This window comes from Dasypus novemcinctus, chromosome 8 (assembly GCF_030445035.2).
Source record: "Dasypus novemcinctus isolate mDasNov1 chromosome 8, mDasNov1.1.hap2, whole genome shotgun sequence".
NCBI lineage: Eukaryota > Metazoa > Chordata > Mammalia > Cingulata > Dasypodidae > Dasypus > Dasypus novemcinctus.
In genome coordinates, this window is record NC_080680.1 from 19,123,887 (window position 1) to 19,412,244 (window position 288,358).

At 39.2% G+C, this 288,358-nt stretch overlaps 1 protein-coding gene, 1 long non-coding RNA gene and 3 pseudogenes across 5 annotated transcripts; 1 reads left to right on the forward strand and 4 right to left on the reverse strand.

Annotated features, from left to right (window-relative positions):
* Window positions 1–17,322: 17,322 nt before the first annotated feature.
* ERCC6L2 (ERCC excision repair 6 like 2) lies at window positions 17,323–144,041 on the reverse strand. Of its 4 annotated transcripts, XM_012530015.4 has the most exons (19): window positions 143,571–144,041; window positions 135,907–136,331; window positions 125,308–125,430; window positions 107,379–107,572; window positions 99,797–99,958; window positions 99,062–99,269; window positions 96,116–96,256; window positions 93,742–93,855; window positions 92,553–92,672; window positions 88,522–88,593; window positions 87,774–87,919; window positions 74,702–74,797; window positions 68,811–68,910; window positions 62,737–62,889; window positions 59,320–59,400; window positions 55,939–57,112; window positions 53,962–54,116; window positions 25,254–25,435; window positions 17,323–19,139 (listed from the first exon to the last, which is right to left on the reverse strand). In XM_012530015.4, exons 1-19 carry the CDS (start codon window positions 143,614–143,616, stop codon window positions 18,122–18,124), a joined length of 4,710 nt encoding a protein of 1,569 aa, XP_012385469.2. In that variant the 5' UTR covers window positions 143,617–144,041; the 3' UTR covers window positions 17,323–18,121. The 4 variants fall into 4 exon arrangements, with proteins under 4 accessions (XP_012385469.2, XP_058157534.1, XP_071072741.1 ...); XM_058301551.2 differs by lacking the exon at window positions 125,308–125,430 and having other exon boundaries at window positions 143,571–143,994; XM_071216640.1 differs by lacking the exon at window positions 135,907–136,331 and having other exon boundaries at window positions 143,571–143,975.
* On the forward strand, window positions 143,396–152,789 carry LOC131279417 (uncharacterized). Its single transcript, XR_009186751.2, has 3 exons — window positions 143,396–143,535; window positions 145,901–145,938; window positions 152,653–152,789. It is a non-coding gene; the product is annotated as an uncharacterized lncRNA (long non-coding RNA).
* A 43,342-nt stretch (window positions 152,790–196,131) lies between these two features.
* On the reverse strand, window positions 196,132–196,832 carry LOC101423107 (splicing factor U2AF 35 kDa subunit-like; annotated as a pseudogene).
* Window positions 196,833–198,364: 1,532 nt separating this feature from the next.
* On the reverse strand, window positions 198,365–198,477 carry LOC111767211 (U6 spliceosomal RNA; annotated as a pseudogene).
* Window positions 198,478–230,159: 31,682 nt separating this feature from the next.
* LOC101435555 (histone-lysine N-methyltransferase SUV39H2-like) lies at window positions 230,160–233,412 on the reverse strand (annotated as a pseudogene).
* Between the last annotated feature and the right edge of the window lie 54,946 nt (window positions 233,413–288,358).

Genomic DNA, 288,358 nt, shown 5'->3' on the forward strand with positions numbered 1-288,358 from the left:
GAACCGCGGACCTCCCATGTGGCAGACGGACGCCCTAACCACTGGGCCAAGTCCGTTTCCCAAGGAAGGTAATCTTGATTTCATTGGGAATCTGTATTGCTGAAGTAAAATACCTGTTGGGAAGCAGATCTGATTCAACTGATAGAGCATCTGCCTACCACATGGGAGGTCCACGGTTCAAACCCAGGGCCTCCTGACCTGTGTGGTGAGCTGGCCCACGAGTAGTGCTGATGTGCGCAAGGAATGCCATGCCATGCAGGGGTGTCCCCCGCATAGGGGAGCCTCACATGCAAGGAGTGTGCCCCAAAAGGAGAGCTGCCCCACACAAAAAAAGTGCAGCCTTCCCAGGAGTGGCCCCGCACACATGGAGAGCTGACATAGCAAGATGATGCAACAAAAAGACACAGATTCCCAGGGCCGCTGAAAAGAATACAAGAGGACAAGGAAGAACACACAGTGAATGGACACAGTGAGGGGGGGGCAGTGGAAAGGGGAGGAAGGGAGAGAAATAAATAAAAAATAAAACTTTAAAAAATAAAATAACATAAAGTACTTGTTACTTGATATCATCGTGGTGAAGGGGTAGAAGTAAAAAGCTCCATGGTGCTGAAGAATGCTATGCCCCAGGCCAGTGGAACACTGGAGCTACCTTCCTAGCTTCTCTCTAGGGCCAATGGTGCTGCAGCATGCTGGCTGTGTGAAGGACATGCTAGGTGGAGCAGCGATTACCAGAGTGTTGTGAGTAGAATTTAAACATAATTGACATTATGGCCTACTCCCATGTAGAGACAACTTGTATGATGCTGCACACATGGACCTTAGATCTATTAATTGAAACTTATGAATTCATTAGTGCATTGATTGGTATTAAGTATTGTACCTGTATCTCTCCTATTCTAGATATATGGTGATATCTTTTGTAGATCATAGGCATGTCAAAAGATCCTGGTAAACTTCATTTTCTAAGTAGTTAATGAACATGCTTAATCCAAATCTCCCTCCTAGCCCTTATTCTAAAACCTGTCCCACTGATATCCTGGGGATGACTGGCAAACCCACATGCCATCCTGCCAGGGCTAAGCATTCTCTTGCCAGGAAGGAAACAGTAAATGAGGTGGCTGGGATCCACTTCAGCTTAACCCCTTCAAGATAGTCTATGGTAACCTTTCCTTACCTAGGACTTGGAAACCAGTTTCTGCTGAAAACCTGCAAAATAAAGCCTATTAACTTTGAGAAGATGCATCCTTCAGGTGCCTGGCCTTTTCAATTTCTGTGACCCAGTATCCTTTCAGTGAAATCCTATGTCCTCAAAATTCTAATTAAGTTTATTTCTTCCATTTTGTTAGGCATATAGGGATTTCAGCCCGTTTCACCCAGGCTGCCATAGTTGTCTTCCTCCAACCATAATAGAATAGAAGGAGGGTTTTACACCTTGTCGGATAAGGCCTACTGCCCCTAACCAGTGAAGCAGTTACAAAAGAAGTTACAAAAGAGTGATCATCATCCTTCAGCACCCCTTTAAGAATGAAGGTGTGAGCTCTCAGGGGGAGATAGAGACTTTAGAGGAGCTCCAATGGACTCTGGTGCAGACCCCTGTTCTAACACTCCCGTCCTTGAGAAACCTTTCCACCTGTTTGTTACAGTACATAAAGGGACAACCTTGGGGGTTCTGACCCAAGACTGGGGAGGTCAAAGGAGACCTGTAGGCCTCCTTTCCAAAATCCTGGGTCCTGTCTCCAGGGATGGCCCGGATGCGTTCAAGCTGTGGCAGCAACCACTCTACTGGTGGAACAGAGCAGGAAGCTGACTTTTGGAGGAGCCTTAGTCGTTAGCACCCCTTGTCAGGTCAGAAGTATTCTGTCTCAGAAAGCGAGAAGGTGGTTGACTGATTCCCGAATCCTGAAGTATGAGATTATCCTAATGGAAAAAAGTGACTTGGTATTGACAACAGACCGTAGCCTAACCCGGCCTCCTTCCTTTGGAAGGGATCTGACCAAATGGAGGCTCCTGTATTCATAGATGGGCCCTCCAGGGTCCTAGAAGGAAGGGACACAATGGCTGCAATTGTGGATGGATTAACTTGTGAGGTGAAAAAAGCTGCCTGAATGCTCAATGACTGATCAGCTTAAACTTGTGAATTGTATGTATTAAATCAAGCCCTCAAATTATTAGAGGAAAAGGATGGTACAGTTTACACCAACTCTAAGTATGCCTTTGGGATACTCCACACCTTTGGAAAAATTTGGGAAGAGAGGGAATTGATTAACAGCAAAAGAAAAGGGCTAGTCCATGGGGAATTAATAAAACAAGTATTGGCCAATCTACTTTTACCCAGGGAAATATCAGTGGTGCATGTAAATGGACACCAGAAAGGTCATGCATTTGAAGCAAAGGGCAATAAGTTAGCAGATGAAGAGGCTGGGGAAGCCTCCCTTAGTTCCCCTTTGAAGCTGATGATCCTGATACCCTCCATTCCCCAAGAGTTCAGGGTTCCCACATTCTCTGAAAAGGAGCTAAAAGAGCTGGAGCAGTTAGGAGTGACCCTGGATGATGGAGGGAGGTGGCTACTCCTGGATGGCAGGCAAATGTTGCATAAACAAGTGAGGAGAGAGGTATTAGCAATCTTACACTAAGGGAGTCACAGGATACAGGCCATGTGTGATCTGGTTCTTAAGTATTTTGGATGCATGGGCCTTTATGCTGTAGCTAAACAAATAAGTAAATGAGGTATAATTTGCCAAAAGGTCAATAGGAAAGTCTTAAGGAAGCAAGAACAAGGGGGAAGGGAGCTGGGGCTCAGGCCATTCCACAGCATTCTGGTTGCTTACACTGAAATGCCCCCAGCGGGTCCGCTAAAGTATGTTTTGGTTATTGTAGATCATTTGACAGGATGGGTGGAGGCATATACTCTGGCCTCAGCTACAGCATCAGGAACTACTAAAATTATCCTCGAACAGATCATTCCTCATTATGGGTTAGTGGAAAATACAGACTCAGAAAATGGTAGCCACTTTACCTCCCATGTACTCCAGAAGATTATGCGAAGCCTGGGTATTACATGAAACTTCCATACATTTTGGCACCTGTCGTCTTCAGGGAGAGTGGAGAGAATGAATCAAACTTTAAAGAAGCATCTTTCTAAATTGGTCTTAGAGGGGAGCAGACTTGGTTCAATGGATAGGGCATCCGTCTACCACATGGGAGGTCCACAGTTCAAACCCTCCGCCTCCTTGGCCCATGTGGAGCTGGCCCATGAGCAGTGCTGATGTGTGCAAGGAGTGCTGTGCCATGCAGGGGTGTCTCCCACATGGGGGAGCCCCATGAGCAAGGAGTGCACCCTGTAAGGAGAGCCGCCCAGCGTGAAAGAAAGTGCAGCCTGCCCAGGAATGGTGCCGCACACACGGAGAGCTGACACAACAAGATGATGCAACGAAAAGAAACAGATTCCTGGTGCCACCGATAAGGATAGAAGTGGTCACAGAAGAACACGCAGCGAATGGACACAGAGAGCAGACAACTGGGGGGGGGGGGGCGGGAAGGGGAGAGAAATAAATAAAAAATAAATCTTAAAACTAACTAACTGACTAAATAAATAGGTCTTAGAAACAAAGTTGCCCTGGATTAAGTGCTTACCCATGGTCCTACTGAGGATTAGAACCGCCCCTAGGAAAGAGCTGGGAATCTCCCCTTACGAAATGCTTTTTGGCTTGCCTTTTCCTAGGAGAACTGGAGACCTCCGTTCCTTAGAGTCGAAGGATCTCTTCCTTAAGAATTATATACTGGCTTTGTCCTACTTTGTCATCCCTCAGGCATCATGGTTTGCTGACCCAGACCCCGTCTCTTGAATTCACTGTCCATCAACACCAACCCGGCTGTTGGGTCCTAATCAAGCCATGACAATTGAAACTACAGTCTGGACAGACAGCAGAAAAAGGCTGAACCTACGACTCTCAAGGAAAAGGACCAGTACCTGAACCAGACAATAAGAACCCAACAACACCATCCGAGTCCTGGGAAATAACTCTAACGCCAGATGCCTTAAGGATCACTCTGAGAAGGCAATAGTTGGGAAAGCATATCAGAAAGGGGGAGGGACTGGTCAGACTCTATATCAGCGAACTTTGCAGGAAGATATCCCTCCACTTAGAGAGAAGACTATTATCTCTGTCCACCTTGTCTAGTGCCTTAAGAGACTAGCAGATGAAGGATGTAAAGTTTCTGAAATTGACAATAATTATACTATGATGTTTCAGATTCAGGCCATGACAAGCCCCGTTAAATTGATAGTAAATATAACCGAAAGCCTAGAGTCTCAGACTGTGCAGTTTGATGCCTGCCAAGCGATAAAATATGGGGATATAAGACATCAGTGGTGGCTGAGTGGGCCAAGTAAATATCTATGCCCGGAGTCACCGAGAGGTTATCTCAACCTCCCCCATCTCAGTTGGAGACTTGTGTGGTGGACTACCAACTAAAAGGGGTGGATCACCAGGAACGGAGGAGGCCATACTCACTGGAAATTTTGGAGGACAAATAACCTTTTATAAAGATAATACCCCACCAGACTGCAAAAACCTCCAGTGTAACCTGGTAGTAATAATCATTAGAAAGGCAGACAAATTCAGCAAATAACTACCATTGTTCGTCCCCTGACGGAGTCTATGGGATGGCAGTGGATGTTACAGGTAAAGATCCTCTGGGAGGTTCTGTATTCGAGTCCTTCCTCCCCCTGTGGATGTCAACAACGCCCCCTCCAGCTAACCCATCAGAGATACCAAGGGAAAACCCACCAAAGGCCAGTTCCCTGGTGCAGAATGATCCCAAAGCAGTCAGGATACTTAAGGCAGAAGATTTAAAGCAGAGCATAGAAATAGAGACAGGATATGGGGACACAAATGCCTGGGTAGAATGGATCAAATATACAGTCCAGAGTCTGAACAAAAGCAACAGGCAGGCCCACTGCTCATATTGTACCCTTTCATTTAGGTGTGGAAAAGCATGAAAGGGAGTTTAAGTGCATGGTGCTCCTCTTCCTGGTGAAAATTGTAGTACATTGTCCTCTCTTGCCCTCCTTTTCAAAAAGGGAAACATCAAAGCCGTACTGGCTTCCCACCTTGGTCCAGGAACTCACTCTGCCTGTCTCTCTAGATGGGGAAAAGGGCCCAGGACCTTGGGACCATGGCCTTGGGTACACGAGTATGGAACGTGAGTGAGGATAGCACTGGCACTTCTCCAGTTGGGCCACACCCCGAGCAGACCTTTGGTGGTAACTGTGGAAAGGGCGTCCTCCAACTGGTGTTACCTGAGAAGTGGGCAGGAGCCTGTGCTCTGGTTCAGCTGGCCATCCCATTGACCCTGGCATTTCAACAAGAGGAAGAAACACAAAACTAGGAAAGAGAAAGAAAAGTTTACCTGGTTCCTTTGATGGCCAAATTTATCTAGATAGTAGAGGAGTTTCCTGGGAGTCCCAAATGAATTTAAAGCTAGAAATCAAGTTGCTGCAGGATTTAAGTCATTCCTGTTCTGGTGGGTCACCATTAACAAAAATGTGGATTGGATTAACTATATATAAAATAATCAACAAAGATTTATCAATTACACTAGGGATGCAGTTTAGGGACTAGTGTAACAGTGGGATGCTACTAGTTGAATGGCATGGGAAAATAGGATAGCCCGAGACATGATGCTAGCAGAAAAAGGAGGCGTCTGTATTATGATTGGAGGTAGTTGCTGTACCTTCATCCCCAATAATAAGGCCCCAGACAGGACTATCACCAAGGCCTTGCAAGGCTGAACAGCATTATCCTAAGAGTTAGCAGAAAATTCTGGCCTTGACAACCCACTCATGGGGCGGTTAGAGAGCTGGTTTGGAAAATGGAAAGGGGTGGCACTATCTGTCCTGATGTCCCTTATCATCATGGCTGGGGTACTCACAGCAGTTGGATGTTACATCATCCCATGTGCCTGAGGGTTAGCTCAAAAGCTCACTGAAACGGCCCTAACCGAACAGATGCTCATATAGTACAAGCAAAACCACTTGTACCCCCTTAAAGAGGAAGATCTCTATGATGAAGAATGTGAGGCAGCTCTTAGCAGATTTGAGAAACTAAGTTGTGAAAACTAAAAGAGTCTAAAAGAAAGGGGGAATTTGTGAGGAAAGAGTTAAATTTAAGTTTCACACATAAAGGGGAGGCCAGAGCTGGCTCTGCAGTTGGAGGAGGGAGGGAAAGGGGTTCTAGCAGCTTTGGCACCAAGAATTTGAAAAGTGGCGCCAAAGCAAGGGTGGGGCCAAAGCAAGAGTGGCCAATGGTGAGAAGCGAGGGCGGGGTCAATAGTAAAAGTGGCACCAAATTTGAAAAGTGGTGCCAGGAGAGAAGGCGGCTCCCAGCCCACCCACCCCTCCAGAATGTAGGGAATGGGGAAGGGGCGACTCAGAGCAGGGACCACATAACTTAGACAGCTCAGGTAGGCTGTAACCCCGAAGTACCTCAATGCATGTTAGGTTTGGGGTATAAATGTGTTTCTTGCTGTTTGGCATGCCAGCCATTTTAACCAGGTCCTGAGCCTGTTCTTGCAAGATTGTTAATAAAATTCTTTTCTCCCCCACAATCAGGTGAGCTTTTGTTCTCTTACAGGTGCAACTTTCTTTCGAATACTTCTCTTTTCTCCTCTGGGTTCTGTTTACTTCTGGGTTCTTACTCTTCCTGAGGCTTCTCCCCTATGTCTGAATTGCATTCAGTAATCTAGAGTGAAGCCCAATCCAATTCAGTGGGCCATACCTTAAAAAAAATTACATCTTCAAGAGGTACTATTTACATTGGGTTCACAACCACAGGAATGGATTACGAGTATGTTTTTTCCTGGGGTACATAACTTGAAGCTACCCCTGGGGTATATTTGAAAAGATAATAGTTGAAAATTTCCCTGAGCTGATGAAAGACCTAATCCTCAGAACCAGGAAGGCCAAGAAATTCCAAGAAGGAAAAATAAAAAGGAAAGCCATTCCTAGAAAGGTTATAGATTATGTTGATATAATATCTTCCACATGCTGGGAGAAAGTAATTGTCAATTTAGAAATGAATATTCTGAAAAAACATATTTCAAAATTGACAGCGAGACATTTTCAGAAAAGGAACAACTGAGTGTTATCACCAACAGACCCTAACCAAAGGAAATTCTGGGTTGTATTTCAGATAGTAGGAAAACAGTCCCTGACAGACAATGAGAAAAGCAATAAGGATTGATGAGCAAAGAAAGCAAAAAACATGCATAAACAGAAATAGAATGAGCTGCATAAAATAACAACGTCTTGTGGGTGGTTTTATTTTAAAGACATAAATAAATTCAGGGGACAAGCTCAGAGTTAAAGTTCCATGGTCTTTGTATTGACTGGGAGGAGGGTAAAAATACTGCTGAACCCTAGACTTGATATGTTTAGTATGTGTGGTACATTGAATTATGTTTTCTGGAATGAGTCACCTGGATGGTCAGGAACAAATTCTGTGTGTTCTTAACTGCGTGCCTGTGGGTGTGGGTCCACTGTAAATAGGACTTTATGAAGATGGCTAGTTAAGGTGTGCCCACATGAATCAGGGTGGGCCTTAATCCAGGTTGCTGGAGTCCTCATAAAGAGAAGTTGATGGAAACCAGGAGAGCGGATGAAAGGAAAGGACACCCCACGTGAAGGGTGGCAGGAACACAAGCCAGGGAATCCCAGGACTGCTGACTGCCAGCGTCAGAACACTGCAGACTCAGGGGCAAGCAAGCCTGGCTCAGATCTTGATTTTGGACTTCTTCTAGCCTCAAAACTGTGAGCCAAAAAATTCCTGTTGTTAAGCCAGAACCAGTTTGTGGTATTTGTGATAGCGGTTCTGGTCAACTAAGATAGTAAACTTATTAAATGTTCACGGAAACAAAACAAGGGAAATCAAGGGGAGAAGAAAGAAAGAAATGATAATACTCCACTGATTCAGAAGAAGGTAAGAAAAGCAGTGTAGAACAGGCAAGACAAATCAAGAACATTAAAAAAGATAGCCCCCCAAAATCTAAATATGTTAGGAATTAAAATGTATGTGAACTAACGCATCTGCTTTACTGCCCCAGCTCCATTTCATTGATGGGACAACCAAGGAAGATGTAAGAGAGGCCAGTGGACATGCTCCAGGCTCTGTGGATTCCATTCTGAAATAGTGCTGATTTTCCCCAAAGCATCCATTAGCATGCTTTTTAGGTATGAATATAGAAACCATTAGAAACACAGTTTTTTAAAAATGTAACATTTCTGAGTGGGTAGACTATTTCTGAAAAGACCCACAAAAAGTGAACGATTGCTCCCAGGAGAACTGGGAGGGAAGGAGGGAAAGTCTGTACTTTTGCACCCTTTGAATTTCATATTATGGATCTATACAGATAAAAAGTAATAAAAAATTACACAAAGGGAAGCAGATGTGTCTCAAGCAATTGGGCTCCTGTCTACCATATAGGAGGTCCAGGGTTTGATGCCCAGGGCCTCCTGGTGAGGGCAAGCTGGCCCACACAGAGTGCCATCCTGCATGGTAATGCCACCCAGTGTGGGAAAGCTACCCTGTGCAGGAGTGCTGGCCAACGTGGAGAGCTGGTGTAGCAAGATGACACAACAAGAGACACAGAGGAGAGAAAATAAGAAGAATAGCAGAACAGGGAGCTGAGGTGGTGCAAGAGAGTAATCGCCTCTCTCCCACTGCGGGAGGTCCCGGGATTGGTTCCCGGAGCCACCTAATGAGAATACAAGCAGGCAGAGAAGAATACACAGCAAATGGACTCAGAGAGCAGACAACTGGGGGAGAGAAATAAATAAAATACATCTTAAAAAAAAAATTACACAAAAATGTAATAAAGTCACTGGCAGTATATGTAATTGAGGAAGAAGAAGAAGAAAAGTGTTTTCCATGATAGATAAGTTCACAGACAATAACAAGCAGGTATTCAACTAAAGCAAACGCCAATCAGGTGTTCCCTGTCTCTGCCCATCTGTTCCAGCCAGGGAAGGGCTGGGTGGGATGCCCCTAATTCCTGGGCAGGGAATGGGGGTTAGGGACCCTTGTGGAGTCATTTCTTGGTCCTGGCAAGGGGACCACCGATGACTTCTAATTTCCTAGCCAGTAACTAATCATGGAAATCCTACCCAGCCCCTCCCAGGACAAAGGCAGCCCAGACTAAGACTTAGCTCCTTCACATGCAAAGGAAGTGGCCAGAGGCTGATGCTTGGCAAAGACTGGGGATGGGAGGGTGAGGGAGTGGGGTGTGTGGAGGGCTCTATGGAGCCAGTGTTTGTAGGGGTGGGGGAAGGAGGAAGAAGTGGGGGAGAATGCCACTAGCCTACCTTGGGGGAGGACAGCTGCAGAGTCTCCAGGGTGCTGCCAAGCCAGAGAAGCAGCACTAGGAGATTGGAGGAGGCTGATGGGGGGAGCACCAGGGTTGAGGAGTCCAATGAGGAGACCAATATGGAATGTCCACCCCCAGAAGCTCAGATCACTAATCCTTTAAAGGCAGGAGGAAGAGCCAAGGGGCCTCTGAGGCGTGCCAGATCAAACTGAACCTGACACCCACCTGCCTGATCCACTTAGCACTGTCCTTAACAGCCATTTGGTCCCCAGCTTGTGCTGTGGAGCATTCCAACCCTGACAGGGAGGTCACGGCTTCCAGGAGAACACACAGGAATCTGACTGCTTGATTGGGAAGTGCCTCTGCCGCTCACTAGCTGTGTGACCCTCTGTGCCTCAGTTGTTTCTCTATAAAGACAATAAACTCACCTGGAAGGGTTGATGGTAAGATTAAAGGAGAACATTCATTTGAAGCGACACATGGTAAGCGCTCAATAAATGCAGCCCCATGCCCTCAGAGTTTTTATACCCCAGCCCAAACCACCTTAGACTGCTAGTGTGAGGTTTAGACCAGCCACGCCTGATCCCGGTGTGTTTGCACATGCTTTTCGGGGAAGCAGATGAGGAGAACGGATTAGGGATGGGGGCTAACGGCCAGGGACCCAAGGAGATGTCTTTGCAGCTCAGGGCACTCGCCGACACCTCCCTTGGAACGCGCCAGAAGCTTCCTCTCGCCCGGCCTCCTTCCTTCCGCGGTCCCCCGTCAGATTTCCCATTCCCCCGCCCGCGCCGGGCCCCCGCCTTCCAGCGAGCGCAGCGCAGCCGAGCGGGCCCCGCTTCCCATGACCTCAGCGCTCCTCGCTCGGGATCCAGGCCGGGTGGTTTTCTGCGGGCCGCGGGCCAGACCGCAGACACCGCCGCCGTTCGGACCCGGCGGCCGCGGCCAGGCCCGGGAACGGCGCCGGCGGGCAGGGGACACTCTCGCCGGGAGTCCCCGCTCGCCCTTGCCCCCCCGCACGCCCCGCCGGCCCGGGCACTGCCCCAGGAGGGTCTGCCTGCTCGGCGGCCCGGCCTCGGGGCCACTGAGGCCTCAGGGTGGCTGCACCTTGATCTTTCTGGGCCTGAACGCGCTCTGCGCGCGGCCGGTGCGCGCGACTCCCGGGGAGGGGAACGTGCACTAGGGATCCCGCCCATCGCGAGCCGGGGATCCCCCCCGCCCCGACCCCCACCCCACCCTACCCATCCCATTTCCACGCTCAGGAAGCCGCAGTCAGGCGCAGGAGCCCCTGGCGAGGCCCCGGGATCACCACGTGCTTCTTGCGCCCGAGGCCCAGGACTCCGCAAGGGGCGCCCCTCCGCCCTTCTCTCTACCCGTTTCGCGGCTCCCCGGATGGCAGAGAACGACCGCCCGACGCCCCACCGCTTCCCGCACAACCAAGGACCTCGGGACTTTCCTGAGGTTTGAGGCCAGTGGCAGATAACGCGCCCCGAGGCGCAAGCCCCTGGGGTGGGCGTGCGTGTTTTCCACCCCTGTAGCCGAGCGTAATTTCTGTAGCTTTCTCTCTTTCCCCTGATGTCTTTCAGATTCGGAGGAACAGAGTTTCTCCCCTGCGCTCGGGTACCACAGCGGGGCTTTCCAACGACGGTCCCCAGAGCCGACGGGTGGCTTCTGGAAATCCGCAGAGGAAAGTTCAGATGAGTTCTGTTGCATTTGAAACAATTTCTACACCCACAAAATCTCTAATATTTGCTTGCCGGGCGGGAGGGGAAGCGGGGCCGGGCTGGCGCGGCGGCTCCGGGGGAAGGGCGGAGCAGCGGCGGGAGCCCCGCGTTCCCTGCCGCGGGAGAGGGCAGGGGCGCTCCGCCCCGCGCCTTTGTTGACGTTCCAGCGGGCAGCGGGAGCCGCGGCGCGGGCTCCTGGGTGGCCAGCACCGTTCCAGAAACAGGCCAGGGAGGAAAAGCCAAACGGCCTCCGCTGGCCGAGACTCGGCCGCTGCTCCGGGGCCCAGCTTCCCGGCGGAAATCTCCGGAGTTCTGGGCAATAACCCCACGGGGCCAATCCAACAAATAAACTACTAAAATGCGCACTCCTTTGGGGTTTTAAAGGCCCTGGGAGATAGGGGGAAGAGATGTTCCCGCCAACTCCCCACCCTCAGAATTTGGGGGTGGCCGTTTCTGATTCTTCCCGTTCAAAGCATGCTCTTTCTCCCCCTTTGGAGTTCCAGGAGCCTTCCTTGTTTCCACCAGGATGCTGCACGGCATCGTTTGTGGCTGCCTTCCTTGGTGGGTCTTGTCCCCTCACACACACACACCCTCCTAGGGCACCCTGGAAGCTTCCTGGGTCTCCCCAACCTTCCCCAGCACACCGCTGTGTCCTGAGGTGTCCTTTAGGACCTGGTGAGCTGTGGCGCCTTTCGAAGAAACGTGGCCTGTCCAGGAAGTAGCTGCCTCTCTGCACGGGCTCTGCAGGGCTCTGCAGGACTCGCTGTTTTGCCTTTTCCAGGCCTGTAGGAGAACCGCTGCCCCTGGGGCCACATGCCTGGCGATCTGGCTTTGTTGTCCCAGGTGTGTCTTTCAGCGCTCCTCCCACCTTGCAGGCCTGCTGAACTCTGCTGAGGGTATATTCTTCCCATGGGTATAGAGAGAGGTCATCTACAGCAGGCGAATTCGGGGAGTTAAGAGGTCCCAGGAGGGTAAACAGCTGATGGAGTATTTGGGGAGAATGGGGGAAAACGGACTGAGATGGGAAGCCTCTGAGGCTTGCCAGGCAGGGCACGGAGACTGATGCAGGTGGGGGGTGGTGTGGGTGGGGCAGGCAGGGAGGAAGGCTCAGTGGTCAGGGAAGGATAGGGTATTGGCAATTATGAGACAAGGAAGTGGATCCAGGAGGGGACTGATGGATGGCGAGAAAGACAAAGCTGAATAGGAGGGCCTGGCACAGTGAGGGCCTGGCACAGTGGGACCAGAGATAGCTGACTCTGCTCATATGAGGACATGCAGGACAGCTTGGCCTTTATGCTTCGGGAAATTAATCTTTTTGTGTTCCTAGCAATGCTTTTATAATAGCTTTAGGAAAGAAGAAAATATATATGAATTAGATATTAAAAGTCTTCTTTTGACATCCATCTTTCATTTCAGAGGCCTGTTTCACTTTACAGAAAAATAAAGAAAATTCAAAGTTAAAAGATTCATTTGGAAAAATAATTCATTTTTAACCTTAGAAGATGACTCACTATAGGTTCCTTAGAAATATATAAGAAATTCATGGATATACATTTCTTTTCCTTACCAGGAAGTTAGTTTCACTTTTTTCTTTCAAAGAAGTTGAAAGAGCTCATTTGGCTAACCAAAAAGACCTCTGTAGAAAGAGGCATTCTTGATTTTAACTACAAGAGAGCAGTAAAAAATCAAGAGCGTGAATAGGGCGTTATCTGTGACAGTGACCGAAAGGCATCATGCTCATATATAATTAAGACTGGTATCCAAGTTTGATAACCTGTGGCAAAGCAGATACATTAACAGTACATATTGACAAAATATATTAAGAAAAACAAGGCTATGTGTGGATATTTTTATAGGAACATAGAAACAGTGTTCTCCAGCTTGCGCTGAGCTGCATGTCGGCTGGCTTCCTGTGGCGACAGGAGGAGGGGGCGTGGGGGTGGGGAGTGGTTCACTGAGGTGCTTCAGTGGAAGCAGGTGTCCCAGGGGAAGAGATTAGGCAGGTGAGTCCTGCCCAGCAACAAAGCCTCAGACAAACCAGAAGCACCTCAGAATGCTTGTGAAACTTTAAAACGGATGCTTGTGCCAAGCCCTAAACCCTTCTGGACCAGAATCTCCTGAAGAGGGCCCTGGGCCTCTGAGTGTTTAAAAGCCTCCAAAGGTGAGTGACTGAGATGGGAAATTTTATTCTGCATACATGTTACTACAATTGAAAAGAAAAAGAGAGACTAAAGAGACAGTGGCAATGAAATGTAATACATGATCCTGGACTATATGGAGCTAATAATGAGGAGACAAGGCCCCAAAGGACATTTTTTGGGACAAATGAAAAAAAAAAAATTGGAATATAGATTGTATGTATGTATTAATGTTAAATTTCTTAAACTTGGTAACTGTTCCTAATGTGGTTACATAAGTGAATATCTTCATTTAAGAAATATACCTGGGAGTATTAAATGGTAAAGGAGCATGAGGCGTGCATGCTCTCAAACTCTAAATGTTTAGAAAATAGAGATGGATGGATATATAGTTAGAAGGATATAACAAATGCGGCAAAATGTCAAAAGTTGGTAAATCCGAGTAGGTAGTGGGGGGTCTATTGGATTCCTCTGTATTATTTTTGCACCTTTTCTGTAAGTTTGAAATTACTTCAAAATAAAAAGTTAAAAAAAAGAAAAGCCTCCACAGGTGGTTCTGATGTGCCATTATGGGGGCTGGGAATTACATAGCTTTGGACTTCAGAAGGGAGGGTGAATCTGAATCCTTCCCCTAGGGCAGGGGTTCTTGACCCTGGGGGTGGGGGTGGGGTTCCTGGAAAGATTTCAGGGGCTTGAATTGAAAAAAATCAACTGTCACTGATCTCCGATGTTGAGTGTCATGAAACTATCTGCAGCTATGTTCAGAGAAGGGGTCCATGAAACAAAGGTTAAGAACCCTCTAGGGGCTGAGAGTAAACACCAAAAGAGGCCTCTTCATCTTTAAAGCTCTGGAAGACCCTGTGAGGTAAGACAAGTCCTTCGGGGGTTTCCCTTTAACAAAGGAAAAAAGTGAGTAGTTCTTCCCACCTAGCCACAGACACCTGTGGGGTCAGCCCTGGGGACCCCAGTGCAGAGAGCCTGTACCCCAATGAAGGTGCAAGAAAGCCAGGGCCAAGACTTGTTCTTGAGTTTAGAAGCTTCCTGTATTAGCCAAAGGGGTGCTGATGCAAAATACCAAAAATTGGTTGGTTTTTATAAAGGGTATTTATTTGGAGTAGGAGCTTACAGTTACAAGGCCGTAAGGCATAAGTTACTTCCCTCACCAAAGTCTATTTTCACGTGCTGGAGCAAGATGGCTGCCGACATCTTCGAGGGTTCAGGCTTCCTGGGTTCCTCTCTTCCAGGGTCTTGCTTCTCTCTGGGTTCACATTTCCTTCCTTCTCAGGGCTTGCTTTTTCCTGGTCTCAGGGTTCCTCTATTTCTGGGGCTTGCTTCTCTTTCCTCTGTGAGCTTACTTCCCAGGTCTCCAGCTTAAGACTGATTCAAACTCCAACATTAAAAGCCCTCAACTCTGTCCTTTGCCATGCCTTTTATCCGTGAGTCCCCACCCACCAAGGGACAGGGACGCAACACCCTACTGACATAAGAGGTTTACTTTTTTTTTCCTTTTATTTTTTTACTTTTTAAATGTTAAATTAAAAAAATATGAGGCCCCCATATACCCCCCACTTAATCAAGTACATCTGAATCCAATGTACTGTCACCAGTTTACAAACGTAATCCAGTATTTCTTTTTGGAATTCAACAATAATATCAAAATGCTACACTTCCCTTTACGACGACCTCCCAGAAGCACTGGGTAGAAGATACTTTGTAAAAGGCAGGTGGGAGAAGGAACTGGAAACAAGGTCACATCAGTGATGATTAAAGGATGAGCTACGGAGGCTAAAAAGGGATCTGCACTCTTGGATCTTTGAAGGTGTATGCAACTTTCAAGATCTTACAGGTTCAATGGCATCCTTGGTGGGTCCTAGATCCATCATTAACTGGATTTGTAACATAGTAACCTATGGAAGTCTCTTTCCTTGTATGTAGAAGACAACTTTAAGGCAGTGATGCCCCTTTTTTGGATTTTACTAGACCAGTAAATGTCAAATAAACTTGAAAACTGAAACATGGTTACCTTTTATATCAAGTAAGGGCAATGAAAAAGAATAACTCTGAACTACTACCATCATTTCATAAAAAGAGGGCTTTGTTAACATCATAAAGGAAGAAGGATAATTTGAGAATTTAAAAATTACATATATTGGATATATATATATTTTAAAGAACCCTATACTACCCGTGGCTTTCCCATTTGCTGTGAAATTTATCACCAACTAATCTCTGCAAACCAAGGCACCTTTGACTTCACCACTCAGGGGCAGCTGCACCAATTGCAGATATTGTTAATTTACTTGAAGAAGTAGTTTTAGGGTTTCAAGTGATCTTGAGGAATTCAAATGCAAAAGCTTCTGGCTTTCTTGCCTCAGTTTCCAGTATTAATAGCTAGCAAACTTTTGTTGCTTTCAGAAGATGTAAAAAAGATTATGGCAAGTAGAGTCGTGGAAACTTGAAGTTGGAAGGTTTCTTAGCAATGATCTCATCCCTGTGGTTTTCAAACTAGTGCTCTTGAGCCACAGGGGTGCTACTTGGACCAAAAGACCTCCAGTTTCATTGTTTCAAATAACTAAGGTTCTGATTAAAATAGGGTTCAATAGCTTTAAAAAAAAACCCTGAACACCACTGATCCTGTCCATTGCTAATTTAAAGAAGGGGAAGCAGAGGCTGAATTAGAAGCTAAGGGATTTGCCCAGAGCCACAGATTTAGTTGGCAGAGTTTGGTGGCACAACACCGATGGGGTAAGGGTGGGAAGGATTCCTGTTGTCAAACATTCACGGGGTCTGTTCCCAGATTCATCAATGGTCAAAAACATCTTTCCACTGCTCCACTGTAGGGATGGTTGACCATGACGGTTTTTCTTCCAAAAACACTCTGTTGACAGACTGTCTTTTTCATACTGGACTCTGTACTTGGCTTGGCACTTTATTCCTGCTTGATAATAATGACAAGTGTTTCACTGACAATTGTTGGAAACTAATTTTTAAACTCCAGGCCTGCATTTTTTGCTCCCATTTTGACTACCAGTGATAAAAGTCTCTTTAATAGTATTTCTTTATATTTGAGAAGTATAGAACGGATATTTATATGACTACCATTCTATGAGTCTAAGGTCATGTCTATGTAAAAAGCTTACATAGACATAAAATGGTATTTTATTTTACAAAAGATGTACTTTCATTAAAGTATCTGAAATATATTGACTGGTCTATAAAGAGAGATTGAAAAGGTATCTTTTTAACAGAGCTCCTCATAAAGCTGATCACAATAGAAGGCTAACAACATTTACATGTCACGTCTTCCACAGACTACATAACCCATGAATCTTATAAGAAGCCCCTCACTGGTGAAGTGCAGCATCTGATAACTTCGGACACGACTTAACTACAAGTGGCAAATGCAATGACTAACACTGTATAACCCAAAGAAGTATTTTTTTAAACTGTGGTTCCCAAACATTAGTGGGTCATGAAATCAGCTTAGTGGGTTATGAGAACATTAAAAACACAAAACAAAAACAAGAGCCTAAAATGGAATAGAAGAGAAAAATATCCAAGTGTTGCACTTTTTAAAGGTAAATATTATTTCAGTCATAAATATGTATGCATACAAGTGTACAGGGTCAAGATATAAAATACATTTCTTACGGATAGTCACATTTCTCTAAGGGGAAAATTGCCCTAGATGAACAACTTATTTGGCCATTCATTACCTTTTTTTTTTTCTTTCCATTTCTGAGCAGTAGTTCCACATCCTGGATACTCCAAAAGCCCTCAGCTCAACCACTGCCTGGCTCACTGCCATTTTCAGGATGGACACTTCCTCCTATCATAGCCCTGCTTGCTCAGCAGATGTAAAGGTGCAACAGCCCTCTGAAGGAAGAGCTGGCCGAAGCCTTAGGTCCCTGCCTACAACATGCCAGGCATGACGCCGGGGGCTTTGCAGACATGACTGCCTTTCCTTCACATGTGGCAATGCTGCACCAGTACACCTCGAGCTCCTGGCACAGCACACTGAGGCTGAATGTTTCTGAACAAAGGGATTCAACAATGAGCATATTCCAGTTGGGTTATAATCAAATTCAACAATGTAACAGTTCCAAATAAAATCAAGCCTTTACTCATTTCTTCATATTTAAGAAATACAAAAGTACAAACAAAGCTTTATATTGATTAAATCATAATTGTTACATACGAAATGGAGGCATTGGCATTCTGTGACTAATGATCATATTAATTTAGTGTCGAATTTCACACAGTAAAGTTACAAACAAGCCCTTTGACTTAAAGTTGTTAAAAAATTACTATAATATCATATAGTCAGTAACAGTTAGGATGTCTGTCTATAATAATTTAATAGCAGACCACCATACTGACAGCTAAGAAAATAAAAACCTAATTTAATGATTTTCCAAATGCTAGTGAGAAAGACACAAAAGAAACCTAGCAATGTAGACCTGCTTTGGGGGTGGGGGAGGGTGGACATGATTTGGTTTATTGCTTAATGGAATCTCAGAGAGTGCATCAAAACTTTTCTAACTGAAAGAATATTCACTAGATGATCTAAACCCCTTATCTTTCATATTAGGAAATGGAGACACACCAAGGGAAAGTAACTTATTTAGGATCACATAATTACACAATAAGAGATGCCCCAGGTCTTCTGATTGCAAACCTAGAATCTTACCCATTTCATTAACAGTCTTATATCATGATACAATCACAATCTTGAAAAGATTACATTAGATGTCAAGGAAAACAAACATGATAGCCATTTTTTAGACTTAAAAACAAAAACAAAAGCAAATAAACCCTAGAGCTAGAGTTTAATAGAAATATATGTTACAACTGAGTTCACAGTAATATAATTAGTGTGGAATCCAATGCTGTAAACATTTATGGCAGATGTTCACTGGTGTGGTAATTCATTTGTATGTTTACGTTATTACTTGATGTACTGGTTGTGTTTTCATCTCTATCACCTGAGCTAAACTTTTTCCACAGAAATTTCTCATTTGATTTCCAAAGAGAAGTTTCTAGCTCTTCTTTCCTTTTGGAAGATCTAGCAAGGGGTGCTTTTTCACATAAAGTTTCTATCACTGCCAAATCGGTGAGTTTACTAAGACTGTCGTCATTCTGCTCATTTAATATGTCCCAGAAATCTTTTGGTCTTTGTTTTGCCTTTTCCAAGGGCCTTGAGAGAATTTTCTCTGGCAGTTGTGTGGGACAGTTCCCTTGACTCTTAAAGAGGTCATCAAGAATAGAGGTATCTCCAAGTAAGTCTACCACAGAAGTGTTTTCTAACATTGGATTTTCTACCTTTTTGTTTGCTGATTGGAGAATGGGTGCATTTCCTGAAATACCCATTCTTTTCAAGTCCTGTTGGTATGTCAGAGTATTTTCCAGCTTTCTCTCACATGCTTCGGACTTACCGTTTAGGGAATTGGATGCTACCGCCCCTTTGAATGATTGGCTGTTTTTCCCAGTGTCAATCTCTTGGGTAGAGCTATTAGGCAATTTCTTAGTTTCTGCATCATTAGAAAACACCTCTTCTCCACAGAAATTGTGATCTTGAAAGTTAATGGTTTTTACTTTATATATTTTTGGGCTGCAAATTTGAGAAATTTTGTTGGTAGAATCTTTAAATGACAAAGTTTCAGAATCTGACAGTCTTTCTTTTATAAGAGATTCTCTTTTTTCAGATTTATTCCTGACTCTCTTTCCTTTCTCACAGGCAGTTTTGATGAATTCTGAAGCAGAATCCACAAAAAATTCTTTTACCTCTGGATACTGAGAGGAATAAAAGTCTCTTAGCATTTTCTGTCGTTCTTCTGACGTGGCATTAGTTATATGTTCAGCAAATTCCTTTTCAGAAGACAAGTTAAAGTAAGAAGCCATCTCTTCAAATTGTTTTCTAAAGATTTAATGAATAAAACCAGTGATTATTTTTATTCCATTTTATTTTTAAAGCACTCATCATCAGTGATATGAAATAGAGACAAAACAATGTAATCTTAGTCATTTAGTGTATGTCAACTTCATTCCACAATGAAAATGTATGCTATACCAGCAGAATGTGATCTCAATTTATTCTGCTGAAAAAAAAAATATTTTAGTTTATGAAATCACCAACTTTTTAGTTATTCTGATTTATACTACTAGGTATTCCCTGAGAAATAAAGGATCCCGGCATGTTATTCCTCTAGTCAGCCAATTTATGATGGATATGAGAATCATAACATATATTCATATCTTAAAAATATATACTTCATTCAAGTTCCAGAAAATAGAACTGTCAAAGTGTTCTAACGGGCAGAAAAGGGAACTTGGAAAATTAAGAAAGAAATTTGCTTTTATCTTCTCTTTTTTCCCCCATCTTCCAAAAATACAAAATAGAAACTTCATACAACTTTTCGATGTTCCTAAAGGGCAGTTCGAAACTGATAAATGTAAATTCTTTTTCCCCCAATTGGTCTGACTTCAGTGTAGGCAGCTAAACTAAGAAGTGAGATGCTATTTGAAGGAGGGAGTTGCATTTATAGTGTATAATATAATAGAAGCTGTTATATGCATTTTGAGGGAATGGGCCTTTGAAACTCCAGTAAGGAGGCAGAAAGATTGTTCAGGTATTCTGGGCACTGGATGCTGCTCCTTTCCCCAGTAAGGGAATTGCTTTATTGATGTTAAGTTGGAGTCCTGAGCCAGGACTCCCCAATGTTTGTAAACATTCTGTTAAACAAAAGCAATTTAGATAGCATTGCGGCACATGATTAAAAGTTCCAAAGTTTTATAACTATATCTGTATTTTGTGTATTTCTTCAAAACATTCCTTTATTCATTCAACAAAAATTTAAAGAGCCCTATTATGTGTCAGGCACTACAGCAGGAACTATACAACAGTGAACAAGACCCAGTTCCCAATCTTCAAGGCGTTTACAGTCTAGGTGGTGGAGACAAGCATGTGATAATCAAGAGTGATAAATCCTGACAGAAGTACATATGGGACCCCAATGGAGCCCATCAAAGGGGTGACTATGCCACAGGCTGGTGATGGGCAAGGTGGGGGAGGAAGATTTCTTGGAGGAAGTGCCCTTTCTGCAGTAACCTCAGGGTCAATCAGTCAGGTAAAGATAAGTGAGGGAGCCTTCCAAGGAGAGAGGGCACATGCACAGAGATGCAGGGAAACTGCCAAGGAAGGATGTCGAAAATCAAGAGGGATCCCGAATGCCAAGTTCAGAAGTTGGAATTTTATCCTGCATCCAACAGAGAATTCTTAGAGTAGAAGAATAATTTTAATATTCATAAGTAGAAGCGTTAATGCCACGATTATTTTTGCCACCTGGACCAGGTTTTATGAAGTGACTCTCTTGTGGCATATAGTCCCCGTGGTATTTAAAGCAGCCTATGCCAGTGCCAGGAAGTGTTTCAAAGACTAGACCCTAGATATGCCTGGTCAACAACCACTCTCATCACTAACAGAATATTTAATAACACAAATACAAGCTTCCAAATTTCTGTCCTGGGAACTGCCAGTGTACTTGATGGAAAGCAACATGTATGTTCTTAAAAGTTTCCAGTTTTCATTTCACATGAAGTAATGAGATATTATTTTATTAATTACCTCCAAATCCATTTCCATGGCCTTTCTAATAAATATTTGTGCTTGTGAATATTAAGTGATTGGCAAAGCTACATGCTGATGTCTTTTATTTACCCAAGACTTGCTAGGGTTTCAGCAGCTGCCAAAGTTACTTCATCTTTGCTATGCTGAAACCATGGCTTCACCTGTGACCCCACAGTTCTGTCACCTCTAAGAGGAGAACTGCTTCCAGCCCCATTTGACATGAGCAGCACACAAGTAAATTATGCCATGATGCTGCCCTTTACAGAATGAGTTACAATTATAACTCATTTTATTTTTGCCTTTTAACTTACTTTCCTAATTCTTGGTCTTCAAAAGAATTTTCTCTAAGGAACTACAAGGTACAAACTGGGTATAAGCGAGACACTTTGTAAACCAGAGTAGACTCCCACAAGTCACGTAGAGAAAGGAAAGAAAAATGGAAACAAAAGATATGCATCTTCAGCACATAAATCACAAGGACTTAGGTATTACGGATAAAATTCAAATTTCTCTCCCCTCTTTTCTTGAGGAACTGGCATAGAAGGGGTGGAACCAGCTAAAATCATCTTCTCTCTACCTGAGCTTTCAGTAGCAAAAGGAGGACTGAAAATACCATTCAAATGATAAATGTGGCGTCAGCAGGGTGCAAATTCCTGATTCTGATAAATGAGTATGGTGAGCAGGAAAGAGGTGGTGTCCGCAGTTTGGACATTATTCCCTAGTTCAGAAATTGATCGCTGTTAAAACTTATTTTTCCATATAGTGCTAAAGAAAATGAAGACACACGTATTCCTCAAAGTAAGGTAAAATGTGTATGGTGGGCCTTCTAGCAAAGTAATTGCCCCAAGGAAAAGGCACCACCCTCCCTTCCCCCCCAGATCACTGCTGCCAATCTGTTTGTGAGGAAATGTGTTGCCATAGAACTTTTCTGGAGCTGTTCACTTTTCTATACTACCACTGCCAGCTAAGAGCCACACTCTGCTCTGTCCCACATGTAGGTGAGGGATCAGTCCGTTCCCTATGTAGCCATTTCCCCACGGACCAGTTGCCTGGGAGTTGCCAAGCCACCGAGGAAAGCATTTTGAACCCTCAGGGCCTGTACCACTTTTCCGCTGTCCTCAGAGACTACCAGGACTAATCTGACCACGCCTCCCCTCTAGCTACCTCAGTCATTACCTCACTCGTCCACTGCCACTGGCCTCTCTTCCCCTCCTAATCTGTCCATGCCCCATCTAATCCAACCCCTGACCCTTCCATACTGTCCTTCAGTGCCCTGGACCAGGTCATGATCGTCCAACTCTCCCCCAGTCTTCCGTTTCCAGGCCGAATGGTCCTCCTGTCTCCTAGTCTTAACTCCCACTGGGCTGTGTTCCTTCATGAAACTGCCTCTTCCCTCAACACCCTCTCAAGTTAAGGCTTTTATATCTCACACCTTTTAAACCTTGGGTTCATGCTTCATGTTGCTGCTTGCAGACCATTATTTTCTTAGCAAACTCATTCCCCTCTCTTTAAGGTTTATGCTATCCAGTTAAACCTCTCTCTTCCCCCATTTTTGTTAACTGACCCCTTAGTTGCTTCTTGCTGTTTACTGAATACTCGAGATCCATGATTAATCTTGCTTTTGATCCCATCTCCTACTATTATTCTAGACCATGTCAATATCCAATATCCAATATCCAATATCCAATATCAATATCCAAGTGGCTATCCACCTCCAAAGACTCACCTCAGTTCCATGTCAGAACCCTACTACCAAGGTTATATGAGGCCCTTATCATCACCATCAACTGCACGACCTCCAAAACCCTGAATTCAATCATTTCGCATTCAGCTCAACTGTTTGATTACTCCCAGGACAACAATGCTGTAATATGATTTTGATCTCAAGTCCTCCAAATGACTCTTCTACCTTCTCACTCTCCATCAGCCTCACCTTGTGCAGCTCAGATTCAGCTTTATAATCATTCCTTTGCAAATATCCCCTAGTTTCCCTGTATCTCTCTCCCTTTGCTCTAACCCCTGGTAAAAGCTAGCCATCTCCCTATTCTTTGTCTATAACTGAGCAACTGAAGGTAGCTGAATAAAATCTGTACAACTGGATGGAATGATTTTATTGAAGTAAATCTCAAGCAGGGACTTAACATTACCCAGAGTTTCTAGTCCTACTAAGTTGTTTTTTTTTAAAGATTTTATTTATTTCTCTCCCCTTTCCCCCCCATTGTCTGTTTTCTGTGTCCATTCACTGTGTGTTCTTCTGTGTCCACTTGTATTATTAGGCGGCACTGGAAAACTGTATCTCTTTTTTGTTGTGTCATCTTGTTGCGTCAGCTCTCTGTGCGGCACCACTCCTGGGTGGGCTGAGCTTTTTTTCATGCTGGGCGGCTCTCCTTGTGGGGCACACTCCTACATGGGGCGCCCCTGTATGAACGGCACTCCTTGCACGCAGCAGCACTATGCGTGGGCCAGCTCCACATGGGTCAAGGAGGTCCTGGGGATCGAATCCTGGACCCTCCATATGGTAGGTGGACACTCTTATCAGTTGAGCCACAGCTGCTTCCCATAGTCCTACTAAGTTTACTTCCTACTTTACAAATGCCTTATTTCATAAATTCTCTCTCCCTAAATCTGTTTCCCTCTGAACAAATGTCCTCATTTCTGAATTCTCTGAGAAACAGAAGCCATCATCTTCTGGCCACATCTATGCCTGGCTTCATGCCTCCTCTTTCAATGCCTCTCCAAGGCTAGACCCTCACAGGTGGTCTGGACCCCATCCTCTCTTGCCTCCAGGACTTCCTTTTTTGTTATGACCTCGACTTCACGATCTCTTTTCTTCCTATTAGTCACATCCCTCAACATATGAACAGGCTGCATTATCTTCCCAACTTCAAAAACCTACCCTTAACCCCACAATACCCTCCAGCTACTGCTACTTTTCACATTCAAACTTAGAGAGTCTTCCCATTCACTGTCAACTCACCTCATCCTCTGCTTCTGCCCAATGACTGCTCTACTGCCAACTTCATGGACATTTTCTGACTTCATCTTATTCTGGTTCTCAGCAGCAACTGAAGTTACGTGCTCTTTCCTTTAGGAAACTTTCACTTTTGGGTGTCAGGACCTTATGCTGCACCTCCCACTCCACAGGCCATTCGCAGAACACCTTCCTTCTCTAGGTGTCTCCACCTTGGCCCTGGACTTCGAGTCTCCTGTGTGCTCTGCCCCTAGATGTCAGGTGACCCGATGGCTTTAAAAGTCATTTATAGTCTCTATGCTGATGCCTTCCAAATATAAATCTTCAGCCCTAAATCCCAGAGTAGCACATCCACTGTCTATTGGACATTTCCATAGGATTGCAGAGCAAGAGAAAAGGATTTTTTTTTTCTCTCTAAACTTGTTTCTCCCCTAGTCTTCCCCATTCAGTAAATCCACTCACAGTTGCTTAAACTAGACAGTTGGGAGTCATCCTTGTTTATTTCTCTCTCCCTCATTCCATTCTATCACCAAATTTCGATACTCCACCTTAAAATATTTATTGAATTCATCAATTGTGCTCTATCTCAGTGGCAACTACTCTACTCCAAACCACTATGACCAAGTTACTGATGGTCTCCCTGTGTCCACTCTGTTCTCTTCCACATTGAAGCTGAGAACATTTTAGAAACATCAGTCAGATCATGTTATGCTTCAACAGCTTTCCAGTGCACTCAGTACAAAATCTAAATTCTTTTCAGTGGTCTGCCAGGCTCTGCATGCTCTAGCCCTGTCTGTGCCTCTGTCTTCATCTTGGGCTACTCTGTGCTTGGCTGATCATACACTGAGAATTCAAGTCTTCTCTCAGTTTCCTGAACAAACCAATCTTCTTCCTTCCTTAAGGATGCTCTTACTCAGGGTCTTCTGTGATTATCCTTCAGGTCCCAACTTAAATGTCACCTTTGCAGAGAGGTCTTCCCTGACTACCAATAGAAAGGAGGCTGCACCCACTACTCACCCCATTATTCTATATCAAGGCAGTCTGTCCATTTCTGGACTTAAAAATTATTTACTTATAAGTTTTTATTATTTTTTAATTTTGTGGTTTGGTGCCAACTCCCTTCCCTCTGCCTTTTTTCTACTGTGCATTCAGCACTCAGCAGAATGCCTGGCTGCATATCAGGTGTTCATAAATATTCAATGAATAAATGAATAAAATGCACTGAAGTATTTCATTTCTCTATGATAAAATGATTTTTCTTTTTTAAAAAATCAAACCAGGGATTAGTCTTCTAAAAATCTCTAAAATGTAAAAATTCAGATTTTTCTGAAATATTCAGATGCCAGGTATGGTCAAATAAGTTTTACATTTTACTAAGGAGCTATATTTTTGAGAATTATCCTTCAAATCTAGTACTGTCATAGAGGAAATACCTGCGGATTCCTTTAGGCGTTTCTCCAATTATGAAGGTGGTCTGGTCTGTACGGTAGACTTTTTTCTTATTCTGGCTTACAGGATATGAAATGAAAAGGGGAAATGAAATGTCTCCTTCACCTGGTTGTTGGGTTTTCTTTGCATGTGTTGCTGTATCTGTCCTGAGCTTTTCTTTATATATCTGAAAAAAAGGGAAGGAAACAAAAACTAAGTCACAATCAGGTTCAGTGCTGAGGAAGACAGTTTGGCAGTTCCTCAGGCAGCTAGGTACAGAACTACTATATGACCTGGCAATCCCACAACTAGGTTTATACCCAAAATAATTGAACGCAGGGACTCAGATCTTTGTACACCGATGTTCATAGTGGCATTATTCATAATTGCCAAAAGATAGAAGCAACCCAAGTGCCCATTAACTGATAAGCAGATAAAGGAAATATGGCATAGACATACAATGGAATATTACTCAGCCATAAAAAGGAATGAAGGATCAACATGTACAACATGGACGAATCCTGAAGACACAAAAGGAGAAATATTGTACGAGCTGAGTGATTTGAAACAATTAGAATAAGCAAACTCATAGAGTCAGAATATAGAATAAAGGTTACCATGGGAAGGGATGGGGATAGGGAATGGGAAGTTAAAGCTTAAAATGTACAGGGTTTCTATTTAGACTAATGGAAATGTTTTGGTAATGGATGATGTGATGGTAGCAACAACATGGTGAACTCAATTAGCAGCACTGAAATATATATCTGAAAGTGATTAAAAAATAAAATGTTAGATTATATATATGGTAATGGGGTAAAAATTTAATTAAAAAAAAAAACCATGGAACTACACTGCACAGTGAACCCTTAGTTAAACCATGGACTATAGTTAATAGTACAATTATAAAACTGTGCTATCATCAATTGTAACAAATGTTCCACAACAATGCAGTGTTGGTGGTGGGGTGGTGGATGGGAATCCTGTATTTTATGCATGGTTTTTCTGTAAACTCACTTCTTCTCTAATAAGGAAAAAAATATGAGTTGTTTTTGGTCAAATAAACTGTTTTACTTTTCCCCAATACTCTTTATCAACAAGCACACAATATTCTCCAACTGAAATCATTATGTCAGAAAATATTAACCTGGATCTTTAAAAAGAAGTTATAAGGCTAAATTAGTTAAAATTCTTAAAGATATGAGTAACTGCAATAATATGTTTTTGTTCTCAAGACTGTAGGCATTGTGATACACAGTGACATCCATTATCCTAAATAAGGATTCAAATTAATGATGGCAAAAATATGGGATATTTAAATTTTAAATTCAGTAATTTCTCTCAAAATTCTCATGCAGCCTTTCAGCTATTTAATTTTACATAAGTAGATAAATTTTTGAAATAATCTTTATGTGATTATTAATAAATAGGAAGCCATTTTCATCTTTGTTTTTAATCTCCACTGGGTTGTGAGCATATTTAGTGATGTTAAGATGTTAATTACAGCTGTTTGAAATTACAGAATCATATTTATTGTTCAGACCATGGGTTGCTTGCTTAATATAAAATGTTAAAAAGGGTGGGTCAAGAAATTGGTAATTTTAAACTCTATGGTTCCAATTTCCCTGTCAAAATGGCATTGTGAATATGTGGAAATCCCCTTTCCATTCCCAAAAGAGAAATAATGGATACAATTTGACAACAACAAAATTATACCCGAGTTCAAATGCAAGAAGGAAAAATCTCTAACTCCAACTAACAAAAGTATAATTCAAAGACAGTAGTGAGTGGAAGCTGAAGGTCAGCAGCCCCCAGGGGTAGCAGAGACTTAAGCTATAGTTTGTAGGCCCTGTGTATTGAGGGGAGATGGAACTGATTTAACTCACTGCATTAATAATAAAATAAACAAACAAAACCACAATTGGGATTTAAAAGGTTACCTAATTTGTAAATTTGAACTAGAAAAACCAGAGTGGGGACACAGGATAGAAGCAGGCTACCTTCTTACTTTAGGCAGAAAGCATCATTGGTTAAAGAATGGAATCTTAGCCTGTAGCATTTGTGGAATCTGATTTTGCATCACTTTGTGGCATGGAAAAAACTAAGCTAAAAACCAACATAAAAAACTGGCCCAGAACCAGTAAAAACCATAGATCTCAATGAAGTGTGAATACAAAAACATACCACAGGAAGACTTCCATAATCTAGAGAATACTTGTGTTTCCGATGGGGATGGGGATGGGGCTGGGGGTAGAGGTGGGGGTAGGTGAGAGACCTGTCTCACTGAAGAGTTCAGACAAAAACTATACAAAGCATGTGAAAAACTGTACCATGAGAGGGGCAGATAAAACAATGTGAAGATCCACATCCAAGGAATTATGGATAATAAAGCAATGTGAAAGAGACTTTATTATTTTTTGAGGAGGTACTGGGATTGAACCCAGGACCTCATAAATGGGAAGTAGACGCTCAACCACTAAGCTACACCTGCTCCCTTGAAAGAGACTTTAAATCATCAGCATGTTCAAAATGATAAAGGAATATACTCCACCAGCAAGAAATGAGCATTATATAGACAGAATTGAGAAACAATCAAATACTGACTCTAAAAATAAAATATAGCTTTGAAATAAAAACTAGACAAGAAACATTTTACAAAAGCCTGAAGGCTCTTGAGCAGATTCTCTATAATATACTACTTGCAATGGGCAGATGGAAAAAAAGCCTTAACATCTCAATTGATAAACTGGAAGAATAAAATTACTTAGAATGTTGGGAAGTGGATGTGGCTCAAGCAGTTGGGCACTTGTTTACTACATGGAGGTCCTGGGTTCGGTTTCTGGTGTCTTTTAAAGAAGATGAACAAGAGAGTGAGCTGATGTGATGGGTGCAGCGAGCTGATGCAACAAGATGATGCAATGAGGAGACACAATGGGAAACACAACAAGCAGGGAGCAGAGGTGGCTCGAACGACTGGGCGCCTCCCTCCCACATGGGAAGTCCTGGGTTCAGTTCCTGGGGCCACCTAAAAAAAAAAAGATGAGCAGACACAGAGCACACAACAAACAGACACAGAGAGCAGACAGTAAGCGCAAAAAACAAGGGGTGGGGAGAAATATAGAAGTAAAATAAATCTTTTAAAAAAAGAGCAAAATTGTTACTAGAGACAAGTAAGGACATCATATATTTAAAAAATTACTTAGAATGCAGCACAGAGAGATAAAAAGAAAAATGAAAAGAAAATACAAAAGATAGATTAGGGGCAGAAGACATAAAATTTCTATAATGTTAGAAGAAAGAAACAGAGATAAGCAGAGTGATAATGGCAAAGAACTGAATACAGCATGAATCCTCAAAGTGAAAGAGCAGAGAGAATTCCTAGTGGGAAAAGTGAAAATAAATCTGTACCTTGTTAAATCACAGATTATTTTAAAAGCTACCTGAGAGAAAAGACAAAATATCCTACAAAGAAGTGACAATTAGACTAAAAGAGAATTCTCGTTAACAATACCAGTAACAGAAGGTAACGGGATAACATCCTAAAAGTACAGAGAAAAAATTACTATTAACCTAGAATTCTATACCCAGTTAAACTATCATTTAAGACATTTTCAGATACATGAAGACACCTTGTATTTACTAGACATACATTCTTGTCAAAACATTGGCTACTGAAGAATATACTTCAATAATAATAAGAATTAACTTAGTAGAAAATATTGATACAAGAAGAGATGGTGAACAAATTAGAATCATGGTTCCCTATTTTCAGAGAAATTAGAAGTCAGTTGAGAGAAACAAATTATGTAAAAGTTTGTTTTATTAGATAGAATACATTATGTTGAAACAAAATGAAAATTTCTCTAAGTAGGAAAATAAGTTATTTTGCTTGAAATGACACATTTTCTTTTGATAGGAGTTCAATGTGATTCCCTATCAAAGGGTTAGGCTATTGTGTCAACTTGGCCAGGTAATTGTGCCCAGTTGTTTGGTCAAGCAAGCACTGGGTTAACTGTAATACAAGGGCATTTATGGACTTTAGTCACCAATGACTTTACTGCAGTGGTAAATCATAGATAGCTGGTTATAATTACATCAGTCAGGGAGATTGCTATCAGCAATGAGTGATGCTTAACCCAATCAGTTGAATCCCTTAAAAGGGGAAGTGATTCCAGCATTGAGAGAGAATTTCCCAGCTTGTTTTTGACAGTCAACATGTCCCAGAACTCATCATGAATCTTCATTGGACTTACATCAGAGCTCCTGATTGCAGCCTGCCTGCGGAACCTGGACTTGTGCATCCCCATGGCTGCATGAGAGACTCTGATAAATCTATTATCGATAGATATCCCTTGTTGATTCAAAAGCCCAATTACTTTTAAAAAATGTGGCACATTTATCTTTTATCTTTTTCTTATAAGGCATTTATTTCTTTAACTTTTATTCAGGTTCATTTTATTGAAGTAACAAAGAGAACCACATATTCTATAGTAGCAAACAAATTTTAATTAAAGTAAATTGACTTCTTCAAAAGCTACTGAGGCTCAAATGGACCAAGAAAAAATGCCAAGTGGTCATGCTGAACCACAGCTTTACATCAGTCAGTAACACAGAAAGTACTTTCCTTAAAGACGTCTTTAGTGTAGCTTAAAACATGATTAAGAGAGTTTGTAAGTTTGAAAGAGATTTGATGTATTTATTTTCCATTACAAGATAACAAGATGAACATTAAAAGTTCCCATTAAAAGGCTCATGGAATTTCATGATCTTAGATGATTCACAAGAAATTATTATTCATTATTGTAAGGAGAAATGGGAATGAGGATAAAGAGACCAAGCAGAAAAAGCAAAGGAATGGGACAGCCCCAAACACTTCCTTCTCATGTACTGCTATGGAGAAACCATGCTAGGCAATGGCAATTTTCAATTATTTACATGGTTACTCTGCGTCTTTCTGACCCAGGCAGTAGTACAAAGCTCATATTTTATACAGAAAATTTTTTCTTAAATGAGTTTTATAAGTTAGTCTGGAAAATTCAGCTTTTCCAAGCACAGCTATCAGACATTTGGATCTTTCATTTTTACTAAGTATTTCATATTCTAAAACACAATTTTTAAAATCATATACTTGTCTCATACAGCCTCAATATACTATCTTTTGTTTTTAAAAAACTCTATCTAATTTCAGATTTCCATTTCAACAGAACTGTAATGCTTTACTTCAACAGGGCTGGGAAGCAAAAATTTGTCTTTAGCCTGGTTATATTAACAAGAGTTTTGGCAATCAGTGTCTGTGTCTAGACTTATTCTGAATTAAAGCCCTAAAAGTTGTGGAAGGTATTGTAATCTATAGCTGCTATAAAAAATTACCCCAAATTCAGTGGCTTAAAATAATGCTAATTTATTGTCTTATAGTTCTGGAGGTTAAGAGTCAAACATGGGTCTCACTGGGCTAAAATTCAAGTGTTAGCAGGGCTGTATTCCTTTCTGGAGGCTCTAGAGGAAAATAAATTCCTTGCTTTTTCAGTTTCTAGAGGCTGCACATATTCCTTGGCTCATGGTCCCCTTGAAAAGCCAGAAATGTGGCATCTCTCTGACTCTTCTTCACAGTCACATCATTCTCTGACCATAGCCAGGAAAGGGTCTCCACTTTTCAGGCCTTATGAGTTTAGATTGGGCCCATCCAGATAATCAAAGATAAGCTTCCCATCTTCAGGTCAGTTGATCAGCAATCTTAAATGCATCTACAATCTTAATTCCCTCTTACTAGGTAAGGTATCTTTACAGGTTTGGGAGATTAGGACACAAACAACTGTGGGGGAGGACATTATTCTGCCTACAACTGGGGGGCACCAAGGGGGGTGAAGGGCAAAGGTCTTAATCTTAGATGTGTTCCGTACACAGGGTTCAGGCACTTGGGGAAGAGGTACCCATGGAACCCAGGAAATTATATTTGCAGGGGTGTTCACAAGTGAGCATGCATAGTCATGCATTTGAGTCTAATGGTTTAATGCAAAATAAATATTCAATAAAAATTCAGAGTTGCAAATTTACTATATCCATTAAAAATAAAGAAATTATATGAAATACAGATTCTAGCATAGATACTTGAAAATCAAACCAATGGATTGAACCTGTATGTTTCATTTGCTTACAAACTTGCAAACATACTCTGCAAAAAAGACAATTGCAGTCAAGAAAACTGTCCTTCTGCAAATAAGCCTAAAAGCATCCCTCTAAGGAGACCAAAATAAACATGCATATATATGTATAAAGTATTACTGTTCAACACAAATGCTATTTAAAAAAAAGAAAAATTAACTGCACAGGTTTAAAAAAAAGTGCAACACCATAAGCCATTAAAGCACCAAAAAAAAAAGGGACAAATAAACCCACCAAAATCAGTTTATGACAACTAACAAACACAAGAAATACTGATCGAAACACAGGAAGTAAATACCTGGACTAATACACTGCCCATTGTTGAGAGAGATTTTCCTTCAATTTAAATGTCTCTTCTCACAGCCAAAAATTTTTAAAAAGTGCTAACTATAAAGCAGGCAATGTCTTCAAGTAATTTGCTAGTACACATGCCAATTTTTATAGAGCTAAAAAAAGAACAAAGAATAAAGTGAAACAGGAAAATAGAAATGGTGGAAAAACTGACAATTTGTAGCTGGACAAACCAATACACTGTTACTATACCATTGTTGACTTTCTTATTTCAATTAAATGTATAAATTTACAGAATTTGGTTTCTGTTGGTTTAGTACACTAACTCTCTTTGATTTGCTAATTTCTATAGCAGTCAAATAGTATACAAAAAGTTATAAGGAAAACAGTGCCACTGAAAAACCAGCATGACATTAATTAAAGCAATCTTAAAAAAAAAAGGCTACTAATGTAAAGGAATATAAAATGCAATTGGTCTTATAAAGAACTGTAGCCTTGTCTAAAGCTTAATTACTCCTGCCCTTTAGCTGCTTTTTTAAGGAATATATATTAACCAAATGGCGACTGAAGTGTTTGCTGTAATCTTTTTCCTTTCTAAAAGAACAATCACAAAAAATACAAACAAAATCTCCCTCAGCTGCTTTGACTGCCAAGGCTTCTTTTCCATTTCTCTCACTTGTTTCTTTCGGAACTGGCCAAGCATCATTCAATCCAGAATCATCACTACTCTCTGACAGGTTGTCACTTAGGTCACTTCCATTGTGACTGGGTACCTTCATCTTCATGAATTTTCTGAGACTCATTCACTGCTGTGGTAACAGAAGGCGATGCCCAAACAATTTTGGCCATTGCTTCTCCTTTTCTATGGGTGGGAGAAGCAGCAGTGGGCAAACTGTTTCTTTAACTGCTGAGTCTTTACCAGCAAGATTCTCTGTTGTGTTCTATTCAGTGTCAGTCTGATTTAAAATTTCACGCGGACATAATTCTTTAGGTTTTGTACAGAGCATGAAATATTGATACATTCCTCAGTGCTAAGACCAGCAATACTCTTATCTGCCTCTTATACTTTCTCAAGAGGGGTTTCTTTAATTCCTTCCCCTTCAGACCATAATTTTTGGTCTTTTGGTTCTTCTTCATAAGTACTTGCTCCTTCCATGGCATTTCATTCTGCCTGACAGACTTTTCCATTTCATTATCTTTGAACGAGGAGAACTTCTGGTGATCAACTCCATCTGAGGAGGAGGCTCCACAGGAGGAAGAGACTCCATGGGAGGACAGTCCATCTAAGACGACGCCATGGAAGGAGGCTCCATCTGAGCAGACCCCACAGGAGGAGGAGCCATCTCCACTGGAGCAAGCCCCTACTAAGCAGACCCCACGGGAGGCAGCTCTATCCAAACAGGCCCTTCTGAGTAGGAGCTATCTGAGGAGGCTTGCTGCTTTTTAAATTTGACTTACATTTCAGAGTCTTCTTTGTACTTTTTTTCCATACAGGTACTTTGCTTTTTATACTCCTCCACACTGTTGTCACCCTTTGGTACTTCCTGAGAGTTTTTGGATCTACTTTCTACCATCCTTTTCTTTTTCATCACAGGTTCTTCATCATGCATAGGATCATGAAAGGAATGGATTTCAGCTTCCATCTTTCTTTTGCTTTTCTTGGTTTTACAATATTTATTTCCTGTACGCACATCTACGTCTTTAGGCTCAGCTAAAAGTTTGTGTTTACTAGTATTTGAACACTGAGGCATTACTACAAGGCATTTCCTCTTTTGAAACTTTTATTTTTTAATTTTGCTTTCTTTCTTCTGAAACATTATTTTTCTCTACTTTTTCAGGCTTCTCATTTTTCTTTCCAGTCACATCCCCCTTTACTTTTGTCTGCTGTGTTTGTGCTTTATCATTGATAATATTGTTATCAGGCAAATCAGCTTCTTGCTTTTTTTTTTTGTTTCACTAATGAAACATCCATTGTTTTATCAGGGCATGTAGGAGCATGCATATACTTTTCAGAGAAAAAGACTATGGCTTTCATTATATTCTCAAAGGTATATGTGGCAAGAAAAGGATAGGAATCATTATTTTAGGACAGCACCATTTGCATAGTTTTAAGAGTTATTTACCACCTCCCTCCCCACCCCATTGTCTGCTCTCTGTGTCATTCGCTGTGTTCTTCTGTATCTGCTTGTCTTCTCTTTAGGAGGCACTGGGAACTGATCCTGTGACCTTCCAGAGTAGGAGAGAGGGGCTCAATCTCTTCACCTCAGTTCCCTGGTCTGATGAGTCTCTTATTGCCTCTCTTCTGTCTTTTTGTTGCATCATCTTGCTGCACTGGTTCTCTGATTGGGCCAGCTTGCTGTGTGGGCCAGCACTCCACGTGGGCCAGCTCTCAGCAAGGACCACCTCACCTTCACCCAGGAGGCCGTGGAAATTGAACCCTGTACTTCCCATATGGTAGACAGGAGCCCAATCGCTTGAGCCACATCTGCTTGCCTGCATAGTTTTCAAATAGGGTCTTCTTTGAAAAATAATACTGATTGTAATGAATAATTTTTGTGTCCTTGTTAAAAAAATTAATTGGTTCCACTATTTTATAGTAAAATAGTTGATCGAGAGGGGTCTTAGGTCCCACATGGTTGACGGATGCGATTCTCCTGCCAGTCGTAGGCACTCTTGGTTCCCTGGTGTGGCTGCTGGCCATCTTCACCTCCCTGTTAGCTGACCTGCATAAGCCCAATGAACAGGAGAGTAGGAGTTACAACTCTGCTGAGGCTCAGGGCCCAGCTGGCACATGGACAGTCCAGAGATTCAAGTCTCCTGAGTATACACCAATCCCAGCGTCAACCACAGGTTCAGTAAAAGTGATATGAGGCATGTATAGAAAGTTCACATCTGAGTCCAATTCTATCACACTCAGGAACAAAAATTACAAAATAGGGCCCACTGACAAGGCATCATGATCCCAGGGTCCAGAGGATGAATAAAATATGGATTAGAGTGAACTTACTAATATTATACTATAGAACTACTGTGACTCTAGTAATAGAAGAAATTGTATTACTGATGTGGAGACACTGGCTACGGCAGTTGCTGAGGGCAGGGAGATGGAAGAATTGTGATGTGGGGGCATGTTCGGGACTTGGAGTTGTCCTAAATGATATAGCAGGGACAGATGCTGGACATTATATATCCTGCCATAACCCACTGAAAGGACTGGGGGAAGAGTGTAAACTACAATGTAAACTATAATCGATGCAGTTCAGCAGTGCTCCAAAATATATTCACCAAATGCAATGAATGTGCCACAATGATGAAAGAGGTTGTTGATGTGGGAGGAGTGGGATGGGGTGGGTGTGTGGTATATGGGAACCTCTTACATTTTTCTTTTTTAAAAAGATTTATTTATTAATTTATTTCTCTCCCCTCCCCCCCCCCACCCTGGTTGTCTGTTCTCTGTGTGTATTTGCTGCGTCTTCTTTGTCCACTTCTGTTGTTATCAGCGGCACGGGAATCTATGTTTCTTTTTGTTGTGTCATCTTGTTGTGTCAGCTCTCCGTGTGGGTGGCACCATTCCTGGACAGGCTGCACTTTCTTTTGCACTGGGCGGCTCTCCTTACAGGGTGCACTCCTTGCATGTGGGGTTCCCCTATGCAGGGTGTGGCACGGCACTCCTTGTACGCATCAGGACTGCACATGGGCCAGCTCCACACAGGTCAAGGAGGCCCGGGGTTTGAACCACGGACCTCCCATGTGGTAGACAGACGCTCTAACCACTGGGCCAAGTCCGCCACCTTATATTTTTTAATGTAACATTTTCTGTGCTCTATCTATCTTAAAAAAGAAAAAAGGCAATTAAATAAGAAAAAAATTTTAAAAACCAGTATAGTCATTACTTGTATCAACTATATTAATAGCTGATACAAGGAAAATAATGCTATAGGGGCAGTTGCAATTGCAACCATAGTTATAATTTCTTATAATTCAAAGAAGGAGGCCTGTGGCCAAGAAGAAAAGATTGTGGATTCTGTGAATTGGACTCAAACTCACTCATTACCACTTCTGTCAAAGCTGTGAAGTCTTATGACATGGTGAGGAAACACTGTGAAGTAATAGTGTTGAAGGCTCAGGCACTGAAAAATGCAGTACAATGAGCAGGATTAGGAATTTAAAAGATAATTCTGTCCTCTTTTAACATTTAGGCTAGAAGGTGAAATTGCTGGTGTTGCTCAAGAAAGCAAAATAAACCCTCCCTGCCAGAGAGTAGATGGCCAACAAGTAGATCACTAATGTCTGCATTTGATAGCAATTTTGTGATCAAAGCACAAAGGAAGAAAGCATAAATTCCAGTTTCTGCAAAAGCTCCCAAATGTCTATAACTTTCTCTAAAAGAGTTTCTTCAAAAATATCTATCCAGATTTACCTTGAGGAAATATTTCTAAATTCTATAATTCAGATGAAGCTTTGCTTCACTTATGGTTGTAACAAAAGGAAGGAATTAATGAAGATAAGAACTTTGTGTAGCATTTATGTAGGTATTTTAGAAAACCTTATGCTGTTAAAAGTATAATTCATAATTTATTAATTGCAATGTTTATGATTATTTAAATAAATTATTGGGTATTCTTGGGTATTTCTATATTATCTATATGAAAAAAATCAAATAAAATTTACAAAATCTTCATTAAAGTAAGAGCTATTCTTTAAGCATAAGGAATGCAGTAATCATTCCTAAGAAATATAAAAAATACAGCTAAAACAATCCATTTGATGATTAGATTAACTAAATGAAAACGGGGTTATTTTAATAGCTGAATTTATCAGAGGAAATTGAAGTAATAATTCAAATTTATGAGTAGTAATTCCTCTTCCTCCTTTATATGTATATGTTCAATATTGAACAGTCATTTGGGAAATGGAAAAAAGAAAAAAAAAAGACAAAACCCTTCCCCTTCAGGCCACAGCTAAAGGGCAAAGACTATGTAAGCCCTGATCTGACTCACACAATTAGAAGTTTAAACGCATATTATGTAATCTTTATAAAAATAATGACTTGTTATTACAAAATATAATTCAGAATATAAAAACTTTCTAATTCAAATAAAACATTAAGTATGTATTATTTCTAAGAAGTTAATGTACTAACATACTTTCCTCATCTATCCATGAGAAAACATTTTACATTGTAAAATGGATCATTTCACCTTGTAAAATGGATCATTTCACAAAGAACTCATGACTGTCTCCTTTGATTTAACTTTAATAAAGTTTTATCATTATTGAGTTTTTTGATGTAACTGTAAACTGTATTTGGAAATATACTATAAATGAAAATTACCATTTAAAAATATATAATGTATATACTCTGTAAAACAAAAAGCTACCATTATTTTAAATTGTGAAAAATATATTTTAGGGTTTTAATAAACAAGAAGCAATATTATAAAGGAAAAAAAGTCCTTTTTCCAGAGTAGCCCAAATGAATCCACACTAGACCTAATCAACTATACAGACAGATTCTCAGCATTACTGTCAAGTTTTAGGTTTACATGGTTTTTACAGGAAAGTTCTTTATCTTTAGACCAAAAGTATGAAACATTTAAATATTTAAATGTTAAATAATACTCTTTTTCCTTTCAACCAAAAATGCGCTCTCTTTCAATGCGTTAGATCTAAGCCAAACCACATTATTTTGACTTAACCAAGAAAGTTATCTACTAAAAGGCTCAACTGAAAAAAGAAAATCAGGCACAGATTTTTAATGCAAAAGGGTAAGGAAAAATGAAACCGACTCTTCAAAATGTTGCAAATAGCAATTTTCAATGGCAGTGTATTAAAAAAAAGGGAAGAGTCCATACGATTACATCCATACGATTACATTAACATTTTTTTATTCATTCTGCTACATTTGAAATCTTTACATACTAGGAAATTGCATTGTGCCAGTGCAGAAAATGTTTAAGAAACACCTTTTTCTATTAATAGTTTTTGAAGTAAAAAATTATTTTCAAGGTAAATTATTAGAGAAATCGAGAGGGAATGAAACTTTCCCATATCCACCCACCTGTAACAAATGGGGCAAGAAACATTACAATCCAAGTAAGTGTCAAAAGCAATCTTGGAACAGCCTCTACTTCCCATTTTGGCAGGAGATATACTACTGGTAATCTCTGCCATCTTTTGAGAACTCCTTGGGGCTAATTCCTGGAGACACCAGGCAAATAAAGCTGATTCCTTCTCTCACTCACCCACACCCCCCAAGTTGCAGAGGAAGTTTGGCGCGGGGTGGTGTATAATAAAGCAGATGGGCAGGCTGTCCACAGTAGACTACTAGGAAAAAGTGAAATATTTTATTAAGTAAGTTTGGAACGTATCCATCTGCTGAGCTGGTTTCTATCGAAAACGTCTTACAGATCCTACATCGGTCCACAGAGCAGCATATATTTATATATAATAGCCACATTAACTGTTCTTTCCATAACAAGATTAGACCTGACTAGTCCATGAGAAAAATGGAAATGGAAATTTTCAAAGGAATTAGAAAGTCCTGATGGCTCTGACAAATTGAGAAGCATGAGTGGAAAGCTTAAAAATTCTGATTCTAAGATGGCTGGAGGATCTGCCCTTCACATGAAAGCACTTTGCTTCACACCTAGTACCTGAGGATAGAACTGAGCTTCAGAAGCTACTGCAAGGCCACCACCATATGTGGGCATACCATTGGCCACAGCCCTCATATTAGCCTGATCATTATGTCAACTTTGCTGTAAAGTCTAAAAATTCAAGTGGTCTTTCATTTTCTTTCTTCATTAAACAGTGAAGTCTGAGAGGCAGCAATGCTTTTGTTTATACATCTGTTCAAACAAAAGTTTGGTTGTTGTTTTTTTTAAAGAAATCTCTCTTTGGGTAACGGCCAAGTACTGTATACACATAAAAATGCATAAATTTGCCTGTCTTTGCAAAAACAGGGAATCAGAAGTACTATAAAAACATATAGCACACTGTAAATAAATTCATTCAAACGGCATCTGAGAGTCTAAAATGACAAAAACTTTAAAGGATCTTTGCAAAAGTCCTTATCCTCAAAGTAATTATTCAAAGTTTCTGCCTAGAGATAGACAATGTAACTATTAGTGCAATTTTCTAACACTCAACAATACCAAGACAACTAGGGGCTACTTCTGAATCATCTCATCTCATCCTCTGGAGACAAGCCACTTAGTTAGCAGACCCACTACAAATACAAATTAAAGTCAGATTTTTTGCACATGTTTTTTAAAAAATGACATTCGAACATGAAAACACCAAACACTTAGGTTCAGCTCTAAAACCTTTTCTTGGGTGGTGGGTGGGGAAGGGATCCTAAAGGTTCTTTTATCCTCCTAGGAGTAATAGTTACCATCCAGTTGTACCTTTTTAAAAATTATTTTATTTCTTATGGCACATTCCTTTCTGAGTGAGCCACAAAAGGCCAAATTTATATTAGGTGCCGTGAGCCTGGGTTCCTTCTTTATCCACAATAATGAAGTATTTCTTCAAATAAACACACAAATTAAATTGGATAGAAGCAGCTTGTGGAAATTCAGAATCACTTAAATGGGCAACTTAGAATCCAAGAATCCATCTATCTAAAAGGTAGAGCAAAGGATCATTCTTGAGAGAGCAGGTGAATACTGAGGGACCACACATTACAAATATAAACATATAAATACCATCTCCTTGGGATTTGCAAACCATTCACAGCCAGAGGAGTCAGCTTTTGGCAAAGTGTCAGGTGAGACTGGCACTTACCTTCACCAACGCCTGCAGACATATGGCGGGGAGTTTTGCCAATACTCTCAGTCTACCATGGGAGGGTGGTCAAGGAATGAATTCCTTTTCATTTTTTAAGGGGTTAGCACAGAATCCAAGGCCCTAGGCCCTTTCAGCTGATTCGGCTCCAAGGCCACCAAGAGCTCTCCCAAGAACATTCCAAGCACCATGCCACAAATGACATTGGGACTTTCCAACCAGATGTGAGGCATGATGTGGATTATTTGTTATTAATATTAAAAGTACTGAAATCTGTGAACCATACAACTTTTTAGGAAATTAAGAGTGGGTTCCCTATACCATCATTTTTCCTTTCTTATATGCTGATATGCTTTCTTGAGTCACATGAGAGGGGGTGAAGTACAGCTTTCACATAAAGGAAGGCCAACTGGGAACACATCACACTAGGACTGAATGCAACGGTCAAATGACTCTTCATATGGTCTAAGACAGCAAATCTGAAGCTCTTTGGTCTTAGAACCCCTTTATTCTTCAAAAATTATTAAGGACCTCAAAGAGCTTTTGTTTATGTGGGTTATATATCTACTGAAAATGTAAAATATTTATTAATTCATTAAAAATAAGGCCATTACATGCTAATATTTTTTAAAAGCTTAAAAAAATACAAAAAGTAACTACAGTTTCTAAAATAAAAATCATGAGAAGAGTGGCAGTTATACATTTTTACATATCTCCTTCAATACATAATTTTTTTATATTGTTAAAATTAAAATTCATTGGCTGATCTTGCAGTTTGTGTAAATCTTCTCCCTGCACATAGTTTTATAGTATCTCACACTGGTCATCTGGAAAATATTAACTGAGTTATACAGAGTTTCAAAATATTGACACATTTAATTACACATTACCAGGAAATCACATTTATTAATACCACCACCTATTGCACCAAAATTTTTTTTTTAATTGGGAAGGTCCGGGTTATGGCAGCAGATACTAGTTTTTTTTTTTTTTTTTTTTTTAATTTTTTTATTTTTTATTGACTTTGTAATAATATTACATTAAAAATATATATGTGAGGTCCCATTCAACCCCACCCCCCCACCCCCCCTCTCCCCCCCCCCCCCAACAACACTCGTTCCCATCATCATGACACATCCATTGGATTTGGTAAGTACATCTTTGGGCACCTCTGCACCTCATACACATTGGTTCACATCATGGCCCATACTCTCCTCTATTCCATCATGTAGGCCCTGTGAGGATTTACAATGTCCGGTGATTACCTCTGAAGCACCATCCAGGGCAGCTCCATGTCCCGAAGACGCCTCCACCTCTCATCTCTTCCTGCCTTTCCCCATACCCTTTGTCCATTATGTCCACTTTTCCCAATCCAATGCCACCTCTTCTATGTGGACACTGGATTGGTTGTGTCCATTGCACCTTTATGTCAAGAGGAGGCTCAGATTCCACCTGGATGCTGGATGCAATCCTCCCATTTTCAGTTGTAATCACTCTAGGCTCCATGGTGTGGTGGTTGTCCTTCTTCACCTCCATCTTAGCTGAGTGTGGTAAGTCCAATAAATCAGAATGTAGGTGCTGGAGTCTGTTGAGGCTCAGGATCTGGCTATCACATTGTCAGTCCAGAGATTCAAGTCCCCTAAATATATCTTAAACCCCAACATTAACTGCACCTCCAGCACATTAGCATGAAAGTCTTATGAAGGGAGATCCCATCTGAGTCCAGATTCATCACACATAAACACCATTTCCAAAGAGGGGCCATCTGCCCTGGTAGTTAACCCCATCGGCCATGACCATAACTCCCATGGGTCTCTTTAGCCCTCAAAGGAACCAATATCTGGGGGTTGCAGATACTAGTTTTTAAAACTTCTAGTTTTCATTTGAAAGCCTGAGTTTTATCGCGGGCAACAAATACTGTCTGTTATTTTCCTAGAGGTGACTTATTCAACTAAGTTCACTATTTTTTTTTTTTTTTTTTTAAGTCCTGGAGCCAGGGATTGAACCCTGGACCTCATGTGGGAAACCGGAGCTCAACCATGGAGCCACATTGTCTCCCCTGAACTGATTCCTTTGCTTGTTTCCTTGCTGTTTGTTTCTTTGTCCTTAGAAGGCACTGGGGACCAAACCTGGGACCTCCCATGTGGGAGGTAGGTGCTGAAACACTTGAGTCACATCTGTTCCCCAGGGTTCACTTTTAAGAAAGTATCTGCCAAATACTGAAGTCTGCATGAGCACAGTTTGTCTGTCAGTCAAGTGCAAATGGTGTTACCTAAAAACGTGGCTAGTTCAGTTTGTAACTCAAACAATTACATGAGTACTGCATACTTCCCATTTTGTCATATAGAATATAAAAAGGATGGGTACCAAAGGATCAAGATTTAATAAAATTATTTTTACTGCTTTATCAAGGAAATTCTCAAGAGAAACTTTTTTTTCTCTCCCTACAAGTATGTGCTGATGAAGAATCCAATGACTACTAGTACAATTTAGGGCCACTGCTTGATTATGATAAGGTGCCAGCAGCTTTACCCACCACTGCTTTAGTACTATTAGTACAAATATCAACAAGTAAAATAGATGCTTAGTATTATTATGACAATAATTCCAACCTTGTGGAACCCTGGAGTCTAAGATATACTAGAGGGTCCGTGGACTACTCTTTGGGAACTGCTATGATAAAGTACATGCCTTCTTTGTTCAGCACATATTTGACATCTCCATGCTTCAAAATTTGCATAGGATGATCAAGAGTGAATTTTGAGTTCACCAAATTCAACACAAGAACCTCCATACACGAAAAGGTTCTTTCCTTGTTGAGTGAAAACAGAATGGTCTTTCTGTCTACAACAATGATTATATCTAGCTTCTCCAGCTCTAGCTCTTTGCCTTTACCATGGAATGATTAGATATTCTGCACAGGTTGAGAGTTAACTGTCAGAGTATAAACTCTAACATTTCAGTTTGTTCAGATCAATTATTACACTAAATGCAAGACCCTTCATGATCTGTTCCTAATCCCTCATGCAGCTTTACTACTCTCTACTGTCCAATATATTAATAAATCTGCCTAAACAGACCAGTCTGCTCACTGGCTGCTAAACATATCATCACATTTATTCCTGGCACCAAATCGCCCCAACCTTTCCTTCTGTCCAACATAGTCCTACCCGTGCTTGAAGGCCCAGCTTCATGAAACTTGTCTTGCCTATTTTTTCTTACATCATTATTTCAATTTCTTGTTTGATAACTTTATTATATAAATGGAATCTATCTTTAAGATTTTATATATAATAATACTAAACCAAGCAACCAATAATTCTACAGCTAGGCCAAAGATGTTAATTTCACCCAAGAAAGAAATATAGCAAAATCAAAGGCATCTTTTTGAATAGGTAAGGCTGCTTGTACTGCTAATTAGTGTTTAGTTCTTATCTCTTTAACTGGGTCATATACTCCTGTAATCCAGAGAGTAGTTACATGTAGTTTTTTGTACTAAGTCCTGAGCCATATACCCCACAGGCTCACAATAAATGTTTTTATTGGATGAAGACAAAATTATACACATATAACACAATTAAGAAAAATTCATTTTTTTAGAAGACTTTCATGAATACTTTTTTTAACAAGGTGACAAGTTCTTGCAGTTAAGACATTGATTATTTTACCTGGCAACAGCAACAAGAGCTTTAAACATTGAATGAAACAGTAGGATATGGCTTTCCATTCCATCCTGAAGCAGTTAATGCAAAATAGTCATGAAAATTGCTAGCAATTAATGGAAATTTGATTCTGATAGTAAGTAGGCTTACAAGATGACTGGCACCTCTAAAGTAAAATACTGACTTATCAACAATCTTGCTGTAAAAGCTATGAGAGTGGATTCTGATTATATTAAAGGGAGAGTCTCTTCTTCAGAAAATTTGCAAAATACACACAAGTTTTATATAAGATCAAGAAGCACAGTACAGACATATTTATCCTGTCTAGAGCTAACCCACCACACAAAAATTTACACTTATAATTAGGACTTAGAGTAATTCTCCACATTTTTATTTATAGAATTCTTTGGGGAGAGTTTTAGTTAGTATCCACTGAAAATTCAATGAAAATCAGTAAGCTCTAACTGAATATATATGCACCAATTACTGTTCTAGGTCCTGGGAATTAAAAGAGAGATTAAGACTTAGCTCCTAATATGAAAGAAAATTCAGTCTAACCAGGGAAACTGTTGTAGATATTGCTGGTGGCTTACCCAACAGCTACTGCCTTACTTTGTCATATGAACAAAACTGGATTTCTCTTAGAAATATGCTTGGGAAAGGTGGATGGCTCTCTTAATTCTAGGGGGAGGAACCAAGGATAGGCAAGCTAATCAGATTGTACCACAAAGGCCTTCACACACCGCCCCCCCCCCCCCCCAAGAGATAACTATAAAGAGAATAACACTTGCCCTGTCCTATTTGTCTTTGGATATATTTATGTGAGGAAATGAGTCCTTGAGTTGCAGTAGTCATCCTGCAAAGAGGCGAATGGCCTAAGGGCTAAATGTTAACTTACTAAGGATAGAGGGGCAGAAAGTGAAAGTGCCTAGGTCCTTATGATGACATTGGGCTGTAGCACCAACCCTGGAAATGTCTCCCCCCAGACCCGCTGTTGTGTGAACCGGTTCATGACCTTACTGTGTAGGCCACTTTTAGATGGTTATTCTATTCCTTGCTGCCGAAAGCAGCCTGTAGACACTATAGTATCATATAACACCTTGGGATAAGTGCTATAGCAGATATATACATATATACCACATACACATACAAATAAAAACAAAGAGAGAAAAAATTTTACATTGTTTTGAAAAGGCTTAGGGGAGAACTGTCAAGGATGATTCAAGAACTTTGATACGCAGAAACAGATGAAAGGGAAGTTTAAGCAAAAGAACCCCACTAGCCAAGGCATGGAAAAGTCCAAGTCCACAGTGTGTTTGAAAAATAGTACATAAGCCGAAACCTGCTAGGGAGAACCTGTTCACCTTTACTCCCCAGTGTCTAGCACAGTGGCTGGCACATAATGTCAATAATCCTGAAAAAGTGAGTATTTGAGAATGAGACTGGAAAGCAAGCAAGGGCCAAAGTGAGAAGGGAAACAAAGAAAGACATTTCATAGAAGTTTGGAAGACAAAAATTAAGTGATACAGTGATTTTTAGATTGATTATTGCTAGCTGAGAAAAGCTAACAAAATCAGGCCTGGGTAGGAGTATCTTTAAGTCTAACTAGGGAAACTGTTGCAGACATTGTTGGTGGCTTACCCAACCACCACCTCCCTCTTTGTCATATGTTCTCCATGTTGTCCCTTCTTGAGCAAGTTTACTATACCAGTGATGTGGCCAACAGATGACAAATAATGAATGAAGATGAAGAACACCAGCATTTATAGTTTCAGACATGACTAATATCTTTACATTACCTGCCAGTATGCCCACTTTAACTCATGAAGCTAACAGTTCAGGTGCACTCACTTGTAGCAAAAATGGTTTTGAGAATCGGCCTTACGCAGTACTTGCATGAAGGAATTCTCGATAACAAACATTTTCTGTACCCCCACTCTGCTGCCCATTGCTAAGTGGTGGTGCTCACAGAAATGTACACCATGGTCCACCATCCTTATCCAATTGTAAGATATATGGGAGAGAGAAAATACACATAAGGTTGCAATAATGCAGCATACACCAAGTCTACAATGATGACTGGCACAGAAAATGGGTGCTACAGCAGCTTGGGATAGAGCAATTCCAGAAGACTGAGGCATTATGGAAGAAAGCGAACTTGAACTAGGTCCTACTGGAGTAGAGGATGACATAGCAAATATGGCTGGAAGTGTAGGCTTAGTAAATCTATCGAAGATCACGAATGCCAGGCAGACCTGAAAACCCTTCTCAAAGATTATAAGGAAGGATCATTTCCCAGGGCTGATTAAATATGTTCAAGTAGTAGCTCTGAACAATGTGAAGTCATCTCCAGGAGATTTCTAGGAAGACTATGAAAGTTGCTCCTGGAAATATAATTTAAATCTCTTAAAAGTTCTCAGAAATTAGTAGTGGGGTGCACTGTACCCTGACAACAACTGAACACCTAGATTTATTTTAAAAGTATTGATTATATGCAAAATACTATTTTAGGTCTATAGATTACCAATGTTCAATCAGAGATATATCCTGCTTTTTCAAAACTCAGAGTTTATTAGAAAAGAAACATATCACTTAAATAACTGTAATAATAACTTGAAAGTGACACTTCACAATAAGAACAGACCATATTAAGTACTATGGAGTGAGGCAAAAAGAGTGTTAAGAAAAAAGATATTTTACTTCCAGTTTGGGAAGGAACTGGGGCAGGCTTTGTGAAAGAAAGACCACATTTGAGGTAGACTTGAAAGGTAGAGAGATTTAAAGGCTTGGGTGACTAGAAGAGTAAGGCTGAAGGTAATTCCAGGTAGAGAAAAAGCATAAGATAAAGAAAAAAAGTAAAACATTATGCCTTTGCCAAACTATCTTTGGCTGAGTGGATATTGTCAACAGTCTCACTGTATTTCTTGATTCTAGATATAAAGTTTTAACTATCTGAAGAAAATATTTTAAAAGGGAAATACTTTAAATTTTAAAATTTAAAAGATGCATTCAATCCATCTAAATTTTTTGTGTAACAAGTTAAGGTTAATTATTCACAGACAAGTTTTCTTGGAAAATTAAGATTGATTTTTCACATTGGGAAAGTAAAACTGAAACCTCCAAAACAAAATAGAAATCAAAGGAAGTGAGGGAAAAGCATAAGAGAAGACAGAGGGACAGAAAGACAACAGGGATTTAAGCTAGCTGCTACTGTTGAGTTCTGAGGGCCTGAGGGAAGTTACTTAACCTCTCATTTTTAGAAATCGGTAAAACAATATATTTGGGTTAAGTAGTCTCCAAGTATCCTTCAAATTCTGAAATACTATGATTCTCTGATCTTATAATTTTGCTTTATTCACCTATAAAATTCTGAATTCATATGTGCAGAGGCAGAATTCTCAGACGACAGGGCAATAGGTGTTTCCATTAAGTGACCATGTCTAATTGATACCATGGTTTTCATAGAAGGTTAAAATATAATTTGAAAAGGGTTGTTAAGTGCTTAACATTCTTTAAGTCACTAGATGGAGTCAATCAGAGTTAGATGAGACCTTACTTGGCTAAGCTTTTAAATTGCTACTTAGACTAAAGCCATTATTTGAAGAAATAGTATTTTTTAACTATTTAGAATTTTCCAACTATTCTAAACAGACAAAATGCTCAGAGCAGACATGTATATCTCTATGCAATTGTAAGAATAGGAGAAAACATAGCATAACACTGCTTCCCAAGAAACAAAGATAAGCAAGTCCAGTCAATTGTCGAATTAGTTTGTAATTCCTGTAAATACATTTTTTTTCCCTATACCATACTTCATGACAAATCAGCCACAATTTATGGCAGGTCCCTCATCTATAGATAAAACTAGAGAACTACATTAGATATCACTTAATGTATTATGTAATATTCTATTATTGGTACCATTAACCACAAAAATAATAAGTCATTGAATAAACTCACAGAGGGAGTCTTATCATTACTGAAAAGCAATAATCATAATTAAAATAATATTAACTATTATAGTTTTAGTCAGTTCAATGCCTTTCCTGCAAGAAGGTGAATGTGTTTTGCACACACCAGCTCATTAAGTCACATTAGCAGTTAATCCTGGTTGTCATCTTTTTGAGGAAGGATGGTACAGCTTCTCTTGGCCTGCAGCTAGGAGGGAAATAGGTATTCTTCACTCAGATGACATCTTTCTGAAACAAACAAATAAAAACTATCCACAATCTTACCTCTAAGAAGAAATGAGAATACCTTTTTCATGCAAATACTAGCCACAAAATTTCATACACAGATGCACAACACAATTTTTAAAAATCAAGATATCTCCTAAAATTACTCAAAGAATACCTTTTTAAATTCAAACACCAGAAAATCAGCATCTAGCTATTCAAAGGAAAAAAATGATAACACCATGAAAACTCCCACCCAGCAAGAGTTAATTCTGTTACATGCTGAAACCATAAACCTTAGTGGACTACTTCATAAACCAGTCATTTGTGAACAATTGTTTTAAACCATCATGCCATTCACTATCCTGAAAAATAGGATAATGGAATGCTATATCTCCCCAAAGTCTACTCACTGTAAACAGTCCATCCCTCCTTGCTGACTCCAAAAGCTATATAAACACTCTGCAATCCAATCTATTATAGCTCATAGAAATCCCTTATTTAAGTAATCTGCAAAATGCTAATCTATTACAAATACAAGAAAGAGAAGGTTTTACTAACACAACATTTTGTATTTACAGTATTCTGAACAGTGCTTAAACCTGTACTGGTTATATAAAAGGCATGCCCCCCCCACCCCACTCCCCACCCCCAGGCTGACAGCATGCTTAGTTCTCTCATTTACACCACACTGCAACAACATAAAGAAGGGTTTACTATTAATCCAGGTTTTACTACAAAGCGACCCGTTATTTCTCTGTCAAACACTGGCAAGAGTGCCAAGTGTCTGTCATCCAATTCAGGGGATTAAGTCTTCTTTTATAGTGTGATACTTGTACCAATTTATAAAAATACAGATATAGTTTCTTAGAGTTGGTCACAGTCGATATTTTGGCTTGGATTCAGGCAGCAGAGGTTGACTATGACAGCTGGCAGGAAACTGAGGGGAGAGCACATCCTCCCCCTTTCAGTCACCATGTCTCAGTTGCCATAGTGATTAATCCTTAATTGAATGCTGTCTTTGTACATTTCTTTTCAGAAAACTTTAAGTAAACTTAAGTTGAAAACATGCATTTGATTGAAAAAACGAGGTACCACATCACAAACAGGTATAGTTAAGTTTGTGACATACTTCCATATATTAAAAGAACAAGTTAACTTTAATAAAGGTATTATCAGTTCCTTCAAATGCCTAAAACATTTCTTTTTGATCTGAGCTTAAACCTAAATCACACAGGTTTTCTTTGCCTCTTGCTCTCAGATATCTTGTCCCTTAAAATGAGTTATCTTAGGAAATGGTTCAAAAATATCCCAGAACAATTGAAGACAAAATGAATTATTTTGCACATTATTTTATAAAGCTTGTATTACCAAAGAACAAAGGTATACTTAGACACTTATTTTAGGAGAGAGAGGTTTTAATTCAGGACATCAATAAAATATGTTCTATAAATAGAAATTAATTTTAAAAAGGACAAACTATAAGAAATTGAAGGAAGTGTTAAAAAAGATAATTTATTTTCTTAATTCACATTGAATATGAAAAATAGGTACATAGCTTCTGTCACTTGGGGTATCAACAATTACAGCAAAAAGACTGAGAAATGATGAAAAACCTTAGGATTTTATCTAGGATTGTGGTGTGTACATTAGTTCTCTTTTGCAAGTTTTCCAATTAGTATATTCCTCTATAATTTTATTAAAGGCTCAGACTTAACTATAGTATTCTTGGAAAGTGGGATATTAACATATTGTGGCTGCTGTAAACTGTACTGGTTTTGCACAAATAAAAAGGATTTGTTTTGTTTTCTTAGGAAATGAGACAAGACATCTGCATCAGAGTGCAGACACACACGGACACAGACGCAGTCTTCTCAAGCACAAGCAAAGTTTTCTATTAAAACTTTGTTGACATACATGAAGTACTCAGAAGAATTCTCAGGAATCAAAAAGATTCATATTTTGAGCCCAGATGAAAGATATTGTACTGTAGGTGGGAGGTCTGGGGATTTTTGGAGACTTCAGAGCAAGGCATTTGCAGGTATTTTCTAACACTATGGCTGAGTCTCTTTTTGTCTTCATTCTGCCCCATTTCTCTTCTCTTTCCACAACTATTTTTATTTTTTCAAAGCTGCAAATTCACTATTTCTATCTACCACCACACTACAAGCTGCAAAACCTCTTAGTGAATGATATAAAGATCTCTCAACAAAGATGATGGTGTGTTTCAATGATGTGCGCATTAGAGGTATTGAAGCAATGTTGACTAGATATGATGAAATCAGGGATGGTGAATTTTGTCTTTTCTCAGAAATACTATGAGATGGCTTTGAAATGTCAGCAATATCTCATCAATATGAAATATTATTTTTAAAAGTTCAGAAATCCATATTTTAACCATCTGTATAGACAGCTTTAGTAAAGAGAAAAATGACATTACATCATTATTACTAACATTACTGAGATAGCATTTTGTTTCCTGAAGAATCACAATGAGAATGAGAATATTATGAACAGAGATAATGCAAAATAAGGAGTATAATGGCAGAGTGATGTCTCACTCATTCAAACGTCTGCAAGCAACTATGAGGGTCATCTTGAACTAGGAAAAGTCACATCACTTGATGAATCTAAACAGAAAATAAATCTACCAGCTTCAAAGAGAAAAGCTACCAATAATTTGAGTTCTAGTACAAAATACCCTATAAGATATTAATGCAAATAAAAAAGTAACTGAGTGGCCTTTTATTTTGGTAAGCAAAAACTTAATAGTCACATATACAATTTTTAAAAATATTCTACCAATAGTATACGGGGTTTTTTGTTTTGTTTTTCCTGAAGGGGGTCCAAGGCCCCAGATCTGCTAACGCCACCCATTTTTAAAATTTATAATTAAAGATGGTTGCATACAACTATTGATTGAGCACTTGTCCTTGTTGACTTTCCCTCCCAGGGTTACCTGACTTGAGTCTTGCCCTGTGTAGCAATAAGAATATTTATTATTTATTGAGAACCTACTTTGTGTCAAATAATGTTCAAAGCCTTATACATGCATTAACCCATCTAATCTTTGCAACAACTTTTTGAAGTGAGAGGTATAATTATTTGTATTTTATACATGAGGAAAGTACAGCACAGAGAGATTGAGTAACTCACCCAAGATCACAAAGCAAGTATAAGGCAGAGTTAGAATTAAACTGACTGATTACAGAGTCCTGCCATGGATAGGTATAACCACTGAAACTGTTTTAGTCTCTGGAAGATTGCAGAACTCAACAACTTTAAGATAAGACAAGAATTTTTATTTCTAATTAAATTAAGAGGAAGAAAGCATGACCTATGTCTCAGGTGTTGTGTTTTTATGTCAAAAAATAGAGTACAAACATCTCTTGTTTGAGAAGTAGACATATTCTTGAAACAACCTACAAATCAAATCATAGTCTGAATTAATTTCAGAAACTCAGCATTTACAGGAATTTTATGACGATGAAAACCTAATAACATCATAAATACGTATGCCCTGTCTCTATTTTGAAAATTATGATTTTCATGCAAGTTAAGATCTTTCTGTTTTAGTGGCAAATTGGTAATACAGTTCCTGAACGATTTTTATAAATAACATATTACAACTTTTAAGACACTAAAGGAAACGGACTTTGGCCCAGTGGTTAGGGCGTCCGTCTACCATATGGGAGGTCCGCGGTTCAAACCCCGGGCCTCCTTGACCCGTGTGGAGCTGGCCATGTGCAGCGCTGATGTGCGCAAGGAGTGCCGTGCCACGCAAGGGTGTCCCCCGCGTGGGGGAGCCCCACGCGCAAGGAGTGCGCCCGTGAGGAAAAGCCGCCCAGCGTGAAAAGAAAGAGCAGCCTGCCCAGGAATGGCGCCGCCCACACTTCCCGTGCCGCTGACGACAACAGAAGCGGACAAAGAAACAAGACGCAGCAAATAGACACCAAGAACAGACAACCAGGGGAGGGGGGGGAAATTAAATAAATAAATAAATCTTTAAAAAAAAAAAAAAAAAGACACTAAAGTACACCTGTATTTATTAACCTGATCTATTAATGATACAGGTCAAATCTGAGGGATTAAATCTTATTCTGTTGGAAGGGAATTTTACTGTATCTAATATTGATTTAAAGACGTCAGCCACTGAAGAGAGTGTGTTTATACAGACTTTTTGGCCTAGCAGCTTTGGTGCCATGGGATTGGACCTCCTGCTTAGTGGCTTGAAAATTCCCTGTATATTTTATATCCACCATGATTTAGTCATTAGACAACAAATTTCTTCATATTTCCTGAAAAGGGTCTACTGCAGTGATTCTAAGCTGGTATATGTGGATTGGGGGAAACATGTATTAGAAACTCCAGGGAGGTAAATATTCTAATTTGTTTCCTAGTAAGAGGTACCCTACTCCTCCCCTGAAAATCACTGTGAGACAAGGTTTCTGATGATATTGTGCTGTCAACCTCTAGAATCATGGGTTAGAAAAAGGTTGAAACTACTGATATTGCTAAGGTAAGGATAAAGCAACTCCCCAACCCAAACCCCATATTAGAGGCAAAGTATTATTTCCAGAATTTTCATTTCTGTAACTTTCCTTTAGTTTCCAAAAGGACTGCTTATCATTTCTGTTATCTAGGGCTTGCTTCTCAGGTCCGTTTGGGGAGGAATTATATGCCTGCAAATTTCTTCTCTGAGAAGATAAGCCAATGACCAATATTTAGTTAAATTATTTCATTAACACAGCTTTGCCAAATTATCAGACCTTTTTACATTAAGTTTTGTTTGTTCAAACCAGAAAAGGGCATGGTTTAAAAAAACCAAACAAAACTGGTAAAAAAAAAAAAAATTAGCTATCTGTTTAAGATTCTTATATGCTCTTTATCCTAATAAAGTAAACTTCTGAGAAACCCAGTATATTTCCGCACACCTTTTGTTAACTTCCCATACTTTTTCAGATGACTCTTAGAAAGTAGAGTATAGAAAAGCTACCTAGAATGTTAGGGGAGAGATGGCACATTCCTAGTTCAAAGGAGAATATTTTTTTAAAAAACTAATAAACTTGGGTCATGAAACAAGGCTTTCGTGAGTTTTATTTTGGCATCATACCTTTGGATTATATTGAAAAATGATAAAAAAGCAGTTTTCAAAGTCAATTATTAAATGTACTCTAGTGGGGGTGGGGCATATGGGAATCCCCTATATTTCTGATGTAACATTTATGCAATCTAAAGCTTCTTTAAAAATAAAAAAAGTTAAAAAATAAATAAATGTACTCTACAGATATTGTAAGACAATTGGTTGTTCACTACATCATTAATTGGTCCCCATTTAAAACTGCATGTGACAAACTTCCTTCATATTAAGTGGTAGGAAAAGTTTGCTTCTCTTACAAGTACTGCTATGTTGTGTTTTTTGTTTTTTTCCCCCTTAATGACAACAAACATTTAAGTCAGTGTTTCTCAGCATGGTGTTATGGACATTTTAACAGAACAGTTCTTTGCATGTGGGCTGTCTCCCAAATGACTGCCATTTTAGTATCCCTGACCTCTAGACATTAATGCCAGTTGGGCACCCAGTCATTGTGACCACCAAAACCTCCCACGTGCATTTCTGAATGAACTAGTTGAGAAAGGACTAAACAAATTGCTTCTTCCTGTTTCATCTATCAAGAAATTCAATCAAATTTGTCATTCTTTTAAAACATATGAGGACAAAATTACATGGTTTATATATCTGCATTTCAACTTTGTCCCAGTCTTGAACTTGCAGTTTAATGTATATTTTCTCTTGTCCTGAATTTCATTTTGTATTCTAGTTTTATTGTTAAGACACTCCAAATCTTTTGTGGAACCAGGTAAGGTACAAATGAATGAAGATGATAGTTCAGAGGGTTCCTGGTCCTCTTTTATTTTTAAAAGGTACTACTAACTTGAAACAAAGTATCACTGTTATATACAATATACATTTTTAGCTCCTACCTATAATTTGATAGTAAAATTGCTTCTTGAACACTTATATCTTAGAAATTAATAAAGGATAATAAGTCAAACAGTAATACAATATTTTTTAAAACCTTCGATAAAAGTGACTACATGAAAAATAAAACAATCACATTTATGTAAAGCTTTATTGCCACAAAACAGCAATTTCAAATGAGAAGAGAATGTAGGAAGTACTTATTACTTTTAGTATCTTAAAAATCTTTTTTGCCAAAAATATACTTTCCATATGAAGCTAATTTTTGTGTCTTCACTTTAGATGAATAAATTCTGATAAAATCTAATCATACATTTTCCTTTTTCCATATAAGCAGAAGTGGTTTTGGTTCAGATTTAACCCCATGATTCCCTCAGGTTTCTTTTCATTTCGGGGATACTGGCAAAGTTTTATTGAGGGAAACTATTAAGCAACTTAACATTGTTAAGCATTTATATATAGTTTTGTCTTTTAATCCAAGACATTTTTTTAATTGTCAATAACGACAGTTTCCCCAAGTGTCCTTTGTTTTTTACACTTATTTGTGTATCATTTATAGTTTTAATAGTGACTACTGAGGGAGTTCTTAGAGAAGATTCTATTGAGTAATTTCTAAGAAAAAATTAAAGATGATATTACCTTAAATTCTTCTTACCTTAGAACTACAAACAGCTATGTTAGCAGGAAGTTGGGAAAACTGCTTCAACTCAAATACATCATGTGCTGCCCATCGGCTCATATGATTTTCAGCTTTGCTTGATCCTATCACATTCTGGTTTGAGTGAATGTAAGCCACTTCCTGAACACCATCTAGGAGGTAATTAGATATTTATTAAGTAATGTATCATTATCAAGCAATATGGGTCCACGTACACTTAAAAACAGCCAGCAATACATTAAAAACAAGGTACGTTAATCGTCAAGAAAACCATTTACTTTGTATGTTAACATCACAATATTCTCTTTAAAAAATTGGAAAGAGTTCAAGTATGTTGGTCTAGGTTAACTTGAAAATGACCTTTCACTTTCAACAACATTAAAACTGCTCAAATTAGGCAACAGGCTTTAGATTTAAACCAAAATAGAGGTTTTGGCCAAGAGACAAGTCATGGTGGAGGGTCCTCTCTAGGAATTTGCTTTCAGTGTTGATTTTTAAAATATTGTTTATTAATTTAAGGAGCAGTTACTTTAAACATATGCTTGATTACACTGATGGAATGGGAGCATGGGGTTTATGATCAAGGAGTTTTGTTTGGTTGGCTTTGTTCAGTTTTATTGTTTGTATTTTGTCTTTTTTGTACATGTGCCCAGAGAATGTCAAGATGGGAACTTTTTAGGATATGAAAAAAAATTAACTCATGGCTTTTATCTGAGAAGGGTTTGAAAAAAGGCTATGTTTTTAATTGCTTTGCTTCTAGGCACCTAAAATTTATTTTAAAACTGTGATCTTAAAAGAGAAGGGTAGAACTGAGGTCTGTAAGAGCTCCCCCAAATGGCTCTGGCAATGAACCTCACAATTATGACCTTCAACACTTGTACTGTTCATTCCTGAATCTCTCAACCAGAAACTGCCAATTATGCAAACATAAGTTGCTGTCAAATAACATGATCAGTGGTATTCTCCTTAAATATCAGAAAACCAGAGAGTATGCCTGCCACACAGCTGTAAAACTTTCAAAAGGTTGCTCCAAGTAGAAAATTTACTCAGGGTTTTTAAAATTTTGATGATCCCTTTTATGTATTACTCAAAACAGCATTAATTCCACACTATCAACACCTTTCACACAATGAAAAATTCAGCTGATTATTAAAATAAGTTATGTAATAATTTCACAAACCTAAAATTTAATTGCAGCACACAAACCAAAGAATAGACCAGTACTTGGCCACAATGGTACTAAAACATTCATCATAATGAACTTTAAATGAGATTACTAATATAAAGATTAACGTTTCTATAGAAAATATCCTGGCTCATATGTCAACTTCTTACATTTAATTTTAAATAAGTCAGATACTATAGAAAGCAATGCTAACTCAAAACTACTGGCACAGATTCTGGATGAATGGTAATGGCAGGAGAAGCAGTTTCTCACTCTCTCTGAATCTCCACATAAAAACAAACAGCAACTGGATGGCAAAACCAAAAGTTCATGAACAAGTACAACAAAATTTAATGGCAAGATATACTCCAGAGCCCCAAACTACAAGCAGGTGGAAAGGATCCACAAACACAAGTGGTAGAGAGAATCTATAAATAACCACCAAACAAAGGCATGGGGTCTGCCTGGGAGGAAGGAAACAACAGGATGACATTTGACAGGCCTGAGGAGATCCCAAAGTAGCCAACATGTATTCACTGGAAAGCACAATGGGACAATCTGAGACCAGTAGCAAAGACTGGGAAGGTTTTGTACTGTCCAATGCTGAGTGGGTGAGGAGGGCTTATAGTAAGAAGGCATGAAGGTATTGAAACAGGCTAGCCCTTAAGAACTCCCTAAACTATTGGCCAGGATGTAGCTTCTTGATTTTGGAGCCATTTTACAAGCTAATTCAAGAAATTTCTCACAGAACTATTTGATTTCACAAAATAAGCATTTAAAGAAAAGTTTTCAGATGTATCTATAATTACCTAAAAATTTATCCATTGATTCATACATCTGCTCTTGATTGACAACTCTCTCATTTGAAAATTTCATGGGTTTTCTTGATATCAAAGTGGTATTTTTCTTATGCCGAGGCAATTTTGAAGAAAAATGGATTCTGTTTTTTACAATTTTTGGTTTATGGATCTGTTCAGAGAAACTAATGTGGCTAACAGACAAATCGTCATCTGAGGATGAAAAATTGTCAATAGTCTGAGAGTTACAATCTCCATCTGTTGTACAGAGTTGGTTTGTTTTCTTTGTTGTTTTAGGAAAACTGTAAACTTCCCTTTTGCTTTTCTTTTTTTCCTTAAACCTCAAAGAACTGGTAGCTCTTTGTTTTCTTACTCTTGACTTGGAATATATTTCAATGTCATCAGACTCATCACTAATATCACTAGTGCTTTTTTTTTTCATGACACAGTTCAGGGTTATATCCTCAGCATTTAATTTTTTTGAAATTGGTCCTTTTCCTCTGACATTGGTCTTCCCATCATCAAGATTATTTCTTATTTTTACAGGGTTTTCTATTTCAGAATCTTCAGATTCATCCCAGGGTGGCTTAAACCTTATGCTGTCCTTAGGGAATCTATGAGTTACATATTGTGTGGGAAAGATGACATCACTATCTTCTGATTCTGTAACATCCTGTAAAGAGGAATGGTGCTCAGCTGTACTTTTAATATTTTTCTCAGCAACAGCCTCAGAAGAAATATTCTCTTTTAAAGTGTTCTCACTTTTATTTAAAATACATTTTTCATTTGGATTTAGGTTGTTAGTTATTTTCTGATGCTTTGAAGTACCAAGAGAGTCCTGACTTTTCTGACAACCAAGAATCCTATCATCTTTGATATCAGTTGAATGACAGGTGGGCTGTTCATCAGAACTTTCATCCTCAGAGGCAACATTTCCATCACTATCCCCAGCTGCTTTATATTTTGTCTCAAACAATTTAGAGAAACCACACTGAAGTAAGGTAAGCTGTCCTGGAGAACCTGCAGCTTTACTTAAATTGGATGCTTTGTTTTTAACAGCCTTTATTCTTGGGTTTCCCACTGATTCATCATCACTAAAATCACTGCAGAGATCACATATTTCCCTTGCCAATGGTTCTGTAGATTGTTCTGGACCTCTGGGTTCTTCACAGTCAGGCTCTCTAGGCTATATAACAAACAATGGCAGAAACATTAGAAAATGTCAAGACAATGATAATAAATGTATCACAGTGGAAGGGAATTAACTTCAGGCAGATAATTTATGTACAAGTGTGTAACTTGGTATTTTCTAATAGTACGAATAAATGTAAAAGATCTAATATTACAGTCTGGTATAGTCTTTTCTCTTCTCAAATAAAATAACTTGCCAAAATAAATATAAGTTAAAACTAGAGCACTGTTTTACAGGAAAACACAGAGGAGAGTGGTCAGCTTCTGGATGAGGGGACCAAGGATCTTAGCCTTAAAAGGGAGAATCACATAACTCACTGCTTAAGAATTATTGGGACTTACTGTAGTCCAGCATATACTTCCAATATGCTTTAAGAATGAAAGGTATTTGCAGGATTTAGCAAAGTAAAGATTTTTAGCTGGAAAATGATACTAAATGGATAAAAATAAGAAGACCCAATAGGATCTTAATCATGAAAGGAAAATATTGAAGACATTTTGAAGTGAAATTTGCTACAAATTTAAATCCAATATTTTATTTATTTTTTTTCACATCAACCAAAGCTAAAATTATAGCCTGAAACTGAGGCTAACAACATGCTCTGTTAGTAAAGATCTGGGGAAAGTATTATCTGGTAATATTTCTGTCAATATTCGATAGTCACATATTTCTGTAAATTTAGAGAAATGTTCACCCCAAATTCAAAATCATTGAGTTGGAATAGATTTATGGTTAAATCCCTAAAAACAAAGAAACAAGAGTAGCGACAATAACAACAAAATCTTCCAAATATATTCTTTACCTTTAAAAAGGCCTTATGGGGAAACGGACTTTGGCCCAGTGGTTAGGGCGTCCGTCTACCACATGGGAGGTCCGTGGTTCAAGCCCCGGGCCTCCTTGACCCGTGTGGAGCTGGCCCATGCGCAGTGCTGATGTGCGCAAGGAGTGCTGTGCCACACAGGGGTGTCCCCCGCGTAGGAGAGCCCCAAGCGCAAGGAGTGCGCCCATAAGGAGAGCCGCCCAGCGCGAAGGAGGGAGCAGCCTGCCCAGGAATGGCACCGCCCACACTTCCCGTGACGCTGACGACAACAGAAGCGGGCAAAGAAACAAGACGCAGCAAAAAGACACAGAAACAGACAACTGGGGGAGGGGAGGGGAATTAAATAAATAAAAATAAATCTTAAAAAAAAAAAAAAAAAAGGCCTTATGATAACAATGTAGGGTTAGTGATATGTGAGATGACAAACAACTACAAATATCATGAGATGAAGGAATCAAACTAAATTAACTATCTGCTTGAGTCAAAGAATGATTTTTTTTAAGTTTTTTTTTTTTGGACACAATTTCAAACTTAAAGGACAGTTGCAAAATATAATAAAAATCCCAGATAGAGAACTCCAACAGATCCTTACCCAGATATCCAGACCCTATCAACTTTTAACATTTTATCACATTTGCCATATCTCTTTCTCTATTTTCTAAACATTTGAGTAGTAGATTGTATACATTATGTTCCTTGATCACTTAATACTTCCATGTACATTTCCTAAGATCAAGGATGTTCATTTACCTTAAGTACATTTCTCAAATTCAAGAAATTTAACACTGATATAAAGCTTACAGTCTATATTCCAATTTTTTATTATGCCTCAATAATATTCTTTTGGGCATTTCCTCCTCCATTATTTGATCTAGTCTAGGATCATGTATTGCATTTAATTATTGTCTCTTTAGTCTTGTTCTCTCTTTTTAATTGTTGAAACATATACAACAGGAACTTTCCATCTCAACCACTCCCAAACATAGAATTCCAGAAAATGATTTTGAGGTTTGGATTTAATAATTTTAAACACACACTGATAGCTATTTTCCCTTTTAATTTGCGGTTTAGTAAAAAATTATTTATTTGGTTGTGATGGTCACCTACAGTGCATTTAATTTTGAGTTTACAGTTTGATGTAGTTAAAATTCCATTTTAAATGCAACTGCTTGATGATTGCTTCTGAATTTTTTTATGATATGAATGTTAACTTAGCCTCAATTATTAATTTTACTAACAGTCCTCTGGCTTTATTTCCTTGATTTATATTTTGAAGATTTTTCTTTACACATTGGAAAACAAAGGAAAAAAGAAAAGAAAACGTAAAGTTGTCAAAGTACATATTTTCTAGGAGTTCTAGGGTGCAGATTTAAATACTTACTGTTTCTAGTTTGTGTGCTAGAGGTCCCTCTTTCAACCATGTTGTGGCTGTCATGATCCCTGCTTCTACTTGGCCTTCTCTCTGTAATGCCAGCAATAAAGAATGCCAGAACTATGCAAAATATGCAGCAGATACAACCAGAAAAAGCAATAGCAATGAAAGCAAACAGTGCTGCTTGCTTGAGCTCTCTTAATGTTATTTTTCAATTTGCTAATTAAGGAACTTATATACACAGTTTATATAACAAGCCAAAACATTCTTAATTCTTGTTTTAAAGTTTCCTTTTTCAGATGTAGAAAACTAATACTACTGATCAATCAACTCCATTAAAAGCATAACTAGGGGACATGGAGTGAAAAAAATTATGTATTTACCCAGTAACAATATCCACAATAACCACGCCTATGTAATAATTACAGTAAGGACATATCAGCAACATTTTAAACATACCAGATAATGTTGAGTATTGGGAGCTTGATCTTCTAACCTATATTGTTCATGTATTTATGCATTCAAAAATGTTCATTAAACGCTTGGGTATGGTATCAAAAGGAAAAGTCACATCCTAATATGAAACTTAAAAAAAAAAAAAACATTAATTATATAACCAGCTTGCAATATCTTTTGGGAAAGCATTTGTGCTTTTAAACCTTTTGGTACATCATTAAACAGAGGTAACTAATGGCCTAGATTTCATATTAAATTCTCCTTCAAAATGAAATCTTTTTTTTTTTTAAAGCTTCATTTGTTGATAGAACAAGGGGAAACAATACTACCATCCCCAGAATTACAAATGCCCAATTATGAATACAAAGACATACCAACGACATTCCAGCCACTTGCAAACCAAGGCAAGGAGTGAGGATCTCCCTCACAGAACTCTACAGAATGACAACAGTTCCTGAAGTGGCATGAGTCCTTTCCCCCCATATGCCTGGTGGCCATTACTACAAGGGTATGGGGAGCCTGGTTTCCAGCACTGTCATTTATCTCTTCAACTGGAGCTAAATGGCTGGAACAGGTATAACTGACAGCACCAGAAATCTTCAAGCTGTTGAAGCTCCTTTGTGATAGGTAACTGGTAACTCCAGCCTTCAGCTGCTCTGGCCAAATACCTTGGAGTCATCCTTAACTCCTCGCTTTTTCTCACACCTTACATCTGATCCATCAGCAAACCTTGCCAACTCTACTTGGATAATGTATACAGAATCCAGCCCTTTTCACCACTATCTCCCTGGTCCATCTCTTGGCTGCATTATTGCAATATCCTCCTAACTGGCTTCTTATGTCTGCCCTTGCACTTCTACAGTCTAATTCACATTAGTTAATCTAGATAATGCAAATCAGACTATGCCATTCTACTCAAAACTCGAATTGCTTTTTTGTCTCAATGTCGAAGTCAAAGTTACTGCTTGAGCTGGCTCTCTGCTATCTCTTCCACTCCATCTCTGGATGACTCCACTGCAGCCCCTTGGGCCTCCTGCCAATTCTGAAAACATGCTGGGCATGATCCTCCCTCAGGGCCTTTACATTTTGCTCCTTCTGTCCAAAACACACCTTCCTCTTTTCTTTAAAGAATCAAATGCCACCTTCACAGCGAGGGCTTCCTTGGTCTCTCCACCTAAAATTGCAAAACTCTTTCCTAGGCATTCCCTATCTCTGTTCCCTGCTCTATATTTATCCTTAGCACATGCCACTATACTATATATATGCTTCACTCATTTATTCTGTTTAGTACTTATATCCACAAAATAGAATGGAAACTTCTTATAGGCAGGGATTTTTGCCTGTTTTATTAATTTCTGTGTTTCTATGAACAGTCCTGACAAACAGCAAATGCTCAATACATATTTGTGAAATTAGAGACTGTCTTATCTCTAAAGGGAAACCATGATCTAGATAACAGAAAATCAATGTCTGGTTGATGACAAATGTGCAGTTTTAACTCAAAGTTTAATTATTAAGTGACTATAACGTGCCTAGTAAGAAGGTAAGCGTTTTTTACTGCAAACAAAAGGTAGACATGGCTGGTAGAAAAACAAGATATACTTAGGACAACTAATGGATGAGAGAGCTTTCCATTTAATAATCCTGATATGTCTTACATATCATTAGTTTAACAAAGGATTAGGTGATTCTTCTGATAAAACTGAGAACTGAACTGTTTTATATATGGCAGAAAGAATAAGTAATAAAATGTTTGGTAGACAATGACTTCACATTAGAAACATTAATAAAGGCTGGCATGTCAGATAATATGGTGGTAGAATCTCAGCTGGGCCTGAAGGACAAATAAGGCTATTGATAAGAAAAGAGGACTGGGAAAGAACCTATCCATGAAAGAAACAAGAAAAAGGAGGACTTTTAAATGGGCCACTCAATTTAGAATCAAATATAGTTACTGTGAAACAAAAACTCAGCAGTACACATCAGGTATTACATAATAGTTTGACTATTTGCAGAATATATAAATACTTATTATACCTTTCTTTTCCCAGCCATCAGTGATTACTCTGAAGAATTCCTGAACTTGCTTGGCATATGCTTACTGTGTTATATGTTTATTATATAAACATCCTCTTTCAACTCCCACTGAGATGATCTAAGCTCTTCAAGGACAGGGAACAATTATTTCTAGAACTGACTTTATGGATCTTGCTGAATAAATGAAGTATGTTAAAGTTTTAATACAAAGTCCTAGAGGTCAAGGGGAATATCTTTAAGTTCTTGTGCATCTTAGTTTCCTCATCTAGATGATGAGGAGGTTAGGCAAGAAGACATTTCAGGATTTGATGATACTCATAAATCAATATCAACTAGAAAACAGATTAATATCCTTAGTATGCTAATATATTAAGGAATTTAAAGATTTTTTAAAAGAATATAAATATGCTGTTAGAAGAATAAGAAACATCTGTATGCTGAGGATGAATACAACTGGGGGAGTTTGAAATACTGGTGTGGAATTTTTATTGGGAACAAAAACCAAAAATCTCCATGAGACATGACAGTACATCTCAGAGAGTACTTGGTAATTTTTAATCAAAACACATTTTATATTTTTGTTTATTTAGGAAAGTATCTTTTTTTAGTTCTCAACTTCAACAGCTGTTTTCAAAATAATAAACTTCTCTTTGTCAGTCTGAATTTGGTCATGGAGCTATACTATCTAGTGTGCATTTGTGTTTGTGTGTGTGCATCATTTATAATTATGCATGGGAAAACCTTAGTTTAGAGGTACAATAATTCATTTCCTCTTTTTCTAAAAGTAGAATGTCTAAACATAAGGCATTTTAAAATTAAAGAAAACCAAAAATTTATCTGAAAAGGCACGAGCATTTCATTTATATTTCAAAGTTCCGGAGGAAGAAAACCATGGTAAAATATTATCAAAATGGTTAAAGTACAATTTCACACCTCCAGGATGTCCCTCGTAAGACAAGACCCTTGGGATCTTAATTTGAAGAGGTTATGGATCCCAAAAAGCTCTCCCCGATGCTCTTTTGATCCTTGAACTGCTTCAAAATATCGCTTGGCATTTTCACTTCCAACTACCACACAGTGCAGTTGCTAAAACAGAAAAAACACAAGATATTTTTGAAGTGTTTGCTCCAACAATATGTCAGAATTTCCTGGCATTCCCTCTATATACACAGCTTTAGCTGTAGCAGGCAGAATCTCCTTAGGGAGGAAATTTTGTTTTAATTTCCCTGGCAGATGTTGCCATTATGGTGAAATAATAATAATCTGGCCAGTAGTACTGAAGCAGAGATTTTATATTTCTCATTTTATCTGTTTTCTAAAGCTGAGTCAAGATGATGACTCTATGGAATATTCACCTGATGAAAAATGTTTAATAATAAAAGCATACATTTGAATATACTTTTCTCCTTTATAGACTATAATAGGAACAACCAAAATTGGCAGAAATAATCGTTATATCACTAAAGTTAAATTGTAATCTAAAGTAAATAGATGATAATCATGTTGGAGGAAAAATTATTAGCCATGATTACATTGTCATGTAATTTTTACTAACAGCAAAAATGCAGGATTGCCTATTGGCTTCTTTCACTCAATATCCATGTTGATGTGTTTACTAGTAGGATGTTCCTTTTTATTGCTGTGCAGTATTCAACTGTTTAATATGTAACACTGGTCTAAGTCCTGATGGACATTTGGGTTATTTTTAGTAAGTGTATGTTTACCTTTATAAGAAACTGCCAAACTATTTTCCAAAGTGGCTTTACCATTTTATATTCCCACTAGCAGTGTAGTAGAGTTTGAAGAGCTCCAAATCCTTGACAACATTTGGTATTATCAGTCTTTTAATTTTAGCCATTCCAGTGGTTATATAGCGGTATATGACTTTGGTTTTTAATGTACATTTCCTTGATGGCTAATGACATTGAGAATCACTTTACTTGTTTATTGGCCTTTATACATCGCCTCATGTGAACTGTCAGTTAAGATTTTGCCCATTTTAAAAAAATTGGTTTGTTCATCTTTTATTATTTATTATCCTGGATACAAGTCTTCTGTCACACAGTTATTGAAAATATTTTCTCCTAGTCTGTGGCTTGCATTTTCATTTTCTTATCAATGTCTTTGGGTGTGAAAATATTTTAATTTTCATTAACTCAATTTTTTTGTCTTTTATGGTTTGTGTCTTCTATAAAAAATCTGCTTGCTCCAAGATTGCAAAGTTATTTTAAGTTTTCATCCAGAAGCTTTATAATTTTAGCATATATATTTACATTTATAATCTGTTCTAAATTATTATTTTTGCAAGATGTGAGGTAGGGTCACAGTTTTTTCCATAAATATGATTGTTAGTACCACTTATTGAAAGACTTTCATTTCTCTATTATCTTGATTCCTTTTTCAAAAGATCAATTGATTGTGTATATGTTATCTATTTCTGGGTTCTCTATTCTGTTCCAATAATTTATTCATCTATCCTTAAGTCAATACTATATTGTAGCTTTATAGAAAGTCTTGAAATCATATAGTGTAAGTCCTCCAACTTTGTGCCCATTTTTTCAAGATTATTTTGGCTATTGATTGCCCTTCCATTGCTATGTACATTTTAGTATCGGCTTATTAAATTCTATAAAAAAACCTGCTTGAATTTTGATTAAGATTGTGTTGAATCTATGAATCATTTTGGAGAGAATTTATCTCTTAACAATATTGAGTCTTCCTATCTATGAATATATGAATATGGTACTTATCTCCATTTACTTAGGACTTCTTTTATTTCTCTTGAATGCTTTGCAGTGTTCAATGTAGAGTCTTATACACAATTTGCCTAAATAGTCCAAATATTTTTTGATACTATGTCATTGTTTTTTAAAAATTTCATTTTTCAATTTCTTGTCATTAGCATATAGAAAGAGAATTGAATTTTGCATATTGACTTTATATCCTGTGACCCTGCTTAAATTACTTAGTAGCTCTAGTAGGTTTTTTGTATATTTCATAGGATTATCTACATACACAGGCATGAGGCCTGGGAATAAATTGTTTTTTTCTTTTTATATATATATATATTTTTCCTCTTTTGTTCTTTTCTTTGCTTTATTGCAACTGCTAAGACTTCTAGTTCAATGCTGAATAGAAGTGATGCAAGACAGACTCCAGCACCTACAATCTGATTTATTGGACTTACCACACTCAGCTAAGATGGAGTTGAAGAAGGACAATCACCACACCATGGAGCCTAGAGTGATTACAACTGAAAATGGGAGGATTGCATCCAGCATCCATGTGGAATTTGAGCCTCCTCTTGACATAGAGGTGCAATGGACACAACCAATCCAATGTCCACATAGAAGAGGTGGTATTGGATTGAGAAAAGTGGACATGGTGGACGATGGGTATGGGGAAAGGCAGGAAGAGATGAGAGGTGGAGGCGTCTTTGGGACATGGAGCTGCCCTGGATGGTGCTTCAGAGGCAATCACCGGACATTGTAAATCCTCACAGGGCCCACTGGATGGAATGGAGGAGAGTATGGGCCATGATGTGGACCATTGACTATGAGGTGCAGAGGTGCCCAAAGATGTACTTACCAAATCCAATGGATGTGTCATGATGATGGGAACGAGTGTTGTTGGGGGGGGGAGAGGGGGGGTGGGGGAGCGGGGTTGAATGGGACCTCACATATATATTTTTGATGTAATATTATTACAAAGTCAATAAAAAAAAAAAAGAATGGCAAAAAAAAAAAAAAAAGAAGTGATGCAAGAGGAAATCCTAACCATAGGGGAAAAGTGGTATTTTTTTCTTTAAAGTATGAAACTAGGTCTAGGTTTTCCACAGGTATCCTTTTTCAGACTGAGGAAGTTCTTGTCTATTCCTAGCTTGCTTTGAGTTGTTATTATGAATGCACAATGAATTCTATCAAAAAATCTCTTCTGCATATATTGAGATGATATGGTTTTCCCTTGGTTTGAGAATATGATGAAATTCATGGGTTGATTTTTAAATATCAAACTAATCTTGCAAAACTGAAGTAATTCCATTCTTTCATGGTGTGTTATTACTTTTATATACTATTGAATTCAATTTGCTAATGTTTTGCTAAATTTATATTTATGTTCACAAGAGATTTGGTCTGTAATTTGCTGTTCTTGTAATATCTTTGTCAAGTTTTGCTATCAGGATTCTTCTTTACAAAATAAATTTAGAAGTGTTCCCACATCTTCTATCTTATATCAAAAAGAATATTATATGTTGACAGAATTTACCACTGAAATCATCTGGGCTAGGATCTTTCTATGTGGGAAAGTTTTGGATTACAAATTTGGTTTCTTTAACAATGTAGGGTTCCTTTTCCTTCCTTTGAAGTCACTGCTCATAGGTATCCAGTGTCAATAAGAAGTTACAATATCTATCTAATTCTAGTGCCATTGTGGGTAATGTGCTTTTTTTTTCTTCCAGAAAAGTTTATTTCTGGAAATTTCAAGGATTTTTCACTTTATCTTCGGTGTTTTACAACTAAAGAAAGATGGTGCAAGTGTGAATCTAACTTTCATTCATCCTAGTAAGCACTTGGTGGGCCCATATAATCAATGGCCTCTTGTTTTCTACTTTTTAAATGTTTCTTCTTTTATTTGGGGCTACTTCCATTCTCTTTCTTTGGTTCCAACTATAAGGCTGATTTGGGCATATCTACATGTAACAGCCTCTATTTCTCCTATTTTTTTTTTTTAATATGTATTCAATTTCTGTCTTTTTGCTTTGTAATCTAGGAAAATTGCTTGACCCTTTCTTTCTTTTAGGTGAATATTTCCTCTTTGCTACTCAGCCTATCTCTGGAGTTTTCCATTTTAGGGATTCTTAATGAATTCTTTTGCAGGTAAGGTCACATTTACAGGTTCCAGGGATTAGGACCCAATATCTTTGGGGGCATCGTTCAGGTCACTTACAGTGCCTGTTTCACAGTGGTATTTTCCATAAACTCAGGGATTATTTTTGATTGAGTCTTTAGCTTTGTTTTTGTGATTCATTCTTCACCTGCCTTTAAGTACTTTACATGCTTATCACAGCCTACTCTAGTGACTATTGGGAGGATTGCAAGTATTCAGTCTTCTGGACAAGGAAGAGATCAGCAAAAATGTAAAGCTCTGTCTCACTTCTTTACTCCCAGGATTTCCACTTATTGTTTGCATTTGAGAACTGACACCTCTGCTGACTGCAATTTGGTCACCTGGGGTAAGAGACTGCAAAGGTTAAACCACCTTGTTTTATCATGAATGATATCCCAAGGAGGGAGTACCGGTTACCCGAAGGCTCCCTTCTCATTTTAGTATCACTAACTCTAAACTTGGAATATTCACAAGTTGCACCAGTAGTCTTCTGATTGAATTTTGCATGGTTTCTTATTTTAATCTGATCCCAAATGCCTTCTGTCTTTCAGGATTCCTAATAATTTCTGGGCCAAAAGGAAAACTCTTTTTGCTTTCTAACATTTTTACAGTTGTGTTATATTTATTTTTAGATCACTTTTGGATTTTTTTTTTCCACAAGAGATTTGAGGAACAGTTGGGAGGCTAAAGTCTGTGCTCCATATGCACCATTATATAAACTCCACATTCTTTAAACCAGATTTAATACCTTTTATTCACATGATTGCCACATCTTTGTGTCTGCCAAGTTGTGTAGCTGAATCTTTCCTAAGTGTCTCACATTTGTAAAATATTTAAAAAGCAACTCTCTCATATAAAATCTAAATATTTCAATTACCCTCACCTTCTGAAGCTTTTTTCCCCATCCAACAAGTTATTTTTTTTTTCATTAAATGAGTTAGATGAACGGGTGAAAAAGAAATGTATATACTTACTGAAATGAGAAAAATGAACACCTGACTGCAACAAGTCTAAGATGGTACTAAAGAACTATTTCTAAAATGAAAAATATATATATCCTACTTTTCCCCAAATTTGTCTTAAAATTTTTTTTTCAAATAGCTGTGCTATTTCAAAGAACAGAAAGATGAAAGGTTTCTTATAGAGCTAAATGCTTTAAGAAAACAAACAAAAACTGCTGTGTACACTTCTATTTTTAGAATTAAGAAAATAGCATAAATTTAAGATTGGATCATTCTTAGGTTAACTATCACCACATGTGGCAGATGTTTGCTCTTAAATAGATGCCAACTGAATATATAGTGAACAATTCAAATTTAATATTTATAATTAAACTTGAACCTCAACACCAAATCTTCTCAAGGTAGCAGTCCTAAACAAAATAAACTTTATTCACTTAGAGGCATGAATGGAATAGTAATTGATATCCTAAGGATATAAAAGAGTTCATGCAATTTTAGATGAATACTGAAAGCACTAGCACCATAGTTAACACACTTGAGTTCTGTTCCTGTAATGTCACTCACTGGGGTGTCTCTGGTCCCAGTTTCATTATATACAACATGAAAAGGTTGCATTAGATATCTCAAAGGCAGTGTTCCCCCATCTTTTTTCATGTAATGGCACATGTAGAAAATGGTAGCAAAGGAACTAGAGGGAACAGAGGAGGTACCTCAAAGCTGGAAGTTGGTCTAGGTGATGACCAAATTCCAGAGAGCTGTGGGGATTCCTAGTTTTGGGGGAGCTGTGACCTTGCTACTCAAATTGTGGCCTCTGGACTAGTAGTATTAGCACACTTTAGAGTTGGTTAGAAACAAAGAATCCTGGGCCCCACACCATACCTACTAAATTAGAATTTATATTTTAACAAGATCCTTGGGTGATTCATATGTACACTGATGGTTTTGAAGTACTGCTTTATGAAATTCTCAGCTCTAAAATTCAATGAACCTAAGAATCTATTTCATAAGAAGTACAGTCTAGAATATATTTCATATTATTAAATTCTATAGTCTAGTTAGACTAAAATTTCAAACTCCTGTTTTTACATAAATTTGTCCCTAATTTTAAAAAACAGACAAGTGGTTACTTTCTAATTTAAAAAGGGGAAATACATTTACCTGCTTATATACCTGACGTAAATACATGATCTCTTCCACAGTTCCTAAGGATATCAGCCTAAGAACTTTGACATCCCTGCACTGCCCAATCCTATATGCTCTGCAAAAAGATAAAAACAAAGACAAACAGAAATCAACTGAAACAACTTTGGGTTCAAGAGGTAGCTTTTGGACCTAAAAATGGAACATTATTAGAATTATAATTAATTTTTAAAGAAACTTATTGTTTTGATATGCTATATTTAATAATAACTCAAAAATACAAATTCATATTAAACATAGCTATTGAGAAAAAAGTACTATCGAAAAAAAAAAAATCAACTTCATTTCTGTAACAGACATCACCTTCCACCAACCCAAAACTTTTCCTCAATTCCTATTTTTCTTTTTATGACAGTTTTATGCTTATGAATAGCTTGTATTCCCAAATGAAAAATGCAAACCACAGTGACAGAAAGCAAATCAGTGGTTGCCTAAGGATGCGAAGGAGCCAGTGAGGAGGGGAGGGAGGGATGGATTATGAAAGGGTACAAGTAAAACTAGCGCGATGATGGATGTGCTCACTATACTGACTGTGGTGATGGTTTCACAGGTATACATGTATGTCAAAACTCACCAATTTGTACAATTTAAACAATGTATTGTATGTCAATGATATCTCAAAAAAACTTTAAGTTAAAAAAAAAACAAACCCAACACTGGGGGAAGCATAGTTAACTGGAAAGCCTGTTGCAAAGCAGATTCACAATCTTCACCCACAGAGACTTTAACTCAAGGACTCTGAAGCAAAGTCCAGGCTCTGCAGCATAGGCTAGTATCCTAAGTTTTTGGATACTAATCATAGAGCTAATTAAAAGTCTAACCTGACTCACCATAATGGTTAACTACAGGATCTATTGCCTATAGCTTCTCCTCCATGGATGCTTCACTGGATGCCCGGAATAAGACCACCTGTTCCTGAAAATGGGCAAGACCGTACTGGTACATGCTTGAGAATGTTACATTTTGGGGGGAATTTATTTTCACCTAGTGCAGTCATCTTGTATGTTGTTGTATTTGGTGCTCACATCCTCTCCCTCTGCCTCCTTTCACCCATTCCTCCTCACAGAGAAGTCAGTGGAAGGAGAGGGAGAGGAAAAGGAATGTTGTTCATTTAGTTTGGTTATCAACTAACTTTCATTGAATACTACTCTGTGCATGGCACAGTACACTGAGCTTTCAGGGAATACTGGAAATAACATACTAGTTCTTCATGGTCCAGATGAAAAAGAGTAAAATTACAACAAATACTGTAAGAAAATAAAATTGGAGACTTGTCTGCAGTTTTTATTTGACCATTTTCCTTGACAGCTTTCAATGGAAAGGCTATTTAAAAGTATAGGCTCTCGTGGATTCAGTAGGTGATCCTGCCATTTAACTGGCTGTGAATTTAAGCAAGTCACTTAATTTCTTTACGCCTCAGCTTCCTCACATGTAAAATGGGCATGATATTAGTTGCCTATTTAATAAGTAAATTGTGAGTATTAAAGTGCTAATCCATAGAAAGCACTGAGAAGACAGTTGCTGTTTTATAGTATATACAATAAATGTTAGCTGTTATTATTCCTTTGTCCTTATTCTTACTGCCACTTAAAGAACTGGGGTTAATTTGCTTTGGATAAAGCTCTGTACCCAGCACAGTACTGCATATATTCTAACTGGGATGCTCTTGTTAACAGTATATTACAAGCCAAATTATGTCTATCAAGCAAAAAGTAATGGATAATTTAAGTGCCTAAAAAGGTGAAATCCACATCTGATTTGTTTGAATGCCCGCAGTACCTAATGGAGCACTATGTAAATACTAAGTGTTCAATAAATATTTTGACACTTATTTCTGTAACACTGAAAAATGAATTTGCATCATTAAAAAATAATTCTCCATTAAAAACAAAACAAAACAAAACAAAATAACTGGGCCTAAGTCCTTTAGTAAGTGGTAAGTCTGATTATCCTTTACAGTTTCTTCTATGATTGTCTTTCTCATTTTCTATCTCACCTTTAGTCAATCTTAAGAATTTACATTCTTCTGAAAAATGTTCTCTTCATATAGATTTTTCAAATGCATTTGGATAAAACTATGATAAAAATGATATTATAATACTATTGTTTAAAAACACCTGTGCATCTAGATTTCTATTAACTACAATGCTTATTGTTATTTTTTAGTTTTTTTAGTTTTTTTTGGTTTTTGAATAATGGAATCTATGCCACATGATTTCTATTAAAATATATGGCCACTTTTTAAAATGCTCTATAATTGTTTGAAAAGACTGAGTATTCTCTGTTGTTATACAGTTATATATTTATTAAATTAACTTAGATAACTGTGTTATTCAAATAATTTATGTACTTACTTATTTTGCCTAGTTGATCGACTGATTTTTGAGAGGGATAAATTAAGTTTCCTCCATTATAATTGTAGATGTGTCCATTTCTCCTCATAGTAGAGTTCTGGATTTGTCATGCACTGACTGCGACACCTTTCTGATGAATTGTACCACTGTTTTGTTTAATGCCTTTCCCCTGAATTTTATTAATAATTTGCTTGTTATTATTGCCACTCCTTAATTTTTACAATCTCACAGATTAGATATTTTTCAATATTTCCAACCTTCTGTATATTTTTATATTTTACATATGTCTCTTAAATATAAACCTATATCTAACTTTTCCTTTTCCCCCAATCTGAGGGTCTTTTCTCATTCCTTCTTTTTGAAGGGAGTTTTAACTGATTCAGAATTCATGTCTGGACTTTATTTCTGTACCTTATTTATGTTTTTCATTTGCCATGCTTTCTGAATTCCCTTCATCTACTCTTTTTCCTCCTATCATTTACTGAAATAATTCCATTTTCTTTGCGTTTTTTTCTTTCTTTTGTAGTTTGGAAGTTTTATATCTAATTTCCAGGGTTTATTAAAGTGGAGTCTGAGGACCATCTGTATCACAATCACCTGGGGTGTTCTTTTTTTAAATGTAGACTGGAGTGCCCCACTGTAGAACTACAGAAACAGAGCGTCTGGAGAGTAGATCGTGAGCACCTGTATTTTTAACAAGCTCCCTGGGTGATTATTATGCCCACTAATTTAGTTGTTGCCCTTTAATTTTTGGCTAGCATTTAAAAATGTATTTTGGCATGAATTCTGGGAATTGATAAAGATATCCTGATGCATTCCAGACAAGAGGAAAATTCTAACACAATCCTTCCCTCATCCCCAATGTTTTCCTGAAATTACATAGTCTTAGCTCTTGGTTGTAAGTAATATTTTCATACCATGTCTTCAAATTTTTGAGAATTTTCTTTACAACTGCATTAAGCCTCTTAGCTACACCATCAACAATTATTTAGACTTAACTATAAATATCAGATCCTTGACTAACACCATTATTTCTTACATACTATATCTTTCTCATATATGGATTAGTATTTCACTTGCTGGATTATATCTTTGAGCAAGGTTTTCAGACCATAAGTAATTAATTTTCTGAGTCCATGAATGTCAACAGATGTTTTTATTTTGCTCTTACATATTAATGAAACGTCAGCCACTGATTACCACTAAAAGTCAAAAAAATTTTCTTACAGATGTCATCTGAATTTTATTCATCTTTAACCCTATTGTCATTTAGAATCTATTAAGCAGATGAAAAGTCTGATCTGTAAAAATGAGTTTATCACTTTTTTTGTTAACTTATTTTTGGTATTGGTTTTGATTTTTTTTTTTTTTAAAGACTCCCCCCTGTCCCTGCATTGTTTGTGCTCGCTGTCTGTTTGTTGTGTGCTTAAGTCTTCTCTTTTTTTTAAGAGGCACTGGGAACCGAACCTAGCACCTCCTATGTAGGAGGGAGGCACCCAATGGCTTGAGCCACCTCTGCTCCCTGGTTATGATTTTTGTAAATCATTCTCTTTCTCTGGAATCTTTTAGTCCTTCTCTTTACCTCTGAAATTCAGAGATATTGCCAAGAGGTATCTATGTATATTTTCTCTCCCTGTCACTCATTATTCCTGTTCAATACTTAGTGGCCCTTCAAAATCAACAATTTTCCCCAAAATATCTTGCCAATTATTACCTTTACATTGATTTTCTGTTATTTCTGGAATTAGATGGATAATAGCTTTCTGGATTTTCTTCTATTCTTTTTTTTTTCATATTTCACATATATTTGTTTCTTGACTTTATGTTCTAAAATACTATTGATTTCTACATTTAGCCCTCTCCATTATATCACTCAGAACTTCTACTGAGTTATTTTATTTTGGGAAACATGTCCTAAGTATTTTTGTTTTCTATGTATTTTTTTTTCATGTTACCTTTTTTTCATGTTATCTGTGATGATTTAAAGCTATAGGTACCCAGAAAAACGTTTGTTTTTTTTCTAAAGATACACAGATCACACAAAACGTTACATTAAAAATAGAAGAGGTTCCCATATACCCCACTCCCCACAAGCATCCCCCAACCCCGACAACTTCTTTCATTAGTGTGGTACATTCATTGCATTTGAAGAGCAAATATTGGAGCATTGCTACATTATAGTTTATGTTGTATGGCACTCTCTCTCAGTTTATTCAGTGGCAGAAAACATGTTCTTAAATCTAATCCATTTCTGTGGGTGTGAACCCACTGTATATAGGACCTTCTGATGAGATTACTTCAGTCAAGGTATGTCCCACCTAAATCAGGATGTATCTTAATCCCATACTGGATACCTTTATAAGCAAATGAAATACAGACAGAGAGAAAAAGCCATAGGAAGCAAGAGGCTGAAACCCAGATGAGAAGAGAGACCAGGAGATACCACTATGTGCCTTACCATGAGACAAAAATGCCAAAGATTGCCGGTAGTCAGTCCCAGAATGCCAGTCTTCAGGGAGAAAAGCATGCCTTGATGATGCCTTGATTTGCACTTTCTTGTGGCCTCAAAACCAAAAGCTAATGCTTCCCCATTGTTTAAGCTAACTCATAGTATTTGCTTGAGCAGTCTAAGAAACTAAAACAGCATGCTAGTCTTATTTTCTTTCCTTCCAGGTCTATTTTTCACCTTGGCTCTTCTCTTTCACATTGTTGGCTTTATTTGCATGTCTCATAATTTTTAATTGTCCATTCATAATTACAAAAGAGGAACTAGGTGGACTGTACAGGAAAGCTGGTATGGGTTTCCACATCGGTCTATTCAAACATTCACAAAGGTCTATTCAAACATTTTTCCCTCTTTTTTGTGCCCTGTGGCAATCTGGGGTTACTTCCAGGTTGGCTCTGCTTTATGATCTGGTTCTAATGCCCGTTCTACAAACATTTCTACAGGCAGATTCCCCATTTATTTGTAACATTTATGAAACTGTGCTTTTGACTTTAATGAATGAACACGTTATAGCCAACTCCTCAGTACATATGGGTGTGGGAGAGGAATTTGTTTTACAACTACATTCTGTAGTTGTTGACCTCATGTTTGAAGTTTTTCTGTCCTCTCCTGCTGACTTTTGATTGTGGTTTTTCTTCTTTGCTAGCTTCTTAATCATATAGATTCTATTTGCTTTCTTCCTTCCAGGAGTTCCTCAGAACTTCTGATCTACTAGTCGTGACCTTTCCTATTTTCCAGCAGTAGTACGAACTGACACTTTCTTCTTAAATTAATTGTCATATTAAAGACATTTTGAGATGGACAGAAAATAAATGGTCATTATCAGCTCACCATTTAGATTCAAAAGTTCAGGAATATCTTAAATAGACGTTTTTCCTAAGGTTTCTCTTTTCTTCTAACCAGTCGTATTATAAGCCACCTTAAAAATTCAGGAGTACTTTTAGATTAAAAGTGTTTGCAGATCACTTTAAATTCTGTTAGTATTATACCTGTCAATGGCTTGAAGATCATTGGCAGGATTCCAAGTAGGATCAAATAATACAACAACATTGGCACCAACAAAATTGAGGCCTAGTCCACCAGCCCTGGAAGAAAAAGAAAAGAGCACATTAAAATTGCAAAAATTAATTGTGGCATTGTAATTTAATTGTGCCAGGTTTCTATAACCCAAACAATACAATATTGTATTAACATCATAAAGTAAGGTGATTAAAACAAAATAGGCCACAAATGGAATTTCTACACTCTGGAAAAACCCTAAAAAATGTCACCATTAGAGTCCTTATAAGTAGGTTGTGTTAGGGTTTTTTGTTTGTTTTCTTACAGATTTTTGGATATTCAAAAACTATTTCTGGGGCGGTGGACTTGGCCCAGTGGTTAGGGCATCTGTCTACCACATGGGAGGTCCGCGGTTCAAACCCCGGGCCTCCTTGACCCGTGTGGAGCTGGTCCATGCACAGTGCTGATACGCACAAAGAGTGCCCTGCCATGCAGGGGTGTCCCCTGCGTAGGGGAGCCCCACGCAAAAGGAGTCGTCCCGTAAGGAGAGCCGTCCAGTGCAAAAGAAAGTGCAGCCTGCCCAGGAATGGCGCCGCACACACGGAGAGCTGATGATGCAACAAAAAGAAACACAGATTCCCGTGCCGCTGACAACAGAAGCGGACAAAGACGACGCATCAAATAGACACAGAGAACAGACAACCGGGGTGGAGTTGGGGAAGGGGAGAGAAATAAATAAATAAGTCTTTAAAAAAAACCAACCAAACAAACAAAAAAACTATTTCTGGGAGCATATGTGGCTCAAGCAATTAGGTGCCTGCCTCCCCCATGGGAATCCTGGGCTCAGTTCCTGGTACCTCCTAAAGATGACAAGCATATGCTGCAATGAGCAGACGCTGCAACGAACAGACACAGCAATGAGCAGACATCACAATGAGCAGAAGCCACAAACAGACACTGCAACTGCTGCAATGAGCAGACACCATCCTGAGCAGACGCTGCAATAAGCAGATGCCACAACAAGCAGACAATGCAATCAGCAGGGAGCAGAAGTGGCCCAAGCAACTGGGCACTAGCCTCTCATATGGGAGGCTCCAGGCTTGGTTCCTGGTACCTCCTAAAGACGACGAGCAAATGAGCAGAAAGATGAGGGAGCTATCTTGGGGGTGGGGATGGGGATGTAAAAAAAAAAAACACTATTTCTGAGAGACTTTTCTAACATAATTTTATAAAACTGCTAGTATATTCCAGCTAAATTAAGTAATATATATATTTAAAAAGTCAATCCAGGAGTAAATGCACTTCTCCCTATTCCTCCCACTAATTAAAGCTAAAGACTCTGAAAACTGAAGGGAAGACAGAACAGCTGGGACCACAGGACCTAAGAAATGACAAGGCAGTGCATGTTTTGGCTTTTTATTTGTCTAATATATCCCGGACTGGATTCTGGAGAAGACAACCAAAAAGCCCCAAGGAAAGACTTCTCCCTAGCTCAAGAACCAGGAAAGATGTAACTTATCAACAAAGAAAAGTGTAAGACAATAATTATCCAACTTATGCTAAATACTACAGAAAAGTCTGTGGTGCCTCTCCCTCCCTAGTCAGCAAAGGCTGAGTGGGGAGGCTAGACAGACTTCCACCCTTGCCTGACTATAATGAGGTTCCTGTCACCCGTGCTGGAGTGGTGTTACAGAAGGCTGGGTGAGGAGCCGGGTCTTTCATCTCTGCCCAGCAGTGACCAGGACACCCTCTGTGATGTCACTGGAAAGCACATGGGGAGCAGTAATGAAGTACCTTTCTTCAGGGTATCAATGAAGGCCAGACAGGGAACCTGGATTTCCACCCCCACCCACAGTTTCAAAGGAGTCCTACTAAAACGAAAGAGTTAAATAAGATGTAGAGTCTCATAATACTCAAAATGTCCCAAGTATTATAATAATAATAAAAAAAACACTGTCATACCTGTAACAAGGAAAATTGCAACTTGAATGAGAAAAGGCAATCAACAGATGGCAACAATGACACAAATCAGATGTTGGGATTATCTGACAAGGATTTTTCTTTTCTTTATCAGAGAAGTTGTGGGTTTACAGAACAATCATGCATAAAATACAGGATTCCCATATACCACCCCACCAACTACAACTTGCACTGGTGTGGAACATTCATTACAATTGATGATAGCACATTTTTATAATTGTACTCTTAAAGTCCATGGTCAAACTTAGGGTTCACCGTTTGTGTAGTGTAGTTCCATGGATTTTTTTTTCTTTTTTTTTTATTCTGTTACCAAAACTTGCTGGATGGTAGAATGGAAATGATAAGAGGACAGAATAAGTAAATGTGAGTACCAATCATTATCCTTTACCTAATCTGAACAGAAGAAAGCAAACAGACTGAAAGAAAATGAGATTTAAGTACCAGAGGGATAATAAAAAGAGTTTACATTTGCATCATTAGAGTCCCAGAAGGAGAGAGAGGGACTTAAAAAGCATTCCAAGACATATGGCCGAAAACTTCCAAGACTGGCAAAAGATATAAACCCTAGAAATTCATGGAGCTGCATGAACCACAAACAGGATAAACCCAAAGAAATCTATGCCAGGAGACATCATAATTACACTTCTGGAAACTACAGACAAAGGAAAAATTTGAAGGCAGCCAAAGAGAAATGACACATAACTTACAGGAAACCACCAATTTGAAGTATAGCAGATCTTTTTCAGAAACCATGAAGACCAAAATGAAGCAACACATTTTTTAAGAAAAGAACTGTCGACTCAGAATTCTATTCAGTGAAAATATCCTTCAAGAATGATGAGGAAATCATGATATTCTCAGATTAAGGAAAAGAGAATTTGTCACCAGCAGACTATCCCAAAAGAACAGCTAAAGGAAGCTCTTGAAATGGAATGAAATGAAAATAAAAAGAATACTGGAACATCAGGAAGGAAGAACAAATACTGAAAAATGTAAAAATGTGGGTAAATACAATAGACTTTCTCCTGTTGAGGTTTCTATATTATGTTTGATGACTGAATCAAAATAATAAGATTGTCTGAAGTGGTTTTCAATGTATGTAGAGGAAATTTTGAAGACAATTATAAATGAAGGAGGGTAAAGAGACTTAAAGGGTGGTAAGATTTCAACACTTCACTCGAACTGGTAAAATGTTGACACCAGTAGACAGTAACGTTAATACATGTATAACAAAGAGCAACTGCTAAAAATCTAAATAATAAAGATATTTACTACAAAACATTATTGATAAATCAAAACAAAACTCTAAAAACAGTTCTACTAATCCACAGGAAGGTAGAAAAAAGAAAACAGAGAAACAAAGACTAAAGAGAACAAACAGAAAAACAAAAATGTAAGGACGCGAGAATAAAAAAGATTTAAGACATATGTGAACCAATCACAATGTATGAACCTTTGGATTCTCATTCAAATAAACTACAAAGAAAAAACTATGAGAGAACAGAGGAAATTTGAACACAGATTAGATATTTGATAATACTGAGAAATTACTCATATTTTTAGTTATGATAATGGTATTATGGTTTCATTATGAAAAAGAAGTCTTTCTCTTACAGAGATATACACTAAAATAATCATATATGAAATGAAAAACATCAAAGTGCTTTTGAAGGTATTAAAAAAGGCAATTCTTTAAAGTACTAGAACTTGCAAATAAATGCATAACTGTTATATAACACTGGGAATTTTGAGCTGTATTTGTTAGAATAGGCTCCATCAAATTACTGGTTTTATTTGCCAAGCATAACTTTAGTTAATATTTATAGGGTTCATTACAAGAAATTATGTAAACATGTAATTTCTAAAATAATCATAGCCTTTCTTACTCACTAATCATAAGGACCACAAATGCTATCTAGTTAACTGTTCAAATATATGTACACTTCAACCCCCATCACCAAAATAACAACTTAAATCTATCCACAATGGACAGTGTATTTAACTGCCCTGTTGATCTTTAAATGATCATTGATATTTTCACAAGAAAATCAATACTGGTGGTTTGAAGTCTAAAAGACGTGAAATATTTTTCATTATTTTCACGGGCTGATAATAATAAAACTAAACTAAAATCTGGTATTGTTTATTCTAAACTTGGTCCTTTAAAGTTGATCAAAATAAAAGGGAAGTAACAAATAAGCAGATGTTATACCAAAATGGTTTCATGTTTCTAACAGACTCAACAAAAGAAGGCTAATGCAAACTAAAGCATTTTACAGTGAATAAGTGTTCCCCTGAAACATAAGGAATGTGGGTAAAGAGGTAAAATGATCAAGATATTAATAAGATTTGATTCAAGGGAAAGGAAGCATGACATTTCAAAATAGTTTTTATTTTTATTGGCAATGTAGTAGGGAAAATGAAAAAGCTAAGAGAAAGGCAATATTTCCAGGAAAAGAAATTATAAAAGAATACACACTTAAATTCCAGTAAGACTTACTGATATACATAAAATTATCATCTATGGAGGGTCAGGATCATTAAATGTAAAAAGGAGAAGGAGGTAAGGGATTGTTAATGTTAACAAATATTTCTCAAGAATTTATTTCTCAAAAATATAAAGGTGTTATCAAGAAACTTGTTTTAAAAATTATCTGTATATAAATGTTGGTAAATGGAAATTTCATTTAAAATTTGATCCTGATACTTAGGCATCCTCCTACAATTACATAGCTGACTTTTGCTTGAGATTTAGATTTTTAAGCACAGATTTCCAAACACTAAAAAGGCAAGACACAATTTTTAATTTAAAGACATGAATATAAATAGCTTTAAACCAACAAATATAATGGGTGTGGGGAAGGTAAAGGAGAAGAGATAGAAATAAATGCCCATGGAACAATTTAATACATCCTTTTCTCCTTTAATCAACTCATTCTGTATTTTAGCCTGCATTAAAAACTTCATCCAAATGGATAAACAAACTGTGCCATAGTCACGACAGAATATTATGCAGCGGTAAGAAGAAATGACGTCATAAAGCATATGACAACATGGATAAACCTGGAGGACATTATGTTGAGTGAAGCAAGCCAGACCCAAAAGGACAAATACTGTATGACTGTGTTACTATGAACTAAATATATTATGTAATATATTGTATGATTCCATTTATATAAAATGTAAATTTAAATCAATTTATAAATATGAAACTTGATTAGTGGTTATGTAGGGCTAGGGAAGGAATGCTAAGGGATGTGGAGTTTTTCTTTTTGGAGTAATGAAATAATTGTAAAATTTTTTTGTGATGGTGAATGCATAATATTGTAATTATACTAAAAGCCATTAATTATTCACTCTAGATAGATCATAGGGTATGCAAATATATCTCAATCCAACTGCTTAATAAATAATTGTGCAAGAATAGCCAGAAACATCAGCTATGCATAGCACAGAGAGATTGAGAAGTAAAGAATTTTCTTGTTTGTTTATTATTATTACAGAAATAATGACAATGCTCTAATAAGACTGAAGTTACAAATGCACAAATATGTGATTATACCAAATACCATTAATTGTGCACTTTGGATGAACTGTATGCTTTATTAAAATGTATCAATAAAATTGATTAAAAAAAACACAACAAAACTTCATCCAGTAATATATATATATACAACCTGGCATCAAAATGTATTCAGGCTTTATGTATGATTCCATATTTCCCTATACCAAATAACTATACTAGCAAGACTATTCTGATGGATTCTAAATTCACCAAATGGAATTCAATCATATCAGAATGAATGATAAGACCCAAGAGCCCATTAAACAGAAGAAACAAGCTAATAATAATAACAAGAGCAGTATTATTATAATGGTAGACCCATTACTGTGTTCTTACTTTATGGCAGGCACTATAAATCACTACCAGTATTTTAATTACTAGAAAGGTCTCCTGGCTCTACTGCTCTTTGCTTATCATACCTCATGGCATTCTATATTAGATCTCAATCCCTAAAATTTTTCAAGCAAAATATATGTTTTGAAAACAAAAAAAAGTTTAAATAAGAATTTAGAACATTTAAGAAATTTGAATCATTCTCATCATCATTCAAAATATAAGAAATTCTATCTTAAAAATTAACAACAAAAGCCCATATTCACTCTTTAACCTCTTCTCCAATTTCTCTCCCTCAGGGTATATAAAAAAAGATATGTCTTCATCTTTCTTGGGATTTCTAGAATAAAGTTAAAGAGAGATACAAAAAGACCTTTTTCAAAATCCTTTCAGGGAAGTGGATGTGGCTCAAGCAATTGGGCTCCCATCTACCATATAGGAGGCCCAGGGTTCGATACCCAGGACCTCCTAGTGAAGGCGAGCTGGCCCGCACAGCGAGCTGGCCTACGCAGAGTGCTGGCCCTCGTGGGGTACCACCCCATGCAGGAGTGCTGCCCTGCGCAGGTGTGCTGGCCAACGCAGAGAGCTGATGCAGCAAGATGATTCAACAAAAGAGACACAGGAGAGACAATAAGAGACTTAGCAAAACCAGGAACCTGAGGTGGTACAAGAGAATGGTCATCTCTCCCCGACTCTGGGTTCCCCGAGTGGCCTAATGAGAATACAAGCAGACACAGAGGAACACACAGTGAATGGGCACAGAGAACAGACAATGGAGGGAACAGGGAGAAATAAAAAAAATAAAATCTTAAAAAAAAAAATCCTTTCAAACTTTGTGATTCACATTGCTAGACTATTTTAGAGGTATCCATATCATCTAGAAAAACTGACTTTGGGAATACAGTTCCCCAAATCCTTAACTTAATCCTCAGAAGTAAATAACGACGAAAGCATCATGGCTCAAGTTACATTGCTTAGAAAATTGTTTCTAGTCAATCAGTGTGTGATTCTAAGAGTTAACATGGAGAACACATGTATCTAGTACTTGTTAGGGATATTCTTTTTTCCACTTGCATGAAAGCCAAAAATTCTGTCTTCACTAATTTGACCTGTGATTAGGGTATAAAGTGAACAAAAGCAACCAAAGATACATATTCTTGACATTTTAAAATTAATATAAAATTACTTATTGGTTTGGTTAGATTCATTTTTCTATCAGGAAAAATATATCTGAATATTAATTCCTTTTGGAATGAAATTATTCCTAAAATAAAGTTTTCATTTAATAAAACTGAATGAATATATTTGTTTACTAAGTTAAAGATATCAGCATCCTGAATTGATTATAAGATTTTACATCACAGCAATTTTTTTATTTTTCCATTCTTCGAACATTCTGGGCTATATACCTTATATTTAAAAACTATTTTTAGAGAACAATGATAAAGTTTTGTGTTTTTTAAAAAGAAAAGCGAAGGAAAAATCCAAGAATGAAATTATTTTCTTTCTTTTCTTCAATAGTTTTTCTAATCTCAACTGTCCTTCAAAACCGTTTTCAGAGACTTATCTCGCCAATCTCCCCTTTTCAGATACCTCGGCTGTACCACTCAATACAAGTCACAATTACACAGCACTTTCTGGATATTATTCTTGTATTAAATAAGTATATCAAAAAGATGTATACCTTACCATTTTCCCCAAAACACTTTTAATGAATTAAGTTTTACTGTTCTCACAGTTTGTTATTATAGAGAGTCAAATGGAGTATCCATTAAAAGAATGCTTAAATTAAGAATACTTAAATTAATATAAAGAGATATCATGTTCATGGATAGGAAGGCTCAATGGCATAAAAATGCCAGTTTTCCTCAAAGTCATATATAAGTTCAATGATTCCAATAAAAGTCTGAAACCCAGGAAAAATGCCCGATGACCCTTCTTTAAATAAAAGTTAATGAAATGATTATGGAAAGCAAAGGTTTAAGATGTTGATGTTGTTACCTCAGAATAAAGGTAATTCAGAGAGTAAAAGACGTTAGAAAGCAAGAAAAACTTTAGGTTACAGATGTAATTATTTAAAATAAAATGGGATTGGAAATATCTCAGAATACAGAGCAAAAAAGATGAAAATATGAAATATGAGAGAAAAGTTCAGATATCTAAAGTATCAATATAGGAGTTCTAAAATTCTACTAGCTGGAGTGCAAAAGATAAGAGAAAATGGAGGTGAGGCCATTGCTAAAAAATAAGAGAATTTTCTAGAATTGAAGAAGACTACAAGCCTTCAGATCATGCCTAATACAATAAATTAAGACCCTCATGAAGAAATTTCAAAATACCACAAATGAAGAGAAACTCTTATAGATTCCCAAAGAGGAATGAGAATCAGATTGGCAATGAACATCTATTCGGCAATACTAAAGATTAGAAGGCAATGTTGCAATCAATGCCTTCAAAGATCTCAGGGGAAATGATTTTTCAATCTAGATTTCTATAGTTGGCCAGAGTAGCAATCAAGAAAGAAGGCACAAGTTAGACATTACCTGATAATTAAGGACTTATAAAGTTTACTTTCTACACATCCTGGATTACAAAATTACTTGAGGATATTCTCTGGTAAAACAAGAAGGCAAATCAAGAACGAAGACAGCCTGGATCCAAGAAAAAGTAGATCCAACGAAGAAGAGGAGTGAAAGGGAACTTCAAGATGACTGTTCTTTATCAAGCCTAGTGAACAGTCAGTCCAGATTGAAACCAAAGGGTGAAAGGCTTTAAGAGCAAGGTCTTCAACATAAGAGAACTAAACAGAAGAGGAAGTATGAATGAGAATTATTAAACTATTGAGGATTATTACAAAGGGCAAAAATACACTGAAAGGAAAAGCTGAATAAGAAAGACATGATTAAAATATGAGGTGAACTGAACCGCTCAAACATAAAGCAATGGATAAGATACTGGAAAAGAAAACTCCTTTGAGGGTGATGTTAGGATTATTGTTCTTGAACTGGCCAAAAGATTATGAATATTCAGAAAAATTATTAGCATTATTTGGCCCAAACAAAGTTTATAAAACCATAATAATATAAATGCTGGGTTTTGGCTTTCAAATTTTAAAGTCAATCTATGGACAAAGTATGGAAGACCTGGTTGTTGTTACAGGACCTAATGAAAACATTAATACCCCTGATCAGACAAAAATTAAAACAGCTAACAGATAATATGGACAGGGTACACAAGTACAAGAGTGGGGATGCTAATGATAATACCACATATTACAAGCACTTAGAGGATCCTGTAGAAAGTTGACAAAACCAAACATTAGAAGTTGAAATATATATTTAAAGTTACAAAAATAATTTATAGACAAATAATAATAAAACAGTAAGCTCTTTGAGGAAAGAAGTGAGTAGTGTAAGTAGATGAGTATCTCCTTTTTCATAAAAGAGATTCCAAGTTGTGCAAAATTGAAAAATTAAGATAATAAAAAATTTAGGATTCTGACAAAATGATGGACTAAGTCAACGTGAAAACCCTTCTGCTCCAAACACCTAGAAATGCAATATAAACTATTACAAAATAAGGAAAACAAAACAAAAACTGAGCTTATAAAACACAAAGGGAAATCTCCAAAGAACTGAAGGCCAGATAGTATGCAGGAGGATGATTCTCAGGCAGCCCTTCAGGAGAGCGGAAGCTCTTTGGGAGTAGAGGGGTGTTAGGTTATTTGATCCAGGAATATCTGTGGGTTCGAGTTTTAGTGCCCACTGAAGGTCAAGAGAACCTGTCCACAAGATGATGGGAGTTGGAATTCAGATGCCTGCCTGAAGCTTGGGCCATCAAAGAACTAGAACTTCAGGGAAGGGAACACTAGGAATAAAAATCTAGAAAAACGAAGAATCCCCCCTAAATGAAGAGGGAAAAGAGAAAGACTCCCCCACAAAAAAAATGGAACTCCACGCCTGATCATGTGAATTTAGATCCTTATTTGCCATTTAAGGTAATCTCTAAGCAGACAAATTAATATAACAATTGGTCCTCGTTGTTTATGTGTCTTCTGCCAAAAACAGCTAAAGAATGTATTTATTATATCATGTTCTTTATATAAGGACTTATGCAATAAATTATTCTTTGAATACAATCACAGGAAACCAGGAATCCCAAACCTCTCTCCCCTTGCCTTAGCTTCCCTTGCCTAGCAGAAGCAAAACCAAAACCACACTAGTGGAAAATTTCTACAACCATTCTCCAAAGGATTTCCACAAAGGGAAAAAAACAAAAATCATGGAAGATAACCTCAAGATAAAAACTACATGTAGAAATAATTTATTAATACCATAAGAAAGAGCCAGAGTTAACAACAAATAAAAGGATTAGCACCTCTAAGTATAGGAGTTAAAAGAGAAAAATTACCATTCTAAGAGATTTTTTTCCCTAAAAAGTATAATTAAAACAAGTTAAAACAACAACAACAACACACACAAAAAAAAACCACAAAAGGCTAGAAACCATAAAGAACAAAGCATAAATAAAAATGGTCTGGCTGGGTTGAAAAAGAATTATACAGGACTTCTAAAAATGAAAAATAAAGTCTTCAAAATTAAAAACTTAATGGATATGTTTAAAGAGCAGTTGCTGATAAGTAGCAGAGGGTATTAGTCAGCCAAAGGGGTGCTGATACAAAATACCAGAAATTGGTTGGTTTTTATAAAGGGTATTTATTTGGGGTAAAAGCTTACAGATACCAGGTCATAAAGCATAAGTTACTTCCCTCACAGAAGTCTATTTTCACGTGCTGGAGCAAAATGGCTGTTGACGTCTGTGAGGGTTCAGGCTTCATGGGTTCCTCCCTTCCAGGGTCTTGCTTCTCTCTGGGTTCAGGGTTCTTCTCTTCCCAGGGCTTGCTTCTTCCTAGGCTCAGGGTTCCTCTCTTCCTGGGGCTTGGTTCTCTTTCCTCTGTGAGCTTACTTCCCCGGTCTCCCGCTTAAGGCTTCAGCATCAAACTCCAACATCAAAAACCCCCAACTCTGTCCTTTGTCATGTCTTTTATCTCTGAGTCCCCACCCACCAAGGGGTGGAGACTCAATGCCCTAATGACGTGGCCCTAATCATAACTTAATCACAACAGGTATAGACCAGATTACAAATGTAATGCAATATCTATTTTTGGTATTCAGAAACATATCAAACTGCTACACAAAGATAACTAGGAGATTTATGGCAGATCTCAGGAAATTAGGGGTGAGTAGAAGAGGAGTGAGAAACTGTTGCTTGTCATTTTAAGATCTTTTGTAGTACTTCATCTGTTATTTACTGTATTTATTACTTTCAAAACACTTAAAAAATTAAGAAAGCTTATGTGCATTTTACAACTCATAACTGAAGATAGTATGTTATGCAATCCTCTGGATGTAAGGACTCATGTGAGAAATTACTTCTTAAATTCATTCACAGGAAAATAGGAATCCAAAGCATATCCCCTTTTGCCTAGTTACAAGAATTTAAGAATCATTTCAGTGCTCAATAGCAGTAGCTCACTCATTGCATTTTTTTTTAAAGATTTTTTATTTATTTCTCTCCCCTTACCCGTCCCCCCAGTTGTCTGCTGTGTCCATTCGCTGCGTGTTCTTCTGTGACCGCTTCTATCCTTATCAGCAGCACCAGGAACCTGTGTTTCTTTTTGTTGCATCATCTTGTTGTGTCAGCTCTCCATGTATGCAGCACCATTCTTGGGCAGGCTGCACTTTCTTTCATGCTGGGCGGCTCTCCTTATGGGGCGCACTCCTTGTGTGTGGGGCTCCCCTATGCCGGGGAAAACACCCTGCATTGCATTCCTTGCGTGCATCAGCACTGTGCATGGGCCAGCCCCACACAGGTCAAAGATGCCCCGAGTTTGAACCGCGGACCTCCCATGTGGAAGGCAGATGCCCTATCCATTGAGCCAAGTCCGCTTCCCACTCATTGCATTTTATTTTCTATTTTAAATGACTTTTATTCTGATTTTATTTCTTTTTTTTTGTTTTTAATTTTTTAAATTTTTAAATTTTTATTTATCTCTCTCCCTTTCTCCTCTGTTGTGTGCTTTCTGTGCCCATTCACTGTGTATTCTTCTGCATCTGCTTGCATTATCCAGCGGCACTGGGAAACTGCATCTTTTTTTTTTCCGTCATCTTGCTGCATCAGCTTTCCATGTGTGCGGTGCCACTCCTGGGCAGGCTGCGCTTTTTTCACATGGGGCGGCTCTCCTTGAGGGCACACTCCTTGCTCTCCCATGCAGCGGACACCTCTGTGACACCCCTGCGTGGTACAACATTCCTTGTGTGTGGCAGCTCTGCACATAGGCCAGCTCACCACACAGATCAGGAGGCCCTGGGTATTGAACCCCGAACCCTCCATATGGTAGGTGGATGCTCTATCATTTGAGCCACATCCACTTCCCTTATTTCTGTTTTTTGCATTTCATGCATTCAAAGAAAAAAAAAGTTCCTTGAAATTCTTTTTAGAAGACAATGGGAAGAGATCTTAAAAGTCTTACTATATTAAATGTCAAAAGTTCTGGATTTGTTACTCCTCGAAAAGGGATTACTATACCTTGGGTGTTTATACTGATTTACATCTTGCTCTAAAGTGTGGATATTCTTGAAAAAGGTTTTAATTAGACATTTGTAAATAGGTGTTAGAACCGATTTAACTTTTATGAAACCTATAAAGATGGAGTTGCTCTGGTTGAGATAGTGAGAGGCAAAGGCCGGAAACACCTGGCCCTCAAGGCCTGTGGGCACTCAAGGGCTCTCTGAGCACAATGTGCAAAGTGCTGCTAACAATGATTCTCATTTACTCAAGTGTAAGAAGTCAGACTGTTCTGACCACAAGACATGAGCCAAAACACCACCACAGAAAATCCCTAGGAGGAAACATCCATATTTTTACTGTTATCTTTAGAAACCCAGACTTATAAGGGGAATTGAGTGATGATAAAGAATTGAGTGAAAAGGTTAGGTAAAACTCAAGATACTGTTATTTCAGTCATAATTAATAGAATTTTTGCTGAGTCTCCTTAAAGCCAAAAAAAACAAGGCAATATAAACATAACCATTGAAAATTAATCCAGGGATAGTTTAAAAAAATTATCCTAAATCTTAAAAGCAATTAGATAAGAATCAAGTTATCAAATTTTATTTTCTTACATTGTGGAGACAAGGCAAATATTAACATCTTGTGTACTGTTGAACTCTTTCACGATCTTAATTCTTTCCTCTGATTTCGTACTTCCATCAAGTCGTCGATAATCAAGCCCAGATGCCATACAGTATTGCTGTAGCACATCAAGCAACTAGAGGAAAGGTAGGGAGAGATAAGCAAATAATTAGTCTTGGTTTAATGTTTCATACCATTACAGAGATCAGGTTTACCAAGTATTAATTATTACTGCTCACAATTTCTTATAATTACAAGAGCAACAAATACATATACTTTGCCCCATTTTCTTGAAACTGATTTTAACATTCAGCAGCCTTTGTTCTAAAAAAAAAAAAAATCAATCTTTCATGTTTGTTTGTTTGTTTTAACTATAAGAAACTAACAAAACCAAATAAAAAGAAAAGTATTGGCCAAATCATTTGTGTAAATATATTTCATTATTTGTGCTAATCTCTAAGTCCCAAAAGCTCTAAAATATGTTAAAGAACAGTTTAGTTCTCAACAAAAACATCAACAGAAAATACAAATCAATCTTTGAGTTTGCTATTGGACAGTGATGCTGGCCTGAGATTGAAGTATCTGTTATAAAACTTCATATTATTTATCTCACTATCATTTCCTACAGTATGTATGAGACTAGAATGAGGCTGGAAGCCACTGATGCTTCTTGAGCTTTATGTCTCAGGACGGGGGCGAAGGAGAGCCAATCAAAAACACACTTCAGAAGAAACTCACCTTGGTAGAAAAGGAGAAAAGAAGTACTTTATCTTTGTTTTTTCTGCAATGATTTAAAAGCTGCTGAAGGACCTAAAAATGGACCACAGAACATCAGCAAATGAGTTCCAACTAAAAGTATACTTTATACATATAAACATCACTTGAAGATTTCTTAAAAATTCTTTTTACACAATACAAACTTGTCATTTTTTTCTAATGCCCTTCATTTTTGCCAAATTATAGAAACAATGTATTAAATATTATACCAAATGTTATTCATGATCACATTTGTCAATAAGGGGGTAAAATTCCCAAAGACTTTTATTTCATCTCATCTGGTTATAATAAAAAGGAAGCATTTTAGATTATGGGGTGCATTTAAATGGATTAATTTAATTTCCAAAATATATTTTCTTTATACCTAATATGTTGAGAAACTAAGTTACAGAATACCATTCCTTTTAGGAAGTATTTAAGTTTTGCTTCAGATAGATGTAATGAAAGGTGTTCAATTACATCTAGGTTCTAAAAGTCTGGATATTTATTTTCTTAATATAATCAGTTAGATATACACCTCTTCTCATTTTCTCCCCTCTGTTTCTCTGTTTACAGTAAGACCAGACTTCCAGATTCGATTCTGACCTCAAAATGCCAATAATCTGCCCACACACAAGTTTGCTTTTAGGAAAGAAGAAAATAACCCAAAGTCTTGCTTATAATAGTGATACTGATATTTTTAAAATGGGTATTTCCACATCTGGAAATGACAGCTCCAGACCACTGTGGAAAAGCAACTCACAAAGGGAATTTTCTGTATTTAGTCTAAGGTTTTTTTAAACGATGTAATAAACACTTAAGCAATTTTATTTACTCAACAATAAGCATTTAAATTTTAAATAAAAGTTTATACGCAATATAACTATCCTTTTAATAGCTGAACTAGAGGAGACACAGTGCTAACTTTGACGCATAATCTTCAATCCCTCAAAAAAAGCTATCATGACCCACTGGGTGGACCGGGGGAGATTGTAGACTACAACGTAAACCACTACCCATGTGGTGCAGCAGTGCTCCAAAATGTATTCACCAAATGCAGTGAATGTGCCACAATAATGAAAGAGGTTGTTGATGTGGGAGGAGTGGGGTGAGGGGGTTGGGGGCTATATGGGGACCTCATATTTTTTTGAATGTAACATTAAAAAAAAAAAACGACAAAAAAAAGCTATGGAATTTTTTTTTAAGTACTCAGATAATCAATCAAATGGTGAATAAAAATGTCACAGATTGGATAAATAATATTTTAATATTTGGAGAACATATAAAGTAAAGTTTTATTTGCATTAGCTTTATTTTATTTTTAAAGTAAACTTCATTTCAACTTCACAAAATAAAATAACAGACAAAAGGCAGCTAAACAAATTATGGAAGCATTACTTTAAAAAATTCTGTCCAGGTACATTTATCCCATTTAACCCTAAAAACTCAATTGTATCTCTAGTGTTCAGAAAGATATATAAATGAGCACAGATTGATTAAATGACATGACCAAGGTCTCCTTCTTACGGAAAAAAATGAAGGAAAAAACCCAACTTGATCACCTTCAGAGATCATAAAACTAAATCCCATATTCTTTTTTTGACCTTTGCCTTTGCTACACAAATACTACAATATTACTGTTAACTATATTCTATAAGTTAGTTTAGTTGTATTTTCCCCATGTGTCACCATATTCTTAACATTCTGTAATAAAGGAATATTATTGTATTATATTATTGTGGGTTTTAAAATATACTTGAATATTATACAACAAAACAAAAACAAGTAATAAAAACTTAAATGCTTTTAGTCTGGAAATATTTATTAGGCTAATTTTTGTTTTATTTTTTGAGACTAACTGAATAACCACAAATTTTCAAAAATGACAACGCAGTCAACACAGGTCTGAGTTAAGACATATCCAAAGCTTTACCATTTAGTTGTCCTCCACAGAACAGAAAAATGCATCAGCAAAGAACTCCTAAATTTTGGGGTGTTTAAACTAAGGAACTGAATCAACTTGTCTCAGAATAGTCAGACAGGCCTAGGAAGATGAACATGACACTTGTGTGATCCCAGCAACACTGAGCTGGGTTTTCCAGTCTCCCCTACCTCCCAACAGCAAGTGATTCTGTGTCATTTCCCATGGGAAAGACCAGGGGAATGACAGCAACTTGTGACCATCCCTTGGAATGGTAGCTGAGGTCAAAAATGACCCTGACACTCAAAAGAAAGGGATGAGGTTTATTAGAGTAATTTTGAGGGAGGGAAGGCTACAGTGGGCATGAAGTCCACAAATTCCTGGCAGCTCTGGGCTGACTTTTTAAAAGATAAGTAGGACTGGGATCTTTTATTACCTGAATTCAAGAAGTACATGCTGCTCAGTTATTTGGAAGCTTAAACAGCAACGGTAATAATTTCACGATAAGCCTATAGGTTTTGTATCACCAGATGACGTTGCTAATTAAATGATGAAACACAGTTCTGAAAACACATCCCTGGCTTATTATTACAACTGTTCTGTCAGTGCTTGCTCACAAAACTAGTGAATTGCTTCCTTCACATATAAGCACATCTACCCAGTCTCCAGCAATGATTTGTTTGCTTTTCCCTTCCAAAATTCAAAATATAAAAAATAAATCTAATAATTATCTTAATGAGACACTACTATACCTAAATACATAACTACTTACATATATGTTTTAAATCATATTTAATGGATATATAAGAAAACAAAATGCAGTTATAAAACTACATTTAATTTTAAGAGTGATAATTTTTTAGTATAGTCACATTGAATATAATTTAAATGAATAACAATGGATAATGCAGTTTTCAAAAGAGGTCATGAATCCTGGAAATACTCTATTGGTGTAAATTATGGGATAACAGTGCTCACTTCTAAACAAATTGGACTTAATATTTTTAAATTTAAAAATAAAGTCAATAGAATGAATGAAAAACACGGATTTACTACTGTTAGGAAACACAATTAGATCTGAACATGTGTTGTGATAAATATGATATTCTCACTAATACAAACTTACTTTAAAAAAGCACATATAAGTCTTTAATAAAATCTTCCTTCCATTTTAATTCATTAAATTTAGAAGATCCAAGTAATTAAACTATGATGAGCTTATGTAGTACAACAGCTAAACATTTCCAGAAATTTAAGAAAAAAATATTGACTACTTTGAATTACTTCCTTTGTATTCCATTTGCAAAAAGAAATAATTTACCTTTTTCTTACTAATAGCAAAGTTGAGACTTGCTCTATAAAAACATCTGAATCCATAAATGAAAGATTCCTGATAGTTAAAAAGGGGTTAAACTAATTCTGTTGCAAGGAGACTAGTAGCTGTCAGCATTCACGTAGCTGCCAAAGGCAATACCCAGAGGCCTGGTCAGGGTGGGAGAGCCTAACCTTACGTTTCATACCCCACCCTCAGTCATGCAGCACCAAGAACAGACACCTTCAGGTCAGTTTTCCCTGTGGACAGCAAGTCTTTCCTTGCCATAAATGCGAACATTTAGCAACCTTACAATCTAGGTTGGCAAGGAAAAACAAGAGATAGAAAATTCAATCTAGACATAGAAGCTCTGTCTACCTTAAACTCCTTACAAAGTACTTTTCTCTAATTCCAAGCTAATGCCTCTCATCATCCTACTATTTAGCATTTGCATTTATATTTCTCGTTGGTATCTACTTGAACATTGGAGGACAAGCTTATATATATGGTAATAGCATGTATTTTTAAGGAGGTACAAATCTAATACACATGTAAGGAAAGCTTGAAGAATATATGATGCAAAAACTCCCAATCGTGAATCTACTGTGTATGCAGATTGAGAGGGAGCTAGTAAATGCTGGTATAATTTCACTAGTTGTCCATGGCCAATGTCTCTCCTGATTGATTGGGAACCAGTTCTGATGAGCTGGTGACCTTGACTACTATTTGGTATTTTGTATATCATCTCTGTCTGTCTGCAACCTGAAAGAGTGATCTTACCTTCATTTTCCCACTGTATTTTGGGTCAGAAATTGTTTCAAAGGCTGCATCTTTGCTTTTCTGCACAAAATCGGGGAATCTGGAAAAAACCTGATCACATATCTTTTTGATAAGTGTTTCCTTGAGGGAAAAAGGAAGAAGAAATGAGATCTCAACTTAAAACATTTAACCCTGTATAAACTGAAATTGTTTACGAAAAAGCACATTTGTTTAGAAGGAATGTATTATTTTACAGATTTTGCTTTTTCTAAGTCAGACTAATAATTCAAGAAAACCTTGGAGTTTTGTTAAACCACATGGCTTTGATGAGACCTTAGATAATGATATGGCTTTTAACTTTATCATTACTTTTTTAAGAATTCCAAAACAAGAAGCCAAATACTCCCTAAAGAGCAAAAAATACTATCAAAGAATGCTGTTAAATTTTTATTAGATTTCAAAATTACATTTAAATAGCATCAAGACTATAACTCAAAAAGAAAATATAAAATCATTACATAAAAAGGCTTTAAAAAGAGATCTTGGAGAGCAGATGTGGCTCAGTCCATTGGGCACTCGCCTCTCAGGTGAGAGATCCCGGGTTCAGTTCCCGGTACCTCCTGGAGGTGACCAGCCAGATGAGCAAACCATCTGGGGGAGGGGGAGGATAAATAAAGAAAAATAAAAGTAAATTAAAAAATAAAATCTTAAAAAAAAAAAGATCTTTTATGTATGTTGTGCTCTAGAATAAGACACAACTGAAAACGCCTAAAGTAAATGGTTGCCTTTATGCCTAAACTTTGAAACTACTGATTTTTGCCAGTTAGTTAGAGAGACCTAATATTTAACATACACATTACTATGGTAGATTAGATAGATGTAGCTAGACACAAGTAAGTGGGATAGGACTGACCTATTAGTGGAAAGGATCAAATATTTAGTAATCATACCAAAAGATGTTAGGGAAAGTAAATATATGAACATTATTAGGGGCATAACAAAAAGTAATTATTTTGCATAAAACTTAAAATTTCTAACTTTAGCATCTTAAGTGCACATACATCTTGATAGCTAAATTAAAAAATAAACAAGTGAGTTTCCTCTTAAATTTCATACAAAAATAAGGATATTTGGCCAAGAAATTTTATACCAAATATAAAATATTTTTACCAAATAGCATCACAAAGAAATAAAAAAAGCCAACCCTTACCTGTTGTTTGGAGGTGCCCACAGCCTGAAGCAAAGCAACATGGTTAGCCACCTTCTGCAGGACTGCAAGGTAACTGAAATACAAGGTTTTCACTGCCTCACCACGTGAATTGGTCTTCAGAGAGAAAAACAGAAAACAAAAACAAGCAAAGGATTAGCCTGAATATCTAACTGCTAGCTTTACAAAATATATCAATTACAATAATATTTATTATCTGGTTATTTTTTGGCACAATAAATTCTGAGAAAGTGATGGTCAACTATTTATACAAAATATGCATGAATCGCTAATGTGGAAGCATTCTTTTGGTGAATCATACTACAGTGATGCTTTTAATAAAAGAAGGGAGGAAGCTGTCATTCCAGAAAAGCATTTATCCTCATGCTCCACAATGACAGAAATATTGCAGTTAAGAAATTTCTGGTGTTAAAAAAATCTCCATGGGGTAGTGACAATATCACCCAGATCCTTGCTCTACCCTCTCATTTATGCTGCAAGATTTCCTAGGAAAGTGAACTATTACAAAAATATGAAGTAGAAAAAATGAGAGATAGAATAACGCCAATCTAGGTAAATATTTACTTAGGGACTCCTTCGGTACCTGGATATGTGACAGATAATTTAATAACAGAGAGGTAAAAAAAAAAAGGGGGGGGCAGAAATTAGAAAGATGAAAAGAAATATCAATGAGTATTAGTTTTCTAAATAAAAATAATACACTTTCTCTATTCTACTGATAAACAATTTCTACCAAATTGATACTAGATCTCATATCAGAATAGTATTCTAAGCCTTCTATCAAAAACAAGGTCACTTTACTATTTTAGTAAATGAGAAAGATCTAGAAATGAAATTAAATTTCAAAATGAAAGTAGTATATTTTCCAATGAAAACTGAAAGGGAGAATAACAAATTGAAAACTACTTTCAAAAACTAATTGGAAGGGGGAAACGGATGTGGCTCAAGTGACTGGGCTCAAGTCTACCATATCGGAGGTCCAGGGTTCAATTCCTGAGGCCTCCTGGTGAAGGCAAGCTGGTCCCCACGTGGCGAGCTGCCCCAAGCAGAGAGCTAGCCCATGTGGAGTGCTGGCCTATGCAGCAAACTGGCCCAAGTGGAAAGCAGGCACAGCAAGATGATGCAACAAAAAGAGACACAGAGGAGAGACAGTAAGAGATGCAGTAGACCAGAGATCTAAGGTGGCACAAGAGATTGAGCACTTCTCTCCCACTCTACAAGGTCCAGATCAGTTCAGTGCCACCTAAAGAGAAGACAAGCAGACACAGAAGAACGCAGAGAATGGACACAGAGAACAGATAATGGGGGCGGTGGATTAGGAATAGATAGATAAATCTTTTTGAAAAAAAAAACAAAACTAATTGTAGGGGAAAGTGGATGTGGCTCAAGAGACTGGGCTCCCATCTACCATATGGGAGGTCAAGGGTTTGACTCCCAGGGATTCCTGGTGAGGGCAGGCTGTCCCGTGCTACAAGCTGGCCTGAGTGGAGTGCTGGCCCACACAGGAGTGCTGGCTCATGCAGGAGTGCTGGACCATGTGGACAGCTGGCACAGCAAGATGACACAACAAAAAGAGACACAGAGAAGAGACAATAAGAGATGTAGGAGACCACGGAGCTGAGGTGGGGCAGGAGATTGAGCACCTCTCTTCCACTCCAGAAGGTCCCAGGATCGGAAAGCAGACACAGAAGACACACAAGAACGTACAGTAAATGGAGAGAGAGTAGACAATGAGGGAGCAGGGAGAAATAAATAAAATATAAATCTAAAAACAAAACAAAATTAATTGTAGGGAAGCAGATGTGGCTCAAGTGATTGAGGTCCCGCCTACCACATGAGAGGTCCTGGGTTTGGTTCCCCGTGCTTTTTAGGGAGGATGAGCCAGACAGCGAGCTGATGCAATGGGTTGGCGTGGTGAGCTGATGCAACAAGAGACACAAGGAGGGAAAACATAATGAGAGACATAGTAAAGCAGGGAGGAGAGGTGGCTCAGGCAACTGGGCTCCTCCCTTCCTCATGGGAGGTCCTGGGCTTGGTTCCAAAGCATACAATGAACAAGCACACAACCAACAACATACAATGAACAGAGAGAGAACACAAACAATGAGGGGGTGGGGAGAAACAAATAAATAAATCTTTTTTAAAAAATTACTTGAATATCATATTTTATATGTGATTAATATTTGATATTGTAAAATATTGTTTGAAAATTATTATTTTACTCCCAAAAAATTCTGGCTTCTGAAATTAAAGAACTGTCTGAAGAAAAGTTATTTTACCTGCTATTCATTCTGACACGAGTAGAGCACTATAAAATCAAAACAAGAGAGTAAAGCTACTGTTCTGAAATGCTTGCCTTATAACAACAATTTCTTCTTTTCCGGCCACTGCTGCATGTACATGGCTCAGAAGACTGAAGTATCAAAGTTACATCTTCTGTTTCTAATACTGTTTGATAGACAGCTTTCTGAAAATCTGTCAGAGAACAATACACCATCTGCCAAGATAAAAACATAATTATTAGTATTCATTTTATATTATAGCAATAATATCACTATGTACATCACATTCCATATACTGCACTAGTGAAAATTGCTCATCAACTAATTTTCTCTTCTAGTTATATTGTTCTGACAATTTCTCCCAATCTTTTATATTCTTTACCCCTTACTATGCCTTAGACTATATAAATTGTGGCTTCATTTTCAAATAAATCTCATAGAATTTGTTTGTCCTTTAATTAAAAGTAATCAAAATGTGAGTAAAATAAGTTATGTGATTTCTTTATATATTTCTTGATACATTTCTTTTCAGGGTTCCATATTAGCCCACCATGAAAATAATGACTAAAATACAGGCCAAACAAAAACTTGATAAGGAAAAAGAGAAACTTTAGAATAATAGCACAGACAACACTTGCTGAAATGTAAAACTAAGAAAAAAAAAATGACATAATACTGAAAAGTGAAGCAACACTATTCATATTTAATGTCTTGCCATGAATCCCTAAAATTAGAATCAAGTAAATACAGACAAAATCTACCACAAGTTGCTTTTTTGTGCTCAAAACCAAGAAAAGAAAAAGTATGATAAAATAATTCCACTAAGGTTACACGGCATGCAACTCACCTTAAGTTTCTGGTAATATTGGAAGTTGATAAAACTCATTTAGATATAGCTATTACTTTAACTGAAGTAAGAAAGCAAAATATACCCACTATAGGACTGAAGAATGTGAACAAGGGGGAAAGTCATGTTTTTAATAAATATGAAATGTGCTAATTCTTTATTATCACTATAGCAGAATATTTATTGCAATAAATAACAAATACATGCATCTGAGAAAACGAAGGGAAGGCTATATAAAACAATTTTAGATTTTAAAAAAGTACAGATACTATATTAGGTACAACTTGATCCCAACCTTGAATATAAAAACACATATAAGAATTAAAAGAAACTGAGAGAGTCTACAACTGAAAGCAAGAGAGTCCTATCCACTGGCCATATGGGATCACAGCCCCCTCTCAATTAGAGGTGGAGTGGACATCACCATTCAAGAATCCTCAGGATTGGGGTATGAACTATGGACTGAAGTAGATTTACTGATATTCTACTACAGATTTATTGTGATTCTAGCAATGGAAGAAAATGTATCATTGATGTAGAGGCAGTGGCTTACTGGAGGTTCTGAGGGGAGGGAGAGGGAAAAAACAGGTGTAATCTGGAGGCATTTTGGGGATTGTCTTGAATGACATTGCAATGACAGACACAGGCCATTATAAATCTTGCCATAACCTACAGGATTGGATGGGAGAGAGTATAAATTACAATGTAAACTATGACCCATGCTTAGGGGCAATTGTTCCAAAATGTGTTCATCAATTGCAATGAATGTACCTCACTATGAAGGATGTTGCTAATATGGGAAAATGTGGGAGGTATGGGGAGCAGGGTGTATGGGAATCCCTTATATTTTTCATGTGACATTTTTATAATCTAAATATCTTTTTAAAATAATAATAATAAAGTGAGTCTCTTACAGACAGAAAAAAAAAAGAATTAATAGATAACACAGAACATTGTAGTCAGTGATGAATGCGTGCAGGGTATTTTACGTTGTTATCAAAAACACAGAAACATTTACTGAACACTTTTTATGTGTCATGCTAAATTTACAACAACCATGTGAGGCAAGCAACGTTATCATCACTCCCATTTAACAGAGGAAGAAATGAAGGTTTGAGAAACTTAGCAAATTGCTCAAGGTCACAGAACTTGTAAGTAATGGAGTCAGGATTCAAGTCAATATTTGATTCCAGACCCCAAGCTCTACACCTTCGTGCACAGTTCTTTCTTTATATGTTTACTATTTTTTTTCCTACTAGGTAGACAACTAGATAATATACATAAAATTGCACAAAACATTTTAAACGGGGGAGGGGCATTCATGAAGTATTCTAATTCAATAATAACAGTATTTGCTTTTGGTAAGCATCAAAAGTCAAATGTTGCAGCAATTTCTCCAACTTGTATATCAACATCATACATTTTCCTTTTGAATCTTTTAAAAGTAATGATCAACAGGTTATCTTAAGACTAAAGGGTATTTGATAGGTCCTAATTTGGGACCACATTGATAAGGTTTAATTCTTAGTAATTTATAGAACCTCTACTCCACTGTCTGAGTAGAAGAGCTACAAGATTAAAAACTATAAACAAGGAGCACTTTATTAAAAACAAATCCTCCTAAGGTCAACTCCTAAATTTCCTTGAACAATTAATAGAATGTAATCTTCCTATAAATTATTAAAACTAGGTTAGTCATGTAACTGCAAATAGTATTCTACAAGAAACAAATCTATTTTTAAAACCTCCTAACCACTTGGGTCCTATAGATTAGAATTAAGGTGTCAAAGGATACATCAGGTAGTAGACAGGAGGCAGTGTGGGAGGACAAAGTAGGAACAGGAAACACACTAGGGAGAGAAGCTCTTCCTCCTTCACTGAGGAAGAATTTTTATCAAAAGCTTTTGTGCTAAAATAAGAGAAATGAGAAAAGAGTTTAATGTGTACTCACAATAAACCTGTTGGTGACAGGTTAGGAGAATTAGTAATGAAAGCAACTGGGCTCAGTTAATGTTTCTAAAATTCAGTATATAATAACTTTTTTTCATGCAGAAAAGGCAAAAAAATACATTCACAAAATACCATAGGAGATAGATTTCCTCTTAAGTAGGAAATTTTTCCAGAAACAAAAATGTGGTAAGAAATAAATAATATACACAAATGCAGTTCTCACCCGGTCTTCCTTCTTAGGCAACTGATCCTTGATAAGAGTCTTGGTGCGCCTGAGAAACCAGCCAGTCATCTTTTTTGCAAGCCTTCGCATGGCCTTTCGGCCAGTAGCTAGTTCTCTTTTCGTTGCTGTGTGTCTCTGACCATGTTCTACTGGGTCAGAAAATTGCTTCTGGAAGTAGATCTTGCTACCTAAAAGTCCTGGCACAGCCCTTAATAAAGGCAATAAAGAAAAATATTAGGGCTTTACTATCTAAAAAGAAAAACATTGACTTTCTTTGGCTTCTAAAAAATTACTAAGCCACTTATTTATTGACGACAACAAAAAAGTCAAGAAAACAGAATGTTCTTTCTTTATAACAATTATGGTTTATAACTTTAAAAAGATGATGGATTTGGTTAGTTAGCTTGTATATATTTACTTTGGCGATCAAGAGTAATATCTAAAGATAGGCTTTATATTATAATATTAACACAGAGAAACACTGAAGTTGAAAATCAAAGCAAGCTGCACAAAGTGCTGTGAACTGGAGAATAAGCAGTGTAATACAAAAAGTCAAGAAGGCTAAGTGCAGAAGTTTACAGTGGATTCTCTACTGAGGACACCATGTTTGGGTTCAAACACTTCTGTATAATGACAAATGACTGGTTGATGCAGAAACAAATGACTGACAAGCAAGATAACTTTGAACTAAAGAAGTATTAGTTTAAAAAGAAAAAAAAAAAAGTTTGCACTTACCAGTCCATAACACACCACAGTTCCTTCATGTTGTTCTGAAGAATGGTTCCAGTGAGGCCAATGCGGACATTACATTTTAAAGCTTTCATAACTTCTGTTATTCTAGCTTTTGGATTCTTGATTCTATGAGCTTCATCCACAATGACAGCTGACCATTCCAAACTACAAAGTGAGAGAAAAGGGAGGGAAGGTTGAGAAAACTTCCCTCTCCTAGTCCATAGAATCTGTAGAGAAGCTTTCTCCACCAAGGATTTTCCCTTTTACTCTGATGATTCCTTTGAATTCTTAACTAGTTAGTCACAGATTTGGATGGCCCATGAAATTAAAATGTACATGAAGAAAAAAAGAACGATTCTGTTTAACAATGGTGGAATGAAAACACTTGTTTAAACACTGTTAAAATGAAAATAAAAGACTTTTTTTAAAAGTAGTAAATCAGAGAAACAAATGTAAAATCAAAGAAGCACACATCCAAAGTCAATTTTGAATAAAAAACAATAGAAATTCATGATTTTAAAAAGTTGTATTATATAGCTCTGTCCACTAAAAGGTTCAGAATCAACTGTTAATCCAGTAACAATGAGCACCCTTAGTGATCAATCCATTAAATGAAACCAAGACCCCAGGAATAAATGGTTGATTTCAGATGTGGAGTAAGGGAAATACAAGATGAGCCAAAAGAAGAGATGTACCCAAAGATAAATGGGGGCATGTGTGAAGAACAGAGGAGCCAGGCTAATAGGGAAAGTCCGAGCATCAATAAGAATAATGACTATTATTGAACATAAAACATTGAATAAAATCCAAGAGTTCTATGTAAAAAAAATTAATTACATTCCCACCTCATACCACATACAAAGGTTAACTCAAAGTGGATCACAGACTTAAATATAAGATCTAAAACTATGAAAACTATAAAAGAAAACAGGAAAAAAATCTTTGAGTCTCTGGATTAAGCACAAATTTCCCATTTATTTCACCAGAAGCACTGTCAATAGAAGCAAAAAATGATAAATTAGACTTCATCAAAGTTAAAAATGTTTGCTCTTCCAAAGACATCATTAAGAAAATGAAAAAGTGGGAAGCGGACTTGGCCCAATGGATAGGGCGTCCGCCTACCACAAGGGAGGTCCACGGTTCAAACCCTAGGCCCCCTTGACCTGTGTGGAGCTGGCCCATGCGCAGTGCTGATGCGCACAATGAGTGCCATGCCATGCAAGGGTGTCCCCCGCGTAGGGGAGCCCCACGCACAAGGAGTGCACCCTGTAAGGAGAGCCGCCCAGAGCGAAAGAAAGTGCAGCCTGCCCAAGAATGGCGCTGCATACACAGAGAGCTGACACAAGATGATGCAACAAAAAGAAACACAGATTCCTGGTGCTGCTGATAAGGATAGAAGCGGTCACAAAAGAACACGCAGCGAATGGACAGATAGCAGACAACGGTGGGGGGGGAGGGGAGAGCAATAAATAAAAAATAAATCTTTAAAAAAAGAAAATGAAAAGACTTGCTACAGACTAGGAGAAAATATATGCAAATCATGTATCTGACAAAGGACTTGTATAAGGAATATATAAAGAACTCTTACAACTCAACACAATATAAAACAATCCAATCTTAAAAATGGACAAAAGATTTTAAGACACTTCATCAAAGAAAATATTTAAATGGCAAATAAGCACATAAACAAATGTCAATATCATTAGTCACTAGGGAAACGCAAATTAAAACCATGATCTACCACTATACATCCTTCAAAATGGCTATAATCAAAACAATTGGCAATATCAAGTATCGGTGAAGATGTAGAGAAAGTAGAACCTCTATACACTGCTGTTGGGAAAGTACAGCTACTTTCTAAAAGAGTTTTACAGTTTTTTAAAAAGTTAAACAAAAACTTTACAACCCAGCAATTCCCTTCCTAGGTATCTAACTAAGAGAAATGAAAACATGTCCATACAAAGACTTTTACGTGAATGTTCACAGCAGCATTATTCATAATAGCCAAACACTAGAAACAACCCAAATGTCCATCAACTGGTGAATCAATAAACAAAATGTGATATCATACGAAAGAATACTGTGGGTAATAAAAAGGAACAATTTACTAAATCATGTTACAACACGGATATACCTCAAAAGTATTATGTTAAGTGAAAGAAGTCAGACACGAAAGACTACCTATTGCGTGATTACATTTTTATGACATTCTCAGAAAAGACAAATCTATAGATTCAGAAAACAGATCAGTGATGGCCTGGGATTGGGGATGGGAGCAAGGATTGACTGTAAATGCAAATCTTTATGACGTGAAGGAAGTGTTCTAAAATTGGTATGTAGTGATTACATAACTTTATATTATACATTTACTAAAAATCATTGTATACTTACAAAGTGTACATTTTATGGAATGCAAATTATACCTCAATAATCTAGTCCATAAAAACATTCCAAAAACAAAAAGAAAGAAATTTTTCAATTATTGTAAATGACCCTTATACCAATGTCTTATTCTGAAAATTGGTAATAAAACAAAAGAATCAAGCATTTACCTTGCTTTTTCAGATGAAATTCTAGTTTGTTCATTCTTAATTAAATTTTTTCTTTACAGGAGAATTCCAGTTAATAGTTGGTACTAAAGTTGATAGTCGTATGGTCCAAGAGACTTAAATCTTTGGGTTGTCCATGTGCAAGGTGGGCCCTGAATCTCAGCAGACTTGCAAAGCCTACTCTTCAGTTCACTGGACTCACACAGGACAACTAACAAGGAGAAGACAACTGACAACGACCATCCCAGGGGTCAGGCAGTGTCTGCAACTGCAAGCAAGAGAGTCCCATCCATCTGTCCCATGGAACCTAAGCATGCTCTCAATTAGAGGTAGAGAGGGAATCACCATCATAGAATCCTCAAGACTGGGGAATGTACGATGGACTATAGTATAGTAGACTTACAGTTGTTCTGCTGAAGACCTGTGGTTCTAGCAATGCAAGAACTTTTATCATGGATGTGGAGGTAGTGGCCACTGGAGGTTCTAAGAAGAGGGAGAGGGAAAGATAGATGTAATATGAGGGTATTTTGGGGGACTTGGGAATTACCCTGAATGAAATGTCAATGACAAATACAAGCCATTGTATATCATGCAATAACCTGCAAAAATGTGCAGAAGAGAGTGTAAAGCTACAAGGTAAACTATAATCATTACTTAGTGGCAATGTTCCAAGATGAGTTCATCAATTATGACAGATGTGCCACACTAACAAGGGATGTTGCTGATGTGGGAAGGTATGGGAGGGTATAGGAGAGCTGCGGACCAGGGCATATGGGAATCCCCCCTCTCCTTTTTTAAAAAGATTTATTTATTTCTCCCACACCCCCTCATCGTTGTGTGCTTGTGTCTGCTCTCTGTGTCCATCTGCTGTGTTTTCTTCTGTGTCTGCTTGTCTTCACTTTAGGCATCCCTGGGACCTTTTAGAGTGGGAGAGAGGTGCTCAATCTCTTGCAGCACCTCAGTTCTCTGGTCTGCTGTGTCTCTTTTTGTTGCATGCCAGCACTCCTGCACAGGCCAGCATGCCATAGGAGTCAGCACTCCATACCACGCAGGCCAGCTTGCCTTCACCAGGAGGCCCCAGGAATCGAACCATGGACCTCCTATATGGTAGATGGGAGCCCAATCGCTTGAGCCACATCGGACTTCCCCTATATTTTTTGTGTAACATTTATGTAATCTAAGTTTCTTTTAAAAATTAAAATAAAAATTTAAAAGTATATTAAAACAAATTATTTTGCAACACTTAAAACAGTGGATTCAGGCAAGAATAATTTGCATATGTGAATGCAACTAAAAGGCTTGAGAGACAGAATACTCAAATGGTGGTAAAGTATCACTTCACAGACTGCTTAGTAATTGTAAAGAAAAAACTATATCCTTACAATGGAGAGCTCTGATAGTCATCTCCTTAACCTGTGGAACAAACCTGGTGTCACTAAAAGTGGAACAAACTGATGTGAGTACCCCCGCTGAAGTAGATGCAATATGAAGTCCACAGAATCACTCATGGAGTATTCTTGCCAAATATAAAAATGCCTGTAGACCCAAATTCAGCCTTCAGAAATATAAATGGTATGGATATATACAACTCTTCGAAAAAAATCAGACAAATCTATAAGGCAAGTGGCTTGACCCCCTCAAAAAGTAATAAAATGAAAAAAAGAAATGCTGGAAGAATATTTTAGATTGGAAGAGTCTAAATAGATTTAATAACCAAATTCATCATCTGAACTTTTATTGAATCCTGGTTTGCAAATACCACATATTGAAGACATTGGGGGATAATTAAGGAAATTTTAATTGCTGTTAATTTTCTTAGGTGTGACAAAAAAATGTGGTATGAGGAAGAATATCACATTAGTTTCATGAGATGTGTGCTAAAATATGTAGGCATCAGGTTGTGATATTATATGCAAATTACTGAAAATATTCAACTCCACCATTATATACAGACATACACACACACATTAATTTGTATTTTGCCAACATTATAATATATATACATATTCAGCTGCTGAATCTAGGTGGTGAGTACATGGATGTTCATGTACCATTCTTTCAACTTCTCTGTAGGTTTGATAATTTTGTTAATATAAAATTGAAAAAGTTAGAAGACCTCAGACCTCAAGAACAAAGACAGGAGAAAATTGCCATAAAATTCTAGAAGTGGGAAAAAAAACAGACAAGATGACTTACAAAAGCAAAGAAAGCAGTATCCTATGCCAATAGTGGCGAAAGCCAAGGAGCAATCTCATTTATATTTCTTAGCTCTTAAAAGATTAAGAATTGGGGGCACCAGGTACCTCTGAAAAAACGGAGTTATGTAAATGTTCAACCATCTGTTTAAGAAGTAATCTTCAACATCAATCCCCCCTCTACGAAATTACCCAGCAAATATAGCAAAATCCTCTTTTCCCTTAAGAAGAAATCAACAGATGCCAATAATATGGCCAATGCATAAATTCGAACTTATTCTATATCCAAGTATGCCTAGTTCCCAGAAAGCCATTTAAGTGATGTAGGCTCTATAGACTTTGGATATTCAAGGAGGATGTAGACTATATGTGTTCATTCTAGCTTATTTGGAATGTGAGGGATATGTGTTAATTTAAGCTTACCTGGAACGGGGGGATATGTGTTAATTCAAGCTTACCTGAATGTGGGGGATATGTGTTAATTCAAGACCTATCTGATACTCAAACACTTAAAACTCTAAAAAACTAACAAAGAAAAATCCTTTTGCTTAAAAATACTGTTTGACTCCCCACTCCTACATCCTCTGTATAAAAGGGACCCAAAAACCCTATTCGGGGCCTGGTTTTTATTAGGACAGAAGTCTGCTGAACCCAGTTGGCTGTTAATAAAGTTAATAAATCTTCCTTCTTAGATTCTCACATCCTGGCCTTCAATACCACAACAACCCGACTTCTTTCTGCTACAACACCAAAAACAAAAAAACTTAAAAAGTTGTAGCATAAGCATGTTCTTTTCTTCAATAGATTTTTAAAAGTTTTTTTAAAGATACATAGATCATACAAAATGTTACTTTAAAAAATAAGAGGCTCCCATACACCTCCACTCCACTGCACTCCTCCGACACCACCAAATTCTTTCATCAGTGTGGCACATTCATTACATTTGGTGAATATATTTTAGAGCACTGCTACATCGCATGGATTATAGTTTACATTGTAGTTTACCCTCTCCCCCAGTCCATTCAGTGGGTTATGGCAGAATATATAATGTCCTGCATCTGTCCCTGCAATATCATTCAATACAACTCCAAGTCCTGAAAATGCCCCCATATCACACCTCTTCTTCCCTCTCCCTGCCCTCAGCAACTCCTGTGGCCACTGTCTCCACATCAATGATACAGTTTCTTTCATTGCTAGAGTCACAATAATTTTATAGTAGAATACCAGTAAGTCCACTCTAATCCATATTTTATTCCTCTACCCGGAGGACCCTGGGATGGTGATGCCCATTCCACATGTTCTTCAGAGATGTGGCAGTAAAGACAAAGAAGATAAGGAAAAGAAGTGAAGCTATAGTCAATGAAAATATCCTTCAAAAATAAAGGTCTGAAGAACCAGAAGACAAAGCATGCACAGCCAGAGCCATCAGAAAGTGCGGGAGTACCTCAGAAAGAAGAGCCAGAAAAGGGAAGCCCCAAATTCTGTACACAAACTCTAACCAGGTTTTTGCCTGACCCCTGAAATATGAATGCCCCATGCAGACTCAAAGAAGCTTACAGTTGGGAAACGGACTTTGGCCCAGTGGTTAGGGCGTCCGTCTACCATATGGGAGGTCCGCGGTTCAAACCCCGGGCCTCCTTGACCCGTGTGGAGCTGGCCATGCGCAGTGCTGATGCGCGCAAGGAGTGCCGTGCCACGCAAGGGTGTCCCCCGCGTGGGGCAGCCCCACGCGCAAGGAGTGCACCCGTGAGGACAGCCGCCCAGCGTGAAAAGAAAGAGCAGCCTGCCCAGGAATGGCGCCGCCCACACTTCCCGTGCCGCTGATGACAACAGAAGCGGACAAAGAAACAAGACGCAGCAAATAGACACCAAGAACAGACAACCAGGGGGGGGGGGAATTAAATAAATAAATAAATCTTTAAAAAAAAAAAAAAAAAAAAAAAAAGAAGCTTACAGTCAAACTTTTGAAAAGAAATGACACTCCATTACCTTAAGGAAAAAGAACAAAATCCTCCAAGTGGCTTTCAATACATTTTAAGATCTGGTCCCTGTTTATCTCATGGGTCTGGCCTTCTGGTAGCTTGACCTCTCAACAATCCAGGCTGCAGCCATACTGAATTGCTTCACGTATTCAAATGTACCATGATTGTTCTTGTTTAGGGATTGCTTTTCTATCCCTAGATTACTCTCCTATCCTTCTATCCTTCAACTCTCACTCATCCTTCAAGTTTCACTCAGTTCACAGGCCTTCCCTGAGGCCTCTTCCACTCTGCAGCAGCGTTAGGTTCTTCACCTGCTCCCACAGCAGCCTCTGTTCCACATCATCACACGTAAATTCCTGCACGATTAACTGTTCACTCCTTTCGATACCCCACCCAAATTTTAAGATGCAGATGGGCATTACTACTTTATGTTGGTGGGATATTAATCCTACAACAATTTTGGTGGTGTTTTTTGTTTTGTTCCTGTTTGTTCTGCCACTCACAACAAATTCCCTTAATTAAACATTCATGAAAATCGCTGCCCTAGAGACACTAGATGCATAAAAGGTAGTATAAGTGATGTGATTTAGAACAAGTCATCATTTTTTAATAGGCATTATTTGGAGAAGTGTCCTGTATTGAGTTTAAGAAATAGAATAAGGAACTGTGGATAAACCTGCTGCAAATTCTTCCTTTTCAGACGTTAATTAGATTATGACAAACTATTCTATTTTAGTAATTCAGAAATCAAATTAAATTATGGTGAAGAACAGAGCTTTAAAAAACTCAGAATATAAAAGAATAAATATAATTGATATAAGCAGAATATTAATGCAATCATCCCCAATATTCCCATTACCTGTTAAGTTCATCCAGGCATAAGCGCAGTGTTTCATAAGTTGTTAGAGCAATTTCACATTTCCTCTGCTTTACACGAATCAGTTCACTGTCTTTTTTGTTACCATGTAAAATAGAGACTCTGAAATATCCCCATGTGTCCAATTCATCCTTCCAATTGTAAAGGACAGAAAGAGGAGCAACTATTAAGAACATCTGAAAGAAGAGGGCAAAAAAAAAAAGGTATGTTCATAAAAAAATTTAAAGACCCTGAAGTGAAATCTAGAATAGCAAGTCACATTCTTTAATGTTGATACTGTAATTAATAATAATACAATAATAATACAACTGAGTGATTGGATACATGTAGACATAGAAGGCCCCTCAAAAACTATACTGTTGCTTAGTTTTTTATTGGGAGAAAATAGATATCTAACCTTGTGCAAAGGAACAATGGACAATGCCCTTTTTTCAATCCCCGAAAAAAGGGCATTGAAAGATAATATATTAATAAAAGTAACTCTCTAAAACATAGAAAAAGTATGTATTAGATCCCTAATTCTAATAACTCCAAGGGCCACAGAAGCAGGAGTTTTTCTTTAAATATACAGTCTCTAGAGCACTCTTTCATTTCCATTCCCTAGTCCTTTTATTCTCCGTTTTCTCTCAGATAGTCTCAGCTGGAGACCTAGAAAACTTACTGGAAAACTGAAGCAATTAGAAGAAAACCCTCCAACCTCCACATCTCTTCCCACGGTATCAATAACCTACCTATATCTATTCCCATGGATAAATTGTCCATGTTTTTAATCTAAATCCAATCCCTGAAATTATATAGTCAGTCCCATCCTCTTTTGCTAACCTAAAGTCAATGCTGCAGAAATTGCCCCACTACATCATCTTTCCCTTTTTAATGGACCACATCCATCCACAGGCAAACACATTCTAATCTTTTCCAGATTTAAAAGACAACACTTTTCCTTGACCCCACATCTCTAACTACTACTCTAGTATTCTATTCCCCTTTACAGCAGTGAAGCAGTGATGCTCAAGAGTTATTAGTACTTACTGTCTCTTCTTTCTTTCTTCCCCATCTCTATGGTGCTCATACCAATGGGACTTCAGCCTTATCCCCTCCCATCAAAACAGTCCTTGGTAAAAGCACCAAAATATTCCTGTTTAATCTAGTACTAACCCTCCTGTACTAACCCAAAATCCTGCTGTTATCATTCATTGCAACTTTTAAATGTTTATTACCACCACTCATAAACTCTTATATATTAAATAGGATTATCAGTAAGTTTATTTTCTAAAGTTACATTTGTTGATAAAAGTGAAACATACTAAAAAGTTTCAGTTTAACACACACACACACAAACAAATTAAATAATACAATAGTCCTACTCTAAATTCTGCACTCTCTCTTGTAAAATATTTCAGCTTGGTCATTTCTCAGCTATAGAAAGTGAGATCTATGACTATGTTTTCAAAAGAAAAAAAAAAATAGAAGATTAATTTACTAAATGTGAGAGTTCTTTTTTCCCAACCCCTCATCAAGCATATCTGAGTATTTATTTACCATACTTGATTCAACCTCAAATACTTCTGCCCTTTGACCAGAGTTTATTCATGTCTCGCCTACTTTCAAATATATAACAGGGTTCCAAGTACTGAGTCCAAATAAAGTGTCTCCCTTTAAGTTTTTGTGTATTACGGGATGAAAATGCTGTGTCCCAATTCTACAGGAGCACTCCTAGCAGTTTTCCATTTCACAGGTCATTCACTTACCAAAAGAAGCCAATTAATCTAAAGAATCCTACCATCAAACCATAAAATTCTAGAAGAGATTTAAATATTAAGGTGGCACCACCGTTACCTGATGTTTTTATAGACATTACTGGTCTTTAGGATCATGAGTAAATTAAATGGTTCAATTACTCATTTAAATAGTAAAAGAGTTCAGAGAACTGAGTTATGTTCTAATACAAAGTGTAGAAAGAATACATAGGAAGAACATGAACATTTACTACCATGCAGTAAACAATAATATTTGATTTAATAAGCCTTTCTTAAACAAATGGTACCAAACTGTAAAACAGAAACCAGTGTCCAAGTTCTATATCATTTCACACAAAGCAACTCTGGGGGTTGTTTCTTATTCTGATTTCTTATTTTCTACTTCTAATTAATTAATAAATTTCTTATTTACCATAGTAACTCCATTACTTAGTATAGGGCTTAGAAAAATAGAAGGTAGTTGTGATGGCTAGGTTCATGTGTCAACTTGGCCCAATTACGGTACCCAGTTGTTTGGCCAAGCAAGCACTGGCCTGACTTTTACTGTGAGGACATTTGGTAAACTTAAATCATCAGTAAGTAGGCCACATCTATGGCTGATTACATTTACAATCAACTGAGGAGACTGCCTTCAGCAATGAGAGATGTCTCATCCAAAGAGTTGAGGCTTTAAAAGAAGGAGTGATGACTGCAGCAGCCAGAAGACAGAATTTCCATCTGTGCTTCAACCTACCAGCTTCTCCTGGAGAATTCACTGAAAACCTTCATCACAATTCTCAGCTTGCAGGCTGCCCTATGGAATTTGGACTTATGCATTCCCACAGCTGCATGAGACAATTTTATAAAATCTCATATTTACAGATATCTCCTGTCAGTTCTGTTTCCCTAGAAAACCTTGACTAATACAGTAGTCGGGCAATGAATGCATTAATAAAACGAAAGCACATGTCAAGCAACCAAGTGATGAGGAGCAATGCAGATTCAGAGGAAACTGACTAACAGAGCTGAAGCAAAGGTGTCACAGGGGGGAAGTGAGATATAAAATTGAAAAATAAAAGGTGCTTTTTACAGAAAAAAATTACAGATCATAAATTTGAATGTTTACTGTGTAACTCAAAGTTCTAAAAAATATTTCCCATATTTACCTCTATCTACATTCTTAACTCCTTCAAAAAAGCCCAACCTAATTAATTATAGATAATTTATAACTTCTCCTTTGATAAACTGTAGATATATATTATAGGAATTTCACACCAGTCAGGAAGCCTTTCAAATTCTTTTACAAAAGCAATGTAATAATAATACCAAAATATGACAAATTCTATCAAAAAAGAAAATTAAAGACCAGTATCACTTAGAATATCAATGAGTATCACATCTTGCAATTAAACAAAAGATGTAAATAAGAGATATAAGGATGAAAATAAAGTAAAATTACCATTATTTGCAGAAAACATAAATCAACTAAATGAACAATAAACTTTATGAACAGTAAAATAATTGAGAAAGTGGCGTTTATAAAACACATGTAGCTATAATATATACAATCACCAGTTAAAAAACAAATTGGAAAAAATTCTATTTATAACAGCAACCAAAAAGAACACCTACTATAAACTTACTGAATAAGATACAAGGTCACATGAAGAAAATTAAAATTTCTGAGGGCATGAAACAAAATTTAAGGAAATGATGGGACTGCTCTTGGATATGTAGTCTCTATGTAGTAAAGATGTTTACTCTCTCTAAATAAACCCACCAATTCAATGCATTACCAACTAAAATATCAATAGGTTTTTAGGAGAAATTTGAGAAAATTTATTTCTTATAAGTTGAGAAAACTTGCGTAAAAGGCCACAGAAATTCTGAAAAAGAATGAAGAAAAAATTCCCACCAATATTAGGATATACTAAAAGCTTAAATAATTCAAACTGTTTAGAACTGGAAGAGAAATGAACAAATAAATCAATAGAACAAAATAATATACTTCAATATAGACCCAAATACATAATTTTATTCAAAAGTGACCCACCAAAACACTGGCAAAGTAGGCTTATTCAATAAATGAGATTAAGATAACCAGCTAATCACATGAGAGAAAAAAAATAAAGCTGGATTATTAGATCATTCCTTATAGCAAAATAGATCCTAGCACAAACAAGGATATAAAAGTACAAAATAAAATTATACACATTAATAAAAGAATCATAGGTGAATTTATTTTCTAGGCAGACATAAAACCCAAAGCTATAAATCAGATGGATAAATTTGGCTACATAAAAAATTTTTAAATGAGGGAAACAAGTCAAAAATGGGAAGAAATACTTGTAATATATATAATAGACAAAATAAGAACTAAGAAGGACTACAATTAAATAATGAGCAAAGATATGAATAGGCATTTTACATTAAAAATGGCTTTTAAGTATCTGAAAAGATACTGAAGCTCACTCATAATTCAAGAAAGGCAAATCTAAACAAGATATTGGGGAGTGGAGGTGGCTCAAGCCAATGGGTGCCTCCCGCCCACATGGGAGGTCCCAGGTTTGGTTCCCAGTACCACCCAAAAAGAAGACAAGCAAACAACAAATGGACATAGACAGCAGACAGCAAGTGCAAACAATGGGGGGGGGGGAGGGAGGAGAAATAAGTAAATAAAATAAATCTTTAAAGAAAAAAAAAACAACCAAGATGTAATTTTTTAAAACTCTCTCAGGCTAGTACAATTTTTTATTTGTTAATACCTAGGAGAGATGAAAAGGTGGGAAACATTCTTACACCCTACTGCTATGATTATAAATGCCATGATCTCTAGCTATCGAAATGTAATATGCACATACCCATGATTTCAGCACAACATACAGCATAATTCCAGTACCAAGAATTTACCAATAGCCATCACTGCAAATGTTGTCAAGATGTATGTATAAGGATGTCTACAGTATCATCACTTGCAAAATAATCCTCTGTACACACCAAAAACAATAACAAAAAAATATAAAATATTTGGAAAAATAATTTTTCAATCACCACTGAAATTGCTTCTGATGCTGGTATTATGACTGCTAGAAAAATCATCCTCCCCTACTTAATACTAGTTATTAATTTTAATTAGAAAGTCTAAAGTTTTGTCATGTGAGATAATATTTTAAAATAAACTTACTATGATTCATTTTCATAAAGATGGAATTCCATTCTAAACTTGACATCCTAAATCTGAAGAATCTATTCAAGGATCAATATTTGAAATGCAATATGTGTTTTTTCACTTAGGAATTTATTCTTGGCACAAAACATCTATTTCATGCATTCTCAGATGATTTATTCACACTCAGAAAGTTTTAACATGTATATGAGATATATCCCACTCACATATCTTAAACCCACCACTCCTTAATGTAATACTCAGTTCATGAAAGAGTTTTTTTCAAGGAGTTTCAAGATTACTTTTTTAGAATTTCTTTGAAGTTTTGGCATTAGCATAAGAAAGAAATAGGAACTTACTTCTCTAGTCATATCATAGACTGTCTTTTTAAAATGTACACTATTTTAAATGGACCAGTACAACTTTATATTTTTAGAAGTTCATCAAACAAAATTATAGTTTTGTTTTGGATTTACTTCTAGGAAATTCTGTAGGATGTCAATGGCAATCTTGAAGCAGGCCAGTAAGATAGGGAATCAGACAGATCTCCAACCTGGCAAGAAGTCCACCTGTCATTTGGTATCCCCAGGATGGCTGCTGGAAGACTCTCATGAGATTCTGCTTCAGAACAAGATTTCCTCCCTCAGCCAGGAGAAGCCCTAGATAATCTCTAGTGTCCTTATTATTGGGCCCTCCTGGGGGGCTGATGGGTGGGGTAATCAATCAAAACAGCAAACAGCTGGAACTCCCCCCACACCATTAGCAAAGGGGTGGAATAAATTAATGGTTTAAAAAGCGCAAAGCTGTCTTGCTTTCACCCTGGTTCATGCGCCTGTTCCTGCCTTCTGCACCCTGCTCTCACCATTTATCTCCTGCAATGATGGCCATGCAAATAAAACCTGGGTATTTATAATCTAAAATGGGGAACTGTATTCTGTAAATCAGCCCTCTTTATCACTTTTCAGTCCCTTCCTCTCTACCTTAACCTATGATCTCCTATTTTCTCCCATTTCTCTTCCCTCCCTACTTTAATAAATTACTGGCCTAATCAATATGACATGCTCTTGAAATTCATTTTTGCAGCATAGTCAAAAACCTAGACAAAATCTGGTTACAATCTCATTAAAAATTTTCTATCCAAATTCCCAGTTCAAATGACAAACTGAACACATGTATTTATTGATTCCAATGAAACAAAAGAACAAACTTAAAAACAGATCCAATAAAGTGCTAGAAAGCCTAGAAGGGTGCCATCAACAGGTTATAGGAGTCAGGAAGTCACAAGAATGGACATATTTGAAGAATCCATCCTCTACCTATGAAAGAGAGAATTTCCGAAAAGACGTTTTCCTAGAAGGAACCTAAAATCAACAAGGGAAGTGGATGTGGCTCAAGCATTTGGGTTCTATTGACCATATAGGAGGTTCAGGGTTCAATGCCCAGGGCCACAAAAAGACAAGCAACCCAATTAAAAAATGGGTAAAAGACTTGAACAGACATTTTTCCAAAGAGGAAATACAATGGCCAGAAAGCACATAGAGTGCCACCCCACACAGGAATGCCGCCCTGTACAGGAGAGTCCCTCCACTCAAGAGTGTTGTCCCATGCAGGAGGGCCAGCCAACACAGAGAGCTGGCACAGCAAGATGATGCAACAAAAGTCGCAGAGGAGAGACAATAAAAGACATAGCAGAACAGGGAGCTGAGGTGGTGCAAGAGAATGATTGCCTCTCTACTCCAGAAGGTTCCAGAATTGATTCTCAGAGCTGCCGAATGAGAATACAAGCTGACACAGAAGAATACACAGTGAATGGACACAGAGAGCAAACAACAAGGAAGGGGGGAGAAATAAATAAATCTTTAAAAAATAAAAAAATAAAAAAGAAATAACAAAACCCAAAGGAGCAGAGGCGGCTCAAACTGTAAGGACCAGGTCTTGAAAGATGAAGAGCAATACCAGTCATATGTTACAGAGAAGCTAATTCTAGTATTAGATCCTTCTCCCCTTCATAAAGTACAAAATAAATTTTTCTAAAACAGGAGAACTTATTTGGAAAAGTTCTAGACTGAGTGTTTGGTGCTGAGGAAATTTCTGAATTTCAAGGTAAGGTAAAAATCCTAAACATTTCCAAACAAACAAACAAAACAATCTACTTTCCAAGGAACAAACTTAAAATTAGTATGAGATCCTCAACTGCAATATGGAATGAGAGAAGACAATTTTGATAAAGTTATAAGTAAAAATTTGAACTCAGAATTCTATACTGATAAACTAGCAATCAAATGAGAGCAATATACAAGCATACAAAATTTACTAAATAAGAATAAAAAGTTTTGAACAAACAAAAATGGGTATAAACACAATAAGAAACGGGCAAAGTCATAAAATATTTTACGATCACAGGTGTGGGAAAGAGAGGAAAGGGCAAACAAGGGGAAAGAAGTAAGACAGAGAAAGGAGGGTGGGAAAAAGAGGAAGTAATTCCAGGAGGCTTCTTTAAACTTGATCCTAAAATAGGATGAAGAATGAATAGGAAAAAGGGATGAAAGAATAAAAGAAAATTGAAAATAAACTTCTCTAGAACTTCTAGCACAATACCGAATAACAGTGGAGACAGTGGGCATCCTTGTCTCATTCCCTAGTTCAGTGGAAAAGCTTTCAGTCTTTTACTGTTGAGTATCATTGTTAGCTCTGGGTTTTTCATATATGCACTTTATCATATTGTGAAAGTTTCCTTTTATTCCTATCTTTCAGAATTTTTTTATCAAGAAAGAACGTTGTTTTGTCAAATGCCTTTCTACATCAATTAAGATTATCACATGATTTTTTTCTTCTTCAATGTATTTAGGAATAAACGTAAACAAGGACGTAAAGGACCTATATTCAGAAAACTATCAAACACTGCTTAAAAAAGAACAGACTTGGGAAACGGACTTTGGCCCAGTGGTTAGGGCGTCCGTCTACCATATGGGAGGTCCGCGGTTCAAACCCCGGGCCTCCTCGACCCGTGTGGAGCTGGCCATGCGCAGTGCTGATGCGCGCAAGGAGTGCCGTGCCACGCAAGTGTGTCCCCCGCGTGGGGGAGCCCCCACGCGCAAGGAGTGCGCCCATGAGGAAAGCCGCCCAGCGTGAAAAGAAAGTGCAGCCTGCCCAGGAATGGCGCCGCCCACACTTCCTGTGCCGCTGACAACAACAGAAGCGGACAAAGAAACAAAAGCAGACAAAGAAACAAGACGCAACAAATAGACACCAAGAACAGACAACCAGGGGAGGGGGGGAAATTAAAATAAATAAATAAATCTTTAAAAAAAAAAAAAAAAAAAAAAAAGAACAGACTTAAATAATGGAAGGCCATTCCATGTTCATGGAAGACTAAACAGTAAGATGATAATTCTACCCAAACTAATCTACAGATGAAGCGCAATCCCAATAAAAGTTTCAAAAGCCTTCTCTGTAGAACTGGAAAAGACATTTATTGAATCTATCTGGAAGGGTAAGGGCCCCCAATAGCCAAAAGTATCTTTAAAAAGAAGAATGAAGTTGGAGGACTCTCACTTCCCAACTTTAAAGCGTATTATTTGTGGATCGGGTATAGCTCAGTGGTTGAGTACCTGCTTTGCATGTATGAGGTTCCATGTTCCAATCCCCAGAACCTCCTAAAAAATAATACATAGCTACAGTGGTAAAAACAGCATGACACTGGCATAAAGGGAGTTTTACCAATAGAATCAAATTGAGAGTTCAGAAATAGACCCTCACATCTATGGTCAAGTGATTTTTTACAAGGCTGTCAAACTCACCCAGCTGGGTCAGAATAGTCTATTTAACAAATGGTGTTAGAAAAACTGGATATTCATATCAAAAGAAAGGAGGAGGACCCATCTGACATCTTACATAAAAATTAACTCAAAAAGGATCAAGGACCTAAATATAAAAGGTCCAACAGTAAAACTCCTAGAACAAAATGCAGGAAACATCTTCAAGACCTAGTAGTAAGTGGTGGTTTCTTAGATCTTACACCCAAAGCACGAGCAATGAAGGAAAAAAAAAAAAAAATAGATAAATGGGACCTCCTCAAAATTAAACACTTTGTTCTTCAAATGACTTTCTTAAGAAGATGAAAAGGCAGCCTTCTTAATGGGAGAAAATTTTTGGAAACCACATAACTGACAAGGGTTTGATTTCGATAGTATATAAAGAGATCACACAACTCAACCACAAAAAGGCAAGCAACCCAACTGAAAAATGGATAAAGGACTTGAATAGACATTTTTCCAAAGAGGAAATACAATGGCCAGAAAGCACACAAAAAAATGATCAACATCACTAGTTATTAGGGAAATACAGATTAAAGCTACAATGAAATATTATTTCACGCCTTATAGAAAGGCCATTATTTAAAATAATAAGTGATGAAGAGGATGTGGAGAAACAGGAACACTCCTTCACTTTTGAAAGGAATGTAAAATGGTGCAGACTCTGTGAAAGATAGTTTAGCTGTTCCTCAGACAGCTAAACAGAACTGCTGTAAGATTCAGCAATCCCACTAGGAATATATTCAGAAGAACTGAAAGCAAGGATGTGAACAGATATTTGCACACTGATGTTCACAGCAACATTATTCACAATTGCTAAAAGATGGAAACAACCTAAGTGCCCACCAATCAATAAATAAGCAAAATATGATATACATAGACAATGGAATTCTACTATTCAGCTGAAAGAAGAAATGAACTGGGGAAGCACATAACAACATGGAGGAACCTTGAGGATATTACATTGAGTAAAATAAGCCAGACGCAAAAGGACGAATATTGTCTGGTCTGACTGATGTGCACTGAATATGATGAGTAAACTTATGGAGTTAAACTTTAGAGTATAGGTCAGTAGGAGATAGGATGTGGGTTGAGGAGGAGCAGCTGATACTGAATATGTGTAGAATGTTTAATAAAGTTGATTATAAATATGTGGAAATGGATAGAGTTAATGGCACACATTATAATGAGTATAACTAACACTGCACATTTGTGACTGAGGCTGAAAGGGATAGTCTAATTGAAAGATGCCTAAAGGATAGTCTAGGGACTGTATAACAGTGATCTTGGTGGTAGATAAGGTTTATGGTTAAAAATACAAGAAAGTTCCTCTATTACAAGGTGTTAAGAATATGGTGACACATGGGAAATACATAATTAAACTAACTTATAGACTATTTACAGTAATATTGTAATTTTGTGTAGCAAAGGCAAAGAAGGTACTATATCAATATTAAAGATCAAGAAAATGAACATGGGATTTAGTTTTACAAGATATGAGTATGATCAAGCATTTTGTTTTTTCTTCATTCTCTTCAGTAACAAGAAGACTTCGGTCATGTCATTTAACTAATTTGCGCTCATTTATAATCTTTCTGAACACTGGACAAACAACTGAGTTTATTTTTAGGATTAAATAAGATAAATGTGACTGGACAGAATTTTTTTAAAGTAATGCTTCCATAATTTGTTAATTTTCTTTTGTCTGCTATTTTTTTTGAAGTTGAAATAAAGTTTACTTTAAAAATAAATTTAAAAACTTCTACTCAATCGATAATACTTATGAAGAGACAAAAGAATCTTAAGTAACTATGAAAATGCATTCCAGCAGCATGTTAAAAGAATGAAATACTATAGCCTTTATTCCAGAAATACAAGTTCAACATTAGGAAATCTATTAATGTAATTCATTTGGTTAACAGATAAAAGAGAAAAATCATACAGAAGAAAACTTGTTTAGATTTAAAAAGATATGTATCATAAGCCCACAAATAAATGCAGTGAAATAAATGAAATATTTTCATAGTAATCAGAAAGAAGATCATTTTTTTCCGCTATTTCTGCTCCCAACTGGAGGTCCTATTTGATTCAATAAAAGAAAAATAAGAAATATGAGGTAAAATAACAAACTGTTATTTGAAGATAATGATTGTATACTCAGAAAATCCAAAAGAATCAACTAAAAATTTAGAATGAAGAATTCAAGAAGATAGCTAGATACAACTTAAAAATACAAGTGAATCGCTTTCTTATACATTAGCAACAATCATTTTAAAATAAGAAGTTAAAAAGATCCCATTCATAATTTCAACAAATAACAAAGTGACGTCACCAAGATGGCAGTGAGATGTTCCATGGTCTGTCTCCACCCCCAGAAGTTCTAAACAATGACCAAGAACAGGCCATCTTTATTAGAATTCCTGTAAAAAGTTAAAGGAGTGTGGTAACTGGCTGAGTGACAAAACAAGAAAAGGAAGCTTAAAAATGGTAGGAATATCTCATAGGCCCTTTGCTGGCCCTTCCTTCCCCCTTCCTGGCTCACTGCAGAGCTAGCCCACTATTGCAGTATGGGTCCCTGGTTCTGACTCTGGAAGAAGCAGAGTAACCCTTATGTACCTACTAGGGTGCATGCATGTCTGTAACATTTTGATGGCAGCCTGAAGGACTAAACCAGGTCACTTGTTGCAGGTTCACTGTCCCAGAACTTGCACAGGATGAAACAGCTAGTACATTGTAAGAAAACAGTCAAATCACAACTATTTGGGGCAAAGGATTACTGGCTTTGAGACATACAATATAGCACCTAGGAATGGGAAGAAAGAATATTTCTTAGGAGAAAGGGACATTCAGATCCATGTAAAAAGGGAATACCTAAGGTCATGCACACATGCCCAGAGAAAGACACATGCTTGAAAAGACCAGAAGTGGCATACATTTTCACCTTGGGCTGCTTTTATAGACATACTGTCAGGAAGGCTAACCTCTGAAGTAGCACACTTGCACAGGCCAATTTGCAAAGACTGGGGAAGTTGTTCTCTTTTCTTTTTTGGTTAGCTCCTGGCATTCAAGGAAATCTCTGTCATAACACTAAGTGGATAAAAGCTTAAGGAACAGATACCTCCATGACTAATACCAGGGTTAACACATTAAATATTAAAATATCCAGTGTGCAACAAAAGATTACAAGACATGCAAAGAAACAGGAAATCATGGCCCATGCAAAGTAGAGAGAGAAAGCAATGGAAACCAACAATGAGAAAGACAACATTCTGAATATATCAGACAAAGATTTTTAAGAATTGTCCTAAATATGGTCTAAGAGCTAAAGGAAAACACAGACAAAGAACTAATGGAAATCAGATAAACAGCAGATTAAAAAAAAAAGAGACTTTCAATAAAGAGATACTTATCATTTTAAAAGGAACCAAACAGAAATACTGGATATATAAAGACCATAATAATAAATTTTTAAAAATCCTAGAGGGCTTCAACAGCAGATTGGAGCTGGTTAAAAAATCAGTGAACATGAAGATAAAACAAATGAATTATTTACTCTGAGAAATGGAAAGAAAAAAGAATGACAAGTGAACAGAGACTGAGACCTATAGGATACCATAAAACATACAGGATACCATATATGCATTATGAGAGTCACAAAGTATAAAAGAGAGACAAAGGGGCAGAAGGAATACCGTAAGAAATAATGGCTAAAAATCCCCCCCAACCCCAAATTTAATAAAAAACATGAATACACATACCTAGAGCACTTCAATGAACTTCACACAGGATAAACCCAAACTTATCCATACCAAGACATATCACGACTAAACTGTTGACTGTCAAACACAAAGATGGAATCATGAAAGTCACAAAATAGAAGCAAAACATCATGTATAAGAGAACATCAAACAGAATAAGGACCAATTTCTTATCAGAAACCATAAAGGCAAGAAAACAGAGGACATATATAAAGTGGTTCAAGAAAAAAAAAATGGCAAACTAAAAACAGTATATCCAGCAAAACTAAAAAAAAAGGGAGAGATTAAGACATTTCCGGGAAACGGACTTGGCCCAGTGGTTAGGGAGTCCGTCTACCACATGGGAGGTCCGTGGTTCAAACCCCGGGCCTCCTTGACCCGTGTGGAGCTGGCCCATGGGCAGTGCTGATGCGCGCAAGGAGTGCCCTGCCATGCAGGGGTGTCCCCCGCATAGGGGAGCCCCACGCACAAGGAGTGCGCCCTGTAAGAAGAGCCGCCCAGCGCAAAAGAAAGTGCAGCCTGCCCAGGAATGGCGCCGCCCACACTTCCCGTGCCGCTGATGACAACAGAAGCGGACAAAGAAACAAGACTCAGCAAATAGACACAGAGAACAGACAACCGGGGGCGGGGGGGGGGGATTAAATTAATCTTAAAAAAAAAAAAGACATTCCCAGATATACAAAAGGTGAAGAAGTTTGTCATGACTAGACCAGCTCTACAAGAATTGCTAAGGGAAGATCTTCAGATTGAAAGGAAAGGATACTAGAAAATAGATCAAAGCTGCCTGAAGAAATAAAGATCTCTGGGAAAGGTAAAGACATGGGTAAATATAAATGCCAGCACTCTTACATTTTTTGGTTTGTTTCTCTACTTTTTACTTCTTACAGTATCTAAGATGAAAATGAATAAAAAGTGATGATAAATCTATGGGTTTGGACACACAATATAAAAGGCATAATTTGTGACAAGAATAACATTCAAGGGGGGAACAGAAGAGTATAGGAACATGGTATATATATGCTATTAAAGTTAAGTTAGTATAAAATCAAATGTGATTGCTACAAAATTAGGATGTTAAATTTAAGCCCCATGGTAACCACAAAGAAAATATCTGAAAAATATACACAGAAGGAAATAAGAAGGGATTCTAAAACATTCATTACAAAAGGTCAACTAAATACAAAAGAAACCACTAATAGATGACTTTAGGGACGAAGAAGGTATGGCAAAAATCAAACAGCAAAATGGCAGAAATAAGCCCTGTTTTATCAGTAGTTACTCCAAACACAACTGGATTAAACTTTATAGTCAAAGGAAGATACTGGAAGAATGGATTAACAACAACAACAACAAAATATGACCCAACTAAATTCAAAGCACAAGCAGAAAATGAAAGTTTAAAAAAAAATGTTTTCTTGCAGATAATTTGTAATCAAAAGAGAGCAGGAATGGCTACACTATTATCAGACAAAAAAGACATTAAGTCAAAAAAATTTAAAGGGACAAAAAAGGACACCATAGGTTGACAAAATGTTCAATTGCTCAAAACATTTTTAACAATCATAAATATATATGTGCCTAACAACAGAGCACAAAAACATGAAGCAAATATTGACAGATTTGAAGACAGAAATAGATGGCTCTTCATTAATAGTAGGAGACTTCAATATATGGCCTTCAATAATGGTTAGAACAACTAAAAAAAGATCAATAAGGAAACATAAGACATGAATGACACTATATGCCAATTAGAAATAATGGACATATGGAGAGAGGTAAATTAAATTGAGAATAGAAAAACAACTGAAAGAATCAATGAAAGCAAAAAGCAATAAAATTGAAAAACCATTAAGCAGACTGACAAAAAAGAAGAGAGAGAGGCTACAAATAACTAAAATTAGAAATGAAAGGGGGGCGGGCTATTACTACCTACTGTACAAAAGATTATAAGAGCATATTTCGAAAACTTATATACCAACAAATTATAATAGATAACCTAGATGAAATGGACAAATTCATAGAAACACACAAATTACCTAAACAGTCCCAAGAAGAAATAGATCTCTACAGACCAGTAAAAGAAAAGAGATTGAGTCAGTAATCAAAAAAGAACAAAGAAAAGCCCAGGAGTGGTTTCACTGGTGAATTTTACATAACACTGAAAGAAGAATTAATGCTTGAATTCTTCCCCAAAAAATTGAAGAGAAGACACCCTACTAACAGATGGAGATATCACATGAAAAAGAAAATTACAAATATCCACTATGAATACAGATGCAAAAATTTTCAATGAAATACTAACAAAAATCAATAGCACTTTAAAAATATTATACACCATGACTAAGTTAGATTTATCCAGGAATGCAAAGGTGGTTCAATATAAGAAAATCAATTAATGTAAATTCACATTAATAGAATGAAGGGAAAAAACACACAATTATCTCAGTTCATGCAGAAAGGAAATTGGACAAAATCTAGTGCCCTTTCTTGATGAAAACATTCAGAAAAATAGGAACATGATAAAGACCATTAACAAAAACTAAATAAAAACAAAACAAAACAAACCCACAGCTAACATCATATACAATAGTGAAAATCTGAAATCATTCTCCAAATATCAGGAACAAGACAAGGATGCCTGCTTTCATCACTGCTAGTCAACACTATACTGGAAGTTCTAGCCAGGACTGTTAGGCAAGAAAAAGAAATAAAAGGAACCTAGATTGGAAAGAAGAGATAAAACTATCCCTACTGCAGATGACATGATTTTCTATACAAAGAATCCCACCAAAATCTAATAATTCATTACTAGAGGCAATAAATGCTTCTGTACCTTGCTTTTTACATGACAATATAGATGATACTGTTCCTTGGCAGTACGTAGATATTTAAGCCTTATTGTTAATAGCTGTGTATTATTCTATTTTGTACATGTAGCATAATTTAACTTATCATCTATTGCCAATATTTTACTATCACAAACAATGCTTCCCCAAAATATTTTCATAAATACATCTTTGTGCTTAATTGGAAATTCATCTGATTCAGTGCTAGAATTCAGTTTTAAAAATATTTCCAAATTTGAAATAAAAAATTTATTCCTATCAACAAAAGATGAAAGCACCTGTTTACCCTGATTATTACCAAGAGAATACAATAAAAGAGAGGAAGGTAGGAAAAAGGGAAAGAAAGGGTGGGGAAGACAATAGAAAAAGAGTGGGAGGGAGGGAAGGAGGCAGGCATTAGTGTCAACTTAGGGAGTAATCAGCACATTTTATCAGACTATCAAATGAATATCTTTCTTCACCTTCTTTTCTCCCATTCTTGTTCTTTCTAAAATATTTTTCTTTTAAATATTTTTTAATATGATTCTTTTTCTTTCTTTCCCATCTGGAATTGTCAAAGTGATGCATAAGAGATTTGTAAGCTCTGCACTGACATTTAAAACCTAAAAACAACTGATTTTAGGCCTCAAAAAAGTTCTTGAGGGAAGCAGATGTGGCTCAACCACTTGGGTACCCGCCTACCACATGGGAGGTACCAGCTCAGTCCCAGTGCCTCCTAAAAAAGAAGCTGAGCAGATACCACCTCTCACCACAACGACCTAGACACCGCCGCAACAGAGCTTGATGCCATCTCCCACCACAATGAGCTAGACTCCACCCCACCACAACAAGCAGAAGCCACAGATGCAGCAGCCTACGGGTAGGGGATGTGGCTCAGTTCAGCTGGACACTGGCCTCTCATGGAAGAAGGTCCCTGGTGCCTCCTGGAGAAGGCAAGCAAACAATGAGCAGAAAGACAGATGAGAGAACCAACTGGGGAAAGGAGGATAAAGAAAAATAAAGTAAATAAAAAAATAAATCTAAAAGAAAAGTTTTTGAGCTCTAGAAAACTTAAAAGCATTAAGAATCTACCTTGTGGAAAGTGACAAATTTTAGGATAAAATTGAATCGGACATTCAAGATGCATTTATGCTAGTAAAAAAAAATAGGAGAATTTAAAATGACAGTAACTCTAATGCCTTATGGCATATTTCTCAAATTCTTGTACTGCAACGCTGCTAATGACAGAGAAGAGTAAACAATCTGAGAGGTAAATGCCAGGAAGCTAAAAACTTCTTTAAAGTCTAGCATTTTCTCTTGAACACTCAAGGAAATTTTGTATAAATAATCTGTTTTAATTAATTTTAATACAAAAATATTTTCATATCCCAAATTTCAGAATATTTTCAATTATTTTAACTTTTTCTCTCCCCACTTTTGAGCAAACTTGGTGAGGAAGATATACCATGCCTTTCCTCTGGCTTCATCTACGTTCTAGAACACCACTAGGGAAATGACTTCAGTAGTTACAGAAACATGGCCTTAAAATAACCAAGAAATTTAAAGTTTGTAAAAATATATAATTATAAGATAAAGAGAGTGACAAATTTTCATTGGAAATGTTTACTGATACATCCCACATATTGTAGAGCAGTGCCACTCAATACGTGACCACAAACCCATGTCAGTCAGCAAAGTGTTACTGGAAATTAAGGGTATGCATTAAAAAACTTTAATGACAAATGAACAGAGTAACTTTATGTGTGTTGAATTTGATAATAAAAATTCAGGCTTATATGATCTATGTTCTTTTTCCTCTTCATTTTTTGAATAATTCATCTTTATTTTATTTTATAAAAGTACCAATTCACAACATTTAGAAATTTAAAAATAAAATGATGACTGGTCCTTCACCAAATGGCTTGAAAATCATTATTGTAGAGCATGGTCTTCTATGTAAGACAGATATTTAGCTTTAAAAATTGTGGAAAATTGTTTATTAATCTCTCATCTTTTTTGTAAGAATCTAATAAGATGTTTATTAAAATACATTTATAAAGGAGAAAGCTGAAGTACAGACATGAAGAGCATTCACAGTCACATGGGCAGAGGCAAACACAAGCCTAGACCTTATTTTTTTTTAATTCCAAATTCAATGTTCCTTGAATGGAAGAATTTGATACATATTTTCAGCATGTAATTATTCTGCTAAGCAACTTTAAATATCAATCATGCACTTCTGTTACCAATATATATAAATGTTTCCTTTTATAGATAAAAAAATATACAATAAAGACATCAATTATCTTTACATGTACATTTTTGGGAGTTTAAAAAATTAATCAAGTTAAATCACTTAAGTCTAGCCAAACAACAGAGACTGAAACCTCAAAACAAGTTTAAACTGAAATTCTATTTTGCCATTCTGAAATTCAAACATACTTAACCTCACAATGAAACTGGTAATCTTTCAAATATTAGGTGCATAAAACAATTACTTTAACAATTTCTATAAATTTTGTTTCGAAATTTATATTAAACTGTGATATTTAATTTTCTATATGCTTTTGCAATACCAGTATCCTGAGTTGAACATTTCTAGATACTTCACCTTTTTTGCTGTACAAGAAGGGGGTTCCTTTTTCATACTTCTTAGTAAAAATTCTGGCATGTTATTTTCAATATCCTCACGAGTCCCCTTTTTATGCAAAACTGCAGCCAGAAATGAAATAACCTGAAAAAATAAAATCTATTTTTTATCACTGTGTATATCACAATAGACAAAATTTCACTGCTTACATGACCTTCTAACCAATTAATGACAATTAATGCATGTATAAGTAGATTTGTTAGGGTGGAAAAACAGATTAAAACACTAGTATGATTTTCCTCATTTGTATTAATGAAGAAATGTATAATATACACGTTACCTTTGGATGTAGTAAAAAAAAATTCTCACACTGCCATCTCTTTCATGATAAATTTTATCTATCCAATGAATCTCTCTTCATCCCAACAATCGTAACATTATCTTTTCATCTGTTCCTATCCATGGACACTATCACTTCATATCCTCAATTAAAATAATCTGTGTACATTCTTTCTTCCCTATAAAAAGTAGGCTCCATAAGGAAATAACTTTGGCACATCTATTTGAGCACTTCTACATATCCAATAAATATAGGTAGAATGAAGGAATGTTATTTTAAAATATATAATTCTTCAATACATAAATCATTTTGAATAACAGCTCTTCTCCAAAAATCAAGTGAAAAAGACAGATAGACATTTAGTAAAAAGGAAAAGTAACTTCATATAATGAAGAGCAAAAAAATATTGAATCAATTGGCCCTTGGTTCAAATTTAAGTTTGAGTTGCTTAGAAACTATGTGAACTTGGGTAAATTAGTTAACTTCACTGATTAACATCTGTGAAAATGGCAAATAAAATATTGGTAGGATGGTTTTAAAGATGGGGGGGAAACATGACGTATTCACGTGGAGAAAAGAGTCGATCATTATCTCACAAAAATAGAGAAATATTAAAACCTAAAGAAAAAAGCTGGGAGCAGATGTGGCTCAAGCCCTTCCACATAGAAGGCCCCAGATTCGGTTCCCAATGCCTCCTAAAGAAGATGAGCAGATAAATGAGCTGACACAATGAGCTGAAGAACAAGTATACACAATGAGCAGGGAGCGGATGTGGCTCACACAGTTGGGCACCTGCTTCCCACATGGGAGGTCCCAGGTTAGGTTCCCAGTGCCTCCTAAAGAAGACAAGCAGACAATGAGGGGACACAACAGGCAGAGACAACAATGAGCAGACAGACAAGGGAGCCATCTCGGGGGGGGGGGGGGGGGAGAAAAAAAACAAAAGAAAAAAGCTATGAGAAAATTAGAAAAACTTTTAAAAAATGGTGTTAAAACCATGGGTGGCAGAATATTTTTAATCTGAAACCCAAAAGGATAGAAAAGAAGATGGAACATGAAGCGATAAAGGCTGAAAACTTTTCAAACAGATTTAAAAAAAAATCAAGCCACAGATTCAAGACCCACTAAGAACACCAAGCTCCACCCATCCCCAAACTACAAGTAGATGTCTCATAGAAAAACTACTGAAAATTTTACATGGAAAAAAAAAATCTTAAAAGCAGCCAGGGGAGGAAACAAGATTATCTACAGAAAAGCAAGAATTAGACAAATAGCTCAGAGTACAACAAAACCATGGAAAACACTATAAACAGAGTTATTTTCAGTGTTAAAATAAGAGTAACCTAGATTTTTATACCTAGTGAAAACATCATTCAAAATAGAAGGTCAAGACATTTTTTTGGCCAAAACAAAACAAAACAAACAAACCTGAGCCCATAAATCACCAAAAGAGTCACACCAAAGAAAATAACTGAAGGGTATTTTCAAGTACAACAAAAATGATCCCAGATAGAAGCTCTGAGAGGCAGGAAAAATTTAAGAGCAACAAAAATGACAAATATGGAGAAAATATAAATGAGTATTACCATTATGAAACAATAATAATGTTTCGTTGGGAACAAATAATGGAAGAATTAAAAGATATGACAACAAATGCAGATAAGACAGAAGAGGATCAAGTGTACTTAAAATATTCTGAAGTTCTTATATTGTAAAGGAGGAAATTAAAGCAATAATTTGAATTAGATTTTGGTAGCAAAAAATGTCAGTTGGAATCTCTGGAATAACCACTAAAAGAAGAATAAAATAATGTACCACTACCAACCTCATAAGAGGGGATAATGGAACATATAATGCAAAACCTATTCAAAAGAAGGGAAAAAAGCAGGAGAAAAATAAGCAGATGTTATGAAACAAAGAAAAAAACAAATCGTAAAATAGCAGATTTAAATAAAAAATGTTAGAAATTACATCAAATGGAAAGGAACTAAATGCTCTAATTAAAAGCAAAGTTTGTCAGATATCTTAGGATAACATCTAAAACAAGGGAAAGAGAATATTGAAAGGCATTACTACAAGAGAAAGATGACTGTGGTAAAAAGTATTAAATTAAAGGCACAATTCAAATTAAAAAGTTAATTCACTTGGAAGCTATAAAAGTCTAAATTGGTAAAGAAAAATTTATTGAAATAGAAGTAGACAAATTCACAAGTATAATGGGAGATTTTAAGAGAACTCTCAGTAAATGTTAGAAAAACAAAATAATCAGTAAATCTGTGCATTTTACTGTTTGTCAATATACCATAACTAAAGATATATGCCCATACCTTTTTTTAATTTTAGGCAACTATACTCAAAGGCCAAAAAGGCAAAAAAAGATACCATTTAGATAATATATGACAACTTAAAGAGGCAATACAAGATCCAACCACTGCTTTACTCTTAACTCATCCATAGATGGTTTCATTATAAGGAAACTATATTCCTAATTATAATTCATAATTCAATCTGTTCATTTAGCCAAAATAACATGCAGTCTTAATTCTACCTTTTGACAAACTTTGACAAATTGTCAAATTTCTTGAAACAAAGGTATGTGCAATGTATTATTTACTTAAAATAATTTTGGAGATGTTTCATAGAAAGTGACCAAATCTATACACTGAAAAATATTTGCACCTCATTTAAATATTCTATGCTACTTCCTAACACATTATCTACCCACCCCTCTCCCCCAAAACCAAGTTGAAATAAAAATAAACTTGATTTTAGCTGAGTATACACACTACCTGGAAAAGTTAACTAAAACCGCTGAAAAACCCTTAGCTCAATATATTAATTAAGGTAATGCTAGCAGTAATGTGTAGACATCCAAAAGCAGGTTGGGAAAGGGAAAATTTAAAGAACAGCTGTCTTAGTTTGTCAGGGCCTCTATTACCACAGACAGGTTGGATTAATCAACAATAATTAATTGTCTCTCACTTCTGGAGGCTGTGAGTCCAAAATCAAGGTGTGGCAAGGTCATGGTTTCTCTAAAGTCTGAAGCATTCTGGTGTTCTGGTGGTGGCTTGATGGCAATCCAAAACTCAATCTCTGCCTCCATCACGTGGCCATCTGTCTCCTGCTACTACTTGTGTCCAAATTTTACTATGTTTATAGAGGTGCAATGGACACAACCAATCCAATGCCCACATAGAAGAGATGGCATTGGATTGGGAAAAGTGGACATGGTGGACGATGGGTATGGGGAAAGGCAGGAAGAGATGAGAGGTGGAGGCGTCTTTGGGACATGGAGCTGCCCTGGATGGTGCTTCAGAGGTAATCACCGGACATTGTAAATCCTCACAGGGCCCACTGGATGGAATGGAGGAGAGTATGGGCCATGATGTGGACCATTGTCTATGAGGTGCAGAGGTGCCCAAAGATGTACTTACCAAATCCAATGGATGTGTCATGATGATGGGAACGAGTGTTGTTGGGGGGGGAAAGGGGGGGTTGGGGGGGTGGGGTTGAATGGGACCTCACATATATATTTTTAATGTAATATTATTACAAAGTCAATAAAAAAAAAAAAGGAAAAAAAAAATTTTACTACGTTTAGAATGACTCCAGTCATATTAGACTAAGGCCCACCCTGATTCAGTTTGGCCCTATCTTATCTAACTACATCTTCAGATATCCTGATATCCTATTTACAAATGGGTTTACATTCATAGGATGAGGTTTAGGACTTTGTGGGGGATATGATTCAATCCATAACAATAGTATATTATTTTCCTTGATGGTAAAACAAATACCAAACAATGGGCTGGCTTAATAACAGGAATGTATTGGCTCAGGGTTTCAGAGGCTCGAAGGCTTGCATCCTCCAAGGTCGGTATCTGCTGGCTGGCAATCCTGAGGGCTCCTTGGCTTTTCCATTACATGGAAAACCATGTGGCAGTGTCTCCTCCTTTCTCTTTTGGGTCACTGACCTTCAGCTTTTGGCTGCTCCCATGGTTTCTCTGTTTATAAGGCCTTCAGCCATACTGGATTACGGCCTACCCTCATTCGGCCTGGGCACATCTTAACTAGTAACATCTTCAAAGATCCTATTTAGAAATGGGCCCAAACACACATGATCAAGGGTTGAGATCCGAACGTGTCTTTTGTGGGAGACATTTTCAACCCCCAACAAATAGCAAAAGTGGATTTCATGGACCAGGATTGTAAACGGCACTCATCACTTCACCCTCATTCTATTAAATGAACTCAGTCACAGGCCCCACTGACATAAAAGGGACATGCAAGGAGGGCTGGGAAGTACAGTCTCTGTCTGAATAGCCACCACCCACTGCAGCTGAGAGAAGGCAATGAAAATTGAATTTTTAGTTGAGATCTAGCCATCTCTAACTAATTTATAGAGCACTGTGTAGTGTCTATCAAACTCTAATTGCTAGAAGGTGAATGACCAATTTATAATGAAGGTTTACAAAACTAATCTGCAAAAAGATGAACAGAACATGCTTTATTGTGGAATAGTACTAAAATTATGTTTACAGAAGAAAACAAAAATAAGTATTTAAATCATCTACCTCTAGCATAGTAAGGGCAAAAAACTACATTAGAAATGAAATACCACTCTGGGAAAACTTGGTTTTTATAGGCATTCCTTTCTAAACTTTGTCAGGCAAACATTTTTATAGGCCATCTTTCCTCAAATACAGTCAGCTCATGACGTAGAGAGTAAATCAGAGACTGGGAAAGACTGCAACAAATGTCCCTGTAACTAACATAAGAAGGCACAGCAAAAACTATTTCATATGGCTGGGGAGGGGGGATGGGATGTCCCTTAATTTTCATCTTCCTGGGAGATAAAAAGGTTCAGTATGAGAGCTTTAGTAGCAAACTTCAAAAAGTATGATGGTTTTTGCTTACTCTGAAAAAAAAAGCAAGACAACTAAACAAAGTGCCATTTTGAAAGGGGCATACCTCATTTATCTTTACAAAGCTCTCTTTCTACAATCTGAAATCATGCCAAAGCAAGAAAGGCTGTTTTATCTTTAAAACACCAGGAAATTTTTATTTCTGGTTTAAAGGGCTGTAGCCGTTAATCATTCACATTGGATATTAAATGCATTTTCTCCATGAATGAAAAAGCATTATTCTTCTCTTGATTATTATATTCCTGAGTAAACAACATGACTTGTGATGCAAAGAATTTTTAAATTTTAGTATAGTTTATAAATGTACAAAAGATCATATTGTAAAAACTAGCTTTGAAAATAACCTAAGAAAGCTTAATTACTATTAATCCTACCATTTCTCAGGATTGAAATTTACTAGATATCTTTCAAAAGACTTTAGTGATGACAGCTTTCATAATGTAATATCTAATAATATACAAAGATTCAAAGAATATATTCATAGTTTGCAAAATTCTACCCCTCCTTTGCACTTCATCTCATCTCAAAAAAATGCTAATACCATCTTCTTCACACAGCAGATGGAGAAATAAACAGGTAAAACATATTACTGTTCTTGTGTAATAGTAGTCCTTAAGAATTTATGGCTGGGAAAGCTATCAAATCAAGATAAAAATAATAAATTATTTGGAATCAATGTATTTGAGTCCTTTTCTTTTGTGATAACCTTTTTAGAACTACACTAGAGTTAATCTTTTAAAGAAAAAAAAAATCCTTAGTATCATTCAAATTCATACACACATACACACCCCCAATCAAACAGCTAAAATGATTCACAAAACCAAATGTTGGTGAGGATACTGAGCAACCAGAATTCTCATATACTGTTGGTGGTAGCACAGAATGTAATAAACACACATCAACTCAATGATCAAGCAATTCCATTGTAGTGGAGAAATTGGGTATGTGCGGTATCGAAGGCCAGGACACGAGAATACCGAGAAGGAAGTTGGTTTATTTCGACCGGGCGGGCTCGGCGGACTCTTGTCCTAATAAAAACCGAGCCCCGAACAGCCTTTTCCAGACCCTTTTATACAGAGGATATAGGATTAGGAAGACTAACAGTGATGGTAAACAGACCTTTGGTTAGGTTCTTCAGTGTTTGATCTTAGTATCAGATAGGTTATTTCCTCCAGGTGAGTTACATATTCTCCACATCCAAGCCAGTTTGGATTAGCACATCGTCTGGAGGCAGCCCTGAATACACACTCAGTCTCACATCCCTTCTTAACATTCAAAGACTGTAGGGCCTATGTTACTTATTTGGCCATCTTGGAGACTAGGTACTCTTGGAAATAATTTTGATTTAATGCACAGGCTATATCACCATTCCTAATTATTTACCCAAGAGAAATGAATACACAAAAAAGCTGTTCAAGAACGTTTAGAACAGCTGTATTCACAATAACTAACAACTGGAAACTGCTTAGGTGCTTTCAGTGGGAGAATGTATAAACAAAATTCGGTATCTATACAATGGAGTACTACTTAGCAACAAACTACTTATGCACTCAACAACATGGATGAATCTCAAAAACATTCCTCCATGTTAAGTGAAAAACATTCATCCATGCTAAGTGAAATAAACCTTACACAAAAGAGTACATCTGTATGATCCCATTTATTGGAACAGGGGTTGCTTTTTGGGGTGGGGCGGAACTAGGAAGATACCTAAAGAAACTTTCTGGGGTGTGATAATATTCTGTATGTTGAAAAGGTTTATTTGGCTTACACAGAGATATGCATTTGTCAAAACTCATGGATAGGTGAGTACACTTAAAATTTGTGCACCCATTGTTTGTAAATTTTACCTCAAAGTATTAATTTAAAAAATAACATAATTGCAAATACATATTGAACTCTAGTTAATGATATGCATGCTCAAGTGTTCAAGGATGAAATGTTACTTCTGACTGGAACTCTTTAAAATGCAAAAAAAAAAAAAAAAAAGATAAACTGATGGATGTAGCACGGGTCTCCTTTTGATCTATGCTTCCGCATATTCTTCCCCTTTGGCCGCCTCTCACTCCCAATACAGAACACCCCACCAGGCCCAGTGACACGGATAGATTCCAGGCCCTTGGCTGACTTCTTAAAGGTGAACTCGACTGCCTCGCCCTCCTTCAGGTTCCGGAAGCCCTCCATGTGCAGCTTACTCGGATGCACAACAGACGTCCACTGGCGGGTCGGACGCGACCCCGGCGCGCGCGGGTGGTCAGACAGGAAGCCGAACCCCATGCGCACGGTGAACCACCTACAGAGGCCGGCACCGCGCAGGAGCGGCGGCTCCTCTGCCTCCCGGGCCGCGTTCTCCGCCGCGGGGCACAGCCACCAGCGAACTGCTGGTTGGACGCCGAGCCCATGGGCGTTGCCTGAGCCCGCAGGCCCGGGCCCCTGCTCCCGCGGCTGCTGGCCCCAGAGAAGTCCGGAGGCCTCTAATGAACTTACTAAGCATTGTTCACATTTTGAAGAAATTCAACTAGCTTAGTCGTCGTTATCTATAGAAGCTCTACCGTAACTGGGTCTCCCAAACCTTCTATTTATGTGGAATTTATTCTCTGAGTTATTAGAACAATAAAGAGAAAAACCGGTCCCCAAAAAGGAGTCAAATCAAGCTAAGTATAAAAATTAGTGCAGAAAGGATTTCCTAGTTTTCTTAAGATAAGCCCTCAAAGACTTTCATAGCAAATTCATAGCATATAGCACAACAGCTCAAAAGTCTTCCAATAAAGTTTTGACTTCAGTATGTTAGGTAATACAAAATGGGGCAGTAAAATTAGCCACTTTGAAAATAATTCTTTAAAAATTGATGCAACTGCCCTACACAGTTAAACCATTGACTATAGTTAATATAATTTTTTAAATTTGCTTTTATCAATTGTTAAAAAATGTATCACACCAATGCAAGGTGTTAATAATAAGATGGTATATGGAAATTCTGTATTTTATGCATGTTTGTTCTGTAAATCCACAACTTCACTAATGAAAACATAATCCTTTGAATTTATTTAATAAGGGAAATTTTGTGTAACATGGCTTCAGAGATGAAAGCTAAGCTTCAAATATGAGACAAAAACATGCCCAAGAATTTGAATTGTATTTAGATTTTAAAGAGATGGTTCTCAAACCACTGGTCATTTATGGTAGCACTCTCAGGAAGGTATGACTGTTGACTGATTTCTGAAGATGAACAGGCATCAGCTAGTAAAAGAAGCATGGAAAAGAACATTCTAGCATGTGCAAAAACAGTAAAAATATACAAGATCTCCACAGCCAAGCTTTAAGTACTTATTTTCTTCTAGTACTCATCTGTATATCTTAGTCAGAGATGATAGTTTCCTAAAATTTCCTTCTTTATTCCTGCTACCTATTCTAAGAAAGCAAATTCATTCATTCTTCAAGCAAGATTAAGCATCTTTAATATGTTAGCCTAACATTACTTGCATTACCTGAGTTCAAAGGAATGGAGAGAATAGCAAATGATAATATACTATGATTATTAAAGGACTTTTTTTTATTGTCACTACACAGGGGCGTTTGGCTATTTTTAAATGTTAAACTTAGTTTTTCACTTACCTTTGAATTCCACTAACCAATGGCAATGTAATTAAGAATTAAACAGTTTAAATTCTATTATAAGGAAGGAAATACGAATGACTGAATCATAAACTTGACAAAAATGCCTATAAATCCAAGGTGATTGTATAAAGTCTAAATTCAAAACTCTAATCTTCTTGGATCATAAGCCTCCTTGAAAATTTAATGAAAGCTAAGACCCTGAGGTAGACAGCTTCTAACATGGCTCCCACTAATCTCCACCCCCTGGTATTTATACTCCTGTGTAATCTCCCCTTGAGTGTTGGCTGGACCTAGCAAGTTGGTTCAAATGAATACAATTTGGCAAAGTGTGGCGATGACTAGTCTGTGATTAGGTTACAAAAGATCATGACTTCTGACTTACTAGCACCCTCTTATTTACTTAACTTGCCCTCTGGCTTGCTTGCCCTGATGAAGAAAGCTTCCAAATTGTGAGAAACTCTATGAAGAGGCCCGTGCAGCAAAGAACCAAGGGAGGCCTCCATCAACAACTCTTGAGAAACTGAGGCTTCAGTCCAACAACCCGCAAGAAACTGAAGTTGACCAACAACTACATGAGTGAGTAGAGAGAAACACCTTCCCAGTCCAGCCTTGACATGACTGCATTCTTGTGACAGGCAGAGCTACAGAAACAGCTAGGCTGCACATGGATTCCTGATGACAGAAACTGAGATGATAAATGGGTGTTGTCCTAAGCTGCTAAATTTTGGGTTAATTTGTTATACACCAATAGATAACTAACACAGATTCTCTCTGTAGAAAAGTATACATGTACTAATGCTGGTATACATTTCAAGGAATTATGAGGATTCTCTAAAGCCCACTAATAGAATTCTTAAAAGTATAGGAATCCTAGATTAAGAAATTTCAGAAATATAAAAGGCCTGTAAGAAATAAATTTAACCATGCCACTCAATTTACTGAATGTCAGCATACTTTCCTTCCATAAAGTATTATTTGAAAGTTAAACCATTTCAAATAAAATTGATGTCTTAGTACTAGTACTACTAAAGATAAACTTCAAGACAAGTTACACCAAAAATTATTTCTGAACAAAATATTTTGTAGGTACTAAATAAATACTGAGAATGAAATAATGGCTGACACAATGATCTTAACTTTGAGGACTTTACTGTCTAGTGGGTGAGATACACCTATACAACACACACAATAACTATCAAAGCTATTGGAAGTAGGAAGCAGATGTGGCTCAAGCAATTGGACTCCCGTCTGCCATATAGGAGGTCCAGGGTTCGATACCCAGGACCTCCTGGTGAGGGCAAGCTGGCCCATGCGGTGAGCTGGTCAACACAGAGTGCTGGCCCACGCAGAGAGCCATCCAGTGCAGGAGTGCCAGGCAATGCGGAGAGCTGACGAAGCAAGATGATGCAACAAAAAGAGACACAGAGGAGAGACAATAAGAGACACAGCAGAACAGGGAGCTGAGGTGGCGCAAGAGAATGATTGCCTCTCTCCCACTCTGGAAGGTCCCAGGATCGGTTCCCAGAGCCGCCTAATGAGAATACAAGCAGACACAGAACACACAGCGAATGGACAGAGAGAGCAGACAGTGGAGGGAGGGGAGAGAAATAAATAAATCTTTAGGGGGGAAAAAAACAGTTGGAAGTACAGAGAGAGAGATTTTCATATGGTAGCCACTCATATACATAATAAAATGATTTTAGTGAATTTTAATAACAAAGTAATTAAAATAAATACCTGTACTGTTTTTCCAAGTCCCATATCATCACCAAGAATACACCCTCTTCCTTGGATGTAATGTCCATAGAGAAACTGGGCTCCTTCCCTTTGGTAGTCTCTCAAATACCTATTAATAGTATAAGGAATATAGTCTCCATCTTCAGATAACTTAAAAGCAATAGCAGAGGATGGAAATTTTCGGTCTGGGAAATAAGGTTTTTCCAAATCTTCATCATCAAATATAAAACCCCTAGAGCAATCTTTAAAAGATTTTACTTCTTGAAGTCTTTTAAGAGGTACTTTCCTTTCCAGAGAATCTGAATATAAGATGATTGCAAATGACTTCCCATTTTCATCCACTATGATAGATTTTATGCTTGCTTCACAAAGTTTTTCATTATCTCGAGAAGGGGCAAGACATCTTGCTCCTGGATGCCAAATGTCTACAAAAATAAAGACAAAAATAAAGTTTCCAAATGTAGCTTATAAAGTAACACCTCAATTACCTGCTGATAGGAAAAAATAAAGAACTTCACATAAATACCTTTTCCAAAAACTGAAACAAGATAAATTATACCTATAGCATGTATATATTTTCCTAACATATATGAACAGATGTTCTCCTGTAGTAAACAAAAGGGAATACATAATTTATTTCCAGTGGTTCTTACCCTGGTTGTGTACCATAATCATCACCACTGGTGATTTTGATGCAATAGATAGAGGTCAGTTTTATTTTTTGTTGTTATTGTTGAATTCAAACGGTGAATCTGATGCTGGGCCAGGGTTAAGAACCACTGGTTTAAACAGTCATGATGACTCATGAATATTATGCATATTATTCATGACATGGCAGAAGAATAGTAAATAGGAATTTGTTATGAGAAAGTTAAACTCCTCCAGAAAGTAGTGCTATAATGTTTCTTCTCTCTGCTTTTTAAAAATAATTATTCCATCTCCTTTCTCTGGTGACAGCTGTTTCTTCTCCCTGTCCATAGTGCTGCTCCTAAACTACTGCTTTAATTTGTATACAATTAAACAAGGATACCTCCACTCAACTAGTGATGAGTAACAGCTTTGTCACAGCTTTTTCCCTTCTAGGTTTAGGCTATTTGAAGTTCTTGAGTGAATTTTAAAATCTCTTTCTGCTAAGATTCTATTATTCTTTGAAGAGTCTGACCTTTCCTATATGAACTTCTGTGTTTAATTGTATAACCATCTATTTTATTTTCTATTAAGAAAATACAGCATTATGGGGATTGAACAGCATACCTATTATTGGTACAATTAAAAGGTACCAAGTAGAGGAAATTAAGTAAAAATAATTTTTAAATGGAATTTCTTATGGCAACAATCCAAGAGAAATTATATGGCTACAACTGTCAGAATAATAGGAATTATTTTTCTCATCCATTTCTCATTGAGATCAGATGACCGCTGGTAGTTTCCTATGGTCTTCCCATGACCTCAGGTCAGGTTTTTATAACATTTATGATAACAATATGACTAGACCTATACTCTCTTAAGCAAGAAGAGCTCTTTATGATATTGTTCACCAGTCGCTCCTCAAAAGTAAAGCCATTATGCCCATTAAATTTGGTGAGGTTGTTGTGCCATAACAGTCATCAGTACACAGGAAAAAAACCTATTCTCCCAGTCTAATCATAGGACCCTAAATGTTTGGAGTTACACTATTCCGAGAGGCAGAGTTTTAATATGAAACTAAAAACTCTGATCTATTATACAGGGATAACAAGTAGATAAATAGGTCTTATTTTCAGAAAAGGACTGTTTGAGCCTTAAAGCTCCCTAAAGTTACCCCATAGCACTTCTTTTTTTTTTTTTTTTTTTTCCATGCTCAACAGGTTTATTTTATGGTTTACATTTTAGACTATACACTTCTATGAATTTTTTTTTTTTGCTTTCCAAAATGTGTTTTTTTTTTTTATTGACTTTGTAATAATATTACATTAAAAATATATATATATGTGAGGTCCCATTCAACCCCACCCCCCCACCCCCCTCTCCCCCCCCAACAACACTCGTTCCCATCATCATGACACACCCATTGGATTTGGTAAGTACATCTTTGGGCACCTCTGCACCTCATAGACAATGGTCCACATCATGGCCCATACTCTCCTCCATTCCATCCAGTGGGCCCTGTGAGGATTTACAATGTCCGGTGATTACCTCTGAGGCACCATCCAGGGCAGCTCCATGTCCCAAAGACGCCTCCACCTCTCATCTCTTCCTGCCTTTCCCCATACCCATCGTCCACCATGTCCACTTTTCCCAATCCAATGCCACCTCTTCTATGTGGACATTGGATTGGTTGTGTCCATTGCACCTCTATGTCAAGAGGAGGCTCAGATTCCACATGGATGCTGGACCCATAGCACTTCTTAACACAGTTTCACATTATCTATTTGCCTACCCTGCAAATGCCTTATCATTTTTATGACTTAATTAACATAAATAACTTAAGCACCAATTATTCACCAGATCCCATACCACACAACGGGTATAAAATGAAGAACAAAACAAATGTCAAAAATGATGGTGACAGAGAGAGTGTAATACAATGTGCACTATACTCCAAGCTGTGTGGCAATGCTTCAAAATGTGTTCATCAATTGCAATGAATGGACCATACTAATGAAAGAAGCTGTTAATGTGGGAAAAGTGGGAGGTGTGGGGAATGGGGTATATGAGATCCCCTGTATTTTTTTAATGTAACATTTTATGTAATCTGTGTATCTTTTTAAAATAAAAAATATATTAAAAAAAAAAAATGACAGTTACAAAACCTTGCCCACAACTAGTCTTTCTATATCTCATTAACTGGCCTCACCATCTACCCAATTTCTCAAGGCAGAAAACCATTACTCCACTTTTTATATTCCCTACCTCAAGTTCATCAGAAAGTCTTGCTGGTTCTATGTCAAAAATACATTACTTTCCTCCATGGTCATTGCCACCAATTCTCTTAAGGAAGGATTGGCAAACTTTTTCTGTAGTCAGAAAATTCTGTAGTCAGATTTTAGCTAACTTGTTAATTTAGGGTTTTGGTGGTGGTGTTTATTTTTTTAATTTGGGGGGGCGTGGGTGTTTATATTTTTGTGTTTTTTAGCTTTTTAAATCTTCCCAAACACCCTTTCTCCCATCCCCTCCCATACCCTAGTAGCCTTTAATCTACTTCCTATCTTTGTGAATTTGCTATTTCTAATCTTTTATAAGTGATAATATATATTGTTTATTCTTACGTGCCTTGTTTATTTCACTGAGCACAATGTTTTTAAGGTTCTTTGATGTTGCAGCATGTCTTTCTTAGGGCCAAATTAAAAATAGCACTGTGTGTATACACCATGTTTTGTTTATCCATTCGTTAGACACTTGGGTTGTTTCTACCTTTTGGCTATTGTGAATAATGCTGCTAGAAACAATGGTGTGCAAAGTATCTGAGACAGTGTTTTCACTTTCTTTGGAGCTATCCCTAGAAATGTAATTGCTGATCCATATGGTAATTCTATATTAAACTTTTTCAGGAACAACCATATTGCTTTCCACAGAGGCTGTACCAATTTACATTCCTACCAACAATGCCCGGAGTTCTAATTTCTCCGTAACCTCTTGTTGCACAGTTCTTCTTCGCCATTTTTAATAATTATGGGTGTGAAGTGATATCTCATTGTGGTTTTTTTTTTTTTTTTTTTTTTTTAAAGATTTATTTATTTATTTAATTCCCCCCCCTCCCCTGGTTGTCTGTTCTTGGTGTCTATTTGTTGCGTCTTGTTTCTTTGTCTGCTTTTTGTTTCTTTGTCCGCTTCTGTTGTCGTCAGCGGCACGGGAAGTGTGGGCGGCGCCATTCCTGGGCAGGCTGCACTTTCTTTTCACGCTGGGCGGCTCTCCTCACGGGTGCACTCCTTGCGCGTGGGGGCTCCCCCACGCGGGGGACACCCTTGCGTGGCACGGCACTCCTTGCGCGCATCAGCACTGCGCATGGCCAGCTCCACACGGGTCGAGGAGGCCCGGGGTTCGAACCGCGGACCTCCCATGTGGTAGACGGACGCCCTAACCACTGGGCCAAAGTCCGTTTCCCTCATTGTGGTTTTGATTTGCATTTCCCTACTGGCAAATAATTTTGACCATCTTTTCTTATACTTCTTGGTCATTTGTATATCTTCTTTGGAGAAATGTCTAAGCAAGTCTTTTGCCCATTTTCAAATTGGGTTCTCTTTTTCTTGTTGCATTGTAAAAGTTCTTTTTATATTCTGGATATTAAGCCCTTATCAATAAATGGTTTGCAACTATTTTCTCCAATTCTGTAGGTTGTCTTTTCACTTTGTTGATAATTTCTTTGATGCATGAAAGTTTTTAATGTTGATGAAGTCCCATTTATTCTTTTGTTGCTCATGCTTTTGGTGTCATATCTAAGAATCCACTGCTTCTATTTTAGGGTTCTCAGGCCACATGGTCTCTCACTCATTTACTGCAAAAGCAGCCACAGACAATACATAAATAAATGAATGGTTTTTGTGACAATAAAACTTGATTTACAAAAATAGATGGCAGGCTGTTTGCAATCTCTGCCCTTAAGCATGCTTCTATCAGTTTTCTCCTACATTACTGCTATAGACGCCTAACCAGGCTCTCTGTTACAACTATTTTCCCTTTATGATTTTCCTTATGATCTGGTCCCTCCCTTCCTCTTTAATTTCCTACCCTCACTCCCTCTTTCATACCAAATTGGCCTCTTGGGTTTTCTTCAACTATGACAAACATGTTCCTACTTCAGGGTTCTTGAGCTTTCTGTTCCTACCCTAGATACTTTTTTTTCAAATACAATTTATTGGGAATAACATTTCAATTATTTATGTGTACATACATACATATACCCCCAAAAATTATTTCACTTGACACTTCAGTTCATAAAACTTTTATATTCAAAACATACAACATATTATATATTGATACCACAAACAATTCTGGTATTTTTAACTGCAGAATTTTTTATATGAATTAGCAATGTAAAATGTTCTTTTCAGATCCAAATACCCCATTTCAAAATATTGCAAAGTAGTTCAATTAAATAAATCCTGAGGCTCTTCAGATGACAGAACAATTTTATTCTGAGGTCTGCAATTTGGAACCTTCTTCTACAAAATCTAATTAATAGTCCAAATCAGGGTCAGCCTGTTTCCTCAAGTAAGGGCCACTCGACTGGTTGGCATCTCAAGGAAGTGATGCTAGAATTTCCAAGCCTAAAGGGTGAGCCAGACTCAGCAAACAGTAGTGGAACTGCTGGGCTTCTCTTCTATCCTTCTGAATAGGAATTTGGTCCCCACATACAGTGTGACTATGTGGATACACCGGAAATCAGACGTTTAAGAACACCATCATGTTGATACTAAACTAGTTGGCTACATAGATAGCAAATGTAAATGTTCTCCTAGAAATAGTGCAAGTGAAGGAATTTCTGACCAGGATTGATTCAATAGTGATGCCTTTTTACTGCTGTGAACCAAACAGGTGAAACGGCTAACATTTCTGGAATAGCAGGGGCCATCTGTGGTTCCAGCTGTCTCATGCTGCGTTAAGGGGCGAAACGTCCTCCATAATGAAGCCAACACCATTATAACAATTGAGACTCTCAGTTAATAGAGGGAGGCTCACCAGACTAGTCAATCTATGATTCTCATGAACAAGCACAACAGACATCAAATTACCAACCCTGGATTCAATCAATAAATTAAAATTTAGAAAGAAGACACTGCATTTGTTTTTGTTTTTTTTTAAAGGAGGTACCAGGGATTGAACCTGGGACCTTTTATGTGGGAAACAGGTGCTCAACCATTTGAGCCACACCCGCTCCCAACCACTGCTTTTTAAAACATTCTTTTCCAGTGGTCCTAAGGCATTATTGCTCATTCTTCTCTTTGAGACTTACTCTTCAGAGTTAACTTCAGCCAACAGACCTGAATATCCAAAACACAGAATGCTACAAAATAAAAACAAAACAATTTTCAATTCTTAGTCAACAGTGGCAAAGAATTGACTTGGAATATATTCATAAAATAAGGCAAATGAACAGTGACCTGCCAGGAATGCAGCTCATCTCAGGAATTAAAATGATTACCATGGAAAGGAGCTCTTTTCTCCAAAACATTTACAAATGAAGCTTCCAGCTAAATATATCCTGCAACCTATAATTTACAAAAAAACACAACTGGAAACTTCCACAGATACTTAAGTAGATAATTCTTTCACTTCATTCAGAACTCTGTTCAAAAAGCACTTCAGGTGTCTTAGCTGATGATCCAAACTAAAAATAGCACCTCTACCACTCTTTTTTGCCTTATCCTCACTTGCTTTCATACTCAGGGGAAAATAAAAAAAATATTTGTTGTATGTCTATCCAACTTATATAAGTTCCCTAGAGCATGTTTGTTCATTGCTATATCCTGAGCACGCAAAACAATGGCTGAAACTCAACAAATACTTGTAGAATTAATGACTGTTTTATATAACTAACATTTGAAGGTTTCTGTGTGCTAGACGTGCTTCAGATACAGTAGCTCATTAATTAAACCTCACAATAACCCCTTCATTACTTGATGTAAGTAATATTATTAGTTCCAAAACAGAAGCTAAACAAATTGCCCAGTCATACAGCTATTACGTGGCAGAGCCTGAATTTTAACCCAGCTATCTGGCCTTGTAGCTACCATCCTATACCAGTTCACACATGAATATTTCTCTGGAACTTAGCAGCCCCTACCCCCTTTCACTGGCATATGAGCATCCCAGTCACCATCATTTCCACTCAGCAGCTTCATCTATTTATTTTACCTGCCGGACTCATAGGTATTCATATTTGTGGTTCCTGAGTTACAGCTTCAAGAATTCTGAGCTCTCTGAGTTTATTGCTTAACCCCTTTGAGCTTTGGCTCTAAATTCTTTATCCATTTAATGAGATCGGTAACTTCCTCAAAGAAAAACACGTAGATAGACAAGAGAACATATTGCTGGGACACAAGCACACAATACCTGGTACCTTGTTATATCACATTATAAAATGGAAGCTTAAGAATTTGGAGGCAGAAGGTATCCCAGATGATGAATGGCAGATAACCACACCTTCCTTAAACCATCTCTTCCTGACCCAGTAAGGTGGAATATAAGGCCCTAATTCAGTACATCATACATTAAGCTTTGTGTAATAAAAGTAAACTGAACTAAATATCTTCACCTTTATTCAAATTCTAACAAATTTCTACCATTCACTAAAAACTGAGGCATACAGGGATAATTTTTTTTAAAAAACCCTAACATTTACTGAGTGCACACTATGGGCCACATGAGAGCTTTGCATACTCCATTTAATAATCACAACAACCTAACAATGACCCCAATTTTACAACGGAGGAAACTGCCCAAAGTTGGTCCGCAAGCAATTTTCTGAGGTCAGCACTAGGACCAAGAGCAGGCTGATTCCAAGGTCCAGGTTCTAGACACAGAATCGCCAACCGGCCTCGCCCTGGAATGGTTCACAACCTCCAAGCTGTCACTCGAAGAGTCACAGGGTACAACCCAACCCGAAGGGCACAGGCAGGCCTGGACCCAAACCCGCGCCGTCAAGACAAGGTGCCTGGGCAGGGAGGCGAGCGCGGAGCCTATACCTTTGCCGGCGGTTTCCGCGCGGGGCTTCGGGACAGAGGGCTCCATCGGGCCAGGGGGAGGGGCCTGGCAGCCCGGCGGTATTTACCACCAGCCCGGCGACGGAGGACAGCGAGGAGGGGGCGGGCAGACGGGCCGCGGCCAGCAGCACCTTCAGCCCCTGTCCGCACATCGCCCTCTCGGAGCCCGAAACCACGGGACCGGGGGAGCAAAGGTGGAGGCTGAGAGGGCCCAGGGAGAAAGGGGTGGCGAAGTCCAGGCCGATGGATGCCGTGTGAGTCTGCCAACACGGCGTTCACCAAGGCGACTCAGGCTCCGCCGCCGGGGGAGGACAGGACGCTGGCATAGCGACCCCCTCCCCTCCCTCTCAGGATCGGGCCTCTCTCCACCACACCCGGCTCATTGCCACCTGACTCGTAAAGTCCCGCGAGAGCTAGTTTCTGGGATCTCGCGCGAACAAACTCTTAGTTTACAGGAGCCGAAAGGTTTTCTGCCCCAGGAATCTAGCAGCGTAAGGGTTCGCGATAGATGCTAGTATCGCGATGTTTGCTATTCCACGCCAGGCGGGTGCTCATTTTGCTTCTGGAAGGTAGCAACGGGCTCCTTTCAAGACGTTTGGTGGTACTTTGAGGACCTGAAAGGAGGATAGTGGCTGGAAGGTGACCGCCGTTCCCGCAGTTCTGGTCCGCTGGTTTATAGTGGTGCTTGGTGACTTCCTCATGTAGCATGCCTAGGAACTTAAGAAAACGAGCCATTCCCTCCCTTGTACAGATGGTAACCCTTCAAGACACCCACGCGGAGGCTGAGTGAAATTAGCTCGTTTTTTTGGGTCATACGCTTTAAAATACAGTAAACCACAAATCACTTCTTTGGGTACAAGACCCACAACACTTGCCATAAATAGAAGGTAAACATAAAAATACTATTAAAATTTGGTAGTTTTCCTTGTGCCATCTAAAGTTACCAGTGGTTTCTGTAAGACATTATGAGAAAATCCTACTCTAAGTAAACCAGAATGATTTTGTAAGCAACTTCAGGGTACTATACCACTCCAGTTAAGTGGGTGCTGTTTAACACTTTTCCAGATGTTATGGATTGGCTAATTCAAAGATACTTTCCACACATATTAAAATATGTTTTCATATACAACTTGAATTAGGTTAGCCAGAAGGACTTGCATTGGTTTCCTATAGCTGCTGTGGCTATAGGCTTGAAAACAACGCAAATTTATTATCTTGCAGGGAGGTAGGCCAGAAGTAGGACAGAAGTTCAACTCAGGACTTACTGGGCTAAAATCAAATGCCAGAAAAGCTGCCTTCCTTTCTTCATGGTGGAGGGGGAAATCGGTTTCCTAGCTTTTTTTTAAGTTTCCAGGGGCTGCCCACATTTGTGAGCACATAGTCCTTTTATTCAGTTTTCAAAGCCAGCAAAACTTCATCTCTGACCCTTCTTCCATTGTCACATCTTCCTCTGAGAAGCTGGGAAAGGTTCTTAAGGGCTCATTAATTGGGTCTACATGAATAACCCAGGTTTATCTCCCCATTTCCAGGTCTAAGCTCTTAATCACATTGGCAAAGGTGATAACAGATTCTGGGAATTAGGACATGGACATTTTTGGGCTTATCATTGGTCTGCCTACTTACAGAGCCTTAATGAGGAAATCTATATTGCTATTTGTCCTGCAAATACATATCCGTTCTTTCACAAATACTAAGCATCAATAGTATATTTTCATCTAGAATAGCATTGTTTCTTTTTACCAGCAGGTAGGAAACTAAGACAATCATCTAGCTCATCCACTGTGTGAGATAATGTTTTTCTACTTCAATATTACCACTCATAAAATGAGGCTTATAAATCATAACCTCCTCAAAAGGGTTATTATGATAATTAAATAAGAAAATTAAGTAAAACACAAAATAATGCTTGCCTCATAGTAAGGAGTATATGTTTTGCTGTTACTGTTATCAATAGAAAGCATCCACTTGAAGTTGCGTTCTACATAGCTGTTGATTCATTTTAATATTTTGGCTAATAGTTGGGAATATGTTATTACTTAGATCAGAATTTAAGGCTAGATTCTAACTTAAAACTTCTGTAGCTTGTGTGACATATTATCTTATATACAGCCAAGAAAGAAAAAACACTGCTGACTATAAACTGTTATACTCTGTTGATCCTAAATACCTCCTAATGTTGGAAATTTTTAAATATAGAAAAAAATCTTCTCAGAATTGATGAAATATATATTTTACTTTAACTCTTTTCCCATTATCTCTAAAACCAATCGCAAATGAAAATGTCAATCAAGGTTAATTTTCTTTTTCTACAGTGACTACAGAAGAAGTTTGATGTTTTCCCCCCACTGAAGTGAGTAGTTGTATAATACTGATACCAAGCAAAAGCGGGTTTGTTCTCCCAGGGCACCTTAAAGCCAATTCCTGAGAAACCACAGTTTCAAAAAGAGAAACAGTTTATTTGTGCAAAGAAAGAAGGTCAGTTGCCTTAGCCCACAAATTGCCTCCTTGATCTGCGTGAATTCTAATATTTGATAACATCAGGGTGCTAATGAAAAATTGGGGTGGGGCTAGACACAGGTCCTCTCATTAATAAACATTAAGGTGCTGACCAGGATGGGGTGGGTCCCAAACTAGGGAGAGTAACAAAGTTACAATCATTCTGGGACAGAATAGATGTCACAAGGTTTTCCATATGGATATTAAACAGAAGGTTATCATCATAATACTAAACATACACAGGGGTGAGGCTAAGTCTAGAGTAACCATAAATGGGTGAGACCTGTTTAGAATGACCTTCACAATAGCAAGTCTAGGCTAAATCCAGCCAGTTTCAGCAATTTCAGATATTAACATTTTGCTATTTTATAAAATAAAGACATCTATATAATGATTTTGTAATCATAATTATTTGTTAATTCTTAACCCTCAGTTACAGTATTTTCTTGTTTTTTCCAGAAGTTCATGGATTTAAGATATAGATCCTTAAAGAGCAGACCTTCTAAATAAAAGTGATAAGACAAATTGAGAAGTAAATTTTTATTTAAATGAAAGAGGTAATCTGATTGAAGGAATACCTGTGACTAACAATGCAAAGGTTCCTCATTTTCTGAGTGCTTATTGTTTAATCTCTCCCCCCGTCCCGTGGTTATGATGCATGTTGAAACAGAAATCATCATAACATGAAAATATGTTTTAGTGAACTGGCTGCCTTATAAAGTTAGACATCCTCAGACATTCTTTTCCCACTAAACAGTAGCTTTTATCCATGCACATTGCATAGGTACCCTAGTCTAGTTGCTGATGTTGTAAACATCCAACCCTGATGCAAATCACTGCAAACCGAAATTGAAATTCTTGCAAAATAATTAGGAATTCCTGAAGTCAATAAAAGTGATATTGGCTAACTGAATTATATGCAAAACCTTTGCAAAGGAGGATCTAGTAAAGTCAAGCCAGTTAACACTACAGAAAGGAAAAAAAAATAAACATGATGAGAGCATAGCATTTGCAAAGAATATTATTTAAACATCAAAGAGGCTCTTAAGAAATACGATTAATATTTTATGAAAAAATAGTTTCTAGGTTCACACTACGAAAGTCAAATACATATATGTATATAGAGCTCTCCAAAATTGTGAGTTAATCTTGCAAAAATAGTAAATAAAAAAAAAAATAGATGAAAACCCAAGACAACACAAGAAGTTGAGTTTTAGAATTTGAGTTAAATGATACTCGGTTGTAGTATTTTTCCCTTGATACAATGTTCCAGCCAACTTTAGCAATGAAAAGAAAGGAATAAAGGAAGAAAAGATGAATGAGGGCAAGTGAAAGGTAGAAATAGATGTGTATTGCTTTGCCAAGAAGTAACTTAAACCCTAAAGACTTTAAAACTTGGGCCAAACAAAAGAAAATTTGAGACTTGAGCCAGGTTTAGTGAAAGATAAATAGTGAATGGCAAGTCAGTACTATAAATATACCATAATCCAGTATGATGACTGCTATTACATCTTGAACCTTCACCAAAGCCATTTTTACCTCATACACTCATTGAATATTAGAATTCAAAAAAATCTTAGAAATCACTTGATCCATTGTGAGAAACGTTCACTTGAAATAGTTTGAGAAATGTTGGATGATTTACCCAGGGTCACAAATAGCAAATAACAAAACATGATGCCTGATTCTCATTCCAATATAATAGGTGTAGCAGTTGGGTATTATTTATGAATTCCAAAAATAGATATTGGATTATGTTTGTAAACTGGTCTGTTCCTCTGGGCATATTAGATTGTATTAGATTCAGAGATTTCACTTTTACTTAATTAAATTATGATCAAGGCTTTGATTTGACCACATCAGTAGGATGTTGAGCCTCCTCACTCCCCCCCACCCCCACTGGTAGGCAGGGACTCACAGAGAAAATGACACGGCAGAGGAGAGAGTTGGAGTTTTGATGCTGGAGCCCTGGGAAGTAAATACACAGGAGAAGAATACAAAGGAATAGAGATGGCTCCATAGACAAGGCAGGCGCCCTGGGAAGTGAGAGAGCCTGATAGTCTACATTGACCTTGTGGAGAGAACAGAGCAGCAGAGCCCGGGAAGAAATGAGCCCCGGGGAGAGAGGTGAGCCTTATACCAGCCTACATCTGATACCAGAAGAACCTGGGACCAGAGAGCCTTAGGAGGAAGGCTGAACCTTTGCAGCGACTTGCAGCCACCTTTCTCCAACACTTGGCGATAGACTTTGGTGAGGGAAGTAATTTACTCTTTAATGGGCTTGTGATTCTACCCCAAATAAATACCCTTTATAAAAACCAACTGATTTCTGGTATTTTGCATCAGCACCCCTTTGGCTGACTCATACAATAGGTCTATAAAAATATTATTCACAGAAGAGATTTTTAGATTGGAAATTTTTAAACCTATGATTATATTTCATGTAATATTTCATATTTCTTGTCAGATAATAAGCCTGAAATTTCTGCAACAAAACATCCAAAAAGTTGAATGATATGTTTTTATAAAAACACTCAAAATGCATAGCTGAGCTTATTTTTAAAAAAAAAAAAAGTATGTGAAATAATCATAGGTCAAAACAAAGGCGGGATCTGAAAACTGGCTTATTGAACTTGTATGTAGACCACTGCTATCCTGGGGGCATTTGTCTATCTCAATTCATAAAGGTTTCAATTTTAACAATCTTGTGGGGACAGAAGACATGGTTTTAAGTCCTCACAGGGTGCCAAATTGGACTGATGACTAAAATCAGAAAACTTGAAAGAGAACACCCTCAGTGAAATGATAGTGTTAGTGGAATACTCTGGGTTCTGGGCTTCTAGGTTCTTGGCTAGGTGGCGTAAAGAAATTTAAGGACCTGCCATGGAGTAGGCGAGGGAGTAAAGAGTTTGTTAAGAAACAAGAAAAGAAAAAAAGGACACATCCCCAGACACAGTGCGGGCATGCTACAGGGTGAGATGTGTTCATGGAGCCCTGGGTTAGGCCTTTTTAAGACCTTTCCTCTTCCCCTTTCCTAATATTGGGGAGGGGCCCAGCTGTTTGCTGTTCTGATGGGTCCCTTACAACCCCCCACTTGTTAGCTCTCAGGGGACCAATGAGGAGGCCTTTTGTCTGGAGTTATATGGGGCTTCCACTTGAGCCCAGGGTCTCCTCTGAGTCTTTCTGGCTTTGTTCTTTGTAATGGCCATCCCTCAGGGTTATGGAGTGGGGTCTCATGGCCATGTTCTCTGCCAGGTCCCAGCTGTAACTCGTCTTCCCTCTTTCCTAATACTAACCTGCCTCAATAGACTAAGAAAAAATCTGGACAATAGAAAAGGGGAGGATAAAGAAAGGAACTTGTCTATCTTGACCTGAACTCTGTTGTGGGGAGTTCAGAGAGGGGATTGTTGATTTCCCTGGAAATTTTGAAACCACAGCCATGTGCTCAAACAGATTCAGTTTAGGATTTGCGTCATTACAATCCTTGTGGTCTAGGGAACCCCAAGTCAAGATAACAGCATAATGTAATGCCAGGTTAATAGGTTCCAGGTTACTAAAAAAAGAGCAGCATATCTTTTTCTAGAGAGATGCGAGTTTAAACAATGACTCCTCAGAATTCCTGGAGATAAGGTCCCATCAAACAACTCACAATCCAAAAACTACAAATCACACAAAGAAATTAGCCATTAGCAAGAGCCAGTAGAAGCAATTTGCAACAGAAATAGATCCCTAGAGATTCAGTTAGTAAAAGTATTGGATATAAAGTGTTTTAAAGGTGTATTAAAATATTTAATAGTTTTTAAAGTGGAACTGAAAACATGAGGGAAAAATGACACCGTCAAAAAACACCAAGACAAAAACAGTAAAAAAACAAAAAAACAAAACAAAACAAAAAACAAAGAAACAAAAAACACCGAGTAGACATTTTGAAAGAACTGGAACATCCGGAAATGAAAATTTTAATTATTAAAATAAAAAACCCAATGGTAAATTAAATAGCATATTAAACACAATTCATATAGAATTCATGAATTGAAAGATAGATTTAAAGAAGTAATCCCAAATGTAGGGTAAAAAGTCAAATATACGGAAAATACAAAAAAAAAAAGGTTAAAAGAAATGGAAGCTAAAAGGCAAAAGTCTAAAATACATCTAACTGGATTTCTAAAAGTAATGAATAGAGACACCTGTGAGAGGAAATGATCAAAGAAATAATAGCTGAAATCCTCAGATTCAGAAAGCATGAAATGAGTGCATGCAGTATAAATAAAAAATAAATCAGTAAATAGACAAATTTAAGTGAAATTATAGAAGAAAGAAGAATCTTGAAAGCAGATATTAGGAAAGACAGATTACCTATTTACAATAAAATGATCATTTGACAGCAGCAGACTTCCTAATAGTAACAACAAAGCCAGGAGATGATGGGACAATAACTTCAAAGTGCAAAGACTAAATAATTGTCAACCTAGAATTTTATAGACAACTAAACTATAGTGTGGGGAAAATAAAAGTATTTTCAGACAAAACCAAAAACATTGCACCAATAGATCTCACTAAAGGATCTTGAACCTAGAAGGAAGATCTGAAATGTAAAAAAGAATGATTAACCTAACAATTTGGTAAACTGTAAAACACCATAATGATAGCAATAATGATTTAATTTGGGAGTATAAAAATAAATGAAAATTAAATACTGGGCAACAGTAACTTATAAAATGGGGTAAGAGTGAAAGAATTTAAATTCAAATTCTTAAATTTAGGAATTTAAGATTTTTCTCTTGGAAAAGAGGAAGGTAGAGATATTGGTAACTCTTACTAAATGATGTGTTCATATTAAAATGTTAGCATAAATGTAATGGAATATTAAATGAATGTATAAATTTTAATAGAAAAGTGTGATAAAGTCCAGTCAGTCCAATAGAAGACTGGAAAGGAAGAAAATAAAGCAATAGCATGATTAATAGAAAACATGAAATAGTATAAATAAATCTATATATTTCAATAAGGGCAATAAATGCATTAAGCAGATTAAACTTGCTGGTAATAGTGACTTTCAGATTGGAAAAAAAATTCATCTCTATGCCATTTATAAGATATACATCTGAAAAATAAAGGCAAGGCTGAAAGTAAAATAAAAAAAACATAACATAAAGCTTGATATAGCTCACAATATTAATATACAAATACAAAACAGGCTTTAATGAAAAGACTGGCTGAAGAAATTATATATATCATAAAAAGTACAGTTGATCATGGAGGTAGAAAAGTGTTCAACTTATCGTTACCTAATAACAGCCGCAAAATATATGAAAGTTGTCGAAATTTCAAGGGGAAACTGATAAATTCACAAACATGGTAGGAATTTTGAATACACTTCACTAGAAATTGTCAGTTTAAAAAATAGTAGATTTGAACATTATCAACAATTTTGATCTAATGGACATATAGAATATTCCATCCTATTGTTAGAGAATAAATCTTTGCAAGTACGTATGGAATATTTACAAAAACTGACCATAAACTGTCACAAAGCAAGTCTCAACAGTTTTCCAACAATCTACTATATTTATATAATGGTCTTTGATTCAGTGTTATTAAGTCAGAAATCAATATTTTAAAAATATTTTTTAAAGCTGATATATTTGGAAATTTTAAAACACATTTCTAAATAACTTATGGGTCAGAGAAGAAATCATGAAGGAAAAAAGAAAGTAAATGTTTAAACGTTTTTAACGTTTTAAAATTAAACGATTTCAGCTGAGTCCCCAAGAAGGTAAACTCTACATTTTAATGTGTAATAGTCTTCTAAGCAAAATTACCAAAGGAAGTCATTAATATAGATTTTATGATCCTAACTCCTCACCTACATTGAGGATATAAAAGGTGGGGAATGGGAGATTAGAGGAAGAGAACAAGTTTTTGACAGTGCTATTGAGTGTAAGTCCCACCCGCCTTACCTCACACTCCACTTAGAAAGTTTGATAGGCATCCCTTAGAATTTTGGGGACGTGGTGGAATATTGGCTTCAAACTCTAGAAATCTGAAGGGCAAGTACTATGGCTGGCTAACTGCTTTATCCCAGGGTTTATTGTCACAAAAGGATGTACATTTCCTCTAGAGAAGATGTGAGTCATAGGTGAAAGAAAGTCAGCACAGGCTTCAAGATGACCTTAGCAGGGGACTGGGGCTGCTGGGTGGGTAGGGGTAAAGGAGTGACTCTGAAGAACACAGGAAAGCCTCCTATGAGACAGATGTCTGAGGAGAGCATGTGCAGTCTCATGGCAGTACTAGTTAAATATGACTTTCCTGTTGCTTACTTTATCTCCCTTTTCCCAAAGCAACCCTGGAGAAATTAGAAGTAGCCTAAGAGGTAGGGGAAGAAGGTAAGCATAAAACATATATATAAAAGCAATTGCCCCACATTTTTCACTGAAGACAACTCATCTGTATAGCAGGCATGAGCACTGGGAGGGGAATAGTTAACTTTGAATGAGTATTGATGTCTTAATTATTATACCATGGTGGCCTTATTAAGTACCAAACTGACAGTTTTGTTTATTTTTAGTGACAAAAATGACCAAAGGATTTTTTGCTATTGAGAGAGACCAGAAGAATCATGCGAATTTTCCTAATTTCCATTGAAGAGTATGGGGGGAAATTGGCAACGTGAGTTTGAATGAGAAATGTGGCAAATAAATGAACTTATATTCTGAATTCATCCCATGAGTAATGCTTGTTCAACTTAGAACTGAATATTATTATAAATACTACATATCATAATCTGTAGGAAATCAGTAGAGGAAACAAAATACTTGTATTGAAAAAGAAGAAAATCTGAAAATTAATGATTGAAGCATCCAACTTAAGTTACAAAAAGAACAAACTAACCCTAAAGGAAATAGAAAATAAATAATAAATAACAGAAATTGATAAAGAGTAATTAAAATCACAATAGAGACTATCAGCAAAGCCAAATGTTAAATGCTTGAAAAGATTATTAAAGTAGGCAAACCTCTGGTGAAATGCATCAAAAAAGAGAAAAGACACAAACGTTAGGAATAAAAAATAGGGCAAAACTAAAGAGAATTCAGAGATTAGAAAAAATGAGAGCATATTACAATTTCATGCCAACAAATTTTAATGTGTATTTCCTCTAAAAATTTTATCAAAAAAGAAAAAACCTGGGTAAATCTATAAGTGTTAAAGAAACTTGAGTCAGTAGTTGGAAATGCCCCTCCAAGAAAATATCAGACCAGGTGACTATACAGGAAAGTTCTATCAAATATTTAAGGGAATAGATAACTCCAATCTTATATAAACTGTTCCAGAGAATATTTTTTAAGAAAATAAGGAAGAAACACTCCCTGTGATGGATTGAATTGTGTACCCCAGTTTGGACAGGTTCTTGGTCTTGGTCTGCATTCTGGTGGGCGTGGACCCATTGTAGATAAGATCTCTTCAAGATGTTACTTTCATTTAAAGTATGACCCAATCAATCAAGTCACGCTTTAATCTGGATTACTGGGCTCCTTTATAAGCAAAGTGAAAATCAGAGGGAAAAGAAGTCAACAGAACACGGAAGAGAAAGGGGAAGATGCCGCCATGTATATTGCCAAGTGATGGATATGCCAAGGAGCTCTAAAGATTGCTGGCCAGCCAGAAGACATCGACTCCCAGAGGAGGCAAGCCTTCAGGCTCTGGAAACGTGAGCCAGTCAATTCCAGTTGTGAAGTCATGCCATCACATGGTATTTGTTTTAGCAGCTAGGAAAAGAAAACTTGGTGAAATCTTGATAGCAAAATCTAATAAGAGCAGCACGGGAAATGATAATAAAAAGCCAATTTTGCTTATGAGCATAGATGCAAAAATTCTAAACAAAAAGCTAATGACCTAAATTTAACTTTGAATAACAGCAACGACGACGACAACAATAACACATCATGACCAAGTCGAGTTTATTTCAGGAATACAAGTATAGTTTAGTTGGAAAATCTATAAAAAGCATTCTTAGAAATCCAACCACTTATTAGCAAAATAGCAGTAGAAGGAAACTTCCTTAACTTGATACAGAGTATGTATTGCAAATATGCAGCAAACATCATATTTGATGTAGAAATATTAGAAGCATTACTTTTATTTTGTTTTAAACAAAACAATTTTCGATACGTATTAATAAAACATTTCATCCAAAGTGTGCCATCAATGGTATTTGGTATAATCACAGAGTTGTGCATTCATCACTTCAATCACTATTAGAGCATTTTCATTATTTCAATAAAAATAATAAACAAAGAACAGATAAAGAAAATTCCTCAACTCTCAATCTCTGCTGTACATAACCACTATTTCTGGCTATTCTTGCACAATTATTTATTTGTTTATTAAGCAGTTTTTTTGAGATATATTCACATACCATATGATCTATCCTGAGTGTATAATCAATGGCTTTTAGTATAATCACAATGTTGTATATTCATCATCTCAAAAATTTTAGAAAGATTTCATTATCCCAAAAAAAAAGACTCCATGCCCCTAAGCATTCTTTCCCCACCCCTACAAAACCTCTAATCTAACTACATCTTTATAAATTCATTTATATTTACATTTTATATAAATATTGGTTAGATAGTAAAAAGAGAAGAATTGAACCTGTCATTCACAAACAATATGATTGTTCACATAAAAAAGGGAATAGGTAGATAAATTTTTAGAATTAATAAGAGCATTCAAATAAAGACTGTGGGTACAGGTGCAGTTTATTTAAGTCATTTACATTCCTATACTCTAGCAACATAAATTTAAAAAGATACTATACACAGTAACCAAAACTTAAAAGGATAATTAACAAAATGTGTGAAAATGTTTATAGAGGGAATAATAAATTTTATGGAAGATCTACATAAATAGAGAGACAAACCATGCTCGTGAAACTCAATATGATAATGACACCAGTTTTCCCCAAATTAATCTATAGATTTAATGCAATTCCCTATCAAAGTACTGACAGGTTTTTTCCCCCTGTACCTTGACAAGGGAATTGTAAAATTTCAATGCAAGTGTAAAGTGCCAAGAATAATCAAGACCATTTTGATAAGATATCAAAAAGGGAAAACGGAACTGTTCTTTAAGGAGCTGAAACAATTGGTTTTCACAGGGGAAAGAAATGGGATTGGATTTCTAACACTACATGCAAAATTAAATTCCAAGTAAAATAAAAATTTAAATGTGAAATACAAAACGAAAACTTTTAGAACATTTAGAAAGAGAAAACCTCCAACTCATATATTCACAATTTCTAGTCAGCCCAGCAGTTATCAAACACCAAATGACTGATAAAGTACTAGAATGATGAAGGAATCAGTATGATGATACCATCTGTAGACTACATACAAGGCAGTTGTCTTATTAGACTTGCTTTATTCTTTTTAAATGATAGGATTGTATTTTACTGTTTACTTACCAGCATTTTAAAGTTAATAATGCATGCATGTTCATATTCAAAGTATTTCTTTTGTGTGCTTTTATTTTATTTAATGAATTTTAATTTAATGGCAATCAAATGAAAGGTTAATCAGTTACAAACATTAAAAATTAAAATGGTTATAAAAGGTGTATATTATATATAATTAACTTATGAAAACAGCATAAAACACAAGCAGTATCCATGAAAGAATGTATTATTCAGCTTTAAGAAAGAATTACTGAAATGAAGATAGGTTGTTTAAAACTCAAATGTACTTGAGTCTGTAGATTAATATTGCCTTAAATAAGTCCACAAAATACTGGCTTAATTAAAGTGACATTTTAAAATGCCAGAAATAATTTTTGAAAGATAAAATGAAAACAGAATAAGATTTCAGATAAAATATTGGCAAACAATACTTGGACTGAATCCATTTCTCCTTTCTCTCATATATACCCAAAAGTGTTGTAAGCATAGAAAATTAGCTAATATAGATTCCATGGAAAGACTTTTTTGTCTAGCTGGAAAAATACTAATAATGATGTATTTTTCCAAGGAATTAAATATAATGCAAAAAAAACCATTAAGTACTCATAATAGAATCTTTTTCTCCCCAAGAGATTCCAATTAAAGTAATGGGCATTACATTTGAATAATAAGAAAACAAAGAGTAGATTTACAATATGTTACTAGCCTTCATCAAACAGGATAAAAACACAAAATATCTGGATCATATTAAATGTTTGTCGGGTAAAAAAAAAAAAATTGAACCTTAACATGGGTCACCGTAATGGTCTTCAGTTAGATTACATGACCAATAGGATCCATTTCAAGTATAAACTCCTATGTGATGTCTGTTGAAGATGACTTTTACCCAAGTTATTTCAGGCCACATCACTTCATCTTTGGTGACTTTCCTTGAATTTTCAGTGCTTAAATTCTTCAAGCAATGCACACCATTTCAAAAGAGAAGCTACAAAGACATAGCTTAACCTTTTAAACTTTAAAGTTCAACGTGAACCTATATACTTTGCTAAACAATTGCTAAAGTTTTACTTTTCAAATATGTTCCTATAGCAAGTGACACCTTAGGTACCATAGCACAAGGGTAAAAGAAAATTCTACAATTAGTGCAGGTTGCACAGACTTGAATAGTTTATTCTGAAAGCAAATGTAGATATAATATTATGCTTCCTTCATAAGAATAATTTTTATCACGTTGTCCTAAATTAATTACTATATTTGAAGGAGATGGTAAGAGCTGGGAATTGACAGTGTTTGGTTCAAATGAAATTAACTTGAAGAATTAATTAAGACAGGGAACCGTGAAAAGCATGTAAAAGGTAAAGTGAGTTTATTTTTAAACTGGATAGGTGGTGTTTTTTTTTGTTGTTTTTTTAAAAAATATAAAGCAACTCTTTCAGGGAAACTGCTCTTTCCAATTTATGTATAGATTATTTGACAGACTGGTTGAAATATCCCACACCACTTTTGCTCCATGGAAATGCAAAACCCAAAGAATTCATATTTTCAAGACTGTTAACACCTTCTCAAATTTCGATAATTCATTCGATTTCTGTAGAAAAACATGGGCTTTATTTTTCTTACTGTTAATTATTTATATAGCTCAGTCTTACAGATAGGTTCTCAATATCTAAAAGCCTACAAGAATTCCACCATGCAAAGCACTTTCTTAAGGCCTTTTTACATTTACTGATGTCATCATAATGATGCTCTTTGTGTCTGTGAATTATCCTCAGAATTTTTTATTCAAAACCATGAGATGATCTATTTTTTCTTTTCTACTAATCTTTCTTTTACTTTTCTTCAAGAAAGATTATGTTTGTATCTTTAAGACTCTGGGTATGGGTGTATATGCCAATGCTTACTTCCATGGTTTTTTTCCTAACTGTGTATTTTCTTATAATCCATATACTCCAGACTAATAATGGAACTAACATAGTTTAATTTTGAATTCAGTTTAATGTCCATTTATTTTCTGCTATAAAAATTCCTTTTGTATTGAGGAAAATTATAAAAAATATTAATTAATAAATTTTAGACAAGCTTAGAAAAGTTTGTAGTCCCCTCAGTATCTATTCATTTGTTCATTTATTCATTCAATAAATATCTATTTAGCACACCTACCAAGTCAGGAAGCTGGCTAGGGACTGAAGATAAATCCATGAACCAGAAAGACATGTTACCCACCCTCATAAAATTCACAGTCAACAGGGAAAACGGACTTTGGCCCAGTGGTTAGGGCGTCCGTCTACCACATGGGAGGTCCGCGGTTCAAACCCCGGGCCTCCTTGACCCGTGTGGAGCTGGCCATGCGCAGTGCTGATGCGCGCAAGGAGTGCCTTGCCACGCAAGGGTGTCCCCCGCGTGGGGGAGCCCCACGCGCAAGGAGTGCGCCCGTGAGGAGAGCTGCCCAGCGTGAAAAGAAAGAGCAGCCTGCCCAGGAATGGCGTCGCCCACACTTCCCGTGCCGCTGACGACAACAGAAGCGGACAAAGAAACAAGACGCAGCAAAGAGACACCAAGAACAGACAACCGGGGGGGGGGGGGGGGGGGGGGAATTAAATAAATAAATAAATCTTTAAAAAAAAAAAAATTCACAGTCACCAGCATTTCCAAAATTTTTAGCTAAAACAGAGATCGTATGCATTTTAATATAGGTAAATAAGACAGGTTGCCATTTTTGGAATAATTTTCATACTTAGAGTAATTATAGTAAAATTTACTAATATCAAAGATAAAAATTCAGAAAGTTTTCCAGAGACAAAGAGCAGATCATTCACAAATGAACATATATTCATTTTAGACACCTTGAAGACACTTCCACTCTAAGAAGACAATTGAATTATATATTTTAAATATTGAAGGGGGAAAAAAAAAACAAAAGTAGACTTTTGCATTCAGCCAGATTGTCATTTAAATATGAAAGCACAATGAAAATAATATTAGTCATAGAATGCTTCAGAAAGTTTTCCACATAAAGACCCTTTTAAAAATGCTCTTGGAAGAAGAACTTCAATATGAACAGAAATAAATTCAGTAGAATGCTAGGATATGGCAAGAAAGGGTGAACAAATCAAATATGAAAATTAATCATTGTCTAAAAAAGTAAGGATAAAAAAATCAAGAATGAAAAGGAAAAGAAAAAAAAGAATGACAAACAAATGGAGAAAAATCTATCCATAGCCACCCAAATCTAAAATTCCAAATGATATGAACCAACAATTTCAGGGTGGAAGTGAAGAGAGGTGAGATCATAACAAATTAATTGGGTTGTTGTGGGGGAGGGACACACTTGGGAAATTGAAAAATAAAAGTCTAACAATAGGTCTTAATAAAAAATAACCCACTAGAAGAATAAAATTGGAATATAAATCTCAACTAGCAAAGGTAATTTTTTTATCTATTTGGAAGAAGCCTGGAAGTAAAGAAGAAACACGGTAAGGGGATATATGAACTGCAGAAATAAATCCTGTTATAACAGTAATTATAGTAAATGTAAATAGCACTTATATTGGATTACAAAAAGAACAACACTAAATGAAGGAGAAGAGATGTTTAAAACAAAAAGCTGGGAAGCAGATGTGGCTCAAGGTATTGAGCTCCCGCCTACCACATTGGAGGTCACAGCTTTGGTTCCCAATACCTCTTGGAGAAGATGAGCAAGACAATGAGCTGGCATGATGGGCTGGTGCAATGGGCAGGTGCGGCGAACTGATGCAACCAGATGATGCAACAAGGAGACACAAAGAGGAAAGACAATGAGAGACATAACAAAGCAGGGAGCTGAGGTGGCTCAAATGATTGGGTGCCTCTCCCACACGGGAGGTCCCAGGTTCAGTTCCCGGTGTCTCCTAAAGAGAAGCTGAGCAGACACAGAGAGCACACAGCAAATGGAAAAAGAGAGCAGGCAGTGCAAAACAAGGAGGAGGGGAATAAATACATAAAAATAAATCTTAAAAAAAAACAAACTAAAAGATAAAAATTAAAAGTGTTGAAAAATATACAAAGGGAATATAAACAGCAACAAAACAAAAGACCAGGATGCCAATCTTAATTGTATTATCTATCAAAAAATAATTTAAAGCAAACATTTTTATAAAGGCAAAGAGCAATATTATATATAAACAGTATAACAAGTCAAGAAGTTAAAATAAGTCAGGGAGTTCAGCAAAGTTGCTGGGTACAAAAGGCAGTGTTTAAAAGCTAGTAGCATTTTTCTAGATCACCAGTGACCATCTGGAAAACATAATAAAAATGAACTATTCTGCACAACAGTAGAGAAACTATAAGGTGTCTAGGAATATACTTTTTAAAGAATATATAAGACCTCTATGGTGCATAAAGCAACTCTAGACAAATGGAGAAATAGGTTATCCTCATAGATGAGATCATTTAAAATGTTAAAAGTATCAATTTCCTCCCCCATGTAATACATAATTTAATAGCATACCAATCAAAATTCTAACTAGATGTTTTGAGTATTTGAAATGCTTATTTTAGATGTATATAAAAGAATGAAGGTCCACAAATGGTTAAATCAACTTTGATAAAGAAGAGTAAAAGAGGAGAACTTGCCCTTCCAAATCTTTATTTGTCCTTCCAAATAAAACTAGTATGGCCCTAATGTGAAAAACAAGCAAAAGAAGAAATGACCAGAATGGAGACCTCAGATGGGAGCTTGATAATAGATAAGGGTGGTACCACAAATCTATGGGAAAACGGCAAACTGTTTACTATATGGCATTGGGAAAACTGGTTCACCATATGGAGAAAACCAAAACAGATACATATATTACACTCTATATATATGGACTACAGATGGAGTAAAGACCTAAGTATGAAAGATAAAACTATAAAACCTATAGTAGAAAATATAAAACTATAAAACCTATAGTAGAAAATATAGAAAAAATATAGTAGAAAATTAACTCTATGATCTTGGTGTGCGGAAGAACTTCTTAAGATACAAAAAGCACAAACAAGAAGGGAAAAAATTGATGATTTGATTCCATCAAAATTGCTCATTGAAGGACACCATAGCAAATTAAAACCAAAAGTAATGCCCATACTGTGCCAAAACAAAGTCTTAAATAAGGAGGCACCCTTATAATAGGTAGTATTTAGGATTTTCCATCTAAGTCAGTGCATATAAAGAGGTGTAACAATATTAAAGTATTGTAAATGGGCACTCAGTACCAATGTGTAGCCTCAGTCCATCCAGAATGGCAGTAACCAGTACAGATTTACTTTTGACATCTTGTTATGGGTAAATATACACTTAAAAATAAACCAAAGAACCACAGTAATACCTAAAGTTATACCTAACTTTTGTAAACTGGGTTTTCCCAAATGATTGATACATTTCAATATTTTGAATATATCAGTGTTAATTTTGAGTTGGCAGAGGTAACCTAATAAACTACCAATAGGTTTGGTACCAAAAAAATATGCCTTTCAATAAAATTACTGAAATGCATTCCTTTGTAGGTGCAAAATAATAATAATAGTTGGGAAAAAGCAACTTAAATTCACAAATTACAACTAGACATCCATTAGATCAGCAAACATTAGGAAATCAGGAACGGTCAAGTCTTAGCAAAGATATAGGAAAACAGGGACCTACATGCACTGCTAGCGGGAGTAGCTAGTAAAATTCAGTACTCAGTTAAATTAAATGTGCATATAGCCTACAAACCAGCCAGCTCTTGACTGGGAATATATATCCTAGAGAAATGTTCACACGTAAGAGGTATATATTAGGTAGTCATTGAAACATTCTTGGCGACAGCAGAGAATTAGAGGAAATTTTGACATTCATCACTGGAGGAATGGTATGAGTAAAACGTGGAATATTCTGTGGCAGCTTGAAGTAGCAAGTCAGATGTCCACAGAGCAAAATGAGCTTAAAGAGACAGTGCTGAGTAAAAAATTAAGAATGTTGAACATGATCTACTAAAATATAGTAGAACACCATATTTTACAAGAATATATTTACATGTATGTTATACATCAAGCCCATTAGAGCATTGTCTATGCAGAGGGAAGGGAATGAGAGAAGGGAATCGGAATGGGGAATGAGTTTTTTTTAATTTAATTTAATTTAATTTAATTTAATTTTATTTTATTTACTTTGTAATAATATTACATTAAAAATATATATATATGAGGTCCCATTGAACCTTACCTCCCCCACCCCACCTCTCCCCCCCCTCAGCAACACTCCCTCCCATCATCATGACACAGCCATTGCATTTGGCAAGTATATCTTTGGGCACCCCCGCACCCCATGGTCAACGGTTCACACCAAGGGGAATGAGTTTTAAAAGGAATATAGAAATTAAGTGTTTTGTTTGAACTATAATGATTGGGTTCCATGAACTGAGGAATATAATTAGTTCAATTTTCTGCCCCTGTGGTCAATTTAAAACATTAATAAGAAATGGTTTTTGTACCCAATGAATTTACAGAGTATTAGGGGAGATGAGACAAGATATGCCTATTTCTACAGTAAAAAAAAAAGCCAAGTGAAATAAGCCAAATATAAATATAATTGGAGATCAGGGTCATCAGGAAGAAGGCATTCTGGAAGAGATGGAATTTTTACTTGGCATTGAAGAGCAGTTATATTTGGGTGTGTAAATAAAATAAAATGTTATTTGATAGAAAGTAAACTTTCAGAAAAGTCAGAAAATAGAAAAGGTTCCGGGCAAGTGTGGGAAAGAGTGATGAAATTTTGCTGGAGTATTTGGTACATGAAGGGAATTAGTGAGAATTCTCAGAGGACTTTAAATGTGAGACTAAAGAGTTCAATTATTCCAAGTGCAAGAAGGATCCACTGAAAGTTTTATACCAGAAGAATGACTTCCAAGGGCAGAGGGGCCATTGCTGATGCGCCCAGATTTTCTGCTGCTCTAATCTGCCAAGGCCATTTGATTAGTGACGGTGACTTGAGAGGCTCAGCTAGAGTTCTCATGTTTCCTCAGATTTGATCTGACTGACTAATAAAGCACTTGAAAGAAAATTGAAGCTCCCTCTAAGAAACAGTGAAAACATGTTCTGGAAAATCCCTGGACCTAAATTAAGCTCTGCATGTCTTGGTTTCTTGTGCTTCTGGTAGCTTCACTGAGTTTCGGTTCCTATTTCCACTCACAGACATTACAGTCTCGTTTTTATGGCTTTAGATTTGCAAGTTCAATACCTTTTTTATACTTTAGGTTTAAAGACCGAGCTTCAGGCGAAACTGACATCAGACAAGCCAGGAGAGGAATAGTTGCTGCATGAGATCAGTGCAATAAGGTAGAAATTAAAAAGCCGAACTGGAGGCCTGGGTGCCAGGGCTGTGAAGAAGGCTGATCTGGCAACTCCGGAATGACATGGCAGTGATAGCAGGTGCGAGCAAACACTCAAGACCACGGGAGTCTAATTGAAATAGCCAGGATGCCCTGACCTGTAGACTTGGTCTCATTATTCTTTAACTCAGTTCTAAAATGAGCAAGCACAAACTGAAAAAAGCTCAGCTGAGTGATCCTGCCTTCCCTTGTCACTCAGGTGTGCCTGTGAATGTAACTGGATTATTCTTTTTCTCCTTGTCCAGTTCCTGCACACATGGATTCCTTTTCCAGAAACAGCCTGTAAGCCCCCAGTCTCAGTTGTCTAAGTCTCTGGATACTGATCTCTGAGATTCAGATATTTTTCACCCATGTCTTCTTGCCTAACTTTTGTAGATGTCCTATAGCTTGCCTCTCCTCGCAGCTGAATCTCTTACTGCCAATAGTAGGCTCACCTTCACTCCAGTTCCTAGAACCAAGCCAAGTATTGAATGGGAGGAATTTAGATTGCTATGTCTAAGTAACAAGGATGCCCAGTGTTGGCTAGCTTTGACCTTGGGCCCTAGGTTTCACAACAGGTTTCTATTTTGCTCCTGACCTCTCCACCTCATACACAGATGCAAAAGTCCTTGCCTTGGTAACATTTCTGATAACAGGCTCAACCTTGCTTTTCTACTCTCCCTACTCCCATCTCCTTTGCTGCCCCCTCAGTTATTGAAGTCTTGCCCTTGAACACTGGCTTCATGTTACTTACTGTTCATTACTCCATATGGTGATACAGCCACAGAGAATTTGTGAGAAAATGAACAATGCTGTCATTTCTAGGGGTCAGGGGTCCATTAAGTGGATGCCCATTGCTGAGGTTCTAGAAACTGCAAATCACAAAATTGAGTCAAGGAAGCATGTGTTATTCTACCTTAATTGCCTCTAAAAATGGGCTAGAGGGAAAGAGTGGTTTAGTCAAACCATCCCTGGGAATAAAAGCAGAGGGTCTAACCTGAGTGAAGTGTAGTTTCTACAAGGAAGGCATATTTCAAACATCTGCCATTCTAAATGTTAGGAAGGCACCTCTATCCTGCCTTTGTAACAGGGAAATGATCCTTGCTCTAAATTCAAATTAGAGGACTGTCTCGGCAGAAAATAAGGACAGGAGCATATTATTCCTTCCCAAACCCTTCTATTCTTTAGAAATCTTCAATTCTAACCTCTATACCACCGATATTGCCAGCCACCCAATCATAAACTTTGCGCATAGTGGCATCTAATCATAGACTTTCCTTGCATTTCATGACTTTACCACCCTTCCTTGCTTCCTATCCATTGGAAGACTGAGTATATCATGTGCCCAGATTGAGCAAAATATAGATAGAGTTATTTTGAGAGACAACCCTCTTTTTCTGCAGAGCCAACCAAGCAAATTGTTGGAGTCCCCAGGTTAGGAAGCACAGATCCACGTATGACCTCACCGTGGGGGCTACGTTCTCTGTACCCCCTCTCATAGCTGACCTTTAGGAGATGGATACCCAGCCTACATCACCGGAGACTCTTCAGAAAAGCTAGGAAGAGGGTGTACGGGATGGGACCCTGACTATTTTGTGGAGCCTCCACAAGTTGAGACCCATCTCTGTTGGCTGTTGTAGTCTTATTGTAACAATGGTCTTTATATTTGCTAAAATAAATATCAACTTGTTTAAATAACCAGTTGTAATAACAACTTTGCTTTTTAGCCAGGCCCAATGAGATATTCATAATATTTGGAGGGGAGAGAACAGGTGACAAACAAAATCTGATCTTTATATTTCCCTTTGCCATCTTAAAAGGATCAAGGCACAGGTGATTTGATAATTATATGAATCTATAAGCTTTCCAACTTCTGCAGTATTGGCTACTTTGTTATCCTAGTTCTTTACAGAGATCATGAATAAGAATCTTAAAATGAAAAGGGCCTATGTAGTTATGTTCAGAAGAAAATGAGAAATTAGGGAGATTACTCAGTGGTGTGAGGAACAAAATCTCAAGGGATAGAAAGGATGGTTGAGCTGCTGGAGAGGAAAGAAGGCTGCTTTGGAGCCTGCTTCAAAGCATTCTAAAGGCCTACATGTGTTTTTTGCCTTTTTTTTTTTTTTTAAGAGGTTGGGGATTGAACCTGGGACCTCCTACATGAGAAGCAGGCACTCAACCACTGAGCTACAACCACTCCCCATACCTATGGTTTTTTGAGGTGGTTAAATATCAGAAGTGCTTATTAGCCCCACACTCAAATTATGTTTCAGTATCAATAGCTCATAAATACAATATTTCATATAATCCTTGACATTTCATTTCATATACAATCTTTTTCCAACCAATCTTTCAATAAACATTTATTTAGCGTGTGTTCTGGTAACAAGTATAACTCTAGATATATTAGCCACAAATCAAGCCCCTGGAAGCCAAATTAGCAAAGGATCAATTTGCCTAGTGTGGCAGTTGGATATTACTTACAAATTCCAAAAAATATATCTGATTATGTTTGTAAACTGGTCTGTTCCTCTGGGTGTGGGATCCTTTAATTATATTAGATTCAGCTGAGATGCCTTTGATTAAATTATGTTAGGGCATGCAGGGCTGGGTCCCTGCTCCCTTGGCAGGCTGATAAAACAGACTCTTACATGAAGTAGACACACAGAGAAGATACACAGAGGATCCTGCCGCCCGGGAAGAAGGATGAGCCTGGTTGTTTACAGCTGACCTTTTGAAGAGAACAGAGCAGCTGAACCCAGAAAGAAACGAGTCCTGGGAAGAGAGACGAGCCTCATGCCAGCCTACAGCTGATATTAGAAGAGGCTGGACCCACAGAGCCTTAAGAGGGAGGAGGAAGGATGAACAATCTTTGTAAACAGAACGCCAAATAAATATTTTACTATTTAGCCAACAGCACATGAATTGTTGACTTTACCTGAATAAGTGTGGATTTCACTGAGGTTGTGCCTTGGCATCTTTGTAATATTGCAGGAAGTAGAAAATGCTTTCCAAAAAAGTGCAGCTTTCCACCGCCCAGGCCAGAGAAACAAACTTAGTAGCAAATTCGTCTATCTGTTAAACATAAAAGAAATATTGAGCTAAAGAAATATGTTTATGTTGCGCAATGGTGAAAAAAAATTTCCCTTAATATCTGGCATTGGTACTTATTGGTACAATAATAATACTTATTAATTCAAAGGCTTTGACAAACTATAATGATAATTGCATAATTTAAAGTTTATGCTTCAACCCTTTCTTATGCTGTGCCCTAAATTAGTATTGAAAGGTTTGAAATTAAATAATTGACATTAAGGAATTTTAATTATCCCTTCTATTAACTCTACAGTTAATACTCAATTGCTCTTTGTTTTTTTCTATTTATCTTGCTTTTTATTTTCTTTTATTCTATCACCCTCTATGTTTCTCTTCCCTTTTTTTCTTTACTTTAAATATATATTTTGAAAATCTGTCATGATACTCTGTGGTTTCCAACAAATCCTAGTAGCATTGACAATTACTGAGTCACGTTCCCTCCATCATATTCTTGAATCTCCTCAAATCAGAGTCCCCTTACCTGTCAACCCTTCTCAGGTGCCTAGGTGATCCAGGTCTACTTTTTATATTCATAGAAACCCTCCATGGATAATATGCAAAGTCCTTGAAGGCAGTTAGGAAGAGGAGACTTGGCTTTTATGGCAACCTAATATTAAGCATTAGCTCTATCGTTGCCTCCAACAGGGTGTAGACTTCCTCCTTGCTTTTCAATCAGCTGCATTCAAAGATCATATGTTGATGACAGCCTCTTAGGAGTAGTGCTCTTACATCTTTTGAAATCCTGAAACACAAGAAAAAAAGTATTATTCTTGGGCAATAAGTAAAGCGCTCTTAAGAAATCCCTACGGCAACAGAAAGTCATTGTCCTCTGCCATTTTAAGAGGCAGAACTGGGCAGCGGAAGTGCTCAGCAGTATTAACGTTCTAATCACTTGAAAAGAAAGTTTCCCATTATAGGCTTGGTTAGTTGTTGTAAGTGAGGTGAAGGCCACCTGAAGGGAAGCTTCTGCACAGCCACTCATTTCTTCTACTGGAAGATGTCAAAAGTAGAAGCTGGTTAGTCACAGTGAGCCTGCATACCCCCACTGAACATGCCAACTGAGTCATACAAGGCACATCTAAAATGGACTTTGGAGAAGTTGAAATGTTTGCTTCTCTTGGTCAGCAGTGCAGAGAGAGGAGAAACAGGCTTCTAATAACTGATAGGTAAACAACCTTTTTCCCGTAGACTCGGGGCAGTTGAAGAAGCACATAACTGAATACATCAAGGGGAAATTAAAAAAAAAAATAGTGCAGATATAAAAGAGAACAGCTTATTTTCTTCTTGTTTCCACCAAGAATGTCTTTTTGCTTGCAGAACATCACTAGTACATCAATCCAGAGCATCCAGGAAACTCTGCTACAGAGTAAAGTAAAACTTGAAGATCTGCCTTAAGTATCTAATTATTGTTTTATAAAGTCTTGGTATCAATTTACTAGGAGAAGTTTAGACCCTTTGCAGAATTGGGAAGTAAGTGAAGTTTGGTTGTTTGTTTTCTCCTCCCCTCCTTCCTTGTTTGCCTTGCACGTCGCTCCTTTTGCTCCCCGTCCCTCTCTCCTTAGAGTCCCAGCTCATCACGTCTTCTTGGTAACTCAAGCTCTTGCCTCTCTGATTCCCCTGCTAGACCTTCCCTGCTCTCTCAGGGAAGCGCTGTGATGGGCTGGGTAACCTGTCCGGCAGTGGATTTGAGGCCCTCCATTTATATTTCATGGCACAGTTGCTTATGGAATAGTGGAAGTTTAGTTTAAAAAAAAAACATTAAAGCCTCTCTGTCTGGTGAATTCTATTTTATGATGAGTGTTGGAAACTGAGGCGCACAGTGGCCTCTCAAGGAGAGATGTGCTGTCTCCATGCTAGTGCTGTCTCCATGGCTATGCTTACAACCTAAGGAATGCGGTAATTAAGAGCTCCCCACAAATGGGATGAAGCTGTTAAAGGCTGAAAGAGAAGATGAGCATATACATTTTGTAGTGAATAGAACACTTAGACTTTGTACCTTGAGATAAGATTTTTTAAAATTCCTTAGACTATGGGTAATGCTGTTTGGTGTCACGTAGGGTACGTGTTCCTGCTTATTGTCACATACACTGGGGTATATAGAGAGCCCCTTGTAAACAATAAAGTTGTCTGAGGAGTTATTACTCGCAGACCCCCTGATCCCAGCTCTCTCACTCGTTCCTTCCCCCTTTTCTCTTTCTTTCATTCCCGATACCCATCGGGTCCAAATCTCCAACAGATGAGGTTACTGACCAGATAAGGCAGTGACTCTCAATGCCTCAGCTGTTAAGTCATATATTTAAATCAACAATTATAAGTACAAATGTGGAGTCTCAAAGGTATTAATGCACAGCATTCAGAATGTTAACATTAACGTTAAAATGAGGTGCTCAAAGCACACTGAAAGGGCCTCAAGTCTGTTACCTTTTTTTCACTTTGTTCACAAGACTGTTGTAGGCCCATCTTTATCCTTAAAACTTTCTAGGAGATTGTTCGCTTTTTCCCAGGCTTAAACCACCTTAAACTTTTAAGCTTATTTTCTGTATAAAAACAGGCTCCTCTCCGGGCTCTCCCTGGGATTCTCCCTGTTATATACCTGGAGCCCTCACCCACACGAGCCAGCCAGCAGCTGCTTCCATTTTAGACAAGAGAGCGAGGGCTGACCTTTCTGTGGAGGATTGGCTGTCCAGATGAAAGACCCTCCTCCGGGAGGACAGATCTTTCTCCTCTGTGGGCCTTGAGCCACAGGGCCACCTCATGGGAAGAAGGAATATTCCTTTTCCAGGCAGGACGGGATAGGAGACCTCTTGAGTCGTGATCCAAACTGAGGCTGCCTTTTCCCCCTCATAAATATACAAAGAAATACCAGTGAGGGTTTTTACATAGTGTCATTCTCCTGTTGCCTCTCCGACATAAGATGATGAGTCCCAGATGTCATCACAAAATTTCCTGCACTCAGGGTGTGTCATTCCTTTTGTAACATGCTTCCAAGCCCACACCATCACAGGAATTAAAATCGACCAGGGTAATAAGGACAGCTCCCCTGTCTGTTCTGGGGAAATGTAATACTCTCACATTCCCGCCAGATAGTCAAGACAGCTTTTGGATGACTCTCTGCACTCCCCACCCCTGAAATTTCCGGGTGGAGGGCGTCCATTCGTGCCGCCCACTGCTCCCTCCCTCGTTCTTTCTCTTGGAGGTAGCGACTCCAGGTGAGGAGCTTGGGATATTGACCTGGCCACTGGTAGTTTAACTCCTCTCTCTTTACTATTGGGGTCCCTTGCTTGTAAAGACTGCTCTTGGTCACGTGGTAAATTATAAAGTTCCTGCCCTTGCAGGGAGGTGGAGGTGTAGGCTTTGCTTTCCCAGCATTCCCTCACATTAACTATTAGGAATCTCATTGTTCCCGTGGTCCCTAAGCCTTCTTCTCCCATTCCTCTATCAGTAATGAGTTGGCTGACATTTTGCTTTCCGTCTGCGCGGTTTCTCTTTGCATCTCAAGTGGTTCAGAACTCCAGTGCAGTTTGTTTGTGAAAATAAATAAATTAAACCATTTTTTAAAAAAAGAAAGAAAGAAAGAAAAAGACTACCTCTTGCAGAAGACCTTTCCTGATGAGGTTAAAGGGGAAAAAAGAACTCCAGTGGAAAACAAGAGTTATATAAATGTCTTGACCTCCTTGTGTGACTGCTGTCTCCAGATGGAATGGGCCCTAGGAGTTAGTTCTCTTTGCTCACACACGGTAGTCTCTGTTTTACTCTTTCTACCTGTGCGGTGAGGCCTTCAGTTCCAGCAGATACCAAAAACAGCTTTGATGCCCCCAGTGCCACAACCAATCTAACTAAAGGTACTGCCGCTGCGTGTCGAGGTGGGAACTAAAACTGCGCATGACTGAAGGTGAAGCCTCTGCTGTCTATACAAAGTGCTCTCTCCATTGCTGCCGGTGCTGCTGCCTTCTGTTGTCACCAAAGTTGCTGGTCCCTTGGCCTCATAATGGCCCACAGGGCATGAGGACACAGGGGCTGAGCTGAAGGGCAGTTGGAGGGCAAGACTCCATGCTGTATAGCAAAGCGCACAAGTGTTAAGTGTACAGCTCAATGAATTTCATGTATGTACACAACTGTGTGACCAACACCCAGATAAGAATATAAAATATTTCGACTCCCGAGAAGATACGCTCATACTTCTTCCTAGTCCAGACCTTTCTCCATCCTAAGGTAATGATTACCCTGATTTCTATCATCATGGATTAGTTTTCTCTGTTCTTAAACTTAATGTAAATAGAATAATACAATATATACTTTTTTGCATCTGGATTTTTCATTCAGCCTTATATTTGTGAGTTTCATCTATATTGTTTTATCAGGTATAATTGGCTCTTTTTTGTGGCTGTGTAGTATCTCACTGTATGCAAATATCACCTTTGTATTTCCATTCTGCTGCCATCGATTCTTACAAAATAAATCTTTTGGATGGGTATATTATGTACTTATTTTTGATACTCAGGAATGGAATTGCAGGGCCAAGGGTATATATATGTAGATATTACCAAATAGTTCTCCAAAGTGGTTGTACCATTTTACACTCCCATCAGCAATGTATGAGAGTTCCAGTTGCTCTGCTTCCTCACTAGCACTTGTGAAGATGCTAATCTTTTTCATTTCAGGGTGGTGTCTCTAAATCTGGTATCTCGTGTGCAATGATGTATGGTGTTGAGCACATTTTCACTCCATGCTGTATTTGGCTCCTATTTCAATGTCTTCACTTCAGTTTTATTTATCTAAGGCTGTTCTTACTCTCTGAGGTTAACTCTAGGGGAATTTGGCTTAGAGTTCCCTTTTACCTCATGCCTACTGCTATTAGACTGTCCTGCCCAGTGACTCCTGGCCCCAACTTCTGAGGAACTCAAGCCTGACTCTTTCTGCACCCTATACCTGGAAGCGTAGTTAGAAAGAACTGACTGTCAAAACGCTTTCTTCCTTCCTATAGTTTATACCTCCCAACCTCCCACCAAAGCTCCTTGGATCTGCAAACAAGTCCCTCCAAGTCTCTTGGTGGGTCCATTTATGCCCAAGTCCCAGGGCCAGCACAGCACCATCTCAAACTTTAGTAAATCAGAGGTACAATTAAAGAATTTCAAGTTTTAATTATGTGAATTTTTATTGAACAGAATATACAGAGATAAAAATTGACTTCACTTTGCCATGGCTATGGGTTTCTTCTAAAATCCAGTCAGGATTTGTCGTGTGGACCCCAAAGCCAAAATTTAATTATTGAGTGACTCTCATCAACTCCTAAGTACTAGTTACTGTGGAACCACAGGCTTTGATAAAGGTCTTTTTAATTTTTTTAAATTCCCCCCCTTGTGGCTTTTTGATTGCTGTCTGCTCTCTGTGTCCATTTGCTGTGCATTCTTCTGTGCCTGTATTTATTTTTATTTATCGCCCTCACACCTTGAAGCTTGCTTGCTGTCTACTCTCTGTGTCCATTTGCTACGTGCTCTTCTGTGTTTTTGCTTGTCTCCCCTTTTGTTGCGTTACCTTGCTGAGTTGACTATCTGTGGTGCTTTTGGGCTGATGGCTCTCTGCAGCATGCAGGTCAGCCTGCCTTCACAAGGAGGCCAGGACACGAACCCAGGGCCTCTCATGTGGTAGACGGGAGCCCAACTCATTAAGCCACGGCCGCTTCCTGATAAAGGCCTTTCGATAATAAAAGTTGATCTGTACCTTTCTGCCAATAAGATTATATATGTTTGCCTAGGGATGATTTTAGGAAGCTAATAAAAGTCAGTAATAGAATTGGTTTAATTTTGAATGAAGGTGTTTCCAGTTGCGATACCCATGCTTTCCACTGGCCAGTACATTGAATTGGTCTCAAACCCTTACTATATAGTAATCTTCTATTTTTCAATAAGTCTGGAACAAAACATTCAATCATCACTTATTTTAAACTATAAAAAATTACATTTTAAAAGTGAAAATGAAATCTTAAGGGTTTCAGAAAGTCTTTTCAGCATGTAAATTCTAGCATTGGCTTCACAAAGTGAGCTCTAAAATAGAGCCTCTCAGAAAAATATATGCATGGAGTGGATTGTGCCTCAAGTAGTTGGGCACCTGCTTCCTACGTGGGCGGTCCCGGGTTTGGTTCTCAATGCCTCCTAAAGAAGATCAGCAGATGCAACAAGCTGACACAACAAGCAGGTGGCAGATGTATCTCAAGTGGTTGGGCATCCACCTCCCACATGTGAGGTCACAGGTTCGGTTCTTGGTGCCTCCTAAAGAAAACGAGCAGACAATGAGCAGAGACAATGAATGGACACAATGAGCAGAGACAATAAGCAGATACAAGCAGAGACAACAAGCAGAAAATGAACAGGCACAGCCAGCAGACAACAAGCACACAGATGAGGGCTCCATCTCAGGGAGAGGGGATAAAAATAAATAAGTAATATGCAACTGTGATCTTGTTAAAATGCAGATTCTGAATTGGGGTGGGGCCTAAGGTTCTTCATTTCAACAAGCTCTCAAGAAATGCTGATGCTGCTGGTCCATGCATCACACTTTGAGTAGCAAGGTCTAGTGACCTCTGATGAGCCCTCATTATTTATGAAAACACAGCTGCAAACGGCAAGGAAGGTCGTTGTTGCAACAAGAACAGTGCCCAGTATCAAATGACATTAGTTCAAGTTTAAGTACTGCTAGCTTTACAATCTTAAATAAATTTATGCAATGATTCTGAGCCTCCATTTCCTTATCTGTGGAATGTGTGCAACACTTATGAGTAACCTGGTGGAGTTGCTTCTAACTTAAAGGTTAGGTTCTAAGTAAATGTGTAAGGCAGAAATTACATATGCTTGGAAATATCTTTAAACACATCCTTTTAACCTAACACAGCTAAGGTGGTTTTATTTTGGGTTTTTAAATTTTTTTATTTTTTTGAGTGTCAGAAGAAATAGTTGGCCTGTGTTGAAGGAAACATGTCATACAAAAAATGCTTTTGGCTTAGGTTTTTGCCAAGTGATTTTGGTTGAATATGTGTTAGTTAAATACACATGCTATTGTTATCTTTGTGTGAAAACACTTTATAAACTGCAGTTTTGCACTACATAAGTTATATTCTTATTAATATCCTCACTAGGGAAAAAAGGTCTTGAGCAAATAGATAGTAGAGAGACATCAACAGAATATTATGAGAAAAAGAAAAAGATCTTTATGAAAAACCACCAAAGAAATTTTGGAATTAAAGTAAGGACAGTTGATGGGTTCCCTTCTTCCTCTTTTTGCATTTTACACCTTTACGCCAGTATTAAGAATGAAAAGCCTTGTTGAAAGACAATAAATAAGGATATGGCATGAGAATTCATTCCATTGCCCAAGAGAGTGATGAACAATGTTTAGTAACTTTTTATCAAATAGGTATATATAGTTAGACCCTCCTCTTTGTGTGTTCCCTAAAGGAGTAACTTTGATATAATTCCTAAAAGCCAGGAACAGCACTGGTCAAAATTTGAAATCTTAAGTGAGAATATACCTATAAACACCCCAGCACTGCTGTTGGATATTTACAAGGGTCTATGCCACCTTCTGATGGATGAAACCAATAAACAGATTTAAGATTTTTAATGATTTAGTTTGCTGATTTCTCAAATAAAGTGAAAGAAAGTTGGTAGCTTTCTGTAGAGCATTTCGGCTTCTCGTCTGAGGTGCAAGAGGTTTCCTTCATCTGAGGAAAAATTAACATCCGTAGGTATGAAGCTTTGCTTACCCATGCAGACAGTGTGCTCCTCCTAGATGGTGCACTTCATGGTTTATTGCAGGGGTTCTTAGCCTTTTCTGTTCCACGGACCCCTTTGACATTCAGGTGAAAACCACGGACCTCTTACTAAGTCCACCCTATACTGTGTGCTATTTAAAAAATATGTCATACCCGTACCAACACGTCCCCTCAAGTATAGTGTTTTTTTTGAATTTCAATTTAAGCTTGTGGACCCCTGGTTAAGAACCCCTGGTTTACCGGAACACCTTTCGGTCCCAGTGAGGTTCATATTCCCTTCCATCACCAGGAAGGGTCGGAGAGTACAGTAAGTGTCAAAACCCCCCAAGGATCCGCCCCTGATCCTCAAAGACAGAAGAGCAATTTCAAACTAACTTTCAAATACATTTATTTGGACTGTGCATCATGTCTCAGAAAGAATAATCCACAACATTCACTTATAAACTGAAACTTCAATTGCAACAGATGTTTCCCTTTTTGAAAATGTTCTTGAATTCATTGTCAGGCCTTTGGCTAAACTGATGAATTAATTTGTTCAGGGCAGATTTCATAAATCCTCTAATAATTCTTCCCTTTACACATATTGACTTGATTTTTCTGAGATCTACAGCATGTGGTTTAAATGTTTTAACCTTTGCTACTTTAATCAACTAACATTTATTTCAGGTTGGATGATGACCGGCCATTGAAAGATACAGTTAACTTAGAAATAAAGTCCAATTTGTCAGTTAAATAAACTTTGATATCTAAATTAGTAGAAATTAATCTGCATCATGAATTTTGAAATGTTTGGCTGCTTTGATATAACTCTTTTTCTTCCAGGGTTAAACTGAAGATAAATTGCTGGAGATTTTGGCAGTGTTGGGCATGGCAATAGTTGCCATGCTTAGATGTGGCCGGTTTAGCTTGGTTGTATAAATGCCAGAATTTAACTATGCAAGTAGATTTATTTAGGGTGTGTTAGACTCTTTTTTCATTATTACATGAAGGTGAAGTACCAATTTAGCATGGTTCAAATCAGGCTTTAATACAAAATTCATCCAGCCTTTTAGTTTTAGTCTCGTTAACTCATTCTACTTAACTTTCGATGAACATTGCTTACCACAAACAAGTTTAAGCTTAAGTTTGGCAAAAACCTTTCCAAGAGTGTATATAAAGCTTTTAAAGAGTGTCTGTTAGAAAGCTTTATTTCCAGAGTCCAATTAACCAAATTTCATTGGTCTTTTTGTTGTGGTTAATTCCAACAGAGTAATAAGAGAAATCCAAGGGATCACTTACTCGCTATAATAAGAAGGGATTAAGTTGGTAACATTTTCCTTTACACCAAGAGCACAAGCATAGTCTAAAGTTCCCATTAGATATTGCAGTTGAGAGTGGTGAGAATTTGAAGATATAATACCTGCTCTTTGTTGGGAGGGTCATTGGCCTACGAGTCCGATCTTAAATTGGTTAAATATTAAATAGAAAAAGAAAACTCTCTTAGAGCCTTGGTTCCCAAAATTGAGTGTGCCTCAGAGTTCCCTGGAGGGAACGCAGATTGCTGGTCCGCATCCCCAGGGTTTCTAACTCCTGTAGGCCAGGGAATTTGCATTTCTAACAAATTCCCTGGTGATGCTCACTCTGCTGATCTAGAAACCACAATTTGTAAAACCTCTCCTTTAGACAATAGTTCTCTCCCAATAAGAAAGAATTTCAAAGAGGATTTTTTTAAAAATTCAAATTGAGGGCCACCTCTGACTGAGGATGGTTGATGCCTGAAACTCAGTGTTAAAGATTCTTGGTCACATCCAGGTTTAAGGAGAAAGAGTAACAATGCCAAGCGTGGGCCCAGAAGGAGCAGTTGGCAGCGCAAATGCGTGATTTGCCATCCTCAAGGTTGATTGGCTTTAATCTGGTTCTTGAATCCATTTCATAGTGTACAGTCTCATTCTTGCATGTGAATTTATTCCCTATCACAGAATTATATGTCTTTGGTGCAAATCTTCCGCAAAAGCCAAGCCAATCTGGTCCCAGACAAGGTGTCACAGTTTGGTTGGTTCTGTTTTGTTTTGCGTGTGGAGGGGATCGGAGGCGGGGTGGGGGTGGGGGGGAATTTGAAAAAAGAAAGGGAGGCACAGGGGAGAGAACTGAATCGGAGAGGAGAACAGGAAATGGAAAAGTATGTGCACAATGTCTTGTGAATTCCCAAGTACTCAATTAAAAGCAGGTCAAAGCTTGAGAATTGGGTTAAAGGCTAGTGGCTGTGAGGGAAGATTGGGCACTGCATTTCAATATTCATTGCTGGCTCTGAATATCTGAGGAATGACTTTTCTTAATCAAATTGGACTGGAAGCCTGGGTTGCATCTGGAATTCAAGAACTCTCCATGTTTTGAATATGGCCCAGAGAGCACATGTGGTCCACAGGCAGCATTTTTGCCACCCACAACTTTGGGCCAGATTTATGAGAGCCAGTGAAGGAATCAATCTGCTGAGTCAGAATAAAATTTAACACTTAAAAAAAAATCTTATCTGAATCGGCATTCATACATACTGCCATATTAAGCATGCAAGCGGTCTTATTTATAATAAACTCTTTAGACAGAAAAAGCATTTGGGTCACAAATTATGTTATGAGTTATAAGGGAAGGTAAAGCAGCTGGAAATGTGAAGTAAGGAGCCCTGAGTCCCATTGCTGGCTCAACCACAGGCCTAAGATAAGGGTGTTCATATCTCAGTTCACTAATATTTCTCTAGTATCTATGTGACACTTAGATGAATGGTGTATAAGTAAGAACAGCCCCCTGTCTTGAAAGTGCTTAAAGTCTAATGAAGAAGTTAAGGTAAATATACAAATCAATGAATGCAAGAGAAGTTATTAAAGATGTTATGAGAGAGCTACAAGCAAAACATTGACCAAAGTTAAACAATACAAAGCAGAGAATAAGGTGCTAACTTCTCTTTATCCAGCATGTACAGTTCCCAGTACAAAATGGATATTTGACAAATGGTTTTTTGAGTGAATTAAATGGTCATTACCTCTTCCTAGACCAAATCAGTCTGCTAATGGTCTAATGTACAATTTATTCACTCTTAATTTGCATTCTTAGAAACCTTACCTACTTCTGTGCCCCTAAGTCATACGTAGATTCTTGCATTAATGATCAAGAAACCTTTCTAGCCCTTGGGCTTCTCAGATAAAAAATGAGCTCCTTTGGTTCAATTAACTACATAAAAATAATTCAAAGAAGGGTTTAAATGAAAGAAGATATCGAGAAATAGAAAAGGGAGAAATATAAAACCTACGTGTGGAGTCAAAAGAGTTGAAGGAAATGATCATTTCCTGTTTACCTTTGAAACCCACGTTTGTTTCTATCCAACAAGTAGAGAAAAGTTCAGAAGAGGAGCAGACTGGGAGAAGCACAGAGAGCAGTGTGTGAGTCAGCTAGCCAAGTTATGCTTAGCCTCCAATTCATATCACATATCATATTTGGCACACTGACCCACTTTTGTAGGAGGCCAAGATGGAATGTTCCTGATAATTGAAATTCTTTCATTTTGCACACTGGAGGGTAATTCCTACAGATTAGGCTTCATGGGTTTGGCAATATGGAGCCCACATTGCAAAGTAAAAGCAAAAGAAGTTGAGCTCTTCGGAATTTCTTGGCAGTGGAAAAAAATTTCAAAAGAAGGAACTTCAAGGCAGAGTTCTCAAAGTTATGAGGTTCTAAAAGCATTTTAGTGGCTTTTCTTTTCTTTAAAGGAAAAACCCAAGAACTGATTAATTTATCTCTGTTCTAGTGAAGAATAAAATAAATATGTTATGGCTCTTTCTATGCAAAGTTAATCTTGCTAATTATGTAAGCAAACATCAGAACAGATCTAGTGAAACTCATGCAACAAAGAATAAGGAGTGGAGGTACCCAGGACTTTTGGTAGAATGTTATGATACACAGGCATACCTCAGAGATACTGCGGGATTGCTTCCAGACCGCCACAATAAAGCAAATATCACTCTAAAGCGAGTCACACGTTTTTTGGTTTCCCAGTGCATATAAAAGTTATATTTACACTATGCTGCAGTCTATTAAAGTGTGCAATAGCATTATGTTGGAAAAAAACAAGTACATATCTTAATTTAAAAGTACTTTATTGCTAAAAATACTCACCACCATCTGAGCCTGCAGCTAGTCATGATCTTTCTTCTGGTGGAAGGTCTTGCCTTGATGTTGATGGCTGCCAACTGATGAGAGTGGTGTTGCTGAAGGTTGAGGTGTCTGTGGCAATATCTGAAAAGAAGAAAACAGTGAAGTTTGCTGCATCGATTGGCTTTTCCTTTCATGAAAGATTTCTCCATAGCATGTGATGTTCTTTGATAACAATTTGCCCAGAGTAGAACTTCTTTCAAAATTGGAGTCAGTCCTCTCAAACCCTGCCACTGCTTTATCAACTAAGTTTATGTAATATTCTAAAGCCTTTGTTGTCATTTCAGCATTGTTCACAGGAATCCCCTATACTTTTGCTGTAACTTTTCTGTAATCTAAAACTTCTTTAAAAAGTTTATTATATGAAAGAAAAAAAACCTAGAAGATTGTGAAAGACACCGTTGTTGGAATTATGTAATATGTACTCTTTGTTGTCTGGCTTCTTTCAGTCAGTATAATTATTCTGAGACTCATTCATCACAGTATACATCAATAAATCATTTCTTATTGTGGCTGAGTAGTATTTCATTGTATTGCTCTGTCCCAGTTTGTGGCTACATTCACCTGTTAATGAATATTACAGTTGTTTCCAGTTTGGTACTATTACATATAAAAATGTCTAGTGATACCAACATCAGGTCTTCCTCTCGATCAGTTTCTATGAATTGCTTTTTTTCCTGTGTATGGGACATATGTTCTTATCTTGTGTGTGTGCCTTATAATTTTTGTTGAAAAGTAGACATTTTTAATAATATAATGTGGAAATATAATTTTAAAAAGCAATGTTCACAGCATCTTTACCAAGAATCTATTCCACCTCAGGAAACATTTTCTTTGCTTATCCATAAGAAGTGACTCCTCAACCATTAAAGTTTTATCATGAGATTGCAGCAATTCAGTTGTATCTTCAGGCTCCATTTCTAACTATAGTTCTCTTGCTATTTCAGTCATATCTGCTTTCTCCACTGAAGTCTTGAGCCCCTTAAAGTCATTCATGAGGGTTGGAATCATCTCCTTCTAAACTTTTGTTAATGTTGATATTTTGACCTCCTCACACAAATCACAAATGTTCTTAATGGCGTCTAGAATGGTGGGTCTTTTCCAGAAGGTTTTCAATTGATTTTGCCCAGATCTATCAGAAGAATTCCTGTCATTGGCAGCTATAGCCTTATGAGATGTTTTTCTTAAAGAATAAGACTTGAAAGCAGAAATTAATCCTTGATCTCTGGGCTGCAGAATGGATGCTTGGTTAGCAGACATGGAAAAAATCATAATGCTGCATATCTCCACCAGAGCTCTTGGGAAACCAGGGGCATTGCCAATGAGCAGTCATGTTTTGCAAGGAATCTTTTTTTCTGAGCAATGGGTATCAATAGTAGGTTTAAAATATCCAATATAGATGTTGAAAACAGATGTGCTGTCATCCAGGCTTTGTTATTCCATTTATAGAGCACAAACACAGTAGATTTAGCATAATTCTTAAGAGTCCTAGGATTTTTTTGAATGGTAAACGAACACTGGTTTCAACTTAAGGTCATCAGCTTCATTAGCCCTTAACAAGAGAGTCAGCCTGTCCTTTGAAGCTTTGAAGCCAGGCATTGACTTCTCCTCTCTAGCTATATAATTCCTAAATGGCATCTTCTTCCAATATAAGGCTGTTTCATCTACATTGCAAATCTGTTTAGTGTAGTCACCTTCATCGGTGATCTTAGCTAGACCTTCTGGATAACTTGCTGCAGTTTCCACATTAGCACCTGCTGCCTCATCTCACACATTTTTGTTATAGAGATGACTTCTTTCTTAAACCTCATGAATTAACCTCTGCTAGCTTCAAACTTTTCTTCTGCAGCTTCCTCACTTCTCCCAGCCTTCAGAGAATTGAAGAGAGTTAGGGTGTTGCTCTGGATTAGGCTTTGGTTTAAGGGAATATTGTGGTTGGTTTGATCATCTATTCAGACCACTAAAATTTTCTCCATATTAGCAGAAATGCTTTTTGCTTTCTTATCATCCATGTGTTCACTGGAGTAACACTTAATTTCCTTCAAGAACTTTTACCTTGGATCCACAACTTGGCTTACTGTTTGGCCCAGGTGGCCTAGCTTTCAGTGTGTTTCCACCCACTTTCCTCACTAAGCTTAATAATTTCTAGCTTTTGATTTAAAGTGAGAGACATGCAACTCTTTGTTTCACTTGAACACTTAGAGGTCATTGCAGGCTTATTAATTGGCCTAATTTCAATACTGTTGTATGTGAGGGAGTAGGGAGGCCAGAGGAGAGGGAGAGAGATGAGGGAATGTCCAGTTGGTGTAGCAATGAGAACACACAAAACATTTATCCACTACATTCACCATCTTATGTGGGCATGGTTTGTGGTGCCCCTAAACAATTATAACAGTAACATCAAAGATCACTGATCACAAATCATCAACAGATAATAAAACAGATAATAAAAAAGTTTGAAATAGCATGAGAATTACCAAAACGTGACACAGAGACATGAAGTGAGCCTGTACTGTTGGAAAAATAGCACCAACAGACTTACTTGGACAGGGTTGCCAAAATTTTTGTTAAAAACTCAATATTTGCAAAGTGCAATAAAGCAACGTGCAATAAAATAAGGTATGTGCCTATAATGTTACATACAGTATTTTACGATTTGCTTCACAATTTTTACAACAATAAAATTACAATCCCCTTCACTTTTCTGTGTAGAGTATCTATATTTTATGCATTACGAGCTGACAAATAATACTCACAGCTTACCATATACTTAATTAGGTAATAAGGCATCCCTTTAGCCACTGACCAAGTGTTTGCCCCCCCCCCACAAGGAAGCTACTTAATTTCTCTGAAATTTACTTTCTGTCTTACTTTGTGTTCCCCAGAAGCAGACCGTAAGACAAGGATTTAGTGCAAGCAAATTATTTGGGTCAGGAATGGCCTCCAAGTATGGCTGTTCTTGTACAATGCTAGTTAACCATCTTGGATTATGGATTCCTGATTAGAGCAACTGCGAGTGACTGTCTCTGCAGAAGTATTTTGTTGTCAAGTGTAGACATCATAATTGTGTGCATTTGGAGTGGGGTATGGAGAAGAGGTGGGGGAGGGCACATCAAAGACAAAATCCACTTACTTTACAGTTTTGAGTAAAATAACATACCAACTGGAGGTACCTAGCCAAATATTTTTCTGTTATTTTATTGAACATATCTATCAATTGTGATTCCTCAGGCCTTGGACATTGTAGGAAAAGAAAACTGTTGGCTATTCTCCAAAAGGAAAATGTTTACTCTTTTCTTATCTCCACTGGAGATATGCACTTTTCTTATCTCACTTGTCCAGTAAACCCAAAAGATAAAAAGTTAAAATGATAACAGACTTCAAAGGAAAATTTTAAAATCTTACTTTCTGCCCAGATAGCAACTGCATACTACCTAGCCAATTTTCACAAAATCACTTTTAACATATCTTTTTTTTTTAATATTTATTTTATTTATTTCTCCCTACAGGCTCATTGTTTGCAATTGCTGTGTCTGTTTGTTGTGTGCTCTGTCTTCTATTTTCAGGAGACCCTGGGAACCGAATCAGGGTCCTCCCATGTGGGAGGGAGGAGCCTAATAGCTTGAGCCACCTCTGTTCCCTGCTTTGTTGCATCACTCATTATGTTTTCATCCTTGTGTCTCTTGTTGCATCAGATTGCCATACCAACACATCACGTCAGCTCGCTGTCTTACTCATCTTCTTTAGGAGGCACTGAGAACCAATTTGGGACCTCCCATATGGTAGGTGGGAGCTCAGTTGCTTGAGCCATATCTGCTTCCCTAACATATCTTCTAATAGCAATTTGAAATTAAAATTTCTTCCATTACCTCGCCCTCCTGGAGTTAAGACACTGAAGTTACAGAAATACCACATTGACACATGTCAGATTGGGGACATGCTGGGCAAACAATCTACTAAACCTTGCTAATTGGGACAATGTTTCCGCTAATGGTCTACCAATAAATAATCTACTTTGAAAAACTAGTCTTCCTTGGGCATGAGAAGAGGAGTCAGAGAGGAAAACACTTGCTCAAATTCATTCATAATCACAAAATAATCTTATTCATTGGCAGAGAAGGACAAGGGGTGTTAACTGCCATCTCTCATCAGGAGATCAAATTTAAGGTTTATTTATAACTAGCTAGTAAACAGGGCTGAGAAATGATCAATTCCTGTTTAAAATGTGTCTGAACATTGAGGTTCCGAAGTCTAATTAATCATGTGGCATAAGTACAATGGTTAATGAGTCTGAAATAAAGTGAGGGTGTCATCAAGTCCATAAAATTAATTTGTTGGAGCAAAGAATTCATGAGCCTCGATTCAGCTGTTTTGTGGGGAGTAGCTTCCTTGTAGCCACATTAACAAATAGTTTAATAGACAGTTTAAAACAAGCTGTGACCACCCAGGCCTGGCAACCCCATCTCTGATTTCATAGACACTGCTGGAACAAATATTCAGAAAGTCAGCATCTTCACTAAAATTCTCAAAAACTAACAGAAATCTATGTATTTCTGAAAGTAAACTAGTCTTTAAAAAAATAGAACCAAATTAAGTCTTAGAGAGAAATGTGGTCACATAGGCTACCAGTAAATGAAATTTGGGGTACACAGTGGTTCATATAGGGATTGGATGTGAAATTCAACGTTTCAAAGTTGGAATCTGGTATCTTTTTCCTCCACCCTTTCTCAGGACAAGATGAATGGTTATTAATAACAATTCAGAAAATGGTACGCAGTGAAGATGTTTATTTCTACAAAGCTGTTCAAATTCTGCTATGAATCTGGATCTTTATATTCACCCTAACTAAAGAGCAGATAGTACTCCTTCAGGTTGGAGTCAGGTTCACATAATTTCAGAAGAGCTACACTCCATCTCTTTGAATCATGGATTAATCCACATTCCAGCCCCAGATTTCTTCTTAACCAGCTGGAGGCTTCCTTAGCATTTTGTATGAGGCTCAATATGGCTTCATTTAGTGACAACTGGTTTCTTACAGATCTTCTCTGGCCTTGGCTTTCTCTTACTGAGAAATTGTTTGTAATGTCCCTCAGCATTAATTAACTTGATGCCATAGGTTAAGTTTAGATATTGCTTCTTGCTATTAAGGCATGGGTTTACAAGCTGAATCAGAAAAAGAACTGTGCAGCCCACCAACCTAGCTAGGATCTTTCTATCACAAGTTAGACTTTTTAATGAGAAGCAAATGGTACAAAAGTCATAACTCCAGTAGAATCCAGAAGAAATCTGGATTTCAACTTCAGCATGTCAAATCCATGGTTCTCTTCATTGATACCCTGAAGGAATAATGCATACATTCATTATAAGCTCTTTGAAAGAGAGACACATATATGAAGAAGCAATTTTTTTCAGCGATTTTATTGTAAAAAAAGAAATGGAATTTCAGAGTAACTGATTGAATTTACTCAAAGTAACATCTAAAAAGGACAGGTACACTTTGTGGACAGAGCAGACTGGACTGTAATATTTTGTCAACCCACTCCAGATTCAGATAAAGGGGTAGGGCAAATGGGGGATGTACAAAAAGCCAAATGATACGGGGTGCTGAAAAACCACTTTGAATGGCCCAGAATGTGGACGAGTGTATTTACCAAAACTCCTCACCAGGAGAGTGCTACACATGGTTGGAAGGTGAGGTGGGCAGTGCGAGACCCATCCAAGGTCTCAAGAATGAGAGTTTGCCTTCTCAAGGACACAGCTTTTACCTGAAGAGGTCTGCCCCCACAGTTGGCTTTCTCTAGTCGTCCTGCACACAGCACCTTGATTCTCCATTAGATAAATGTTGAGCAGCATCAATTCAAAAGCATTAGTGTCTGGGGTTGATAAATGCTTGGCCTGTCCCTGGTCCTCTCACTTTCCCCTCCACCTTAGCACCAACGGGCAGCTCTGAGTTCAGGCCCCTGTGGCTTCTCCACTGGACCAAGGTACTCGTTTCCACCCTCCGCTTGCTGGTCCTGCCTGAGCTGTACATCTAGATTCCTTTGCCTGAAGCACAGCTCCCATCATCTCACTTCTGTGCTCCCAAGCCCTGCGTAGTTCTCAATCCACAACTAAAGACGTCCCAGACACCTTAGCCGGGTGTGCTAGAGTGTCCAGAACCGGCTCCCATTGCCATTTTAACTTTGTTTTCTTTGACTCCCTTCCCCCATCCCTTCCCTTTTCTAAATTTTTGCAGATCTGTTTCACACCATGCTCATCAACTTCTGGTAGCCTCTGCTCGTGAAATGTGGGTACATTGCTGTGTCCCCATCTCTGCACATCCAAATCCATCCCAGTCTTTAAGACTCGCCTCAGCGCCATCTCCTCCATAGAGTCTCCCCTGATCTAGCAAGTCTAGCAGTTAGACTTGAGAAGCAATTCATCTACACCACTACTGTGGAAGGTGGTGCTTTGAAACCTTGTGTCATAGCACACTGATACATATCTCTTTTTAAAAAGCAATTGTATTGAGACATAAGCACTTACCATGCAATCCATCTGAAGTATACATTCAAAGGCTTTTGGTATAATGACACTTGTGCATGCATCACCGCAACCAATATCAGAGCATTTTCATCACTCCACATTAGAACATTTCCATTACTCCAAAAAGAAAACTCCATTTAGCAGTTACTTCTCAATCCCTCTGTCCTTCCCCTGCCATACATATTCACTAATCTAATCTCTCTAAATTTATTTACATTTATAATTTATATAAATGGAGTCAAATAATTTGCAGTAATTTGTGTCTGGTTTGTTTCACATAGCATAATTCTCTCTTTTTTTACAGTCAGTGAAAAAATATTAATGTGTTACTATTTACTCAGTCTATAGTTTTCTTTAAGTATATTTTTGCTCAAACAGCACCCTATTATTAAAATCTTGTAATATTAATATACATTTGTTCTAATTCATGGAAGAATATTCTTATATTTGTGCTATCAACCACACTCACCATGCCATACAACTCCATGTTTCATCCTTTAGATTTCCTTCTAGTGGCATACATGGCCCTAAACTTTCCCTTTCAGCTACAATGTTACCCACAGATTGGCACTACTGATTATATTCACTCAAGTGTATTATCATCACCTCATTCTAATTCCAAACTTTTACAATTAACCTAATTACAAATTGTGCACAAAATAAGCCTTCGCTCCCCATTCCCTATCCTCATCCTACCTTCTGGTGACCAATCTTCTAGCTATTAACAAACAATTTTTCTCATTATATTTAGTTCATATTAGTGAGGTCATACAATATTTATCCTTTTTTGTCTGGCTTGTCTCATTCAACATAATGTCCAGAGCATTCATTCATGTTGCCATATGCATCAGGACTTCATTTCTTCTTACAGTTGAATAATATTCCATAGTGTGCATATTTCTGAACTCTCAATTCAATTCCATTGATCAATGTGTCTATTGTTATGTTGATGTTATGCTATTTTGACCACTGTAGCTTTGTAACAAGCTTTAATGTTGGGAAGTGTGAGTCCACTGACTTTGTTCTTCTCTTTAAAGATATTTTTGGCTATTTGGGATTCCTTTCCCTTTCAAGTAAATTTGGCAATTGACTTTTCCATTTCTGCACAGTAGGCTGTTGGAATTTTGATTGAGATTGCATTAAATCTGTAAATCAGTTTGGGTAGAATTGACATCCTAGTGATATTTAGTCTTCCAATCTATACACACAGAATGTCTTTCCATTTGTTTAGGAAATTTTAGAAATTTGTTGCTTCTTTACTTTCTTAGAGCAATTTTTTGTAGTTTTCTCAGCACAGATTCTTTATATCTTTGGTTAAGTTTATTCCTAGATATTTGATTCTTTTAATTGCTATTGTAAATGGAATTTGTTTCCTGATTTCCTTCTCAGATTGTTCATTACTAGTGTAGAAATACTACTGATTTTTGCAGTTGATGTTGTATCCTACCACTTTGATGAACTTGTTTATTAGCTCTAGTTAGCTTCGTTGCAGATTTTTCAGGGTTTTCTAAATATAGGATCTTGTCACCTGCAAATCATGGAAGTTTTACTTCTTCCTTTCTGATTTGGATTCCTTTTATTTCTTTTTATGCCTAACTGCTCCAGCTAGAACTTCCAGTACAATGTTGAATAATAGTGGTGACAGTGGGCATCCTTGTCGTGTTCTTGATCTTAGAGGGAAAACTTTCAGCCTTTCCACATTGAGTACAATGTTGGCTGAGGGTTTTTCATATATGCCCTGAATCGTGTTGAGGAATTTCCTATCTTTCAAAACATTTTTATCAAGAAAGGATGCTGGGTTTTGTCAAATGCCTTTTCTGCATCAATCGAGATGATCAAGTGATTTTTCTTCTTTAATTTGTTAATGTGGTATATTACATTAATTAATTTTTTTGTGTTGAACCACCCTTGCATACCTGGCATAAGTGCCATTTGATCATGGTATATAATTCTTTTAATGTGCTAGTACTGCTGGATTTGGTTCGCAAGTATTTTGGTGAAGCTTTTCATCTATATTCTTGAGGAAATTGGTCTGTACTTCTCCTGTGATATCTTTATCTGACTTTGGTATTAGGGTGATGCTGGCCTCATAGAATGAATTAGGGAGTGTTCCCTCCTTTTAAATTTTTTGGAAGAGTTTGAGCAGAATTGGTAATGGTTCTTCTCAAAATGATAAGTAGATTCACTTGTGAAGCCATCTGGTCCTGAGCTTTTCTTTGGAGATTTTTGATGACTGACTCAATCTCTTTAAATGTGGTTGGTTTGTTGAGGTCTTCTATTTCTTCTCAGTCAGTGTAGGTAATTTGTGTGTTACTAAGAAGCTGACCATTCCATCTTAGTTGTCTCATTTGTTGGCATACTGTTATTCATAATACTTTCTTATGATCTTTCTTATTTCTCTGGCATTTTTAGTAATGTCACCCCCCCCCCCTTATTTCTGTTTTTATCTATTTGCATCTTCTCTCTTTTTTTCTTTTTCTAGCTGAGGATTTGCCAATTTTGTTGATCTTCTCAAAGAATCAACTTTTGATTTTGTTGATTATTGTTTCTTTTGTGCTCGATTTCCTTTATTTCTGCTCTAATCTTTGTTATTTCTTTCCATCTGCTTGCTTTGGGATTTTTAAAAAAAGATTTTATTTATTTACTTTATTTCTTCCCTGCCCCCCCCCCCCCCCCGTTGTCTGTTCCCTGTGTTTATTTGCTGTGTCTTGTTTCTTTGTCTGCTTCCGTTGCTGTCAGCGGCATGGGAATCTGTGTCTCTTTTTGTTGCATCGTCTTGTTGTGTCAGCTCTCTGCGTGTGCGGCACCATTCCTGGGAAAGCGGCACTTTCTTCCACGCTGGGCGGCTCTCCTTACGGGGCGTGGGGCTCCCCTACGTGGGGACACCCCTGCATGGCAGGGCACTCCTTGTGCACATCAGCACTGCGCGTGGACCAGCTTTGCACGGGTCAAGGAGGCCCAGGGTTTGAACTGCGGACCTCCCATGTGGTAGATGGACGCCCTAACCACTGGCCCAAGTCTGTTTCCCTGCTTTGGGATTAGTTTACTGTTTCTTTTCTAGTTCCTCCTGCTGTGCAGGTAGGTCTTCAATTTTAGCTCTTTCTTCTTTTTTCTAATGTAAGCATTTAGGGCTATAAATTTCCTTCTCAGGACTGCCTTTGCTGCATCCTGTAGGTTTTAATATGTTGTGTTAAAACACATTTTATCCTCACTGTTTTAATTTCCCAGGCTGCTTAAACAAATATCATGAAATGGGTTAGGTTAAACTATGGGAATTTATTTGTTTAAGGTTTTGAAGCTAAAATTAAGGTATCACCAAGGTGATGCTTTCTCTCCAAAGACTGTGACATTCTATGACTTTAGGGGTCCTTAGCTTGTCACGTGGCGGGGCACATGGCGGTGTCTCCGGGCCTTTCCCTTCTCTTCCAGATTCAGCTTCCTGCCTCCTGTGGCTTTCTCTCTCTGCCGGAATTTCATTCTCTTATAAAGGACCCAGTGATAGGATTAAGACCCATCCTGACTGAGGTGAGACCCACTTTAAATGAAGTAACTTTATCACAAGGTCCTACTTTACAATGGGTTCACACTCACAGAAATGGACTAAACTTAAGAACATGTTTTTCTGGGGTATATACAGCCTCAAACCACAGTAACCACTATAAACCTGTAAAACCGTGGACAATAACCGAGAGTCCATGCCTGACTTCTTTATACCCATCGAATCCAGGGCTAGTAAGGCATCTCACAGCGTGGTTGGTGACCCACGCCTGTTAGAAGAATAGTACTTATTTTTTAAATATGTGAAAGGAAATGATTATGTGTAATTCCCCCATTCGCTACCACAAAATAAGTTTATCAGAGTTGATAACAACGTGACCTGTCTTAATATCAGAAGATCATTTTAAAAAGCAAATAAAGTCATAGGCATTATTTTGGGACACAGGATATCTGAGGGATCAATGAGGAAATTATCTCCTTATATTTAAAATATATCACTCTTACTCAAGCCTAGAAATATATGCACAGAAGGAGTGGGGTGGGAGGACAACTAAATGTGGTCAAGAAAGAACTACCAAGTAGATTGGAATGTTAACATTAAAAAAAAGAAGAGTGTATATGCCCAAAGGAAGATGGACTGTTTTCCATCCTTACTTGGAACAATCAGAAATGTGTGATTCTGACCTCTAGGTATGTGAATGACTATCAGATAAAGCAAAGTAACAAGTCCCCAGTGAATAGAGAAAACCAATAATGCAGTATTTCATATGCTGAGTTCTTATTATTAGTCACTTTTCTAAACCTTGGGGATAGAAGAGTGAGCAAGATCTCTGTTTTCACTGAGCTTCCACTTACAGAAGAGAGGCAGACAATCAACCTGGAGACACTTAAATGAAAAAGTTTATTTCAGGTGGTGAAAATGTTATGCAGAAAATATAAAATAAGGAGAGGTGATGGATCGTTAGTAACTGAGTTGGGATATGCTCTAGTGGGATGATCTGCATAAACCTCTCCAAGAAGGTGACTTTTACTCTGAGAACTGAATGACAAGGAATGAGCTCTGACTGAGAAGCATTCTCGGCAGAGGGAAAGGCAGGGTGTCTCAATCTTGGCAGTACTGATATTTTGGAATGGATAGTTCTGTGTTGGGGGTGGGGGCGGGAACAGCACTGTGTACTGTAGGATGCTTAGCAGAAAACTGGCTTCTACCCACTAGATGCCAGCAGCACACCCCCCAATTAGGACGGTCAAAATGTCTCCATGCACCACCACAACGAGCTAGATGCTGCATCACCGCGCCACTGCAGATGCCTAAATGAGCAGGTGCCACAAGCCAGCAGGTGCCACAGTTAGGAGGGAGCAGGTGTGGCTCAGCCCGTTGGGCATTCGCCTTTTCCATGTGGGAGGTCCCATGTTCAGTTTCCAGTGTCTCCTGGAGAAGGCGAGCAAACAATGAGCAGACAGAGGAGAGAATCATTTGGGGGAGGTGTGGGAGGATAAATAAAAAATAAATAAATAAATCTTTTTAAAAAATGCCTCCAGACATGCCCAATGCCCTCTGGGGCTGGGAGGATGGGGCTCACCCCCAGTTGAGAACCACAGAGGCTAGAGCACAGGCCTATAGTCAAGGTCAAGCCTGGTGAGTCCAAAGACTCGAAACACGGCCAGCATAGCTAGAACAGAGCTAGCCAGGGAAAGGTCACGGGCAGGGGAAGACCTACCTGATTGTATACGTGGAGCAGATTTTTTTTAAACACCTGTGTCTTCTATATGACAAAATTATTTACTATAATAATCGTTTAACAATCCATAGCATTCATTGTTTTCTTGACACAGTTTTCAGTTATAAAATTTAAAACTAACATTTAAAAAGAAATTTCCATTTTGAAAACAATATTCAAATTCAGTAAAAATTTTTTTGTGTGTAGGAATTAAAATGCTCACTTACAGGCACAAATATCACATCTCACAGTTTGCTGCTTCATTGTTTCACATTCTGAACACAAATAAAAATTAAGTAGCCATATAGAATGGTATCATTGTTTATTTCAAATAACACTATTTAAACACAGGAGTATGCAGTACCACAGGGGTTGGTGACACAAACATTGTCCAAAGAGAGCTTGAATGATACTGAATTGTTACAAATTCACTTTCCCCCTGCTCTAATACCAACTGCATTTTTAAAAATTAAAGCAGTTATAGGTTTACAGAAAAATCATTCAGAAAGTACAGAGTTCCCATATACCTCCCTAGCCACCCCAGTTTTCCTTATTATTGACATCTTGCAGTAGTGGTGACTTTGTTACAACTGATGGAACAATATTACTATAATTATGCTATTAACTTTAGCCTACTGTTTATATTAGCATTCACTTTGTGTTATACGGTTCTATGGGCTGAGTGTGTTGTGTGTGTGCGTGGTAACTTATATATAACCTGAAATTTCTTTTTAAATCTCTTTTTAAAGATACAATTCAATGGTGTAGCAGTTTGATAATATTGATGAATTCCAAAAAGAAATATTGGATTATGTTTGTAAACTGATCTTTTCCTCTGGGCATATTAGATTATATTGGATTCATAGATTTCCTTCATTAAGTAATCATGTCAACCTCTTGTGCCAGTAGTCCCCACTTTGGTAAGGGAAGTAACTTACGCTTTGTGACCTGGTATCTGTAAGCTCCTACCCCAAATAAATACCCTTTATAAAAACCAATCAATTTCTGGTATTTTGCATCAGTACCCCTTTGGCTGGCTAATACAAGCAGTGTAAATTACATTCACCATCACCCATTGCCAAAACATTTCCATTCCCCCAAACAGAAATTCTATACCAAGTAAACATTAAATCCCCATTCTGCTTCCCAACTGGGCCCCTGGTAACCTGTACTCTAGTTTCTGACTTTACGAATTTGCATAGTCTGCTTAATTCATATAAGTGAGTTCATACACTATTTGTCCTTTTATGTCTGGCTTATTTCATTCAACATGATGTCTTCAAGGTTCATCCACGTTGTCTCATGTATCAGAACTTTATTCCTTTTTACAGACAAATAATATTCCATTGTATGTATATATCAAATTTTGTGTATCCATTCATCTGTTATTGGACTCTTGGATTGGTTCCACTTTTTGGCAATTGTAACAATGTTACTATGGACATCAGTGTGCAAATAGCTGTTTGAATCCCTGCTTTAAATTCTTTTGTGTATATAGCTAGAAATTAGATTGCCAGGTCATATGATAATTCTATACTTAACTTTCTGAGGAATTGCCAAACATTTCCCCAGTGGCTGCACAATTTTACATCCCCACCAACAAAGTGCAAGTGTTCCTGTTTCTCCACATCCTCTCTAACACTTATTCCTCTAATACCAGCCATTCTAGTATGAGATTGTATCTCATTGTGGTATTGATTTGCAGTTCCCTCATGACTAATGTTATTGAACACTTTTCATATATTTATTGGCCATTTGTATATCTTCTTTGGAGAAACATATATTCAAGTCTTTCCCCCATTTTTAATTGTCTTTTTGTTTTAGGAGTTCTATATCTATTCTGGTTATTAAACTCTTACCAGATATATGGTTCCCCAATATTTGAATCTGTGTAGTATTTTGGATAGAACTGACACCTTAACTATATGTAGTCTTCCAATCCATGGTCAGGGAATGTCCTTCCATTTATTTAGGTCTTTAATTTCTTTCAGCAATGTTTTATAGTTTTCTATGTCAAGTCCTTTATATCCTTGGCTAAATTTATTCTTAGATCTTTGATTCTTTTAGTTTGCTATTGTAAGTAGAATATTTTCTCTTGATTTTATCCTTGGATTATTCGTTACTAATGTATAGAAATGTCACTGATTTTTGCAAGTCTTGTAACCCACCACAGTTGAATTTGTTAGGTCTACAAGCTTTGTTGTGGATTTTTTCAGGATTCTCTGTGCATAGACCATGTCATCTACAAATAGGGAGAGTTTTACTTTTTCCTTTCCAATTTGGATGCCTTTTATTTCTTTTTCTTGCCTAATTGCTCTAGCTAGACCTTTCAGTATGATGTTGAATGACAGTGGATATAGTGGGCATCCATATCTTATTCCTGATGTTAGGGGGAAGGCTTTCACCTTTCCATTGAGTATGATATTAACTGTGGGGTTTTATATATGCCCTTTATCATGTTAAAAATGTTTTCTTCTATACCTAGTTTTCTGAGTACTTTGGTCAGGAAAGGGTGCTGAATTTTGTCAAATGCCTTTTCTGTATCAATTGAGATGATCCTGTGTTTTCTTCCTTCCTTCTATTAATGTGGTGTATTACATTGATTGAGTTTCTTTTATTGAATCACCCTTGCATACCTGGAATAAATGCCATTTGGTCACGGTGTATAATTCTTTTAATGTGCTAGTACTGTTGGATTTGGTTTGCTAGTATTTGGTTGAAGTTTTCTATATTCATGGGGAATATTGGTCTGTACTTTTCTCGTGATATCTTTATTTGGCTTTGGTATTGGGTATTGATGACTTCATAGAACGAGTAGGGAAGTATTTCCTCCTCTTTAATATTTTGGAAGTATTTGAGCAAGGTTGGCATTAATTCTTCTTGGAATGTTTGATAAAATTCACCAGCAAAGTCATCTGGTCCTGGACTTTTCTGTTGTTGTTGGGAGATTTGTTATTTTTTTAATACTGATTCAATCTTTTTGTTATTCATCTGTGTCAATCTTTTATTTCTTCTTGAGTCAGTGAAGGTAGTATGTACACTTCCAGGAATTTTTCTGTTTGATCTAGTTTATCTAATTTGTTGGCATACCATTGTTTATACTATCCTCCTATAATCCCCTTTATTTCTGTGATTTTGGTTGTAATACTTCCCTTTTCATTCCTGATTTATTTATTTGCATCTTCTCACTTTTTTTCTTTGTCAGTCTAGCTAAAGGTTTGTATTAATCCTTTCAAAAAAGCAACATTTGGTGTAGTTGATTATTTCTATTGTTGTGTTTTTTTGTTTTTTGTTTTTAGGAGATACCGCAGATTGAACCCAGGACCTCATAAGTGGGAAGCAAACGTTCAGTTCCTCAACTACATCTGCTCTCTTCTCTCTTTTTTCTCTGTTTCATTTATTTCTGCTCTACTCTTTGTTATTTCCTTCTGCTCATTTTGGGATTAGATTGTTCTTTTTCTAGGTCCTTCAGTTTTGAGGTTAGGTCTCACATTTTAGATCTTTCTCTTTTTTAACATAAGCATGCAGAACTATAAATTTCCCTCTCCGCACTGCCTACACTATTTCACATAAGTTTTGATATGTTGTGTTTTGTCTTCATTCATCTCAAGATATTTCCTGCTTTCCTTTGTGATTTCTTCTTTGACCCATTGATTGTTTAAGAGTGTATGTTGTTTAACTTCCATATATTTGTGGATTTTCCATTTCTCCATCTGTTATTGATTTTACCTTCATTCCATTGTATAATTTCAATCTTTTTATATTTATTGAAACTTGTTTTGTGACTTAGCATGTGATTTATCCCGGAGAATGATCCATGTGCATTTTATTTAACTTATTTATTTTTTAATATTTGTAAACAGACTTTTAAATTGTTATCTGAAAGGGGACATACCCACTGGACAAATAAAAGGAAGTTATTGCCTCAGAACTGACCTGAAATACAACTTGACTCAAGAGTTCAAATTAAATCACTTTTCATTTCTCAGTATTAATTTCCTCTCTATTAGTTTCATTCAAGGCTTCTTGTTATTACAAAATGATTGCCATTTATTCAAAAGCTAAATACTCCTGGGTTCACGTCTAGTACAAAAGAGAGCATGGTCTCTATATTAGGGTTCTCTAGGGAACAGAATCAACAGGAGATATCTGTAAACAGTATGAGATTTTATAAGATTCTTTTACGTGACCATGGGGATGCAGAAGTCCAGGTACTACAGGCAGGATACAAACCAGGGGCTCCAATGAAAGTTCAATGAAGGTCCCTGATAAGTTTCCAGGAGATGCCGGCTGTCCAAAGATGAGCTGGGAAATTCTCCCATGTGCATTTTAAAAGAATATATATTCTGCTGTTTGGAGGTGCAATGTTTTGTGTATGTCTGTTGGTCTAGTTCATTTATAGCATTGTTCATGTTCTCCATTTTCTTATTAACTTTCTGTTACATATTCTAGCCATTGATGAAACTGACATATTGTTTCCAACTATTATTATAGGTGTGCATTTCTCCCTTCAGTGTTATGAGTGTTTGCCTCATGTATTTCCGGGCACTGTGGCAGAGTACTTGAATGTGTATGATAGTTATTTCTTCTTGGTGGATTTTCTCTTTTATTAATATATAGTGTTCTTTGTCTCTTTTAACAGATTTTGACTTAAAATGTATTTTGTCCAATACCCCAGCTTTTTCTTGGTTACTATTGTCTGGAACATTTTTTCCATCCATTAACTTTCAACTTATTTGTTTCTTGGAGTCTAAGGTGAGTCTCTTGTAAACAACCTATGTTGGATTGTGCTTTTTTATACACTCTGTCAATCTGTGTTTTTTGATTGGGAAGTTTAATCCATTTACATTTATATAATTACTGATAAAACATTTTGTCCTTTGTTTCTTATATGTCATATCTTTTTTTGTCCCTCTTTTCCATTATTGCAGCCTTCTTTTGTGTATAGTTGTTCTTTTGTGATGTACCTGTTTGTTCATGTTCTCATTTCTGTTTCTGTATGTATTTTAAATACTTTCTTTGTGGTTACCCTAGGTAACCACATGGGCTGTATTAAGCAGCCCATGTTTATAATCTACTAGTTCCATGAGATACTCATGTTTATTGAATTGTGTACTCCAGCTTGAACATGTCCTTGGTCTTGGTCCACGCTCTGGTAGGTATGGATCCATTATAAATAAGATGTCTTCAAGATGTTACTTCAGTTAAGTTATGGTCTAACTAAATCAAGTTGAGCTTTAATTCAGATTACTGGAGTCCTTTATAAGCAGAGTAAAAATCAGACAAAGAGAAGCCACAGGGAACAACCAGAAGCAGGAAGCCAATGGAACTCAGAGGAGCGAGATAAGACACCATCCTGTGCATTGCCAAGGACCAAGGAATCTCATCAGCCAGTCCCAGGATGCCAGAATTCTGTGAGAAAGCATCACCTTGCTGATGCCTTGATTTTGTAGTTCTAGCCTCAAAACCTTAAGCCAATAAATTCCCATAGTTTAAGTGAGCCCATTAGATGTTATTTGTTTTAGCAACCAGGAAACTAAAACAGATACCAATTTAACTTCAATAGCATACTGTCTAGGGAAACGGACTTTGGCCCAGTGGTTAGGGCGTCCGTCTACCATATGGGAGGTCCGCGGTTCAAACCCCGGGCCTCCTTGACCCGTGTGGAGCTGGCCATGCGCAGCGCTGATGCGCGCAAGGAGTGCCGTGCCACGCAAGGGTGTCCCCCGCGTGGGGGAGCCCCACGCGCAAGGAGTGCCCCCGTGAGGAAAAGCCGCCCAGCGTGAAAAGAAAGAGCAGCCTGCCCAGGAATGGCGCTGCCCACACTTCCCGTGCCGCTGACGACAACAGAAGCGGACAAAGAAACAAGACGCAGCAAATAGACACCAAGAACAGACAACCAGGGGAGGGGGGGGGATTAAATAAATAAATAAATCTTTAAAAAAAAAAAAAAAAATAGCATACTGTCTATGTTTGTATACCCCTCCGTTTCCTCTCTTTATGTTTTTTTTTTTGTCATTGTTGTTTTCACACATTACCTCTTTTTATTTTTATCTCCATTACAAGGAATATGACAATTTCTTGTTCAATTGTATTCTCAATCTGTTAGGAAATAGAGAGTAGAGTTATATACTGAAGTCACCATACTATTGCCTTGTGCATTTACCTGTTTAGTACCTTTACTGGAGATCTTCACATCTTCACACTACTCCCAACTACTATATCCTGCTCTTTCTTTTCAACCTGAAGAACTCCCTTTAGCATTCGTTTTGTTTCTTCTCCTTTTTTTTTTTTTTTTTTTACTGTTATCGCTACAAATTTTATTCAGAAACCCATCTTTGTGTGGTTTTGTTTTGTTTTGTTTCTTAAAAATTCCCGTTATGAACTGGCTTGGTCAATCAACTACAACACTTCCCAGCAGACACACAGTAAAAATGGCTCAGAATCGTCCAGCTCTTTCCCGGTCTCTCGATCGCCTTCGGTCACGCTCGCGTCCCCCGCCGCCGCCGCCGCGTCCACGGTCTCTAGATGGAGATCTACGTTCATGAGGCCGGGACGAGACCTATGCTTCTAACGCCGTCGCCGGTACAACTCCCGCCACAATTCTCTAGAAATGGGCTTCAGGTGCATGAAATGACAGAAGCCACCTCGTGTACACTCTCCCATTTCATGCTGACGACAACAGGCTTCCCTGAAGTCAGTCACAGGTGAAAGCTCAGCATGAAATGGCTGTCCATTAAACCAACGGTTAAGTCAATCACAGCCTTTTCTGCATCTTCTTCACAGCGAATCTTGACATAAACATTCCCCGCTAGATGATCTCCAAGATTATCACAGACGTTCATCTCCTCCGCTTCGCCATTCTTCTCCATTTCTGTAAAAACCTCCTCAAAAAACTCGTCGTAGTGCTCCTGCATCTCCACATCGCTGACGGCACAGCGCGAACAGCAGCCTGGGAAGAGTTCTGAGGGTTACGGTAAATGTTCAAGAGGGCAATGGTCTGGCTAAATTTAGGTCGGTTTGTTGTGCAACCGAGAGCATCTGTCTCTATGATGACATGGTCCGATTTTGAAATAAAATGAGCAGTTAGTTGACTTTGTCTTTCTCCACCCCGAAGATGGACGCCAAGTGTTCCGCCATTTCCCGCCCGCCGCCGCCCCTGTAGACGCCGCCGACTCTTAGCATTGATTTGTTATAGGGCAGTTCACTTGGTAATGACTTCTCTCCGTTTTTGCTTATCTGTGGATATCTTAAACTCTCTCTCATTTTTGAAGGACAGTTTTGCCAGACATAGAATTTATGACTGGCAGTTTTTCTCTTTTGGTATCTTAAATATTTCATACCACTGCCTTTTAGCTCCATAGTTTCTGATGAGAAATTGGCACTTAGTCTTACTGCAGATCCCTTGTACGTGACAAATCACTTTTCTCTTGCTTTTACAATTCTCTTTATCTCTGTCATTAGATATTTTGATTAATATATGTCTTAGTGTAGGTCTATTTGGGTTTATCTTGGAGTCATTGTACATCTTGGACATATATATCATGTCTTTCAAAAGATTTGGAAAAATTTTGGCCACTGGTTCCTCTAATATTCTTTCTGCCTCCCCTTTCCCCTTTTCCTTCCCCTCTCCTTTTGGGACTCTTATAATGCAATGTTGGTATGCTTCATGACATCCCACAGGTTCCTTAGATTCTACTTGCTGTTTTCCATTCTTTTCTCTATCTGCTTTCCTGACTATATGGTTTCAATTGTCCTGTCTTATAGTTCACTATTTCTTTGGTCTGCTCAAATTTGCTATTGAATGCCTCTAATGCATTTTTTAAAAATCTTCCTTTAGTTCTTATATAAGCAAAGTTAATTTTTCCATTAGCCTCATTTTCAGTTTTTTTGCCTTTCTGGAGGTATCTATAAAGCTGGCCATTTTAAAAGACTCTTTCTCTAGTCTAGAGCTCTCCAAGGATAGCTCAGTCTCTGCATATCCCTTTTTAAAGTTTAATTTAATTTCTTTTAAATTTGAGAAGCTGTGAGTCAACAAAATAATCATGCATACCATACGGGATTCCCATACATTGCTCTGCCACCAGCACCCTACATTGTTGTGACACATTTGCTACAAATGATGAAAGAACATCATTATAATATTACTGCTATCTATATCCCATAGCTTATATGTGGTGTATTTTTCCCACAAACCATCCTACTATTAACACCATGCATTAGTATTGTATATTGGTTATTGTTCATGAGAGAACATTCTTACATTTGCACCACCAAACACAGTCCATCATTTACCACAGGGCCCACTGTTATATGGCCCCCTGCCGTGTGTCTGAATAGATTTATCTGAAGTGTACACTCATTAGCTGTCAGTTTCATCACAAGTATGTGTGACTGTTTCCCATCCAGGAGAGGATTTCCTTCCCTCTGTTCCTCCAGAGTCCTGGGCTGTCTATTTCAGAATGTTTGCCTTGCTCCAAAGGGAAAAATCCCATACCCTCTTACACTCCCTCCCATTCTTGACCCTTAGAATTGATAGTACTGTCTTTTGCCATTGTAAAAAAAAATTATAATATTACTAACTGTAGTCTATATATTACATTAGTTATATTAATATTTCCCCCATGTACCTCCATATTCTTAATACCTTCTAATAGAGGAAATTTTTGTATAAAAATATGGAATGCTTCATGAATTTACATGTCATCCTTGCTCAGAGGCCTTGCTAATCTTCTCTGTATTGTTCCAATTTTAGTATATGTGCTTATGTGCTCCCAACAAGAACAGTCTGTAGTGCCTTTTTTTTTTTTTTTTGGAGGTACCAGGGATGGGGGAATGAACCCAAGACCTCATATATAGAAAGGGAGCACTCAACCACTGAGCCACATTGGGTTCCCTGAGTTGTTTTTCTCATTTGTTTTGTCCATTGTTTGTTTTGTTCTTTCAGGAGGCACTGGGAACTGAATCTGGGACCTCCATAGTGGGAGGCGGGTGTCCAACAACTTGCATCACATCCACTCCCTCTAGTATCTTTTTAATCTCCTTTATTGAGTTTTTCATCCCCATAAGTTCTGTTATGTTCCTTTTTAAAATCCTTTAGTTCTATATCCATATTTTCTACGTGTATTTTCTATTAGCTCCTTGAACTGATTTAGGAAATTTACTGAACAACTTAGATTTGTTGTTTCCTAATGATGTTTCCTTTGATGTCTTATTTTTTTTCCCTTGAATGAGCCATCTCTTCCTGTTTCTTTGTTTGGCTTGGGATCTTTTGTTGATGTCTTAGCATTTGATTATTTTGATGTACTGGATCAGTTTCTTCCTCTTGCTTAGTGTTTTAGTATAGATTGGCTTTGTGTTAAGGTTCTTCTTCAACTCTTCATTCACTTTACACTAATCATTAGAGTGGCCCACATTTAACAGTTCAGATTTTTTCAGGTCTTTCTGTTCCTGCCTCTTTCTTGGGCTTGTGCAGTAACTATTAAGATGCCCCTATTATAAGCAACTGTTTCTCCTCCAGGAGAGGATTTCCTTTCCTCTGCTCCTCCAGAGTCCCAGGCTGTTCTCTTTGTTTTTATACAAATTTTCCTTCCCAGCATCCATGATTTGCTCAACTCCTCTCCCACACTCTGGGCCACCTTTTCACTCCAGCTTTAAGTGCCATGTCTGCCCTGCCTTACAGTAGTTTCATTAATCTAATTCAATGTCCCCTTTACTCGCAGCTTTTCTGCATCTTGTTATCCCATGTTAGGGGATCCATGTTCAATAACACCAATTTTTTTGTGTAGATGTACCGGCAATTAGGGACTAGGCCGGGAGCGTGCACAGTTTCTGAGGCCCTGCCATGTGTCCTAGTGGTGTTGAGTCCTGTGCCTGAATGTGCCTGGGACTCTTAGTTGCTGCCGTGGGAGGTTCTGAGCTCTGTGACCACGGCAGGAAGTGCCCTGGCTGTAGTGCTACCACTGTGTGTCTTTTCTTTTTAAAAATTGTCTTTTTCTTTTAAGATACATAGATCACAAAATAATGTTACATTAAAAAATATAAGAGGTTCCTACATACCCCACCCCTCACCCCGCGCTTCTCCCACATCAACAACCTCTTTCATCATTGTGGCACATTCATTGCATTTGGTGAATACATTTTGGAGCACTGCCGCACCGCATGGATTATAGTTTACATTGTAGTTTACACTCTTCCCCAGTACATAATGGTGCAGAACTGAGTGTGAGAGAGGGGTCTGGACTGGCAAGTCTTCATTGTGCTTTATTTGGGGGCGGGTATTTTCCCCCTCGATTCACCATTCACAGAGTCTTTCTCCAGTCTCTATCATCCTCCAGAATTCCAAGAAAGTGGAATCTTCCCTTTTATTTTCCTGTCTCTAAGGGGAAATGGTCCCAGCAAGTCTATGCCTTCATCTTCATGATATCCATTCACAAATTTCACCCTTGAGATACACAATGTGTGTAGCTGAGTCTGCCATCCCAGGCTGACTGTCTACCTGGGAGATCTCTGAATTAGCTTCCACATAAAATACAATATTTATTAAAGGATAAGTAATGTGCTCTTTTAAAGCTTACCTATTGTATTAGTCAGGTTCTCTAGGGAAAGAGAATCAACAGGAGATATCTATAAATACTATGAGATTTTATCAGAGTCTCTCACGTGACTGTGGGGATGCACAAGTCCAGGTTCTGCAGGCAGGCTGCAAACCAGGGGCTCGGATGAAAGTCCAATGAAGGTCCTTTATCAGTTTCTGGGAGAAGTTGGCTGTCCAAAGACAAATTGGGGGATTCTGTCTGAATGCTGAAATCACATCTCCTTTTAAGACATTCAACTGATTGGCTAAAACATCACTTATTGCTGACGGCAATCCCTGGTTGTTTGTAGATGTAATCAGCCGTCTACGCAGTAAACTCACAGATGTCTAAAGCCAATATTTTGTCCTTGTATTACAATGAGCCCAGTGCTTGCTTGACCAAAACAACTGGGCACAATTACCTGGCCATGCTGACACATTAGCCTAACCATCACACCTATATATTATCAAAACTCTATATAACTGCTGCAATTGTTTAGAACTCAGACCAACAAATGCCTTTTTTTTTTCAGGGAAGGTATATTTTACTGCTCAGTTTGTTAGAATTGATGGCACATGGTGATTTAAAAAAATAGATTGGGGGAAACGGACTTTGGCCCAGTGGTTAGGACGTCCGTCTACCACAGGGGAGGTCCGCGGTTCAAACCCCGGGCCTCCTTGACCCGTGTGGAGCTGGCCATGCGCAGCGCTGATGCGCGCAAGGAGTGCCGTGCCACGCAAGGGTGTCCCCTGCGTGGGGCTCCCACGCGCAAGGAGTGTACCCTGTAAGGAGAGCCGCCCAGCGCGAAAGAAAGTGCAGCCTGCCCAGGAATGGCGCCGCCCACACTTCCCGTGCCGCTGACGACAAATAGAAGCGGACAAAGAAACAAGACGCAGCAAATAGACACCAAGAACAGACAACCAGGGGAGGGGGGGAAATTAAATAAATAAATAAATCTTTTAAAAAAAAAATGTTTAAAAAAAAAATAGATTGGTTTAGTTGATTTTATCACTCTTTTTAAAAAATATTCTATTAACTTGCATCCCCTTATTGCCTGCACTGAGGCTAACACCTCCCATCACTCTGCCCTGTCTGTGTCAATGATGGCAGGATATTCGAGCAGAGAGGCGGGCAACTCTGAAATCTATAGTAAGGATTTAGGATTTAAATTGCCAGTGGAGAGTATGAAGCAGGGGAGTAACATAATCTGGATTGCGATTTTTAATAAAAATCATTCTGGCAAGCTGAAAGCAGGGTGACTAATGGGCAGGCTGCAGTAGGAGTTCAGGTGAGCCATTGTGGTAGCTGGGACGAAGATGGAAACATCCCCTGGAGTAATGTAAGAAGAGCTGGAATATGTTTTGTAGGTAAAATTGACAAGAAGAAAATACAAGTTTGGATCTCAGAGGCGAGGTCAGGGCTGAGGCCTGTCATTTGGGAGCCCTTGTTATGTAAGTTGTATTTAAAGCCTCAAGCATTTAGGGCAAGAGTGAAGCTAGAGAAGGGTGGTGCTGGCAGCCCTCCATTATTTAGAAGTCATGCAGAAAAATGAGAAGACGCAAAAGGAAGCTGAAAAGGAGCGGTGAGTGACAGGAAGGGGGTGAGGTAGACCCGTGCTTAAGGATGAGGCATTGTCCCCGAGGTCAATCTGTTGAGAGGACCATGAGGACAGACTTGAGACCCAGCTTTTGGAGGCTGATGATGACCTTGGTGGCGTGTCCTCTGAGGAATGGTAGAACAGAAGCCCACCTGGTGGGTAAGAGACAGTGGGTACAGCAAGAGACAATTCTTTTGAGAGATTTTGCTATGAAAGGGAGCAAAGAAATAGAAGAAAGATGTGGGATATTTATTCCTGTGGCCCTCTTTTGAAGAACCTCTTCTTTCCTGTGTTCAATGCATAAGGTCCCAGGGGGGCTCACCCCTACCTCCAGGGTGGCCCTTGTGACCCAGGTAGGCCAATTAGAAAATCGTGTTCCCTGGACACAGTGATTGGTTAAGAGATGGGTTGATACAATCCAGAACTTCTCTGGGAGCTACGGGGAGTGCTCATACTCTTTTCAGCTAAGTTTTAATCTGGGAAGATGTGTGTCAGGAGCTGCAGGCGGCCACCACGGGAATTCTTAGATTAATCCTTAGATTAATCCTTAAAATTAAATATTTTGGAAAGCGGAGTTGAGAGAGAAAGGGAATCTTGGTCCTGATGGAATCGTTGGAATTCCAGCATCCATTCATGTCTGGAGTTTGGGTTTTCCATTTCTTGCAAAAGAAAGTGTCCTGACTAATTTCGCCTTATACTTATAAAGGGCACCCATACACAATTTCCTTGAGAAAGACAGGACAGCTATTATTATTACAAGTCCCATTTTATTTATCATTTACATTTTACACAGCAGAGGTTGAATGACTTGCTCAGATTCATATGGTCAGCAAACTGGAACAGAGGCTGAGACGTAGGGGTTTTGATTATAAATGACATTCTTAAGTGGCGGCATAAAATATTTTGGCATGAAATTTTTTAAAAAGTGTGTAAGTCATTGACAGAGTTGCATTAAGTAATTCATTATTTCTTTTAGGGTGTGGAAATAGTACTGCCCTTCATGGCTGGGGGTGATAGACTTGAACCATATTCCTCTTTCTTACAAGGACGCTTTCTCCATCCTTCCTTCCCTTGCACTCTAGCGGTGTCTAAATTAACCCTAGCCAGGGGGCTGAGTCCATTCCTCTGTGTGGGGACCCTGACAGACAACTCAGTGCAAACACACCTGAGCTCACTGACATGTCAGGGCCACCCCGGGAAGCACGTGCTCCAGCTGAAAGCCTGCAGGCAAGTGGGAACCCATTCTGGGCTGGAGAATGGTGATGAGACATCGCTGGGCTGTGCCACTAGCTTTTTCCACAGTTCAGGCCTCCCTGGGAGATCTGGTGGGTGTTAGTCTGAACCAGAAAATGAAAAGCCATCAAAAGAAGCAATTAACATTTACGTCAGCCAGGGAATTAGAATCCTGGAGAGGTGGGCAGCCTGAAAAAAGCTACATTTCCACAAGGCTGAACACGAGTAGAGATTCCGAGTGCTTTGGCATTGTTAGAGTTTTGTCACTCCTTTTAAGGATTGTACTATTTTGCACATCAAAACGGGAACACCAAAATGTGGCCAATTAAGGTATTTAAGAAGGTCTTTGCCAATAATCAAACTTTATACATGATAACTGAAGTTAGAAGAGAGGGGAGAGTCCTGAAATATTACTAATTAGGAAAAAAATAACCTAACCCTTTTCTCACTATGATGTGTGAGTGTCTTATGCCCAGAAGCTAAAAGAATTCAGCAAAAGGCCAAGAAAAGCAGACAATAGACCTAAAGAAACATAATCATTTATGCTCTATTAAAAACCATGCCCCGGAGGGGAGGCTTACATGGAAATTTTGATTTGGAGCTGGAGTGAGATATGTCTGAATATGTTTGCATATTGCAGCCTCTGACTCCCTGGAGACAAAGGGGGAAGCTGATAATATGTAAAAAGGATAGAGCCCTTGGGAAATACGGTCAATGAAATGGCATTATATTTACTATAGATTTCAAGAAGCCTTCTTATATGGTTTCTGCTTATTGCTCCAAACCCATGTGTCTTTCCAGAAATCTTTCCTTATCATTTTTCCAATAATGTTGACGTTTTTACAAACTACATATTTTATTGCTTTGTATCTCTAAAACCTAGCGCAATGCCCGGAACACAGGCGGCACCTAACAGATGTTTGTTGAAGAGGTATCTGAATTAAAGAAAACCTAGCCATTCAGCATAGCTAGGATTCTATTTATTTATTTTTTCTGTTTGCTTTGTACCATGGAGGGAAGGATTGTTGTGGTAGAAAGCAATAATAAGAAGTAAAAGTATAATAAAAATACATAATAAACTTCTAAATAAAAATGTATAAATTTATATAAATTTATTTATAAATAAAAACTGAAAAGTAAGGAGGAGCATTTTCTTGGATAATTCAGACATGTCCAACTTTCTCATTCTAACCTTGTAGAGAACTCTCCAACTTCAAGAAAGAGGAGCAATATGGAAGGGCTTAGGCATTTGGAACCATTGATTTATAACAAGAACTAAAAAGTTCGCTCCCTCTTTATCATAGTTGAACATCTATGTGGAGGATGGTGATAAATAAGTTCACAAATCCTTTTCCAACTCTTTAGCCCCACCCAAATCTTATTCACACTAGGGAATTTTATTGGGCGTGTTCCTTAGGGGCTCCATGCTTGGAGAGTTGAAAGCCCAGCAACTCGGCTGCCAGTTGGGGTAGACTCTAAGGTACAAATTACAATCCTGGTCCCATGGGACCAAGCTGAAACCTCTCTGGGCTTCCTTCCCTCCACTCTCTTATGTCCCTCACCCCTGACCAGTCTCCCTGGGGGGCATTTCCTTAATAAATCTCTCATTCATAAATCCTTATTATGGGGACTTGTTTCTAGGGAAACTGATCTTACACAAATGCTTACTATGTGGGGGATCCAACCATATATTAAGATTAGTAACAATTCTTAAGAAGCTTTCAACCAAGTTGAACTTAATTTGAAGTTGACCATATGTATATTTCTCATTGGAAAGGAGACCTCCAACAGGTCTAGAAAAAACATGATTACACAGGAGTTCTTGGAAACTTGAAGATAATCCTTCCATCTCTTATGAAAAGCTTCCTTCTTTCGCATGGCAATAGTTTAACTATTTGGCCTAATTTCCCTAAATTAAACAAAAACAAGTACTATTAAATGTTTAGATTTACTGGGGCCTTTGGATTTTTAAGTTGCTTGATGATTCATTCCTGACAAGCTCACAAAGCTAACCTCTGTCCTTATGAAGGCCGTGAACTTTGTGGTGGTAGTGTGGGTTTTCCTTGTTTTATTTTTAATCTAACAACTCAAGCAATGCTTTCCACACCAATTAAAACAAGTTAAGAGTTAACTTCTTTCAAAATGACCACAATCCAGATGGCAGATGGAAGCTGACCATTCTATATTCCAGAAGAATTATCACTGTAGTAACCCAAATCTTTCATGTGGGTTTCTGCCACAATCCTCAGTGCACACACACTCAAAAGGAATTTGGAGTTCATGGGTATGACATAGAGGCATGGACATGGACTTGTGCAATAAAAAAAGATCCTTAAGGCAGAATGGTTACCAGCAGAATCATGCAGCCTTTGCCACTGGGTTTTGTGAAGATATTTATGGTAAGCAATGGCTCAGAGTTCTTGGTGTCACTTCGCAATCATCTTTTGCTTTGCACCAACTCTTTCCATTTTTTCCTGTCCTATCCTCAGTTCTTGCCAAACCTATTGTAATTACAACCCATTCTCTTTTCTTCCCATCCTGCCCCAGGTATTTTTCTCAGCTCTGTCTAAACACCTCAGTTTCCACCTCAAAATTTGTTACTCAAGAATTATTTTCCCCTAGAAATCCTGAGCTGCCCGGTCCCATATTCGAGTCCTGAAAACTAAGAAAGAAAGATTTGAATGTGCAGGCGAATCCACTTGTGTTAAGACATTGACCTCCTTTCTTCACACTCAGAAGTCTTGTTTTAGATCCCCTGAGGTCAAGTAGAAGAGCTCATCCCCCATGTTATGATTTTTTTTACAAAATGCTACAGAGTACTGAAATTAGATGATATGACCATTTTATTTTCTGTACAATGTATTTTTAGCTTAGGGGAGTAGATACAGAGGAAAGCCATGTCTTTGAAAAAAAGAAATGTTTACAGGGTGTCATGCTTGTCAAAAGCAATTGACTAGTACATAGAGCCCTCAAAGAAACATTCAGTTGTAATCTGGATATGGTTTGAGTATGTGAATAAATGTAAATTTGATGAAGGCTTCTTGTATAAGAAATATAGCCCAAAATGTAATCCTCCTGGAAAAAAAAAAAGGAAGTTATTCAAATGCTCTGATTTAAAATTGCTTCCACCAGCCATTGATTTAGAAATGTCATTTGCCATGTAATTCCAAATGACTTTACAGACTACAGAGCATGGAATTATTGTGTCAAAAGGAGCCTTTAGTGATCTTATATAAGCCAGAAAGACTTCATTTAAATTTTATGTAGGGTGATGTTTTGGTTGCTTTGCTCAAGAACTTCTTAAGTGACAGGATTTCTGTCACTTAAATAAGTGTACATGACATTTCCATAAAAGTGAACCAGTGTTGATAACAAATGAAGGATTAATTTGCAGTTTCCATAGTCAATATATTCTAATACTATGGCATATGTTGTTCATTCCATAAAACATGGGATCTTATATCCATTTATACCATCAAATCAGCCCAAAGCAAAATTACTATTCTGGTTATCTATTGCTGCACAACAAACTATGGCAAACTTAGTGGTGTAAGACTACGATCATTTTATTATGCTTATGGATTCTGTGGGTCAAAAATTTGGAAAGGGCAGAGTAGAGACAACTTGTCTCTGATGTAAAATGTCTGGGGTCTCAATGGGGATGATTCGAGTAGCTGGGGGCTAGAACAACTGGGGGGAAGGATTCCCTTCCAAAATGGCTTCTTCATTCTCATGTCTGGTTCCTGGGCTTGGCTTGAAGGCTGGGCCTGTTGGGGCTATCGGCGAGAACATGTACACATGGCCTCTCTCATGAGATTCCAAGAGCACAGGTTCCAAAGGGACCGGACAGAAGCCGTATGGCTCTTCCAAACCTAGCCTTAGACATTAATGTACCATCACTACTGCCATACTGACTGGCAAATGCCGTCCCAAACCCACACAGATTCCAGGGGAGGAGTCGTTGAGAGGAGTGCCAAAAAACATGCCAGTAATTAAAAAAACAAAAAGCCAAAACAAACAAACAAACAAAAAACACCTCTATTGGTGTTTTGGCAAGATGGAAAAGATATGAGCTTGACTTTGAATCCTGATTCCTCCGTTTCTAAATGGGTCTCCCTAGGCAAGTTGCTTGACCTCTAGGACCAACTTCCTACTTCCTTTACTCTGCAAAAGCGGGTCGTGATCACAAGGTGGTTTTGACTAGGCACGAATCTACACTGAGTGCATGTCTGGTCAAAAAACTAATTCTAGTCCTCTTTCTTTTTTTCTCTCAAGAACCTTTACCTCTTTTTTCAAGAAAGAGTGTCCACATTCTCTCTCCCATAATTCCATAAAAACCTACTCTCAAAGCCATAAGAAGATGGACTCTCGTACGTCCTCTAAACGGCTGAGGAAGGAAAGGGTGGAAGCCTGCTGAAGTCACACCTTGTAGAGACCACCTAGTAGACCATGCCTCCCAGCCTGCCCTCCCTCCTGGCTCTGGTGGAATTTTTAATCTCTTCTCATGTGACACCTGTAGGAGACATTTACAGACATTCTTTAAGTCTTCAGGAATTTCCTTTTCCTTTCAAGAAAGTGAAATGGAATTCCAAATCAGGGACCCATGGGATACAATTCTTCTAAAGTATAGGTTTCTGCTCTTTCCACTGCCCATTCCTCTGGTGTCAAATCAGTGGAGGTAAGGACATTTTGAGAAGGTAAAGGTACTCTCGGCCTTGGCTTCTCTTTCTGCCAAAAGTTCTTTAAGCACATTACCCAAACCTTCTCCAGCCACGGGAGCAGTTTCATCCATCACCAGAGCCAAAGGACACATGAAATACTCCAAACGTGGGGAGTGGTAAAGACAGTATTGTATCCAGTTCTAATGAAAAAGGGCCGTGCTGAGTTTCTTTATTCATTGTAATTGCTACTATTCTTTCACTATCTGCACTAAACTCCTTACTTGGCCTTCCCTGCTGCATGCCTGCCTTCCCCAGACCCACTTGTTTCCTCACAGAAGTCAAAGATTCTTCTAGAAGCTTGTCAGGCTGTGTCACTCTCTTACTCAGTACTTGATAGTGGCTTCCTGTTGCACTTCGGGTAAAATCTAAGGTTCCTATAATGGCCTACTAGGTTGTCCATGATCTGTCCTGAGTACTTTTTAGACCTCATTTCTCATCTCTCTGCCCCTTAGACTGAGGCAGGTAGGGCAACCTCCCCCCACCCCCACCTTAGAAGGGCTCCATGCTTGGGTCAGTGCGCAGCTGTTGCCGTCTTGAAATTTTAATAAGTTTTGAACCAGGCACCTTGCATTCTCCTTTTGCACTGGGACCTGCAAACCATGTTCTGACCTGTATTAGTCAGCCAAAAGGGTGCTGATGCAAAATACCAGAAATCTGTTGGCTTTTATAAAGGGTGTTTATTTGGGGTAGATGCTTACAATTACCAGGCCATAAAGCATAAGTTACTTCCCTCACAAAAGTCTGTTGCCACATGCTGGAGCAAGATGGCTGCCGACATCTGCCAGGAGTTCAGGCTTCTTGGGTTCCTCTCTCCTAGGGCTCCATTTCTTTCCAGGCTCAGCTGCTGTGCTCTCTCCTTAAGGCCAGCTGTAGACTATCAGGCAAATGGCTCTGTCTCTCTTCCCGGAGCTTCTGTCATGTCTAAGGAGCTGTCTCCACTCCTCTGGGCTCTTCTCCTGTGTGTTCACTTTCCTGGCTCCAGCTCAAAACTACCAACTCTGTCCTTTGCCACGTCATGGCCTACCGATGTGGCCCAAGTCCTAATTATAATTTAATCAGTTAAAAGTGATACCTCTGACAGAATGGTTTACAAACATAATCCGATAACTATTTTTGGAATTCATAAACAATGCCAAACTGCTATATGACGCCAACCATGCTGTCCTCCCACAGGTCCTCACCCACCTCATCTAGGCACAGCCCACTCCCACCTCAGCAACTAGGCAGTTATGGTTCCCTCCCAAGAAAGCTCATCCATGAGAGGTTCATTTAGCTAGTTCTCTCCTTCCTCAAGTATCTCCCCATCCCAGAAGCCTGCCTGTGATATCAGTGCCCTTTCCCCATATACAAAGCACTCCTTCAAAGCCCCTGCCTGGCATTGTGTTATGCATTCATTTATATGCAGTCGTTTATTGTTTTCCCCACCTACATTCTTGAGGGAGAGGCATTGTCTGTCTTGTTCATTTCTCTGTCCATTCCTGACACAGGTGCTTCTCAACACATTTTTGTTGAGCTGATTCATTTCTTTTAGTCATATCATGAATATTGTCTCTCTCACTGAGAGCTTATTTTAAGTCCTTGAACTTGGCTGTGAGCAAAGTACTGAAGACATATTTGAAGATAACGTTGTGTTTTAAAGTTGTGGTCCCCTGGCTTTTCGCAGGGCGCCGTAATTTCACGTCCACCTTAATCTCTTTGCCTTTTTTTCCCTTCTCTTTTTTCTCTGATTTTCAATGGCTCCAGTTTCTCTTCCCAAACATTTCAGGAAGGAAAAGGTTGAGACTGATTTCCTAACTTCAAAGAGGAAAACAAGATAAGTTGTAGGAAATACCAAAGCAATGCCCCCAAACCACCCTAAACTGGGTGATGTCAACTGGAGAAGATGGCAGTGGCCTAGAATCCCACCCACAGAAGGTTAGAGATGCCCTTCTAGCATGAGGAACAGGAATGGATTAATTGTAATCCTTAGTTCCTGACATACTCTCATTATTGGACCTTGCATGCATCTCTATGGTTTATATGTACATTTTCTTCTTCTTAATAATTTTATAAACTCCCATGCCCTCATCACCCAACTCAGAAATCAGATATTGACACCATGGTATCGATCCATGTGGTCCCACCTATTCTGTCCCCTTGCTTCCCTGAACCCCAAATCCAAGGCAAACCCACAATCCCGAGTCTTGTGTTGCTTATTTCTCTGCTTCTAAAAGATACCTGTTTTTATACACATGGCATTTCTACATGTGTTCTGAAAAAGCATATTGTTTAGCTGAGGTTCTTTTTTAGCTTTATGCAAAGATAACGCATTGGAGTTAATCTTTTGGGATTTGCTCAGGAAAGGGACATGACCTTGTATAAGTATCAAATCCTCCAGCATGAGGTGGTGTAGAGAACTGCCAACCTCTGGCTTGTGTCTGGCCCTGAAACGACCCACCAAGGTGGAGAGACCTACCTTGCTGCTGCACCCTCGGGGAGGCGAGCCGACAGCACAGAACACACAGCCTCTTCCTGGGTTTGCTTTTCCTCGGATATCCCACCTGTGCTCTGGGTAGGGCTTCCAACCACCCACTTTGTAAGGCTGCTAGCTCCCCCACCTGCACAAACACAGGGCTTCCTGGCACCACGTGGCTGGAGCAGCTCAAGGCGAGGGCTGGGGAGTTTCACGTTTTTCATTTCCTAATGAGAACTATTGCAGACCTGGAAAACAGCTGTTATCCCAGGGGCCATGACACCAAGTAATTCAATTGCGCCTTTATGCTTTCTGTCTTGTCCTTCGCAATTTCCCACAAACCTGAAAGAAGTTTCGCTACTCACTTTCCATCTCACTGCTATCGCAAGACTTAGCACTCAGGGAGACTCTTACAGCCCGGAATGGGTTTCACTCCCAAGTCCCAAATGGGAAATGATAGGATATTGAACTACTCAGGCAATTGTGGTACAACATAATGCCACCGAGGCTGTTAAAGAGAGTACAGTGCTAAGTAGGGTTCCCCTTCATATCCTCTGTCACTGCTCTTATTAACTAACCAAAGGCTACTGTAACACAGTAGAAAGAACATAGGCTTTGGAGTCAGGAAAACATGAGTTCAAATCCCACCTGTGCCACTTACTTGTTATGTGACCTTAGACCTCTCAGGGCCTTAGTTTTCTGATCTGTAGGATGGGGCCAGATACCTATCCCATAAGGCTCTGTGATGATTGAATGAGATAAGGTATGGAATGGTGTCGCACCATGCCTGATGCAGCTAGGCACTTAATAATTGGATGCCTTAGACCAGGCTCTTATTTCCTCAGCCGGAATCTCCTGCAGTCCCTAGACTCCTGGACCTCAATCTCCCTCCACTCCAATCCATCACACCCTTCACAGTCAAATGAATCATCCCAAAGCAGCATTTTGTATATATCACATTTCTTCCATTCCCTAACCAAACCCACACCCCTAAACAACAACAGAAACCCTCTGCGGTTTCCCAATGCCTTCAAGATGTCCAAATCCCTTAAACTGACATTTAAGGTCGACCACAATTTAGAGTCAATTTACCCCATTCACAGTGGCTTTTATTACTCTTACACCTGAATCCTGTACTCGAGGCAAACTCATTGCTCTCAGAATGTGCCAGGTTCATCTCTACCTCTACACCCAACACGCATACAATTTTTCCGGCATGACCCGCTTGCTTCCTCCTTCTCAATGGCATAAATTCTACCCTTTCTTTGAAGTGCAGTTGAAGTCCTACCTCTCTAGTCTTCCCCCCTTCCCTTTCCTCCTTTCTTTGAACTCTTGCAGTATGTGCTGGCTCCTCCACTAGCTGGCTATTTAATGCATCCCACCTTGCTTTGTCATTGGTCACTTGTGTATGAGGCAGGCAGCTGTCAGCACAGGTTATGTGGTGATGATTGCAAATATAAAGCACAAATTTCCAAGACATTTCCTTTTAGGAACACCCTCTTAAACAATTGGAATTTAACTTATAACCATTTTCTTCCATAAAATTTTGGAATGTCAATAGCCAGCTTGAAATAATCAGATCTTGAGTTTGTGGTGGATGTGTATTGGTATGTGCGTATACATGTGTTTAAAAGAGCTGGGGTTAGTGATTTAGCTTTACTTCAGTCCTTAGTGGGAAACAGTTGTACTCACTCCCCTCTCATTGGCTACACTCAGCTGATCAGCTCTCATCGGTCCACATGATTGGTCAAGCATCCAAAATCCTATTGACACTTAAGAAAGCTAACTGAAGAGCAAATGAGCCTGAAAGTTTTCTCCATTTATGTTTTCTCCTAGCTTCCCTGTAAAAGCACGGTTTACTCTTCTAATAAAATATGGCAAGAAGAGTTGTCTTCCCAGAATTCCCTGGCAGTTGGTGGTGATGGAAAGGGGCGCTCTGGCAGTGTTGGCCGTAAAGGACATCGAGGAAAGGGGCTCTGTTTAAGCTCTAAACTTGGCTGTTTAGATTCCAGGCATTCTCAGTAAGAGTTATACCTAAACCTGTACTTGGACAAAGACCAAAAGATTATGCGTTAGTACCATACCCAAAATATTTGGAGATTCTGTCAAATTGAAGGTTGGCCTGTGTCCATGTGCACTGGTATAGTCTGAACAATATTGAATTTGAAGCAATTAAAGAAGTAAGGCCTTGAGTTAGTGTTTCAGAGGAAGCTGTTAACCAGCATTCTTTTTTTTCTGCCAAATGTGAGAAGAGATTTAAGTCTGAACTCCAAGAAGGAAGAAATTCCTCCAGCTTGGATATTTCTAATCTCTTCATTGTACAGAAGGTTGTTTACTCAAAAGAAAGCTCCCACAAAAGATAACACTTACATATGTAGCCCTCTCAAGTTAGACTGAAAGAAACATGCTATTCACAGCCTGCAGCCTCTGTTGCCCTTTGAAGAGAAGCAAGACTTGCACCAATCAAAAGATACAGAACTAGTACTCATGTCTAGTTAAAGATGGTGGACAGAACACACACACACAATCAGTCCAGATGGAGCAGGTCAGAAAGCTCTGGAAAAGATTTCTCCAAACAGTTGAAACTGATCACATCCCAACTGTGTTGGAACTTATTGAGAGGAGATCATACAACCAGGCGAGTGTTTGGGGTTGAATTAATAATAACTCCATAGAAAATTAAATTTAAAAAGTAAAAGCTTAATATCATCTCCAGGGGGAAAATGATATTTAAGAAAGGAAAAACATCCAGAGTATACTGTGTGGTTTAGTTTTATATGCCATTTGCATGGTCATAATTATACAAGCACTAAATATCTATCTATTTGAAATTATAACTTATTTTTGGGAGATGGGGTTGTTTGGGTAGGAAGCGTGCATGGGCATGGTGAGGGTGGGAGAGAAGGAGAAGGAGAGCAGAATACTCATCTTCCAAATTGGAAATTCAACAGATAATTCCTGAATCTGAAAAATAAGATAGAAGTATGTTATTTAGATATATGGTGGTTGCTTCTAGGGAAAAAAAAGAAAAGAGGATGGGAAGACTGTGCACCTTTTTAAAACAAGGTATATTGATAAAAGTATGGGCTAAGCTGCTTTAACAAAAAGATCCCAATGTCCCCTGCGTAGGGAAACCCCACGTAGAGGAGTGCACCGCGTAAGGAGAGCCGCCCAGCGCGAAAGAAAGTGCAGCCTGCCCAGGAACGGCACCGCACACACACAGAGAGCTGACACAGCAAGATGATGCAACAAAAAGAAACACAGATTCCTGTGCCGCTGACAACAGAAGCGGACAAAGAAGACGCAGCAAATAGACACAGAGAACAGACAACTGGGGTGGAGGGGTGGGGGAGAGAAATAAATAAATAAATCTTTTAAAAAAAAAGACCTCAAAATACAGAGCTTTAAATGAAATAGGTGTATATTTCTCTCATTTGATATGGTCCAGAAGGAAGCAACCACAGGTTGGAAGGTCAGCTTTACCACCTTCCAATCATTCCAGTTCTTCTTATCCCAGTCAGTGGGAAGGGAGAAAGGATCAGGGGTGCACACATACATAGCCTTATAGGAGCTCCCCAGTAGTGACACACATCCGTTAGCCAGAGTGTGGGTGCATGGCTTTATGCTGCAAGGGAGGTTGGGAAATGTAGTTTCTAGCTGTTAGTCATGTGTTCGGCTAGAACATGGAAGTCCTATTACTAAAGAAGGTGAGAATTGATGACAGTGCTCAACCTGCAGTTTCTGACAAATAAACTTGGTATAATTATTTGATTCGTTAAACCAGGTGCATATGTAACTTCCATACAAAGAAAAATTACATTTAAGACTTGGTACTTAAAGACTGTCTTTTGCACCATTGAAGAGACCATCAAAACCTAGTAATAAGGGTCCTGAAGCAGAAAGCAGGCATTCCCAGAACAAAGATGTGGGTGGATAGTGTGAAGTCCAGAGGATGCGTATCTGTTTGGGACTATACCTCAGGCCCCTCCATCTCAGGCTGCTCACAGCCACTTTTCTGGTTTGCATGTGCTTGCTATACATGCCACAAGGATGCACAAGCATCCCTGCATGCTTACGATTTTAGAGTAAATTGTTCGATAACAGTATATGAAGCAGACTCTGAAATGGAGATTAGTGTGTAGGAGGGATTTTAGGGGGTGCTCTCCAGATGAATACACATGGGCAAAGAGAAGGAAGCAGGATTGGGCAAGGGGTAATAACTGGGAATCTGGAGCTGGGATGGACCTTCAGAGGCATTGAGTTTACGGGGCCAGACCTTTATATCCCTATATTGATCAGTCGTTGCAAGTCAGCTGCCCCAGGTGTAACCTCGGATGAAGTAGCTGTCTTCAGCCTGGGAAATTTCTAGATGGGGCTGATGAGTGGGGCCTGCCTCCGGGCGAAATGGAACTCTGTGAAATCAGTCATTTGAATTTGGATCCTAGCAGCTGCGGCTCTTGTATTTCTATATAAGAGAAGCTCAGTGCTGGCGATCTCATTAGGAAGAGAGAAGGGTCGGGAGATAAGGGATTTATCTGGAAGCTGCATGTATAAAACATACTGTTTGACTTAGATTGTATTTTTACTTGATGCTTTTTTGGGATAGTTGGTGAGACTTAAAGAGAGGGGAACCTAAAGTAAAGGCAAACCAGATGATAATTATGCTTATACTTAATTTTCATCTATGTCTTAGGATGATTACTCAATATTTGGGGGTAACTGGGAGTTTAGACTCCAGAAATGACCAAGGCAAATACGTGAAATAATCATCTCTATCTGCCACACAAGGTTTATAGTTGTCATAGAAACTGTTGGAAGTATTATTTCAAGGGAGAAACCAGGCATGTGGATGGCTAAGAAGGTTTCCATTGGCAACTCCTCCCTTGATCTGGCAAACCCAGCAGCCTAATGCCTTTGCAGTAATGCCCTATCAGCAGAGTTCTGTTCTGTGGTCCCCATCTTTCTGAGGACAGCTTTTTTCACCTCTGTCACCTAATCCTGATGTCAAAATTTTGTTGTGATCACATCAAAGTGAGAATTTCCTGCAAGATGCTGGCCAGAGTACCTAAAAAGACAGAGAATGGAGCTCAGCTTCTAAGAGGTCATATGACTATTTTTGTGCTTACATGCCAATAAACGCTTGTGTGTATGTGGCAATGTTTTGTCTGTGACTTGCTTTCATCTAAATATATGTCCTGGTGGTGAGGTTGTGTAGGGGAGGAGAAAGAGCACTCCACTTACCTCTACCTGTTGAAGGTTACCAATATTTTTGAAAATAACACAATACTTTGAATAATCCAATTACCCTACAGGCTAAGAAAGTGAATGATGCCTCATTCTTATTGGTGGTTAAATGCTTCAATGATTGTCCTGAACAGTATACAAATAATACCTGAAATAAGTGTAAAATCAACACATTGATTTATTGTAATGATTGATCATAAAGTAAGCCTAAGGATTATTCCAGATATTTGTTACTTACATGGTCTCTGCTACTGGACTTGACCTTGGGCAGCCTCAGTGTATGGCCTGGAGTGAGGAGTTTCGTGTGCCTGATGACCTTTGGCATAGCGATGGCACAGACTTGGGTCTAACTCCTAGGGGGTGAAAATCCAGATTATAGTGGGAGGCCATCACACAAAAATGTAAATCTGAAGTCTTGCCTTGGCTCATGGGGATGGATAGGAGCCTGGAGGACAGCTTGACAAGGCAATTAGACACAACGATACCATCTAAATATCAATCAGAGCAGAGTCTAGAATACAAGGGGACTCAAAGAAAGCAGAGAATAAAAATCTCTGTCAGTAAGTTAGGGACCTGACAGCTCGTGGTGTAAGAGATGATTTCCCACTATTCCATCAAACAAACCTCCACTCAAGCAAGGCTTTCTTCCTCTTGCCCCGAAGAGCGTGCCCCAAATTTACATCTTGGCTCATGAAACTATGATCACCCTTTATTTCTAAACCCTCCAGAACCTTCAAAAAGACCCCTTTCTGAGAATATGGAAAAAGTGTGCCAAACATATGCTAGGGACCATGGCTGCTGGTAATAGTCTGATGACATTATCTCACAATCTGTAACAAATGTTCCACCACGGTATAGTGTGTTGGTGAAGGGGTGCTGTATGGGAATTCTGCACATTATGCATGATTGTTTTGTAAGTTTACAACTTCTGTAAAAAAATATATATATATTTTAAAAAGTAATAGGATGAGTTGGAGGAGAAATACACCAAATGTAAGATATGGATTATAGCTAATAGTAAGATTTTGAAGATACTCTTTTATAATTTGTAACAAATGTCTCACAACAATGCAAGGTGTTGGTGATGGGTTTATGTATGGGACCCCTGTATGATGTTATGCATGTTTGCTTTGTAAGTTCACAACTTTTACTAGACACTTATTGTTTATGCATGTTCATGTATGAATGATATCCTTCAATCATTCTTTTTTTAAAGACCCCTTCCTAAGGTACAATGCCTTCCTCAACTTCTTTGGCCAACAATGGTCATCTTGTCTAAACTCCCTCAATTTTGCCACTTACATAGTTCACACTTCTCCTTCTTGAGATTCTAAATTCCATGTAAGTTCACTAGGGAGGGTTTGCCCTCTTTGCCCCGTCTGTCCGCGGTACCTCCACCGTAGCTTGCACAGAGCCAAGACGCAGGAAGTAGTCAGCCAAGGCCAACTAGAGGATGCTACCTTCGCCTCAAGGCATCCAAATCCACATGACTCTTTAAAACCTGTGCTAGCAAAGCAGGTCTGTAATTGATTTGCCTGCCTCAGGTTTGCAACCCCTGGTCTCTAAGTGATTAGCAAGCAATATCTGGCCCCTGACACTAGGAAAACACATCTGTAAATGGAGCAGCAGAGAAGCATTATTTGTGTCCCACGGGACTTCTTCCCCTCACTCAGGCTTGTTTCTGGGCAAAGGGACCATCCCAGAAAGCCACAGTGAGACTGTGCAAAGCATTCTACTGAAGGGGTTGCTGTGTTCAGGCAGGTAATATCCTCAGGAGTCTTTCAGTGACCTTGAGCCTCGGCTCTTTTCCCCTTCTGGGGTCTATGCAAGGGCCCCTGTGCAGACAGGGTCTCCTTCGCATCGGTGGGGATGGAAGTTGGAGGGGAGGGTGGTGAAGGGTGGAAATCAGTGGACCTTTTCCCGTCAAGTGCTCTAGGGAGGCATAAACCAGCCTGTGTGCCCTTCCTAAGGTTTGGGATGGTGACGTTGGAGTTTGGGAGAATAGGGAGAACAAGGTTAAAAGTCAGTTGAACAAGAAGGTAGAATACCTTTCTTCTGAACAGTGGCTAAATGCGGAGACATGTCCCAAAGAAAATGGGAACCTTTACACTTGGCGAGAACAAGGACAAAAAATAAATCGAAAGGTGACTGCAATTCATCTTTGAATTTGCTCATCTGAAAATAAGATCATGCTGAGGGGAAATGACATGTCCGACTGGCGCTCCTGGCTCTTCGGGAGCAAAATACATTCAGAAAGAGATTCCTTTCTGAACAAGCCATTACTCACTGCCTGGCTGCCTAGGCCATTGAAAGCTGGAGTTTTGCTGTTGCAGAACTGTTTACATACAAGAACACACAGGGACAAAAGGTCATGGGAGGTACTCAAGTTGCAGTTTCCAGAGTCGAAAGACAATAAACACACCAACTTTCAGGGCTATTAGAGAAGCACGACTTGGCCACGCAAATTCTTAGTCTGGATGTACAGTCACAACACCTTGTGGCAGATGGAAAGAGAGCTGGGGCAGGAGTTGGTTCAAAATGAAGTAATAGAAAGTTCATCACCATGAAAAGCAGGCAATGGCCACTTCCAGCCTGAAACAGCACTTCAAACATATCTGAACCAGATTTAAAACGGAGCTGGCATTGAGGAGAGGGCTAACACTCAGGAGCAAGTTTCCAAGGATACTCGAGACAAGAAGTACCCAGAGAGAGGAAACTCTTTTTCAGAAAATCTGTTAAATGTAAACGATGAACTGCCACTGTGATGTGATGAAGAGAGAATTCAACATGTGATTGGATGGGATCAATGTGTAGATACCTGAACAGGTACCTCCTCGGCAAGTATTTAGGTACATTGAATTGAAATGTATTTGTGGCAAAAGTCAACTCCTACAAAAATTGTTAAGTGTTCTCCCAGAAGTCAGAGAAGCTCTGAGGGGAGGAAGATGGAAAAACTGGTATAATATGGGGACATTTTCGGACCTTGGGAATTGTCCTGAATGACGTTGCAATGATAGATACGAGCCATTGTATATCTGGTCATATCTTACACAATTGTGAGGGAGAGAGTGTAAACTACAATGTAAACTATAATCATGGCTTAGTAGCAATGCTCCAAAATGTGTTCACCAATTGTAACAAATGTATTACACTCATGAAGGATGTTGTTAACGTAGAAAATGTGAGAGGGTGAGGAGCAGGGCATGTGGGAATCCCCTATTTTTTTTAGGTAACATTTATGTAATCTAAGTATCTTTTTAAAAAAATTTAAAAACTGTATTTAAAAAGCAAACAAAAATATTCTTCCAGAAATAAGTGTTTTGTCCCAAATTTGACTACTCACAATAAGCAGGCCGAATAAGTATAGTGGGACCTGCACACTTGAGGCATCATCTGCTGAGAAGAGAATGCTGTTAAGTCTCCCAGAGCTCAGAAAAGGAACCCAATCCTAGGCCTCACAAGAGCCCAGCTTCCCTGTCCAAAGCACCTCCCACTTCCTTACTTTTTCTTACCACCAGGCACTAAAGTTCTCCACAAACCAAAATGTGAATCTGACTCTCTTCTTGCTTGCTAAGCAATCACAGCAACTTGTCTTTGAAATTCAACTTCAAGGATAGTAGAAAATACAATTTTAAATCAGAGAAAAACTGTAAGCTGAGTAAAAATGATTTCCCAGGCCCTGTGGAATGTAGACTAGAACCACTTTTGAGGTGATCATTAATTTTATGGAGTGATAGCCACCAGAATGCACTTCCATCCACCTTATAATCAATCAGTTCATTAACAGGTATGAGTGGGGGATGCACTCTCTGCCTTATCTTTGTGTCCTATGAGGTTTTGGGAGAACAAAATGTCATCCTGTGTTAACTGAATGTTCAGGACTGTGAAAATCGAAACTATCAGGGAGACGGAAGGAAATGTAGAATGACTACACCATGGAGCCTAGAGTGCCTACAACTGAAAGCAGGAGGATTGCATCCAGTATCCACGTGGAATCTAAGCCCCCTCTTGACATAGATGTGCAATGGACACAAACAATCCAAGGTCCACAGAGAAAATGTGGCATTGGTGTGGGAAAAGTGGCCATGGTGGCTGATGGGTGCGGGGAATGGGAGGAAGAGATGAGATGTGGAGGCGTTTTCGGGGCTTGGAGTTGTCCTGGGTAGTGCTTCAGGGACAATTACCAGACATTGTAGATCCTCCCAGGGCCCACTGGATGGAATGTGGGAGAGTATGGGCTATGATGTGGACCATTGACCATGAGGTGCAGCGATGCCCAGAGATGTACTTACCAAATGCAATGGATGTGTCATGATGATGGGAGAGAGTGTTGCTGTGGGGGGAGTGGTGGGGTGGGGGCGGTAGGGTTGAATGGGACCTCATATTTTTTGAATGTAATATTTTTTTAAAAATGAATTAAAAAATTAAAAAAAAAAAAAGAAATGTAGAATGACTAAAGCAACTATGCCATGAAAGGAAAATACCCAGTGTGTGTTTATAATTCGGCATCTTTAAATATACGCTGTTGGTTGTAAAAAAAAGTGTAGCAAATTGGGATATCGTTGAGTAAAATGTTAAATTACTCAAAGCTAACAAAAAGTGCCTGAAAAGCATATGTACAACCAAAGGAAAACACTGGAAAATGCATTTTAGCTATAGCATATACACATTTATTTTATGTATTTTCTCCTGAAATCATTATGCATTAAATTTTACTAAAATTTCTCTCATTTTCTAAAAACAAAGAAACAAAACGTTCTAATTCTAGGTTAGCGCACTAAGAAACAACTCTCTATACCCAAACTCAGAGGGATTCTTAGGCCAGCCTATTTTTATATATCAGCTCAAAAGTTTGCTTTTGTGAGTATCATTTCTGTTAGACTAGAAGAGCTTGAACTTATAAGTGATGTTATTTTAAAGAAAACTTTTTGAAATTTAACCATCTTAGCTGTTGTTGTTAGGACAGTGTTCTCCTAAATGCAGCTATTAAAAATAACATTTATGGAAAGCAGATGTGGCTCAAGTGGTTGAGCTCCCACCTACCACATGGGAGGTCCCAGGTTCAATACTTGGCACCTCCTAAAGAAGATGAGCAAGACAGCAAGCTGATGCAACAGGCAGATGTGGCAAGCTAACACAACAAGATGACGCAACAAGAGACACAAGGAAAACATAGTGAGAGACAGAACAAAGCAGGCACCAGAGACAGCTCAGATGATTAGGTGCCTCCCTCCCATATCAGAGGTCCTGGGTTCGGTTGCCGGTGCCTCCTGAAAAGAAGTCCAGGACACAACAAACAGACACAGCACATGCAAACTACAAGGGTGTGGGGAGAAATAAATAAAATACTTTTTAGTAGGGTTTCTTTATATGTTAAATTTTTTAAAAAAATACCAATGTCTTATAACCATGTCACCCAGATAACTCTGATGACATATTTTTAAAAATTAATTGGTACACATAATGAAAAAATTCAAACCGTACAGAAAGTTGGAAAATAAAAAGTAATATTCTGTGAACTTCTCCTCTTCTGTTTGCCCTCATTTTTAGCAGTTTCTTATAATTCTTTCAGAAAACATTTCTGCTCATATACCAAAATATGCTTACCATACACACACACATAAATATGTTTCAAATTTTTTCGTAGAAGAGATCATACGATCAGTGCCCATAATGCCTCATCCTGCTTGTTTTCACATAATGTGATGCCCTAAAAAACTTTCTATCTGTATTAGTACAAACAGACCGATGTCATTCTTTTTAACACCTGTATAGCATCCAATCCTGTTGGATATATCTATCTATAGATAGATATCTTCACTATATTCTCCAGTAAATCCAACATATTCTACAATGTATCCAATATATTTTGTTATCTATCAAATATATTCTGCAATAGAGCCAACATATTCTACAATATATTTCAGTAGTCCTTTATTAATTTGCCAAACTCTTTCAGTTAGAACAAAAAAGTACTTCAGTGAATATCCTTTTATTTACAGATAGCTTGTGTGTGTGTGTGTGTATCAGCTGATTATATTACTAAGAGGGAATTATTTTAAAAACTAATTCTCCCCCCATATTCTAACCATTTATGTTGTCTATTACATAGAAAAATAAAAATCTGTTAATTTTGCTTACATTGAAGAGAGAACATTGGAAAACACCAGTGATAGCCATACTCTGGCCAGGCTACCTTGATTAATTTCAAATTCAGGTATGGAGGTGTTTCTCTTGAAGAGACACTCAGAGTCAGGTCCATAACAATGTTTTCCCCAATCAAGTATAGTACAACAGGACCCATCAAGAGCATAGCACCTTATGGTTAGTGAAGCATGGAGCTGATTAAGAAATATAATCATTAAAAATTATTTATACCTGATCAAATCTTTGTGATTAAGTCAATTGTCAAAAGGGTGATTAACCACACTGCACACATGAATGCAGTGTGGGAGGAAATATCTGCCTCTGGTCTGTGTCACATAAGATTTATGAGAAGCTGTTGGACCTGGGCTTCAACTGGAATAACAAAAGAAGATTTCTTTGGATAAAATAACGCATCCCTGTATATCATCTAGGTGGACGCTGAATCATTTATAATACTACAAGATCTAGACATTGTAGAAGCGTTGCCAATTTTTAGAATCTTGCTTTCATTAAATGCAGAATATTCGTCCTATTGGGAAAAACTCAACTCCCTTTGCCAATATTAGCAGCCAGGCCAAACCTCCTGTATATCAGCACCATATGACAGATTCAAATTATTCCTTAAGTCATTGGAGTTGAGGGGAAGCTGAAGGGAAGTGTGTTCTTAAGAAGCACAAAATAGCTGATGTAAGTCTGAATAGATGTTTAGTTTTCACAAAAAGAGAAACTCGGAGCAGAGCTAGGTTTGCTGCATAAATCAGGTGAGACAAATTCCCACAATGCCAGACCATTTGGTGATGTCCCCAAGAGGAGCAGAAGGAAGATGCTCCTTCTCCTCTCTGGTCCCTCATGCTCCCCAGCTCTGGGTACCCAGTGGCATCAAGGGGAGAGAGGGCCCATGCTCCTGACAAAACCGTGCTCCCCTAGTGATTGTCTTTAAAACATTTCTGGGAGTTTGAGAGAACTGGCACGTAACTGAGTTCTTTTACTTTGTGAGTCAGAAACATTCTTCTATGAGTTTACTCTTAGTAAATGAAGAGCTAGGATTTGGGTGGCTAAAATAGCAGACAAGAGGTATGGTCCATGCTATATTTCTGTCCCTGAGAAATTCCACTGAAAATTAGATATTGGTCTAAATAGCTAAGAGGAATGAAAAATAAATTAAATGTAAAATTGCAGAAATAAATGGAAATGCATATGAAGCAGAACAGATTTGAACTGTTTTGATCAGATGTGCTTTCTCATCTCTGTTCATTAACCCTTTCAACAAATATGTCTGAGCACTTATGCACCAGGCTCTTCCAGCTATAGGCATACAAAGATTTTACAACATAAGTTGTTCAGGTAGTGCTTGAGGTTTACAATGGTTTCCATAGCAAGAATTGGAATAAAATAGTGGGCTGAGAGAAAACAGTAAAAGCAGTAAGCACAGGCACAGACGCTAGACAGATGCAAAGAAAAAGAAAGAAAACTGGATATTTGAAAAAAGTATAATATAAAAATGAGGATTTATAGAATATGTAAAAATAAGTGATTTCTGTTATATTAGCCAGGGTTCTCTCGGGAAACAGAATTGACAGGAGATATCTGTAAATAGTAGGAGATTTTATAAAGTTTTCTCATACAGCCATGGGGATGCTTAAGTCCAAAGTCCGTAGGGCAGGCTACAAGCCAAGGACTCCAGTGAAGTTCCTGTATGAATTCCTCAGGAGTCGTTGGCTGTCTGAAGTAGAGATGGGAATCCTCTCTCTGAATGCTGAGATCACTTCTCCTTTTAAGACCTTCAACTGACTGGATAAGACGTCGCTCATTGCTGACAGCAATCTCTTCAGATGATTGTAGATGTAATCAGCCATATAGGCAATCAACTCATTGATTATTAAAGTCCATGAAATGCCCTTGCATTATAATTATCCCAGGATTGCTTACCCAAACAACTGGGCACCATTACCTGTCCCAGTTGACACGATAGCCTGTCAGCTTGGAGTTGTCCTAAATGATATTGCAGGGACAGATGCTGGACATTATATATCCTGCCATAACCTATGAATGGACTGGGGGAGAGTGTGAACTACAATGTAAACTATTATCCATGTGGTGCAGCAGTGCTCCAAAATGTATGCACCAAATGCAATGAATGTGCCACAGTGATGAAAGAAGTTGTTGATGTGGGAGAAGTTGGGTGAGGGGGCGGGTGGGGGGTATATGGGAACCTCTTATATTTTTTTGAATGTAACATTTTTGTGATCTATGTATCTTAAAAAATACAATTAAAAATTGATGGGGGTGGGGGTGGGGGGTAGGTATGTAGGAACCTCTTATGTTTTTTAATGTAATGTTTTGTGTGATCTATTAACTTTAAAAAAAGATAATTAAAAAAAATAGCCTAACTATCACATCTCTGTTGTGATGAAAGAATACACTTTTTATCCATGAATTCAAGAAACATTTATAAAATTAACCATTTATTAGACCAGTAATAGAAAAGGATAAAAACTGCATATCACGTTCTCCAATCACAGTGCAGAGAGAGGAATGTAATCACTAAGAAAATGGAATTAAATCCCAAATAACAAGATGAACCTCTGGATCAAACCACACCTGAAGGCAACTTCAACTTTGAATGCTTTGATTATTTCACCCAGAACACCCTGCCTCTACTTATTTAAATCATTTTTTGGCACGTACAGACAAAAACATTCTACTAATATCAACTGAAAATTCTATACCAAGCCCATTTATAAATCAAGTGTGAAGACAGAATAAAGATCTTTTCTGATGAACAAGTTTAATGTTCCTACTTCCTTTCTCAGGCAGTTATACCTGATAAACTCCAGTGAAGCAAGTGAACAAATCAAGAAAGAACAATATAGAATCTAAGACTCAATGAACACAACCCAGGAAAATGGTAAAGAGAAGTCCCAGAATGCAGCCGTGCAGCAAACCTAGAACACAATCAGACTGAGGAGCTCAGTGTCCCAGAAGAAGGTATCTTGGAAAAAGAGATGTCATACATTTGATAGTCTTCTTTGGATAACAGAAAATATTTAAAGATTCTATAAAGCAGACAAAGCCAGAAAAAGCAAGCAATTAGAAGCTGGGAGGAAAAGAAAAGGAAAAAGAAGCATAGCTCACCACTTGGATCTGGGTGAACAATATGTACACGAACATAGTAGCATAAACACTTTATTGAGTTGCAACTTTTTGAATTGAAGTATTAACCAAGCACAGTCCAATTTACTGAGTGTAAGTAGCATTAACCATAATGTGGAAGTTGTCAAGTAGAGATAACAGAAGTTGGGAAGTGGAAAAGGGAAGATGAGAGGAAAAAGAAAGACCGTGAGCCTAATATCTTTGTCTTACAGTGTGAGGAATCTGCTATTGTTCATAACTGACAAAAAGAGAGAGAGAGTGAAGTGCACAAGTACATTCTTCAAAGTCACAAAGCAACCAATTAAGGTAACAAAAAAATAGTAATGTGGTTATGAGGAAGGCAAGAAAGGAGATGAGCTAAATCCTTACTTATCATGACCAGAAGAGAAGATATATCTCCTTAAATGGGTAAATCAAGAAATAGGAACTTATGCATATTATTTAGAAGTATTGAACACGTTTACTCCTAAAGATTTAAAATCAGAAAATGTTACCAGAGTAACCTGATTTCCTCTGGGGAACAGGACTGAGATGGGGTTGAGGACTGATGCATTTCATTTGAAATTCTCCTGAACCAATTAAATATTTAAACCATGTGTGTATTACTTGGATAAAAAGGAATTTTCCTTTGGATTTTCCATAAACCAGATTATGTCATCCGCGAATAGAGATAGTTTTACTTCTTCCTTTCCAGGGTGGATGCCTTTTTATTTCATTCTCTTGCTTAATTGCCTCAGCTAGAATCTCCAGGAAAATGTTAAATAAAAGTGACAAAAACAGACATTCTATTAAGTCTTTTTTAAAAAAGACTTTTTTTTTTTTTTTTTTGAGGTACCGGCACAGGGGATTGGACCCAGGATCTCATATGCAGGAGGCTGGCGCTCAACCACTGAGCCACACCAGCTCTATTTCATATGTATATAAAGATTATTTTATTTACTATTTATTTATTTCCACCCCCTTGTTGTCTTTCACTTGTGTCTGTTTGTCTTCCTTGTTGCCTCAGGAAGTACGAGGAGCCAAACCCAGGACCTCTGATGTGGGAGAGAGGTGTCTAATTGCTTGAGCCATCACCGCTCCCTGCTTTGTTGTGTCTCTCATCATATTTTTAATTCTTGTGTCCCTTGTTGTGTCTGCTTGCTGCGCCTGCCCGTTGTACCAGCTCGCTGTCTTCTTTAGGAGGCCCTGGGATCCGAACCAGTGACCTCCCGTGTGGTAGTTGGGAGCCCAATCACCTGAGCCACATCTGCTTCCTTAATTGTCTTTTTTTTTTTATTATCTGCCCCCTCCCTTTGTGGCTTTTTTGCGTGCTGTCTGCTCTGTGTCTATTCGCTGTGCGTTCTTCTGTGTCTGTATTTATTTTTATTTATTCCCGCCCCCGCAGCTTGCTTGCTGTCTGCTTCCTGTGTCCATTTCCTGCATGCTCTTTGGCATTTTTGCTTGTCTCCCTTTTTGGTGCATCGCCTTTCTGAGCCGGCTTTCTGTGGTGCTTGCCGGCCAGCGGCTCTCTGCAGCATGCCAGTGAGTCTGCCTTCACAAGGAGGCCCCAGGACAGGAACCCAGGGCCTCCCATATGGTAGACGGGAGCCCAACTGTTGAGTCACAGCTGTTTCCCCTTAATTGTCTTTTGATATTTAAAATTTTAAATACTTCGACATAGAACTTTCATTGCTTTGCCAAATTAATGAAAGTTTATCAAGGTATATGTATAAAGCTATTTATAACCGGAGAGAGAGAGAGGAAAATCTTTGTGAGGTTGGGTTTGGCAATGGATCCTTATATATAACACCAAAATCAAGAGCAACAAAATATAAAATAGATAAATTGGACTCTATCAAAATGAAAAATTTCTATGCATCAAAGGACTGAAAAGATAGCCTACAAAATGGGAAAAAATAGTTGCAAATCATATATCTGATAAGGGTTTAATATCCAGAATATAAAAAGAACTCTTAACCCAAAAACAAAAAGCCAAACAACCCAATTTAAAAATGGGCAAAGGATCTAAATAAACATTCCTCCCAAGAAGATATACAAATGACCAATAAGCACATGAAAAGATGCTCAACATCATTAGGGAAATGCAAATCAAAACCACAATGTGATATCACATACACCTACTAGAATGGCTATTATTTTAAAAACAGAAGATAACAAGTTTGGCAAGGATGTGGAAAAATCAGAACTCTTGTACATTGTTGGTGAGATGTAAAATGGTGCAGCTGCTGTAGAAAATAGTTTGGCAGTTCCTCAAAAAGTTAAATACAGAATTACCATATGATCCAGCAATTCCACTTGTATATATCTACCACCAAAGAATTGAAAACAGGAGCTCAAATAGATACTTGGCCACCAGTGTTCATAAAAACGTTATTCACAATAGCCAAAAGGGGGAAACAACTACCCAAAGGCTCATCAACTGATGAATGGATAAGCAAAATGCAGTATATCCATACAGTGGAATATTATTTAGCTTAAAAAAGAAATGAAGTTCTGGTACATCCTACAACATGGATGAACCTAGAGTATATTATGCTAAGTGAAACAAGCTAGACACAAAAGGAAAATGTTACATGATTCCACTTATGTGAAATACCCAGAATGGCAAATTCACAGAGACAGAAGGTAGATGAGAGGGTACCAGGGCATGCAGTATGGGGAGAATGGGGAGTTATTGTTTAATGGGTAGAGTTTCTGTTTGAGATCATGAAAAAGTTTTGGTAATAGGTGGTGGTTTCACAGCATTGGTAATTAATTAATGTCACTGAATCGTACAATTAAAAATGGTTAAAATGAAAAATTTTATGTTATAGTACGTATGTTATCACAATACAATAAAGTTTTAAAAAGATTTAATAGTGGATACCTTGCTTGAGAGAAAGCTTTGGGGAGGGAGATATTCACTTTTTATTTTAAAAATTCCTCCAATGCTCTTTGAATTTCTATTCCATACACATGTGCTATTTTTTAAACAGTCAACAATGGTATCTGTGTGGTGAAAATATGGGTAAGTTTTATTTTCCTACTTGTAATTTTCTGTTTCTAAAAGTGGAGACATATTTTTATCTTTTGAGGAAATTTTGCTTGGGTATAAAATGACCAAACTGGGTCCCTTGAGGATTTTTTTTTCCTCCTAGCTTAGAGTAGAAAATTAATTTTTGCTTCCTGAAAGAAGTGTGTGTATGTTTGTGTGCATACATGTGTGTGAGCTGGTCTAAGTATATGTGCATGGTCCTCTATGCACATGTACCAGCTCCTGTCTCATGCAAGAGGAGATATTGGAAAGGCACTGGGCTGGGCTTATCCCACCCCATGCTGGAAGATGATGCAGATGTTTACATGTGGTGTTGGTTCAAGTGGAAAGTTCCCACCTTTGAGAAATGTACCACTGTATACTTGAATTGCTTGCCTGGCCATAACCTAGCAAGAGCTTGGATGGGCAGGAAAAGACCCCTTTCTGTCTCTGGGGTTGAGGTTATCAGCCTAGCCTCCAGGTCAGGAGGAAGTGGTCAATGGCATGCCTTTCGAGGGGGGTAATTTGACCCCTGCAACCTGCTTACCTCTTATGTGTAATGGCTTAGTCTCTCAATCTCTTTTCCAAGTCACTTTTTATCACTTTGCCCACCATCAGAATTTTTTATAATGGTGAAGCCCAGGAACTAATCTAGGAAAAAAATCTTTCCCCCTTTCCTCACACCTCTTCAGTCTTTCTCTGCCCACTCTCTTGATTCTGAATCACAGGAATCCATAATCAAGGCTGTAAAATGACAGGATCCCCCTAGAGGACTGTGGAGGAGGAAAAATAGAATAGGCAAAGACCAAAATGCTCCTCGGAGCTAGGGAAAGAGGAGATGGGAAATAACCTCCCATCACTGACTCTTTCTCTATGACGTTAGCAGAGTGCACCGTACTTCTCCTGTCATAGCTCTTAGTAAGCACAAGCATTTTCTTGCCTCTTCCCCTTCTGGAATGTAAGCTTCCTGTGGCCAGAGTCTTGCTCATTGTAGCAGTTTGATATGGTGATGAATTCCAAAATTAGATATTGGATTATGTTTGTAAACTGGTCTGTACCTGGGTGTGCTTAAATTATGATTAGGGGTTTGATTGGGCCACATCAGTAGGGTATTGAGTCCCCAGCCACCAGGAGGCGGGGACTCACAGATAAAAGGCATGGAAAAGGATAGAGTTGGAGGGTTTTTGATGTTGCAGGTTTGATGTTGGAGTTTGATGCTGAACCTTAAGCTGGAGCCACGGGAAATAAGCTCACAGAGGAAAGAGAAGCCAGCACCAGGAAGGGAGGAACCCTGAGCCCAGGAAGAAGCAAGCCCTGGGAAGAGAAGAACCCTGAACCCAGAGAGAAGGAAGACCCTGGAAGAGAGGAACCCAGGAAGCCTGAGCTCTCGCAGACATCAGCAGCCATCTTGCTCCAACACGTGGAAATAGACTTTGGTGAGGGAAGTAACTTATGCTTTATGGCCTGGTAGCTGTAGGCTCCTACTCCAAATAAATACCCTTTATAAAAACCAACCAATTTCTGGCATTTGGCATCAGCACTCCTTTGCCTGACTAATACACTCATGGATGTTTCTCAGTACTTAGCAGACTTTGTGGCAGATAAACAGGCAGTCAAACAATGGTTGAATAAATGTTTTTATGTTTCAAATGAGAATCAGATGATGCATGGGACAATGATAACTAATTTAAGGAACCACAAATAAAACATGTTAGTTTTCAAAAAGAAATTGTTGGAGAAGCAAAACCTGAGCAGCAGATCGCCTTTATTTTCTGATGGTGTTGGAGACATCCTCCCGACCAAGAATCAATAGCACGCTGAATTCAGCAGCTACTTGCTGCCTCGCACCAATATCTGACTTCAACATATGACGTTTAAATAAATTGCCAAAGATCAGATCTTTTATTACTAAAACATTTATAACAATGTATATATTTTATCTTCTCTTGATTACGTTTTCACACAAGTTTGTTTGTATTGGACCACCAACGGCAAATTCCTACAGTTTTATAGCCTTGTGCCATTGTTGTCGCTGCTTTTAGCACAGGCAGTGGGACATCAGCTTGCAAAGAAACTAAAAGTAAATCTCTTATGAGTCACTAAAATACACTTGCCAAAACCAATTAAACTAGTGCCAAATATGACAAGTCACTCGAAGACTTTTAGCAATTGACAAAGTTTTGGCGGGGGAAGGGAAATAAAGAAGAGAGAGAGGTAAATTTGCATTTCACTTATTTTATTTATTTGTTTGTTTGTTTAATGGATTTAGCTAGGGAGCTTCCAAAATTATAAATCACCAAGTTTTAGCAATTCTGGATTCATTACTACTTCTAGTATTTTTCATACTGCAGGTCAGAGATGACAAGCTTTTTGGTGATCGGTCCTCTCCATCGCCACGGTATTGAATATTCCTTGTTCTTCTTGAGCTGGAAGTGTTAACCAAAAATGAGTGACCAAAGGATAGAAGCAGCAGCAATAGCTGAGGTTTAACTTCTAATCAAGGATCAGTCATATACTAAACAAGGAACCAGGTAAGCTAGCACTGAAATTAGATACATAAAACAACCTGGGGATAGGAAAGTTAGCTCAGAAAATGGCTGAGGATAGAGTTTGAGAGTGGGAAGGGATGTGTGTGTGTGTGTGAGAGAGGGGTACTTTGTGATCCTCCCCTCGCCGTGTTCAAGAGCAGTAATTAATTGACAGGACTTGTAGTAAATAAACTAACTCACTAAATGTCAGTCTAAGTGGAAACAGAAATTTATCAGAACATAGAATGTACAAACATAGGTAGACAACTTGATTTACCTTGTGCCTTCTACTTAGTTCTTTGCAGACTCGACAGGAAAATTGAGGCAGTTATTTCAACAAATTTGAGGCCTTAACACTATATTTTTTCAAAATATTTTTTAAAATAGAGGGAAAATATGCTTAATCTGATGAGACCATCAATATTTTGTCTTAATTTTATTTTACCTGTGAAAACATAACTTTACACACTATTTTCCAGGTAGTCCATGTGGAAGAAGTAATTTAATAAAACTCTTCTAAGAAAGATGAGATACTTTTCTTGCAAATGAACTATTTTTATATCAATATTTCCAAGTGCTAATAATACTATTTACATACATAATTTTGATGACTCAATAAGAAATGCAAAATAAGTGGCCTCTAGTCTCAGGGAGCTTATATATGAGGATCTAACCTTATAAAAATAATTAAATGTCTTAATGTTATCTTTGCCACATTAAGTAGAAATCCAGTATTTCACATATCAAGGACTCATTTGGTGTGTAATGAATGTTGCTGCTAGGAATTTTTGTTATAGAACTAAGAAACAGTCATGTTTTAACTTAAAACACTAAATAATGACTAGATTGTCAATGTAAGGTCCCTTCTTCATTTATTACTTACCTTCACAAAAGCAAGACTTTTACTTCACAATACCATTTTGGTATAAGAAATGGAAATAAAAATTTCCACATCAGGCTTGGATATATTTTTAATCCCTCTTCTGTAAATAAATTTTACCATGTCCATGAAAAATGGAATAATATGTAATGGCTAAAACAATGTTGTAGAAGATTGTTTATGGCATGGAAAGATGTTCATGATATATTGTTGAGGGGAAAAAGTATGTTGTGAGAGAGTATAGGGTATTCACACACACACACATAGGAAAAAGGTGATAGTTACCAAAATATTAGCAAACTTATTACCTACAGATTATTAATTAAGGATGCTGTTGATTGCCTCCCAGTATCTATAATACCGTTTCCCTTCTCTTCCTTCATAATAGCTTGTTGCTTTTGTTTAAATATCTCCCCAGAACCCATTTATTCAAGGTGTTAACCTGAACAAAGGTTGCCTGATTGTTGTAAATGAAATCCTGCCCCTTGTAATTATTGGTTCAGGAGCGAGCATGTGGCCCTTTTCTAGCCAATGAGCCATGCGCTGGTGTCTATTGTGGAGATTTTTCTCTCTTTTAAGAGAGACCCACCCTAAGATAAAGTTTCCTTTTACCCTCTGGATGTCTCTATGTCTAGATATGAAGTCTTGAGCTATGGCACCATCTTGCCACGAGGCTGAAGATAAAATCACGCTGACGGCGGCAGATCAGAGCCACGAAAAGAATCTGAGTTTTTAAAGACAGCAATAAGCCAATGAATAAACCAGCTCTGAAACCCATCCTACCCTGGACTTCTGTTACAACAGATAAAAATTACTGAAACCAGGGTTTCTTTTTCTGGAGCTGAAACATGTAAACTGATATAATGGATCACTTTAATTTCTTCTTTTTGCCTTATATGTGTTTTCTGCTTCCTTTGCATGAGACTGTATTTCTTTTGTAATTTAAATAAAATATTACAATCCTTGACATAAAATTATCAATGAAAACATTGAACACCTGAAAATTTGGGTCACAACTGTGATTCACAAAATGAGACACATTTCCATATTGTACTGCATTCACTGTGAACTCATCCGATTCCTAACCTAGATCAAAGAGGTATGTGATTCCTTTGTTATCATATAAACTGCACTCTTCTTTCAGCTTCTTCACTTGTAATTACCTCTCCAACATATTCCATGACAAAGCTCATTCTTTTCATCTGCACAAGGGTTTTTATACCCAGACCACAGCCATTGCTATCTCAAAAGATGCAAAGGAAGTTCTGTGTGCCTTTTTGTTCAGTTCTATTGGGGTAGTCAGGTCCACCTTGATACCTCGAGTTGTATTCTTAGATGGGGATACCAGGGGGGATTTTATTTGTTGGTTTTTATTATAAGTCAAAAGAACTCCAGCTTCAGCAGGACAACATTTCTCAAAGAAGCAATCTGTGCATGTACAACCAAATGTGGCTTCATTTAATAAACTGATTCTAGGAGCTGGCTTATATTCATTAATATAGTAGAAGTCTGAAGGCGGACCCTCTAAATCTACAATATTTTCAACAAATATCATTCCTTGATGAGTCTTTCTTCTGTCGAGTTCATCTGGCCATCTCAGCAGAACTATCTTTTGTTTAGCCTTCTTTCCGATGTATTCAACAATGGCAGGTTTTGGAGCTTTTTTATGATCTTTTCAAAGTTATTGCTTTACCTTTCTTTACCTGAGATAAATAGTTATGCTTGTCATTAGGGAATTGCTAAAGTAGTTACGGACACTTCAGATTTTGCAAAGGTTCCCAAGTATTTGTAGAATCTGGCCATCCTTTCCATTTTACTACATAATATTCCATATCCGGACACACAGAAGAAACTCAAATGTTATCCGAGTGAGGCTTTACTATCTTGTAGTCACACAAATATTCCACCTCATAATTGTTTAGATTCCTTTTGGTGTTCAATGGATTTACATGTAGTCTTGTCTTTTCTACATAATTCCTGAAGAATATTGAGTGAAACCAGGCAAGGCACACACCAAGCTCACGAGACTCAGTCCGGCCACCGCCATCTTGTAGATTCCCATTCAAACTCCCCTCTCATTTCTGAACTCACTGTGATCTGGAGTCTGGTCTCCACTTTACCCAAGACCACAAATAAACTTATTCCTAGATTCTGTGGACATTTTTCAATGGCCATCTCACCTGTCAGATCTATTGCCTTCTCACACCCTTACTGTCTTTGGTAACTCTTTCTTCCCTTAATTTCTGAGACCCCTAGTTTTCTCTCTACCTCTCGTCTACTGCTTCAGGCTTCTCTTGTTCTGCTCACCCCACAAAGGTTGGCATTCCCAAGAATCTTCCCTTCTCTGCTCTATGCTCTTTTCAGTGAACAGAAGGAATCCTTTTGATCAGTGCTGTCAAATAGAAATTTTTACTCTGACGGAAGTCTTCTATACCCGCACTGTCCAGTGTTGTAGCCACTGCCACATGTATCAATTAAGCACTTGAAATGTGCCAAGGGCAATGACATGAATTTTAAGTTTCATTTTATTTAATTTACATTTAAATAGCTTATATGTCACTTGGATGTCCCACATGTTCCAGACTAGAGTCATTACTTTTACCCTCCAAACCTTTTCCTCTTCCTGATTCGCCCTTCCTCGGTGAATGATATCATCTGCCTCATTGCCAAAGCCTCCATCTTCCCAGTGTCAGATGCCAATCAATCACCATTTCTGTGGAACAGATTTTCTCAATAGTCCTCAAACTAGTTCCCTTCTCTCTATGCTCACTGTCACTGCTGTAGTTCAAACATTTATCACATTTTCCCAGAAGTTTTACCAAAGCCTTCAAATTAGGTTTCCTGCTTCCAGTTTTACCTCTATCTGATCCATTCTTTACACATTGTCAGATATCTTTCTCTTTTTCTTAAACTTTATCAAGGTATAATGTACATACTATACAATTGAATGAAAGTGTTCAATTCAATGATTTTTAGTGTATTCAGTGTCTCAGTTTCCTAAGCTGCTGTAACAAAGTACCTCACGGTTCTGGAAGCTAGAAGTTATCAGCAGGGCCATGGCTCCTTCAAAGTGTGAACGGAAGAATCTGCTCCATGCCAACAATCCTTCGCTTGAATAGGGACCTATGAATGGCGATTGTGAATAATGCTGTTATGAAAACTCGTGTAAAAACATTAGTTTGTATATCTGTTTTCAGTTATTTGGAGTATAGTCCCAGGAGTGGAATCATTGGGTCATATGGTAACTCTATGTTTAACTTTTTGAGGAGCTTCCAGACTGTTTTCCACAGCAACCACACCACTTTATGTGAAAATCCTTTAATGATCTTTCATGGGTTTCAGAAAGTGTCCGAAATTCTTTGTAGAATGCAATGGAGAAAATTTAATGCTAGGGTTCCTGGAGTCTTGGTAGCAGACTAGCTGATAGAGGATGCTTACCTTTAGGGTGACCAACTACCCCTGATTATCCAGTACATGGGATTTTCAATGATAAACCAGAAAAGACCCAGACAAACTGGGACTGTTGGTAGCCCTGCTTACTTTATAAGAATCTAAAAGAGTGGGATTAGAGGTAGAAAGTGGGGTAGACTAAACTCCCTATCCAAGGGATTGAGTGATGCCTCACTAGTTTTTGGTGAAGGGGCAGAGTACAAACAAGAGAGCTGGTATGATGACAGCAGAGTGTTGTGCAGTGTGTGTTGTCATTCTCTTCCTAGGATACCTTCACACCTATAGTAAAGTAAATAATCCATGGCATGCTTGGCTCAGGTGGATTTCTTTTCTTAGAAACTGGCTCAAGGAAGAATCAAGGTGGGTAGCAAGCTCAGAGAAAAGAACTTAAAGTATGAGGAATATATTTATAGAAAGTAAGAAAGACCTGATCATTTCAGGTGGTGGGAAAAGGTTTGGGAATCATTTACCTTACGTTCTGAGGGGCAGAAAAGGCCCAGGGAATATCTAGGACCTTATGATTATGATATACTGGCCCCTTCATGATTTACCTACTACCTCTATCTCTAGGCATATGTCTCACCAATCCTTCCTTTGAAATTTATGTTCCTGCCATATTGAACTCAGGGTTCCCCAAAGGTGACCAATTCTCTCTTTCTCACCATTATGCCTTGACAACACCTATTCTCTTTCCCGTAACTGCTGATTTTTAGTGCACTTGTCTAGGATTTTGACTATAAGTAACTCAGTTCTTCAATAATTTGGTAGGGGCGAGGTCCTGAAGTGAAAACTAAGCCCAGTCAACACAATTCACTACAGGAACATTATACTCAAATCCTAACATCAAAGTATACTTGATAGAAGGAGAGATCAAACAGATACAGGTAGCCCTGGGAATCTGGGGATAATATTTCTCTTATACCCAGTGTTTTATCATAAAACTTCATGCTTATTTTCTGTTCCATGCCATAAAATGTTTATGCTATTTTAATAGAAGAGTAATTACATTAAATAATTATTAGTTAATGTATTTTACCTTTCCCCTCAAGTTTTGAGAAAAGCACACAGGAAAATATGCAGGGGTTCTTACCACCATCACAAGTCTCCATATTTCCAGGCAGGATTAACCTCTTAATGAGATATTTGAATGGTTCCTCCATTATGTTATAAATTCTTCCCCAGCATGTGATTGTTTTTAGATTCCTAAAGGTCAAGGTTCATGCCCAGATGCCTTGCTTTCCAAGTCTCTACTTCCATCATGGGCATTTGTATCTTTTGTATAGTTCTTGATAAGTTAGTTAATGATCGATTAATTCCTAACTTTAACAAAATAACATATATAAAAACTTCCCACTTATTATTCAGATCACTTTAAAAACCTTGTATCAACTTAACAAAAACTTTCACTTACATTGATATTGATAATTATTTTGTCAACAGAAGACCCTGTCAATATGATTTTAAATCTAATTGCCATTTCAGGAACCCTCCAATTATCCCCGGCTTTTCTGGCAATGTCCTGGTACTCTAAGAATCCCATAGCCTAGGACCCTCCACGTCAAATGTGCACCCACAGGATGCAGGAATCCTGGAGATCCCTCTGATAAATTTTATTCCAGGTCAGACCAGTGTTATAAAACAGTCTTCCAATTGGAAGCTTGAATGAGATTGAACTTGAAGACATGAAAATTCCTGCAAAAAAAAATATGTTGTTAACATTCTTATTTTAATAAACTTAATTTTGGAATAATTTTAGAATTTGCAGAAAAGTTACAAAGATAGTACAGAAAGTTCCAGAATATCCTTCACCTAGCTTCCCCCAGTGTTAACGACTTACAGCCATGGTAGGTTTGTTGAAACTAAGAAATTAACATTGGTTAATTCATGTGGATAGGTTAGCTCAGGATAAAAATAGAACATTTTATGGGCACAAAGAGGAATTTGTCACAGGGAGAAAGTAAGCACAATTTTCCTATGAGATGAGCCCAGGAAAAAGTGAAGATTTACCTCCTTTCAAAGGTCAAACTTTAAGTCTTTAACAGGTCAGAACCAAATTAAACAGAGCAGTGCTTCTCAAACTTCAGTGTGTACACGAATCACCTGAGGAGCTTGTTAAAAAACCGATTCTGATTCAGTAGGTCTGGGCAGGGGGTCCCTCAGATGAGCCCTCTCCAATGCTGATGTTGTTGGTTCTTAGACCACAAGGATCCAAGAGGCCCTGGCACAACGTCGTCAAGTAGAACTTTCTGCCGTGGTGGAAATGTCCTATAATCTGTGCTAATAGATGGCCGCAAGCCACATGTGGCTAGTGAGCACTTGAACTGTGGCTAGTACAATTGTGGACCTGGATATTTTATTTTATTTCCTTTTAATTAATCTAAATTTAAATTTCAAATTAAATGTAAACTTAAATAGTCATTACCATATTGGATAGCACAAGATTAGAGTGTTTTATAATTTAAAAAAAATAATCTCCCTCCTTCTCCAAGTGCTCGACTTTAAATACTTCCAAAAAGTAGGGAAAAACTAGGAAAGAAGACAGAGAAAAAGAGATGGAGCTTCATTTGTATGGATTGCACGTGATGATGTGCAACAAACCTCAAAGCAGAGATGCCAATGGGCAGTGACAGGAATCTGACATCATCACCATCGTCAAGCACTTCAAAGATGCTTCTTCCTGCGAGCAGGATGACTGAGCAGACAGCCAATGACAAAAATAATGATTTTTCTCATCAAATGAGAGTGCTGCAAAGTGCTGACCTGAATTGAGGCTCTCCCCTTTGTTCTGCAGTGGGATGGAAACATTGAAAGTGTATTTGCAGCTGAACTGAGGCTCATTATGCAGTGACCTTGCTCAGAGACCTTTTATTCAGCAGCAGAAGCAAAGCGGGCATGCCAGCCAGAACATAACTGCCCACCTACCTCTCCACAAAAATCTTTTGAGTCCCTTTTTGGCTCCAGAGAAATCATGGCAGCAGCTGAAGTTTGGCAGAGCTCTACTCACTGAAGGAGAATCTGGCTCCGGAATCGAGTCTCAAACATCCCACGTTCCGTTTCTTTCTGCAATCTGAAAACCCAGCCCAGAAAGCTGACTCCAGGCCGTCCGAGCCTATTCCCAACCCTTTCTATTTCTCAATTCGAATCAATTCTACAAGAACGATGCACACAATTTTCAGGTTCTGACCACTTTGTCATCTGAAAATCTAGGACCTTGAAGGGAATCTCCCCGAGTCACTAACATCATGAGGACCTTAAACTTATATTCGATTCATACCCGTAAAGTATGTCAGAGCAAGTAAACTCTCCCCAGGGCTCCCGCAATCTTTGCCAAGAGCACGGGGAGGTGTCAGGACATAGACCTATTGAGTGCTTGGTGGAGGGATGGAGGGTGTGGTGGAGCTCTGGTTCAGCGGGAACTCCCCAGACGTTCCTTAGGTGACATGTCCCCTGAAAGGGGGATCCAGGGCCTACAGACTCACTTTAAGCATTCTCTACAATTTTAAGACTGGATCTACTCTGGAAAAATTCTTACGGCATGTGGCACTCTAATTATGTGCCAACTATTATTCTGGGTGCTGGGGATATAGTAATGAACTGACAAGACAAAGCTGCCTGTTTTTACAGACCTCTCTCACACACCCTTCAAGAAATTAGAAGAATCATAAAATACAATGTATCTCATACACATTCACTAATAAATTATTCTTTTTAAATGGGACAAGTTAATTCCAATTTGAATCAGCATCATCTTCTTTGAAAACTATTTAAGAATGTTAATGTTTGTCTTCACCAAAGAAAAAACTAACATTACCTATGAGAACTGAAAGAAAAACTAACATTTATTGAGCATTTATGTGCCAGAAATTGTAATGAATACTTTTACACAAATTGCCTCATTTTATCCTCATAACAACTCCATGAATTGAGTACTAAATTATCCCCAGTTTACAGACACGGAGTAATAACATCAGGGGAGTAATAAACCAATGAATTTATGGCTCCAACAATGAGAGTCAAGCCTGATGGAGTGTGAACATGGAGCTTGCTCAGTGATGTAGAGAAGACACTTTTTCTGTCCTTGAAGCTTATACCCAGGAAAGTAAACACATGAGAACAGAGAAGAATTCTCAGTTCAGAGAAGGAAAGAAAGAGATCAAATGAGAAGGAAGGAGTGGAACTTATTGTCTTAGCTTGAGAAGAGATTTTGGTTATCTCTTGATGGGCATTGACAGAAAGTAAGCCACACTGATTTCCACTGGCAGCCATTTGGTGGCAGGGTTTGGGAGGTGGAACAGCTCCAGTATAAAGCACATGCCGAGAATGGAAGAAAAGAAAAAACCTGTGACTTGGCGACCACAGTGTACTGGGGTCTAGCGCACATTTGGACTTCTCATTATGTAAGAATAATGAACTTTGTGATTGCTTCAGGAACTACAAATTGAAGGTTTGTGCTACACAAAACTCCACTATGCTAACTGATAGAGTGATTTAGTTTCAAAGACTGAAAGCCATGCAGCTTAGCCAGGGCCGGGTAGAAGACAAGGTCAAAGCTCAGAAGGGTCTGAGAAATCAGTGAAGGTTGAGATGAGGCCAAATCAAGGAGGACCAAAGTGTCACAACCGAGCCAGGAGAACAAATCACACGTCATTTGGTGGAACCCCAGGGCCAGCAGCCCCAGGTGCTCAGGGGCCAAACCACAGAGCCCAGTGCAGATGACAGTAATCAGAACACCAGGGCTTTCCTTAGCTGAGGTTCCTCTCCTTGTCCCAAGGTCACAGTCACCCTGTCACCATTCCCACACACTCACCTCTTAGGAAGAACAAGGCAAGGAAGGGGAAACACAAAGATCAAGTTACCTACTGCCTCCATATACCTGCCCCCCACCCCCCAAATAAAGACTGGCTAAGACCCAAGATGGAAATACCAAAAAAATTGGCAAACTAAAGTAGTTCCCAACTGCCTCCCTTCCCTAGTCTCCCTATCCCACCCATTCCTCACTACCCAGCAAGGTAGGGAATTGGAAAGATTAGATCCCTTTAGAAAATAGACTCAACCTTTTCTTGTTCATCTGAAACAGCGTGTGTAATTTTGAGCCCCACAATATAAACCCTACAGAAGTTACAAGGATGCAGCAGCATTTGAAAACAGGTAATCCAATCCTGAAACCCTTGCTGGTTACCCACAGTTCTAGCCTATAAAGGGTGGCAAATCTCTGGCCCGTATGTTGCCTCTTTCCCTATAGGGACCCAAGGCAGACATGACCCATGGCAGACATTACTGACTGATCATCAAGCTCCTCCCTTCTGAGACCCAACAAGACCTTAGAAACCTCAACACAATGCCCTATGACACCATTAACCAATTGACCCAAGTTAGCAAGTCCATTGAAAAGTATTTGCAATTCTCCATGTGGATCCAAACAGCAATTTGGTGGATATCAAGATTCAACCTTCTTACTTCCTTCTCTTATTAGAAGGTAATATTTCTGTGGCCAAGACTTGGAAAATTATTCTGAAGGACATCAGTGTTGCACCAGTGTAGGGAAAATAGTATGTGTAACTCAGAACTTTGTTTAAAAAAAGAATTTGAATGTTCACACTGACTTCTTTTATCCCAGCAATGAGCTGGGATAGAAGCTACTTCCTTCTGCCTTGGTCCCTGGGCATCATAAAACACACAGGGCAGGCTCTTTTTCAAGGTTTTTCCCACTAGTTCCAGAGCCCTAAGTAACAACACATTTTTAAGACATCTTCCTGCAGCCAAAATTTTGGCCTTCCTGGTATGGTCTTCCCGTGACTTCTCAATGTGGCTGGACATCTGACAGCCTTTTGGAGGAATAAGTGTAGGATTAGAACAAGAAACACAGCCTTTTGTTGACTTTCCTGCTGATCCATTGGATGTTCATTTAGGCCCACAAAAGCATGCAGATTCTTATCTGAATATTAAAAATGCAATTTCTTCAGAAGCTGTTTCCAGTCTTAGAAGTCAAAGACAGCTGTCAACACGGGATTCCTAAAGAGGAGTCCACTCGCACCCTTGACTTTGCCCGGTCACCTTTAAAATAATTTCAGCACCCCTGAGAAAGTGCCAGATGAATGGCTGCAGCCAGTGAGGTCATTGGTTCAGCAAGTTCTAGCACCCGGCTGCCCGGCTGGTCCATCTCAGCCTGAGGAAGCAGTCGGCAGTAACGACTCCCTGGGGTCCAAGAGGGGCTGCTCCGGCAGACTCGCATCCCCAAACATGCTGTCTGATTACATCGTGGGCGTTCCATAACAGCTGGTTTCTTCCTCTCCACTTCCTCACCGTGCGCTCTCTGGTGAAATCCACAGTAGTCCTGCAAACCAAATAGCATCAGGTTTCTGAGCATATTAAATCTGAAAATCTTTATAAATCTCTAGAATCTTCTATACCTCCAAAAGTCACACAAGAACTTCGTACAAGCTCTGGGGAAACTTCCCAACAAAACTGGCATGTCCTCAGAAGGGAAGGCAGAGGGAAACCATGTCAAGGGCATGGCAGTTCTGTCACTCGCTGACTGTGTGCCCTTGGATGGGTTTCCTAATCCTTTTGGACCAGTTTCCACATCTCTAAGAAGCATAGTAGTAGGTCTTGCTACTTGGGTTCTTATCTCACTTAGGATAACTAAGTGAGAAGAAATAAGTAAACAAATCTCTATTCCTGAGTCTTTTGCTCCTCTCTCCCCACTGGCCTCAGCATCTGGACATGATGAGGAAATCTCCCAGCAAGATAACCCCCCATTATTTCACTGCCATTGCTTTCTGGGGAAGAGGCTATATTTGCAGGAAAATGGGAAGCAGAACCTCAACCTCTTGAGCCTGCTTGGGGGTGTATCTGACAAATAAATAATCACCCTGCCCTGAAGTCCCTGAGCACCCCGGAGAGGGGGTGCTTGAGATGCTCTTGGAACTACACTAGAGCAAGGGGACACCCTCTTATCCCACCCGCAGCTGTACAGTGAGCCTCGGGGCAGCAGTGAGCCCCGGCAGCTGATGGAACAGTCAGGGAAACCTAAACCCCACTGTGCTACGGAGTTCTGTGGCGGGATTTTCACATAGTCCTACTGACTATGGACCTGGGATTGGGCTGAACCAGCGCCCTCCAGCGGCGTAGCCTGGGGTGGCATTAGAGCCCCCCTGCCTGCCCCGCCCGGTGCTTCAACTTACTCTGCCCAGTGCTCCAAGGGGAACAGAATCAGGGCTGCATTTCCCCTCTAAATAGGCACACTCCCATGCCCCTGGCTGATTGTTCCCTGGCTTGGCGGCCTTCAGGGCCACAGAACAAGGAAGGCTAGGGAGGAGAACGACGGGAGGGCAAACTTATTTTTTTAAGAAAGAAAATTAGTTGCTCTCTAAATAAGTTTCAGCACAGCTGTCATCTTTTCTAAAGAGTTAAAGAAAAAGCCTTAGAAATGCAGACTCAGGTGGCAGAGGATGGCAACTGCTTGCACACAGCCACAGGTGCTCTCAGGGACACTAAACACTCAGAGCTGGTGAGGGAGGGGAGAGGACACTGAGGCCAGCCCTTCATTTTCCAGATGATAGAACCAAGGTACAAAGAGCTGCATTAGAAGCAGGGTGGATCCAGGGCCCCGAATGCGCTGCCTTTCTCCCCTGTTTCCTTCCCACCTACATTTCCCAAAGTGAGATCCATAGAATAAGGATGGTAAAAGGAGTCCTGAAAAAGAGGGTCAAATAGATCAAATTGGGAAGCACAAAGCAAAGGGTGCATTCTTTAGGTTGCATTCCAAAGCAAGGAGCAGCAAACCCAACAGTGGATTATCCCTTAAGGACATTTATTGTGTATTAATCAGAAGCTGGGAGGAGGGCACCTCCAGGGGAAGCTCCATGGCTTAGGCACTAGACTGGCCTCTCCCGTCTGCATTCTCATAGCCCTCTCCTCATGGTCACAAGATGGCGGCCACAGCTCCAGGTATCATATTCCCATACAGCCTTAAGGGAAGGCAGAATGCAAGGACAAAAAGAAAACAAGCTCTACCGGCATTTCTCTCTTCTTATTCCCAGAAGTCCCCCAAAGACCCCACCCCACTAAGTCTTCTCCACCAGAACTATTTACTTATCCCTGGCAGAGGGGACTACAAATCCTATGATTGCCCTAGAAACATGATTCATTCACTGAGGCTGGGCCCATTACCTTGCAAATAAAATCGTAGTTTGGATAGCAAAAAAAAAAAACTATTTGGAAGCAGCCAATGTGGTGTGCCATGAGCAATTTCTGTACTCCAGGACGTCTGAGAGCCTTTTTATGTGTGTGCATGCTACTCTCAAGAGGCTGAGCTAATATGCAAGGATTCCCAAACGTATTTGACCACAGAATCCCTCTGTCACCAAACCTCTCATGAGACTTGGGTTCTGTGGAATAGACTTTGCAAAACACTGCCCCACGTGGGCCCCTCACTATTTTCCTTCTTAATTTTCATGACATCACCTTTAGGCTAGACAGAAACCTTCCCTTCAGTCTTAAGTAAACACAATTTTCATCAATTTTCTGTCTTCTTGATGTTTGTTTTAAGTCACTCCTTATCCAAGCCAAACCAGGACCCAGAATGACAATTTTTCTGTCTCTGCCAAAAGCCTCACATTTAGACATTTATCCTTAAGTATTTTCAATCTCCACAAAACTCTTCCAAGGTACAAGAGGCAAGATGAAGTCCTGAAACCTGAATTCCAGCAGCTGTTCTAAAAATGTGCTGACAATTCCATCTACCCGTGTTCACCCTTATGCAAGTTGGGTGTGTTTCTGTTTGCTTGGGTTTTTTTCTCTTTATAATTAGGTGTTTAAGGTTCCCTTCCTCCAGGAGCCTGCACATGGTGTACACTAAAAAAAAAAAAAAAATGTGCTAAAATTTCTGTAGCACAGGCTTCACCCTTTTCACAGTAACGGTTAACTATTGCAGCTACCACTTACTGAGCAGTGCCCAGGAACCGTGCTCAGCCTCTGAGGCTGGTAGTAACACTCATTCCTATTTTACAGATGAGAACACTGAGTTTGGTGAGGTTCAGCCAGGTTTGTCTGACTCCAGAACCTACCCCCCCGACCCTCATTGTGCGAATTAGCTGCACTTTGCTGGGAGAGATTTGGGACGAAGCCTTTTTTATTGAGAAGTGAACTTGGGCTCACCAGTTCCCTTCATGAACTTGTAACCACATGACTCATAAGATTTGCTGCTGCTTTATAGAATTTCAGTTGTGAAGTCTGGACTTGGTATAAATTGCAAAAAAGTGGTGTGTGTGTATGCCTGTATGTGTCGTGTGTGTGTGTGTATGTCTCAGTGTAAGAAAAGGGTTAAGTTTAATTTTCACACATAGGGGAAGCCAGAGCGGCTCTGCAGTTGGAGGAGGGAGGGAAAGGTGTGCTAACAGCTTTGGCGGGCCAAGAATTTGAAAAGTGGCACTGAAACAAGGGACGGCCAATGGTGAGAAGCGAGGGCGGGGCCAAAGGGAGGAGGGCCAATAGTGAGAAGCGAGGGCGGGGCCAAAGCGAGGAGGGCCAATAGTGAGAAGCGAGGGCGGGGCTAATAATGAAAGCGGCATCAAATTTGGAAAGCACGCCAGGAATGAAAGGATTGCCAAGCCTGCCCAGCCCATCAGAGTGTAGAGAGCGCCAGAGCTTCAACTGAGAGCGGGAACCACGGAACTTAGAAGTCTCTGATAGGCTGTAACCCCTGAAATACCCAATCAATGGGGAACAGGGGAAGGACCTGCCCCTGCTAGGTTTAGGTTATAAATATCATTGTTTCTTGCTGTTTGGCAGACAGGCCATTTTGTCCAGATCAAGCGCTCCTTCTTCCAAGATCATTAATAAAATTCTTTTCTCTTCCACAGTCGGGTGAGCTTTTGTTCTCTTACAGGTGCAGCTTTCTTTCTGACATCAGGGGAAAGCAAAGCATGTAAATCACTTTTTTCCCTATTCAGTAAAATCAGCTTAAATCTTACCTTATGGGAGAGAGAGAGAGGGAGAGGGGGGGGGGGAGAGAGAGAGAGAGAGAGAGAGAGAGCCTAAAAGGGCAGCTTGTCTGATGTTTGCAAAATAGGGAAGCAGCAATCCCCCTTAATTAAAAAATTTAAGAAAATAGTAACCACTGCCATTTTCCAAGCACAGCGCTATGTGCTTTATATACATTTTTTTCAAGTTCTTACAACCATCTTGAGATGTGGCTGTTATTGCTCCAATTTAATAAACCAGGAAACCAAGTCTTCATGAGGTTAATTAGCAAAATGAAGGCACAAAACTGGCTTTGGAGTCAAGAAATACAAAATGTTACAGGCAGAGGGGTCGAGGCCTGGGCCCATATTGGGCCAGAAGTTAGAGCCACCCGCTTCCCCGCCAGGCTGGGCGGCCTCCCTGCGCAACGGCCCAGCAGAGGAGGTGCGGCCAGGACGCCAGGTTTGGGCAGTGATGCTGGTACCCCTTCAGTTTGGGTGCAAGATGGAGCAGGAAGGGGAGCAGCTGTGGTCAAGTAATTGAGCTCCCGTTTACCGTATGGAGGATCTGGGTTGATCCCCAAAAACAAGAAAAAAAAAAAAAAAAAAAAGGCATCCCAGACCTGCACAGCGAAACGAGGCACCAAAAAGACGATGACGCAACCAGATTAAAAAAAAAAAAAAGGCTTGAGCCGGAAGAGCCTGTCTCCCTTTAACCTAATGGTTCTGGACATTCAGCCGGAAGTTCTGAGGGCATCACGTGAGTTCTCCGTTCCCCATCTACAAAGCAGAGGAGCCGTTGCTGCCTGCTCATTGGCTGGATGAGGTGCCTCTTTGTGAGTTAACAATGCTTACAAACTACTGTGAGATCCTATGAGAAAGGCACCGCTTCTACCCAAAGCCCCGTTTGTTTATGACTTTCCTTGCTTTTATTATACAACCCATATTAGTAGAGTCTGAAATGTCAGCTTGAATCAGAAGATCCCTTTCAATGACTCATTAAAATGACCACTGTTTTGTTTTCTGGAGGAGCTTCGTCTGTGCCACAGAATCCCTTAGAAAAAAAAAAAAAAGTAAATTCAACTCGACATGTTGAAAGCAAAGAGAACGTCTCTTTCATAGGATCGTGCTTAGGCTTGGCTGCTTTTAAGATGTTTCAAGGGATTTTCTTTCTTTCTCTTTTTTTTCCCCTCCCAAACTACCTTCTTTGTTTCGGGATCCCTATTTGCCCTCCTGCCTTTTCTACAGTGTCACTTATTCCTTTGCCAGAGACTAACTGAATATGAGGACACAAAGGGACAATGAGACGCGTTACCCGAGGCAAGAAGCCACCTGCATGCATTTAGAGAGGCTCCTTCTCATATATCTTGCCAGTATGTACCAAAGGTATTTAGCGAGAAGGGCCGCCACCCAGTTCACTTTCTCAGGGCAAGTGGGGGTGGGCTGGGGGATGGAGGATGATGAGTTCGGAGGAAGCCAGAGGAAAATGCGCCTGAATTATTATTATTGTAGCAGCTGCTGCTGGCATTGCTATTGCCATTAATACTTCAGTCCTTTTCTACTACGAAGAAATCGCAAGGCAATTGATCCACCCTAATTCACAGCAAACGCACGTGCTCCTAAAACAGTTTTAAGTGCATAAAGGGCCAGTGTTTCTGAGGTCGAATTGAAAGGGCTGAGATGTGAAGTGACTTTTCCATTCATTATTCACTACCTTTATCCACTATAACTCTAAAAGTCAAACCAATATGGACAACTGGAGATTTTTTTTGCCCCCAACAGACAATGGAAGGGAAGGAGATGGCGGGCCCTTTTGCCCTTTCCCTCCTTATTTTTGTTCCTCTCCACTCCACTGCTCCATTCTACAGAAATGAACGTTTGGAGATATTAGGCAGAAACCACTGCACGGAAGGCCACGCACTAAATATCTGCCTAGTCCCTGCTTTCAAACACAAATATCAGGGAAGAGGTAGCAGGAGAGGTCTTGATGTGATGAAAGATCCATCTGGGTAGCAACAAGTCCCCCAAAATCATACAATCGAGAGTATTCAGAAGAGAAATGACGCTGGCTGGCATGGAATAAACGAATGACCTATATATACAAGAAACGGAGTTGCATCTAACTGAGAGGAAAGAAACACAGAGAAAAAGTCTTTAAAGTTTGCTCACTTCAGATTTTGCCAAGCAGGAAACACACCCGTGAGGTCAAATTGTGAGCAAATTGTGAGGCTGTGTCGAGGCAGGTGGTGGGCAGAAGGGCCGAGTGCCTAGTGACATGCCGTTCTCAACTTAAATCACTGCAGAAGAGAATGCATTCTGGGAGCAGACCCTTCTGGCTCTCATCCAAGGGGGCTTAGTTACTGAATTACCAAAAAGACTCCTGATCAGGCAGGCTTTTCTAAAGGGTCAGCCAAAGCGTGACCCTGGAGATGGTGTAACAGCAAGGCCCCATTACAGCTTTCATTTGGAAGTAAGTTACTTCCCAAACCTTTGGCATTTAGGATGACTCAGTGGCCAGAGCCTTCATGTCTGGCTCGTAGTAGGCACTTAATGTTTGTTGAGTGAATGAATAACCACATTCTCAACCACAACCTATATGAGATTTAGATTTGTGCTCCCAATTAGGCCGACTGCACTGAAGAATATATCTTAGAAATTGCACCGTCTTCCATCATCATTCTATAAGTGATAATATGGTGGCTATAGGCACAAATGTACAAAAGAAGGAAAGGAGGGAGGCAAGGAAGGAAATAATTTTCAAAGTTGTTGGACAAAATACTGTGTTGAATTCCCCAGGCTAGGCAAGAGGGAAGGGAGGCTGCCCAGGCACTCGACCCAGTGAGGTGGCCCAGGGAGGGCAGGACCAGCTGCAGCCCACAGTCAGACGAGGGCAGAGCCTATGGGTGGGGACCCAAAGCAGGTAATCCAAGCCCGAGGCCCAGAAGCCGTATATTAAGACCCCTGCAGAAGCCAGAAAATAAGGCATGGAGCAAGTGGGGAAAGGTGAGGGTAGAGAAGCAAGTCGGAATATAAAGAATTAGAGGAATTTTGAATAAAATTATAAGGACTTGAGTGGAGGAATGGGCAAAATCAAGTTCCCAGCACAGACATGCTGAGAAGTTTTAAAATAGTTCAAAACATTTTTTTTCCTGTGTTCCCTAACCCCCTTTGTAAAAAATTTTATTGTGGTAAAACATATACAACAAATTTTTTTCCTTTTTTAACCACTTCCATGTGTACAATTCAGTGGTATTAACTACATTCACAATTATTGTGCTACTGTCACCACTAACCAGGACTTTTTCATCACCCCAAACAGAAACCATCAAGCAATAACTTCCATCAAGCAGTGATCATTCCATTTTATTTGCTCTATCAAACATCCATTCATCTATCTAACCTCTCCTTTCATCAATCCATTCTACTTTTTTAAAAAAGTTATTTATTTATTTATTTCTCTCCCCTCCCCCCCCCCCCCCCACCCCAGCTGTCTGTTCTCTGTGTCTATTTGCTGCGTCTTCTTTTGTCTGCTTCTGTTGTTGTCAGTGGCACAGGAATCTGTTTCTTTTTGTTGCATCATCTTGTTGTGTCCTTTCTCTGTGTGTGTGGCACCATTCCTGGGCAGGCTGCACTTTCTTTTACACTGGGCAGCTCTCCTTACGGGGCACACTCCTTGCACGTGGGGCTCCCCTACACAGGGGACACCCCTGCATGGCACGGCTCTCCTTGCGCGCATCAGCACTTCACATGGGCCAGCTGCACACGGGTCAAGGAGGCCCAGGGTTTGAACCGCGGACCTCCCATGTGGTAGACGGACGCCCCAACCACTGGGCCAAGTCCGCTGCCTCATTCTACTTTTTGATACTTTCTTTCACAGTATTTTCTTATGAAAATATAGCCCTATTTTTAATGTTCATAATTTTTCTTGCTATTTATATCAAGCAGGCTATAGCAGGGACAGCTAACTGTCCCACAATATATATACTTCTTCCATAGTAATAGAATTTAAAATATGTAGGCATTTTGTACAAAGACTAAATTTCCCAGCCTCCTTTGCAGCTAGGTGTATTCATGTGACTAAATTCTGTCCAATAAAATGTCAGAGGAAGTGTCATGTGATAGCTTTTAGATCCCTTCCCTAAGAGGTAGCATGCCAGTGTCTATGCCTATTTGCTCTCTTCTTCTTCATTCCTTCCTCCACTCTGCTGACTGGAACACAGAGGCTGCCATCCTGGAACATGAGGATGAGGACGATGGCTAAGGCTGACTTTGTGAGGTGGAGGGAGTCTGGGAACCTGGGGATTCTGTCAACACAGTCGCCATAATGGTCCTGGACTGCTTACCTTGGGCTAAATTTATAGGAGAGGGAAGTCAACATTGTTCTCGTTTAAGCTTCTGTTATTTGGGATGTGCTGACACTTGCAACTAAACCTAATTCTAACCAATGCAACTAGACTTAACAATCAAGCAGTCTAGAAGGGCTTTGGCAAAAAGCAACTGGCAGGTTCTGATGTCCCACAGCCTCAGTCCTGCTCCCCAGAGGCGAACTTTTTATCACTTAAGTGGTACTTCTACCTCTCTAAATTATGTTTTGATTTTGATTTCTCCATTTATCTATTTTAGACACCATTTATTGACTTCAGTTCATTTGAACCTCACCTCTGCTTCTCCTTTATTCTTCCTGCCAATAAAAGTGCATCCCTATTTCAGTTTCTCTCTTATTAACATTTATGTTTGTACATGTAATATTATTTACACCATTACTTTTTTTTTTCCCATCTTCCAAAGACTGAATCTCTCATCTCCCTGCTTTGGTAGATAAGGTTGCTAGCACACCTACTGCTTTTGTGTCATTTCTTTTCTTTTTTTTCTGAGGTATCGTTGCTTCTGGATATTTCTTCATAAATCAGTGCTTGAGAACCAACTTGGCAGACCCCCATTCTCTATGTAATAAAGAAGCTTTGTTTCTTTATTGTTTCTTGTGCAGGTAAAGACTGGGTTTGCACAGGTACATGTAGCATGCATCTCTTCCTCTGGGTCTCAGAGGCTGTAGCAAACCTGGTAGGAGTCCTAAACATACCACCAGTATCTGACCCGAAGAACCACATCTCTGCAAAGGTAGATTCAAGATGGCAGCACGAAGGTCTACTTTAAATGAGTTTGGTGAACCACGAAAGAAAGCTGTTGAAATTGTGAGATCCTGCTCCAAACCTGCTGCCAGGGCACTGCAGGTTTCTTCACTGAGAAACAGATGAGATTGTAGGAATACATGTTCAGATACTTATGGCTGGGAGGAATGGCAGTCCTACTATGCATATTCTTAGCACAAAAATCCCAAACCATAACAACGAGCAGACAATGAGCAAACAACAAGCAAAACAGAAGAGGGAACCAAAAAAAAAAAAGCCCTAAAACAATCATAGCAATCTTATCAAGAATCAAAGGCCCATCAACTGAATTTAATGCAGTCAAAGGAATGGTACCAAACTCACAGGAATGGATTAGTTTAAAATAGTCATTCTCCTTTTGGGATTCATAAAAGAATTTCAAACTGTCGTGTGAGGCAACCAGTAATAGGATTAAGACTCATTCTGCTTCAGTTGTCCATACCTTAACAAAAAATAACATTTTTAAAAGATCCTATTTGTAATGGGTTTGCACTCACAGAATGGAATTAAGATTGAGAACAGGGTTTTGTTTTTTGTTTTTTAAACAAATCAATTTTATTGATTCATATTAATAAAGCATATAATCCATCAAAAGGGTACAATCAATGGTATTTGGTATAATCACATGTTTGTTCATCCATCAATTCAATCATTATTAGAGCACAAGACTTTTTCTTTGAAACTGAAAAATTGTGTGTTTACTATCAGGCAAAAATACAACCTAAACAACTATGGACCATAGTATATAGTAATATATCAATACTCTTCCAATAAAGGTTAAAAAAAAAAAAAAGGAACTATACGAAGGGAAAGAAACTAGACACAAGGTACTACATATTGCTTGACTCCATCTATACAAAATATAAATACTAATCAACTAGAGAGACAGAAACAGAATAGCAACTATGTATGACAGGGGCCGCATAGAGAGATTGAGAGGTGAGGAGTTTTTTTGTTTTATTGTTATTATTGGAATAATGTGGGTTTTTACATAATTCAACCTACCACACTTTCTATGGTGCATCTGAGTGAGCACTACTTTAGAGCATTTTACCATGTTTACTACCTACTCCAAATATCAAAGATCTGTTTCCATATCCCTAGGACACTTTGTGGTGAATAAATCCTTATGCAAACACTAGCCCACTTGATTCACAAAGTCATTTTGGGGGGGCCAAAGTATTATTATCCCATTCTCCAGATCAGGAGACTGAGACCCAGAGAATGAGCAAGTGTGCTGGAAAGTGGTCAACTAAGAACCTGAACACAGAATTTTTGTTTCCTTCCCATCTCATGCTCTTCCTATTCTGCATGTACCACTTCTCCTCTGTCTCTCACCACCTCGCCCAGCCCCTCAAAGCACACTATGAAGCAATTATGATAGATGAGCCTTTACAGATGGAAAAAAAAACAAATAATGGTAGGTATTAAAATATTATTCCAAAGTGTTTTTCTAAAAGGCATCTAAATCTTTTCAGGGCTGAAGAAAGCTGTAAAAAACACACACACAACACAGAGTTTAGTGGTTTGAATTCAGCAGAGGTTGGGAAAAATACCCTTAGATGGCTTAACTCAGGTGGCCAAGATGCCCCCATTTTTCTAGCAACTTCAGGGATTGGCAAATCCACATATGAAAAACCACCTTGAGCCCTGAGAATGACCCCAGAAAAGAATCAACTGAGATCAAGGGTAACAAAAATTGGCAGCGCAGGCAGACCATGAAGCGTTACCACCACTGGGGACCTGCGCCAGGCACCCATGGGATGCCTGGTTTCCGTGAGTGCCAAACACACAGGAAACGCCTGTCTTTTTTTCTCCATATTCAAACAGCTCAGATCTAGAGCCCACTCACCAGGACACTGAACTTTCAGTTAAAAATTTACCAAACATGAACCGAGAGTTTTTGTACTGGATATTTTTTCCGTGGATTAGGGGTTGGTGGGGCTGGTGGAGAGTGGGAGGGTGTTTTCGTTTTCCAGCTGCTAAAACAAGTACCATACAATGGGTTGTCTCAACAACAAGAATTTATTAGCTGATGGTTTCCGAGGTTAGAAGGCTTCTTCCTCCAGGGGTCAGTATCTTCTGGCTGGCCAACAGTCTTTGGGCTCCCTTGGCTTTTCCATCACATGGCAATGCACATGGCGGCGTTTCTCCTATCTGCCCTGGTTTCCATTGACATCCAGCTTCTCGCTACTACCCATGGCTTCTCCTTCCGTGTCCAGTTTCCTTTGCTCGTAAGGACTTCAGCCATATTCTGTTACAGCCTGCCCTCATCTAGCCTGGGCACACCTTAGCTAAGGACATCTTCAAAGGTCCCATTGACAAATGGACTCACACCTGCAGGACCAGGGCATGGGACCTGAACATGTCTTTTGTGAGGAAGAAGGGGATATCAAGGTTGGAAACAAAAAGGTTGACAGCTGGTCATCTGCTGGAGTCTTCAGGCGAAGATCATTGCTCCGAAGTACTGAGATGCTTGGGGGGATTAATTAAGTCTGACGGGAAGAGCATTCCCAGGGAGCGTTCAGAAAGAGGCAAAAGAAACTAGAGTGCTCACTGCAGCTGGGAGAGCAGTGAAAAGAGATGTCCAGGGCCAAGAGGAGTGGGGCTAACCCTCATCAGCCTGCCAATCGGCCCGCAGAAAATCCCAGACACCTTTCAAAAAGTAATAAAGGGAACAAGTGACCAGGACACCAGCCTAGGGCAGGAGATGGGTTGTGAGAGGAGAGAGCACTGGGTGAAAACAGCTCTGGAAACCTCTGTGGGGGCGAAGGGGGCGGGCTGTGTTTTTAAGTTATTCTTCTAGAAGAAGCTCGATGAGGTGACGGGCCCTGGAGAACGGTGGACGTTAATTCCTCCTTCCCTCATCCTCAGATTGTGGCCTGGTGTCCAGTACATGTCGGTAGGCTACTTGCAAGCACTTCCTCTACCAGGTCGTCTGTCTCCTTCCTGACCCCCAATCACCCCCCAAGGCTTGCTCAGCTCTTTTTTCCTACTGGCCAGCCACAGCACCCCTTCTGTGTTCCCAGCGCTGTTGGAGAAGTTTGGACACCCCAGACAGGCTTTTGGGCACCTGCCAAAGCCATGCGTGTGAAAAGAAACCGGGGCTGTAAAGGGTGCCTTTAAAAACGAGGGCCTCCTCACCTTCCCTGAGTAGGAACAGACTCAGAAATCTCTTCTGCCGCTTACTTCTGTTTCTCTCTTTGGAGAGCTGTTTTCCCCGGCTGTCTGTCGGCAGGGAGGGAGGTTTGGAAAGCCTTCAGGATAAGCAGTAGTGGGAACACTAGGCTTTCACCCCGAGGAGGCCACACACGGAGACGCTGCACAGAACACACACACACACACACACAAATACATGCAAACAAAAAGAAATCTCCTTTCAGTCCGTCTTTCAACAGGAAGCAAATGCATGGCAAACATTGCGAAATCTCGGCTTTCTTCCTGGGGTCTGTAGGTGGGTATGAAAGCAATTCGTAAATATTAACCCTTTAGCTCCCTTTGCAGGAGAATGCAGGGAGAAACTGGGCATTACGAAGGCCTTGAAAGCAATCGAAAGTGATGGTGGCTAAATATGCAATTAAGGACGAGAAGCCCTTAATTCAAGCGATACTAAAACGAAGTTAAAAACGTTTTCAAGGTTGGTTATTGCAGTACCCGTTATCTGATAGTACCCCAACTTTAATCAAGCATAAAGGCTACGAAACCCTACCCTGACTCGTAGTTGTGGGATGAGCTGGCTCAGGGCTTCTCACACTTGAAACGTGCATGCAAATCCCTGGGGAGCTAGTTAAAACGGGGGTGTTTGATTCGGGACATCTGGGGCGGGACCGTTGGAATAAGCTCACAAAGCGTTGGGGTGCCCCAGGCCCACGGATCACACCGCAACTAGCCGGAGTCCAGGTGATTTTTGCCTTCTTTAGACATTTCGGTATTTTTCAGTTTTCTGTAGTGAACACCTTAACTCCGTAATCATGAAACTATTTCTCCCTTTGAAGATAAGGTGGCTGTAGATTAAATCGGGTGCTTCATCTGACCATTGTCTGGCGCGTTTTGTCTGCAGTGGGTCCTTGGAGATGGGACTTAGGAACAAGAAAGAGCAATTCAGAGCTTTGGTTCTCAACCTGGAGTGGAGGTCGCCAGGGACTCCCCGGGAAGCGCTACAAAGCATTCACCCCCTGGGGACATGTCAGGCTCTGGGGGAGGGGCTGGGGCCGTGTAATTTGAGAAAGCTCCGAGGACCACACACCGTGGCCAGTTCCCCAGGGCTGAGAGTCCCGCCGCAGACGTTTGGCTCAGACTTTCCATTTTACTGTCATATATCACAGAGCCCGAGCCTATTTAGATCTGGGGCTACCTACTCTGTGGCTATCGCTGGGCTGGCCTGGAATGGCCATGTAAGACACAGTCTATAGTTTATGTTTCAACTCAATAAAAGCCAATGTTTTATATGCTTCTCTAGAGCAAATTGAGCCATTCCCTGCTCAGACTGGGTGTTTGTGCTAAAGACACCATCCCACAACTCACATTTATATCAGTGACTGAGAAGCATAAAGAATTGGCAATGACCTTGCCGCTGTCTTAAAGATATTGTGCAGGCTAAGGCGGAAACCAAGCAGGACTCTCACACTGTGGGTTTTAGAGGTTTATAAAGTGGGTCAATGGCACCGAGAATTGGAGAGTTAAAAATATCAGAGGAACTGGTTCTTCTGTGGGTGGTATAATAGTCAGGAGCATCACCTGCCCAAAATGTTCCTCTTCAGTGGAAGAAAAGAGCACTGCGTTGTTCCAAATATCATCATAGATATAGCAACATTAACTTAATCATCAGTAACATACTATTTCATCGTTTTGTTGTCTCGCCTCAAGAACAAGGAAAAGGCTACAGGCTAGTATGTGAGCTCTATTTTCTGTGGATTATTGGCTTAGTCAGAACTTTTGCACTTCAGACTGGATTAAGCAAGGAAATAGGAATTTCTTGACTTATGTAACTGAAAATTCTGCCTTCAGGCATAGCTGGTTCCAGGCACTCAAATGATGTCGTCAGAATTTAGCCTCATTCTTTCCATCTCAGGCAAGCTTATGATCTCTAGATGAATGCAAGGAGATTCCGATTTTTGGAAACCCCAGAGAAAGAAGAGAGTCTCTTTCACAAAAATTCAAGCAAACATCCCAGAATTGAGCCTTAATAAGCTGGGCTTGGATCACATAGACGAATCTGGAGCAATCACTATGAAATGGGGAACTTATTTGTCCAAGCCTGCTGCCTGCCTCTGAACCAATCACTGAGGTCATAGAAAGCCCATGCTCTGATTAGCCAAGATTGGGTCAGGTACCCCTCCCTGGACGCAGAAGCAAACATAATTAGAATATTAGGAACAGAGAACTGAGAGCTCTTCAAGGAAAATAGAGATTCTGTGATGAAAACAAGGGAGAGTAAACTCTAAGTAGGAAAGGGAGTAAGTTTCCACTTCAGTACATAATTAACCACAAACTAAATCTTCACAATTGGTCTGTTTTGACCGTTCACAGTTAAGGTTGATTAGCTGGGTCAATGCTTCCCAACCTTTTATATTTTTGGGTTCAAATAGAAAATGTTAATGTTAATATAGACAGCCTAGGGGTAAATGGCAGAGGATTTGGGATCCCAGCAGAGGCTGCTCTAGGATTTATTGGTCAGCAGTTCCAGACTTCCCAAAGGCCGAGGGAAGCAAAAGCTTGTATGGGGTCAACCCTTGAGAAGCTCTAGGTTGGGGTATAATACCCGTGCTTTAGGCCAACATGACCATTTAATGCAAACAAATCTGTAATGCAGCACAGTTCAAACTGTATCATGACTTGTAGCCTAATGCCTTCACCTCCTCATCCCACCCTACCCCCCCTCCACACAGTAATCATTTATTAATTACTTAGTACACATGTGCCTTGTGCCAGAACACTGTTTTAGGTATTTAGAGTAGTGACTAGAACAAAGATATCAGCCCTAGTGGAGTTTCTGTCAAGTGGATGTGAGCAGAGTCAGACAATAAAGTATACATATAATACATCAGTAAATGAGTAAGTATCCTAGAAGGTGGTAACTGTTCTGGGAAAAAAGAAAAAGTAGAGCATGGGAAGTTAGCAATTTCAAGTAGAATTCAAGAAATGCTTTTGCCTCCCACAGGTTTGGGAGCTCTTTCTTGTGTACAAATCTTTGGGAGATTTTAGAAATGGTTCACTAATTTCACAAAAGATTCCAGTGCCCATCTTTTGTACTGGAATCTCCAAGACCGGCTCTACAATGGCGAGATGGTTAAGGCTTTCACACAGAAGTATAGCTAGTTACAAAGGGGAATATGGTCATATCAAAACATTCCTAGAAATTTAAACCTGGACACTGGAGCCCTCCCCCTTGTGCTGCAGAACAGGACTCCCAGAATCAGTGGTAGCACCATGCTCACCTCTGACTCTGGGACCTGTGTGAAAGGACAGGAATCTCAGCTGGGGACTATATTGACTAACCATTGCCTCAAAACAAAGTATTCCAAAATTTAGTGGCTTAAAACAATGGCATTCATTATCTCAAAGTTTCTGTGGTTGAATTGAGTCCTCTGCGTCAAGGTTTCCCACAGGCTGCCATCAAGGCACACCTGGGGCAGGATCCACTTCCAAGTTTGCTTAGTAGTCGTTGGCAAGATTTAGTTCCTCACTGGGAATTGGACTAAGCTCCTCAGTTCTTAGTGGCCTGTTGGTGGGGGCCGCCCTCGGTTCCTTGCCACATGGGCTTCTCCAACAGGGTAGCTTGCTTCATCAAAGCTAGCAAGAGAGAAAGAATGTATACTGGCAATATGGAAGCCACAATCCTCAGGGGAAGGATTACATAAAGATGTGATGACGAGGTGATGAGAATCCTTGTGGGCCATCATGGAGGTCAGCCTGCCACAAGAAGCCTGGCCTCTGTGTTGAGGATTTCTCTCTGAGTCACGTTTCTTTGGTTCCGCATACTCACTTTTCCACTCAGAGTCCAGCCCTCATCACCTTACTCTGGCTTCTTGTGTCCTGAACTCTTCTAGGGCCAAGATACTCTTTCATTCCCCTCCCTCGGGTATGCTCTTCCAGGTTCCAACGCTCCCATCTCAACTAGGTCCACGTGCAAAACAACATTCCATTTTAAATCCCTTGGGTCCAGCCAGACGGGACACCCTCCAAACCTACCAAGACATGTGGGGAGGGGCAGTTAGCACAGGGGATTTGGGATAGGACGCATTTATCGAACTGAGGAGTGAGGCCTGGCAGGCAGGATAGTTGGAAAGGGTCAGTGTTGTTTGCTGCCATTGAGGAAGTTACTCAGAGTTTCTCATGAGCCCTCAGATAAAGAGAAGATGGCTGGATGACTCAAAATTAAGGAAAACTCTAACAGCCCTGCCCCAACTCCCTCTACAAAGGTCAGATGGTGTTGCCAGGAAGAAGATGCAATTGAGCTTTCCTACTGAGATCAAAACAAGGCAATTATACAATTAACTGGAGCACTGGTTTTCCAGACGGCGCTGAGATCTGCATCACATTCCATTCGTAATGAGATATACACAAACACGGCACAGCGTTATGTTTGTGGTCAAATGCAAACTGTAATACTGTTCTGAACACATCCAAACGGAAAGATGGGTGTACACAGACCTCCTCTGCCCCTCCTCTTTCGTCCATTGAACATGGCCCAGGACACGGCTTCTTCACCACTCCCCTTTCTCTTTTGGCATCCGCCCCCCTGGTGGCCATTTTGAAACGATGGCTGCTAAACATTTGAGTCACTTATGCCTTTTCTTTTTCTTCTTTTTCTTTTTTTTCCCTTGTGATGATGTCTTTCTTGTAACCTTGAATGCCCTTTGTAAACTCAACGGACTTCTCAAAGGCTATTTTAAAACCTCCTCAGAAGGACAGGTAGTGGCTACAACGCACCGGCCGCAGCCCTGCCTGCCTCTGGCTCCACTTACAGGCTGGATGTACTGAGGGTTGTCCGCCTTTGCCACCAGATTAGTAACATGTCTGATCTTTGCAGGCCAGATGCCTTTGAAATGTCCTATTTCTATTTTTCACGAGGTGCCCACATTTCCTGCAAATGGTTTCCTCTTTTATCCTTCCAGCTGTTTTGAAGAGAAAGCGTTCATTTCTCTTGAAGTCTCAAAGCTGCGGACAACAGCTCCTCTGGCTATTCCTTTGAAAGAAATTAGTTTTTTTCCCCTTTAATTATATGTTCATGCACACTTTTTTCTCTCCTTGGAAAGTAGTCATGAAATACAGAGAAGCAAAAGGAGGATTAAAAGCCACCTAGAATCTCACAATTTGTAGCCACTTGGTGGCTTCTGGTGCTTAGAACCAGTTCCAATTTCCTTACCTGGGCTGCAAATCCCTACCCAAGCTGACCCCTGCCCTCCTCTCTGATTGCCTCTCCTTGATGGCTCCCTCCTGCCGCACTGGGCTCCTTGCACACACTGAGAACTCATCCTCCTCAGAGCCTTGGCATTTGCTGATCCCTGCACCTGAAATCTCTTCTCCCAGATAGTTGAAGAGTGATATCTATTCCTCGACTGAGCTCACGAACTGAAGATCACAGGGGCCTGCAGTGACCCCTCCCCAGTCATTCTAGAGCAGAGCAGACTTGCTCCACCATGGCACTACTGACATTTGGAGCTGGATAACTCTGTTGTGGGGACTCTTCTGTGTGCTGCAGGATATTTATCAGCATCCCTGGCCTCAACCCACTGGGTGCCAGTAGCACCCACCCTCCAGCTGTGATGACCAGAAGCATCCTCAGACATTGCCAAATGTCCCCAGATTGAGATCCACTATTCTCGATAAACAGTGAGGAAACTGGGTTTGGGAGTATTCATCCTGGCCCTGCAACTTATTATTAGATGCACGGTTTAGAACACGCAACTGAACATCCCTGTCTCAATTTTCTCATTTATAAAATGAAGATAATAATTCTTCATCATATATGAACTCATTTAATATGAATTAATTCAGTTAGATTAATACAAAGTAGACCATTGTGAAGGTTAAATGAGATAATACAGATCAAGCACTTGGAGCAGTGGCAGGCCTGCAGTAGGCATGCAGTGAGCATGAGCTATATGAGTGTGCTCACTCATTACTCTGCTATGTTCGCATGTATGTATTTGTTCATTAGACTGTAAGGCCCACAAGGCCGGTGGGTAGAATAACACATGGCACATAGTAGGTGCTCACTAATTTTGCGTTAAATGAAGGGCTGGAAATCTGTCCCACTAGCATAGAAGTCCATTGTCTGTTGTATTCAAGTCTATATCTCCAGTGCAGGTGGCACATAGACCCTGGCACATAGTAGGTGTCCCATAGACATGTGTCGAATGAATGAAGGAGAAGATTGTGAACTCTGACTTGGACTGGTACACATTCTCTCAACTTGCTTTTTGTTATTGATCGTTCTCTCCATCATCCTTTTCTTTTCTCCCATGAACTTTTCTTTTAATATACTTTTTATTTATTTCTAAAAGATACATAGATCACACAAAATCCCATGAACTTTTAAGGAAATGAGAAAACAGACTTGGCTCCTTTCGCTTCTGCACTGGGACTCCTAAGTCCACAGGACCCTTAAGGCTCTTGATCAGCTAAGTCCCTGTTTGACCTCTCTCTTAGTTTGCCAGAGCTGCTATGACAAACTACACCAACTGGTTGGCTCAAACAACAGGAATGTACTGGTGCTGGTTTGTTGGCTAGGAGTTCAAAGTCAAGGTACCACCAGGCCGTGCTTTCTCCCCAAGTCCACAGTGCACTGGTGCTATTTTGCCAGCGATCCTCCGTCACATGGGGATCCACATCTAGGCCCAAATTACCTTCCAGTCATATTGGATTAAGGCCCAGCCTGATTCAAATAGGATCTTTGAAGGCCGTGTTTACGAACGAGCCCACACCCATGGGACCAGGGGTTAGGACTGGGCCATGTCCTTGAGGGGGATGTGAGTCCATCTACCCCACCCTCCCGCCTGGGGTCCCTCTCCTCCCCTCTCAGACCATGCCACGGAGCAGTGGCCATCGCCCGTGGTTCAGAGCCACGGGACCATGCAAGGAAGGAAGGTCCCAGTGGACTCTTCACACTTGTATTCACGAAGCCTGCGATTCTGGGTTCCAGTCTAGCCTGCCATCACACAGCAGGGCCTCTCTGATGCTCATCTGTAAGTAGGAGACCGAGCAGGCTATTGCTAATATAAAGTGGCAGCAAACGCACCTTCCAATGTAGTTGACTATTGCTAGTACCCCCATTTTATAGATGAGGACACTTGCCCAGGGTCTAGGATGACCAGCTTGTCCCAGTGGGCCCAACACATTCCTGGTTTTAGTATTGAAAGTGGCGCATCCTGAAAAATCCCTCAGTTCCAGTCAAACCAGGATGGCTGGTCTTCCTACTGAGGTCACCCAGCTCACAAGTGGCAGAGCTGGGATTTGAACCCCAGCAGCAGTGCTTCAGAAGCCATTCTCATAACTGGTATGAGAAATGGCCTCAGAGATAGGTAGGTCTATGAGGATGCTAACCAAGGAAAACTCAATCAATGAAATTCAGACATACTCTGAAATGAGTTGTACTTCTATAATAACAAGTGCAGGTTGGGTCACAGAGTTTATAAAAGAAATAATATTGATATGCCCCCTTTGTCTAAAAGTATCCAGTTTAGTGCCTTAATTTCTCTACCCCTCTTGTCGTTGGCCATAAAAACCTAATCACTCAGTTTGTGATCTTAATCCAGAAGATGTCTCTGTTTCTAAAATAATAAGTCAGTTATTTCTCATGTTAGTATTAGGTGGATATATGGAAAACGGACTTTGGCCCAGTGGTTAGGGCGTCCGTCTACCACATGGGAGGTCCGCGGTTCAAGCCCCGGGCCTCCTTGATCCGTGTGGAGCTGGCCCATGCGCAGTGCTGATGTGCGCAAGGAGTGCCCTGCCACACAGGGGTGTCCCCCGCGTAGGGGAGCCCCACGCGCAAGGGGTGTGCCCCATAAGGAGAGCCACCCAGCGCGAAGGAGGGAGCAGCCTGCCCAGGAATGGCGCCGCCCACACTTCCCGTGCCGCTGACAACAACAGAAGCAGACAAAGAAACAAGACTCAGCAAAAAGACACAGAAAATAGACAACCGGGGGAGGGGAGGGGAATTAATTAAATAAATAAATAAATCTTTAAAAAAAAATAAAAATAAAAATAAAAATAAAAGATAACCTGGCACTAAGTCTCCCTACTACTTTGCATGCCTAAAGAATAAAGAAAACTGTTCTTTAATCAATAGGATTATTTCTGGCTTACATCCAGAATCTGGATGATTCTGGCTTAAAATAAAAAAATGAAATAAAAAAACAGGCTTGAACAAAAGTTGGCTTCTGGATTGAATTCAAATCTGTCTTTAGAGAATAGAAAAAACCCGCTAAGATCGATGTTTTTTTTTCGTCCTTTGCACAGTGTGCATTAAGCTCTTCAAAAATAGGCAGGCACATCCCTTGGCCGAAGGGTTTTCTTAAAGTAAAAATGACTTTCTTGCCCTCTCTCTGACCTCAGGACTCTTAGCTAAAAGCTACTCAGGAGTCTTGGGCTCCTTAGCACTCTTTGGCCAAATGCGTTTCATAAATCTGATTCTCACACAGTCCCACAATTCAAGGAAATGGGGAGGCATTTGGCTCATCACTCAATTCTGAATGCGACCGTGCTTGGTCATTGCCTTGAACCATCATGAGGTGCTCTTGATGTCTGAGACATTTAGAAACCTAAGAGATTAGAGAAGAACCAACTGCTTAGGACTTAACCAAACTTTAGGACAGGTTATTATGCACAAGAGCATCTGGGAAGTTAAGTCAAGTTGAAAATGCTCATGTCCCACCTGGAGATGCAGATTTAGGAGATCTGGAGTGGGCCCCGGCATTTTCATTTTCAGCAAGCACTCCAGATGATTCTGATGGGCTTTGGGGTCACTCTGTGAGAAGCCCAGCCCTGAGATGTCAACTGAAGCTCATCCCACAAGTGCCTCCTTAAAACTGAAGAAAAACCAGAAACCTAAAATTGTGTTTCCCACATTTTCTCTTTTCGGTGTATGCTTTCTTTACCTCCCTAATCGTGGGTATTAGGGTAGGCATGCGATCACACCACTTGTGTGTATTGAGAAATTGGGATTACTTTTCAAAATATTGATAAATCCGAAAGAATACTGTCGCCCCCAATGTACACAGTTTGGAAGACCATCTGTTTACTCCAGTGCTGAGGTCATTTTTGAGGATGTTTTTGCGAGCTGTCTTTTGGCACATTTCTTGGAAGAGGCTTCAGGGATGCTCAGTCTTCATTTCTGGGGTGGGCGTGAATTTAAGAACTAACGTGAAGTCATACATTGCTGGGTCTGGTGACAAAGGAGGGGGTAAACTGGGGACTCCATTTGTGCTCGATTAGGAAATGGCTACACGGTAACAAGGCAATGGCGGCATCATGGGAAAGGTGAGTACCACCTCCCAATGGGAGAACATTGAAGGCAATACTCTTTTGGACACAGTTATTTTGAAAAATAATACAAATGTTTCATTATGTTTAACTCACACTTTAAATGGCTCATAGGTAAGGCAATTTTGTCCTATCCTAGTTTATCATAAACAACAAATATAACGAGTGTGAAGTTCACTGGCAGCGTGCACTGTACACCATGTAGCTTAATTTGGCGCTCTCATGCCCTGGCAGCAGTCACATCTCATCTGGAATCTAGCTCTTCCCAGGAATCCAAGGAAGTCACCTCAACCTTCAGTCCCAAAGCCTTCTACAGATCCAGCGTTATCTCTGTGCAGGGTTTTGGACCATTTCGATGCTAAGTATCCCTTTTGTTTTAAGGGAAAAGAAGGCGCCTACCTGTAAATTCTAAAACTGCAGCCACAAAATAAAATCAGAGCTTTCTGTTATAATTATTTTTGCTATTTTGAAAAAAAACAAAACAAAACACATGTTTGCATGATTGGGAACACTATTTTCTCTATGACTTAACAAATAGTTATAAAAAATAACTTCCACCCAGGCCAAGAAATAGAACCTTGGATTCCCAGAAATCCTCTAATTGTTGGTTCCTCATCGGAACCCCAACTTCTTCGCAAAGGTAATCATAGTCCTGACTTTTATGATAATCATTTCCTTACTTATACCTTTGCCTGTGTTTGAACTTTATACAAAAGGAATCAGATGATCTGTATATTTTTTTCTCTTCTCATTCAACATTGTAAGATTCGTCCATGTTGGTTCATGTGTGTATTTCCCATGTGTGGCAGTAGCTCATTCATTTTCATTGCTGTATAGTATTCCAGAATACAAACACATCAGAGATTGGTTCCCGTTTGGGACAATTATGAACAATGCTGCTTTGAACATATTTATACATGTGGGCTTCCTTTAAAAGATTTCAGGGTGGAAGCCTGTCATCACAAAGGCAATCTCTAATAAAGGGGTAGGTCAATGACTGGTTAGAAGGGTTCATGGGGCTCAGGGGACAAAGAGCAGAGCAGGTTTCTCTCTGCAGAGAAACAAAATTGTCGACAGTGTTTCGTTTTCTGTTTTTAAACTTCAGTGCATTAAAATAAAATAAAAATAATTTATAAAAGACTAGATTTAGGGCCAAAGAATGTCTGAGCTGGAATTCTAGATAATCAATGCCCTAATTTCACAAATGAAGCCCTTCGAAGAGCAAGAAGAGGTTTGAAAAAAATAAAATAAAAAAGAGGAAGCTAATGACCAGGGAAGAATATTTCTAAGAGTTTAGTAAAACCGTGAACAGGCTATGGAGGTCAAATAGTTGCTATCAGCTGGTATTTCTTCTCCACAGTTGGATTTGTCTCCCTGCGTTTGAAACAAGGAGAAAAATTGGTCTTTATGTTGCAGACGAGGTGACTGCACCCCAATGGCTCAGTCCCTGCAGCCACAGCAGTGATGGAGAAACATGTCAGCAGCACAGCTCAGGCCACAGAGGCTGGAGCCACGTCTAAGGGGCTACACAGGAAGATGCCCTGTTTCAGCTCAGGTCTATGGTCACTCGGTGAGTACAACCTGAAAATCACACAATTCCTTGATTTTGGAGGATGCAGAGGCCGTCATTTAGCCAAAATCTACTTAAATAAGACATCCACATCCTTCACACATTTGACACACAGTCAAGGCTCATGCATGAGTAACTACTAAGTGCCGAGCCTTGGGCACACAAGGATGAAGAGGGAACCCCCTTCCCTCAAGAGATTGCAGCCTAGCGGGGGAGATGGGCAAGGAAATGACTAGAAATCAGGTAGTGAGTAAAGGCTATGACTGAAGTACATGCAAAAAGAGGAAACCAAAAAATGCGAACTCACCACTGTCTCACATTAAATGACTACAGTTCCTCAATTCAAGACATTCTCCATCCACCTGGATACATGGATGTCCACCATATTTTTTTTATATGTTTCCATATGTTTGAAATATTTCCTAATTTTAAAAAATTTTCTTTTTAAAGATTTATTTATTTCTCCCCACCCCCTTGTTATTTTTCACTTACCGTGTCTGTTGGTCTTCCTTGTTTCTTTAGGAAGCGCGGGTGTCTGTTGGTCTTCCTTGTTTCTTTAGGAAGCGCGGGGAGCCAAACCTGGGGCCTGTGGTGTGGGAGGGAAATGCCTAACCATGGGAGGCACCTCTGCTCCCTACTTTGTTGTGTCTTTCTTTGTGTTTTTTTTCCCCGCACTTCTTGTTACATCATCTTATTGCATCAGCTCGCCGCACCAGTTCACTGTCTTCCTTTAGGAGGCACCAAGAACCTCTGCTCCCTGCTTTGTTGTGTCTCTCATTATGTTTTTTTCTTCATGTGTCTCTTGTTATGTCACCTTGCCATGCCTGCCTGTCGGGCCAGTTCACTGTCTTCTTTAGGATGCACTGGGATCCCAACCAGTCACCTCCCATGTAGGGAGCCCAGTCAGCTGAGCCACATCCGCTTCCCTAAAAATGGTTTTAATAACTTCTATGTCCTCTTATGAGAATGATCTTAGGGGCCCAAAGCCAAATTGCAAGCAAAAATACTGTTTTCCTGGAAGGTCTTTCACACATATTCTCTTCTCTTGAAAACAACTACATACCCTGGCTTTTCTTTGTGCTTGGTGCCTCAGTTTCTCCTCAGTTCTTTCTTGTGGTGACTCTGGTCCTCAGTGCTCTTCCACTTGGTCCCCATGTCAGTCCCAGGGTGTGTCTTCTTTAGAATGACCTCCTCTTTTCCTGGCCATCAGACCACCTGGAGGACCTCAGAGGCTCCCAACAGCTTCCCATAGTATCAAAGCAAAGACACCAACGGGCAGTTCACCACCAGAGGGCAGTAGAGCAGTCAGCCCACACACTCTTAGTCTTATGGTCTCGCCATCATTCTAGAACCAAGGATTGCGAAGTAGGTTTGAGCAACAAAATCAATTATTAATTTTTCTCCTCCTAAGAAACAATTGCTTATTTTCTTTCGTCTTTGTACAATAGGCTACTCCAGTTCAATAGTTAGCCTAAAAGGAAAAAAGAAATCCCACAATTTTCTCGTTGGGTTGCAAAATTTGTTTTCCATTGGTTTTTCCTTGCTCTTTTTATCTTCCTGACCCTCAGAGATATAAAACCTTGTCTGTAACAACCACATAAAAAGGTCTTATTGGGAAACGGACTTTGGCCCAGTGGTTAGGGCGTCCGTCTACCACATGGGAGGCCCGCGGTTCAAGCCCCGGGCCTCCTTGACCCGTGTGGAGCTGGCCCATGCGCAGTGCTGATGCGCGCAAGGAGTGCCGCGCCACGCAGGGTGTCCCCCGCGTAGGGGAGCCCCACGCGCAAGGAGTGCACCCGTAAGGAGAGCCGCCCAGCGCGAAGGAGGGAGCAGCCTGCCCAGGAATGGCGCCGCCCACACTTCCCATGCCGCTGACGACAACAGAAGCGGACAAAGAAACAAGAAACAAGACGCAGCAAAAAGACACAGAAAACAGACAACCGGGGGAGGGGAGGGGAATTAAATAAAAAAAAAAAAAAAAAAAAAGGTCTTATCATTTCAATGAAGATGCTATAAAACAAAATGAAAAAGTAATGTCTTTCCATTTCTTTTAAAGCTTAACTTAATTTGTTTAGACCTCTGTGAAGATATTGATTTTTAGGACTAGGCTCATGGACTAAAAGGATCATTAATTCAGAAACAATGTTTTCACCAAGCCACCAATCAGCAACTTTGCCTAGAGTTTCTCTGGTCAGCAGAACTTCCTTGAGTAACAGGGCAATGCAACTTGACAGAAAAAGCTAATTCTCCAGTAAATTAATGGAGACTGTTCTTTTCCTGCCTGCCAGTTGGTTATGGAGGAAGGAACTACTCAGTAGCAAAGATATTTTGCAACATACTTATTTAGTAAGTATGAGATTATTTTTCATGATTCAAACGAAAGAAGAGGGCAGGAAAAGTTGAGGCAACAATCAAAAGTAGTATTGATTTAACAATAGGTGATCCCAGTTAAGCACTCCAGGAGAAAGTTGAAAAAAATGTGAGGTCACTGCCAAACTGCCCCGTGGAGAAATTCCTTTCAGAGCCCAAACTTGGCAAAAACTTCAACCCCATAAAAATTGCCACAGCTAGGTTTCTGATTTCATGTTCCCCTGAAACTATATGGGTGGTAGGCTGGCTGTGGTAGGACTTTATGGGTAGACATGGTAAATACTAATCTTAAATTCCCACTTGTAGTTACAGTGAGACCTTGATAATCTGCGTGTCTTCCTTCCCCAAATAATGTAAATGATGTCAAATAAGGATTAATTGGTCCTGAGAGCTACCAGGAAGAGAAAGATACATGTGAGTTTTCCCATTAGAAAATTATTAAGGTTTTTTTTTAAGAATTCTATTAACAAAAATGTCTAGGTAAATACAAAGCAATAAACATGAGTAATAAGTTTATATCTCCTTTGTCTTTCAAAAATTCCCTTTGCTTTGCCAAAATAAATAGGGTATAATTTTTAACTTAGTAAAGAGCAGTGATTAATTTGAGACCTCTAATACTTTCAAGAACAAAAGGCCAAGATTTTTTTTTTTACTTTTTAAAGTAGTGGAAAATGAAATTTTGATATTGTTTGTAAGACATTTGATAGCAGAGAGAAAGATGCATGCATAACACTTAACATGTATTGGAAAAACTGATGGTTGTACCCCAGGCATTGTATTCGTTACAGAGAAGCAAAAGCCTCACATGAAAATTTTTACAAGAAGTCAAGAGAGGATGCGTGGGACAATGGGAAAGCCACAGCCCTTTGCCTTGGTCAGAACTGAGCTTAAATCCCTAGTAAGGGAAGTGGACTTGGCCCAGTGGTTAGGGCATCCGCCTACCACATGGGAGGTCTGTGGTTCAAATCCCGGGCCTCCTTGACCCCTGTGGAGCTGGCCCACATTCAGTGCTGATGCACGCAAGGAGTGCCATGCCACGCAGGGGTGTCCCCGCGTAGGGGAGCCCCACACGCAAGGAGTGTGCCCCGTAAGGAGAGCCGCCCAGGGTGAAAGAAAGTGCAGCCTGCCCAGGAATGGCACCGCCCACACGGAGAGCTGACACAGCAAGATGACGCAACAACAAAAGAGACACAGATTCCTCTGCCGCTGATAACAACAGAAGCGGACAAAAAAGAAGAACACGCAGCAAATGGACACAGTGAACAGACAGCTGGGGCTGGGGTGGGGGGAAAGGGAGAGAAATAAATAAAATAAATCTTAAAAAAAACAAAAAACCCAAGTAAGCCTTTAACAAGTTGCGTGACCTTGTAGAAATTTCTTGACTTCTCTGAACCTCGTTTCAGGACCTAAACATCGGGAATAAAAATCATCATACTCCCTAGCCCTCTCCCTTTGACTTTCACCTGTGACGCTTGGGGCTTCCAACCTGACCAGCTAGAGGCCCCTCTGACCTTGCCCAGGGAGCACAAGCAGCCCTGCAGCCCATTCATTACCTGATCCCAAGGCCCAGATGCTTTTGACATCAGGATATCCCTCCTTCCGCTCTGCGTGCCAGCATCATCTGTGACAATCTTGTAGTATTCTCCAAAACATTCCATCCCAAGACTTCTCCTGGAGGCCAATAAACTGGAATTTTAAAAAAAAATTCATAATCCACCGTTGTGCATGTTTGTGGCCTGAGAAGAATATGTCCTCGAGAAAAGAGAGCTGGAGATCCATTCCACAGGAGGCTGTCTCTTCTCTCCTGGGACATTGCTGCTGCGCGCAAAGGGCTGGCCGTGGAGAAGCCAATGGACTCTTGCCGCCTCCAGGCCTGCGTTACTTGCTGGGTGTTTCTACTTGGATGTTTTGTTGTCCAATTCGAAGTGTATGAAACAAAGTTTTCCTTGCCCTCTTGAAGACTTGCTGGTTTCTGTTGAAATCATTTCGCTTTCCCAGGCTCTCAGGATTAGGCCTTGCTTCCCGCCCTGGACCTTGCTGATTCCTCTCACTGAGTCCAGTTGACTCTTCTTGGGGCTCTGGGACCCTATTTCTTCCTTCCAGGTGCCTCTGAGCTGCTCCCTCCCTGTGCCTCTGAGCAGGCCTCCCTGGTCAGATGTTAAAAGGAAAAGACCGGCCTTTCCACTGAGGAGCTGACCCTGAGCTGCTTGCCTGAGGTTAACCTCCACAGCCTCTTTCTGCTCCTTTCGGATGGAGAGCCATCTGTCCCTCTGAACCCATCATGGAGGTCTCTGCTGGGCCTCTGGCCATGCCCTCCTCTTCCTGTGGAATTCCCTCCCTCTGGCCCCTCTCCTGGGCTTGACCACCCTTTGAGGCCTCTCTCTCAAGTCAAATCTCATGAAGCCGCCCAGCTCTCTCCAGCTCCTTGTCCCCCCCTTGACTAAACACCAACGGTGTTTCTTCTCTGTGCCACCCGCTGGCATTTTGCATATGGCCTTCAACTGTTGCTCATCTTGTCCATGAAAGTTCTTACGTCTGCAGCGCAATTATGAATCCCCGGAGGGTGCTTCTTATTTCAAACTTCCAGAGCTTCCAACAGCGTCTGGAGTCATAAACATCCCTTGTGGCAAATCAGGATGGGGATGGCAGAAAAGCTAAGATACTTGCCGAAGGTCCTACAATGCAGCCAGAAGCAGAGTGGAGTCTGAAACCGAGCTCTTTAGGCACCCTCGCAGCCCCCTTCTGCGCCCTAAGCTTGTAAATTAGCTACCTCCAGCCCCCAGCACCGGTAGTGCAGAACCTCTAGAAACTTCTCTAGAACTTGTCATTCTCAGGACTGAGGTTTGGCTTCTTTACTGAGAAGATAAAGGCAGAAATCCCTTAGCACTGCAACCCAGAGCTCAACCAGCTGGCTCTGCCCGTGGCCCAGGTAAAAAACAACAAAAACCCAAACAATAAACAACAATAACCTGTTGTCACTTCAGTTATTTGAATGTCCACGTTCCTTCTCCCTGCTCTTCCTCACACTATTTTCATTTACAAAAGTCCCCTTTTAATCCAGTAGCTGTCAACCCAAGGTAAGAAAGCGGTTCTTTCGCGACCATATTGTTTTACCGAAATGCTTCTTTCGTGCATCAAACAAAATCACAAATCATGATGCATCAGCAGTACACGGTTCTGGATCTGCAATTGCCTCAGATTGCCAGGTGTTAGTTTTACATGCAGCATGCCATCCCCACATTCTTTTAGCAGAAAGAAAAAAAAGAAGGAAAGAAAAAGAAAAGAAAACCTAAACTAATGGTACACTTAAACCTCACTTTTAAAAACAACTCTACTTCTGTCAATGCATTTCAATCCGAAATTGAGATTGGAGATTCCAAAGTGGGTGAAATACTTGAGCTTTGGAACTTCCTTGGAATTTTCTTTTCTCCCCTTATCAGAACTAAGGCCAAAGAGCCGATGCCCAAGAAGGCTGAGAACGTCCAGGGACGTTGCCGTTACCGGCGGGCTGGGTCTCGACCACAGGATCCCGGGCTTCAGGGGGCACCCCTCCCCGCCAGCAGGCATCTGGACATCCTGTAACCTGAACCAGATGCTTTCAAGCCGCTGAGAGTGGTGCAAATGACAGTCAGCTACGCGAATAATTTGCCCCCAAAATGTTTATCAGCTCCCTGACAAAGCCACTTCCATTTATAGCTTATAAACGGTTATTAACTGCCCCCTTCTCATCGGAGACCGGGCTTCAGAACAGGTGGTGAGAATGGTGGGTGATTAGGGGCCTCGGTGGGGGGTGCTGTGTCTGCCCGTGGGTGGCCTTGCTGCTTTGAGCCCGGTGGCCGCCTGAGAAGACGTGGTAGAGAGCCTCCCATTTAGCAGATAACGGCCTGTGGTGTCTGTTTGTGTCAAGTCCTGTCCAAGTCACAGCTGGCTTGGCTTTCTGGCCAGCAAGCATTGCCAAGAGGGGTTGAAAGTTCAGAATAATCAGCCCCCCAGACACAACCTCCTTCTCCTCCCAGGCTTGGGCAAACAGTCCTCACGGCTTGTGTTCCACGGATGCGTTAGGAGGTTTGAAAAGAGCAGAAAAGGTGCCTTAATCTCTGGTCAGGGAGGGCCAGGCGGTTAGGAAGGAGGGGCACTCTTTGGCCCTCTGTGATTTTGTCCTTCGTGAAGAAAGCAGTGAGTCCCCACGACTTGCTCCCCTCGGAAAGAGCTTGTGGTGCAGCAGGCGGCAGTCTTGGGAGGCGGCCCCCTTCTCAGCTCGGCACCCTTGACACCCCATGCTGGTGATTCTCTGTTGTGGGGGTGCCTGGGCACTGCAGGGTGTTTAGCAGCATCTCGGGCCTCTCCCCTCTGGACTGGGAGCAATCCCCCTCCCCAAGTTGTGACAAACCAAAACGTCTTCAGATACTGCCACATGACCCATGGGGAGCAAAATTGTCCTCAGTTAAGAGCCACTGCGTGTGAGTCTATGAGAAACATGAAATTAACCACAAAACAGTGTCCTGAACTACCTTCATAGGAAAGGAGAGCCTCCGGAAATATTTATAAATAGCCGATAAAATCCTGAATAAGTTGTTGCGTGGTTATTTGTGAGTGAATCGAAAATTAGGGAATTCCTGAAAATAAAATTTTAAACATTTTAAAAATGACTTTCTGCTCCAAAATTTAAAAAAGGGATGGTGGTGATGATGATAGAATTAGTTATAATAAGAAAGATAATTGCTATCACCTTTGAGGACTTTCTATGAGGCAAGCACTGTGCTAAAATAGGCATTATTTTATTTAATCCTAGAAGCCACTTAAGAGGTAAGGCCTATTAATCGTCTCCATTTTACAAATGGAGGGTCGCTGCTTGGTCCTAGGAAGACTGCTTCCCAAAGTACTCCCCAGAAAGTTCTCTGACTACAAATCATTCTCCATTCCCCGCGTCCAAAAATGAGTTGAAGATTTGGGAAATGTATTTTAGAGTCTGCCCTAAGGTCAAAATAATAATAGTAAAAATAATAAGAGCTTCCATTAAGTGATTGCTTGGTAGGCGGCAGGCCCCGTGCAGAGCATGTTGCAAGGATTCTCTTATTTAACCCTCATGGAACCCCTTTTACAGATGAGAAAACCAGAGGTTAAGGGGTTTGCTGGAGGTTACAAAGCCAAGCCGGATTTCCACCCGGTCATTCTGGCTCCAGAGCTCCGGATGCTTCTGCTTTGGTAACATCTGCCACCACATTGCAAAATGCTGCCCAGACCTGCCTTAGGTGTCAGGCACGCGGGGCTGCCCAGCCCAGCCCAAGGCGACTCGTCGTCTCTCTGGCTCGCCCTTAGCCTAACTTAGGGTTCAGCATTTCTACGGTGGGGCTCCAAATCCCACCCCACGCAATTTTCATGGGCTGTCTCCTTCCTGGTCCCCATTTCCCTCCATTCTTCTTGCTCTCTTTTCTGTAACAGGACTTGCCCCTTGTTGGGCCAGTGTCATCAGGGCTGATAGTCACCGGACCCCTTTGTGGGCACCTGGGTGCCGCTGAAGTGGCCACTGTGTGAGCAGCACACGGTTTCATGGAAGAGGCATGGGGAGACCTCCCCTTCTCTAGTGGCTGGCCCTATGCGTGATTTGGATTTTCCAGTTTAGAGCCAGTAGTCGGGGTGAGCCAGGGCTCTGTACTCCTTCATGGATGAGATCCTGATGGTGCTCGAATTCTTCTTCTCTGTGGATCTTGCAGCTTTCTAGTGCGGTCCACGCTACTTTTGGACAACTCTATTTGTCAGGACATGCCCTTTCTTGGCTGAAGATCTGCCTCCCTGAAGCTCCACCACTGGTTCCAAATTTGCTGTTCAAAATGCTATTGCTTTCTGTTTTAATTTGCTCAAGCTGTTGGGAGCAAAATACCAAAAATGGGTTGGCTTTTACAATGGAGATTTATTAGGGTAAAAGCTTACAATTCTGAGGCCACAAAAATGTCCTGATCAAGGCATCAGTGGAGGTGGTTTCTTACCAAAGTCAGCTGCTGGTGATCCTGGAGTCCTGCCACGTGGCAAGGCAAAATGCAAGCCCGTCTCTGCCAGGGTCTCGTCTCCCCCTCCAGGTTCGCTTTCTCCCTGAGCTCAGCTGGGCGATCAGGCACGTGGCTGTCTCTCGCTCCTCCTTGCTTCAGGCTGCCCTGCTGACCCTAGCCTCGGCCTCTCTCTCAGCCTCTCAGCGTTTCTCTGTCTGCAGTGGTAGGTGATCCTGGAGTGATTTCTCACATGGCAGTGTAGAAATCACAGTGACTCTTTTTCTTTCTGTGTCTCTGTTTATATAAGATTCCAGTAAAAGGATTAAGACCCACCCTGGGTCCTGCAATCTAATCAAATGCCCTTAACTGAGAAAGCAGATGTGGCTCAAGTCATTGGGCTCCTGTCTATAATATGGGAGGTCCAGGGTTCGAATTTTGGGTCCTCCTGATGAAGGCAAGCTGGCCCGAGCAGAGAGCTGGTGCAGCAAGATGACACAACAGAAAAAGACACAGAGGAGAAACAATAAGAGATGCAGCAGACTAGGGAGCTGAGGTGGTGCAAGAGATTGAGCACCTCTCTCCTGCTCCAGGAGGTCCCAGGGTCAGTCCTGGTGCTGCCTAAAGAGAAGACAAGCAGAACCAGAAGAACCCACAGCGAATGGACTCAGAGAGCAAACAATAAGGTGGCGGGGGGGGGGGGGGAGTAAATAAATAAATAAATCTTTAGGAAAAAAGAGCTCTTAACTGGTGATCAAATCAAAGTGATCTAATCAAAAGATCCTTCAACAATAAGTTTACATGCACAGGAATGGGTTAGCTTAAGAAAATAATTTTAATTTTCTAGGGTGCACAAAAAAGACTCAAAGCAGGACACTTTCTTCTTCTCAAGATAGCCCTTCACACAGATGTGAGGGAGAGGGCACAGAGGAAAAGGTATGGGCTTTGGAATCTTACCTAGTCTGAACACAATTCCCATCAACCAGCAGTGTGAAATGGGGCAGCCCGGCTATTAAACCCTGTGAGAGTCAATGTTTTTTTTCCTGTCAGAAGGGAATATACTTACAGTTACAGAATTATTGTAGGAATTACAAATACAGTGTGTGAAATACCCAACATGCAGTTTCTCCACCTTTCTCTGTAGCTCATCTGGAATGCTATCATTTTCTTGGCACTCTCAAAAGAATTAAAAGGTTAGCAACATTCTTTTTTAAAGGACAAGGTTTGGAAAGTTGGAAGAACTTTTCATAATTAAGGTAGTCTTCCTTTGGCTGCCCACCCTAACATGTCACCTTCAGAGTAGAGCTGCTCACGGCCCTGACAGCTCTGTTGTATATTCTCATCCTCTTGGCATGTTCTGGTAAACACACCACTTTTTCTTGGCACAGCTGCCCTGGACACGCCATCCTGTAACTCACTCGCAGTAAGTTGCCTCCTCTCTCTTCTCCATTGCTCAACTTGTCTAGCTTAACATCCTGATTTATAGACATCGCCATAACAACACGTATCCTCACTTTTAGATAAAACACATTTGCACGCGTGGATTAACACTTGGCAGGGTTTTCCAGAGTGTGATGGCTGAGAAAGTGCCTGACAGAGGAGGTACTCAACGTGGCAGTTATCACTATCATTACTACTTCTAGAGACTGTTCTTCTTTTTTTTAGGCTGAATATGTACAGGTCTTTAAACTGTTCCCTGTTGACATGGTCTTCCCGCAGCTCCCATGATGGCCACAAGCCCAGGGCACTAAATTCACGAGGGCTGGGCGTGGGCTGTTGAGGTCCTACCAAGATTTCATTCATCCATGAAACAAACACGTCCTGAGTCCTTCCTGTGCAACCCAGAGCTGCAAAGATGAAGAAACACTGCTCCTACCCTCAAGAAACTTCCCGTTGTCCTCAGCTACTCTCAGCATTTTGAAATTGTTTTCCTCAGAGTTCTCTGAGTGCAACGGTTTCTAAACCTGGGCATGGGAACAAAAGGTCTTGAATTTGACACAATTTTAAAAAGCAAGTTCAGGCCCCTTACGTGACCTTGAAAGTTTAAGACTAGACCTTGGGACTTAGTAGGCTGTGTGACCATGGACTCATCAGTCTGCTCTGGATTCTCACCTGCCTATCTTCCAAATGGGCAATAATGTTTATACTGCCCACTTGAAAGACTGGTGGAGGAACAAAGAAAACAACATAAGTGAAAGCATTTATAAATGAAAAGGAAGGCATGAGATAAATCAAATTTAGTCTTCGTGTCTCTTAGGTTCCTTTCAATTCCAACTCACTATAATTTCAGGAGGGCTCAGCTCTGCAGTTTGAAGCTGAAGCACTTGGGAGCATGCTACGTGCATTTCTCAGCTGCTTGTGACTACCAAGCATTAGAGAAGATCCCCCTAAATGGGAAGAAATCAGAAGTGGTGGCTTATCAAGGGTGGGGCGATGGGAGTGCCCAATGAGGGGGGATTGTTGGGAGTTTTAATAACAGTCATAAACCCACTAAAGGTCTGATCTGCTTTTCATTTTCATCATGTGCTGGCATTCTAAACAACGCCAGTGAAGCAGTACTCCTCAAAAAAATCTTTTGTTGGTCTAAGTTCTAAACAATTGCTGCCATTACTGTTGAGCTTTAAAAATATAAATGAAAGCTTCAACTCAGCACGGTTTTAGTACTTATCCTTTAATAAACATTATCTTCCACATGAAGCTAATTTGGAGAACCCCCACTTATACTGTCACTCTCCAACACATGCACTGATTTCAAGACTAAATCCATGATGGTTTGGAATCAACTGAGTTCTCCTCAAGAGCAGGCTACATCTCTAATTCTGGTTGTTCTCCATACTCTGCGTTTAAACAGCAGGTTGGAAAGAAGCAATGCTGATATGATGATTGTAAAGAGGAGGAATGAGAACTTAAGTTAGTTTAATTCCATCATTCTCTGGGATCTCTGGGAATTTTTAATTTAGGTTTAAAATTTAGAACATGGAGACAGAGTACAAAGTGTGAGGTGTAATATCTTTTGGAGAAGTACACATTTTAGTACATACTTGAAATATTTATGGAACATGAATCATATCTTTAGACTGATGTTATTTTTCTTTTAAAATATTGTTTTAGAATTAAAGGCCAAATTAAGGAAACAATGATTCTTAATGATTATTACTGAAAATGATATTATTATGAAGATGAGCATATTTTAAAAATGAGCCTGCTTTGGAAGTCAAATACACTCATTTTGGTGACATTGGTGCTTACTTTTTTTCTATCACAAAGACTAATCAAACTTGGAGGAACCAACATAGGAAATGGCCAGCTTTCTTCAGTGCTCTAGCAAGTTTGGACTCCAATGGGGAGGACATTGTCTGAATCAAACACTTGCATGGTGTTTCTCCTGAGACATGCAGCAGTTTTAGTGTACTTATTTCTAATCAAAGAATAGCAGAAGAATAGGAACTATTCACTCATTCACTTAACAAATTGTTTTTTATTAGAGAAGTTGTGAGTTTACAAAACAACCATGCATAAAATACAGAATTTGTGTACACCATCCCACCACTGGCACCTTGCATTGATGTAGAATATTTGTTACTATTGGTGATAGCACTTCTAACAATAATTGTACTATTTTCAATAGTAGTTTCCTTTGTTACAATTAATGAAAGATTATTAAAATAGTTCTACCTGGGGAGCGGCTGTGGCTCATCCAGTTGGGCACCCACCTACCACATTGGAGTTCCTGGGTTTGGGTCCAGGTGCCTCCTAAAGAATTATTACTATAATTATTTAGTATAATTCATGAAAGGACATTTTTATACTTGTACTATAACTATAGTCTATTGTCTGTCATAGGGTACACTGAGTTGTGCCATACTCTGTTTTATCTTTTAATTTTTGTCCTAGTAATATATATAGCCTAAAGTTTCCTCTTTTTTTTTTTTTAAGATTTATTTATTTACTTATTTCTCTCCCCTCCCCCCCACCCCGGTTGTCTGTTCTCTGTGTCTATTTGCTGTGTCTTCTTTGTCTGCTTCTATTGTTGTCAGTGGCATGGGAATCTGTGTCTCTTTTTGTTGAGTCATCTTGTGTCAGCTCTCTGTGTGGGTGGCACCATTCTTAGGCAGGCTGCACTTTCTTTCACGCTGGGTGGCTCTCCTTATGGGGGTGCACTCCTTGAATGTAGGGTTCCCCTATGGGGGACACCCCTGCGTGGCAGGGCACTCCTTGTGCGCATCAGCACTGCGCATGGGCCAGCTCCACACGGGTCAAGAAGGCCCGGGGTTTGAACTGCAGACCTCCCATGTGGTAGACGGACGCCCTAACCACTGGGCCAAGTTCGCTTCCCTAAAGTTTCCTCTTTTAACCACATGCTATATAGTTCAGTGCTGTTGATTACACTTAAAATAATGTGCTATCATCAGCACCATCCATTTCCAAACTTTTATCATCAACCTAAATAGAAATTTGTGCAAGTTAAGCATCCACTCCCCATCCTCTAACCCCAATCTATCTCCTGGTAACTTATATTCCAGATTCTAACTCTATGAGTTTGCCTATTATAATTAGATCATAACAGTGAAATCAGACAATACTTGTCCTTTTTGTGTCTGACTTATTTCACTCAACACAAAGTCCTCAAGGTTCATCCCTGTTATTGAGCACATCAGAACTTCATTCCTTGCTTACGGGTGAATACTATTTCGTTGTATTTATAGACCACATTTTATCTATCCAGTCATTGGTTGATGAGCACTTAGGTTGCTTCCATCTTTCAGCAACTGTGAATAATGCTGCTATGAGCATTGGTGTGCAAATATCCATTTGAGTCCCTGCTTTCAGCTCTTCTGTGTATATACCTAGTAATGGGATTGCCAGGTCATATGCTAATTCTCTACCTAGCTTCCCGAGGAACTGACAGGCAGTCTCCCATAGCAAAGACTAATAGCAGGTGGCCTCAGGGTGAAGAGTTGGGGGTTCTTGCAATAATCCAGGTGAAAGATGATTGTGGCTTGGAACAGAGTAGGAAGGGGAGAGATGGTTGGGTTTTGGATACACTTTAGTGGTAGAGAAAATAGGATTCACTGATGAACCCAGTAAAGTGTAGTAAGAAAGAAAGGAGTCAAGGGCGATGCCAGAGACGCAACCTGTGCGATAGGAGGCTTGGGGATCCTGTTTACTGAGTGAGGGAAGCTCACAGGAAGAGCAGATTTGGGGAGTGGAGGGGATCAAGAGTTCAGTGAGCTCCTGTCTTGGCAGAACAGCTTTGTGCGTTCTTTTTCCTAGTGACCTAATTCAACTCTCTTAGCTTTCTGGAGTATAATATGAACAATCCCTATAGTTAAGTGGCCCTCCTGATTGATATCAAACTTAGTCCCCTGTGTTTTTGATAGGTGAAAAGACTCATGTTAACCTAAGAGAAGTCACGTGGATTGCAATATATGAAGGTAAGTCAATAAAATAAAATAAATACAACCACAATTACACGTAATTGTGTTCAAGTTGACTCCCCCTCTGATCCAATTTGGAGACAACAGTTGATGTGCAAGAAGTTCATTTGGAGATCATCTCAGCAGCCACTGGAATTGAGCAGGAAAGAGAAGGATGCCCATAGCCAACTGGTCCTTGTTCTGGGCAGTGGGGATTTAATCCCACCAGAGACCTCTAGGTGACTGTACAAAACATGCCTCAGAGTAGTCCTGCTGGGGGGCGGTGAGGAAGCTGGGGTACTAGTCCTCTATCTCTCTCTGTTTGGGCTGAGGGCTACTTCAGGGGTTGTGAACACCCTGAAGCTTCCCCTCCAGCCCACGTGTGGGCTCAGCAGGTTCCTGCAGCCAGAGAAGGCCCTCAGGTAGAGGCGCAGGTGTAGTTGAGAGTGGCGAGAGCTGAGGGGTTACGGGGCCCCCAGGGACACCAAAAGATTCTGCCCAAACGTGATCATCGTGATAATCGTGGTGGTGCCAAAACTTGCAGTGAGCATTCCCCTGGGATATCTAACACCTTTGGGAAAGTGTGATTAATCCAGGAACTTGTCAAGACCACAGAGAATTTGGGAAGACCCAAGGGACAGTTGCACTTTTGGTCTTTCATAGACTCAGGTTAAGATCCTTTTAAAATTTTTGCGCACTCTATTTCCTAAGTTGCTAGAAGCATTTTTGATGATATAGCTTCAACATCTGTTTTATTAGGGGAAAAACATGCATTTTCTTGTCATCACTAATGAAAAGAGAAAATCTCACATTGTTCACTGTGGATAATGGAAAATCTTCTAGGATATTGACAGAAAGTAGGAATGATTACCAAGTATACCATATGTAATTATAACAATGGAGGGGTTAAAACGCAACCCAGAGGATAGAGCTGCATTGTCATGAAATAAGAGGATTTAGCAAACAAAAAAAATACCCACAGATGTAGATGCAGATTTCATGGGTAACAGGGTGACTTCTGGCTTTACCTTGTAGGTATCTGCAAGATTGAACAAATTCCATGAACTCAAATTTCCTTATCTTTCTAGAAATTATTCAGATCCAGCTACATTTAGATATAAAGGAAATAATAATCAAAGCATCCACGAAGAGCAGAAAAATAAGGATTCACTACAGGATCACATTAATTATTAAGAAACACACACAGAGAGAAACTCATTTGCAGAACCAAATAGCACTGAATTTCAAATAAGTTGCTGAAAACCTTCAAATTATAGGTCTTAGTGATAACTATAAATTGCTTAAACATTCTCTGATGAATCAAATATTTGGGTCTTTTAAAGACTTCTGTTTTTCTCTCTATCTCTTAGGAGTATATAAAATATGCAGTGATTTAAACAAAACAAAACTCTCAGGTCCACAAAATTATGATGGTTGTCCAGAAAAGAAGGTCTATAGAGAAGGCAACAGTTAGGAAACACGTAAGAGCAAATTCCAACTGCACGTACTTAAATGTATCACTCAGTCATTATCAAGAAGTTAACAGCTCCGTAGAAGAAAATAGGGTTCCCCAAATATAGTGTTGTTTGCTGTTTAGATATGGGCAGTTATCTTTTGTTAGGGGGATCAGCCAAACCTTGCCATTTCTGAACCCTAATTAGATAATCATTCAGTGGCCACACACACAATTTTCATCAAAGATTTTCAGTTCAAAGAGTGTACACCTGATTTTAAAACCATTTTTCCTTAAAAAGATGACTTGAAAATAACTTTTAGTCAAAACAGCTTCTATTTAGGTAGACAACAAGACATTATTTGGGAGAGGGGGATGTCTTTACAGTATATGGAGTTCAACTAATGTCACCCACTCATTCTGAAAGTAAATGCTGGAGTATCGTATCTGCTGGTAGTAGCTGGAAATCCAATGTCTACTGCCATTCCAAGCACATCATCACATGCACTCAAGCTCTCCTATTATATATTTGAGGGTCAGAGGGGGTGCAGTGATAGGAAGGGAAGTGCAGCGTCTGGGACGCTGAGGGTGGGAGAGGTTCAGGAAGCCTGTCCAAGCAGCTCATGCTGGTCCGAGTCTGTGCAGATTGCTTTGAGGGTTCAGCTTGCTTTGTTCCTACCAAGAGTGACTCTATGGGGAGGCCTTCCATTACCCGGGCACAGTGGAGGGGCTCATGCAGCACTGGGAGGCTGCAGAGATGGGCATTTGCTGCCATGGGCAGGCCAGGAATTCTGGGGGCCAGTGTCTCCCTGGGGAAGACGCAAGTTGATGAGAAATGAGGCCATAATAGACTGCCTCCAGCAGAAGTTGCGGGCCGAGCTGGTGACCCGGTTCCTGAAGGCCAGACCCAGGAAATCTTGGGATTGATGGAGGCTGGGGCCCTTCCCCAAGTGCCACTCAGTGCTGGAGCAGAGGGCCATTTTGCAGCAGCTGTGATGGACAAAGTAAACGTTCCATGGCATAGCACCGCTGGGGCTTCATGCCCCCCAGCAAAAAGCTGCCCTCACAAACCAGCATCCAGTGAACTGAAGAGAGACAGATTTTTGTCAACGACCATCTCACAGGCCACACACCATTGTTTTTCTCTCTCCTCAGGTCAATCTGTCCCACCAGATCATCCCAGCCTTCAAAAGGATGTTACCTCCGTGAAGGTTGACATTTGTGTTAATATTTATTGGCTCATACTTCTGTGAATTGTCCATTTTCCTGTTGAAATCTTGTCCATATTGATTTGTGAGAGGTTTTTTCCCCAGAAATCAGCAAGGATAAGCACTTATCTGTCATAATTGTTGCAAATGTTCTTTTTGCTTTTCTTTTTATTTCTATACTTTTATTTCCTTTTTATGATCACAGAATTTTATATTTTTATGACACGATAGCCAGGATATTTCATTTTATAATTTCCTTTCTCGTTTTTTTTGTTTGTTTGTTTTGAGGTACCAGGGACTGGGGATTGAACCTGGGACCCTGTATGTGGGAAGCCGGTGCTCAACCACTGAGCCACATCGGCTTCCCTGAGTTGGTTTTTTAATTTGTTTGCTTGTTGTTTTGCTTTTTTTGTTGTTGTTTTCAGGAGGCACTGAGAAATGAACCCAGGACCTCCCATGTGGAGGCAGGCATTAAGTTACTTGAGCCTCATCTACTCCCACCTTCCTCACTTTTACGTGACCAAGATAAATAGCCATCTATATTTTTCTAGTTCTCTTAGGTTTTTGTTTTTCTCATTTAACTATTTAAACAATCTGGTGTGTATTCTGGTGTAAGGTAGGACATCTAACATTTCTTCCCAAATAATCAACCAGCAGAGTCAGCCATCCATTCCCGAATAACCTTTCCTTGGCAATTCTTGTCACAAGATTTTTATACCCCAAAAGTGTTCCAGGAGGGGTTATTTGGTTGGTTGATCAGTTGTTTTTGCAAGGAAAGCTGTCAAAGTGAGAATACAGCTCTATTTCCAAGGGGTTGCCATGTGCTGGCTTCTATGGAGAACAAGGGATGATCAGGAAATATGTAAATTTGAGATCATCTGGCCATCCTAGAGATATTTTGTTTTTTGCAGTGGGGACAAGTGGAAGCAGAAGTCCTGGTGGCCAATTACATAGTTCATTGTGGTACAAGGTACAAGGGGGCAGAGACTTTGAAGAAGAGGACGGGGAAGCAATAAGGCAGGTGCATGGATGGGAGATGGGAGCGATATTTGGCAGCTGCTGTGAGAAATGACCTCTGGGAAGAGGATATGTTTCTAAGGAAGATCTTTAGGGAGTTTGCTAAAGATGATTTTCTTTAAGAAAATCAACAGTAAAATTTCTATCCTTCTTCAAATTGTATTGAATTGCATATGCTTTCTTTGAATGTGACTGTAACATCCGGACCCTATGGGCTTATACGTGGGTTACATTTGGCATGCTGCCTCTTTTGTGAATACCCTGGTTATAAATTCTTATAATTAGGATGTGCTACTAAATTCTTAAATATACTAGAGATTCTGGGATTTCTTTTCTATTCTATTTTAGTCTATTCTTGTACTAGGTCCTACCTACTTAAGATGGTATGTGGGTTCTCATTAATTTAACTCTCTCTGTTACAACCCCAAAGGGGAATACATCAATTGTAAATCTAGATTATAAATCCAGATAAGAGTAAAATCTAATTTCCAGCAAAATGCTGCATGAGAAACACAGTTGGAGGCACATACCTGATTTGCCAGGTAAAGGCATCCTGTCACCATGTTGGTCTAAGTAGAACACAATAGATGCTGAGCTGTCAGAGAACTCCTGGCTGCCAGAACTAGTTAAGCCTGACAAAAAACACATCTGATAGGAACGGGATACAGGTTTCTTTAAGCAGAAGGCAGGATACTGAAGAGAAGAAAGCTGGGATAACAGGACAAGCCAAGGAAATACAGATTAAAGGGTTCAGAGACATCACCCCAGGACTAAAGTTTGGGTAATAAAATGGAAAAGTTGTATCTTTTTTTTTTCTTATAAGATTTATTTTTATTTATTTCTCTCCCCTTCCATCCCCCCTCCCCCACTGTCTGCTCTCTGTGTCCATTCGCTATGTGTTCTTCTGTGTCTGCTTGCATTCTTGTCAGTGTCTCTTTTTGTTGCATCATCTTGTTGCATCAGCTCTCCATATGTGCAGTGCCACTCCTGGGCAGGCTTCACTTTTTTCATGTGGGGCGGCTCTCCTTACAGGGTGCACTCCTTGTGCATGGGGCTCCCCTATGAGGGGGACACCCCTGCATGGCACAGCACTCCTTGCGCATGGCAGCACTGCGTGTGGGCCAGCTCACCACACTGGTCAGGAGGCCCTGGATACTGAACCCTGAACCCTCCATATGGTAGGCAGATGCTCAGCTGTTGAGCCATATCTGCTTCCCAAAAAGTTATATCTTTTTATTACCATTGCTATAAGGCCCAAAGAAGGACCTGAGGTAGATGATGGATTTAGAATAAATTCTGAGGGGGCACCATGGAGTTACCTGTAATTGTTTTTTTTGTTCAGTGCACTTTGCTTTTGCAAAGGGCGATTATTAGGCACATTTTTAAAATATTTATACTCAAATTCGGAATTTAAAATTTGAATTTGGGAGAAAGTATTGCAGTAGTAAATGGGGGGGAGGGAAAGTATTTTCATAAAATTCCAACAAAGACCATTCTTTTTATGCAAATGAATGTCAAAATGCATCTCCATTGTTCTTGTCTGTTAATCTACTGTACGGATGCTCAGTGCACTAGTGAACCTGTCCTCTAACGATGGGTGGCCCTTTCTTTTTCTTCTAATTTTTTGCTAATGCAAACAAAACTGGATTGCACATATTTGTTTAGAAGTTGAACCACATCAACCAACTGCTTTGAAACTGTTCTTGGCCTTCTGTTGGCCTCAGGATAATTCAAGCCCATTGTGATCCTGTCCCAGGCTTCCTTAGGGCCTCCTCTCAGCTGCTCTACGCCCCTCAGGCTTCTCAAGATTCAGCTCAGGCCTCCTCTCCCTCCCTAGTCCCCAGGCGAAGTGACATTTTATTCCCACATCTGTGAGAACAAGTGTCACATCCCATCGTAAGTATTTTTCTGGAGAGAGCTGTCTCTTGGCCTGGAGATGATAGTGTGAGGCCAAGCAAGTGTGTTTGATTTTCCACTTTGTCTTCCCAGCCCAGGGCTTGGCACCCGGTATAGTGCCTGGCAGAAAAAAAACTAGTTGCTAAATAAATGTAGTTTGAGAGAATGTATGTTATTTGTTGAATCGCCGACTTTTTAGCTTAAGGTGATGTTCTCTCTTGGGCTTAAAATGATGGGATTTCATGGTCCTTCTAAAGGTAGGTAGACTAATACTTAAGAATAAACAAATAGATAAGGCTGCTGACTCCTAGAATGTTACAATGCCTTTTCAGAGACCCCCTTGCCTTGGTTTAGCCAGCCTGCAGTTGGAGGAGAGAGAAAGTGTGCCGGAAGGAAACAGAAAGAACAAAATTCTTTCTGTGAGATGAGTTCCACGTCCACAGTTCCAGCAAATCCCTCCCCAGAAAGCCGAGGCCAGAGCCTCCTTATTTAAACATGTTCCCTGCGGAGGGAACTTAGTGGTTTCCTAGGCCACACCTTGTCAGGGACCTGAAATCGCAGAGGGAGTGTGAGCAGCACTTTGGGAGACAGAATTAGGAATGGAAATGATTTTGAGAAATTGGCACATGGAGATGAGCAAGGACTCTTAAGTCTAGAGGAGCCCCGGACACTCTCCCACTGGGACCAAGTCTTCAGGGAAAAAAATGAGCTGTGAATCAAAGACTTGACCTTAATTAGGAGGCTTCTAATTTTTGCAGTGATCCACAACAAAAGAAATACATTTTACACCAAAGTACTCATACATGTACAGTGATAGAGACATGAATGACGTTCTCATATTTATTTGAGTATAGTTGGCATGCTCTGATATTTTTAACTCTATTTCATCTTTTTAAAAGGCTGGTCAGAACCCATTGCACTGATTTAAGGAACTGCAGTTTGAAAACCATTGCCCAGGGATAACTGAAGAAAGAACAGGGAAGCGGACTTGGCCCAGTGGTTGGGGCATCCACCTACCACATGGGAGGTCTGCGGTTCAAACCCTGGGCCTCCTTGGCCAGTGTGGAGCTGGCCCACGCGCAGTGCTAATGCGTGCAAAGAGTGCCCTGCCACGCAGGGGTGTCCCCCGCGTAGGGGAGCCCCACATGCAAGGAGTGCACCCTGTAAGGAGAGCCGCCCAGCGTGAAAGAAAGTGCAGCCTGCCCAGGAATGGCGCTGCACACACGGAGAGCTGACACAGCAAGATGACGCAACAAAAAGAAACAGATTCCTGTGCCGCAGACAACAACAGAAGCGGACAAAGAAGAACACGCAGCAAATAGATGCAGAGAAGAGACAACTGGGGCAGGGCAGGGGGAAGGAGAGAGAAATAAATAAAATTTTTTAAAAAATCTTTTAAAAAAAGGAAAAGAAAGAACAGCCTCCTAATGTCATGTGATTGGGAAAGGAGAGATTAGTTGTCAAATGTGAGTTTCTTAGCAAGGAGGACCATCACATATCTACCCCCAACAACATTATCTTAACTAGGTTAGGGAAGTTTGCAGTCCTCTTTGTGCACAACAACACCAGCCATAACCTGTTCACATCTTCCTTCAGTCTAAAAAATATTAACTGTGTGTGTACGTGTGTGGGGGTAGGGGGAGAGAGACAGATGGGGAGAGAGAGAGAGAAACAGAGCTTACCTTGGAAAGAGGGAAAGTCATTTTAAAAAATAGCCGTGCTTTTGTTCCTGGGCTATCCCGAGTGGAGTAGCAGCTACCTCAGGAGGAAAAATTAACATAAAAGACACAGAAGAATGTAAAAAAAGATATTCTGAAAGAGAAATGCGTCATACTCAGCTCTTTGTTAACCCCACAAATCAGAATCTGTCCACGAGCCTGGCTGAGTTAACCTGGAGATAGAAGCTCCTATCTTGGTGCTGAGAACTGATAGGTCGGGGCTAAGCGGGCAGCATAGACTTTTTAATAGCACAAAGTTCACAAATATTTTTTCTCCCACTCTTGGGAAAGTAGAAGGAAATAAATTAGAGGCACATGCCAGGACCTTCAACCTCCGTGCCTCCCACCACCTTCTAGAACAACTAAACATCAAGCATCCCTTAGTGGTTTCCACTTTGTGTGAACATGCATGAGCGACAGGAAGGAGATATACTCGGGGCCAGGACATTTTTAACTCCCTGGGAGGTATTTTTTATCTAAACATGCCTTCATTTGGGCCTTCAAAGATGAAATAATGAAGTAACTTTCCCTGAGTGCCGTATCTTATTCTATCATCAACTTTTTATAGGCTCAAACACTACTTCAATTAACACCTTTTAACGCAGGACAAAATCCTCCTTTGGGAATAGTTCTATGCTAAAGGAGATGCAGATACGGGAAGGGCCAAATTTCTACTGCAGTTCTGGATTTAAGCACTAGCCTCTACCCAAACAGCAGCAATAGAATCTGCTGTTGGATGCAGAAGACACTATCCATCAGAGGCAAGTCTGGAAAAAAAACCTTATTTTTTACACGGAATTTTATTTTTATTTCAAGCTGTTCCACCAAACGACAGATGCTTAACCTTAGTCAATTCGGTATAAATTCATTTCAGCATTTTCTCTCTGCTCACTTCTCTCCAGGATTGCAGCTTACGTTCTGTTGTGATTTGTACCTGGCTCCTGTTCATCAGTGAGACTTCCCCACATCCGCTGAGGTGTCCACATTTCCCTCTCCCTCAGCATTCCCTGCTGCAGCCCCTCAGCTCAACAGCGAGTCCATAGCAGGTCTGTCGCTTCCCACTTTCATCCAACATCTGTGCCTTTTTGGTGTTACGGGAATGCTCAACTCCTCTCCACTGAAGTGGACATCCTCATGAGATTCCAGGAAAAGGTACTTGAAGCTCTAGGATGCTGTAAACCCACAGTCTAATTTCCTTTTAATTAAAAATATGTTAAATGTCAGGGAAGGCCCTACCGTCCCGGGCACCGAGGCGGCGTGGTCATCTTCTGGATGAGATGCGGTGTGCTGGGGCTCTCCTGCAGGGCCCCTGGTGCACTCTTCCTTCTTCGCCCTGCTCTGAGCCCGGGGAAGCTGACCTCTGGGCAACCTGACAATCAGGCTCCCTTGCCTTCTGGCTCCAATTTGGTTTAGCCCGAGCGAGGCATTGGCAATAGATCAATGGACAGGAGAGGAAGGTGGAGATAGGACTGTTCCCAGCCCCTTCCTTCTGAGTCATGGGTTGGCACCCCCATTGCTCAACTGGAAACCGCAGGCTGTGCGGTGGCCTTCTCCTACAGATGCAGCCCTCTCTGCCTCTGCCACTCCCATCCTGCTCTTTAGGCCCAGAGGTGGTGATGGTCTCCAGGGCCCCCAGCCCCACGGCGCTTCACTCTCCCTTGTCGGTTTCCCTTCGTCCACCCCACAGCTTCGCCAGTGGTCCCTGCATTCAACTCGCTTCAGGTGCGCTCCTTGAGGGTGCCTCTGTCTTCACCGGGGACCTGACTGTGCCAGCTAGCTTTTATAGATCTTACCTGGCAGGAAGACCCTCCTCTCTAGCTCTAGAGTGACATGCTTGGACCTAGAGTAGGTTCTGGTGGAACACCCCATGGTCTGATACCCAGCTCATTGGTCCCAGCCACGACCCTACTTGTAGCCCCTCCAGAGGGGACCATCCTGCCCCCAGGCCCCGCTGAAGAGACAGCCCTGGGTGACCATTTCTTTCCCCGCATGTTTCTCTGCTCTGCATCCTGCCCTCTCGTCTCCACCTGGCCAGCAACCTATGCCAGGCCTACCTTGCCAAGAAAAACCAGGCGTAGCAGTGTCTTCCTTCCAAACGCAGAATCGGAAAAGCAAAAAGAATAAAGGGATTGGTTGCTGGGATGAACGACGAGAGCGCATCTGGTCGAACCACGGGTGGGTTGTGTGTGAGGTGGCTGGGGTCGTGTCCCTTTGGGGTCATGAGGAAAGTAGGGAGGTGACCTGTGAGGAAGGGGGAAACTCCGTACATCTGAGGACAAGAACCAGCGTTAGAGGCACAGAGCGCCTGGTGGGGAGCGGCCGAGCAGGGGTTCGAGGGGAAGCCTTGAGAGCAGGGCCATCTCTTTAAAAAGGCTGGGGCCGGCTTTCTGGAATTCTTGTCCTGAAGCTTGTGTTTACATGGCGAGAACGTTGTTTTTACTTCGATGCTCTGTTTATTCAGAGTGACTTGCAGGGAGCTGACCGACGTCGTGGTGGGCCCTGGGTGCCGCCTCTGAGAAGCCCAGATTCTTCATGCAAGCGCGGCCCTGGACCCTGCTGGAAGAGCTATCCTCGTGTGTCCTTGGATTTCTGGGAGACTGCCCAGCAGGGTCGTTAAGAGCCGGGTCTCTGGAGCCAGCCAGTCTCGGTTTCTGTCCTGGATTTGCCACTTTTTAGCTCTGTGGCCTCTGAGCAAACTCCTGCCTCCTCTGTCTCTGTTTTCTCATCTGTAAAATGAGGATAATAATCCCATCTTTCTCACAGGTCGTTATGAGGATCAATGAGTTAATACGTAGAGCAGTGATTGGCACATGGTGAGCAGTCAGTAAGTACTTCCCAAAATTGTTATTATCTTAATAACCTACCTTCTCCCCTTACTCATTAAAAAGCCATTGGTGGGAGCGGATGTGGCTCGAGCAGTTGAGTGCCCATGTCCCACACAGGAGGTCCTGGGTTCTGTTCCAGTGCCTCCTGAAAAAACTAACAACCAAAAAAACAAACCAACTACAAGCAAAAACAAATGAAAAAAAAAACTGCTTCAGGGAAGCTGATGTGGCTCAGTGGTTAAGCACTGGCTTCCCACACACGAGGTCCCAGGTTCAATCCCCAGTCCCCTGGACCTAAAGAAAAAAATCCATTGGTGTGAAATATAGAGGCTGTACCATCAGGCAGCCCTGGGTTTCCACCCAGCTCAGCCTTTCACTAGCTGCATGACTTTGCTACCTAACTCTGCGTTTTCCCACCTGCAAAACAAGAACCCTAATCGTGCCCACCCCTTTGAAGGGCACCATGGGCAACACAGAAGGAGTGCCCAGCAGTGCCTGGCATGTAGAAAGCATGTAATGAAGCTTGCGTGGTATTACTATTTGACGTTTTAGTTTCCTCGTTGCTAAAGCAGATGCCATGTAATGGGTTGGCTT

Coding starts and splice junctions, on each gene's coding strand:
- ERCC6L2 (XM_012530015.4), bottom strand. CDS start 143,616: ATGGAGCCCTCTGTCCCGAAGCCCCGCGCGGAAACCGCCGGCAAAG. Junction 87,920..88,521: donor TTTTCTCCTTTTCTACCAAG/GTGAGTTTCTTC, acceptor CCTTTCCTCTAG/TTGCTTGATGTGCTACAGCA. Junction 68,911..74,701: donor GATCTTCAAGCCATTGACAG/GTATAATACTAA, acceptor ATCTTTTTGCAG/AGCATATAGGATTGGGCAGT.